At 41.9% G+C, this 288,358-nt stretch overlaps 3 protein-coding genes and 1 long non-coding RNA gene across 5 annotated transcripts; 1 reads left to right on the forward strand and 3 right to left on the reverse strand.

Moving 5' to 3' along the window:
- Window positions 1-6,838: 6,838 nt before the first annotated feature.
- CENPF (centromere protein F) lies at window positions 6,839-47,540 on the reverse strand. Of its 2 annotated transcripts, XM_030499578.1 has the most exons (20): window positions 47,257-47,540; window positions 46,603-46,807; window positions 45,082-45,278; window positions 42,731-42,846; window positions 40,985-41,076; window positions 38,071-38,338; window positions 36,315-36,517; window positions 33,029-33,154; window positions 32,388-32,516; window positions 30,693-30,815; window positions 26,700-26,835; window positions 22,183-25,616; window positions 18,184-20,448; window positions 17,486-17,638; window positions 16,527-16,703; window positions 15,647-15,808; window positions 13,732-13,918; window positions 12,590-13,066; window positions 10,714-10,907; window positions 6,839-7,323 (listed from the first exon to the last, which is right to left on the reverse strand). In XM_030499578.1, the coding sequence occupies exons 2-20, from the start codon at window positions 46,762-46,764 to the stop codon at window positions 7,114-7,116; spliced, it is 8,811 nt and encodes a 2,936-aa protein (XP_030355438.1). In that variant the 5' UTR covers window positions 46,765-46,807; window positions 47,257-47,540; the 3' UTR covers window positions 6,839-7,113. The 2 variants fall into 2 exon arrangements, with proteins under 2 accessions (XP_030355438.1, XP_030355439.1); XM_030499579.1 differs by lacking the exons at window positions 26,700-26,835; window positions 30,693-30,815; window positions 32,388-32,516; ... (6 more) ...; window positions 46,603-46,807; window positions 47,257-47,540 and adding an exon at window positions 25,893-26,044.
- A 9,964-nt stretch (window positions 47,541-57,504) lies between these two features.
- LOC115613723 lies at window positions 57,505-58,545 on the reverse strand. The gene is made up of 2 exons (XR_003993484.1): window positions 58,423-58,545; window positions 57,505-58,098 (listed from the first exon to the last, which is right to left on the reverse strand). It is a non-coding gene; the product is annotated as an uncharacterized LOC115613723 (long non-coding RNA).
- A 460-nt stretch (window positions 58,546-59,005) lies between these two features.
- On the forward strand, window positions 59,006-181,948 carry PTPN14 (protein tyrosine phosphatase non-receptor type 14). The gene is made up of 19 exons (XM_030499580.1): window positions 59,006-59,060; window positions 103,796-104,121; window positions 111,578-111,747; window positions 137,218-137,315; window positions 139,531-139,598; window positions 142,435-142,505; window positions 144,212-144,299; window positions 147,090-147,178; window positions 148,783-148,870; window positions 149,567-149,649; window positions 151,859-151,916; window positions 155,622-155,700; window positions 157,319-158,808; window positions 161,487-161,630; window positions 162,627-162,845; window positions 167,122-167,250; window positions 168,165-168,399; window positions 170,454-170,617; window positions 175,192-181,948. Exons 2-19 carry the CDS (start codon window positions 103,948-103,950, stop codon window positions 175,318-175,320), a joined length of 3,576 nt encoding a protein of 1,191 aa, XP_030355440.1. The 5' UTR covers window positions 59,006-59,060; window positions 103,796-103,947; the 3' UTR covers window positions 175,321-181,948.
- A 1,224-nt stretch (window positions 181,949-183,172) lies between these two features.
- Window positions 183,173-212,994, reverse strand: SMYD2 (SET and MYND domain containing 2). The gene is made up of 12 exons (XM_030499878.1): window positions 212,626-212,994; window positions 209,565-209,628; window positions 202,033-202,143; window positions 200,380-200,440; window positions 197,799-197,923; window positions 194,176-194,243; window positions 192,349-192,451; window positions 189,928-190,038; window positions 188,061-188,181; window positions 187,112-187,286; window positions 185,665-185,773; window positions 183,173-183,598 (listed from the first exon to the last, which is right to left on the reverse strand). The coding sequence occupies exons 1-12, from the start codon at window positions 212,805-212,807 to the stop codon at window positions 183,518-183,520; spliced, it is 1,311 nt and encodes a 436-aa protein (XP_030355738.1). The 5' UTR covers window positions 212,808-212,994; the 3' UTR covers window positions 183,173-183,517.
- Between the last annotated feature and the right edge of the window lie 75,364 nt (window positions 212,995-288,358).

Raw genomic sequence — 288,358 nt, forward strand, 5'->3', positions numbered from 1 at the left:
TAAAGCAGAATTCCTTGGGGATGCTCTAGTAATCCTAATTGATTAACCCATAATCCATTTTCCACTTGATTCATTCTTACTGTAATATTAATAATTTTCTCAGTCATGAGCAAGTCAGCCCACTTGCAGCCCATTTTGCTCCAATGAATTCTGGAACATCAAACTGGTGTCTTCTGAGGAAAAGGTGCACATGGTAGGCATAACTTTAGAGTCCAGGCTATGATTTAGTAGCAGTCTTCCACATTATTCTTACAAAGAAAAGGTAGATTTGCTGCTACCTTGTGCAACATGTTTTGTGGAGCTCTGCTCCATGGTAGCTTACTGCATGCAGGCTCTTATCTTCCCACAGGCACTTACAGCAGAAGAGGTCACACCGAGGGAAGGGGAATGAAGGGGAGAGCCAAGTGCTTTCAAGCAGTTACCTGCACTGTAGATGCCTAAAGAAGCACCACAGATGTTGCTCAAGCATTGCTAGTGCTGTAATAGCTGCAATCTTGTAAAGCAGTGCTTGTTTCTAACTTTGTCTGGTATTTAGCATAGATGGAAACTGCTTTTGCAATGTTAAAACTAAACTGTTCACTGCAAAGTTCAAGACTGGTCTTTGTAACGTGTTGCAACTCCTGACTAACCCCTCTCATGCTGTTATTGCAGCACTGTTGGAGGTGCATAGAATCATAGGATCAACTCGGTTGGAAAAGACCTTTACTATCATTAAGTAAGACCTTTACCTCAGCACTGCCAAGGCCACCACGAAACCACTAAAGGCATCATCTACATGGGTTTTGAACACAGCCTTTTGCGATGGCTGGCTGAATAAATGACCAGCTATGTTTTGCTTACCTACACTCACTGCAGTTCTGGTTTGATATTGGATTGTCTTTCCCTACCTCTTCTTCAGTCTTGCCTCTGTGCCTCCTCCCAGCATGAGATGCCTTTTCCAGAGGGATTTAGCTATAAAAGGAGATAATCTGGACTGCAGAATTTCTTGCAAATGAAAAATAAAGTCCTTGCGACTCGAGTGAGCTGAAAGAAATAAATGAATGAGATAGTGGGGACAAAAGTGAAACACCTACTGAACTGAAACTTCATTTCAGGCTTTTTCTCCAGTTAATTAAGTATTGAGGAAAATGGATGCAGAAAGCACATTTTAAAGCAATCAAGTACTGCCAGAAATCAAACCAGCAATTTGAAAAGAGAACAACACTGCTCTCTGGCATCTGACAGAATAAGCTATTTGACAGGGAACAATATGTGCAGTACTGGTTAATTGAGAGGCGAGGAGAAGAATAATCATAGCTATATTACTGAATTTATAGAAGTATCTCCAGCGTACCACAGGGATGATATGAATGTGTGGAATCCTCCTGCCTGCTACAGCAAGACAGCAATCACTTAGGTTTTTACAATGTACCCTAGGCAGCAATGCAGAAATAGCAACTGTGGTGGCTGAAACTGGGAGCCCTGCCTTTAAAACGCCTGTAAAATCCCACACTTTCCTCTGCTGTGAAGAAATATGGGATAAGAAACAAGTGGAGAAGAGACGTCCATTAACGCTTGCTGTCCTTTGTTAGAGCTCAGAGCATGGTACAACCCTTTACCAGTTGACAGAGTATGGAATATGGCTATTCCAGCACCATTCTCTTTCCTGCAGTTGATTCAGTAACCTTCCATTTCATGTCATTTCAGCACATTCAAGTGATGCTTACAACGCAGGCAGCATCCTGCTATGTCAAAGAAACCAGCAATAGGGATCGAGACACCTGAACAAACCAACCATTTGATACCCTCCCATGCATACTAAAAACACTGTGTAAGGGGATGTGGAGTTAATGGGAGATTGTTATTCAGATTCTTTGATATAAACCAATAGTTCTACATGTAACAGGCTGGTTTAGCAGAAAAGTTGTTGATTTGAAGATAGTATCAGAAGCCAGACACCAAACAAATAAAAAGAGCAGTAAAAGAGCAGCTAACCAAGTTAAACAAGCGCTTAAGCAAGTAGGAGATCTTGGAATCACAACATAGATTCTTTCCTTCTGTAATTTCTCACAAGGAATTGACAAGAAAAAAAATCCAAAAGGATGACGTATCGGTCATTTCCATTAGTGTTTTCAGCCTCTATGATCTGAATCTAAGTTAATTAAAAAGGATCCAAGCTGTGCTCCTCAGGAGAACTAAAATCTTCAATCACTCAGTGCCAGCCAATGACCGAAGCCACATGTATCTTTAAGGATCAACAATAGTACGGAAAAAAGGTTATTTTTCAGCATGGGGTCAAAAGAATACAGAACATTTCCCTTTGTCTACAGTGAAGAAAATCAAAGCAGTCCCCAACTACAATTAGTAATTTCCCACTCCCCTGTTTTGCGTCTAAAAACAAAACACATCTGTAATCTGATGTGGATACACAGACTTCATGAGCAAGGCAATCTTCTTTCACAATACCAAACGCATTTACACTGCATTTCATGAGGAGCTCAGCAGGCCTCCTAAATAAAGGAACCCTGAAACAGCAGTACTGAAAGCAGATTCTCACTAAGCTTTCACCTGTTTAGTTTATGAAGCAGCAGAAAAGCAAACTACAGAAAAGTGCTGATGTTTCTGTGCACGCACCAGTGCACTCACCTAACTATTTCAACAGCTGGATTGTTCAAGCCAGCTGCATTGAAATCTGCTAAGCAGATTTGGTTTATAGCTACACCCTGTTTTTCTAAGCTCCATACAGTTTCTGAACTCTACACTGACAGAAGTGCTTGGGTGTGCTTAAAAGTGTGCCAGAGAACATGCACACACACAAATATACACATAGCAGAGGAGATATCCCTATCTCCTGTTGCTAGAACTATAGATGTTACTTAGTCCATATTTTAAGCAAACCCACAACATTGCTTTTGAATACTGCCTTTTCTATCTGCTTTCACGCTAGTTCACCATGTATTCAGTTGTCAACAACTTTACAAAGTTCAAACAGCTTTTTTCAGTTACTGCTTTCTGCAGAAAACTTCTGCCTGTTGTAATTTGTGGCTATGTAGGATGAGGCAGCAAAAGCAGAGGGAGTTGGAGTCATTTTAAGGGTTAGACAGCTGAAACCTCAAAAGCAGGAACAAGGATCAGGCAGCTGAAACCAATTCTGAGGGTTCTCAGCACAGAGGTGGCACTTCGGCCATGCAGTGACACTACTTTCCCTACTCTACAGAGTGTTTGTGTCATTCAGCTGTGTTTCCCTGTCTAAAAGGAACTCATTTGCAATGTATAGTACTGTCCTGGGTTCCAACTGCTAACTGAGCTTAAACCACGACAAGTACAAAGAAAATCCCCATTAGGTGCGTGTTGCACTTCTCTGTCAAGGTTTTAGGGCACTACAGCGTTATTGTTCAATACACATTCCTAGGACTAAACAGATTTGGATTCATGACCGCTCCACCTGGTATTTTGATTCCTCTCTTTAAAGTGCATTCATTTGCATCAATCGTTGGGCACATCCAACAAGATTAGTAAACTGCATAGCAAGAATGTGTTTCTTCTTTCACCTCCATCCTTCTCTGCCACCGGTTGTTACTGGGCTGGCAGACTCTTCCTGAGTGAGCTTGTTGTGAGCCAGTGAGCATTAGTGATGGCAGCAGTGTGCCCAGGAGTGGAACTGCAGTGCAATGCAGAGCATCTTCTGGAAGCTGATGCTTGAGAAAGTGGCACAGGCCCATGTCTGATAAATGGCATTTCTCCTACTAAGGATTAGTTTTTAAAGATTCTGTACAAACTCTACCCAAATGGTGGTTGATGAGACAGTGGCTATGTCCTGGGAAGCACAGGGCTGCCTCAGGCCAGCCACTGCTCTGCTATTCCTGTGCTCAAGGCTTGGGGAACTCCTGCTCAACTCTGCAGCTGAGTGTGCTCCAGAAGTCAGGGCAGGATCTGACCTGGCAGCATTTTAAATTCTGACACAGGAGAGATCAGTTCAAATATTGTTCCTTAATAATAATCGTGGAAGAGCAGCAGCCAAAGAAATCTCCTTTTATTTTTTCTTTTCATTACTAGGTAAAAAGGAGAAGAATAGTTCAAAGCCTGAAGAAAGAGCTGAACATCATGAACCAACCAGACCCTTCCATCAGCTACAAGGGCACATGGCAAAAGGACACCAGCATTCCCATGACATGCTTTTAAGCTTGTAACTTTGGGCATTGCAGAAAGCACTCAAAATTAGTCCAGGACAACAAACTACATTTTACACCAATTACCATGCAAACCTGGGGCAAACAGCAAAATGAAGAAGAGGAGATCCAGCTAATGCACGTTCCTGTGACAGAACACATCTTCCCTATGGGAAGAATCAGGTTAGCTTGCTAAGAACAATACCAGCGCACCAAAGACTTCTTTACAGGGACTTTCTTTCACCTGATTGTGAAAACCTGATACAAGTGTCCTTTTATTTGTTAGGGAGGTCTGACACTGAGAAAACACATCCTATGCAATCCTCTTCCTAGGAATTCTGATGAGGCATTTTGATTTTTTGATTTACAGAGGGATTGGGTATTAAGTTTTCGATACACCTTTCAGAACCCTACATGAATTGTGACCTGTGGTCTCATCACTTTGCAATAGGATGTAGAATATCAAATCCCATTTTCAAGTGATTTAGGTATTAATCAAAGTAACTTAAGATCTCTTGAATATCTTAGCCTATATTAGCTCCTATACCAAAAGCTAAGTACTACAATACATACTAGTTACTGGAAAATAACAGGCATTGTAATCTTTCAAAACACAAATGCTTACTAAAATCGAAAGGCTTCTAAAGTACAAACATGGCCAAGTAGGAAAATATGTAACTACTAAAGCCTCAATCCTTTCTTCTAGTAATATTTACTTACTTATTATAACACAGTTTAAATTTGTCTGGTTAAGATTAGGCAGCTTTCTAAATATAGATGTTTTTTTCCACGCTCTTCTCCAAGTGGGACACTTTTCAACACATCGGATTAAAATAGAAAAACAATCATTGGGACAAATAAACCACACCAGTTTGGGGTTTTTTTGCTATTGTTTGCTACTAATGTGTTTTCACACCCATGCTTCTACCTCAGGAGAGTGAGCTTTTTAAAGAATTACAACCATTCCACACATGATCCCTAAATAATTTGAAGATACAAAACCTTACCTGAAATAATTTAACTTTGATGAGTAGCTTTGTTGGTATATTGACAGAAGATGAAGCCATCAAAATGCATCCTTTGAGTTGGGCCTCTTTCAGTTGCCCTGGAAGGTGCCTGTAGGCTTAGTGCCACAAGGATTGTTCTAATTACCTAATGCTTCAGTTAACAAACAACTTGAGATGTTTAAGAAAAAGCCACAAGATCTACTGATCACAACCATAGCTATATCTAGTTACTGCAGGATAGCTTGTATGTGAGGTTTTTGTTTGTTGGAATATTCTGTTAGACATGAGACAAATGCTGAATTTCTTCAAAAGGTTTTTCAGTTTGAGGAGATTATTTCTTCTCATAAACTTCATTCTAACAGACAATGCTGTAAGCAAGGCAGAATAATAATGTGTATGTGCATGTAAATAGAGAAAACCACTCTCCTTTGCATGTAAATAACTCAAGCAAAACCTCATCTTTGTATCATTAGAGAAGCACTTGTTACACTTTGAAAGGTCAACTTGAAATAAAAGTATTTTCTTTTAAGCTGAGGAATCTTCTTCAAGAAGCAGAAACATTATTACCCACTTTTGTTGAAAGGAGAAACTTCTTTCTGATAGAAAAATAATGTGAAAATGCCTCTGCTGTGCAATTTAGAGTCAGGGCACTACTGCTCATGTACAGGGGCTTGATTTTCCTAACACCTGGCTTGGGCAGACAAGCATAAGCAATATGAATGACTGGAAAGTAATTTCTGTTCAGCTGGATAATGACTGATTTAGTTGATGCCACACTTTTCTCTTGCAGAGAATTGCTCTGTGCTACTGAGCAAGCCCAATTAGACCTTTGAAATTCACAAGTACAAGCTGGTTGTGGTGAGCTTATCTGTAATGAACCATCCTAAATTCAAAGGCACTATCATGAACTAGATAGACAGAGTTAGTTTCTTAAATTGTTGCTATTTCCAGGTGCATTACCTTCTTTTGGGATCTGAAATAGGATTTTTCTTAAATGAAAAGGGCCTAACTCAGGGTGGTTTATGCAGCTATTTCTTGACACCTGACCATTTCTCCAACACATCTACTATCATTACTTCAGGAACAAGTCTGCAATGCTTTTCATATGAAGTGACACATTTGAGGCCAAGCACTGTCAAGGTAAAGGGTCACCTGCAAAGAATCAGCAGGCAGCCATTACTGGTAGAGCAAGGCACAGTGTGTTGTGGTGTCCTTTCTGGTTCATAGTATTCCCCTCGGCTTGCTGAGGATTGCTGGCTGGTCAAGGGCCATTTTGCAGAGGTGAAAATGAATGTTGTAAGACCTTCAGCTACAGTCAAAGCCAGTACATACTGGAAAGTACAAAGAGATGGACTGGCAGATGCTTAGTCTCAGGGTAAACAGGCCGTCCCCTCTGAGTTTGTTCACACTAGGTCTCATCCCCCTTTGCACGATGTTATTCCACCTGGAAGAAGGGATACCAGTGCACTGGAATTGTGCATTGAATGTGTCTTATATTGGATTTTGTATTTGGTTTTGCACTCACAAATGAAGTCACTGCTTCATTTTGAATTATCCAATACTGGTTGCCTCATTTTTCCTGAAACCTAATATCTTTAAAGATACTTTGGTGAGTTTAGTTTCCATTTGTAAATCAACCTTAGGTACACAGAAAACATGGCAACAATGACCTATGTGGCAACATGTAGTCCACTTTTTCCATAGTTTAATTTTTGAACAGATTTATGAAGAATTATTTACCAAAAATACTACAGAAGTTCAATTATACCTGTTTCTTCACCATTCCACAAGTTTGAGTGACTACTGGTGTTAGTAAATATTCAAGAACAAGCCCTGAAGAACCCATCTATTGTTCATCATTGGATAAGAGAAAATGGTGCCCTCTGTATAGTTCTGCTATTTCACAAACTGGGTTTTGATCATCAGTTATTCTGAATTGTGAGTAAGTCCACACTGATTTACTGCACCTTACAGTTTTCTTTTTGCTCATCTTGCTCGGGTAGTTCTTGTTGGTTTAGAGAATTTTTGGCTTTGTGCATCATATGACTCTCCGTGGTATTATCAGAGACACTTTTTGCGGATTGCTTATATGGGCAAAGTGGTGACCTTGAAGGAGATTGCACTGGTGAAAAAGCTGTTACTGCTCGGTACTTTTCTTCATCATCTACCTGTAACACAAACAAAAATGCCCTGTTTTACTGGTGACAGAAAACCATGGGTCAAAAGACTCACTGCAAAAGACTAAACATTGGGGATTTGCAAAAAAACATATATATACACATTGAAAATATCTTGAAGACATTCATCACTTTGAATATACAATACATTAAGACTTGATATTGTTTTGGTGGTGGTGTAAGATGGAATATCTGAGAAAAGCTAAACCAGGAACAGACAGTACTCAATCTGCTTACTAAGGTACCAGGTATAGAATAATAGAATGGTTTGGGTTGGAAAGGCCCTTAAGATCATCTAGTTGCAACCCCCCTGCCATGGGCAGGGACACCTCGCACTAAACCATGTCACTAAGACTCCATCCAGCCTGGCCTTGAACACTGTCAGGGATGGGGCATTCACAACTTCTTGGGCAACTTGTTCCAGTGCCTCACCACCCTCACAGTAAAGAACTTCTTCCTGATATCTAACCTAAACTTCCCCTATTTAAGTCTGAACCCATTACCCCTTATCCTATCACTACAATCCCTGATGAAGAGTCCCTCTCTGGCATCCTTGTAGCCCCCTTCAGACACTGGAAGCTGCTCTGAGGTCTACATGCAGCTTCTCCAGGCTGAACAGCCCCAATGGTCTCAGCCTGTCTTCACATGGGAGGTGCTTCAGCCCCTGATCATCCTCGTGGCCTCCTCTGGACTTGCTCCAACAGCTCCATGTCCTTCTTATGTGGGGGACACCAGAACTGTACACAATACTCCAAGGGAGGTCTCATGAAAGCAGAGCAGAGGGGCAGGATCACCTCCTTCGACCTGCTGGTCACGCTTCTTTTGATGCAGCCCAGGATACGGTTGGCTTTCTGGGCTGCAAGCGCACACTGCCGGCTCATGTTAAGCTTCTCGTCAACCAACACCCCCAAGTCCTTCTCCTCAGGCTGCTCTGAATCTCTTCTGTGCCCAACCTGTAGCTGTGCCTGGGATTGCCCCGACGCAGATGTAGGACCTTGCACTTGGCTTGGTTGAACTTCATAAGGTTGGCATTGGCCCACCTCACAAGCGTGTCCAGGTCCCTCTGGATGGCATCCCTTCCCTCCAGCGTATCAACCGAACCACACAGCTTGGTGCCGTCGGCAAACTTGCTGAGGGCGCACTCAATCCCACTGTCCATGTCGCCGACAAAGATGTTGAACAGGACCGGTCCCAACACCGATCCCTGAGGGACACCACTCGTTACAGGTTTCCAACTGGATAGAGCCATTTACCACAACTCTTTGCGTGCAGCCATCCAGCCAATTCTTTATCCACTGACTGATCCATCCATCAAATTGATGTCTCTCCAATTTAGAGACAAGGATGTCGTGGGGGACAGTGTTGAATGCTTTGCACAAGCCCAGATAGATGACATCAACTGCTCTGCCCCTGTCCATCAGTTCCGCTGCCCCATCATAGAAGGCCACCAAATTGGCCAGCCAGGATTTCCCCTTAGTGAAGCCATGTTGGCTGTCACCAACCACCTCATTGTTTTTCATCTGCTTTCCAGGAGAATCTGCTCCAAGATTTTGCCAGGGACAGAAGTGGGACTGACTGGTCTGTAATTCCCTGGGTCTTCCATTTTCCCCTTGTTGAAAATGAGGGTTATATTTCCCTTTTTCCAGTCATCTGGAACTTCACCTGACTGCCATGAGTTTTCAAATGAGGGACAATTTTTTGAATATGATGGACTGTATCATATTGTATCTGAATAGTGTATTGTGCCCTGAGATCTGTAATTCATTTTCCCTGTATATATTCTGCAAACATAAAACATAGCTGTCACTTTTTTTGCTGACACCTGGACAGAAACCACCACTTTCACATTTTAACTGATGTGCAGTCAAAGCACTCCATTTAAATTCTACATTAAATTCACATAGGAAAGGGAAGAAATTTGCATATGAAAATGACAGGGCACATTTTAAACACCTTGAAAAATTTGCAACAGTTTGAAACTGAGTGTCTGGAATGAAGTACTTACAAGTACCTGTCAAAAACAAGCAAACAATGCTTCTTTCACTTTTCAAATAAGACCCATAGTTTATTGTATTAATATAAAATATGAAAGAACATGTTTTAATGGTTTCAACAAATGATGAAAGGATATTCTGAGCAATTCCACTAGAAATTCCCAGATGTACATGTGTATCTAGCAGTGTCCAAGAGAAAAGGGCACAAATTCCTGCAACTGTTGACTTTGGCATATTTACAGGTGGTGGAACAAAACAACCCTGAAATCTGAATGTCTCCTACATAGCTGAGGGGAAGGAGTAGCCTGTCCTTAGACCCAGACAATACAAGCTTAGGCAAAGAGGAGGACTGCTTGGGAAATCCCTCCCCCAGGTAAAGTAAAACCACTTTATTACTGATAGCTTGTTATTTGCTGTAACCTTGACTATGGTCGGTGAGAGCCTACAACAAGCTTACACCAGCTGGCAGGTGATTACTACCCAACTTTCTGTGTCCAAGGCTTCCTTTCTTTTTTGCACTACTGAGGTTCTTTACAAGCAACATCCTCAGTTGGTTTCTAAAATTACAGGCAAACATACATAAATGAGTGGAAATAGAATTTATTGGCATCACTTAATGAAACAGTAATAAAACAGAGCTCCTGGCAGTGTCTGTAATAAGCAGCAAATTTTGGCAAGTAGGGTAGTTAACCCTTGAAACAACATACCTGAATTCAGTGGATACACTCACTTCAAAATACAGATTTCCCATTGCTATAGCTGAAAACAAGGGAATATTTCTGTGTAACCTGGCAAACTGGAGGAATTTTTATTGAGTGGCATATTTCTGTGTAACCCTCATGTAATCAAGTAGCAAAATATAACAGCTATTCTCTTATTGCTCAACTTGAGATAGCATTGTTAAAAGCTTTGAAGATTTCAGACAACAAAAGATTTATTTCTGCCCTAAAATTTCTCTATAATCAGCGAAGCGTTTGCACCAGCTTCGAAAGAACACCTTATCTTGAATCTGGGATTCCAAGAAAAGTTGTTAGGAGAAAACATTAAGCCTCAACTCAGACTCCCAGAGGTTCATTCTTTTGCTGAAGAAACCACAGTATAAGGAATATCTGCTCTTTAATATCCATCATAAGAAACTGAAAATATACCTGTATTTAACCCACATTACTCGGTGGGTTTCCCTATGAAGTCACAGATTACATCAAGGGAACAACTTGCAGATTGCTAATGTGGTCAAGACCTCTGTCATGTTTTAGTGGTTCAGTACCTATGATCTTATCTTTACCACCTTATATATCCTCAAACTTACTGGGCAAGATGAATACATTTTATGAAAGTGTTAGTTTTCCCCACAGCTTTCATACCCAGATGTATAGTTTTAAGGTACCTTTTGTGGTTTGCTGCCACCACATGTCGAAGAGGAGCGCTCACCACGATTGTCTGGTCTACGTTTCTGTACATCTTGCATAGGCAAAGGCAGTTTCTCACTTGGGGAAGCCAGATGGGGACTGGTTCTTAGATTTAGGGTGGTTCGACGTAGAATGTAGGGGCTAACCTTTCCACTGTGGATATCAGCAAACCCTGAAAAAGAAACAGCCTTATTAAACCCAGCCAAATAAGTTACCCTTCCTCAAACAGATCACCTCTTTTTTTCACAACGGGGCTAAAAATAGCGGAAACTAAATTTGTTCTATTGAAGAAAATGGATCAAAAAGATTGCTGAACAGATTGTGGGTATCCCAAAATGCATATGCAAGCCCTGGAAACTGCAGGCAAGGTGCAACAGTGATTCTACAGCAAAGTTTTTGAAACAGTGTTTGGTCTTTTTATTTACAGGTACATTATTATCTAGCGAATAATTACATAAACATGTAGTGATGTTATTGGAATTCAATCAGAACACAATATTGTGACATGACATGCTTGATTTTTCATACTTTTCTCTGCATAGGACTACAGTGTTATAGATTATCTATTATCTTCTCTATTTAGCCTAGAAGTCACACATTACCTGGCACATATATCCTCAGAACAGGTAGATTTCCAGAAAAATAATGCTAGTAAGAAAATGAAATGCAAACAACATGTAGACTTTGAAATCCTGACTTTTGGGAGGGATTACTGAACTTGAGGTGATTCAGTATCTCTGTGGCTTGACTTCAATGACTACAACTGCATTTATTACAAAGGGGTACTTAGCAGGTTGCTGAACATACGTTATATTTTTCAAGCCCTGGTTTATGCAGTCTTCTCAGTTACTTTCTGCTACAGTGAACCCTTGCATGGAGTACCTAATTTCATTACATTCATAGTAGGAAGAAACTGAGTTCTCGTGAAGATGGCAATATATTACTGCTGAGGGCAAGACAGTTTTGACTCAGAAAATTTTAATTGATTTATTGTATTGGAAATTAACACATTTTAAATTACTGATACTGGTATTGAAAGAAATAAAAGCACACAAAGAAGAAAACACTCAGCTTCCCTCCAGACACCTCTCCTCTCCAGTTTCTGGTCTCCAATCACCTTGCCACACACTACACCTTCAGTGAGGTGATGGAGAACAGGAGATGAGGGTCAGATCCTGCTCCTTGTGGTATCCTCAAGTGCTCAGGGATAGAGGAACCTGCTGGCTGTAGTCTCTCTGAGGTTGTACCTCTTTCCTCAGAGTTCCCCTGCAGCCCTCACCACCAGCCACTAACCAGTCAGACCCTACATAGCTGCTAACTGCCTCTGACTTCATCAAGAGTCCCACTGAAGGAACTATGGGGCTACAGAGGGAGCAAACATGACTGCATCACAACACAGTACTCTAGCACTCCAGTCTTGTGGCCTTTAAGATTAGACTCACTCCACATCTATTCTCCTGTAAGTTCCAGTGAGTGGTTCAAATAATGCTTTTAAATGACTAGAGCAAGTCTTCCATCACAAGACTTTGTTGCTGTTCCACAGTATATGCTTAGCCCCTCATACATACATCAGGAGGAACTACAAAGCTGTGACTGCAGAACTATTTAACTCTTAGCAGAATGGTTGTTATTAAACCAACATAAACATATTATGCTAGTCTAATACCACAAACACTAACTTGGCACTAACTGGCACATCTCACATTAACTACTTTCACCTTCCATCATTGCCACCAAAAATGTTTGCACAGTTGCCTACTCCACCAGAGTAACACTAATCCAGCAAACCAAAAGAGAAGAAAACCCACCCACCGTGCTCAGACAATGTTTGCCTTTATGAAACACTATGAATACCTTTTCTCACTGCTTCTGGAAGCCCATCTGGCTCACTGTCAGTGCTCTCCTGACCTAGCAGATCTTGACGGACATCATCCTTCCTTTTTTTCTTGGATAAAGTCTCTGGCAAAGGGGATCTTGGTTCTCCATTATCTTTCCTGTTGTCTTCATGTCTCTGCCTTTTAGTTGAAAGCTTAGTAGCATCTTCAGCTGCCCTCATCTGTTTGACAGACTGATTGCTCTCTGTTAGTGAGTTATCTGAATTCAGCAAAGGAGTGCTGACAAGATCGCTTGTTGGCTGTTTCAGCTGAGCACTCAACAAACTGACTTGGGTTTTTAGCATCTCATTTTCTTCCTCTAGTTTATAATATTTAATGATTAGAGAACAGTATTTCTCCAAGTTCTCATTTGCTTCTCTGGTTTTCACTTCTGTAAATTCCTGTAATTCTTCCAGTTTTAACTTCATTTCCTCCGTAACAGCATTCTCATCAGCACCTTTCAAAGCAAAATATCATTATAACTGACATAAAAATGCATCTATAAGAACTTACAATAGAATGGTCACACATCTTTTAATGAATTATACATGTTCAGTAACTGTGCCACTAGAAAAAAATAAGTGACAGTGTATTACAAAATCAGTGATAAGACATAATAGTGTATTTGCTAAATATGGAACAAACATGCACAATTTGCAAAGAATCTTTGACCAGTGAATGGGCAAACATTTCCCTATCATTTTGTAACTGCTGAACACTCAAGTTTGTGCCCCTAAATTTAAATATCATTTACAATACAGTGCATCTCATGAGATGAGCCAAAATACAAAGAACAAAGCATGAGAATCAGAGGAGAAAGCTGGAAAACTATAAAAGAACTTGTACATGAACTTTGGTTATTAAGAAAAACACTGCCCTTGTTCCTTAGCTCACTTTTAAACACAAAGATGTAATATTTAAAATATCTATTCATAATCCAGAGTTGCCTCTGATACTTTCAGAGAAAGAAGATGAACTTTTTGACACATTTGCAGTTGTACTTTTTTATGCTAGTTAAGAAGCATGCTCGGTATTAGAGCTGCACGTGCAAATGGATATTTGAGGAGTTTTACAAACTTAAACTGCTAAGAAAGCACTAAGACTGAATCTAGATTTAGTTACCTTCTCTCTTACACTCTGTCACAGCTAGATTTTTCTTGTTTAATAGTTCATCACGTTCAACAAGTTGTTTCTGCAACATTTCCTTTTCCTGTTCCATCTGTTTAAAGGATTTCATCCACACCTGCACTTCACTGTGGGCAAATTCATTTTCCTTCTTCTGTTGAACTATAACGTTAATATTATCAGCCTACAAAATAAGAAACGTAGTTATTACATCAGGAACATAATTCTTCCATTTAAACATTAGAATGTCACATGGAAGCTCAACTGTTATGCAAGGTAAGCCATAGAGCTTGGTTGTCACATATACTTGTTTGCTTGCTTCCTTACAACCTCATTATATCAGCTCCTTTATTGCAGGAAAAGAAAGTCCTCTTACTAGATGGCTACATTCCTGGCAGTGTTCAAGGCCAGGTTGGACAGAGCCTTGGTTGACATGGTCTAGGGTGAGTGTCCCTGCTCATGGCAAGGGGTTGGAACTGGATGATCTTAAGGTCCTTTCCAACCCAAACCAGTCTGTGATTCTATGATTAACTCACCAGAAAAACAAGAATTCAAATACCAATAAGGGAGACTTACTCTCTTCAGGTATACTAACAAATTATGAATGCTCAGATTACTGATGTCAAGACTAGCATTTTACCTGTGAACTCTGAGGCAGTAGTCCTTTTTCTACCTATTATCGCTTCATCGATGTGACTTAACAAAGCATTAACAAATTTCAAACTAATACTCTAAATTCTAAAGTGCCCCCTCCTAGTTTGAGTCTCCTTTACTTATTACCATCTTATTACCACAGAGGCAAGATCACCCAGGCCTGCTTTGCACTCTAAACTCCAGTTCAACAATACTATTCTGAGAAGCACCAGATTATTCCTTTCCACCCACTTCCATGCTCCTAGGCTGCTCCGTGCTCATGTGGCCTGGTACCAACCTGTTTGCAAAAACCACCCAGTGAGCACAGAGGAAGCTTTCTACACTCTACGTTTACACTACCATGGGTAATGTTTTCTGTCACTAACACATATCCTATAGTCCTCTGTATTATTGGACTGCTGGTATTAAACAAATTAACACCACAGTGGAGGGCTCTATGGAATAAAGAACTGGTGAGCAAGATGAATGCATCACAACTCAGTGTTTACTTGCAAGTAAATTGAATTGACTGTTTTTCTTTAAGAGTACATTTAGAGAGATACTCATTCGTGAAGTGGGAGTACAGAGTTGGAGCCAGCAATCAAACACAGACAGAAGCAGAACAAAACAAAAAACCCCAGAAAAGGTAGATAAGGAAAATTAAGGGAAATTTTACATAAATTCAGTAATAGGGGCAGTTAAACTTCTCCTGTTCTATTAGAAAGCAAACTAAGCACATCTAGAACTGTTCCCAGCTATCAGTTGTTCACAGTATGTGGAGCTCATATTCTGTGATCATGGAGAACAGTTGTCATTTAGAAAATGACCCTACTTAATAAACATCATGAGAATTCTATTAAAGTGGAATTGATAAATTCTCAAGAATCAAGAACAGTGTATCAAGACTAATGCTTAAGACCGATAATAAAAAGATGCCATGTTCTAAGTAATACACAAACAGAAAATAGAGGCACTGCAAAGCCTCTTTGAATGTATTTTAGCCACAGTCCAGTTGCAATGTTCAGTGTAGACAGACTGCTGTATTGAGTATCACATACACCAACTCTAGGTGATCTGAGTTGTGGTGTACATAGAGTTTTTCTACTGTAGATCAATATTAACAATGTTTCCTCCATGCTCTATAGTCTCATTAATGAAACAAAGGCGGTATCAAAGTCGAGCCAAAGCTCTGGAGCACTGGTTCCCAATCCTATTTTATTTTACTACATGGTGCCTTGGGTCTCATATAGTTGACCATGCTTACATATCTTTTTCTTACCTTAGTTTTTAGGAGTTCTCCTAATGTTTGTTTAGCTTCTTTAAGGGAATTATTCAGCTCTTCTTTATTTGACTTCAAATGCTCTATTTCCAATTTTTGTGAGCTGATAAAGTGCTCCAGCGAATTCATCTTATCTTGACAGGCCTCAATTTCAGCTTCATTCTAGAGAAAGAAAATGTGCCTAATTACTATGATACCAAAAAGGACATTGAATTGAAATTTAAAGATGTACTTAGGAACATATCACAGCCCACAGGAATTCCACAGCAAATCTGCTCGGTGTGTTTTGAGGAGTTTAAAACTGAAAGAGCAATTTGTCTCCAGTATACATTTTGAATACTGGAATCTTGCCTCTAAGAAGTCTACCACAAGAAAGCCCTTGTATTTTACTAAAACTTGCTTTTAAATTGACTTTATAATCAAAGAATGAAAATTAAGAAATAATTATAGTGAATTGTTTGCCTGTGTCCTACTGGCCTCGAGTACATAGTTATAGACAGATACTTCAGCAGAAAAGATGATTGGTCTTTGTATACAGCATGGCTGACAAACGCATTTCCAACAAATGTGCCCTTATATCCTGAAGAGGTTAATCTTTCTTCCCCATGCCTATCAAAACAACCATTTCCTGGACTAAACCATACTGTTGCTTTATAGATAAATTCTATATACACTTAACACGGTGTTCTGAGGTAAATTCACCTTTCACTGCTTGCTATATGGAAAAAAGTTAATATTTACTGAGTTCCAAGGTAAGTATATAGACAGTTTGGCAATACTGTTAGCAAAGACAATTTCTTTTGCAATAGGATCAGCAAAATTTTGTAAAATACATAGAATTAAAAACTCACAGCACCATTCTTCCCATTTTCTGATTTACCTTTCGGTTTGCTTCCGTCAGAGCATCACGATGCTCCTTCTCTGCTTGAAGTAGTCTGGTTTTGTATTCTGATATTTCTCTCTTCATTTCACTTTCTTTTTCTTGTAGTTCTTTCTGGACCATCTCCAATCTCTTAGTCAGTTCATTTTTCTCTGACATAGTCTGATGCAGCTGAATCTGTAAACAGTAATAGCACATCCTTTACTATTTAGAATTTCCTCAATGGAGAAAGAGTTGACCCATTAAACTGTTTGACTTAACATCTGAAACATTTTTGAATTTCCAAAACCAACCTGGTAAGAAAAAAGTATTTAATAGTGGCTAAACATGCTGTGATTAAAGAATGAAACACCTGAATGCAAAAGGCAGAACAGACGGTGAAGGAGGGTCTTCTAAAAAGAAATGTTACGATCTGCAGGGTATGGCCAGTGCAAGTTTGCCAACACTTAAATCAAGCAGCACTGCCAAAATCAAAGCTTAACCTCTTTAAACACTGGTCCCTCTGAGAGTGCCTTGGGAGGTTAAGGGTCACTTTCCTCACCCTCTTTTAAGATGACAAAACTTTCTAAGAATTTTCATTTTGACCCACTTTTATAACTACTCTTTGGACAGTTGGCCTGTATTTCCATACAGGTTTTCTGAAAGCTGCTGACATTTCCTGTCTTTGCCCACCCAAATTCCTCAACACAACAGCCTGATTATATCAATCAGGCTGATTATATAAAAAAGCCTGATTATAAAACTTTATAAATACTGTTAGTAGGTCAGAAGACCACTTAAGCTGGTTTAAACACAAAATATTGTTCCTAGATTCGGTCTCAGAAGAGAACATTTAAAATTCAGAAGCAAGAACTTCTGATACTGTACATTAGCACAGCTCCCTTGACCAACCTCCACACATTTACTGTACTTGAGCATCTGGCCTTGAACTCAGAAATACTACACATGGAGTAACTAACTTTGTTCTTTTCTGAATGTTCTTGAATAAGTTGTATTTCTCCAGCAAGCTTCTCTCTTTCTGTGGTAAATTCTTCCAGTAGTTTGGAAATCTTCTGTTCAGCATCACTTAGCTTGACTCGCAGCTCACTATGACTTTCCATCAGTTCGTTTACCTGAAATTAAATTTTTCAGAGTTATTTTTAATTACACGTGTCATGACCTCCGAAGAAGTTTCTTATATACAACAAAGCAGATTTTAAGATGGGTTATTTTGTTCCCATAGCTGCTGTAACTCCAAGCAACAGTCACAACAGCCTGATGCTGCTTTCACACGTTAAGTGTCCAACTGTTGTTTCGCTTTCCTTTGAGCTCCCAAAGTACTTTTTCTTGATATAAAAGCTCACTTATCCAATGCTAATTTGTTTTTTCTCTTTATCTTCTAAAGGGAAGAGGAAACTACCCTGCATTATTTGATTAAACTTCTATGCCTCTTTTCAAGCATCCTTCACATTCACCCTACGCAAACCAATATCATGCTTTCGGCTCTGTAACTTCAATGCAAACTCATGATTCCATTGAAAACATTTTAAAAATAGGATGCTTACTGTAAAAGTTTAAGTTATTATAAGATATAATTTATTAAGGAAGTGCTAATCCCAGAAGACACTTTATCCTCATTCCTCAAAAGGGAATTCTACGCTAAAGGAAATGGTGTTACCTTGTCACATAAAGTGCTCTTTTCACAACGTGTAGATTCCAGTTCCTTCTCAAGGTTCTTATAGGACGCTTTTAGAACATTCAGGATATCTGGAAAGGTTTCATTCTCAGGAAAATGTTGCTCCTTCAATTTCAACTCAGCAACCAAATTCTGCAGCCTTTCTTTTTCCTGTTGCCAACAGTCATGCTCATGGTGCATGCGTGTCAGCTGTAAAGACAGTTCCTCTGTTTCTTTCACCTCCTTTTCAAGATCACTGTTTTCCTGCACTTTTTCACTGAGTTTTTGTTTAAAAAGCATCAATTCTTGAGTAAGTTCTTCCCTCATTTGATCCAATCTGATATTTTCATTTTTTAATTCCTGACATTCCTGCAACAGTATTGTTTTATCTTGCTCAAGATGAGCCACCTGGTTAATCAAGACTTGCTCTTTTGCTCTAGCATCTCCTTCCTCCTCTAATTTCTCACTCATATCTTTGAGCTCAGATTTCAGCAATGCCACAGCATTTTCAAACTCTTCCTTGATTTGCAGCTTTTCTTCCTCCTTTTCTTCTAACAGTTTTGCTGTAGTTAGATTCCCAGCCTCTAGTTCAAGGATTCTTTCTTGCTTTTCTTTTAAATCTTTAGCCAAACATTCTTTTTGTGAGGTGAGGACATCAATTTGTAAGTTCGAACATTTCAGCTTTTCAGTCATCTCTTCTATCTCCACTGCTACTGTTTCTGCCTCTGCTTTAGCAGTCTCCAACTGAATAATTGCATCTTCTAGATTTTTCTCTGACATCTCCAATTCTCTTTCAAGCCTCTCAATTTTATCAAGAAGACAGTCAGCTTTCCGTTCACTCTCTCGCAGCTTTTCAGCAATGTGGAGTTTTTTGTTCTCATCCGATTCGATTTTGACTTTCAGCTTCTCAATTCCATGTCTCATTTGGTCTACTTCTTTCTGTGCTGAGCTGAGTCTAGCAGCAAGTTCACCTTTCTCCCTTAACAAGCCTTCCAAACATCTGGAAAACTTTGAATTTTCCATTTCTGACGAACTTAATTTAATCTGCATTATTTCCAACTCTCTTACAATCAGCTCTTTCTCCTTCTTCAAATCTGCTGCTTCATTTTGGAGTTTTCCCTTTTCTAAGGTGAAAGACACGACATCATTTTCCAAGCTTTGCAGCTTCTGCAGAAGATGCTCTTTTTCATTTGATAACTGATTTACATCAGATTTTGCAGTCTCAAGCAGATTTGTTTGTGTCCTCACTTCGCCCTCTAACCTTCTAATGAATTCAGCAGAATCCACCTTAGTTGACTCCAGCTCTTTTAATTTCTCTTGTAGCTTCTGGTACTTCTGATCCAGTTCCTTTTTATTTTCAGCCAAAATACTCAGTTCTTGGTTAATATGGTTTCTCTCGGCTGTGACTGAAACAAGATGCTCTTGGAAGCTAGGAATAGTTTTCAGGTTAACTTCCCTCTCCCTCTCTGATTGCTGAAGCATTTCAGTATGATGCTCTATGAACAAGACATGGTTCTCAATATTACCTTCCTCAGATTTAGGACTCCTCTGTTCATTTTCAGCTGCAAGAAATTGGTCAGGACAATCTCTCTTGGTCATTTCTACATCATCCAATGTGTCTACTGTATTAGGGAATCTAACTTTACAGACCTCCAGCTCAGAATTTATGTTCTCAGGTTCTTTTTCTACTGTAAGAGATAATTGCTGGTTATTGACAGAAACGGATTCCAGTATTTCCTTTATGCCACAGTTTTCTTCCTTGACAAGTACAGCAGCTTCTTCCAGTTCTGCAAAAGCCGAGGTCTTTGGAGCTAATGGTAGATTCTGAAAGTTCAGCTCTGAGTTTAATTGCTCAACTTTCATTAGTAAATCGACATGCTTATGGCTTTCTTCCACCTCATAGAGCGGCTTCAAATTTTCAGCAGTCTGTTGTTTTGCCTCCTCCTGAAGCATTTCAGTGCTTATTTGATTTTCAGAGAAATCCCCTGCACTCAAACACATCTTATTATTGAAAACTGATAATGCACTGGCATGGTCTGAAGGGCTAGTTCTTTTTCCTGACATATTTCTACACTCATGTTCTTCAGCAATCTCAGTGTAATTTTGCATTAATCTTGCTTCAGTGGTCTCAGTTGCATTTTCACCCGCAGAGGTACCTCCTACAGCCATTTTCTCAATGGGGATTAGTTTACACCTTTTGGTTTTCAGTGCTGAGTTTTCAATAGGCACTCCCAACGGATAAGGAATACTCGTTTCTTGGTCAGTCTTCTGCAAGGGTAAGAATCAACACATTAAAAAAGGCAAACGGAAAAGAATACATATAAGAATAAAAGAAGGCGAGCTTTAAAAGTTTTCTTAAACTAGTAAAGCTCCTGCTCTTATGTCAAATAAATAGACAGCATCCTCTGCTTCAGAATCTGCTTTCTTATGGAAAGAATTTACACTTGTTTCTGCACACATACGTCTTTGGTCAAAAGGTTTTAATTTTCAAGGAAGAAATTTCAGCCAAATTTACTGAAAGACTAAGTGCAAAGACATCACATACCTCCATAATTTGGGAAAACAAAGTGAAAAATTATGAGTATTGCTAAGGGGGAAAGTTTTACTGCTCACCTTCTATTAGACACCAGAGAATCTTCAAGGAATACAAGCCCAAATCCTGAAAAAAAACCAAAACCCAAACCCAAATCCCTTTTCCAAATTACCACTGTCTGTCAGAGCTGGGCTTACATTTGGTGCCACCTGATGCTCTCATTTGAAGCAATAAGAATGAGTAACTTCAAAACTTGAGAACTCCAAAAAAAGGCTAGGTCTGAAGGCAGCACCTGAATGATCTGTATTGAGGGCTTCATCATTAAAAAGCTCCAGCTAAGTGTGGGAAGGAACAGTATTTCTTTCTTCAAGTGTCTAAGTATCCATCCCTGGAGACAATCAAGGGCAGGCTGGATGTGGTTCTGGGCAACCTGATCTAGATGATGTCCCTGCTCACTGCAGGGGGGTTGGACTAATGACCTTTGAAGGTCCCTTCCAACCCAAACTATTCTATGATTCTGTGATCAGCGTGGATGCTCTGTGTGAATTGCAAGCAACACATAGAAGATTTTCTCCTCTGCAAGGAGCAGCTGCTCAGTGGTGCACAGTTGAGCAAAATGTAGAGCTTCAGGATGCTCTGACTGGGAGAATGGTGTTAAACTTCTATTTTGATTTGGCACTGGAGGCCACTTGCACAGGACTTAATGGTCAAAAATGGAATTCTCGAAAGCAGAAAATACACCTGTTAAATTTATTTTTAATACACTGTATGCAAGAATTAAAATGGTTTTCTACCATTCCGAGTGAAGTTTTGATTCTGCCACTCCTTACAAGCAGCAGCAAAATCTAGTTCACTGGTTGCACACCATCTACAGTGCCACAAAAAAAGACAGAGCCAACTCCTACATTCCTTGTGCCCTTCGGTTATTTTGAAGGAAATCAGGCTGAAATGAAAAGTAACTGTTCCACTACCAGCTCGTTCTGTTCTGCTATTGCTGGTACTGAAAGGAATTAGAGGTGTGGAAGCAGCCCACATCTGTTTGCTAGCACAAGTTTGCTTGTCCCTTGAAGGGACATGGTGAGTGCATGCATCTTTGCCCACTGTGTTAAATCAGAAATCAAAGTTTGTAAGCACAGTACAGACACATACAGTGCATGCACACCCACTAACACACAGGATCCACACTGGAAACAACCCACGCCTAGAAAAAAGGAAGAAAGTAGTTCAAAGTATTACACAATTCTAACACACACTCAACTTGTTGGTTTTGTCACCATTTGCTATTTCTCATAATCCCTGTGATGTGTAAGACCTCAAGGGAAGGATTATTTTTCTGCTTTCTTCTAAGAACAGCACCACTTCTGTGGGACACAAATTTAAACACATTTAATTTTAAGAGTTAAATTTGGCTTAGCATCAAAAGCTTTACATAAAACTGATTTACACGACAATGACTTATAGTTACTTACATTTTCAATATCTGCACATAGCAGCGAGTGAGAACTTAAATCAAGGACTTGGAGTTGCAGTCTTGCTGCTTCCAGCTCCAAAGATAGATTCTCAGTTTGTTTTCTTTCTGCTGCCAGTTTGCCCTCCATCTCCATAGTCACATTATTCAGTTTCTGTTGCCATTCTTCTTTGTCAGATAGATGTTGCTGTTTGAGATGATCTATTTCTTTTCTTTCAGAAAGAATAACATTTTTCAGCTCTTGTATTTCCTCGTTTTTCATATTCTCTTGGATGTGAAATTGGTCTTCGAGCACCTTGATGGCTTTCTCATATGTCTGACACAGCACCTGAAGCTCTTCAATTTTACTCTCAAGGTTAGATTTTCTAGGAGTAATGCTCCTGGGCTGTCTAACAGAGTCCAACTTGTGATCATTATGACAATTTTCAACCAAAGCTTTTGTTGCATCTTCTGGAATTATTTCTGCAGAACTGTCTGGCTGATTCATTTCCTCCACCCATTTGCATGTACCACTGTTACAAGAATCAACCACCTTACTCATTTCTATAAAACAGGGACTTTCCAAGAGATCTGAGGGAGAAACTGTGGACGTAGTTTCATCTGATTTAGGCAGCATGCCATTTTGGCTGGAAAATAGTGGCCTGCTCACAGAAGCTGTATGTGCATTGTTCATACTTGTTGACAAAGCAGAATTTTCTGCCTTCAGCATTTCAATACAAGACTGGAGCTCAGATATCTTCGAGCTCATTCTGCAATGTTGTTCATATAATTTTATATGTTCATTCTGGAAGGACAAAAGCTTCTCTCTCACTTCAGCAAAGTGTATTTTAACTTCTTTGCTGGACGACTTTAAATCTTTGTAGTCAGCGCTGGACCCAGTACTGCATTCTTTAAATGTGAAGAACATTTCCTCGTTACCAGAATACATTGTCAACTCACTGCTATCACTTTGATCCATAAGTTCATCAGGAAAAATAGCTTCCTCTGCTTTTAAATTTCTATCTGCATTCATTATGCTCTCTTTCTCCTCTGCCACTTTATCAATACCTGTGGTGCCATTGTTTTTTGAGTCTTCAAATCCAGAGGCTAATGCAATGTTCTCAGCCTGCAGCCCCTCACACGTTTTCTCAAGCTCGGTCAGGTTGTTCAGCATTACCTGCAAAGAGGATGCCAGCAAGAGTGATGAAAAACTTTCCTCCGTTCCTCTTTCGCCACAATTCTGAGAAACACCGTCACAATTACACTCCAATGAGTGACCATCATCATCTGAAGCTTTCAGTTCTTTAACAGACAGCAGTTCTTGCCGCAGTCTCTCTTTCTCTCTCACGCTTTTCTCAAGTTCTACTTGTATGCCTTTTAAAGCAGTCTCCAGCTGCATCACTTCTAACCTGTAGTTCTCTAGAGAGAGTTCTCTGTCCTCAAAATCCATTTGAAGAAGCTCAAGTTTAACTTGGTATTTATTCAGCTCAATATCTTTTTCTTCCATGGATTTCCTCAACTGTTCTGAATGGAGTCTCTGTTCACACCTAACATCACACATTAGAGGTTCGCTTTTTATTCCTACTTCCTTCCCCAATTGCTCCTTGTCTTGAAATAAGGTATCACATTCCTCTTGCATTGTGTTTGGTGCTGCTCTTACGTTTAACATTTCCTGTCTTAAACATTCAAGCTCTGTTGAAGGCACATTTTTGGTATTGGAAAATTCTGACTGTAGTTGCTGAAGTTGTTGAACCAAATCCTTTTTTATTTCTTCTGAGGCTATTAGTTTATGTAAGATATCTTTATTCTCACTAAATAACTGTTTCTCTTGGTTTAATTTTGCTTTCTTTTCCTCAAATTCAATTGTCTGCTCTCTCAGAATGCTCATCAGATTTGCATTTTCTTCTTCCACCGATTTATGCTTTGCTTGCAAAACTTCAAGCTCTGATTTGATTTCTTCAGTTCTTGATTCAATACGTTGTCTTTCCTCTTTGTGTTTTCTGGACATTTCAGAAATTATTTCTTCTCTTTCCTTTAAACTATCAGAAATATTTTGGTTTGCTTCCAGTAAAGTTATTTGTCCTTGCTCTAAAGTTCTGCTTAAATCCCTAAGTCTTGCATTTTCTTCAGTAAGTTCCTCAATTTTTTTGCTATATGAGCAAATCATTGAAGACATGTCCTCCTTCTCCGAATCCCACGTTCCAGACAGGAGCTTCAGCTGTCTTACTGAATCCTCAAGCAATTTATTACTGACCTTTAAATCCTGAAGCTCAGCTTGTCTTTTCTCTAATCTTTCATTCAGAGTTTGCAGTTGCATGTCCTTTTCCTCAAGAACACCTAAAGTGTTTTCAACGAATTTCTGATGTGCTGAAATATCCGCTTGCAAGTTACTGACGTGCTGTTTAGTTTCTGTCACGAAGCTTTCATGCACCTGCTCTACACTAAGTAATCTTGCTTCTGTTTCACCCTTTATTTGCAGTAAGTCTTCGTACTGCTGATGCTGACCTGAATTCAGCTGCTTTTGAGCCACTAAGGAGATCTCAAGAGATGAGATCTGATCTTGTAAAACGGCCAGATCCTTGGTTTGTCCTACTTCTAGAAGAGCTCTTGCACATCCATGACTGTCAGCAATGGAGTTATTTGCTGCAAGTTGTGTATTATCTAAACCAGTTTTATCCTGACCACTTTTCAAATCAACTTCTCCATCTTCTGTCATTTTTGAAGCATCTTTTGCTTTTACAAGATGACAGATATTTTCATATTCACTGAGCAGGTCATGATAACATTGCTCCTTTTGCAGTCCTTCACTTGCTGCTAACTGCAACTTTTCTTCTACTTCACCAGCTTGGTTGGTTAGCTGCAATATTTTACAGGTCATGTTTTCTATTTCTTTACGGTACTTTTTGTCAGAACATTCTGCTTTCCGCTGAACTTCAGCAAAAGCATTTTTTTGTTCTTCTAATTCTGCACTTTTACATTCCAGCATGTCTCTAAGTTCTCTAATCTCTGTGCTTTTCCTGTCATTTTCAGTTTGCATCATGCCAAGTTTCTCGCTATGCTCACGAGTTTTGATCTGCTGACTCTGAAGGGATCTCTCCAAGTCGTTAATATAGGTCAGCAAACTTTCCTTTTCAGACTTCAGTTTATTTATGTGGCAATCACTTTCACTTTTCCATTGGGAAAAAGCAGTAGCCTCTTTTTGCAGTTCTTCACATTCTCTCTGCTTGTATCCAAGGAGCCTCTGCAAAGCTTCTGCTTCTTCCTCCATTTTACTTATTTTACAGTTTTGTTCTTTAATATGATTATCTTTTTCCTTGAGCAGGTCTTGGGTAGAATCTTGTTGCTTTTCCATGTCTGCTAAAGCTACTTTCAGCTTCTCCAGCAAAAGGGAGCTCTCTTGCTTTTTAAATTTCTCTTCTAGTAACTTCAGCTCTGCTTCTTGAAAAGAATTCTTATCTGCAAAAGAAAACACAATCAAATCTTTGCCAGTCAATACTGGCAACTCCACTGATCATTTTCTAGATGAAATATTCCTATTTACTTTCACTATTTTCAATTCTCATTCCAGTGCAAGGCATTGCTTTCAAGTTACATCACTGGATAAAGGATTGTTTCTAACACCTTAGATGATCAAACACTACACACTCATAGACACCGCCAACGTTCCACTCTGCAGTCTGATATAAGTCTGCACTTGAAGCCAGTCAGTCTTTACTTCTCAGGTGTAAGTACCTGTTGTTTCTGTGTCTCACTTCCACCAGATTTTATATAAAGTAGCACTGCTTTTGGGTTTTTTCTTTCTCTTTTTAACAGGACAGGTCTCATTCCAGTATGTGACCATCTTGTGGGTCAGTCTCACAGTCCATTTCTCCGAAAGAATGACCAATTCCACAGACATTTCCCAAATTGTCGTAATTGTTTCCCTGCCTTGGCTGGAGCAGACTTGTTCACTTGAAAGGCAATTAAAAGTTTGGTCATTAATTTTAAGGAGAACAGGATCAAATTCAGAAACTTCATTTTATAATCTTACATGAAGCTTGATGGATGCACAGAAACAAGGGGGATGCACACAAACAAGGTGGAATCTATCCCCTTTTTTTAGTCAGATCCAACAGAATAACGAGGTATATTTCAACTCAATTCCTAAAACACTGTGTTCTCAGTTAGAAGCAAACACTGCAAGCAAGGCTCAACTATTGATAGATACGTAACATTTTCCTTCTGTTTCTTCATAAACTGTGAAACACAAAATTACAAAACAGAAGTTTTCTGGTTTAAATAGATTCAATGAAAATCATTTTGCTCCTAAGTTTAGTACACATTGATTAATTTCAAAATTATGTATCTTCAGGAAGTCTGTATGTTCATAGAAAAAAATTCATTTCCATTTAGGAGAAACTCAGTGTTGGTTACAAACACTAATCATAAGCCACAGTGGAAACTTTTGTACTTAATTCCTAATGAAGCTTACAGGATTGCTGGAATCATACATCAGTAAACAGGCAACAGGAGTTCTGCAAATTTAAATATGTAACTCACTTTTCATCTCTTCTGCAAAACTCTGGCTCTGCTTTAGAGACTGATTGATCATTTTGAGTTCTTCTTCAAGCTGGTGGATCTCTTGCAATTTTTGTCCAAGTTGACAATCAAGAAGGTTTTTTTGCTGCTTCACTTCCTAAACCAAACCCAAAGAAGACTACATTTCATGGGAATTGCCAAGAAGATCAAAGAATTCAGTTAATTTAAACCAAAAGAAAGATATTCCATTAGGTCTTATTAAGTCTTTGGGCTGCCATGCCTGGGTTCCTAAACTCTGCTTGGGAACATAAACTGAACTAATCTTAACTAGCTGGTGGCATCAGAGGGAGCACCTCCCATGTGAAGACAGGCTGAGAAAGTTGGGGTTATTCAGCCTGGAGAAGAGAAGCTGCGTGGAGAGCTCAGAGCAGCTTCCAGTGTCTGAAGGGGGCTACAAGGATGCTGGAGAGGGACTCTTCATCAGGGACTGGAGCGACAGGACAAGGGGTGATGAGTTCAAACTGAAACAGGGAAGTTCAGGTTAGATCTAAGGCAGAAGTTCTTTACAGTGAGGGTGCTGAGGCCCTGGCACAGGTTGCCCAGAGATATGGTAAATGCTCCATCCCTGGCAGTGTTCAAGGCCAGGTTGGACAGAGCCTTGGGCGACATGGTTTAGTGTGAGGTGTCCCTTCCTATGGCAGGGGGTTGGAACAGGATAATCTTAAGGTCTTTTCCAACTCAAACCAGTCTGTGATTCTGTGATGCTGCCACTTGAAGTAGTTAGCATGCCCCTTGCTTGCATAGGGCAAACAGATCAAGACAGAACAGGACATACCCTCCAGAATCTGAGTTGATGAAGTTAGGCTACTTTCCCAAAGCAACAAAGGAAACAAATCCCTGCAATGGCCTCAAAATTAACAAGAAATGTATAGATCAGATGTCACCTGATGCCTCACATAGAGACAAGTTCTCCTTCCATTGATCATCAGCATGCAACACTGGAGTGCTCAGTCTTCAAGAGGGTTGTTTTGCCATTAAGAGTATTTTCTTCCAAATAAACCGAGTTTAAAATAACCCCAAACCACTACACAAACAAAACTATGTAACTCCATTGCATGTAGGAAGCCAAATAAAAGTTATTTTTAAGGAAACTAATCCTTTTTCTCCAAACTCCTATGCTGTTGGACACCAGATGGCATGGAACTGGCAGACCCCGTTGGAAAAGAGGCCACCAATTATTCATCTGTTTACTACCAGCAGATGGGCAGCAATTCACAAAAGCCAAGCTCAAGAAATGGAAAGGTCTGGATGATTCAAAGCTTGCTGGCATGGCAGGCTTGTTTTTGCAGCCACATACATAAATCACCCTCAGAACATGATTAAAATGGTCACTGTCACCAACAATTACCTTCCTTTCTACTCATGGCCTTCCCTACTCTCAGCTTTTAAAAACCATGATAATCCAGTCAGAGAAGTTTCAGTGAAGAAAGTTTTCTGGTGATCTTAATTTTTTGAAGTGCAAATGTCCAAACTTCTCACAATCAAAGTGCCACATGCAGATGCAATGTGTGAACTAAACAAGCCTAATCATTAGAAACTCTGGGGTGATCTACAGAAAGAAGACCAAATAATTTTAAGGAATTAAAATGGCTAAAAGGTCCCCTTATTTAATACATTTAATTATTTAAAACCCAGGAACCCATGATTTGATGGGCTAATATCCAACAGTAACTAGCCATTTACACTTCCAAAGCTGTAAGCAAAAGAATTTATTTGGTTTTAATCCAGCTATCGATTCTACTTGTACACTGTATTACTCAAGTTAGCCATTCCGCTAACCAAAAGCAAAAACCAAACCAAAGCAAACTCCAGAACCCAGGTACAGGTAGTACTATTACTCTGGAGAAAGTCGGGGCTGTTCAGCCTGGAGAAGAGAAGCTGCGTGGAGAGCTCAGAGCAGCTTCCAGTGTCTGAAGGGGGCTTCAAGGATGCTGGGGAGGGAATCTTCATTAGGAACCGTAGCGATAGGACAAGGGGCGATGGGTTCAAACTTAAACAGGGGAAGTTCAGGTTAGATCTAAGGCAGAAGCTCTTCCCTGTGAGGGTGCTGAGGCGCTGGCACAGGGTGCCCAGAGAAGCTGTGGCTGCCCCATCCCTGGCAGTGTTCAAGGCCAGGTTGGACAGAGCCTTGGGCAACGTGCTCTAATGGAAGGTGTCCCTGCCCATGGCAGGGGGTTGGAACAGGATAATCTTAAGGTCCTTTCCAACCCAAACCAGTCTGTGACCCTTTGATTCATGAGGCAGACTTACGAGCAGCTTAGAGACTGACTGAACAATTGTTTCAAGAATAGTTATGGGCTGCTTGCACCATCAAATGGAAACCATATGCTAAGATGCCAGAACTGCAAAGCTATAGAGATATCACCATTGCAAAGCTTAATAGTCCTTAAACTAAGCATTTCCTTGTATGTCTCTCAAGTATATCTATCTGTTTTGGAACATCAGTCTTATCATACAGTAAGGACTAAACATAGAAGTGGATTAACCAGTGGAAAACAACTGTATTCTCCTGTGGGTAGTTAGATCCTTAGTGAAAGACAACTTCCCTTTAATAAAGGAAAAGAAATGCCAATCTCTCTCGTTTTCTTTTTCTATGAAGAAAAGTTACTGCCAACAAAGCCTCCAATACTTCAGAACAATTCAATGTCATTTTCTGCATATTCATGAGAGTGAGGAAGACAAGCCCTGCCCTAAGTTCTGCTGACACATACCATGCCCTCTCATGTAGAAGTCTTAAGACAGAGAACTGTAGTGTTACTGATGTCTTCAGACATTACAATCTCCCCCAGATTAAGCTTCTTTACATCTTTATCAGTCATATTCTAATGCAACATAGCTGTCTGGCCAAGAGAAATAATGATGAAGAAAAATCCTGACTAGAGTTACAGCTTTGTAAGATGGATATAGTACTGGTAAGTAAAATGAAGCGCTCCCAAGAATTTGCAGCAAAAAAAGGTATTTCCACAAATTTGATACTCTCTGACAATGGGGATCTCAAAAAACTATATAAAATCTAACCTAATTCCATAATTTCAAAGCCAGAAAGGGTATGAGCCCACAATATCTGATATAAACTAAGTAAGGAGAGGTGGTGTCTAGAAATGTGAAAGATTACATTAAGAATTTGCAGAAGCTTGATGAAGGCTTTCTTTCTCTGGGATACATTGGAAGAACAAAAGTTATCTTCATTAGCCTTACCACTGGAAGGCACTGGTTACATTTATTTACTAAATAGGTTTCCAGGACAACTCTCTGTCATGGAGGCCAAGAAGCCTGCAATAGCCCAGATCTGTACCACTGAAGTCTTCTATCTTCCAAAACAGGTGGCTCAAACCAAACCGCTTGCTGGGAATGGTCCCAGGCTCATGTGAGCTCCCAAACTGTGCCGGGGAATTATAATTGAAAGAGTGCTAATCAGCTGGGCCAAAGCCATGCTAAGTGTTGTTCTAACAATTAGCAGTATAAATAGTCACGTTCCAATAGCTGGGAATGTTCCCAGACATTGTAATCTACCAGTATGAATGTACCTAAAGTTTCACCATGTACTAAAGCTGTACCAGCATTTGTGCTGATCTGAACAAAGCCCATTATTTCACTTTAAATTTATTCATAGAATTTGGACAGGTACATTTTGGGCAGAAATTATGCCAGATTATTTTATATCTGCTCATGACAACAGACAACAACCAAAGTGTTTAAAGGCAGAATTTCTTTACTGTGAGGGTGCTGAGGCGCTGGCACAGGTTGCCCAGAGGAGTGGTAAATGCCCCATCCCTGGCAGTGTTCAAGGCCAGGCTGGACAGAGCCTTGGGTGACATGGTCTAGGGTGAGGTGCCCCTGCCCATGGCAGGGGGTTGGAACTGGATGATCTTAAGGTCCTTCCCAACCCAAACCATTCTATGACTCTATGATTTATGGCATTAATACTGCCAACTACTGCTCTGCATTGCTTACCTCAAAGCTTCTTGTCAAATCAGTTTCCTTAGCCTGGGCTGCTAACAAAGCCTGCTCTGCTCTGCACAGCTTCTGGGTGAGATCACTAGTGTTACGTTCCAAGCGTTGTTTTACTGCCATTACCTGCAAGAGTGTTGAAAATCAACATTGTGTTCACAGGCAGAAATAAAACCTTTTTTAAACTCACCTTCTTGAACTCCAACATTCTATTACAAAATAAAACTACATTATTTTATCCCACCATGAACCTTAGGGTGTTTGACTGCAGTTCAGAAAATAGCTGCTTATTGCCGTTCCACTCCTTCGCCTCTGACCAGAAAGATGGGATGTCTCTGGAATACAGAGATTTCTAGACTCTGAAATTGGATTAATACATCCAACTTGCAGCTACATCACCATAACATTTGTAGGAAACAGATGAGATTGGGAATTTAATAGCCTTTTTACTAAGCTATGAGAATCAGAAAGTTAGGATCATAACAGCACTTACCATTCCATTGACACAGATTTTATACAAACTGGCTTTAGCTCTTTCAAAATAGTCCTATAGTGTTCCAGATTAAAAAGGAAATAAATGCCATTATCAGATCAAAATAGTGAGATCTATTCTGAGGTCATGAGGTAATAAATTTGCTTACTTGGAGAAAGAACTGAAAGTCACCTATTTTTCTCTCTATGAAATCAATTTCTCCAGTAAGCATACATAATGCTTACAATACAAAATACAAAAGAATGTGCAAATAAAGAAACTTCCACCGAAAACATTTGACAGTGGATTCCCATGGTTATATTTCTAAAATAAAAGAAGCCTGCAGGAAAGCTGCTGTCAGTTTTGGAACTGCTGGTTCAGTTCAGCCTGCCTGCTAATGGGGCATCTCAATATAGCTTTCAAAAACATGTGGCCCTTCTTAGAAACTCAGGTAGCTCTGCTGCATTACAGCTGCTCAAGAGTTTTCTGAGGCTTTTAAACATTTCTCTTTTCTGGTCACCCACCCTTCAGGCTTGTGTGTAGCTTTCTAACTTCCTTGAAATGGTAGGTTTGTGACAACTAACGTGTTCTAATAGCTAGGTGCTGCCAAAGCTGTGAAATCCTCCTTTGTATTGATTGTTCGTCCTTACACAAGCCATGATGCTCGTCTGATTTTGAGGAGAACCAGTCCAGGGAGTGAAACTCACAGCAACCACTTGTGCATGAGTACACATATGCTAATTTATGTTTTCCCTTTGCTCTTTTAGCTCCTGTGTCAGCTTTCTGCAGGGTCACATGAGGGGTTGCACTGCCAACCACCCACCAGCAGGAGGGCATGGCCAGAGTCTATGTTCCAAAGGGCAGCTACCTGTTTGGCTCTATCATCAAACTGCACTTCAGCACATTTGCACATAAGGTGTCTCTTGTGATCACACTTAGCTGCTCCTTTCTCTAACTGATTTATTTCAGGTGCGCTGTTTTGCATTCACATCTCCTTCCCTGCGGGAAGCAGACTACCCTCAAACTTTTAAAAGCCTGTCATTCACATTTAAATACATAGTATTTTAGTGAGAAATGGTAAACACAAACCAGATGATACTGTACAAAACATTACTACAAGTCCCCACATCAATTATTTTTGGTTTATGTATAATTAAATTAAGGCAGTATTGCTGAGACAAGTAAATACCAGCTCTAGTAGAGGATTTTAATATAAATGCACCTACTTTGTCAAATTCTGCCTGCAGAGCGTTGAAGTCATTTTTGGCTTGCTGCAGCTCCTGATGCAGTTTGTTTATTATCTGGTTGCACTGCTGATCCAGTGTTTGTAAGGAGCGTTGCTGACAAGAGAGTTCCTAGAAACAGTGGTATAGTAGGAAAGAAATAAACACATAACTGCAATAAGTCTCTGTTTTGGTTACTGGAGCAATAACAACTGATTTGGAATAGGTTCAGTACCTCTTTGAGATCCTGGGTTAGCATCTAGACTAACGGCCTTTGTGAAACCACTTTTTCATTCAAGAGTGGGATGCATGAAAAATTAACTCAGACTCCACAGAAATAATGGAGTCAGTTATTAAGTTGGAATTCAAAAATACATAATTCTGTGGACAATGAAGTCCAGTTTCTCATGGATTTGTATCTCAGTTGGGTCTCTTGCCCGTGTTGTCTGTGTAGTACTAGCTTAATTCTGCACCTCTCCAACAGCTTCTCCCCTCTACTGGGATGTTTGTTTTCAGTTTGCCAGTTACCTTTGCAATCTCTCCCTGAATTGTGAATGCAATTAACTGAATAGCAGATACACAAAATGAGCCACGTGATTTCATGTCCTCAAGAAGTCAGAATTGAAGCATTCTTCTTGCCTGACCTGTTGGTATTCCTTTTCCTTTGCCTTTATTTTCTGTTCCAAAGACTGACGAGCACTCTCAGCATTCTGTCTTTGGCAACTCAGTTCTTCTGACAATCTTTTCACCTTTTGCTCCATCATTTGGACCTAGAATAATTTAATTACCAATCACAAGTGTTAAAAATACAAGTGACATTTTATTTCAGTTTATATGCATTCATATAAAAAAAGTGATTTCTCCTACTACAATTGGTCCAGCATTCATATAACCGACAGTGTAACTTTAGCTGGTTCCATGTAAATTCTTAGCAATCCAAAGTACTACATTCGTACTTGCTTATGTTAGTGAGAATGTGTATATATAGAGAGAATATACATACATATATACATTATATATACAAGTATATACATATGTATATGTATACATACAACATAATAAAAACATCTAGAAACATGCAACATAGAAAATCATTGTCTTTGACAATCTACAGAAATGTACTGTACCTAACACTAAAAACAGGTTATATTTTCAATGCCTCAAGATGTTATGAACTAAAGAATGACAATTAACTGCTAAACATGTTTAGACTGAAACTAATTGCATATTCCACTGAATTTCAGAGTGATTCAGCACATTGATTTGGATAGGAAAGAAAAAAGGGAACTCTCAGTCGTCTTCAACAACAACAGAGTGTTTTTCACAATTTAAATTTTAATTAAAAAGAAATAGTAGTCAATATTCTAGGTTAACCTCCATGTTAGATGTTCTCATCTATGTCAGCTTGGTATTTAATTCAGTTTATTATGTTCATCTTACATTATGAGAGTGAAGCAATGTCCACCTAACTCCCTGAACAGAAAAAATGCATTTTCATTCCAGAAATAATCTCTTACTAGAAAATAGGTACAATTATTTTTTTCCTGGGGGTAAGGAAAATGACAAAGGGTGAACAGTGCTGTTTTCCAGCAACAAGGGCTGTTCAATGAGTTACTTAGTGAAACAACAGTCCATCTGTGCCATAAGTAAAGAAGCAGCAGGTAGTAGTACTGAGGTGTCTGGTTATTAGACACAGACTGCAGGGATTGTGTGCTCATGTGAAATCACATATGTGTGCAGAAGGGCTGCAGACCTTACAATATGTGGAAATACTTGATAACACAGAGGTGCTGTGCTCAAGGTTTCTGAATAGTGCCAGTGACAGAGAAGTGCACAAAGGTGTGCCAGAAGTAAATTCAGGCTATGAGGCAGAAACTAAAGTGTAGAATCTCAATGCAGTTCTACAGCCAAGGCCCTTGGGCGAGTAGAGATCCAGTTTCAGTGGGAGAAAAAAAGCACAGAAAAGAGTAACCTTCAGGTGGCAAAGGAACTTCTGAGACAAGATGCTGCACTGCACCTTAAGGATGAGCTGCATCTCAGTTCACATGGGGCCAGTCAGTCCTACTCCTCCTTGTCCTTTCCCACGCATGTTCCTAGCTATATTGCCTTGCCCCTTGTGTTGGATTTAATGCCCCTTTGATTCTTCAGTAAAACAACTGAGCTCTCTTAAACCTGTAGAAAATTAACAAGGGAAAATAAATACATAATATCCTAATTCGAGGATGATCAGGGGCTGGAGCACCTCCCATATGAAGACAGGCTGAGAAAGTTGGGGTTATTCAGCCTGGAGAAGAGAAGCTGCGTGGAGACCTCAGAGCAGCTTCCAGTATCTGAAGAGGGCTACATGGATGCTGGAGAGGGACTCTCCATCAGGGACTGTAGCAATAGGACAAGGGGTGATGGGTTCAAACTGAAACAGGGGAAGTTCAGGTTAGATATAAGGAAGAAGTTCTTGACTGTGAAGGTGCTGAGGCGCTGGCACAGGGTGCCCAGAGAAGTGGTAAATGCTCCATCCCTGGCAGTGTGCAAGGCCAGGCTGGACAGAGCCTTGGTCTAGTGGAAAGTGTCCCTGCCCATGGCAGGGGCTTGGAACTGGATGATCTTAAGGTCCTTCCCAACCCAAACCATTCTATGATTCTATGAGAATCATTTAGGAAGTTGAATTGGGTTATTTGGGGAATCAAATAACTTAAAAGAAAGACTTTTTCAGAGGAATTGAGCTGTTAGGTTGGGTCAGCTGCCTTCCCACAAACTCACTGCAATGACAGCGCCTTTATGTAGTCAATGGACTGTGTTAAGAATATGATTTTACCTTACTCACTGGCAAGACTTTCCCTAATCCAGCTCCTGGATTCAGCAACAGCTGAATGCCCCTGTTTCTCAAAAGGCAAACTGATTAACCCTCAACATGCAAAGGTTTACTTTAAGGACCAACACAGGAATTGTGGGAAACAGTAGTTTTACAATAAACTTAGGTAGCATGTAGAAACTTGCTGACAAAGATGGATGACAACTATTACACCCTGAGAAGATACACGTAGAAACATCTTTTTTCCTATCCTGTAGATGAATCAAAGTAATATAAATAAATAAAAATATAGATGGAAATATGAAGATTCAGGAATTATGAATCTCTGCAGTACTTACAAGCTTGTCAAATGCTGTGAAAAAGGACTTTAGGAAGGTAATGCAATCAAGAAAAAAGGTAACTTCTTACTTTTTACCTTCTCCAGTCTGAGCTAAATTATTTTAAACACTGGCATTCACTTCATATGATTATGAGCAAAAACCTGAACCATTTCATATTTTTATATGTATGTATTTAAATACACTCTGTAAATACTTGACTAAGCCAGTTGTACTATCCTATTGGTTTTATACTATGAATCCAAACTCCTTAGAATTAAATCATGAAATCTCACTTAGAAACTACATACATTCTGAATCTTGCATGGCATTTTTACCTAGTTTTTATTTTATGCAAGCAATTTACAATCCAAAGGCTATGCCCCCATACCCCACGACATCCAGTAGTATAAGCAGCAGACACTGATTTTCAGCCAAAGTTGCGTGAAGGAGCCTATTTAAGGTCAGAAGTTGCCACCAGATGTCATTGTTGCTCTATGCAACAGAATTCCCTGCTTTATTTTTCAGAAATCCTTCAGAATTCAGAATCTTGCCTGAGGATGAAAAATAATTCTTCAGGTGGTATAAGAACCTTCCAGAAAATGGGCAACTGCTTTATGAGTATTTCCGTTTTTACAGGTAATACATATCAAACCAACCCATACTCAAAACTTGATCCTCAGCTAATGCTCATGAAACTCACCTGAGAATCTTGATTCTCACTAAAATGGCTGCAAATTGACACACAATAATAGTGGGAATGAATTTTATTCATTCCAAAAGATGTGTGATGCAACATTTTACCTGTGTGGTAGCTTGATCAAGTTGTATTCTCGTTTGAGTCAGTTTATCTCTGGTTTTGTTCAGGGCTTTATCCTTCTCTGTTAATTCCAACTTCATTCTGACCAGCTGCAGTTCAGTCTCTTCATGTTTATTCATCTGGGATTTCTTCATTTTTTCTTGAGCTTGCAGTTGTTGTTCTAGGTCCTTAACAGTGGAATTTAGCTCTGAATTTTAGAAACAGTAAAGATTCAGGGTACTTTCTGCTTTGAAAGGTACACCTTCCATCCCAGTACTCAAATTTCCAAGTGTCTACACATTCTAAAATATTCAGTATGTTTGATAACAACTCAAGTTCCTGACACAGGCAGACACCCTGTAAAATGTTCAGCAAGCTAAAACAAAACTCTCTTCAACTACTATATCAGTGACTAAAACTATCAAGACTGAAAGACAGATGACTCTAAATAATTTCCACCTTGTAATATATTAGAACACAGCAAAATGTGACATCAGACACAAACGCTGCAAAGGCAAAGACGGTTTGTTCCTCTGCTGGTTTGTCTTTGTTTGCTTGTCTGGTTTTGTTGTTTCTAAACACACAGAAATATGTCACTTATCAAAGCTACTCTAATGTTTTTACTTTTTAAAAGGAAAGATACCCATTAGAATAATTTGAGCCCTCTTCTTCCAAGAGGCTTTTCAGCTATTGAGCATCTGTAAGTACAGTACCGATGCTCAGTAGAGTACAGTACATTTTAATCATTTTCCTGTCCCAAAGCAGAATCCATATAAAGTGAAACCAAGTGATCTTTTCACAATATACATCAGTAAGAGTTTATTATATATATAATATATATTATATATATTACTTTCCAAAATACAACATAATTTTACAGGAGAAAACATTAGTCAACTACAGGGAACATTATCCAGAATTACTATTATCTGGTAATTCTTTTTGTCAAAAGAAGTCTTGCTTCCAAGTTGTAAATGCCACCTAGGTTGAAGTTTTACATGCAGGTATTTGAATGAACAGTTTGGACACTATGGGAACTTGTAAAACAGTCCTACAAGAAACAGTGGAAAAGGTGGCCCAAATAGTAAGCTTAGGTAAATGTTCACCAAATCCACAATGAACCAACTGTTTGCTCTCTTCCAACAATCAGATGTCAGGAATGATTCTTTCTTCATGTCAATATGCACAATACAGGATCATATCTTGCTTTTTTATTGTACTTTCTGCATCCTACTTCCTTCTATGCTTCCAGAAATACCCATTATGGACCAACTGAGCTATGCATTTAGCATGTTCAGTCACTGAATTTTTAACACAGGTAATGCTTAGCTACAAACCTCAAGCCATACAAAATTAAGGAAGCAGCAGAATTGAATTTAACAGTGAGATGTAATGAAATCCTGAAGAGTTTTTTTAATCCTGTTTCAACAGAATTGTTCCATGAGCAATGGAATTACTGGAGAAGGCCCTTTTCCTTTTATATATGATGTCCACTACCCACCCCCAAAAATACAAACTCCTCCCTTCTAACTCTCACACCCCTTATGTAAAAGATACCACAGTGTTGATAATTTCTGTGTACTGGCTGATCACTGAAGATACACACACCAGTAGCCAACTGGGCTAGCTGCCAAAGGCAAACCCAGGTATCTTTTCCTTGGTAAAGCACTAATTCTATTACCTCTCTTCTTATCTGCACACCAGCTTTCATGAAACCATGTAGGAGACTGCCTGTGGGTTTTAAACAAATACATCAGGTACCTTGGTTCTGTGCTCTTAGCTGGATCACGAGTGAAGAATTACAACTGTCAGCAAAGCTGTTGTTCAGCTCATTCTTCTCTGATATTGCACTAGAATTTGTTTCTTTCTCCCATGGAAAAGAAGATGTTGCAGAACTTCCCCTTGCAGGTGTTGCTTGAGTTCTAGATGGTGTCTTTTCTTGTTGCCATGAAAACACAGATGAGGAAGCCTGATGCCGAGCAATCTCCCTGTGACTCAACGAGCTTTGAGGATGAGGCTGATTTATTTTCTGTGTCCAAAAAAAAAAAAAGGATCTACCTTTACACAGCTCCATATCCAACATATAACAAAATAATTATTAATAAGTAAATAATAGGTTCATGGTCATTTCACATTATTTTTATACTATTTAATTAAATAACTTTAGCCCAAGTATCCAGTATACTTATAAACCCAAACCAGGATCTCCAAAAAAAATAGTTTGATCTGTTTGTAAGTAACATAATCAAATTTTTGTCTTTTTCAAGAGTAATCCCATCATTTACCCTCTATGTTTTTCAAAATCTAAGCTTCCATTTTTGCAGGCAAGTGCTGACACAAGTAAGCCTGTATATAGAAGTCTAGACTAACATATCTGATATCTGACCCACACGTAGTTCTTCCAGACAAACACAGGTAAATTTAGAGCAGAATTAAACTTATACATGCATAATACCCCAAAATTGCAGTAATAAAATAGCCCAGGTAGCAGCTTTCAGCCTCTTCCTACAGAAAAATTAAACACAGCTAAAATAATAGATGGTTTTTTTCTCCTTCTTAAGTGAAAAAAAAAATAAACCAAACTCAAAAAACCCAAACCAAACCAAAAAACCCCACCTCAAACAGTAAAGTCCCCATTGTATTTCTTAACTGCATTTTCAAATGCTTCCAATTGGAATATTTCTATTATTCTTTTATCAAACTAAACCCCTAAACCAGGTAATACCCAGTGTGACTTCTTAATCCAACCAGAGATTATGTCGTTATGTAGGAATAGCTGTGCTAACACCAGGAATCTACATAGTCCAGAATGCAGTGTCCAATCCTGTAATTTGTCTATAAAGAGCATAAAACCCTAACCATGCATAGAGCAATCATTCCCCTTATATATTACTTAAATTTACTGAGTTTCTGAGGCAAAAGTTTGAATCCAGGTAACGAATCAATTTTTACTGAAATATTTTACATGTACTTTCTCTTTTGGATGCGTTTGCGTTTTAAAATACCCTGACAAAGAGTTCTGCCATTCAACACAGCGCAGTAGAATAAACCAGTTTTTGTTCTGAGCCTGCAGAGCTGGTTCTGTAATTATGCCTTATGGAAAGTGAGAAAATGACCATTCCCTGTTTCATCTCTTGATCCTCACTTGATCTTTGTACCACCCACTTCTACCATATCTGTTTGGAAATGAGCGAACAGAATTTGCAAGGAATACTCAATATGTGAGAGCCATTTGGCTGTATATGGGCAAAGAGTATTTTCTCATTACTTCTTAAGTCTTTTCCTAAAAAATTATTTTTCATCATTGCTGAAGAAAATACTGAAGTTTTCAGAGAACTAGAATTGCTGAATTGCTTCCTGGAATCATGGAGCCTGAGTGCACTGGGTATGCATCTTTCATGTTATGTTTTCCATATGCATTACTTCACACTTTTTCATACGGATTTGTACTTACCATCTTAATTATTGTAATTGTTTAGTATTACTAAATACTGTGTAGTCTTCAACCATATTCTTCAACTCTAAAATCACTCATGAATATGCTGAATAGCACAGTTTTCTTTATAAATCCTTTTGAGGCTCCACTTCTGTTCTCCAGTAAAAACTGACCATTTATTGCCACTGCCCTCTATCTTTACATTTAAATTCCCAAGAGCTACTCCCCTTTATCAAAATAGTTTATTCAGTGTTTTGTGAATATCCTATGATGACATTACACTGAGTCACACTTAACTCATGTATTCTCCAATTTATTCTTAAAAAAACCCCTAAACTCTGAAAATACGGGGTATGATTTCTCTTCACACTGTTTCTCCACACGCCATACCTATGCATGCATCAATAAAAGTGTTGCTTCAAGTTTCTAACAATTCACCCAGGACAAAAAGCTGACCTGACTAAACTCCATTCCCAGGAATCAGCATTATAAGCCTTTTTTAGATGGCATCATCCTCGTCCCCTTCCAGTATCAAAAGAATGAAATAAGTTGCACATGCAGTCCCACACTGCAGTGCCCTATCAATTTATGGGTATTATCTGTATTTGGTGATTTTTAATTACTATTCATTTTATCAATTCATTTTAAGAGTACTTCTGACTTTTCAATTTGAGGCTGGGCCACAGATTCAGCCCCAATAAACAAAGACTCTGATATAGGAAACTTTTTAAGCCTTTAAATAGTGAATACCAAATAAAAAGTTATTTCAGCTTTTCTGCAGCGGCCCCTTTTCCTTTGAGGGATTTCACATCTTAGTCATCTATTGGCCTCAGAGATTCCCTCATACAGTTCCCACTACTTATGTGTTTGGAAAAATTTACTAGTTCTTATTTGCTAAGTGCCTTATTTGTCATTATCTTTCCAAAGCTATTTTGTTATCATATTTAACTTGGCAAAACTGACATTATTTTGTCTTGCCTGTGCTTGCACAAGATTTCCACTTCTTGAAGGATGTGTTCTCATTTTTAATGTCTTTCTTTCCTTTGCCATTCAATTATGTTAGCTTTTCTGGATTGTCCGAAAGTACATCTGAATGGCAGTACACACAGGGTAATTCTCTCTAAAATCATACTTTAAGTGATGTAGAATACATTTCACTAGTTTTCCACTCCATTTTCCAAGTTCTCTCAGTAGTTACTTTCTTAGATATCACACATACCATTCTCGAGAGATACATACATTTTCCTGGATGGTTCTCAGTTCCAATTCTAACTTTTTTCTTTCTTGTACTTCTTTCTTGTATTTTTCTTCTAGTTCTTCAACCTTTGTATCTACAAAGACACAATGAATACTTCTTCATAATCTAACTTATTACATATAGGTAATTGTTTCTAATTGCTACTTAGGATTCTTCCACTGGAATTTTAAGAGGAGCATATTAGTCCAAAACAAAAGTCTTGCTTCCTTTTCTTTGTGTATCATTCTACAACTCTCAGGAATATTGTAGAACTAGAATGCTTTGTAGCATTCTATGAAGCAGTTGAGGGAGTGTGACAGTCTCACCCTACCCCACACTAGTGAGGCCTGACCTCAAGTACTATGTGCAGTTTTGAGTGTCTCAATATAAGAACATCACCAAACTATCAGGCTGTTTCCAGAGAAGGACAACCAAATTGGTGAAAGGCCTTTGAGGGCAAGACTTTTGAGGAGCAGCTGAGGTCACTTGGTTCATTCACCTTGGGAAAAAAAAGGCCAGGACTGATCTCACCACAGGCTACAACTTCCTAACAGGGATGGCGGGGAAGGTGGGGGAGCGGTAGCAGTGGAAGAGAGGTGCTGGTCTCCTCTCTCTGGTAACCAGTGATAGGACACAAGGAAATGGAATGAAGCTGCGTCAGGGAAAGCTCAGACTTGACATCAGGAAAGTGTTCTTCACTGAGAAGGTGGTCTTGTCACTGGAACAGGCTCCCCAGGGAAGCAGTCATGGCACCAACCCTGTCATTGTTCAAGGAGCTTCTGGACAATGCTCAAGCCACATGACTTAGTTTTAGGTAGTCCTTCAAGGAGCGACCTTATGGGTCACTTCAAATTTGAGATAGTCTGGGATCTTCAGGAATGTAAAACTCCAATTTGCAAAGGAAAAAAACCTCTCCATCAATACCATTTTAAATAGAGTTATTTAAATAATTTTTTAGATAATCCCCATTTTGGGAGTGCCACGCTTAGTGGCAATGCTTGACATTACCACTACTGTACCCCTAGTAGAAATTAAAAGGAACAAGAGTGCAAGAAAGTATCTCAGATTTCCCACCTGAGTAAGAGTGAGATGCCAAACTCACAGAACATTTGTTCACAGCAAAGATAAGAGGTTAACAGCATGCATAATATTGAACCCATCAAGTTTCTCAGCAGATACAGCATAAGGTTGTCTGGCTACAGAAACAGTTCTCCAGTTAAGGAACCTTCTCTTTACTTTTCCAGTTCATGCAAATATTTTAAATCTATCTGATGTCACTAATTTGAAGACAGAAGTGATGGTTTGAAATGGATACAGTGCATAAATTGTGCAGATTATCATGCACAAAAATAGTCTAAATAACATTTTGTAAAGAAACAAGATGACTGTTGACTGAACTTGCAAGTGCCTGTGGTACACAAGAAAGATTTGCTCTTCACTACATCAAGGGAAGAGCTGACACTAGGAACAGCCATTCAAAAGTTTGCTGCAGTCTGTTGATGGATTTCCTACTATTTCATGTCTACCAACATAGTGCTGGAAAGATGTAATATTTGCAATAAGTGTTCAGTCTGCACTAATCATTTTTAAACTTAAAACTTATAGTGCTATGAATTAGACATCGTTATAATAAGCTTTACAATAGGGACTAGGCAACTCAGTACAAATGTAGTGTGTGAAATACTCCTTCACCCTCCAAGAAAACTGACTGTTAACTATCTGTGTCAGATGAAGAAAAAGTCATTTACCATTATGACTTTGAACTGGTGTTAAAGGAGCAGTAAAGCTTTTCTGTGGAGCACCACTGAATGATAAGTCTGCTGCAATCGATGTTTGCTGACTTCTCTCAAGCTCATATTTGTATCTGTTCAGGAAAAAAACAGCAACAAAAATTAGTCATGGAAACTAAAAGGCTAATTATCTATTTTGAAGAGCCTGAAGCACACAAATAATTTATATGATTCCAAGAATTTAAAGATCAAGTCAAGATACATCCACTGAAAATGTTCAGTACTGTAACACAGAAATATGAATGTTTTGTTCAGTTTCAATGTATTTAATCAATTACATAAGAGTCAGAGCTAAAAACCAAAACCAATCCCAGAGTACATGACAATCAGTTAGAACCTGCTTAAGGTTTCACTGTATGAAGCTCTAAGTCCAGCTAAACATACCCAAATCACTGTAAACACTGATAATATGTAACTCCTACTCTCCAGTAAGCATCTTTATGATAGGAAATATGCTACCTTTATTCTATGTTCTGATATTGCACACTTTGAGAAACCTATGCCTACCTCATTGGAAGGGAATACTCTCCACCTGACACTGTATTTTTCATGTGTACTATTTACTTTGCTCCCCAGAACACCACAGCAGACTACCCATTCTAGTGACTCTTGCAAGCATGAAGAGTTACAAGCTCATCAAGTGAAACCAGATAACTAGTTTAGAGGTTATACAGCAACTTTCATCCTGCCCAGCAAGCACAGGTTAATAAGATAATGGTTTCTATTTCCCTCTCCTTGTTACAGCACAACATCAAGAACTCCCCTCCCAGTGGATTGTCAGTTGCTATGAAGTGGTAAATGATCAGTTACCAGCATAAAACAAACCTGAACATGATTGCCAAGATTAAGCTACATGTAGTACCTGATGATCTTTTGTAGTGGATAGATGCACAAAGTAATGTAATGGGAAGGAGAGAATTCAAGTAAACTGGACTTAATTTTGGGAATGGATAAATGGAATACATACCCTTAGCCTGCAGCTTCCCTGGCCCAACATCTGACATGGGATACAGATACATATGTGGTTCTATCAAGCCCTGCTGAATTTCACTAGATTCTTTGATGGATCTTATCAACTCCTTACACAAAAGCTGGTGTTTCTACTTGTCAAATTGTTTTGTTGAAATTTAGAATCTTATCACAGCAGTCAAATACCTAAATACCTCAAATACCTAAATACCTCAACTATCTCTAGTTTTCCCAAAAGGAGGGGGGGGGGGTGGGGTGGGAAGGGGGAAGCAAAGGGAAAACAAGCAAACAAACAAAACCCCCGAAAGACCAACACACTTCTTTGTTTGCTTCTATTTGGATGGAATGAGGCATTCCATCCAAAACTTAAAGGAAGTAGACATATTTCAGGCCAGGAAAGAAAAAAAAAACCCCACCACCAGAGAAAAAAACCAAAAAAACCCCCCACGAACAACAAAACACCCCAAAACAACTAAACCAAACCCTTAAGAAGTCTGGTCTCACACTTAACCCCTCCCTGTGACAGTACTTCCGCACTACTAGTGCCAGTACAACAGTTTATTGCACAGGCAGAATACTCAGCTTGACTGATGCACACAAAGTTTCAGAAATACTTTTATTCAAGAACAGAGGGTGCCTCTAGCACGAGAGCAAGTTTAACAGATGACATTCACTTCACTATGGGCAACTGTTCCATTTGTGTAGCACCCTCAGAGGAAGGATTTTGGATGCGTCTGCATTACAGAAGATTCTTTTATTACTTGCATTCCACCTCTACAGACAGTACACACATACTGTCTCAGTAATAACAGTGTTTAGAAGTTGAGGCGTTTGAATTAAGCTCTTCTTCACCAAAGCAACTGGATTCAGTGATTCAGTCACTGCTTTTGGCAGCTTCCTCTTTCACTCCAATAGAAGTTCATGCCTCATTCCAGTAGTATTTTATTGGTAGACTTGATCTTACAGACCGAATTGTCATTGTACTTTCTGAGCAACTCCAAGCTCTTTGCAGTTTACCTTTGCCAAGTGACTCAGCTGTGCTAGCTGTTTTGTTGTTGTTTAAGATCATAGACAGTTCTCACATGACACTGCAGAATTCCCCCAAATTAAGGGGGAACTGTAGGTATTAACTGCTTCAAGTGGCACACTGATTTGTGTAGCAGTCCATATGTGCATATTGTGTGTGTAAAAACAGGTCCATGTTTTGAGACTTCACTCACAAAATCCGAATTAAGTATGAGATGAAAAGAAACTAAAATACCATGAAGGATACACTAAATGAATAAAACATAAGAAAATAACTGTTATACATGGGTTAGAGACACAGAGCAGGTCCTTACCTTTTCAGTTCTTGTTCTAGCCTTTCTATGTCTTTCTTGCTGGAATTCAGCTGCCCTGACTGAATGTTAACTTGAGATTCTTTTACCTGAAGATCATGTGATATTTTCTGCTTTGCTTTCTCAAGACTATCACACAATTCCATCAAGCTCTGGTTCTCTCTTTTTAGTGATGCAGCTTCATTTTTTTCATTTTCAACCTAGTTGGAATATAGACCATTGAAAAAAAAAAAAAAACCTCAAGTAATCTCTACACTTCTATTATTTCAATAACACAAAGTTTACATCCTGCTATTTTTTTCCTAGCATTTCAAGATCCTGACAGCACCAAAACCTCAGCTATACACATTATTTAAATATTCTTGGGTGTGAACAAGACCACATCTCCTGCAATTCAACTCAGTGACATTAACAGTTTCTATTTATTGACTAGACAAGCTCTTAGAAATATTAATCAATCCTTAAATACTAATAATCCACACTAGTTTGCTAATCCACATTGACCATCTCACTTCTCTTTCCAGCTTATCAACTTCAGCAATCAGAATACCTTGACTAAACAAAGAATGCACAATGATTATCAAGAGTCACAGCTCTGAAACTGGAAATAGAGCCAGCAGTAGACATCCTCTTCACCACCAGCTTCTGAGGCAGAGGCACAGTCAGGCTACAGCTTTGCACAACATTATTCTTCTGGTTTAAAGAAGTATTAGCTACTGCTTCTGAGTCTTAAAGGACTCCTATTTGAGCACAGCCCTTTGTGTTATGTACTGTGTACAGTTCTGGTGTCCTCAGCATAAGTAAGACATGGACCTGCTGGAGCAAGTCCAGAGGAGGCCACAAGGATTATCAGGGGCTGCAGCACCTCCTGTGTGAAGACAGGCTGAGAAAGTTGGTGCTGTTCAGCCTGGAGAAGAGAAGCTGCGTGGAGACCTCAGAGCAGCTTCCAGTATTTGAAGGGGCCTACAAGGATGCTGGAGAGGGACTTTTCATCAGGGACTGTAGCAACAGAACAAGGTGGAAGGGGTTCAAACTTAAAAAGGGCAAGTTCAGGTTAGATATATGGAAGAAGTTCTTTATTGTGAGGGTGCTGAGGCACTGGAACAGGTTGCCTAGAGAAGCTGTGGCTGCTCTATCCCTGGCAGTGCTCAAGGCCAGGTAGGACAGAGCCTTGGGTGACATGGTGTAGTGTGAGGTGTCCCTGCCCATGGCAGGGAGGTTGGAACTGGATGATCTTAAGGTCCTTTCCAACCCAAACCATTCTGTGATTCTAGGATGGGCGATCATGCTAAACATAGATAGGAGGCAGGAATTCTATTAACAATCAATGAGAACTAAACAGAAGGGAGAATATGATGAGGATGAATATAAGTACTTTATACTATATTCTTATGCTACCTTTCCCATCAGTGGGAAGAAAAAAGACACTAACCCACCCCCTAAGGACAACCAGATAAGAAATTTGTAATTGTGTTTGGCACAGAGAGTGGCATTTTAGGGAAATGACCACAGTGCCTCTGTTACCTTCTGCTTCTGTTTTTGCAAAGCTGCCTCCAAAGACTCTAACTGGAACTGTCTTTGCTGACGCTCCTTTCTAAGCTTGTCCACTTGACTTTCCAGCTCATGAATCTTCTGAAGGACTCTGGGGGAGATGCCTTCTTTCCATTCCTCCACAGCCCAGCTCATATTGACAGGATTCTTGTTTAATACGAAATGGACAGTGCTATGCCTGAAACACAAAGACAGCTGATTAGATCTTGAACGAGGTGAAGCAAGCTTCCCTTTTAAACAAGCTGCATTTTTAACCTCAGCAGTGATGAGAACACAGTATTCCACAACTATGTAGGCTTCCTGATCTACACACCAAGCAGCAGCTTTTAATATTAGGTCCTATTTTGCCACACTTTTATCCAGCTGAGATTTCAAAGCATCACATTGATCAATTTTAACAGTAACAGGGTTTATATTTGCATAATTGCATTTGAGTGCTGTATTTCAGAAAGTTTCTCCCCACACCTTATGCTGATGTTAGCATTGCAGAAAGCCATTAGTATTGCACTTTAGCGGTGTTTAACCCAAAAGCTTTGCAAAAACCCATGGCTTCATTTTGAGCTAGCACGGGCTTACTTCCCCGAGATCCCAGCACAGCTCGGAAATCATTTATAAGGAAGAAATTACCTAGAGAAGAACGGCGGCCGGGCAGAGCCCACCCAAGCCTGAGGCGCTCGGGCTGTCGGGAATACACCCGGGCTCCAGCTCTCACCGCAGGGAGCACTTCACGGGGACACACCGCAGCGCGCCAGCCCGCTCGGGGTGCCTGACACCCACGAAGGATCACCGACCGACCGACCGACCGGTCACGCACTCTTAAGCGCTGCCCAGGGTCCAGCAGCAGCCACTCAGATCCCTTCAGCGCCGGGTCCCCTCAGCGCCTCACGCCGGACGCGCCTCAATTCAAAGCTGGCACCTCCCCTCAAGCCCAAGCGCTGAACGTGCTCGAGCGCGCTGATTGGTCCCGCCACGACGCCGCTCGCCACACAGACCTCGCCTCGTTACCAACGAGGTCGCAGCTCCGGGTCGCCGTTCCTCGTGATTGGCTGGTTCGGAAGCGTTTAAACTGCATTAGACGAGGCAGCACAGGGGAGGGGGGTAAAGGCGGATTGTGATTGGCCCCGCAGGCTCCTGCCCGCAGCCGGGCGGGCTCCGTCGGGGCTTGGAGCCGCGCCGCCGCCGGTGCCCGTCCGCAAAGCGAGCCCAGCGGAGAGCCCCGTGGTGCGGCGGGGAGAGTGCGGCCGGGGGAGCAGCAAAGGTCCGGGAGGGGCGGATCCTTCATCCGAGATCGTTTTTGCCATTCCACAGAGAACCTGAGGTTTGGAAAAGGAAAGTAAACGTGTACCCGTTTAAACGGATGATGTCCCGATGATAACGCGTTCGCTTGAAAAGATCTACAAAAGGATCACTAAGTGCCCAAACTACCCCTGGGGAATGGAGTTTATGGGGGAGAGGGAAGGCAATTCAGCCCAATATTGCCTATTTTCTACCCTAACATAGAAACACAAAGTGAAAAAACACTTCTAAGTGTGTTCTAACAGGGATAGAATGCAAAAGGCAACAGCAAAAGCTGAAGGATTCTAAAGCTGCTGTGAACTCCCTTGGGTTCCAAATGCTTCCTCTGGTGTTCCCCTCTCTCTTCCCCTGACCGCCACTCTGAGGGGGTTTTGGCTTTGAAACACAATGATGTTTCCATCAGAATCAGGGAGTTACGATTTTATGATCATTTCACCTAATATCTTGCCTTTTATAATCATGCTGAGAATATTTACTCAAGCACTGTTCTTTTAATCACATTTAGGAAATCGAGTTAAACAAATCTTCCTTAAGAAGTCAAACAGCTGAGAGGTCAGATTATAAATAAATGTGCAACCAACTCACTAGCACATTGTTACAAAGCCTCTAAACTAGCTCCATAACAAAACAAGCCACCAAATTGATGGAACAGATCCATCATAAATACCTCTGAACAAATGGAAATCAATAAAAACAAGATAGAAAATTCTATGGTGAACTTCATGTACCCTTTGACATGACTGTGCAGGTGCTGCTGAGGGAGCAGCACAGAACAGCAGAGGAGCAGGAAGCAGTGGAAAGGTGGGAAACCACTAACGTAGTACTGCCAAAGCATTAATGAAAGCTGAGGATCAGTCTGAACTGATGGGGATCCCCCACTAGATCCAAGTAGACAAGGGGCAAATGTTCTATCAGAAGTAAATAATCATGTTATATTCAGTAAGGGTTTCTCATATGACAGTAACAAATGTCACCTGATCAATTGTACAAGTGGAGGAGTTTTCGGTTACTGCAGATGCTAACTGTAGTGGGACTAGTGATGGGCAGGGAGCACTGGAATTTAAACTACTGTATCATAATGCATCCCTCAGGGAAGGCTTCAGCGGAACAGCTTTAACTTCTGAGATTGGCAGTATATTTTTCAGAGGGGGGAAAATTGGTAGAGACAGTCTTAAGTTTTCTTACGAGGCATGAGAAACAAAGATCAGCTGGTGTGTGCAGAGCTTTTAAGATGCAGTCTGATGAACACAGAGAAAGGCCACAAAGAGGCTCAGAGGCTGGAGCACCTTCCAATGGAGACAGGCTTGAGAGAGCTGGGCTTGTTCAGCCTTGAGAAGAGAAGGCTTCAGGGAGACCTTAGAGCAGCTTCCAGTGCCTAAAGGGGCCAACATAAAAGCTAGAGAGGGACTTTTGACAAGGGCCTATAGGGAAAGGCCTAGGAAAAAGGGAAAGGACAAGGAGGTGATCCTGCCCCTCTACTCTGCTTTCATGAGTCCTCACTTGGAGTATTGTGTACAGTTCTGGTGTCCTCAGCATAAAGAGGACATGGAGCTGTTGGAGCAAGTCCAAAGGAGGCCACGAGGATGATCAGGGGCTGGGGCACCTCCTGTGTGAAGACAGGCTGAGAAAGTTGGGATTGTTCAGCCTGGAGAAGAGAAGCTGCGTGGAGACCTCAGAGCAGCTTCCAGTGTCTGAAGGGGCCCTATAAGGGTGCTGGGGACGGACTCTTCATTAGGGACTGTAGTGGCAGGACAAGGGGTAATGGCTTCAAACTTACACAGGGGAAGTTTAGATTAGATATAAGGAAGAAGTTCTGTACAGTGAGGGTGGTGAGGCACTGGCACAGGTTGCCCAGAGATATGGTAAATGCTCCATCCCTGGCAGTGTTCAAGTCCAGGACGAACAGAGCCTTGGGCAACATGGTTTGGTGTGACGTGTCCCTGCCCGTGGCAGGGGGTTGGAACTGGATGATCTTAAGGTGCTTTCCAACCCTAACTATATTTTTTTTTTTAAAGCCTATTTTTATATATATGTATATACACATATATACACATATCCACACACATGCACACACATCAAATTGCACCTGAGGAGCTGGAGCAATCCCATTCACCCAGAGAAAGAGCGAAACGGGCCTGCATGTCTGCCTGGTTCTAGTTTCCCACCTTCCCTATTGAGGCACTAGAGGTATGCGCTGCCAAGTTGAGGGTGAAAGAGAAGAAAGCCAGATCATTTCCTGTAGCCTCACCCAAACCCCACCCTGTACTAAGTGATGCCTCTTACCTCTGGAAAACACATTTCTCCATCTCTGCCAATGTGGGTATGTAACTGTGAAAATGGCAGTTTAGGTGTTGTACTGGAGTTGCAAGATTAAGTCTGCACTAATAAAGCCCAGTGAGCTACTGTTGTAAAATACAATGTTTGATTGCTTGTATACCCTTATGTTTCCTATCCTTCATGCAATTGTGTTTCTTGATGGAAGCCATACCTTGTTAGGTGAACAGAATGAATGTAAACAAGGGTGCCATTAGGATACATAGAGAACTTTACACCTTAGATTTCTTAACTGCCTTATGCTCCTAAAAAAGGTTGAAGTGACCTGCACAATCTTTCTTATAGTTCATTAGCAAAATCAGAGACCACAGATAACACAAATTATAAACTGTAACTTTGTTCCCAAAGGAAATGGGATGTTTCTCTAGTGAGTGTTAAAGTATTTCTTACCTACTAATGGAAACTGCTACTGAAGCGCTCATGTTGACACCAGGGTCAACTGGATCAATGTATTAGTGGACAAAATACCTACAGCTGCTGTATTGTTTGGCGATCATATTGTCTAGTATAGTCTACTAAACACCAGTGGGTAGCTTTCCTGGTACTGAGAAGGTGACTGAGGTTCCAGGTGTCTAAGGTGACAGTGAATCACATGCAGGTGCTGGATAGGAACCCATAGGTGCAGCTCCTGGCAGTTTAAAACACGTCAAGGCAATGTTGCTATGTTGCCACATTCCCACCCTCCCTCCCGTTCCTCACCTGCATGCTGCCACTGCTCCCTTATGACAGCTTCTGCTGATCTGAACTGCCAGGGGAGATCGTTAAACTGGTAAGGGGTATTATCTTATGCAAAGGCCTTTCTGGTAACATCACCCTTGTATACAGGTTGGGTCTGCAAACTGCTGCACTCTGGGGTCAGATAAATGCTTGACCCAGCTCAACAGATGGAACGGGGATATGCAGGAGAGAATGGATAGGAATGTGGTGACACCAGCTTGGATCAGTTAAAACTTTATGTAAGTTTTAAGGTAAACAGTTTTAAGTTATGTAAGTTTTAAGGTAAAATACCCTAAGTCCCCGTGCTGTAATCCCTAACACCTATCTATCATAAATGATAGTAAGAAACCTTCCCACAGTAAATGCATCCTTTTGTTTTGTGGCTTGTGTCTTTTACAAGCATAAAATCATCTTACAGCTCCTGCTTTCATTCAAGTGTCTTTTACTTATTAAGCGCAATTACTCTGAGTAATTTTAAGAACAAGAAAATATTCTTTGACCTTTGCATGCAGTGTGGCATTATTGTGATTTTTAATAATCAGAACTCAATCTGGCTAAGGACATTAAGGGCAACAAGAAAAACTTCTAGAGGTACATTGGGAATAAAAGTAAGATGGGGGAAAATGTGGGACCCCTCTGGAAGGAAACAGGAGACCTGGTCACCTGGGACGTGGAGGAGGCTGAGGTACTCAATGACTTTTTTTGCCTTGGCCTTCTCTAGCAAGAGCGCCAGCCACATGGGAGGCAAGGGCTGGGACTGGGAGAATGAAGAACCACCTGCTGTAGCAGAAGATCAGGTTCAAGACTATCTAAGGAACATGAAGACCATGGGACCTGACGAGATGCGTCTGTGGGTCCTGGGGGAACTGGTGGATATAGTTGCAAAGCCATTATGTATTGTATTTGAGAAGTCGTAGCAGTCTGGTGAAGTTCCTACTGGCTGGAAAAGGGGAAATATAACCCCCATTTTTAAAAAGGGAAGAAAGGAAGACTCAGGGAACTACAGACCGATCTCACCTTGGTGCCCGGCAAGATCATGAAGCAGATCCTCCTGGAAACTGTGCTAAGGCATATGGACAATAAGGGGGTGATTGATGACAGCCAACATGGGAAAATCATGCTTGACAAATTTGGTGGGCTTCTATGATGGGGCCATGGCATTGGTGGAAAAGGGAAGAGCAACTGATGTCATCTGGCTGGACTTGTGCAAGGCACTTAACTCTGTCCTGCGTGACATCCTTGTCTCTAAACTGGAGAGGCGTGGATTTGACAGATGGAGCACTTGGTGGATAAGGAATTGTTTGGATGGTCGAGCATGAAAAGCTGTGGTGAACAGCTCAATGTCCAACTGGAGATCGGTGACAAGTGGTGTCCCTCAGGGGTCGGTGTTGGGACCGGCACTGTTCAACATCTTTGTCGGTGACACGGACAGTGGGATTGAGTATATAAACATTACTTCTAAACGCTGTGAATGGAAGCATTAGTATGATGCTTAAATAACTAATATGCAGTGAAGAAAATGATACATGATTACATTAGGATATGACACGTCAAGGCCATATTGTCTTGGGGTTCAAATTACCAGTTACTGAATTGTAAATAAGATTGCAACTCTTCTTTTTTCTTAATGGTAAATTCCTTCTCTTTATAGTTCTGCTGCTAGAAATGGCAATGCCACACAAATCTTTCACACTACAGGTATTAACACCAAAAAGTACATTCATGAGACCATCAAATACTTCTATATCTTATGGGCAAGGAGTTATCAGGTTTCAGAGGGCATTTGGTAAGATGGGAACCTATTTTCCTTATGGCCCACTTCTCCCTGACTTTCATGGGTCCACAGCTTGCACTTCCTTTGTCCACCATTTTTGTTAGAATTGTACTCTTAACTGTACACAGCTACAGCTACTCTGAATCATTCCATTCAAATGAGAGACAAAAGTGTCTAACACATAAGTGCACTGCATATAAAGTAAAAGGCATACACCTTCCGTAGCCATATTTGCCTCTTTCCATCTCTACCACCAACTCTTTTTTACAAATGGGGCATGTAGAAAATACCCAGTGGTAAATTACATCACCTCTTGTTCTTATCTGCACAATTGTCCTCAGTAGTCTGAGTTTTGCTTCTTTGTTGACCTCTCTGTTCTAAGGCCATCATTTATCATGGCTGCCCTCGCTGTGCCTGATCTCCATTTGAACATCCCATTCCTATGAACTTCCTAAATTCAAGCCTGGAGCTCATACTTTGTTTCTCCTTTGTCATGGCCTATATATATATTTATTATACACATCTATTTGTTATATATTTTCTTACATATAACTATATATTAATTTTATGTAGATATTAGCTGAGAATCTATACTTGCTTCTTACTGTGTTCACCTACTGGTCAAATCTTTTATCAGCCAGTGAAATAATGAAGAACATCACCTACACCATCCATGAGAAACAAATCAAATTCCTTGTTAGCCTCTACCTAGCTTAATGCTGTCTCTGAAATCTTTTGGTGTTTCTGTTAGAAGGTTGAATAGATAAGACAAAAGTACAGCTCCTTATCTTACACACATCATAACCACCTCAACATTACTTTGGCCATTTTTAAGGCAAGTTCTAAAGCGAGTTTTCAGTCACCCAACTAATTGCAGTGGGAAACCCACCTCAGACAAGCAGAGTTTATGAACAACCAACTGAAGTGATCTAATAGAATAAATAAATATGCAAGGAGAAAACAACTGCATTCTACATCTTAATGACTTTGATTAATCACTTGATCTCCTTACCTCTTCCAGGTCTGAATTCCAACAGTTTTATTGGTATTTCTCATACCATTTTTGTATTAATACTTTTGAGGAAAATGTTTGTAAGTGTTTTAAATGTCTCCAGGGTATCTACTGTATCAGGCAAATGACAGTCAGCATAGAAAACAATATTTATATATACATCTCAGCATTCCCAAAGTGCTCTAAGAGCAATTTTCCTGTTAATTTGGAACAAAAATGAGAATGAGAATCAGGGCTCTTTTAGAAATAATATACAGACTTCAAAACGCTGAGGTACATCTACCTGAGGTCTTATTCTTCTACAGTGCACTTCACTGTTAATTTCAGAAAGTCTTAAAATTCAGAGTTTCATAGAACTGTCATACCCAAGCATGGTCTTACACCCGTTTCACAGAGCGAAACAAGTTTGCAGTAGTCCCCAAACCATATTTTAGATTATAACATTAGCTCTTTGCTTTCTCAAGAAACCATTTATTTCTAAGTGGCAAGAAAGTAGTTTCAGCTGCGTGCCCGTAGTCAGACAATTAAATCCATGCTGAGAGGCATAAAAATTATGACTATCAATCAGAAGTGAGTGAGCAGTCACTAAAACACCTACAAATCCTGGTGTGTGCTGGCTTCTGGGCATGCTGCTGAATTAACTGCTTTCAAAAGCTAGTCATTTTTGTTTGTGTGTTCAGGAGACCACTGCTTTCAGAAATCCGAAGACTTAATGACCATGCTAAAGTATACGTTTAAAAATACACAAATTGATAATCCCTGAAAACTGGGAAAATGTTAATCATTCTGTCATTAGACTATTCCAGGTTGCAGAGCAGTTTAACAGTTGCCTGAAAGGTATATTCCTTGCCTGAACCCCATTCAGAGTACTTACAACTGTGGAATCAAAAGTTCATTACTTTACTCGCACATACTAAAAAGCTTTTCATTGTACAACTCTTACTGCAGAGCTGAAAAGAGGCACAGGGATGAAGTCCTCAGGCAGAATACAACTCTAAGCAAATTAGAATATCCAACACAGCATAGTTTATTTGCACAGATAATCAACCAAGACTTCTACTCTCCAAAACTGGGTGCTGGCTCACTTGTGATAAGCCGTAGAGTACTAGAACATGTTGGCTCATGCTTGGTGGCAACAGGTTTGTTTTCCAAGATTGGGTAATCCAAATTCCTTTTCCAAGAGATGATTTTGAGAAGCACTATTAAATGGAATAATTAATGATAGCACAGAATACTAGAGAAGTAAATTTCTCTGTCCCTCCCCCTCCCCCTTTTGTTTTGCTTTTCGTAAGCTTCAAATATTTATAAGTTTATTAAGAGCAAATATGATTTTAGGAATGGGAATTTCTGCTGGTGCATGAAGTTTCTGCTTATGTTACAATCAGGTCAAAGTACCCAGCCGTAGCACATGACAGAGATTTTAGGAACACAGTTAGGGTCACATTTACAATACAAATTGGGAACGTTTTGCAACTGCATTCTTTGATTTGATTGTAATGTAGATGACTGTAAGACTAATTAAACATCATCTACTGTTCACAGGAGAAACCACCAGCTCTTGCTTAAGCACAGTTTAAAGACAGTTTTATACGAAACAGGTTATGACATGGTTTCACCAGCCAACAAGGACTGAGATTTTTCCATGTTATAACAAGACTCAAGACTCTAGCTTTAGCCTCAGTTTAAACACATTCAAAAGATGTTTAATAGAGGTCTTGCTAGCAAGGTGCTAAGGCACTTCAAAATTCATTGCACATAGCTGCAGACAACATTGACATAACAAATGTCCTGTATTTTGACCCAGATAAAATCAGTTTTCCTCTGCTGATAGCTAACCATTTGGTCAAGCTGAATGGTGTTGGGCTTTATTTTCACAAGGGTTTTGAGACAACATTCAGGCCTGTCAAAACCACAGTTTGGGAAAAAAAAAAGAAAGTCTCTCTCCTATACGGTGTTTTCATCTGCAAATCAAAAAGCACCTTCTTAAGATCACTATCATTATCTCGGTTTTCAGAGAAGAAAACTAAGACACAGGGATGTGCTGCTACATGCCTGAGATCAGACCGAAGGCTGGTAGCTTCGGTAACTGAGGCACAGTCCTGTCGATAAATTATTCCCCATTTAATGCTGATGAAATTGCAGAAGGAACCAGTATAAAAATTAAATTATACCAGAGAAGAGGAAATGTTTTGGAGGTAAAGTCCATAAATCATTATGGCAAGTCAATAAAGTCTCTAAATATAATTTAGAGTTGTCACCTTTGCAGACAAAAAAGTAGTAACAAACTGCTGTAACATGGTTCCCCAGCAGCATAGAAGGATAATACATAATCCAGCCTATATATGACTGATAGAAGATTTACCATCAAGGTTTACTGGACAAATTTGACCCAGAACGGGGGTTTGGAACCAAATCAATGATTTGTATCATTTTCACGTAGTGTGAGGATCATCTAATCTAGTTTTACTATTTTATGAAACCACTCCCCAGAGAGCAGGTAGGAACTGTTGGGTTTAATCCCAGGGTTGTATGTTCCTGACAGCTCTCGGGGAACAAAAATGTATGTAAAGATTCCAGGTTTCAATGGCCCCAGAAAGCTGTAGTAGCACCAGCACATTTCCTTATGGAAGACTCTTTGCAGTAACTGGCTATAATTTCTGGGAAGCTTGGTTTTTCTAAAGCACCTACTGCTACAGTCTCTGTGAGTCTAATACAGACTGCATTACATAATCCCATGGAAAAGCAATAATCTTCACCATTCCCAGTTTTGGGAGAGTCTTTTCGTTGGGTAAGTCTGAAATACATTTGATTTTACAGAGTGTGTTGAGCTGATCTTGTAGTAAAAGCTCTTGCTGACAAGTACTCTGTATTTCTTCTGGAGGCCCTCTCCTGTGGGTAACCAATGCATAAAATCTCCCCCCCAAACCTTCCCATCTGTCAGCATGTTTGTGCTTCTTGCCACATTATTTCATTTGCAGCTCAAGTATTAAGTTTACTTCAAATGCAGGCACCTAGGAAAGCGAAAGTGTCCAGGGGTAAACCAGGAATTCCACCAAAAGACTTCAGGTAGCCACTGCCTTGAGGCACAGATGCAAAAGTCAGTATTTAGTATCTTGAAAACAAGATCCTTACACCTGCCCCAGCATGGGGAGAACCTGTTGGGAACCAGACAAGTTAAACCCTAGTTTTAATGCACGCTGCCCTCTTGGGCAACTTTCCACTCAGTCAGGGAAAGCTGTTTTCTGGCATAAAGCTGAGCTGCATAAATTCAGAGCTCATGCCCTCTATGACCCATCTTATCACCTCATTCTGACACCTGATGTTTCTTCCAGATCGTTACTCAAAAGCTCTGTATCTACATGTGGTCAAGTATAATTCAAGTTCAAATCTTACGTGGTGTCACTTAGTGCCTCAGTGTAGCCATATGTAAAACAGGGATAATTACTTACTTCATTAAGGTGTGGTGTTTGTAAAATGTTTGAGTCTCAGATGAAAAGGACTTTCCTTGCAAAATGTAATTAGAGTATTATGCCAGAGGTAAGGCATAAGCCTGTGATTCCACATACAGTATTTAAATACAATTACTTACCTATCCAAATCAAGAATCCGTGTTATTTCTCCTTCTCTCAGCTCCTGATTCTCTTTGCCATTAATAATCTGAGTAAGCCTGACTCCAACAAATCTGCTCATGTACTTCTTCAGTAAGGTGTACAAGAGGCAAAAAAGCACAGCAACTCAAAACTGGTATCAGTTCTCATTTATCGCTATTTTTCATCATTTGCCCTGTTTGTAAGAGTCCCTAAGTTCTAGTGTCACAGTTTTAGAGGGATACTTCCTGCAGGTGCCCACTGGTACCAGAAGCATTTGGGGGCATGTGGATCACTTTATATGAATGTAGTCTAAGGACAAAACCATTCTGCAAACTGTCCATCCCTGATGACACGCAGGAGCATCTACATGTCATTCCTAATTCTCACACCGTTCTTAGGCCTCCTTAGGCTGCTGTGATCCATTCAACATCTCTTGGTAGCCGCAGCCATGCTGATGGCACTCTTCGCACTCTGTCCCTACTCTCTCTTAGAGCAGACATCAGGAGGGCTTTCCCACACCTGCCAAGCAGCAAGTGTCATGGGCATTTCATTTGATTACCAACCACCCTGTTTCAAGCCAACTTCAGTTTTCCCTCTGCTTGCTTTCCAGCAAGGCACATGCGTGAGGTCACCGTGGGTGTTTTTTTCATCCTGTCTCTTGCAGCAGCTCTGTGGGCAGCTGAAGCAGCAGGGATAACCACGCTTCTAGAAGCGAGGGTCACACAGGACGCAGGAGACCGAAGGGTCTGAAATGGGAAAAGCAGGAGTGAAGATCTGAAGGGCAGAAGAAATGATGCTGTAGCGCCAAGCCAGCGGAAGATGAGCAGGGGCTTGCGTTATGGCAGAAGCGGGGCAGCGGGCGGCCCTGCGCACAGGAGGGCATGCCGGAGCTCCGAGGCCCGTGCTGTGCCGAGCCTGCCTTTCCATCCCGCCCGGGTTCCCGCAGCGGCTCCCGGCCGCGACACCCCTCGGGACACGGAGATCGCCGGGCCGGGCCAGGGCCGGTTGCCCCAGGCGGGGCGATGGGAGGGACGGGACGAGAGAGTCGAGTCGAGGCGAGCACCCCGCACCTGGCAGCTCTACCCTCCTCAAGAGAGCTGCCGCCAGCACCGTCCAGATTGGCAGGAGCCTACGCCCTCCTCTTCCTCCCTTCCTCCTTTTCCCTCCTCCGCGGGGTGGGTTTCGGCCCTCCTCCTTCCTTGGGGAAAGAGGGAGTAGTTTAAAGAGAAAAAAAAGAAAGGAAAAAAAAAAAAAAGAAAAGGGAAAAAGAGAAAGGAAATCCCAAGTCGCGTCCCCGACGTCTCCGGGCCCCGCGGCCGCAGCGGCCGCCCCACATTCCTGGCATTCCTGAGCCGTGACTCCCCGCGCCGCCCCGGCCCCAGCCCTGCCCCGGCCCCGCCGCCTCCGGCTCGCCCGCCCGCCCGCCGCTGGCCCCACTCGCCCCCGCGGGACACCAGTCCCCTCCCCTCTTCCCTCACGCCCAGCCTCCCTCCTGCCCGCACCCCGCGGGCGGCAGCCGGAGCTCAGGGCGCCCCGGCCCTCCCCCAGCTCCCGGCCGCCCCGCCGAAGCTCCCCGCGGTGGCCGGGCCGGGGCGGCGGGAGCGGGTCTGCATTCCCACCAGCCTCCCCTCCGGCTTCGCGTCCCGCCCGCAACCGCTGCCTTCCGCCTCCCGCGGAAGCGCATAACGCCGGAGCCGCCGCCGAGCAGGTAAGGAGCCGCTGAGTTCGCTGGAGTTTGGGCTGGAGCGCGTCCCCGCCGCTTATCAGCCAGCTGCGCTGACTTTGAATCAGCCCGAGTTGTGCCTTTTACTCTGCGAGAACATCCGCGTAAGATTCGCTTATGCTCTGCGATGTGCATCTACAAACGCTGCTGTCTGTAAATTACCAAAATAGCTAAGCTTGGGTTACAAATGCCAGTCGGTGACCTGCGGTAAACAAGCCTCTGATAGTCCTTCCAGCCCGTGAATTTAATCTGGTAGGCACCCAGATAACGCGGCGTTTGTATAATCAAGAGGTATTTCTAAGTAGCTGGGAACGGGCAGAGCTGTGCTGGGCTAGTCGTATTTACAGCGCGGTGTGCCTGTGTTTGTCTTCCCCCTGCTCAGGGGTTTACCTTGTTCTTTGTTAGTTACAGTCAAGGCTAAACCAGCCGTCTTCAGCAGCTCTGTAACGCCTAGTTGTGCAGGCAGGAATGACATCTGCTCTCATTCCTGATGTGGCGGAGCCAATGAATTGTTAAGGTCTCAGCCGAGCTCTCTTTATCGGGCTGTATTTGGGACGAGCAGTTGGATAGTGTATGTGCGGTATGTGGATACAATGTGTGCTGGAGCTTTCCTATCGAGAACGTTTTAGCTCTGATTTGCATAAAATATTCACATGTTGCCATTTATAAGCAACTCTTCGGCTGTTCGGAACTTTAACAAGGTGGCAACAAACAGTGACTGGTAAAGGTTTGGATTCAGTGTGTCGTTACCCAAAAAGTGATCTGAGGTTTTTGGCATGTAGCTTGAAACCGTAGCTGAAAGAAATACTTTCACCAGAAGCCAGTTCTTTCTGTTTTCTTTAAACTCTGTGTGGATGATCACTCATGGGTTTGCTTATTCCAAAAGCGCTTTTATATGCTGAAGTTATTGAGAGTTTGGAAAACTGTACATATAAAATGGCTCCCCCCAAATCGCAAGCCACCACCTGCCAACCTCCATCTTACAAGAGAAGGTAGTCGGGTCTTTTTTGGGGGAGAGCCGTTAGGGGAGGCAGTCCCAGCAGGAGCTGCGCTCTGGTTATCCAGCTTGGAATGTCCTATCAACTATGAGTGACAAAATACAGATCATTCAGCTTTTGCTCTTGCCCTCTGGGGGTCTGCCACTGACATCTAGTGCTTGTTACTTGCTTGTTACACACTAGTGCTTGGTGTAAAATAAAGTGTGTGTTGATATTATAGTAATGCAAATAAGCTTTAGGCCCTGCTCTGTTATTGGCAGTATTTTCCTCAACTTATTTTGGTTTCTTCAGGAGGCTATGCCAGAGTTCCTTACAGGCAGGGGGCACTTGTGTGTATCTAATAAGTCGTGATACAAAAGTTGGGAGCTTTGCAAATTTAGGCTTTGAAGCACAGCCCATCAGCCAAAAGGTAGCCCCAAAAATCTGTGGCGGAGCTTGTGGCCATCCGTTCTGCTCCTGCATTTGTGTGGGAGAAGCTGGGAAGCATGACTGTCTCCATGCAGCCTCGGAGGACCTAGTGGTGCAGATGAAGGCCAGAGTAAGGGCTGCAGGACTGATCTATGTGCTGAGCAAACCGAGTTTTATGCGCATATATATACTTCCAGTTTCAAATGTGACTTTTCAATGTTTCTGTAATAGTAGAAGCAGCTTTGGTGCAGTGTTGTTCCTGAGGGTGAATTAGCAACCAGTGTAAGTACCAGTGACTGACTTTTCTCCTGGTCCTTCTTGTCCAGCAGAAGCCCATGAGTCAGTTGTTGTAACTTAGGTATGGAATGGCTTTCTGTGAAATACATTTGCTTTTGTGTACTTAGCAAGTTTTCTTGACCACCAATGATTCCTTCAATTTTGGAGAAAGTATTTACTATATTAAAAGACTTGTCTACATATTTCTGGTAACTCTATGGCTTTTTTTTTCTATATTCGTTTGGTACCACCAAAACATTTTCAAGCTAAAAGATGTATCATTCTGTGTCTTTTAATATCCAGCGAGGCTGTGTTTGATTAAATGTTACTTAAGGAGCTCATTTTAATTTGGATTCAAGTTTAGCATAGATACATGCAGTGTGAAAAGTGTAATTGAACTCCAGCTCCTCAGCTGAAAGCGAGTCCTTCTCTGTTGCAAGGGTTAGTCAGCTGAGGGGGGGTATAAACTACTGGTGGGATACAAAAGGTAGAAAGTTCTCAGCAGGCAGCGCTGCTCGGGTGCATTTGGGTCCTGGTCATGCAAAAGACCCACACGTGTGCTTAAATTCACGTTCATGTATAGTGCTTTTGAAACCACAGAATTTCTTTTATATCCATAATAATAAACATGTATACAAGTCTTTGCAGGAGCCAGGCTGTAATACTTGGTATGCAATAAATTTGTGCATGTGCATCCAGCTCAATTACAAGGAGATTTCAGTAAAGGCTTAATTTTTATGCTGAGCAGATGCCATAAAAGTCTTTTTTATGTCTAAGTCCATCATGGAGTGCAGTGTGCCTTGGCCTATTACACTTTGTGGGGTTCCACTGAGACAGATCCTGATCTTTGAAAGCAAACTTTTACCCTGTGGATGTTCCTCCTGTGAGGAGCATGCCTGTGCACAAGATTCACTGAAACTTTATGTGAAAAGGTCTGGTTCCATTTGTAAAATCTACTGGTTCTCTATTCAGAGACTTCGTGAAAGCTGCTGCCTCCACCTCTTAGACTGGTTTAAGAAATATATTAAAAAATAAAAATGAAAGAGTAGATCCTAAAGGAACTGAGGTAGACCTGAGCTGAAGTGCAAGATTGTGGTAAAAGTATGATTTGGGTTCCACTGTCTAACCCCCATCGTCCTCAAAACTCAGCAGGTACTCGCAGCTTCCTCTGGTTGTGCCAGATCCCATCTGTGTCCAGAGCAAGCGTAGCCTGTCCTGTGGGGTGGCCATCTTCTGCTTAAGGCCTTCTGCATTTGGAGTTGAAGAAGTGATGCATGAGGAGACGTCTCACACACTGTGAAGGAAAAGGGCTCCTCACAAATGTGGAAATAGCCTCAGGAACAGGAATTACAGTTCATGACTCTTTCATTTTCCTCTTTCCTTTGGGCTATTGCAAGGAGCGAGGAGAGCTCTGGAGTGTGAAAGGATCAATGAGGTGAATGTCCAAGAGTCCAAAAGCTGTCATTTAGCTTCTGTATCAGGTTGTGTGGGTTTTGTTGACTTGGTCTTCATCTCTCTTGTGAAATAGTGTGATTTGGAGGCAGTAACACTACCTCTTTATTTTTGGGTTGTGTGCGTTATTGGGATGGTCATTTTCCTTTTTCCTGTCTCCTGATAGTGTTTGGCTCAACTATCTAGTCTTTGGGGATAGTTGTTTTCTTTTGCTGTAAAACTACTTGGTAAAACGGAGCTTATGATTGACACGTCTGAATAGTTTTGTAATACTAAGCACTCAGAACACAAAACTGGAGGTTGATGAACATTTTTAAGCTATAAGATGTATTAGGGTAACAACTTAATTATGAAGAATCAAAATTGGTTTTGACTATTAGTCCTCAGATGAAAATCGGATTCGGCTTTCCTTGTTGAACAGGTACACACACTATCCTTTTCTTCTGCTTGCACCTCTTCTGGTTAAATAAACCTTTAAGGGATTTTAATCTGTTTATTCACAGTTGATGCTTTGGTAGGCAAGAAATCTCAGTATTGGTTTTACGGATTCCTTTAAAATAGCACAGTTTGAGCTATTTTTCTTTGGAATTAATGAGAATGATTTTCACTAGCTAAACCTGGTTTTGTTTTTTTTTTTACTTGTTAATATATAAATATAATGAAATATGTTTTTAAAGCAAATTTACTCAATTCAAGGATGACTTCATGTGAAGGCTTGAAGGATTAGGAGCATTTTAATTTCATTGTCTTTAACATTCAATGTCCATGTATAATCTAATGGAATTTAGCCCAGTCCTAGTGATTCGGCAAGATTAGATCATGGTCAAATCGAGGTAATGTAACTATGCAAATGCGATGCCTTCTGAACAATGGTGACTGGTATTTTTTGCTGTAGATGCAGAGGAAAGTAGAGAAGTGTTAAAGATTGCCCTTTAAAGTACTTCTCAAGGTCAGCAAATCCATGCTCAAAGTGCTATCTGGAGTTAATGACACAAGACATTGTGGTGCAGCACAAAGCATGTAAGAAGAATGTGCGTATTTGGGTTAAAATATATCCCCCCTCCATCATTGCTGCCCTAATAAGCAGTTGTACATCCTATAAAGTGTATGTGAGCAACTTCTGAAAGTACCTAAGGGACTATAAACTTAGCACTAATTAAGCATAAATTTAGCTGTCGTTAAGAAGGTTTTCTAAACGAAAGGGTATGTGGCATGTTGGATGAGTGATGTCCTGGGAAGAAGAGAACACTGACCTACTACAGCCCCGCTCTCATGAACTGTAGCTGTTGTGGCACTCTCGTGTTCTGCTCACATGAAGAGTTTAGCATTTGAGCTTGGCTCAACACCAAGCAAGTCTTTTGGGAACTGCCACTCTCCAATTCTCCAGGGGTGTACTTTTTCTTATGACTTAAGAATACTTCTTTTTTTCTTACTTTAAGGTAATGTAAACCTTAAATTACTACGTGATGTAAAAACAACTCTAAAAAGAGGGTGTTGAATGTGTGTGTTGGTGATTTAATAAACTGGATGAATGATGGTGTGCCAAAACTGGCTAATGATGCAGAAGTATTTTGATTAAGCAAGATTGAAGATGACTGAGAAATTGGAAAGGGAATCCAAGAAAGCTGGGTAAAAGAGAAGCACAGTAGATGATGTTGATAAATTCAAGAATATGCATGTTGGAATAATCAAATGACTTGTTGATGTTACTGGATTGTAAATTAAGTATATTAAGGGAGGGAGATTTAAACAAGGTTTTATTGGAACATGTGCACCTCCTTAATGCTTAGCACTGGGCAGAAAAAAGTGCCACATTTGTTGTGCAATGCTGTGTTAATAACACAAAGGACGTTATTAAACTGGTGCTCACATTCACCTGGAATAATCAATTTGTGGTCTCCTAACAAAGAAGAGAGATTGGAAAAGATTATATGAAGTTTAAGTGAAAATACTTGTGTAGTTTTGTTTCAATCAGGTCAGAGGAGGTGGGATATATATGTACAAAATAATGATTCACCATTAATAAGTGATAATTCTATTACCTTTTGATACAATGACTAGTTATAGGGAGTAGTTTGAAAGACAATGTGTATAATAATATACCTAAATAACTTATTTTGTATAAGTAATTGTAATATTTACTGCCAGAGGAGATGATGGATGCTGGAGGGGGACTCTTCATCAGGGACTGTAGCAATAGGACAAGGGGTGATGGGTTTAAACTGAAACAGGGGAAGTTCAGGTTAGATATAAGGAGGGAGTTCTTTACTGTGAGGGTGCTGAGGCACTGGAACAGGCTGCCCAGAGATGTGGTAAATGCCCCATCCCTGGCAGTGTTCAAGGCCAGGTTGGACAGAACCTTGGGTGACATGGTCTAGTGTGAGGTGCCTCTGCCTGTGGCCAGGGGTTTGGAACTGGGTGATCTAAAGGTCCTTTCCAACCGAAACCATTCTGTGATTCAACGACATAAATGAAATGAAGAGCCTGGTAGGATGAGAAAGATAAGTAACTGTTCCTAAGGACAGGAGGAACAGTCACAGCTACAGCTGAAGGGATGCTGACTGTAGTGCTCTAGGGCACAGTCACACTATCTGACAAGGACTAAGACACTTCTCTTAGGGACAGATCATCCTGTAAGTGCCTGCTATGGTATTTCACGTGTTTTCTTACAGGGTAGGATGCTGTTAGAAACAGGCTATCGGGCTCACGTGTTGACCCACTACAGCAGTTTAATCTCTGTACTATACTGTGAATGATGGTGGCTTTAATTAAATACTGATGCAGGTAGAATTGAAAGATTTGGGGTTTATATGTGTTCAGGCTTGATGGAAAGTATATCTTGGGCTTTAAGTCTTTAACACAATAAAGTTTGATGTTTTAATTTATTGAACCTTGCTCCGAAGCAGCCTGGGCTGGCGTAGAGAGCAAAAATAACAGCCTTCATTTAAAAGGCAGATAGCATTGGTATCTGTTATTAATCAGTTTGGTTATGATGATCAATGATTTCTAGTATATGCTTTAATGGACATACTAGAAATACTTATATACAAATATACAAATGTATATATTTTGTATATTTGTATACACAAATTTGTACATTTTATATAAACATTTCTATATACAAATATGCAAAAGGAATATTTTGTAATGTGTGTATTTAATAGAAACATTTGTGAGTTCTGTACCAATGATAGGTGTGTGTTTGTGAGAAATACAAGAATCAGTTTCTGGAGGTAACTAGATCTTGTGCAACTTAGTGGGTCTTCAAAGCAAATGATGTCAAAGCAATAGTGTACCAACACCATGGAATTCTAGCACATCTACAAGCTATAAATGCTTATCTGTGGCAGTAAAGCAAGTGGAGATCATGACTGATCTGAAAATCAACACCTCATGTTAACAGGTTAGTGTATGGAGGGTATAACACAGTTAAGCTTTGCCTCTGGAAGTTTCAGGAAACTGTAGTGTAACTTGAAGTATAAAAAGCAAAGACTTTTGCAACTTTTAGGTGGTCTGACCAACCAGAATGTTCTGTCTCACAGGCTGCCTGCCAGCTATCTGCAAAAGCAAATGTGCACTGATTTTCTGACTTCCCCACTGAAAGGCTGAAGCTGTTTAAAGGGTAGCCTTGCACTGCTTTTCTGAACTTAGAAAATAAGGTTAATGAGAAGGCCTTAATTTGTGAAGATGCATCAAAGTGGTGGCTTCTTTTCGGGCTCCATCCTTCAACCGTTGGGCTGGGTTTGAAGCATAGCTACCCAAAGGACGCTGGGCAGGGCCTTAGCTGTGGAGAAGTTGGCTGTGTAGGAAAAGCACAAGGTTACCAGTAGTTGTTTGAACCTGTTTTTGTGCAATTCTTTCTTGTTTTTACAACTGAGAAAATAATTTGCATTCCTAAGGTTTTTTAGATTAGCTCTTATCATGGAACTCCCTCTTTTGAGAGGAGACATTCACTACCTTGTAGATAAAATACCTTTAGCTTTTATTGATGATGATAATAAAGGTAGGGTTTTGCACAAGTCTGAGCAAAATCAGGGGACTTTGCCAATCACAGATTTAACCAATAGAAGTCAGATCCCATTTTTAATGTTTACTGCTACATGCCATTTTCATTGCTACCCCTTCTCTCATTGCTACCTCTTCCATTTGTTCTTTCAACGCAAAACTATATCCTGTTGATAGTGGAAACTGCATTTTCTGAGGATGTGATATGCAGCACTTAACTCAGGTGCTTAAAGATGAGACAATGTAAAGGAATTTCTACATAAAACCTTGTGCCTGTTGTTTACCAGGGTAGAGGGAGAGGAGAGAGAAAACCAATATATCCAGTGGCCTAATTCAGAGCACAGGCCTCAGTGGCTTCTGTGCTGAGGGTGAGTAAAACTTCTGATGCCTTTGGTGGGAGCAGGCTTTGAAAGTCCTACCCCACATATAAAAAAGGAGAGATTCCTGAGAAAATCTGACTTCTCCCTGAAGAGCTTTCTGAGATGCTCAATGCAAACAGATCTGCCTCAGGAGAAAGCGCTCTGATGAGCTTTGGGGGCAATAGGAATTTATTTCAAAGGTCCTGGAAAACAAGCATGCGAAATGATGGTAATTCTTTTTCGCTTGGTTGGCATACTTTAAGAGCTACTCAGTAAGATTGGTGTCTGTTTACATTCTTCATAGCGTTGTGAAGATTCAGTCCGTTTAGGACAATGCTTTGGCCAGTTTACCACATAAAGATGTTGGCTACTAGCGTAAGGGGATGGCTGATGCATTCTTTTGCTGGTAGACAGAAATATTCACAGAGGTTCAGAGCTCTGGTAGGTTCAGAATGAGCAGTGGACAGGGCAAGTTTCTGCTTGTGAATAAAACAACTTACGTAGACATATTTGAGTGAAGGTCCTGTGATTCCTTGCACGTTTGCCAAGACTGTGTTGTGGGAATCTGTGACAACAGAGGAAGCTAAATCACAGTATTGACACTTACATGCTGCTGCTTCCCACTTTGTTGTTTCTTTCTGAGAACAGAGCAAGGCAATGACAGTGTTTTCTTATGAGTTTTCTTCCATGTGTCCCTGTTTGGGCCTGGTGCCCCAAAATGTATTTGTGCATAGTTGGAAATCTTGTTCATAAACCAGAACTGAAATATTGCAGGAGAGTATTATTGAGGCAGCTTAGCATTCAGCATCCAAACACTAAGTATGTTTGTAGCTAATAATTTCACTTCCAGTTTTATTTTTATTAACTTTCTTTCTGATAAGCAGGACATAAAAGCTGCTATTTCAAGATGGAAGTTATTTTTGCTTCTCAGATGTTTTAGGGCTTTTAGTATGCAGTTTAATGTTTCATACTACTTAATGTTCTGTAGAGAAAAGCTTAAATAAAACCAGTGCTGTATATGGAGAGTTAGATTTCATTTAATAATTAATGGCTTTTATTTCCTTTCCGCATTACAGAATGTACTGGGATCTTTGCAGATAGCAAAAGGCATAATACATGTCTTGAATTACAACCTAAGGAAGAAGGGAAGAAATGGTTTGGTGCAGTAGGCAAATGGTGTGTTGGGGAGAGCTGGTATCTATGTGAGGATTTGGGTTTATTTGGTCATAAGCTGCCCTTCTCCGTAGCTGGTTAATTTCTCAGTTTTTCTGGTTTATGTGTTTAATTGGGAAATTGTTTTAAACACGTGCATTTAAATATGCAAACTCAGAAAGGCACATTTCCTGCAAGTTTCCACTTCAGTAATTAAAAGCCAGTTATGTCAGAAGAGAATTACTGATACCACCTCAGGACCTGACTTCATGAAACGATGAGCATGCCCCGGAGCTGAAATGGAGGGAAGCACCTTTAAGGAGAATGCAGTAGCTTGGAGTATGAGATCTTCTCTACTTGCTCTATGTTAGTTTTGCTCTAGCTCTTCTTGTTCTTTGTTGCTGGTGTAGTAAGCTAAAACTTGCTCACAGAGCAGCTCCGAGTGTTTGTATTATACATTTGCATGTAACTCTTCACTGCTGAAAGGGTGAATGATTAATGTGGGTAGGATGTGCTTTCAGAAACCATTAAACCTTACTTAACAGTGGCCCAGTTGTTTCTTCTGACGTACAAATAGGTTTATCCAGAGACTGATCTATTCTTGCAGTTTTCCTAGAACCTGGCTTAGGAATGACAATTGTCACCCCTGCACTAAGTAATCTTTCGAAACATCTGACAAGGCATGGGTACACATTAGAGACACAGAAGTAACATCGATTTTTGTTGATGTGATATATAAGGTTTCTCTCCTACTTTTGTATTTTCAGCTTGTGTTACAATAGAAGTTTTTAACGTGTAGCTTAACTTTGGTGTTAGTTGGACATGTTCAGTGTCCTTGACGAGCGCCACTAACTCTCTGCATGTGGCTCTGAAATTGTGCACTTCCTTCCCCTCCCGGAGCAGTATGAAGTGGTTGTGACTGGCAGGACCCTGAGCTTGCAATAATAGTACAGTAAGTTACATGCAAGCAAATACTTTTAAGTGAATGGGGTATTAAGCTAACTGCAGAGAACACTGCCCACTGTTAAATACCACTGAATTTTGCCTTCTCTGTCCTTCTTAGTAGTGTGGATTTATCATGTAATTCATTTTTTACTTGGGATGGAATCAGAGCAAATACATATCTGTCTGTTCATGTTGTATGTTGCAATCAAACAGAGCCACAGAGGATATGACAATGACTGGGAAGGATATCCTCAATATTTTCTTAGGATGAAAAAAACAGACTTGTGCATGATTATCTTAAGAAGGCTTTTTGCCATGACCCGAGTGAGCTGTGGCCACAGTTTAGAAAGCAGAATGTGTTAGTTCTGTTGAGTGCCTTTTACAAAAGCTAAAATATGGGAATGAAATCAAATAACATTTAGAACTTACATGTTGAAAAGGACCCTTTAGTAATACAGTGAATAAAATGATTTTATCAGTCTAAGGCAGAATCTAGATTGTTTATGAGGAGAAACTTCCCAATAAGTAGTTCTATGATTTATTGTATTAATCTCTCAAGAACAGCAACTCTGTAACATGGTTGGGACTATGTTACAGTAACATGAGGCAGTCCACTAGAGCATGCAGTGAAAGGTCTGAGCCTCTGAGAAAAACAGGCAGGTTTCTGGCGTTGTAATCACATAGGTCTCTTTCTTCACAGGGGTTTGAAATAATGAAGTAGTTTTACAATTAAGCCCATGTCATATTAGCTCCCGTGATTGTTTTTTTTCCACAGCTCTGTTAAGGGTGAAGATGAGTTGGGTTACTGAACATGAGAAAAAGTTGAGGGTTTGGGGTGTTTTTTCGTTTGTGTGTTTTGGTTTTGCCCCCCACCTCCCTCCCCCCGACATTTAATATGCTTTTTTAGCACAGAATAGTGCTAAAATAGTATTATTTTTTATAGTGCTGTGGTAAAACAGTACTATGAAACCAATCCAGAGATCTTTAAGTAATTAGTTTTGGGAGAATAGTGTTTTGGGACCTTCATGAACGAAGTGGTCTCCTTTGCAATATTTCATCCTTTTGTACCTGTACTGATAATGCTCTTCATTTGCTTTATCCTGACTCTTTTGAAAGGCCATATATTCATTGACCCATGTGTATTCCTGCCTTGACGTGTGATGCCCAAGCTGCTTTCATGATAGCTACACTGGGTGACCAAGTTTCATCAGGCATCATTAGACCTGCTCTCTACAACATGTTTTAAGCAAGGTGGTAAATGCATATCAGAGAGGACCAGTATGGGCAGGAACTGTCTGTGTGGTGAATTAAATGTAGATTTCCTCCACTGCTATCTCAGTGAAGTTATTTTACTGGCATGTGTGGTGATGTTTGTGTAAAGGGGTCAAACCTGAAAGCATCTGATCAGTGTAAGGAACTGATAGTGCTGGGTATTGAGTGCTAGCTGCAGCAGAAGGGACTGTGCACCAAACTGCAGAATCTGTGCTGGATGATGTTGTCAGAGTTGGGGGTTTATTAAGTCTTTATGCAGTGAGTCCTCTGCCTGTTAAGAAAAGAGATTGAGGAGAACTTGAAATTTGTGGTGTTCTTTTTCTTTGTAGTTTTGTTTTAAAAGAGAGTATATCTCTCATCCCTATAATGGTAGAGAAATATAGGAAAGGCAAATGAAGTTTATAAAATACCAAAGGTAGATAGTTTAAGAGTAGTTCTGTCAACTACTGGAAACCATTAATCTTTAGTCTCCCAAATGGGATGTGTATTATTATAGGGTATGTACAATTGCATCGTGTACTGACTATGAACACAACTGCTGTGGTATTTTGCATTGGATAAGGGGTGTCTAGACATGGCCGTAAGCTTTACTTAAACTGAGAGTTTATATCTCTCAGGAGTTAGAATTTTATTGGGCAAAGAAAAAATCCCTGTGGATTTAGGAGACTTTGAAATACTGGAATCAGTTCCACTATTTTATTGTAGTATTTGTATGTGCCTTTAAAAACTGTGTGTCAAATCTTTTGTATTTTCAGTGATTTGTATACCTTCATTCCTTCTTGAATTAAGGAATATGGCAATAAATGGTGGTTCTGATGATCTGGTAGAAGTGCAAGCAGAAGACGTTATCAAGCGTGTGGAAGCAGTTCCTGTACTGAGTTTGTTCAAACATAGATGCGTTAGCTCATGAACAGCGAGAACTTTACAAGGACAAACTGCAAGGCTGGGGGAAGTTAGACACAAAAGAATGCCTGATTGCCATGTCTAGCGAGACTGACCACTGATTATCCTTGTCCTGCCAGGATCATGATGACAGCTGTGTTTTGTGTCCTTTGGCCAGATACGCTATAAGGCATAGATAATTGAGACTTTGTTAGGTTAAATTCAGACCTCTTCCTGCAAATAGTTATGGTGCCAGCATAATTAGACCAAAAGGGCTCAAAATCTTATGCAAGAAGCCAGTACAATACACATGGACTCAAAGAATTGAAAGTTTAAGTGTTGCAGTTGGTTACATATTGGCATTGTAACACAGCTCACATCATTATGTTACCTGTTAGGAGAGCGGAAAATTACAACTCAAGTTATGCAGGACTGTAGTAAATCTAGTTAATACCTCATCCTCCTGACACATCTGTCAGTGTGGCATTGTGATTATTTACCTTGGCACTGCAAGCTCCAAGCAGGAAGTCTACTTGGTGAGCACTGCATCCCAAAGCCTCCGGTGTATGCTTACCAGCATAACCTGGAGCCCTGCTTACCAAACCAGAGTGTTTGTGTGAGCAGAGGCTTGCAGGATCAGGACATCACTTTGTAACAGGAAATTGCATTTCCAAAGGTGAGTGCGTGGAAGGGGTCAGTAACTCTTGACAGCTTGTTGCAAAGGAATTTCTGTTGGAGGATTATTACTTGAAAAGTTAATTGCTGTAGTTTTTTGGTATTTCTTTTTAAACAAAAAAACTGTAGTGGTAAGACTGATGTGCTTAACCTGAGATCCTTTAGCACTGTTTTTAGCGATGTCTGGGAATCAGTAAACACCTAAAATCATCTCTGGTTTTGTCATCTCTCTGGTAGCGTGCTTGCTTCCTGTGTTACGACAGTAATTGTTAGATTAGCTGTGTTTAAACTTCCTGTCTCACCAGGGGTTTTTCCATTATTTTTACAATCTCCTTCAGGAGGTACCAATGTCATGTTTCTGTAACAAAGGTTTCGCTTAAATTGCGGGATTTTTCTCTTTTTTTACCCTCTTAACTACATTCTTTGCTTTGTCTAAAATAGCTTTCCAGCTCTGATACTTTCTCAGATTTCTTTTTCTTTATTTTTTTTTTTAGGTTTATTTTGTTGGTAATGGCAAATGTTATTGCAATGATATGCAGGCTAACAAAGCATAATACTACTTCTGTCTGCAGTTGGTGCTCTTTAATAACTTGTACAAAAAGATGAACAAATTATTTACTTTTGTCACTTCTTATTCTTGCTCTATGAAGTACCCCAGGTTTTTCAATGAACTTCTAAGTGTGGTGCATGTGCTGTAGGAGCAGTGTCCTTCACTGTGCCAGAGATTGGTGACTTGAGTTTGCATGAGTCAAGAGAGGTCTTTAGCATGTGGCATCGTGGTGTAGGGATTTTAGTTGCTTGCTTCCAGTGTGTGAGATGTCTGTGTATCAGGAGAGGGGTAAACTCGCCTATGTGATATCTCAGGTTGGGCAATAAAAATGGCATGAACTGTGTTGTTCACCTGCCCTAACCAGCCATTTTGGTACTTCCCCCCATTTTGTGGGGAAAATGCTGCTGCTTAATAGATGACCCTTCAACTGTGAACTCTAGCTGAGAAAACAAGTAACTGAGATGCACAGCGTCATGTTTGGCCCATCCAGGGTAGAGATACTGAGTACATAAGTCTTGAAATATGTAAGTTTTAGCATATTCTCTTACCATTAAGCATGGAAATTGTGGGCACTGAAAATAATCAGGATGCTGGATTTTACATGTGCTGGTTTTTCAAGCAAAAAGTGGAGCTGAATTTCCAGAACAGTGAGGTAGAACTCCTCCAGGACAGTCTGGCCCTAGTTACACCATGGGCAAACATCTTGCCAATGCCACGTACCCGGCTCAGCCTTCTGCGTGTTGCTTATGCTTAAGTCTCATTTTCCATTAACCGATGCCATTTGCTTGCCAGGGTGGGTGTTTGCCTGTAATGTTGGTGAGACTGCAACTTTTAGCGTAAGTGAAGATTGAAGTGACACTTGAATGCGAAGGTCTTTAGGCCTGTCTTTAAGTTTTACCTCTCTGATTAAACTTTTTTGGCTTTGCAAAAGTAGCTGCTGGCTTGCCAGTTGATGTTTCTGTATGGATTTCCTACCAACTGTTATGTTGCTGTTGAGTTTGCATTAGCTCCATTTGTGTTCTTTTGCATTCAGATGTAATGCTGAGTTTGGGAGTTATCGAGATATTTAGATTTTTTTTCATATTTCATTTTTTGGGATGCTGAATATTTTCTTGATTTGTTGCATGTTAATTGTTACTTACAATTTTCCATGACAGTTTCTTTCTGTGTTCGTTGATTCATTTATTGCATCATCTGGGCTCTTTCTTTATATGCATCTGTGGTAGAGCTGAATGGGAGAGTTTGCCCCTATTTGACACCTGCACTCACATTAATCCACTAACTCAATTCCACGTTTACCTAAGCTGTGGCAGCGGCACTGTGGTATAAAATCTTGATTTTGCTCCGTAATGATGCTTCTCCTTTGTAGTTACAGTCATTTGATTTCTTCTATTATTTTAGAAAGTGATAGGTTTATGGTTTGTGGTTTTAGCCTGTGATGGCAGTAACAAGCAGCCCCTTCCTTCCCCTTGGAGGATAGTTTCAGGGTCATACAAATTGATTGCTTTCACTCACTTGCCTGTGTTGTGCTCTTCATTTGAGTGTCCTTGTCTTGATGGGAATTAAACAAAAGCCCAGTTAGGTCTCTCACTGTATCGGGAAGGAGCTTGCCAGGATTTGAGAGTAGAACAAAGGATGTTTCATTGGCAGATTTCTTTAGAGGAAGATGTCTCCGTGGAAGTCTGCAAAGCAGCACATGTGATTTCGGGCACTTACCAGCTATCACTTTAAATCTGTGTCTGATCCTTCTGCTCTGCTCCAAAGATGTAGCTTGGAGCACTGCTTATGCTGGAAAGCTCATTTCCATCCACCAACAATATGCAAGGCCCCTTGAAACATCATCTTCCTAAAACAGGCGAGATGAGAGTAAGCGACCTCTTAGCTTCTTGGAATATTTCAACACAGGGCTGTATGATAAAAAGACAGGATTAAAAGTTTTTTGTTACACAAAATACATAAGCCTGTAAATCCCACTTAACTGAAGCTATAGTAGTTATTACTAGATGACCTTTGAGGGTCCCTTCCAAACCAAACTATTCTATGATATTCACAGAAACTAAACACTTTGTATTTTTGTTTTAAAAGTTGTCACTTGAAGTCATTTGAGGAGTGGAAAGAGAAGAATGAATTAGAGCAATGTTTCTTCCAAACTGTGCCTTGCAGTTGGCATTCCTTCTGTAGAGTAAAATGGTTTGGGAAAGGGAAGAAAAGACGCAAGATGAAGAGGAAACATCCCAGAAGAACCTTCTTCTTCAACAGGAGTCTTTAGAATGGTTACAGGACCACTGCCTTATTGCCTGAAAACTTGTGAGGTGTCTGGAGAGAGAGAGTTCCAGTTGGGTACCCAGCTTTCTCTCTCTTTTACCGTTAACTTTTATTTGAAGCCAAGGCTCTGTATCACTGTATATCAAACCCAAGACAATAATTGTCAACAGTTCCAAGGACATGTATACATTATGATGTTTGATTTCCACTGAGCCATAAACACGCTTTGTCCTTTGCCTTTTACTAGCTATTGGCTTGGCTATTCCTTGTGGACAGGAAAGCTGTGTTTAATGCTTTGTAAAGTGGCCATCAGCTCCTTGCTTTTATCTCTATTCAGCATAAATTATTTTCAGCAAGGCCACAGAACTGTTCTGGCCAAGTTTTGCAGGTGCCCCTCGTGAAGAGCTATTTCAGGATAAAGGCTTAATCTTACTGTTTCTTTCCTCCCCTTCTATTTCATCTCTCCTTGGAGAACACTAATCCTGAATGATAGGACCCCATGGCTGGTCTCCTCCCTCCTCCATGGCTCACTTCTGTTGTTGTGTTTTTGTCATTTTCAGAATTAACCCTCGCCTGGATAAGCCGAAGCATATTCTTTTACCCTTAAGCTTAGAAAGTTGGTGTGCGCTGCCACTGCAATATTTCTAAGGGGAAATTCAGCCCCTAATTATCAAATTAGATGCACATTCTGCTTTTTTGGCATGGCTTTCCTTCAGCCCATCTGTCAGGTTGGCACTGTGCCCTCAGGAAGTAGCCGACCAGTTTCAGCTGAGCAGAGGAGCCAACCGAAGATGGGTTAAGAGAGGCAGCCCACAGAACACTTTATGTTCGATTCCTCTTGCCAAAAGCTCTTCCTGTTTGCAAACAGTGTCAGCTTAAGCCCATATGCTTCATTACATGGGACGACATCTGTGGAGACAGATGCAGGGATGACAATACAAATGACATTTGATAAGGAAGGGCATATGTTACGAAACCAGACACCGCTCTGAGTTTCAGACCCTGTCTGTGCTGCACGTGTGTACACAGGAATATAGATTGCTTGTACGTTTTGTTGTGTGAGTACATTCATCAGCCAGGATTGGACCTTTGAAGTGCATCAGAAGTTTGTGGTAGGTGCAACTGCAGTTGTGTGATTTGGTTGTTGCAAATTATTAGCCCAGATCAGTATTTTGCTTCAGTACTCTTTGAATAGTAACGTGTATTAATGGTCTAGTGGTTTGCACCATGTAAAGGAACACATTTCGGTAATGCCAATGAAAGGGATGTCTGGTGTAGACAGAGGATTCCGCTGTGAACTGTCCTTCTCAAGGATTTCAGTGTTACCTTCCAAAATGTCTTATAGGAAATCCACTGATTTCAGCATTTAGGAATAGATCATTTAGATGTGAATTTTACACATTTGGGTAGGAGAGGTGTGAAAAACCCTTGGCTTTGAACAATCTCTTTGCCCCTTTGTTAGATAGTGCCGTTTTTTCACCAGAAGTCAGGTTTTAATCTAAAGCTACTTTTCTTAAGTACCTTTGCTTTTTGCATTTCCAAGGTGAAAATTACGTTTAAAAACCAGAACTTAGTTATGGAGAGTGTAAAGAGATAACATCAAATCAAGATCTGGTGAACTCTTTTTAAAGTGACCTTCAGATTCTGAACGGGTCTGAGACAGAGCAGTTTGGTTTTTTCTCTTCAAAAATGTTTATTGTTGTAATGTGTACAGTACAGCAACATAGGTACAAACAACAAAGGATACAGGGCTCTTCTTGGAGCCTTCCAGACCAGCCATGTCAAAGTTACAGGAGAGGAGAAGGAAGAGCAAGCAGCGGCCCCAGCACAGTGACCTCAGGGAGGTCAATCCTCTGTCCTGAAGCTGGGAGGCCATCAAAAGTGATTTCAGAAAGTCCCCAGTGAACAGGAGAGGAAAGAAAGGGGTTCTCCAGTAGTGGTTTTGGTTGCCTGTGCTGCTGCCTCCAGAAATTCCAAGATTACATTTGGAATTTCTGAAGAGTGGTTTTGCACCACTTGGAAAAGGTGCAAAACAGTTATTATTAGCTGTAGAGAGTTGGTCTCAATCACAACAGCACCAAATGGGAAGGGGAAACAGCAAGTGAGTGTTCCCATCAGTTTGCGGTGAGATAAGGGGACTTCAGTGTATGTGGAAAAAGTGCCCTTCTCTGACCTTAGTGTATCCTCATGTCAAGGGTATCAGAAAGTCGATCATTAGATTCAGACCTTGGAGGAGAATTAGCACCCTTCTTGCTAAGTCTGATGGAAAAGGTAGCAAGTTTTTGTTAAATTCACTTTGCATATAACCCACCTTAACAAAGCTGAAGGTGCTGGAGCGGGTCCAGAGAAAGGCAACAGGGCTGGTGAAGGGCCTGGAGCACAAGTGTGATGAGGAACGGCTGAGGGACCTGGGGGGGGTTAGTCTGGAGAAGAGAAGGCTCAGGGGGGACCTTATCGCTCTCTGCAACTGCCTGACAGGAGGATGGAGCCAGGAGGGGGCTGGTCTCTGCTCCCAAGGAACAAGGGATGGGACAAGAGGAAACGGCCTCAAGCTGCACCAGGGCAGGTTTAGATGGAGATGAGGAACAATTCCTTCCCCAGAGGGTGCTCAGGCATTGGAACAGGCTGCCCAGGGCAGTGCTGGAGTCACCGGCCCTGCAAGCATTCACAAACTGTGTAGACAAGGCCCTCGGTGACATGGGTCAGTGGTGGCCTTGTTAATGCTGGAGTAATGGTTGAACTTGATCTTAAAGGTCTTTTCTAATGCACTTGATTCTATGATTCTACTTCTATAAGAAAAGAGATGTTTAAACATTTTCACTTTGATTTCCATGGTCAGCAAAGCGTTAATCACAACTCCATGCAAAGTGTTTTGATGCAGAGATGTAACATAAAGCCATGTTAGTGACATTCACAGGGGAGCTGCTTCTTTCTGTGAAGTTTTAGTGTGAAATACTATTAGCTTGGTATTTAAACAAATGTATATTTAATAAATATATTATGTTGGTTTAGAGCACAAGCAAAAAACCCACAATACGTGCAGTATGTGGAATGTATCAGCTATACTTGAAAACTACATTTTTAGTGTTTGGGTGGAAAGTGTGGCAAACACCTTTTGACAGAGATGAATGGGTACTGGCAAACCGAATCCTTCCGTTAAATAAATCAAAAGATCTTGCACATGGGTATGTTTTCCGTATCTTTAATGGATTTCCATCTTTAATGGAGTTAATATTTGGTGTTCAAAAAACTGAGAATGCTTTTTTGGCATTTTGTCTGTTTTTTATTGAAAAATATCCAAGTGAAATGATGTATTTATATCTTTAGATACGTAGGACTGTAACAAATAGCTACAGAAATTGGCCTAGTTTCTCTAACAAGCTGTTTTGATAGTTCTTACACATGAAAATCTTTTTGTCTTATTTGAGGAACTTGCTGTATTTTCCAAATCAGGCTGGTAACTTTGGAGAATAGGCAACTTCTGATTTTTCATTCAATGGGATTTATTTTTGGAGCATTTATTGAGATGATGACACTCTTCACTTGGTAGCTTAAGGACAGCGTTGTATTTGCTGACTAAAAGAGCTTCTAAAGTTGCATATAGCTGTTAAATGCTTGGATCAAATGTGGTTCATTGAATTTGCAGTGCTGTGCTGGGGAAACTAATCTGGAGGAAGAGGATTTCCTTAATCATACTGATACAATCACTTTCTCTACACAGCTTTCTTTTTTTTCCCTTGCACTTCCAGAAGGGTAATTTCACTTCCAGTTTGGATTAGACAAAGGAATTCTCCAAAGTGTGTAGATGAGGCCCTTAGTGACATGGTTTAGTGGTGGCCTTGGCAGTGCTGAGGGAACGGTTGGACTTGATCTTAAAGGTCTTTTCCAACCTGGTTGGTTCTATAAGCATCAGTTGCTGTGATTGGTTGGGGTTATTAATAAACCTTGAGTACCTCATTTTTACCTCTTATACAGCTCAGCTGTTTTATTTGTAATAAAGTGTTAATAATAATGATGATGATGATAATGCCTAACTTTTATTCTCCAGCTTCCCCAAGTGCTTCATCACCTTGGTAGAAAAGATACTGCCAAATATCTTTTTCTATATACTGTCAGGTAATACTCAAGTTACGCTCATTAAAGAGCCTCCATCCAGAAGATACAAATAACTACTTTTCTGTTGAATTTTGAACCTGGTTTAGCAGCTGCAAAACATGATTTTTGATAGCTGTCCAGACTAGATGAAAATTCAGTGCAAGTAATAGGGATCAAATTGTAGACACAGAGATGTGTGCTGGCATTTCTTTTGTCACAGTATTGAACTGCTAAAAATGGCTCCTATTTGTAAATTGGGCATATTTATATTAAATTGCCTGGGTTTTGCAGTACTGTAGCGCTTCTGGTGCATTTCAAGTGAGTGGTTTTTATAGAGTTTGCAGAAAAGTTGGCCTTATTTTGCAAGAGGTCAAGGATACCCTTATAATTCACTTCTTTGGCTCATAAAGCCTGGTGTAAGTCTGGGGTGCTTTGTTATCAGTGGAACTCTCTGCATGTACATCTCCATGTACTTTTTGCCTATTGAAGGATCAAAAAAGTGTTTTATTTATTTGGTTACATGATGAATTGCATAAGTTATTGCTTAGGCAGAGTAGCCAGAAGGAAAGCTTTGGCTTTGCTTGGCCTGCACCATGTTTTAATGGCAGCATTACTGGAGGCAGTGGGCAGTGCTAAAATGGAAGAAACTTGCTTGACTTCCCCCTTGTTTCTTCCATTATAGAATCATAGAATGCTTTGGGTTGGAAAGGACCTTAAGATCATCTAGTTCTGACCCCCCTGCCACGGGCAGGGACATGTCACACTAAACCATGTTGCCCAAAGCTCTGTCCAACCTGGCCTTGAACACTGCCAGGGATGGAGCATTTACCACTTCTCTGGGCAACCTATGCCAGCGCCTCACCACCCTCACAGTAAAGAACTTCTTCCTTATATCTAACCTGAACTTTCCCTATTTCAGTTTAGACCTGTTACCTTTTGTCCTATCGCTCCAGTCCCTGATGCAGAGTCCGTCTCCAGCATCCTTGTAGCCCCCTTCAGACATTGGAAGCTGCTCTGAGGTCTCCACACAGCTTCTCTTCTCCGGGCTGAACAGCCCCAATGTTCTCAGCCTGTCTTCATACTTTGTGTCCTGAGTGTCAATGTTGCTGTGCCTTACTGTATCACATTGTTGACACAGAGAGAGATTCTAGGCTGTTTTTATTTTGGGGGGGGTATTTCTGGTGGGCTTTGAAGTTGGCTTGTGTTGATGGGTCAGGAAGAGGAGGCATTGCAGGAGCTTTAGTAACGGGAATTGTCTTCAGTATTTACTTTTAGAATGTTGCTTTTCTTGCCTCCTTGTGTTGCTGTGAGGTGTTTTCAGAGTGTTCCTTTTCCTGTGGAAGCTCTGACACTCTGCCAGCCATGGGATTAGGGTCTTCAGCCCAGGCCAACCATACAGGCTGCAATTTTTCCATGTGATGGCAATTTTAGGATCAGCACTCAGAGAGTTCTGAGGAAATCCATTGCCTGGTGCTACCAGCCCAGCAGCTGCATGAGACTTGAAAACTGTAGTCTGACACACTGGAAAAAATAAGTTATCATTTACAAAACCTCTCCTGTCAGTGCTTATTAGAGAATTTATATGTTAGGAACTTCCTTGCATAAATCATCTCTAGTAGTGATGGCTTGCTTTGAAAAGGCTGTTTGCTTGCCCCTCTGGTACAGCAGTGGCAGCTATCTTAAAAGGAGGAGTTGGACGACTCTGAGATACCATCTGGAGCAATGTGGGGATCAAAACAATTCTCTTTTAGACAAGCACTGAAAGAAATACCAAAACTTGAGGACTGCCGCATCCCACTAACCAGATGCTCTGTGAGTGCTGAGTACACTGACATCTGCCAGCAATGGGGAGAACAGTGGGGTGTGTGACTTGCTACTTTGCAATGTGCTAAATTAAAATAACACGTCTGCTTCAAATAGTTAGCATCATTGAACTTATATATATATATTTAAATAAAATAATGATGATAAAACATGGCTTCACTAAGGGGAAATCCTGCCTGACCAATTTGGTGGCCTTCTATGATGGGGCTACGGAATTGATGGACAGGGGCAGAGCAGTTGACGTCATCTACCTGGACTTGTGCAAAGCATTCGACACTATCTCACACGGCATCCTTGTCTCTAAATTGGAGAGACATCAATTTGATGGATGGATCAGTCAGTGGATAAAGAACTGGCTGGATGGCCGCACGCAAAGAGTTGTGGTAAATGGCTCGATGTCCAGTTGGAAACCTGTAACGAGTGGTGTCCCTCAGGGATCGGTGTTGGGACCGGTCCTGTTCAACATCTTTGTCGGCGACATGGACAGTGGGATTGAGTGCGCCCTCAGCAAGTTTGCCGACGACACCAAGCTGTGTGGTTCGGTTGATACGCTGGAGGGCAGGGATGCCATCCAGAGGGACCTGGACGCGCTTGTGAGGGGGGCCGATGCCAACCTTATGAAGTTCAACCAAGCCAAGTGCAAGGTTCTACACCTGGGTCAGGGCAATCCCAGGCACTGCTACAGGTTGGGCAGGGAAGAGATTCAGAGCAGCCCTGCAGAGAAGGACTTGGGGGTGTTGATTGACGAGAAGCTTAACATGAGCCGTCAGTGTGCGCTTGCAGCCCAGAAAGCCAACCGTATCCTGGGCTGCATAAAAAGAAGTGTGACCAGCAGGTCAAAGGAGGTGATCCTGCCCCTCTACTCTGCTCTTGTGAGACCTCGCTTGGAGTATTGTGTACAGTTCTGGTGTCCTCAGCATAAGAAGGACATGGAGCTGTTGGAGCAAGTCCAGAGGAGGCCACGAGGATGATAAAGGGGCTGGAGCACCTCCCGTATGAAGACAGGCTGAGACCATTGGGGCTGTTCAGCCTGGAGAAGAGAAGGCTGCGTGGAGACCTCATAGCAGCCTTCTAGTATCTGAAGGGGGCCTGTAAGGATGCTGGGGAGTGACTCTTCAGTAGGGACTGTAGTGATAGGACAAGGGGTAATGGGTTCAAACTTAAACAGGGGAACTTTAGATTAGATAAGAAGTTCTTTACAGTGAGGGTGGTGAGGCACTGGCACAGGTTGCCCAGAGAAATGGTAAATGCTCCATCCCTGGCAGTGTTCAAGGCCAGGTTGGACAGAGCCTTGGGCAACATGGTTTAGTGCAACGAATCCCTGCCCATGGCAGGGGGTTGGAACTAGATGATCTTAAGGTCCTTTCCAACCCTAACTATTCTATGATTCTATGATGATGCCTACATTGTAGTCACTGAAAAATAGAGCAGTAGAACATTACCAGAAAAAAAGGGATTTCCAAATCATCTTGGAAGTTGTATTCCCTTAATTATTGCCTTTGCAGAGACAACTTGCAACTTAGCTCATGGTTGTTACAAGATTCACAGTGGTTTTGCAGATCTCTCCTAATGATATCAGTCCTAATAATGATAACTAATGATAGGAGTCCTCTGCTGCAGATTGTCTGCTACTGTGATCATGTTGTACACAGTGCTTTGGAGACAGGGGAGAAGAAATGGCAGCAGCTAGGTGGTTACTTGAGGAACATGCAAGTTAAACTCCCGACATCTGATGAGCCACCCTCAAAGTATGTGTGATTGAATGATGGTTAACTGATTGCTGCCCTTGATGAAGACCAAATGTGTCTGAAATGCAAAACACCTTATTTTTGTAGGTAGGTAGTGCACTGAAAATGCCCATAGTTTACACATAATATAACTGTCTGCAAACACCCCCCACACCTTCCCCCATGTTGTCCTCAGGAATAGGTGCAGTAACTGTTTGTTGTTGCCAAACAAGTATTCTACCATTTTTAACATTGTTTTCTAATGATACTGAGCCTTGATGAGCTTTGCTACACCTGGTTGGTTTTGGGTTGTTTTCTTTTTAATGAAGCAACCTGCCTATTGAGAAGTTTCCACACTATCTTGGCTTAAAACTATCCAGGCTTTGGTTGTAAGAGCAAAATGAAAATGTTTTAACAGCAATTTTTTATGGTCCACGTGTTTAGCAAGACAAAAAAAAGTTCAGGTTTCTGGCCCAGATGCTAAGCAGGTGAGGTATTAACATAAATCATGGTGAGATGTGTTGGGAGCACATAGGGTAAGGATTAGAGAAGTTTTGATCTAGCTGATGCAATAGCTAAAGACAGAGGTTGCTGTTCATCATGAAGTTTCATTTAGCTCTATCAGCTTTTAAGAGAGAACAGAATATCATCTAGTAAACCTTAAACAGCTATTGTAAATAATGAATCATTTCAAAATGTGATTATGGTTGTAATCCTGTAGGATGCAGGTTGGGCCTGGGCATTGACAAACAGGCCTGTTGGAGAGGCAGAATGCCACCTCACCTCCTGCAGCTGTGTTGTCACTGACCTACGAGCAGCTGGTTATTCAAGTGCTTAAATATAGATGGAGGAGCTTACTAGTAAATAGCTATTTAAACCGTTGGTGTTTCCAGTACAATACTTAAGCCAAGATTTACTGTTGCAAAACGTGTCTGGGAAACAGTAATGATACTGTGAATTAAAAGAAAATCAGTGAAAATACAAATAGTGAAATTTTGTGCTGGATTCACTAGCAGTAACTCGTTGCTGGAATGTGAAACAGTAGTCCAAAATTAGTTGAAGTGTTTATACATGGATTATTGAAGTGATGAAGCTGTTTGGAATGTGGGGTTTTGAAACAACTAATCCAGGGCAGTGCTTATGCTTTGGTAGTTTTGTAGCTGCTTTTGTATCTTTGGAAGGAGTTATGACCATTGTTTCTGGTATTGTGAATACTTAGTGCACAAGCTTTTAGTAAATTACCATTGTTAGACTTGCATCTTGTTAAACAAACATAGATTGAAACAGATTCTGTGCTGTAAAAACAACCGCACGCAAGCCAACTGCTTTGTGCATGTGGGTTATGTGTCATTTCCCCTCAGGAATTAACAACATACCTTGAACTCCACTTTTTAATTTGATTGAAAGAGAGAGCCTTGCACACAGAAGAAGAAACCTTCTTGGACTCTAATCTCTTAATCTCCATAAAATGCTTGAATGTTTATCTTTGATAATATATGAAACAAATCTGGTGGTCCTAACATTTCTGATGTGCATTCCCCCTTTTTTTGCAGCAAAAAGAAATCAAAGCAGACATAAAACAACGTATGACAGATGGATTGGTGTTGGTGAGCTCTCAAGTGTGAAGAAATTCCATAGCTCTAACTCTCCCTTCTAATACACTAGTGGAAAGTAATTTTGATGGCCTGATGATGATTTCTCTGCTGATGTTACATAGGTTTTCTGCTAGTGGGACCACCATGCACCTTGTGGACTTCTATATTAGGCCTTTTCGATGCTAGAGAAGCAACTTTCCAGGAGTAATGTCAAGAAATGCAACTTTCTGACTAACAAGCTTTTGTGCTTGGAGGCTCATCTTCTGAAAAATATGTGGAGTTTTCCTCATGCTTGAGATCAGGAACTGACTGAGATTCAGAATCAGGTGACTGAAGTGGGAGATGCCCATAGCAGTCCCACCTCTAGCATAGCTTTTACAGTCAAAGAAACAGCTTTACAAAAATTGTTTATGCAAGGAAAATCTTTCAACTCTATTTCCTATGTATGTTTCCGAAGGCAGATAGGTCTTGGGGTCCTGCAGGATCCAAAATGGGACTTACTTCCCTCCCACCTTCCTCCAGAGTAGCAGGAGTGAACTGAGCCCTGGTTTTGGCACGTATTCATAGGTGAGGTGATCTCCAAACGTGTTGTAACTACTCTGCTATAATTATTCCTAGTGCAAGGAGGTTCGGCTTCTTGTTTTTAAGTCTCTAGGGCTGGAAGAGTGTTTTCTTGTTGGTTGCGTGTTTCTTTTAGTAGGTGCGGTGGTTTGATCTTTCCATTATAAGTACCTTATACAATTAGCATGTCCTGGTTGCCTAAATGTAGGCAAAATACACATGGTTTAGAAGCAGTTTTAGCTCTTAAAGTAGATATCTGCCACTTGCCCCTGATATTTTTCCAACCTTTGGAATCTTACAGTAAAAATGGCTTTGGAGGAGAATTGCATGCCTGAAAAGCCTGCTCCAGAAATACTTGTAGGACCTAAAGCAGAATAACAAACAAAAAATACACTGGCATTACATGATGTGTATATTAGATTGGCAGGAAACTGGACCATGGTTAACTTCACTGGTGTGTACTGAAAAAAACCGAATCCCATACCCACACTGCTGGTCTTAGTTTTGTTGGCAAAGCTTTGCCTTTTAGGAGTGGGAAAAGAAGTCAGACCCACAGTAGACATGGTTAGGCTGGCAAAAAGCTCAATGTGGTCTCTGCCAGTTGAATGAAATCCCGTGGCTTATGTATTTTATTCCATTCAAGGAAGAGCCTTGGCTACCCCTTCACTGCCCCTCATCCCTTTTTCTCCAGCCCAGCAGAAACTGCATCTCCAATAGTGAGATTTGTGGAGCTAACGCTGCCAGTGGAGTTCCCTTTACATGTTGGTAAGCCATTAGAAGAAGCTGCCATCATCTCAGATATTAATTTTTTCCAGTAGATAAAGAGAGAAATGCTATCAGAGGGGACAGACAGATCAGTTGGGTGCAGAAAATGCATGAAAAGAGCAATGCAAGTCCTGTCAGAAGTGCCAAAGCCTCTGACGAGATTCCTTAGGACTTGTCAGTCTTTGTGCGCTGACTTCACTTTCTCAGTGACATGGGTTTGCCTGGAGGCAGCAGTAAACCATCAAAATATAACAGGATATCCTGGCATGACAGGAAGAAGATCTCAGGGATCTAGGTCTCCCACGGCTGATGTAAGCTATTACCATGTAGAAGCTCTAGTTTTGGAGTGATTTTTAATGGGTTGTTTGTTTTTGCTTTGAAAAGAAAAGGTTGCATGGGTTTTGCACACGAACAACTGCTCATGGAAGATAAGAAATTGCAGCAGCCAGAGCTCTGGATTTATTGCTGTGGTCAATTTCCTGTTATTTTTAATAGGATACGACCCCTCCACTTCTGAACTAGCGAGCTGTAGCAAAGAGACTGTATCGTGTTGCAAACCACTCTGGCTGTTGGTTCATGAACACACGCTCATGACCAGGGTTCAGTCTTCCAAAGCAACGTTAGAGCTGGTTTAACTTTTGTTTGGTGTGTTCATGGGCACGTTTCAGCTCCTTGTAACAGGGATTTTTTTGTTTAGGAGCCTTTGTTCGGTTTGTTCTAAAGATGTAATTTTTGAAAAGAAGAATTTATGGTGAGGTTTGCTCAGTGCAGACAGTGGAAAACAAGGATCACCTGACTGTTAGGGCACCTCTGGCCCAGCGCTCCTGCCTGGGTCACTGCGTGGGTCGGAAGTCAGGGAATTCTTGGCTGGCTGCTGGGGAAGAGATTGGCTGGGAGGAGAGGAAGGAAATCTGGCTGGTAAACTTTTAGCAGATAAATTTGGGTTAAAAAGCAAGGTTTTAACAGTGGGGAATGAGTGTCGTGTATCATTATTTTCCTTTGATTAATTTGTTTGGATTCTTTTGGCTGTTTTCATTCAGAAGCATTCTGAATACTGTAAGTAGTCAAATTATCACAACGTTCTCATGTGTGATAAAAATAAGGAAACAAAAAATTGAGCCGGGCACTAACAAAGAACCACATAGAGAGTCAGAGGAGGGAGATCATCTGCTCTGTAATTTAGAAGGTCTTGGTAGGTCTTTGAGAAGGGGGTGTTAGTGCCCTCCGTGGGATCCAGCATAACTTGCCGGAATTATGCAATGCAGTTGTAATTTGGCAAGCTAAATTCATCATTGTAATTCTTCAGTGGCTATTTCTAGACTCTATAGTAAATTTCAAAACTGCCCTTGAAAGAATGCTTTGTTATATTGTTTTTCAGCTGGCCTTTCTGCAGACCTTTTGAGGTTTCTTTTTGCTGTCCTCAGACCATCTATTTAGATTTTAGTAGTATTAATGAACAGTGAACTTCATTTTAGTTGTGTATTCTTTAATATTTTTAGTAACCAGGATAACTAAGCTGCAAATCAGATTGAACAGGACGTGCATTTCTGACCAATATTTCACCAACCTTAAGGGCAGGGAGATGTATCTCTTGGCATTTAGAAAGTCATGATTCCTGTCATACTTTTGGCATCATGATAATCCAATGATTTTACCTTTTGCTGCCCTTATGGATAAGATTCTTTTGCCTCCTGTTAATGATACTGTCCACAAAGAAATCCAGGCATTTAGGATCATCCCAAGATTGCTAATTTGATTTCTTGCAATAGTTCTGTAGTATGTAATAGCACAATCCTGTGGGGAGGTTCCTGTGTGCAAGAGCTGGGGAAGCAAACTAGACAGAATTTTCAAGTCCAGATGAGCTGGGAAGTTTAAATAGGATTCCACATGCCTTGAGGACTGGTAAACCTTTGTCTGCTGATTCTGGACAAGAGATCAGAAGTGCAAGGCAGGTTTCAATTCTCAAAGTGGGATGGCGATTCTGGTTTTCATGGATCTAGTATTAGTGTATTTAAAGAATGAGGTGTTTTCTAAATTCCAGAACACGACTCGAAGGTATATCGAATTAAAAAGCTTGTTCATAATTAAAAGTAGCTAACTCTGTTGCTAAGTCCAGTTTGTAATGCTGAGGAACTGTGTTCTGTTAACAGAAATACATTTTGCTGGTAGTGGAGACTAGTGACTTTTACTAAGGAGAGTGCTACTGCCTTTAACAGCTGCTTAAGGTAAATATAAAGGCCTTTGGCAGCAGTTTTTGAGCACTAATACTCTTTTTGTAAGGAGAGTTTGGCCTGTTGCTCCAGAACCTATAACATACAGGGGTTTTATCCATTTTCTCTCTTTAGATGCCTACCTTTGTTGTTTACTGGGACTTCTTCATGCAGAAGCAATATGCGCAGTAGTGAACATCAGTATTTTCCTTTAAAGGTTTCAGTATGTTCATGATGTTGACTAACACTAAAGAAAATAAACTGTAAAATTCAAGCATGCCTGATTGGTTTTCACAGTTAGAATGGGAAAGAATTTGTACTTAGTATACAGAATGAAACAGTGCATGTCCCAAGTGTTTTCTGTAGCTTTGTTTCAACAGAAGATGCATTCTCCACAGAAGCTTTTGTGTTGCCAGTTTGTATTCAGAAAAAAGCTATGTTTTATTTCAGACAACTTTGTACTAGTAGTGTCTTGTGTTTCCTGGCTAGGTGGCTCATTCAAGCAGGTCTGTTGGCTGCTTATAGTGTTCCAGACCATCTGCATTTTGTATCCAGGTGTTTGTTTTGAGAGCTGTGACTTTCTTTTTACTTAGGAAACGAAATGGAACAAATTTCAACTGTGTCTCAGATTATTTTGTTTTTCAGCCTGTGTTTCCTTTGGGATGTTCACAGTACATTTCACATGCTGGATTTTACTCCTTTTTGGTTGCAAGAGCTATACTATGTGATGAAGGTGTGCTTGCATGCAGTAGAACTATCTAGCTCTCAGATTCTAGATATGAAAATCCCCTGGTTAAGTTTCTGAGGACATCTGGCCAAACTCTGTAACCCAAACCCACAGTGACTTTGGGGAAAAAGAACTTATAAATTACATGCAGATGTTACAGTTCCTTTTGTGGAGTCATAGTAACGTCAATCTCGATGCTTACTAACATGACATAGAGCTTGAAAATGGCTGCAAAGGCTCAGAAGGCATTATTCTTCTCAAAGTGTTTGCATTTTAGACAAATTAGCCTGTCGAGCTGGCAATCAGATGTGGTGGCTTTGACTGTAGTCAGTCATCTCAGATGCAGAGCCCACAGAAGCCTTGTTTCCCTCATGGGCACTTGCCCAACTCAGTCCTTACCACCTTCTACCCACGTCACGTACTGTCATAGTTCCTTTCCGTATGACTTGTAATAACTGTTTCTGACCTTCTTTTTCCCTACTGCTGGAGCAGGAGGACTGTTTGTCTTTCTAAAATTAGATATCCATGGATACATATAATATTTTTCTCTATTTAAACTTGGCAGTTTAAGTTGCATATGGAAAAGAAAAGTGTGTTCCACTACAGGAAGTCTGCCTGCTGTATTCTTCAGTTACAGGAGGATAAAATGTTACATGGAGTATTTCAGTCTTTGTTCTGTAGAAGGAAAACAATACTTACTTATAAAAGCAGGTTTATACTAATGTCTGCAGCCAGACTCTTCCTCTGTTTTCATTGTGCAGCATTCAGGGTACCACCCTATGAAGGGAAGCTAACTATATATGGGATACAGCAAGGGCACATAATTTTAATACCACTTGAGAGTTTTTATTTCATTCCTGTTGTGTTTCTCCAGCTGAAAGTGGGTGTTTGAGCCTCCTCAACTGCGTGGTCCGTTCTTTAATGTAGGTCATCTTGCCTGAACATCTGTCTTCGATTCTCAAGATCCCAGACAATCTTCTCTGGCTTGTAATTTGTCTTAAGACACCACAGGTAGCTAGCTGTAGTAGCGGTAGGAAATTATGTAGTACTTTATTACTTTTCTTGGCTATGAAAGTAGTTAATTTCGTTTTCTAGAACCCCTTAAGTTGCATAAAGACTGTTCCAAGGACAAATGAAGTGAGAAATTGGGAGGCTATATGGTGTCTGGAGCGGTGGGCAGTCTCCATTCCAGAACGGGCTACTTCACCTTGTTAACTTCTTGAAACTACTGTAATATTTGTTCTCTTTTGTGCACAAACACATCGTTCTTACTTCTGTGAGGTACTAGGTCATAGCAATACTGTGAGGGTGGTGAGGCACTGGAACAGACTGCTCAAAGAAGTGGTAAATGCTCCATCCCTGGCAGTGTTCAAGGCCAGGTTGGACAGAACCTTGGGTGACATGATCTAGTGGGAAAGGAGTTGGAACTAGATGATCTTAAGGTCCTTTCCAACCCTAACTATTCTATGATTCTTTGATTCTAATGTGAACCTACTTTCATGGAGTAGTATAATTGCTCTCTTTTGCTCTCTGAATAATAACCCACATAAATGGATTAGCCTGACTTTCAAAAATGCGTTATGAGTAGTTATGTTGCACCTCTGCACTGAAGGAGCTAAAACATAAATTGGAATTGAGGTGGTTTCTGGCTTTGTTTTGATCAGTGGTATTTACTAGCTATCTACAAAAAAGAAGTAAATGAGCTTTGGCTGCAGTGGGAGAAAAGTGCAGCCTGAATAGGCAAAGGAGTTTAGGAGAAGAGTCTGGTCTTCTAAATTCTGTATGTTATATGGGATTCATGCTACCCACTGTTTTACTTCTTCAGAATGTTTGAAACTTGGACACATCAGCCAACAGCTGGAAAGGTTTTTTTTGTCCTTTCCCATCTGCATTGAGGAAATGTTTTCTTTATGTTTTTTGCTTATCTTTTCCAGCCTTTTTTCTCCTTCTCCCCACTCTCTGTCCACTTTATGCCAGACAAAGTGATGGAGTTTTTCCCTTCTAACTTAAAAACTTAACTTTTTTCTTTGCTTTAACTTAAAAAAAGCCCAACTTTCTCCCGTAAGGCTGAATACTTTCATACATCATGGTAAGGAGAGGGTGCCATTTGAGTCTTATTGGAAGGTAAAGCATAACAAGCCCAGTGACCCAAAGACGGATCCTGCGTATGAGCTTGGCTTTGTGGCTCTGCTAATATATTTAATTTCATTGTGAAAGCACAAGATTTTGTGCTGCCCTTGTCGCTGTCAGAAGATGTGTATCTCCCAGTGCATGCATCCTACTGCCTGTGAGCAGTTAAAGTGATTGCATGACCGTTTAGAGATAGTAAGGAAGGATGTGGGAGTTGTCTGTCTTGAGTAGCTTGTGTCAGAATGCTACATCTCCCATGCTGGCACACAGTTGCTCCAGTGAGATCTGAACATACCTGTCACTTCTAAGAGTTTATTTTACTCCAGGTTGTTTATGGTTCAGCTGGGCTACCATTTTCAATAGCTGTGAACAGCTAACACCATGTCCTGCAGGAGCTAGTAGCTCAGGTGGGATAATGTGGCTAGAAAAATGAACAAATCCTTTCATAGCATGGCCTTTAATGGTCCCCAGTGACACTTTATTTGGAAGTTAATGATGATTGATTTCCTCTTCCAGAACACCTGATGGAGTAGGAGGAACACAAAGAGAAGCAGGTTCTTGGACTGTCTTTTACACTTTCTTTCTCTCAGTCTCCTATCTGTGAGGGTTTGTTGTTTGGCTTGTTTTGGTGTGGGTTTCATGTTTGTGTTTCACTTATTAGCTTTTCTTTAAAACCTTTTTTACCTTGATACAGTTGTAATGTTTATGCTTGGATGTTTTGAAGTATTTATTTTTCAAATGGATTCTAGGGTTTGTGATTTGAACAGCTTCATATTATTTTTGTCATAAACTGCAGTATTAAGAGCCAGCTATATTTTACTCTGACAAGTTTATGTATCAAAAGTTTAGAAGACTGAAAAAATGTGGCAGCTTGATTTTTGGGGTATGTAATCCATGGTTGCCAGTGAAAACTGATCTTATGAAATCCCATAAAGACATAACCATATTCCATTAAATTTTCTTGCCTTGTCACTGAGAGAAACACAAAGGTAGACAAGTAGATATTTAATCACATGATGTGTTTCTTGCTTCCAGAAACTTTATAAAAATAGCCAGTTAGAATAACAATAAATTCATTACTCTTACAAGGATATCCTGATTTTGACATGCCAGTATATGACTTTGAACTTTAGTCTTACTGAGAATGGAGCTTGTTTTGAAGATAGCCCTTCAGAAGGATTCTCCTATTTATGCTGTGTGAATGCCTGTGTTATATTTAGGTACTGAAAATACTTTGGGACTGAGTGTCCTGTATTCTGCACTGGGGGAGATGGGGGAGGGAGTGGCTGGGAAGATAGGAGCTGTGCTTTCTTTCATGAGCATACTTAAAACTCCTTCCCAGCAATCCTATTCCCTCTTGGAGAGTCAAGGCTAGACTGCTGCCTCCAGGCTCCCTCCCACAAGAGCAGGTTCGAAGCTCTCCTTATGCTGAGGTGCAGGACAGTGGTTTGTACTGCAAACGTAGCTCGCAGTCATAATTGAGTTGGATACCTTTCCAAACCAAAGCAAGGCAATGTCACGTCAGTCTCTTTTCCCAAGTAACAAGTGACAGGACAAGAGATAATGGCCTTAAGCAGCGCCAGTGGAGGTTTAGATTGGATATTAGGAACAATTTCTTCCCCAAAGGGTGGTCAGGCATTGGAACAGTCTGCCCAGGGCAGTGCTGGAGTCACCATCCCTGGAAGTGTTCACACACCGTGTAGACAAGGCCCTTAGTGACATGGGTTAGTGGTGGCCTTGGCAGTGCTGGGGAATGGTTGATGATCTTAAAGGTCTTTTCCAACCTGGTTGATTCTATGATTGATAATGTCTGCTGTTTGGTGGGCTTCATTTCTGCTTTTTTGTTCTTCTCGAGTAGAGAAGTGTGAAGTTGGAAATGGAGAACTGAAGGTCTTGAGTCAGATTTTGTATTTCCATTACAGTCTATCAGTACCAAGAAGGAAGAGCAGAGCTGGTGCTCTTCGTGGAGACTGTTAACAAACTGGAGGAGTTTCTCCTTACTCTGTGTGGGATTTGTAATGGCTTGATCTGTCGCTTCATGCCTGGCATCAGTGCTGTAAATAATTACCCTATGACCCTTTGGTCCTTAGTAACTCTTTCAAAAGCACAGCTAATCATTTTATAGAAAAGGCAGTTAGTTCTTGGCAAGTTTGTCTTGGAGGTTTGTCTCTGCAAATGGAAATGATGAACTTCAGCAGTACTGAACAGCTCGAATGAAATTGTAGTGCATTGCCTGCTTGGCGGCAGCACTTCCCTTTTCCCTTCCACTGATCCTGTTGCCTTGTATGCAGTAGATGTTGCTGTAGGACAGCATTGTGTGTGGTCTTGTCTTCTCCCTTTTTTTCATCACATACAGCAACTTTTGCATGAGGCCTCTAGTGACGTGGTTTAGTGGTGGCCTCGGCAGTGCTGGGGTAAAGGTTGGACTTGATCTTAAAGGCCTTCTCCAACCCAGTTGATTCTATGATTCTGTTCTTGCTATCCACCTCCTAGCTTGTGGGCTTGCTGTCCTGTTCATTGAGCTCCTTTAAGAGTGATCTGTTGTCCATGTCCACATAAAGCTGCAGAGGAATGTGTGTATCAGGCTTCAAGTTAAAGAAACAAAAAGCTTCCAACTTGCTAACCAGAGACAAAATTACAGGAAGGGCTGCACCACATGGGCTTTCTCCACTTGTTTTGGTTTTGTTCCTTGTTTCTTCTCTTGCTTCTCCCTGCATTGCAGTTAATGCCGAGTGTAAATGTTGGGGATACCTCATCACCTTAGACTTCTGCATGTTCAAATCTGTGATACCAAATGAGAACATATAAACAGAGGGATTATTTAACCATTTTTTATTTTACTCCACCTTCTTCTGTTCTGACGTTTAGGTTTTGTACTTGTAAGAAAATAAACGTACATAATCTATCTATAATATTTATATTTGCCTGCATTCAGTAGAACTTCAGTGGCCACTACAGTGGATCAAAGGCCTATTTGTGCTACTTTGATATGCACGTACAATAAATACACCTACCTGTGGTCATACAGAAGATGTTTTGACTTTGTGTAAGTTGTGTTTAGATGTAGGTTTCTTTTTTACGTATGAGAACTGAAAGTCACACTTAATTCTGTGGTTTAAATCTGAATTGCTTGCAAAGAACAGCAAACCCATAAAATGTTCATCTTAGATGTTAATGCTTGCGTCTCTTCGTTTTAATCTACAAAGTCTATTTTGTGAGCTAGGGAGGGTCACAAGGTTACAAGTCAGTTTTGGTCTTTGTGTTCTAGTCATGCTAAAATGTTAACATAAAAATGGATTAATCTGAGCAAAGAATAAAGCTCTTTTAAATAAAATTTTCTTTTCAACTTATGTCTAAGTTAAAGCTTCCTGCAAAGCATTTTTTCCCTCTGAAGTGTTACAAAACAACTACCTTCTCTCATAGGGTCAGCTAACAAGAATTGGACTGTAATCTCATTAAAAGCTGATAACCTCAAGTATGACTCCAAATAAAGCTGTCATCATATGAAAAGGGTGGGTAATTTGTCCAGGCTTATAGGGAATGGTGGTAAAGAATTTATTGAAGCACTATTCTGAAAGCTGGGCAGAGAATGGCATGCCACCCGTTTTACAATTTATTACAGTGATCTTGTGTATAAAGCTACAATTTGTATTTTGTACTCCAAAACTAACAGAATTTTACTAGCCTTCAGTGCAAAGCTGTTGTCTTGAGGAGAATTAATGACAAATAATATGTTAGAGGAAACCAGAAAGGAGCCAATCTAAACTTATCAATTATAGTACTGTTACACATAAAGAAGAAAAATTACACCTTTTTACAATGAAACAATATGGAATCAGAGTTTGTACAGTTCCTTGCTCTGTCAGTGCAACGAGCAGCACTTACTGGAGTGCTGTGGAATTATATTTGTAATTTTTCTCCCAAGCTGCTTTGAAAGCTTTTGAAAAACATACTAGTGCTGAAGGATTCACATTGATAGCTTGAGTAGTACTTGAGGCGTAAGAGTTTCCTTGTTGAAAGTTCTTAGGAAAAAACATGTCATCTCTTGTTAATAAGAACTCCTGTCTGTTGTCCAACTCCGTGATACCAGGTAATTGTGTTCAAATCTTGTTTATCAGTACGATCTGCAGCAAAGATGAAGGAAGAATGCTGAGGGTTGCTTACAGAGAGGGGTCCCTTTGTAGCCTCGTGATTCTGAGGCACCAGTCAAAGGAGTCAGTTGCTTCAAAGCAGGCCCCCCCCTACCCCTGCCTTTAGCCATAAATCTTTCTTGTCAGTATTTTGACTGTTTCAAGCTAGTGTTTAAGCCCCCACAGTGGGCACTGAAAAATAATCCCTTACTACAGAAAGAAAAGTCCTATTGGACTCTTCATTAGGGACTGTAGTGGTAGCACAAGGGGTAATGGCTTCAAACTGAAGCAGGGGAAGTTTAGATTTGGATATAAGGAAGAAGTTCTTTACAGTGAGGGTGCTGAGGCACTGGAATGGGTTGCCCAAGGAAGCTGTGGATGCTCCATCCCTGGAGGTGTTCAAGGCCAGGTTGGACAGAGCCTTGGGCGACATGGTTTAGTGCGAGGTGTCCCTGTGCATGGCAGGGATGTTGGAACTAGATGATCTTAAGGTCCTTTCCAACCCTTACTATTCTATGATTCTATTTCCGGCAGCTATTCTGTATTTTAGATGAAGCATTTGATGTCAAAACAAATGCAGTTATTCATAGACCGTGGCTGTGTGGTTTACATCAAGGCCTATATTCAGGAAAGATAACAGATTTACTTTCTTATGTATGTGCCCACAATATAATCCTCCTTGAAGGAATTATTTCCAGCGTTTTGTAGCATTGATGTTTTAATGCATTGAGTCATGGAGAGGCTTTTTTCCATGCGAGTTCAGAAGTTCATGTTATGATCTTGGATGAAATATCTAGTTATGTGTAACTAAATGTGCTCAGTTGTGAGTTGGGATGTACAGTGTGCATGCTTTAACAGTGTTATTCCCCCCGCTTCTTTTCTTCTCTATCCCATCACACTTGGCTCTCATTGCTCATCTGGAGCAATACTTCCTCCATTGCATTATCCTGACTCAGTCATGAATACCTGAATGGGATTAAGTGAGCCTCTCTTGGGAAGTACACCATCGCTCTGAACTTCGAGAAATTGGACAAAATTTTATTCTTACTGTAAACCTGTGGGTACAGGTCTTGCTTTACTTGGTGCCAGTCTGGTTACTGACATCAGTGAGGGTAGCACTGCATCCATAAGGAAAAGGGGAGATTTGGAGCCGCCACACTGTTGATATTTGATGTGTTGGAAGTTGAATGCTTCCTGCTGATCTTTCCCTTCTCCCTCAGTTGTACATGTGATTCTTTGGGCTTTTCGAGACAGATTTGTTAAGAAAACATTTTCTTTCCTTGTGGCTCAGGGAATCCCAATATGTTGGAACTTCCCTGCATTAAGTAGGTACCTTTTTGACTTCTGCAATCTTTAGAGTTAGGGGCAGTATGATGCATTTTAGAAATCTGTAGTTATAACTCAAGTTTTCCCAATTTCTGCTCATCTTAAACACTATAATTTTCCAAAATATATATGAAAGGAAGCAGAGGACAGTGGCAGGTACACAGGCATGACCACTGTTGGAGCAGAAGTTGTAGAAACTCAGATGTATAAGCCACATTAAAATCAGAAGAAAGGCAGGAGCAGAAATAGCACATCTTTATTAAATGCATAGGACTATATTTTGCTGGGACCATATTACCCAGCAGGGTCTCATCTGAGAGCAGCACTGCATGAACTGCATACTTGAGAACAGCTATTTTTTTCATTAAAGCAGGATAGGTGATGTTTGAACTTCTGTTGTCTTCATTTTTAACAAACTTTTTATTCCATCAGTTGAAATTACAGAATAACCGGCACCGGTTTGTGCTGGTGGATGTTTAACTAGTGTGAATGCACTAGGGTGTATGATTTTACTCTGATACTTGCCTCTGTTAGAGCTATTGCTTCTTCGTGTTATCCTGTGTTTAGAACTTTAATTTTACTCATGTCTTTGTAACAGGAGAGAATAATGAAAACACAGTGTAAGGAGTTTTTCTGTGGTTTTTACTAAGCATATCTGTCACTGTTTTATAATGCTTTTGTCTGGCTATCAATCACATTTAGCAGGAAATGTAATCTCTGCCAATCACTATAGCTCAAACAAGTCTGAAGGAGTTGAAAACCTGTCACAGAGGTGACTAGCTGAAAGAAAAAGTAAATGGCACTGATACTGTATTGGTACTGATCATAGCCAGTGGGGTAATATAGGGACAGAAAGTGAAGAATCCAGTCAAGTCTCCTGAGAGGTTTTAAGTCATTTGAATATAACTGATTTTAAATAGTTGACCCTTACAGTAACAGTTAAGTTTCTCTGATATTTGATTGCTAGGAAGTATTTAGTGAAAATTAAGGGTGCAGGACCTTGTGCTTTTGGTGCCTTTCTTAGACGGCTGGTCTAGTACCAGGCCTGAAAGAAGGATGTGCCCCAAAATGAAAGTATTGGTCTCACTTCTCTTCTTCTGAATGGTTTGTCCATGTAGAACACATAGGCCATCTAGACTTTGTAATGATAACTTTTCTTAGGGGCATTCAATTACAGAATAAATGGCTTTATTTTTGGTAAAAAAGAAAAGTGCTATTTAAATCAGCTGTCTATTTCACATTTTATTCTTAGACTTTTATTCTAACATAGCTTTGCCATACAGGAAGAATGGGAATATGTTCTGGGAAGCTCCTTTGCCTGCTGAGACCAGGAGCCTGCCTTGGGCTGTGAGTTCAGAACTTACTCAGCTGACCTGACCAACTGCTGTCAATGAATGGAGAATAGCTCTTATTCTTCCTCCTCTGAGGTGTGTGGTTCTGCTCTCTCCCCTGTGCCAGGTGAACTGCTCATGCTGGGCTCCACCGTGAGCTATTTAAACACACTAACCAAGCTGAAAGAATCCCATTTTACTGAGTTAGGGAGGTAAAGCGGCTCAACCAGGAGGAGGGCCCAGCAGAATTCCAGAGCTGGCATAAGACAAGCTGTGGCGATGTGCTCTGGAGTTAATGGGGGCAGGTGCGGGAAGAGAGCGGGACTTTCCTCCCATTCCTGGCAGTAGGGAGCTCCTAGATGAGACTGCCTCAGGGGCAAAACTGCATCCTTGGTCTGGTGCCACCCAGGCACCAATCACTCTTGGCTGTTTCTAATTTGAGGTCTTGCAATAACATAGCCAAGGTGTGAGGTTGTAAATAGTTAACTGCTGTACACTGGTGACCTAAAACCTGCCATGGCAGAGAGGTGGAGCTGCTGCAGACACTTGGCATGGGCAGACAGGCAGCTCTTCCTACTCGAAGGAAAACTGCTGGGGTCTGGCATTTCGTTTTGTTGGGTTTTTTTGACTTTAGAACACAAGGTGTACAGGTGAATGGTAAAAACTCCAGCTTCATTACTCACATTCTTGTGAACTAAAACTGATTGCAGTGGCACCCCCAGTGTCGTCTAGGTATGTTACTTTATGCAGATGTTACTCCGAACTTGAATGCTTACACTAACTCCAAGAATCCTTCATAAGTAGTTAGAAAGACCTGTTGAGGGTATTCTGGAGTGAGGAGTAAGGAAATTGTGGATAAGGCTCTCATCTGTGGTTTGGGAAGTTCCCATGTTTTCTGTGATAGAGACTGTTGGAGACTTAGATCCACAAAAATATTTGTTACTTGTGGACCTTGATGCTAAAGAGTAGTAGGTGTTTGCCTGATAGATGTATCCACACAACTCCATAGTTCTGTGGGTGCACAAGAAAGGTGTTTTCACAGAAAGAACGGTGCTTCAGCATGGGAGGAGGGAGTAACAGGGTGCATCTACTAACATTTTTGCACTTCAGAGTCAGTGAGTACATACTCTTGCAGGTATTGTGACAAAAGAGAAGAAAGGGTAGAATTTTAGCTGTCCCAGATTGGAGTCGTTCTTTTGACTTTATTTAAACCTCTCTGGACATTTTATTTAGGCTACTAAAAGCAGAATCTGACCCAAGTCAGGTACAATGACTGTGTGAAAACACACAATGGCTTTGATAAAAAAACACTGTTACAGCAAAGACGGATCTGATGGAAAATGGAAATTTTCCTGGGAAGGGAAAGCTGTGATGGAATTGGGAAAGTAGGATTGTAACTGGATGATTTTGGATCTTTGGCCACTGTGTACTGGTGTCTGATGGTGCACAGTAATAGTAACAGTAGCAGTCATCTTCTGCTTTGAATGTCTTAGAGAGTCCTTGGCATCTATTCATGCACACAGGTATGGGATCTCTACATGCTTAGAGGCTTTAAAAGTTCTTGCATAGGATATCGTAATAGTTATAAAAGTGAAAAGAAAGTATAATTTGAGTCTTTTTTTTTTTCCTTTTTTTTCTTTCTTCCCCTCCCCTTAGGGTAATACCTAAATCCCCCCCAGATTTAAATGCCCGAGGATGAGGTCCATGTCTTGTCAGGGACTGTATAAACAAGTAGTTGAAGACAGTGGCCTTGCAGCAGAAGGCTTGTATAATGTAAGGTTTAAAAACTCCTTTCATCTCTCCAGAGATGGATTAGACTCCTGAGAGTTTATCATGCTTTATGGGAATTCCACCCATAACTGGGTGGGATACGGTCACCTTGCTAGGCACAGAAATATGCCACACCATGCTCTACCTGCATGAAACTCTCACATGAAAGCAATCAAGGCAGAGAAAGCTATTCCACAGAGAGAGATCTCCTCCTCTAGACAGAACTCAGCTAGATGGAGATGGGTTGTGCCAGACGCCCTGTCTCCTGCATGCTGTTATTCTTCCCTAAAACTGTAGGCTAGCACATCCCTTGCCGCTTGCATCACATGCTGTGGTCTCAGGCCCAGCCCAGGGTTACATACTTCTGTTAGGTGTGCTGCTGCTCCTGCAGTCTCGGAATGCTGGAGGGCTGCCATGTGCTGTTGGTAAATACAGGCTGCAGTTTGACAGTAATCGCTGCCTTCCTGGAGTTTCAGAAATTACCTACAGAGCAAACGAAGTGATAGCAAGCATTCTGCTTTCAGTGCCTTTCCTATCAGATGCTCCTTTCAACGTGGTTCAATGTATTAACTCTGTAATAGAGAGCAAGTCATGTACTTGGAAATGTCCTGAGAGAAGAAGCCTTTCTCTCTCCTGGCCTTTAAAGAAATTTAAGGAAGCAGGAGAGTGCCTCATGACTGGAGCAGTGCCCTTCACCACACAAAGCAGCTTCTGCCCCATGGCCTCTTCCTCCTGAAACACATAGTGGCTTCCCTTGCTCCCCTCAGTCTGTCTATTAAAACTACTAATAATCTGGCCAGGCCCAGCTGACTTTGGGGGAGTGAAGGAAGAATTTTTCTTATTTCTGGCTTCTTTGGTTTTAGGTTTGGAAAAGTTGTAAAATATTCATCAATTTGCTTTGTGCGTGCTAGTGGTTTGACCTGGTTTCACTGTAATGTCTCATAAAGAAAAGAAAAATACTGGTTTGGAAAGGCACACATTTTTATCTGTGTAAGGAAATTTAAACCCATAAGGAGGTTTTATATTTTCTACAGAAACTAAATATTCTTAAAAATTGGAAGTAATTCTGTGTTACATATCACAGTGTGAATCTGACCTAGTTCTTGCAGGACTGGCCCTGCTGATAGGTAGTGCTATTGCACTGGTCATGATTAGGCGGGTTGCTGATATGTAGTGCTATTGCTCTGGGTCATGATTAGCCTTTTCCTTCCCAAACCATTACAGCTGTGCCATCTGCAGCTTGAAGGTGTTTCAGTTTGGTGCCCAGGTTGTGCTTGGGAGATATTCTTTGTTATACAAGATGAGTGTTTTTTCCTACCTCTGTGTGTGTGAATAACTGTATTCTGTTGCTGAGTGATGGGGGAGTGGAACCTACTGAAAACTCTTCTGCACAGGGAAGGACTTCTTGCGGGAGTACTCAGTGGCTTTAAGCTGAAAGAGGGGAGACTTAGATTAGACTTTAGGAAGAAGTTCTTCACTGTGAGGGTGCTGAGGTGGGGGCACAAGTTGCCCAGAGATGCTGTGGCTGCCCCATCCCTGGCAGTGTCCAAGGCCAGATTGGACACAGGGGCTTGGAGCAACTTGCTGTAGTGGAAGGGGTCCCTGCCTGTGGCAGGGGTTGGAACTGGATGAGGTTTAAGGTCCCTTCCAACCTAACCCAAACTATGATTCTGTGATTTCTGCTCTCTCCTCTTCCAAGACGCAGCAGTGTTATGAGGGTATCAAATGCATTGAAGAGATCATACATCCATATCTGCTGCCTTTGCACAGGCAGTATGCTGATAAGACTTCCATGTGAAGTAGAGTGAGATAGGAAAGCTTGTCTTGAGCTGAAATGTAGATGTTTTATATCAGGCTCCATCTTTAAGCTGCTTTCTAGCAGTGGAAGAAAGAATCCAAAATAATCGAAACATGGAACAAAAAGAATAAAGGAAAAAACCCAAAGTTTGTAAAGAGCTCAGTCTAGTTTCTTTTCAGAAAAATAAATCCTTAAATAGAAGATGTCAGTTTAGAAGCTGTCATGTTGGTGTCTTTCACACTTGAAATAAATCCTTGGTTAGAATTAGAATAAGTTCATGGTTATTTGATGAGCTAAGTAGAGGCTTGCTTTAGTTTCACTGGTTTTATTTGCTTTTAAGTGAAAGTGTGAGTTTGAGAAGTGTTTTGGACACCTGCATAGTTGTGTTAACTTGGTTAGGAACATTGCCACTCCTTGGCAATCCTTTAGCCAGGAAAGGAGGTCCTGTAATGGAATAATCCTTCACTTGGAAGACCAAACCCTTCCGTTTCTTGTCATCATCTTCTTTTCTCAGTTGTCTACAAAATAGCTGTGAGTAATAATGAGTGCTCCTGATACTTTTAAGATTATACAAACAAAAAACACTGTTTGCTTTAGGAACCTGTATGTAACCAGGGCCTTTGAGATCTTCTTTAGGAAGCTTACCAGAGAATCCAAGCAGGAAGTTGGTCATCCAGAAGAAGTGTAGACAGGAAAGTTAGACATGTGCATTGGATTGAAAATTAATAGTTGCTACAGGCTGAGCTGATCGGAACCATTTCAAGCTGTCTTGATTCATTCTCTAACTGGAAACTAAGTGTGACAAGTCATGTGAAAGAGCTGTCATCAGGCATTCATGTATATTTAAGTGAAAAGAAAAAGTAACTCAAACCCTATTGCACAAAGCGCATTGTTATCCCATCTGTATGTCTTACTCATCACTTTCAGCAGAATTAAAGGAAAACTCCTGACACTTCACTGCTCTTGGAAAAGGGGGGGAAATATTGGCCTTGTTTATGATAGAGTAATTCATTTGCAATCCATGTCAACATTGCCATTGTACAAGAATTAGTGGGTTTATTCCCGAACAGCATGTTTGCACACATGTCTTCTGGGACGGCTTGTCCTGCGAGAGCTGTGGTGTTACATGTGCCTGGTCAGCAAGGCTAATCACATTGACTTTTTGTAAACTGACATTGATTTCATAGAATCATAGAATGGTTTGAGTAGGAAAGGATCTTAAGATCATATAGTTCCAACCCCCTGCCATGGGTAGGACACCTCACACTAGACAATGTCACCCAAGACTCCATCCAACCTGGCTTTGAACACTGCCAGGGATGGAGAATTTGTCACTTCTTTTGGCAACCTGTTCCAGTGTCTCACTACCCCCACAGGAAAGAACATCTTTAGGCTGCTACTAACCATACAATTACTGTGCAGAGGATGGCTCATGCTCTGCAAAGAAATGTGTGCAGCTAAGAGTAATGAAAGATAGGGGGTTTTTTTAGGCTAGCTAAAACTCCCCATATGTCTGGCTTAGAATAATCTGCAAAGCCAGAGACTGAACAGAAATGCTGTTCTTGATAAGATGTAGTCCTCCACACCCTTCCTTCTCTGTAATTTCCTTCCATTCTTCCCACTTTTCAACCTCATGGTGCAGTTCTGGATAGGTTTGTCAGCAAGATAATTGCCAAATAGTTGTCTAGGAGTTAAAGCAGTAGCCTGGCCTGTGTGTTTTAGTACCCAGATCTGCTGCCATTCTCCTGAGTGATGTTGGACAAGCTGGCTAATGTTTGTTTCAATTTCTCTTCTTTAAGTCATGGGTAACACATCCCTGCCTCACCAGGTTGTTGTGAGGATGTATTCATGTGTCTTGGATGGCTTCTGATGTTTGAGATGCAAGGTATAACAGCTCTCTCATGCAGTCATATGAAAATAATACATTATTTCTGTACCCATGAAAGTTAGAGTGAGAGATTAAGCCACAGGAGCTAATGTGATAGGTTTGTTTGCACTTCAGTCAAATAGCACATGCTCCTTCTCAAAGTCTCTAGGCTTTGCTCTGGTGAAGCTAGTAGACTACCAGGGTAGTCACTCACCTAAGTGAGAGGTTGCTTGTGGTTTTCTGTTTCTGTGTTTTGGGGTTTGTTTTGTGGTGCTTTAACCCCCTAATAAATGCAAGGATATACTGGCTTTGGAAAATACGCTTAATCAAACATGTAATAGTTCTGTTTCTAGTGTAACAATAATCCCTGTAGTCAATTGGGCTGCTTTTAGTAATCTCCGTAGCAACTACATGCAGTAAAAAGTGAAAATAACTGAGTCATGCAGTTCTATGCCAGATGATACATGTGAGCAATGTACTAATATCTGTTTGAAACGTCACACTGGGCTAAATGATGCGTACTCTGCTGGCAATGCTTTCCAGGCCTTCTCCTAAGCAGCAAGGAAATGGGAGCTAGCTTTTGTTTGCAGTACTATTTGTTACAAGGAATGGACTTTTAAATGCCAGCTTTCATGTCCCTCCACTTCTTGCTCAAGAATATTCAAATGGAACCAGGAAGGCTTGGTAGCAAGTAGTTTGCTTTTTACTTCATTCCTCTGTGCACGTGAAAAGTGACATTTTAAAGCTGTAAATGCTTTGGTTTGGTTTAGCTTGAACCTGCTCCTAACTAAACTCTGAGAGAGAAGTGGATCTCACAGATGAGCATCATAGCTTCCTAAATGTCCTTATTTCTGTATCGCTGCTTCTTCTGTCTACTTTGTATTTTGGCTTCACAGTTGCATGTGTCCCTGACAAATATTCGGAGTAGTAATTAGAACCAGTGTCTAGAATATGTGTTCTCTTTCTCTCACGGAGCATTATCATGATGTCTGACAGCTGCCTTCCTGCAGTTAGTCATTCCACCTGAAAGGGTGAAATACAGAATTGCTTTGGAGCTGGAAGTGAGCAACATGTCAGGGATTGCATCGGAGGAACCTTCTCTGAAATGGCTTGGATGCTTCTTGCCTTTCACATGCATACTCGGGGTTTTATTTTTTCACTGGTGCATTTCCTGCTGACTTCAGCCAGCCTTTCTTCTTTCAGAATCACCCCTCTTTTAAATGCCTCTATTTCTTCTCTTTTTTTAAGCTAGCTTTCAAAGCTGGCCCGAGGGCACCAAAACTTAACGTGAAGATTATGTTATAGACCCCTGTGGTGGGGGTAATGGTGGGAGAGTTAGCACCTCTGGATGCGTGCCCTGGAGAGTTGCTGTTTGTTCTGAGCTTCTCAAAGAGCGGCTTTGCAATTAAATCTGTGCTTTACATTCAGTGCCAAAAGAGAATTTTGGAATATGTGTTGTATGAGGTGTTCTTCTGGGAGATGTAGTAAGTGCCTGGCAGTCCTGTGCATGGAGGTGTTTAGTTTATGATTTAAAATGTGACTCTTTTCCTTTAAGCTTTTTTGCACTGAACTTTAGGAACATCTTATTTCACACTTCACTCTGCTTATTTGTATGTCTGTTGCAGGAATCCCTTGAAGGTCTCCCTGGGAATGGACAGCTACCTCTATTTCTGGAGGAGAGTCGTGGCACTGGAAGAAGCCTTCAAGGCGAGTCAACAAGGGTGCTGATAACTCTGGGAAGAGCACAGGGAAGGGGCGACCTTCCAGGCCAGCAGCCATGCCTTTCGGGCTGAAGCTGCGACGGACCAGACGCTACAACGTCCTGAGCAAGAACTGCTTTGTGACAAGGATCCGTCTGCTGGACAGCAATGTCATCGAGTGCACCCTCTCCGTGGAGAGCACGGGGCAGGAGTGCTTGGAAGCTGTCGCTCAGAGGCTGGAGTTACGTGAGGTAAGAGTATCTCGGGAAAGACCATCTCTCACTGTATAATCTGACATGGTTTGAGCTGGGGCAGGCTGTTCATTTGAATTGTGGTATTCTCAGAGCTGGAGCTTGGGCAAGCATACTCTGGCTGCATGAAAACTGAAGGCAGAACAGCACTCACGGTTTTGTGCTGCTGCTCATTCATTAGAACTTTGAGAGCTCTTTGTAATGTGAAGACGAGCTTTCTTCTTCTCTTAGAAAGTGATGGGTGTTACTTGTTGAACTGGGATTCCAAGGGCCAAGTTACAGTAAGTTATTACCGAACATAAACCGAACGTTTCACCAACGCTGCTGGTTGAATTATGCCAGTGGGAGGGAGATCACTGGCTTTTAAGTGTCCACCTTCATATTCTTGTTTCTAACATACTGAGAGAAGCAACAGTTGTGTTAACAGCAGGAGCAACTAGTAACAGTTTGAGGATGGTGGTTTTTTCCTTCATTTTGTTTAACTGGAATATTTCACATCCGAAACTCTGAAAGGCTTCTTTTACATTTCCAGTGCTGCTGAAAAGGCTGAATAAACTCAGCCTCACTTTATTAAAGGCTGAAATCCTTTATCTTCTACTTCTTGCTATAGAGTTCAGTGTTATTCTGAGTGTTGAGATGTTTTTAGAAATCTCTCTCCAACATGCATGGCACAAATGAACTATGTTTTCTTACTTACCTTCTGTGGACTCCTTACATGTATCCTGCATACTTCTAGGCTTTTGCAAATCACAAGTTAAAAACCACGCCTGGAAGTTGCTGCATTATCATCGGACTGTCCTGGCTGATGCTTTTTGTATGCACAACTGGGAAATCTAATCATCATAGAATCAAGTAGGTAATCTTGCAGTGTCTTATGTTTGTTGTTCCACAGCAATGGAACAACAAATGTAAGACGTTAATGGTAATGCTGGCAACTGGAACGTGGCATACAAATAACTAGTGCAGATGAAAGCCAAACAAAAATCCCTTTTTGTACGTCAATAATGATAAAGAATGAGAAAAGAATCTCACTCTGTGTGTATGTGTGCAGAGTAGTCAGGAATAGGGCAGAGTCTGAATACTGCATAATGATTTTTCTTTCTTGGATTTTATGTGGATTTTGGTAGAATAATCTTCCCCCTTCCCTTCTAGAGATGAAGATTCCCCAGTAATTCCCTTTTTCCTTCCCCCCCCCCCCCCCCTTTGTTTTTATTCTTTTTCTTGCTGTTAGTGCTGCATTAGGGTGTCCTCACAGAGAGGTCAGGTCCTTCCTTTCAGTGCAAAAAGGAGTGAAATGAATGAAGTGATTCTCCTTGTATTCCTTGTGGGCTTATAGAATCATAGAATGGTTTGGGTTTGAAAGGATCTTAAGATCATCCAACCCCCTGCCATGGGCAAGGACGACTCACACTAGATCATGTTGCTCAAGGCTCTGTCCAACCTGGCCTTGAACACTGCCAGGGATGGAGCATTTACCACTTCTTTGGGCAGCCTGTTCCAGCACCTCACCACCCTCATAGTAAAGAACTTCTTCCTTATATCTAACCTGAACTTCCCCTGTTTAAGTGTGAGCCCATATCTAGTTGGTGCAGTAGAAGTCTGGGGCCTAATGGCTCTCTCTGGAGCTTCACCTGTGTTTGTGAACAACAGCTCCATGTGGGTCAGCATTCTTTTCCACAGAGCATTTTTTGATTTCTGGATGTGTTTTTTTCCACTTTGGAACAAAGCCTGAAGTTTAAAAATTCCAGTTTCAAAATTTTCCAGAGAAAAAAGGTTGGACTGTAGAGTAGCAAAGGAAGTTGTTCTGCTCAGTGTTCAATTCCATGGGCTTTTTCTATTGCTTTGGTTTCTTTCATTTTCAAACTGATTTGTGTCATGCAAAAAGAAATATGTCAGCACAAAAAGTTTGTGTTTCAAGATGAAAAATGCTTTAACAACACAGAAGAGACTACTTTGATGTTGTTGGAACACTTTTCCCTTCTTTCATTACCCTCCCCACTTTTTTTTTGGGTTTTTTTTTTCCCAAACAAAGTTTTGGCAATGTTGAACCAATTTTGTAAAGTTCAGATTTCAACAGTAGAGCAGTTTTTGGTGGAAATCGTTGACTGTCTTTTTTTTTTAATCTCCTTTTCTGGTTGATTCTGATAGCATCCATTGCTGCTTTCAATGTTTAGGGGAGAAGAGAATTACTGACCTCTTTCATAGAATCATCAAATAGTTGGGGTTGGAAAGGACCTTAAGATCATCCAGTTCCAACCCCTGGCCATGGGCTGGGATGCCTCACACTAGACCATGTCGTCCAAGGCTCAGTCCAGCCTGGCCTTGAACACTGCCAGGGATGGGGCAGCCACAGCTTCTCTGGGCGCCCTGTGCCAGCGCCTCAGCACCCTCACAGGGAAGAACTTCTTCCCTGTATCTAGCCAGAACTTCCCCTGTTTCAGTTTGAACCCATCACCCCTTGTCCTAATGCTGCAGTCTCTGATGAAGAGTCCCTCTCCAGCACCCTTGTAGGGCCCCTTCAGATACTGGAAGCTGCTCTGAGGTCTCCACGCAGCTTCTCTTCTCCAGGCTGAACAGCCCCAACTTTCTCAGCCTGTCTTCACACGGGAGGTGCTTGAGCCCCCTGGTCATCCTTATGGCCTCCTCTGTACTTGCTCCAACAGCTTCATGTCCTTCTTATGTGTTCTCTTAAAAGAAAAGATCAATTTTTGTTTGATGCTTTACCTTCATGTTAGGAATACATCCATCAAGATGATTTCTTCTGTCCACACACCTCTATTAAAAAGCCAAACTGTTTGAGATTACTGTAGGCATTGTTGTGAAGGACTGTCAATCGTGCTACACATGACTGAAAACCAGTATCTAATGGATTATGCGCATTTCTATTTGATCTCTGGGGAATGCAGCTCCCTCCCTGACTGAGTCAGGGTTCAGGGGTAGGTCAGTAGAAAGTGTAACCGTGTAACTACTGTAAAATCTGGCTTTATCCTTTTCAGCAAAGCTCTTTACAAAGCATCAGGTCTCCCAGTTGAACAGTTACTGGTTCCAATGAAATGAGCTTTTAGGCCAGCATTATGTAAAAAGTAAAGATGAGAAGAGGAGAGGAAGGGAAAGAGAGAAAAGACAACGTCAGAAATGTCATTTATACTGTTTTATGTATACGCACAGATTATAAAAAGGATTTTTTTCCCCAATTTAATGGCATTTTTCACCTCAAGTGAGACAGAGCGAACCTGCTTGGAATAGCACAGTAATCTGTACAACTCTGTTGCGAGACTTCATGTCTCTTTCTCCTTTTTGTTCCCCTTAATTCAATTTATAAAACGATAAGAAGTTCAAAGATGGAATGTGCTGACATGTTGTAAGGGGGGTGGGATGGGAAGAAGGTCCTTTCCAACCAAAATTATTCTTTCAAGCTCTATTTCCCAGTGGTACCTCCAGCACTGAGGTGCTGCAGGATGGTGGTGGGCTGAGCACCACAGGCAGATGCTGACTGCTTTGGTGGCTGTTTGCTGCCATTCTGACCTTTCTTCTTGTATCCTCCTGAAAACCTGTTTTTGGCAGCTAGGTTGCCTTGCAGTTTGACTTGCTTTGACTTGTCTTGCAGCAAAGCTGGGTTAGGGTTCAGGCAGTACTTGGACAAGAGACCTTCTAGGAACACTTGGCTGCTGAAAGTGGTGCGAGCTCCTTGGGATAGCAGGGTTTAATGCTTTTTGCCCAGAGGAGCTGGAAGTCTGCCTCTTTATCAAGGATAAATATTTAGTTGGCTGCTTAACCAGATGCTTTAATAAACATTGATCCTGTCTTGTTGGATCTTTTTGAATGAGATTTGCTGGTTTAGTAAGTGGCTGTCATCTGCTGTTGACAATTCTACTTGTTTTGTCTGACATAAAGGCAGGGGTAGTTCTGGTCTTGGGACTGTAGCTAAGTCCAAAACAAGTATGTTGCCTTCTGAAGTGGCAGCTATAATGTCATCTTTTTGAAGACTTCTCGGCACAGGTTTTGAGTATCCAGATTTCTTTCCTGACTCGCCATATCTTGAGGATCAGCTTTTCACATAGTGTTGTTGCGGTGTGCGGGTGCTCTGGTTCTTGTCTGCTGCTTTAGCAGAGGACTGCAGGTCCTGGAGGAGTGTAAGCCAATTTCCTTGTGCCACTTATGGAATCGTGTGGTAGGTAAGAAAGATTTTAAAACCTTGAGAGAAAAACTAATGTAAACTCTTTTCTGACAGAGCTCTTTGTGTATTTGCAGATTAAGCAGACCAAAAGCAGTAGCAACTGAAGATCTTTGTCTGCCAAACGGATGCATGTGCATACATTTAGCACTAAGAAAAGCTTTCCTTCAGTGTGTATCACCAGTCAGTCAGCTGTGACTGGAAGCGTCATTCACTTTCTTTGCTACTTTGCTAAAGCAGCCCATGATACTTCAGAGCCTGCCAGGGATAGGTGTAGATACTTACTCCATGAAAACTGGAGTGAAGTCAGTGGTTCACTTTGTACAGATGGACAAATGAACCAGCTTTTGGAATCAACCTAGTTTTCAATCAGCTACTTGCAGAGGAAAAGATCCTATTTTTATATCCCCTCATCTAATTCATGGGGTATCTGTACTCTAAAAATATTTTGTGGGCTGAAGTGTATGGCAACACATGAAATGGATTGTGTAAGGCCTTTGGGACAGTCATGCCTGGTGATAGCATACTAAACTTGATGGTCCAGCCATTTCCAGTCCCATGTTCCTCCGTTCCTGTTTGGGCATTACTAATGTTCTTAGGGAGTAGAGTCTCTTCAGGTATTTGCTGTAGTGGCTACGCGAGTCCTTCCCCACTGTGGGTTGTTAAAAATGCTGATGTTTTCAGGAAGTAAAGTTCCTGGTGGCAGGGAGCTGATAATCACAGAACTGTGTTGGTTGTCTCTCCAAAATGCATTTGTGACTTGAGCTCTGTTCTGCAGTCCCTGTGCTTCATCTGCAATTGCTTGATCCTCTCCAGGCTGCTTTCCAGGAAAACAGTCATCTTTCAGTTGTGTGAAATGCATGCTGCTGTGGTCAGTCCTCTGTGTCTGCTGGAGTCTGGAAGCTTACACACTGCATTCCCTTCAGTTCTTAACCCTTGGAAGTGATTTAGGATTCTGGATTTGGTACCTGAAGAGCTTTTCTGTAGCAAATCTAAACTTTTGTTGTCCGCCTGCCTTCCTGTGCTCATTTGAGCTGTTGAATTGCAATACCCTTATAATCCCTTGAATAACTCTTTTAGACTTCAGACTCCAAATCATTTTAGTTGCTAGATCTTTTACAAGTATTTGACGTGGCAACTTTGGGTCCTAGGTGGTATGGATGTTTACTTTTTACAGTCATATGGAAGATCTGTTTCCACAGCTTTGCACTGTTTCTTGCTGAGATGAGCTGCCCTGCAGTGATTTTTAAAGATTTTCTGTGTTAAAGGATTTCCCTTATGAGGTGGTAAAATCACTATGCTTTTTTTTGCCTTCATGTGAATTCCTTTCCTTTGCCATCTCCACTGTACCTCCCCACCTTCATTTTAATCTAATTACTATCATGGGGAGCTTGTCAGAAAGAACTTTTTATCCAGTGATGACTACAGAAGGAAATCAGACATTTATCAGTGAATTGGTTAGGTTTGGTTTAAGTTTATCCTATGGGAGATGCTGACTTCTTGATTTGTGCCCTGGATTGATGGATTTATTGAAGATACCTTTAAATTCTACAAGGAAATACTATATTGATCCTCTTCAAAAAAGGAATGATTTTGCTTCACTGTACCAAAGTGAGCTCAAAGAGAAGGGCTGAGCACCGTTCACTGTGGGCTTGTCAGGCCTAACTGAGCAATCAAGTTGAATTAGGTGTCACCTTAGTTAAATGCTATTCTGGCCAAGCTGTTGATGGTGGCTTTTGCAAAGAGTGGTGATTACAATTTGTCTGCTGCTCTTGAAGACTTTTTATTTCAAAGCATGAACTTCTGGAAAATCTGGTTGGTGAAATGTTGATGGTTGATTTGAAGGCCAAACTTTTCGAATGTATTGAAAGTAATTTCAAATGAAAGCTTTATAAAACAGCAAATAGAGGTTTTTCTAGTTTTTGTTTCAAGTATCTTTAATTAAAATGTGATGCTATATATATAAAGGATTTTGACTGCCTGTGGAAGGACTGTTGTCCGGGTAAGTTAAGCTATAATAATACAATAAGTATTGTATTTGTTTTAGGCTTAATCTAATCTAATGGAAAGTTCTGGAAAGTTTTTATGGAATAGGGAGTAGTTGGATTATACTCCAAGAAACTTTATTGAACTAAAATGAGAGAAATATGCAGAAATAGGAATGATCCCGCTTTCAAATCTTGATGTCCACAAAAGTTCTCCTGCAGTTACAGTGTCTTCATTTCAGTGTTTAGTACAGGGTGGTACTGTATGTTGAAGGCACTGCCGGAAATCTCCAGATGCTCTCAGCTGAAATACTGAAGAAAAAGATGTTGAAACAAACTTCACAGTTTGGCTACAGTCAGATTTCCAAGCAACTGAGGAATTAGTTCCTTTGCTAAACATGAATGCTTTTTTCTCCTTTTCTCCAGATCTGTAGTTGTAGTACTTGCTGTTAATTACAGTATGTATTTGCGGGCAGTAGTAGATCGGTGTATTAAATACACTGGTTTAAGAGCTTTTCATTAGAACTCTTCATGATGGATTGGCTATTCCTTCAGCTGCTTATTACCCATTTGTCATATTTGAAGTTCCAGTTCTGAACACTGTTCCTTGTTAATTACTCTCCACCATCAACAGTCCTGTGTGGCTTATACAGGAGGTGCTACAGATTTACACGGGATAGGAAATGGCTGAGGTTTTCAACCAGGTATTTCTGTAAAAGCCTAGAGCAAACAACTTGTGTGCTGTACATTTTAAGTGTATCCATCAGAAAACCTTGTGAATGCATTAAAAAAGTAAACGTTTTCTGTATTGGGTTTTGTTATTGGTAAATACACTTTGACACATACGTGTGGGTTTGCATTCTGTTTTTTATACTTGGAAGAGTCCTAGTCCTTTGCCTGCAGTGATCCAGAGTCTCCTGAAGCCTTTGTGCTTTGAGTCAGACTTAGTGTTTGCTGTCTGTTCACAAGGCTCAGTGTAAAAGAAGACAAAGACTCAGACACTTTCTGTAAATCATTTATGTAACCTGTGCCATAATGTCAGCTAGAACTCTTTCATGTGCACTTGAAAGAGATGGGAAGGGGCAGATAGTATTCCATGAAGTTTATTGCAATATTAGTTTGTCATTGCCTTCAAGATTGTCCTAAAAATAAAGGGCAGTGAAAAAGAAATTACTCTGATTTTGCATATGGAAAAATTTACACAATGCCATCTGTTCTTATTTGCATTTGTGTCATTGATAGTGTGTGTGATCCAGCTGAAAAAGGTAAACTGACACTCTTTGCTTTCTTTATCCAGACACACTACTTCGGCCTTTGGTTTCTCAGCAAGAGCCAGCAAGTCCGCTGGGTTGAACTAGAAAAACCTCTAAAGAAGCAGCTGGACAAATTTGCCAATGAGCCTTTGCTTTTCTTTGGGGTGATGTTCTATGTGCCCAGTGTGTCCCGACTGCAGCAGGAGGTAACAAGGTATGTGCTTTTCCTCTGTTCACACTATTGTGATATAGCTGGGAGGGAGCGGGCAGTTGCTCTGTTTCTGGCGTTCAATATTTGCTCAAGGTATCATCTGGTTCTTTCCTTTCCTGGTGATTGCACAAATGGGAAAAAGTTAAAGAAGTCATCTCTTGAATTATATCTGTTTGGGGGTGGTGGGGGGAAAGCAATACTGATACGTGACCAACTGCAGGAACAAAAAGGGAGTAATGAATACACGTTCAATTTTAAAAGGCACCATGGTGAACATAGTCTTTTCCGTAACCTACTACTGATTAAAAGGAAGCCGTAGGCAAAGGACCTCTATATACAGCTTTTGTTTATTATTCTTATGTCTACCTATGCTTTGCTGAAAGTAAACTTTGGCATCTTTTCTGGGGTTTGCCCATCCTACTCCTGATTTTTCCCCTTACACTTCACAAAAGGATGAAAATTGTTAGAGGGCATTATTCCTTTAGTTATGTTCAGAGCCTTGTGCTGCAGTTGTAGCAATGCAGCTATTTTCAGGGGCTATTTCTTGTAAACCACATCACTCTGTGGTTTTTACACATCTGTGCTGTGTTTAAATGCAAAAAAGGGGAGAAAACAAGCCCACCTCGCCCCAAAATGGGTGGGCTTGTTTGCTTTTTAGCCAAAATTATTTCATTTATCTGGTCTACAGCAAAGTTGCATCAGCACAACTAAAGGTAAAGCCTGGGATAAGTGGGTGAGGGCTACAGGTTGCCAGAAGCCTCCCCACTGAAAACAATGTTCTGTTGCTGCAAACCTGCACGTGGTCATCATGGCTTAAAAAGATGCATAAGTAGTGGAGGAGAAAATGGCTTTTTATTTAGATTGTGTTTTTCATATTGCAGATTGTGTATTTTAAAGGAGAATTGACTTTAGTAGGATGTGAAAGATTCGCTTCTTCAAGTGACAGCTGTTGAGCAGTCCCTTGACTACTGTATGTGCAGAATTCTTGCCAAACAGTGGGCTGAAAGCATCACAAAGCTTCAGTTTCCCTGCGAATAGACTGAACATCAATGCATGTCTGTATCTGTGTGTTCCTGCTTTGTACATGTTGGGAGAGGGAAGCCTCATAGCTTTTCCTTCAGAATCCTTTAACATGCAGTCAGAATGCCTGTTGCTCACTTTTGTCAGCCTAAGCCTGGCCTAGCTGTGTGCAAGGCAGCATTGTAGCTGCTTGGATGCTATTATCTCTTCAAGCTGCAGCCTGCAGTGCTGATTGCTCATTCATAGCTCACCTGCAGAGGTGTATTTGCTCATTCTGCCCAGGTTGGTAATAACAAAACATTTCAGTGACAATTGCACTTCACAACACTCTCAGTTGGAGTGGCTGCTGAATTGGGTTTCTTTCTGAAAGTGATTGATAACATAAGCTGCAGTCTTATAAGTGCCCCTTATGTTTCTTTAAATGCCTATAGCAAACCCAGCAGCTTCCTAATGGATCTCAGATACAGAATAGCCTGTTAAGATTTTTCTTTGTTTGTTTCCTGAAGTGCAGAATTGCTTTACTGTGATGATGTGATGGAGGTGATGTGATGGCAGGAAGCCTTCAACTGTGCAATTCTAGGTGGATGCGGTAAATCTTACGTTTGAAGCAGTGTGGTGGGGGACATGGAGGACTCTTCTGAAACAAATGGTGGACAAAGAGTCTAAAGTCTTTGACTTAGTCTGAAGTGTGATTAGATGGACAGGAGGGGAGGTTGAATTTGTCTTTGTTCTTGGTAAGCAAACTGATTTGAAATTGAGACTGGCTGCTTTTAGGATTAGGTTTGATCATGATACAATTACCTGTGATGGTGAGGCAGGCACTAGGCTCACCCACTCGGGACCTATGTATTTCACTCATATTTACGTACATGACAAATCTGTCTTAAATGCAGAACTTGTGATCAGACACTCCATCTCCTTCTGGGCAGCTGCAGAACCACCACCACCAAACCAATCCATCACCAAAGGCCGAAGCTGCAAAGCTAGTGACAGGACTGCTAGCAGTGAACCTGTTGCCTTTGTAACCTTCTCTTGGTGAAAATGTTTCCAGCCCTCAGCTTGCCTGGCTATTGTTGGAGCTTGAGGTGAAACCCATCTCTCGATCCAGGCTTTTAGTTAATAGTGGACTCTAGAATTTCCAGGATTGATTAATATTCCTTGAAGATGATGGAAAGTCTTCTGAGAAAACTTCAGCAAACACATAATCCATAACTATTCAAAACCCAAAGAATTGGATTACTGAGATGGCTTATATATTATATATTTATATTATATTTATATATTATATATTAAATATATAATACAGGATTATAGATTTTGGCTTGATAGCTGTTTTTGAGAGATTTGTCCTGAATTGACTATTCCTCCCTGCTTCCAGCAACTGCACCTCATGTTCTGTCATCGCAAAGAGGGAAAATGATCCAAGGCTTTTAGGTTTTGTTGGTTGAGAGGAGCATTACTTGTGGGGTTGGTCAGTGGCTCTAAGACAGTGTTCTTAAATCATTTTTATTTGAAAGACCATCTGACTCATCTGAACAATCTCTGGACCATTTGTGTTCTGCTATTGCTTGGGACCAACAGGAGGAATCCATGTGCAAAAAGACAGTTCATATTCAGGTGAAACAATAATGATTTGTTTAGAAAATTTGAACTTCTTTCCATTTTATCATTACTGTTGGAAGCCTAAAATGCTAATTATGCCTGCAGGCTCCTGGATTCAATCCAGGCTGGGGGATGGAGCGATAGCACCCCAGAGGAGAAGGGCTTGGGGATACTGGTGGATGAAAGATTGGACATGACCCGGCAATGTGTGCTTGCAGCCCAGAGGAGGCCAGTCATATCCTGGGCTACATCCGAAGCAGCGTGGCCAGCAGGTTAAGGGAGGTGGTTCTGCCCCTCTACTCTGCTCTCATGAGATCCCACCTGCAGTCCTGCATCCTGCTCTGGAGTGCTCAGTACAGGAAGGACATGGACCTATTGGAGAGGTTCCAGAGGAGGGACACAGAAATGGTCAGAGGGATGGAGCACCTCTCCTGCGAGGAAAGGCTGAGAGAGTTCGGGTTGTTCAGCCGGGAGAAGAGAAGACTCCAGGGAGACCTTATTGCAGGCTTTCAGTTCTTAAAAGGGGCCTACATGAAAGATGGGAGATACTCTTTATCAGGGCGTGTTGTGATAGGACAAGGGGTGGTGGTTTTAAACTAAAAGAAGGAGATTCAGGCTGGATGTGAGGAAAAAATTCTTTATGATGAGGATGGTGAAACACTGGCACAGGTTGCCCAGAGAGGTGAGGTGGTGGATGCCTCATCCCTGAAGGCATTCAAGGTCATTTAGACTGGATGTGGTTCTGGGCGACCTGATCTAGTTGAAGATGTTCGTGCTCATTGCAGGTTGGTTGGAACTAGGGGAGCCTTACGGTCCCTTCCAACCCAAGCTATTCTATGATTCTCTGATTTTAGCTGCCTGCAGGTGTTGGTCAGGAGCTCTTCATGGTTTTGCTGGTAACTTCCTGTATTGCCAAATGTGGATGCAGAAGTGAGGGTGAGTGACATGCCGAGAGAAGAGTGGAATAGTAATGTAGTAAGAAGTTAGTGCTGCCCTTCTGATGTACAATGTGGGAGTGTCAGTTGACTTGCTGATGCTAAATGCAAGTAGCAGTGCTAGCCACAGAGCTGCAGAATGAACGAGGTTGGAAGATACCTTCTGGAGATCATCTGCTCGGAGCAGTGTCAGCTAGAGGGGATTGCTCTGGGAATGTGTCCCATTGGATCAAGAGAGACTCCACACCTTCTCTGGGAAACCTGCTGCAGTGTTCAGTCACCTCTGCAATAAAGAAGGGGGTTTTATGTTTAGAAAGAATCACTTATATTTCAGTTTGTGCTCAAATGACCTCATTGTTTCAAAGTTGTGGGTGGGTATTGAGTGGGTGAATGGGTTGCCTGAATTGGCCATGTGACTGGTTATCGAGGACCTGTAGAGCTGCAGGAGCTGCAGGCGCCTGTCATATAAACACAAGCACAGCCATGACTTTATGTGGGATGCCTGCAGTTAATCTGTGAGAGGTGTTGCTGATAACATGAGAAAGAAGGGCCTGTGGGATCCTTGAGAAAGAAGAAAAGACAAGACTGCCAGAGCAGTTTATTCAGCTAACAGCTCTTTGAAGTCAACCTCTGAGGCCTGCAACAAAAGATGAGGCAAAGAGTACTCTGGGGGACACCTTAATCATTTCAGTAGGTCAGATCTGACCCTGTGGCTTGCAGTTGTCATAGGAAACTGACCTTGCTTAAAGATGCAAACATTAGTGCTGTAGGTTTTTCTTCTTCCTCAGACAAAGTTAAGCATTGGGACGGTGTAAGAAGTGCCAACAGGACATTGCAGTCTTGTTTGGTTAGTGATTCTGAGTGCGAATGGTGCGGCTTCTCAGGACAGTGATGGTTCTTGACGTGTGACACAAGTTTCCTTTGGATGTACTAGGGGAACATACAGAAAGAGCCACCAGTGGTGGAGTATCTGTCTCTGTCTGGTAACGGCAATGAAATAAATCATACGATCACAGAATCAACTAGGTTGGAAAAGACCTTAAGATCATCCAGTTCTAACCCCCTGCCATGGGGCAGGGATGCCTCACACTAGACCATGTTGCCCAAAGCTCTGTCCAACCTGGCCTTGAACACTGCCAGGGATGGAGCTATTTCTTCCTTTCAGTATAATCCCATAGTACACTTGGCATTGGGCCTTTTCCTAGGTGAGCTATTTCCTACTTCTTAGTCCTCTTATTTCCCTACTCTTTCTACTTTGTTTCTTTTGTCTTGGCTTGAGGCTCCCATCTGTATATATCCCCTGATCTTAATCCTGTCTCTTCCAAGATCTCAGTGACTCCCCCACCTCTAGTCCTGGCATTCCACCTGCACCCAGTCCCACAGATATCTTCCAGGCAGAATTATGAGCTAAAGCCCCATGATAATTTCTTAAGGTGTCAGTAGGAGTTTCACCATGTTGTCATTGCTGTAATTTGAAAGTTTCTAGAAGAATTTGTGATAAACAACATGAAAAAACAAACCAAAACACCCCTCTCCAGGCTTGATGACAGCTACAGCAGGAGCCATTTGGGTGGGAGTATGGGAGGCTTGGCATATTAGCAAAAGGCATTTTTCATGGAAGGCTACTGAGAGACAACCTCTTTCTACTCACCATTGCAGGTGGAGATGCTGCCTATGCTTTTGACGTAGTTAAAGCACCTGGGATCTGCATACTGTCTGATATAAAGCAGTCTTTGTGATGCCCCGTAGAGTAGGTATTAGCATAGATTAGAAATATCAATCTACCTTTTATTTTCTGCTAACCCCTCAGAGGGGAGGCATCCTTTCAACCATTTACTACTTAAAAAAATCACTCTTTGTACAGTGTCTAAAGTAAACAAGCTTGCTTTCACTGTGCTCTTTTTCCAAACCCAGAGAACCCACACGCTCTTGTGGCTTTCTGACAATGTGGGTGCGATGCTGCTTTCTGCACAAGTATCAGACAATCCATGGTCTTCCCCCTCACCCTTCCAGTTCTAAGGTACTCTCAACAGTATCTTTCATCTTCATACATGATAGTGCTGTGCCTTCTATGAAGGAATGGAGGTGTGCTTGGGTCTGGCTTTCCTTTTTCCTTTCTTGGAAGAAGCTTTCAGTATCTTACTACGTGTTCTGAACCCAGTCATATCCAGTGGTGTTTATGCTGTCCAGGTTGGGGCATAATCCTGTGAAACAAGAGCAGTTCCTGGTGTGGGTGCCACCACTGGTTCCCCATTGTGCTGTGCGCAGGAGGTCTGGTGTGCACAGCTGCGTAGGGAGAGACATACCCAGCATCTGCATTGGGCTTTTGCCCCAAGTTCAGCTGTCAGCTCTGCATTTTCCCTGAAGAACGTGCTGTACAGCTTTCCTGGGAAAGAAAACATAAGGAGTGCTTGGAATGGAATAGCTGCACCTGCAAAGTGTGGGAATGAATGTGTTTGCAGGTAGAAAATCAGAGCCTGGGGCTGTCAGGCCTCTTTTCTGGAGGCCCTGTGAAAAATGAGCCTCAAATTTACCCTCCTTTAAGAGAACATTTATTTCCTCTCATGTTTTGCTGCCTTACCCTTTTCTTCACCATTTCTTGTAGCTGTTTTTTCTGTTTGTCTTTTAAGGAAATGCTACTTCACAATTCCCTGCCTTTCCCTCTATTTTTCTTCAAGTGTTAGATGAAGAATTTTTGAAGAGGCGTTCATCTGAAACATACTCTTAGGACTCTGTGATTTTTTAAATCACATGAGGATAAAGTAGAGGGGGAAAAAAAATCAGTGTTTGCCTGCTTTATGTTTACAGGGAAGAATGTTCTGGCAAATCTACTTTTTTTGGTTTTGTTTTTTATAAACTGGACTCTTTTTTTCCTTCCTCTCAAAAAAGTCCTTCTTGAATGTCTCATCTACTTGAGCTTATCTTTGCTTTTAGTCTGCTTTGCTTGACTGTTTTTGAACAGGCTAAAGTTTCACATCCTCCTGTGTTGCTAGCTTTTAATACAAGTACAGTCAGCTGGAGTTTTGTACCAGTCACCACTGTCTTTACATGGTGCTTTTAATTGCTGTGTTAAGGCTGGATATTCCAAATCCTCCAGTGCCAGCCTGGTTCTATAGCAAGCTCAATGGTGTGGAACTCCTTTGGGTGTTAAGGTTTGAGGTACACGAGGCTGCTTTGCCCTTCAAGCTTGGTCAGAGCTGCAGCCTGTGACTGCCTGGGAAGTCTCTGTGTGTACCTTTGATTTGAGCATTGTGGTGACTTCATTGTCTGAAATAGTTATTCTGCATATCACAGTGTGTCAGGAAAAACCAGCACTACATGTACCATCTGATTTGTTAGGACAGCCTGGACTATGCTTGCCTGAAGTGATGGTCTGCGATAGGTCAATGTGGCCATGCTTGCTAACATACCTCTGGTAGACCCAGAGATTGGGTTTAAACTTAAACAGAGGAAGTTCAGGTTAGATCTAAGGAAGAAGTTCTTTACTGTGAAGGTGGTGAGGCCCTGGTCCAGGTTGCCCAAAGAAGTGGTGAGTGCTCCATCCCTGGCAGTGTTCAAGGCCAGGTTGGACAGGGCTTGGGTGACATGGTTTAGTGTGAGGTGTCCCTGCCCGTGGCAGGGGGGTTGAAACTGGATGATCTTAAGGTCCTTTCCAACCCAAATGAGTCTGTGATTCTGTGACTCCCTGGGGTTCACAACTACCTCCACTTAGCAATGAATCCCAGAGCTTGCCTTTCTCCCAGCTTTGGGAGATACGGTGCAATTCCAGTCATGAGACAGTTGGCACTGGGACCAGGACCTGGCAACTGCAGTCTAAACCAAGATAGAAAACATATAAGAAAAACATAGAAAACATAGAAGTATGTGTATATGTGCAGAAAACATGGAAGAGAACAATAAAAACCAGCGTCAAGGCGTAGAACAAGCTTGTACAGGACAGTGGAGCATGGTAAATGGAGCATTTACACTTTTTTGGGCAGCCTGTGCCAGCGCCTCACCCCCCTTACAGTAAAGAACTTCTTCCTTGTATCTAACCTGAACTTCCCCTGTTTAAAGTTTAAATCCATCACCCCTTGTTCTGTCGCTACAGCCCCTGAAGTCCTGAGTCCCTAGGGACCTGTGCTCTCTTTTATTGGACAAGACTGTGGATAGATCCTGAAGTAGCTTAGTAACATTGACCTCTTTTTTTATTTTTTCCCTTGCAGCTGCAGGAATCTGGGACTAAACAGCAATGCTCTCAGCCATCCCAGCTACCATCTAGCAGCTCATTGTAACCCAGGCAGGGGAGCAGCTCTGGAGCCGCTTGCAAGCTGGATGAGTCTTAAGAGCGCTGGGTGGCCACCCAGGCTTAGACAGTCTGGGATATTTGCATTTTGGTGCTTCTTTGATGGTTTTATTGTTTTGTTTTAATTAATAGACTTTTTTAATATGAGTGGCTACTGCAGCATGGAAAAAAAACATGAGGCTCGTAGCCTGCCTTGTAAATAGCTGATCCTTAATTAGCTTTAATGGTGTTTTTAGAGGGCAGCAACAACAAATAATGTGCAGCAGTTGCTTGGGTCTCCTTGTGTTCGTATTGTTGTAGCGTATGTTTTGTTTTGCTTTTCAGTAGTATTCTGGAGTTGGTTCTTTTTGGCTGTGTGTTTCAGTGGATGTTTAAACTTTGACTTCAAAATAAGAACTCCTTCAAGGCAGACCTGAGATTCAATGTTAATTCCCTGTTTATAAAATATTTGCTGAGGAGGGCAAACTCTTCTCCCAGCTGACTTTCTTCAGTGAATGGGGAGCTTGTTCTCTGTGTGTTGGGTATTGAAAGCTGAGCTCTTTGTGCCAGATATTTTAAGGAACTGTTGACGCTTAGATCTAATCTATTACATTTTACTGTGCTTTTAGGCAAGAAAGTGAATGTGTTTTCATGTGTGTGGTTGGGCAGTATACATGTAGCAGTTCTAAAAAGTAGTGTTGCATAACTATAAATATAGTGCTGGATACTTCAGCCTGCATTCTTGCTTTAGAGTGTTTTGAAGGCCGTGGCTGTGATGGTTAGAAATGTTGGAACGGGAATGTCTTGGCATCAGGCAGGATCACATTTACATCTGATTATGAGGAAATAATACTCATTTTATGTTCTGGGGCTAACTCACTTGTTCTTATATATCACTGTCCTGATGGGCACTTTCTGTATGTTCAATTTTAGTGGAACAGATAGTTTTGGAGGGCTCTACACTTTTTGTTGGGCCTCTTTGAATGGCAACAAAGGTTACATTTTGAGTTTCTACTTTTCTTATATGATTAAGATACACCATTTACACACAGTGCCGGAGCTTCCTCAGTGGTCTTGGGGTAGATCAGCTTGAGTCCTTCCATCCCAGTCATGCTGGTGGATGCATTGCCCTTTGGGAAAGTCACTTTCTTCCTGGCCTGTCTATCTGGGTACATGTACTGTTGGAGATGCTTGCTGAGCCTGTATTGGGTGGCCTAAGCTTGCATTGAATGCTGAGCAGCTCTTGCTGATTCCCGTGAGGGGTGAGGAATTTGGATGGCTTTTACCATAGTTTGAGACCAGAAATGAGTCGCCTGAGTAGAATGATATAACAATTTTATGGTTCATGCTTGTGATTTTTGTTGAGTATGTTAGGATTTTCCCTAAACTTTGCAGGTCTTGAAATGAGGTAATGATACGAATTTCGGTCTGGGATTTTTTTAGATGTTCAAAATAAAGCTCAAAGTAGATTGGTAAAACAGCAAGGAAATAAAGAGGTGTGACTCCAAGTGCTCTGTAGCATTCAAAAACGAGAAGGAAAAGGAGCACCTTTACCAAATAAAGAAATATCACTCTTCAGTAATAGCCTGGTTTTGAGGGGGATTGATTCATGGCCTGTGAAACTTCAGAGATGACAGTGCATTAATTGTGCATCCATGACAAAAGTGCAGAGGGAGTCAGATGGATAGAAAACGTAGATATGCGCAGCAGACAGAGGAGGAATCATAGAATGTCTCAAGTTGGAAGGGACCCATAAGGATCATGGAGTCCAACTCCCTGCTCCATGAAGGACTACGGGGCACTAAACAATATGACTAAGAGCATTGTCCAGATGCTCCTTGAACTCTGGCAGGGTTGGTTCCATGACCACTTCCTTGGGAAGCCTGTTCCAGTGACCAAGCACCCTTTCAGTGAAGAACCTTTTCCTAACATCTAATCTGAACTTAGAATCACAGAACAGTTCGGGTTGGAAGGGACCTTTTAAAGCTCATCTAGTCCAACCCCACTGCAATAAGCAGGGACATCTTCAACCAAATCAGGTTGCCTCAGGGGCCTTTCCTACCTGACCTTGAATGTTTGCAGGGATGGCGCATCCACCGCCTCTCTGGACAACCTGTGCCAGTGTTTCACCACCCTTATAGTGAAGAATTTCTTCCTTATATCTAGTCTGAATCTACCCTCTTTTAGTTTAAAACCATTACTCCTTGTCCTATCGCAACAGGCCCTGCTAAAAAGTCTGTCCCCATCTTTCTTTATAAGCCCTCCTTGAGTACTTCCCCTAATGCAGCTTCATTTCATTTGTGTGTCCTATTCCTGGTCACCTGAAGAAGCAACTGCTTATGATTATGATATGTCTGCAAACCACCATGTTAAAAATGTGCCTTGAATTGCATACAACAGGATTGAACCTTAATTCCAAAAGGAAGAGCTGAATGTCCATGAGACTGTTTGAAAGTGGTGCTTAGGACATTTTATAATCTTTAAAGAAAAGGAATAAATGAAGCAGTTTGAAGCTTGCTCTGGAGGTCTAACCAACTTCTGATACATGAGACAGAGTCTTCTGCTTTCCTGCAAGGAAGCAAAAACCTTTTGAGTGGGCCTGAAAGTTTATTCTGCAATATCTGACAGTTGAAATGGTGCTGAGGCTAGAAATCTGGCTTCTGTTTTTACCTGTGAGGAGCTTGCTTTGTGTATGAAACTGCGTGTTTGGATGAATCACACCCACTACTCTTTGTTTCTCAGCCTGTGAGGAAGCTGTTCTCACCGCTGTTGGCAGGAAGCACTTGTGTTATGTGGATCACTGGGATAACCTGGAGCATCAGTTATACTTAAATCCTGTCCTTCTTGGCTCTTGGCTTTCCCCTGTTAGATTTCCCAGTGCCACACACACATATGGTTGCATACTCTTAGAATCAGAGAGTCATAGAATGGTTGGGGTTGGAAAGGACCCTAAGATCATCCAGTTCCAACCTCCTGCCATGGGCAGGTGCACCTCACACTAAACCGTGTCAGCCAAGGCTCTGTCCAACCTGGCCTCGAACACTGCCAGGGATGGAGCATTCAAAACTTCCTTGGGCAACCTGTTCCAGTGCCTCACCGCCCTCACAGGGAAGAACTGCTTCCTCATATTTCTTATATTCCTTGTATTTCTTCCTTAGCTGTATTCTTAACAGTACCATTTTGTGTGTGTGTGTGTGTGTGTGTGTGTAAAACTGGTTGCAAGTCTGCTCTCTGCTTGTCTGATCTAAACATGCACCCCTGTTCTTGTTTTGTCTGTGTAGCTGCCTATCTGAAATAGTGCTGAAAAGTGATTTTTAAATCTTGCTGTAATTAGCAGTAGAACAACCTCATGAAAACTGCAACTTTTTGGAATGAAGTGGAAAGTTATATCCTGCTTTCTTTGAACTGCAGACTCTGTTAAGGCGAGTATATGAGTATGTGGATCACAAGCTGCTGTTTACACAGCTTGAGGATTTGTCAGGAGAAGTTGGATTTAACAACATGGCCCAGCTAGCTCTGCTTGGAAGACTTTACAAGAAACCTTCAGCTAGGTGTTTACTCTCATGGGCTGTCAGGCTTAGGGTAGGATGTAGAGATACAAAATGCCAAACAAATAATTGACTTCATTTTATCATAGTTTCATTTCTAAAAAGAAATAACACTCTGTCGACATGAAATTCAAGTCTAATGTTTCCTGACAGATGGGAGTATGCTGCTGTCACCATCGTGGACAGGGGGTTCCCTGCCACCTTCATTGCCTGCTTTCTGAAGCAAAGACTGAGATTTCATCAGCGGTTTCTCTAAACTTAGTGAAGAAGCTTCTGCTGTGGTTGCCATTGGAATGACTCTCAGTAGGATCAGTTTTGATAGATTTTCAGGTTAGATATAAGGAAGACGTTCTTCCCTGTGAGGGTGCTGAGGTGCTGGCACAGGGTGCCCAGAGAAGTGGTGAATGGTTCATCCCTGACACTGTTCAAAGCCAGGTTGGACAGAGCCTTGGCTGACATGACAGTGAAAGGTGTCCTTGCCCATGGCAGGGAGTTGGAACTGGATGATCTTAAGGTCCTCTCCAACCCAAACCATTCTATGATTCTGATTCTATGATTCTATGATTTTGTGCCCTGAAGATTGTTAGTGTATTGTCATCTTCTTAAACCAGACAGGCACAACTAAAAGCAATAGAGGGATATTTTTGCCTTCCTGTAAGGCAGAATTGCTCCTTTCATTTAGACTTCGTGATGTCCTGCATTGCATGAAGAGAAAAGATAAGTCGAACTAAACTAACTGTCACTAAGTTTGGCGGTGAAGCAGCTCTTTATTTCTTGGTGCACATCTGCCAAGGGTAAACTTTAAAGCTAAGATACCTTTTCTCTTTGTTTCATTACTACTAGCATCAAAAAGAGCACTGAGAAGAGATTACAGTAGCTGATGAGGTTTCCTTGTACCTGAAAATGAAATGGCAGCGAAGGCAGGAGGAATGTAGTTCTTTGGCTTTGCTATGCAGCAATTACAACATTTAAAAATCTTGTAAGGACAATATTGTTTTCAAATGCAAAGGCTACTATGTACTGGAAAACTGGCAGCGCTTCAGGGCATCTGTTACACTGTCTTTCCAGTGTTTCCAGTGATCTCAAACTGCATCAGAGGGCTTGATTCTGAGCTGCTAAGTAGTGTCAGTTGTGTCTCCCCTTTGGATTGGCCACAGGTAAGAATATTTAGGGTCTGGAAGCACTTGGTAAGTGTTATAGTGGATGCAGTTCAGTTTTGTGGATGTGTTGTTAACATTACATCAGTATAAATGTTGTATATACAGGCATCCCTCTGTACTGGTAGATTCATGGAGCAGAGGACTTGGCTTGTAGCAGCACGGAGGAGGTGCAAGAAGTAATCGGGTAGCCTAAAAATAGCCTATATTTTAATACACTCTTATGAAAATAAACAAGCCTATGGAGTTCTAGTATCAAACAAGTAACATGCTGGTACTAGAACTGTTTCCTTTTACTTCCTTAACTGAGGAGAAGAAAGAGAAAATAAAATAAGCTCCTGTTGCCCATAAACTAGAAAGAACATTTGCATGAAATAATACAGTTTCGAAGTACAGGGTAGATGATGCTTGGTTACTTCTGAAAGAGGAACAGCTTATCACCCACTTCACTTGTGATAGCGCTACCAAGGCCCTGTTTAACTTTTCAGAGCTTGGTTCCGAGTTGTTACATTAGGGTCTTAGTAAGCAAGGTTTTTTGGGAAGAAGGCATTGTGCATGTTTGTTGAATCTATTTGTCACATATTTACACAGAAGGAAGGAGCAGTTCTTTCAGCAAATACCTATTTGTAATTCCTCACTTGTGGCTAACAGTGAGGAATTTGAGAGTTATTCTGAAAACTACTGAATACACAATGTCTGGTCTCTTCCTATTCGGTGAGATTTTAGCGTAATGCCTATAGAGGCAGTTACTGTCATGGAGTGATCTTGCTTTCCCTAGAAAAAAAGATGTTCTGTTCGAGTTTTTTGGTTTACAAGAGAAAGCGTAAGGAGAGTGGAAAATGGGAAACACTTGTTATCCCTAGCTGTGAGTCACAGAAGTGCCCATCAGCCTTTATGCATCTCCTCAAATGAAGATGAAAGGATGATTCCTCTTCTAATCTACTGCCTTTGTCATTTAGACTATTGCAAAGTGCTTGACTGCCTTTAAGGTGTAGTAACAATGCATATCATTGCAGAATGAGGTTGCCCATTCATTAAGGAGCACCGTGTACACAGTGAATATTATGGTGTACCTGACAGATTGCTGTGCTGCTTCTGACTTTTCTCCCGGTGTAGTTTAAGGCACTGCTTTTTGCAGATGAGTATGTTACCTAGATTGGGGCTGGTATTCTCCTGTCTATCTTCCCATGTGATGCAGTAGCAGTGACTAGCAGTTTCTCCTTAGGGAAATGCAGGCTGCTATGAGATATACTACTTAAAAGTCTTCATGACACAGATCAATCCTACCTCAGTCATGCAGTTTCTCCTGATGAAGCCTCAAGAATGACAGTTGCTCCAGACTTCCTGTGTAATCAGTGAGAAGAAATGGGCATTTCCACAGTATGATTCAGGATTCTTCTGTTGTGCATCACTTTCTGCAGGTGATTCATTCTCATTTTTTCTCTACTGCATGTTTTGAAAAGGAAGCTGCATCGTGCTGGTCTTCTATCTATAAGTCCCAGATAGATGCCTGAAAGCATTAGGAAGAGGGTCAAGCCAGTAGCAGCAACCTGTGAGCTAACAGGCTTATGACTCGGGTTTCTAACTGCTTTTTAAATGTTGAGAATTCGATAGCAGGAGAAATCTTGGCTACAGTAGCAGTGCCAGTCTTTAGCTAAATTTACTGAATTTTAATTGTTGTACTGCAGGCTGGAGCAAACTTTTCCTCTTCTCTTTATAGCAGAGACAAACCATGAAAACTAGTTCTGAACATCCCCTTTTTGAGGGAGCTGAATAACTGGTATTTCTTTGCCTTGCTGGCAGGTTATAAAGCAATTTAAAGGAGCTGCAATTGGATGTCAGTACAATCTGAAGTCTCTGAATGTGTTTAAAAGAAGCATTTGCATGGAGGCCCTTATGCAGCTGAAAATCTCAAGAATTTGGCAGAAACCTCAGTGTCAGAAGATGGCAGATTCCTGTGCAGTGAGATGTTTACTGGTTCACTGCTTTATCTTTGGCAGCTGCTTTTCCACTTGATATCTTTAGGTGTTTTTGAAGCTTTTACAAAGAATAATTATTCATTTCATGAAATGGATCTACTTTACCCACTCAACAGGGCACCGATTCACATATTTCTCTGGCAACATCCCGTTGTTATCAGAGCTGCGTTCGCTTCTGCAGGGTTGCGTTCACTGGGACGTTGGAACTTCCTGGGCCATGGTTTTGTTCCATGATTTACTGATGCCTGGGATGACTGTTTTCAACAATTCCTGTTAAAGCACTGGGCTCACCAAGCTGTTTGGGAGGTGAAAACAACCTGAGTTTTCCTGTTTTCTGCTGGCAGTGAGCTAATATAGCTGCTTCAACAATCTTTCCACAAGAATATGAGCTGTTCTACTGACAGCCTATAGATAGGTGGCAACTTCATTGTGTCCCATTTCAAGCAGTGTTTTCTTATTACCAGGGCAGATTGCTGTAGAAGGCAGTAGTGAATGGTCTGGATTTTAGCTCTCTACAAGGTAAAATTCCACAAAATAAAGCTTTCTCAGGCATTGATTATATGAGGTCATGATACTACCGAAAGGTTTTACTGATAGGGGATTTTTAAAGTATTCCATGAATTCATGAAGGAGGTTTCACTGCAGGCTACTGGAGCACTTTTTAAAGTTCAGATTAAGCACACATTCTGAGAGTTTGAACATGTTCATTTGCTCTTTGCATGAGGTAACACCTGAATACACTTGCATACTACTCTGCACCCACAGGCCAGTCATGTTGTGATGTGCTTCTGGATGCTTACATATGCATACCGGTTGTTCACTGGTAGATGTGTTCCATTCTGTTCAACTTCTGCATCAATGCACAGTGGTACATTTAAGCAGAAAAGGCTGAGGGACTTACGACATTCCAGAGTTTACTGAAGGAGAATGTTGAAAATACATGTAGAAAAATGAGACAGGGTTTATGGGGTGCATACAGCATGTTTTATTACTCCAAGTGGCATAATGGGGAGCATGGGACAATCAGGACTCTTCATGTTTGTTCTGTGTCCAAATAATAGTTTAGAGTTATGCCTGTACTTAACCCAGTTTTAAAGAGTTATCTGTTTATTTTCAGTGTTGCAGAGTATGAGCTAGAGTATACATATGTTCTAATTAACTCACCACATTTTTTGAGCATGATATTCTAACCTGGTTGGCCATTAACCTGGCTAGCTACCAGGAGAACTTTCAATCTGTTGACTCATATTGCTTCCATATGTAACTTAAACCACCTTTTCCCACACTGGAGACAGCTTGAAGGTTAGCTGCGTTTTCTTTTCAGGGCAGGGAACAGCATATTTTGAACTGAGTCAACACACACGAGTAAAAGAAGTAAATCTAAGCTGTTATTAACTTTTGGGGGTCTAATCTAATTTTTGCTGAAATCTTTCCTGGTTCCAAGTCAGGAAAGACCAACAGGGGGTTTTGTGTTTCTCTTCCCCATGAGGTTTAGTACCCTTCAGCATACATAGCCATGGCTTGTTTTTGCCATTTCTGCATCTTTGTGAGGATGGATCTTCACAGCTGCCATTACTTTTATGCCATCCAAGGACTTGAGGGCATTAATTGCTCTCTGAGTGTGAGACCTGATGTTAAGAGGATGTGACTAATTGTGGGAAATGACACGTAGGCTGCAAGCCATGTCATATTATTGAACACATATATATAGGTGAAGCCTATATGTGGTTGGAGCTCCTGTTCATAGTTGGAGCCCGTGTTTTGTGTCATTCACCACAGGAGGAGTGATGGCTAGTAGAACCACTCCACAAAGGCACACAGAGTGGTGCTCTGTAGTGTTGTCCCTCTGATTTTGCTGTCGAGACAGATGGTGGCTTTGCGTTTAAAAGCCCTGGCAACTCAGAGTCCTGCACCAGAGGAGTGTGTGCCCAGGGTGAGGAGAAAAAGCCCGGGGAGCCTATATGAGAATGGGGGAGCCCATGTTAGCAGGAAGGTGATGGTGGAGGCAGCAGTTGTGTGAGACTTTGTTGGTATTTTTCTCTCACAGACTGCACAAAAAGCTGAAGGAAGTTTTAGCAAGAGGAATTTTCCTCATAGGCTTTGATACCCATTTGACCCATGGACCCAACTGATGAAGAGGCAATCTGGGTTGAGTTCCAGTGTTACCACCGTTAAAGGAAGTTATATCCTTCCTTGGGGCTCTCTTTTCTCACTGCAGTTTATTTATTTTTAATCTCTTTTTTGGCAGTAGGATGGGAGATGAGAATACTGATCATCCTTTATGGCATTTAAGACCTATGTATGAAAAGCAGTATGTGGCATTGCTGCAGTTCACCTGCCTGTCTCAGTTCTACCTTTTTATTTTAATGATCAAAAAAGAAAGCTAAGATAATAAGAAAAAATAGTCTCCTATATTGTAACCTTCGGCTCTCTGGAGCCAAATGGAAGTGTTTTGCTCACTTCAGGACATGTGAACACGTAGTTGAGCATGTATCTAACTGTGCGAGTAGTCTGAAGACAATAGGCTTGCCATGTTGAACAATAACACTTTTAGCATGTGCTTAAAACCCAAACCAGATGGATACATGGCTTTTTTCAAGGATGCGTGGCTAACAAACTCTCCACTCCCAAATGTTTTATTCTAGTGTTTCTGTGTAGTATTTATGCTTGCAGTGAATGTTGATTTTCAGCTGAAAACACTAAAATACAGATTTTTTTTCCATATGATATGATTTTGATTGTTTTGCTTTACTTTTGCAATCCCACTCCAGCCTTTTATAAGGATGAATGCTCCGGTGGTGTCAGCAGGGCTTGGCTTTGCTGGATTTCAGCTTGCAGAGACCAAATATGGCCTTTGAGAGAAAGAGCTTGGAAGACAAGAGAATATTGCGTCCCCCATGTCTTTTTTTACTCCAAAAGGCATGTTGAAGTTCTGTGCTGTATAATTGTTCAGGTATTTGGATTAACTCTGATAAAATTATAGGTGGTTGTAAGGGAGTTTATTGTGCTTATAAATTGTAGTGGGGCTCCCTGTAATTTGTTATAATTAATTCAAGAGTTCAAGGGCAGAAAATGGGGATCAGGTTGTGGCATGCCTTCCTTTCTTGCTAAAGCATGCCATTACTGGCCTTTTGATTTCAAGTTTAACTTTGTGTTTGTGGGTTTATTTGAACTTGGAGTATCCAGAAAGTATAACAGACTCTTAACAAAAAGTACAAGTACAGAGGATGGACCTGTTGTGGTTGGGGGCTTCCTTTTTAAACATAGAGAAATTGGTGGCTACTGTAAAGATGCATCTGCTGGCGAACGCTCTCATGGGAGGAGCAGTGCGTGTTTTGGAAGGCTTGTGTCATGTCTGCGGGCTGCAACAAGGCCTGGGTGCATGTCCGTGCTTGTGGCCCATCAGGAATGGCAGGAGCAGAGAAACACTCTCAGAGCACTTCTTTACAATCCAAGCTCTGGCTTTTGCTGCCAAGGAGAATGCTGAGTGAGGCTATTATCTAAGGGTTTCACTAGCCATCCAGTTCACACTGGTCACCAAACAGCCACAACACTTGATAGCAGGCTACGCTGGAAACAGCTGCTTATATATGAGAGGTTATAAAGTGTGTGTTACCTTCCTAAACAGTCCCATGTCAGATTGCAATACATATATATTGGTGGAGATATGAAATTTTAGTAGACTACCTTTCAGGAAATGCATGCAAACAGCCAACCTTTCAGTAGTAAACTGATGAAATAGACGTGGTAAAGAACAACTAAGCAGTGCAAAATTCTGATCAGACTGGTTTTAGGTGCACAAAGGTTCTCCTGTTTTCTAGTATCCGTAGCCAGGAGTTGCCTGCGTAGCTGGACCTTAACCTTTGGAAGACATTGGTCTTTGTAAGAAGTTCACTGGTCAGATGTGGTTTCATTGTGTGCCTCGTTACAGCTCATAGAGAAAGGCAGCCATCAGTGCTGTGTATGCTTTATCCTTATGCTCGCTAATTGCATATCAAAATAAATGGAAAGTGACCACCATTGTGAAACAAGCCTGTTTAGACAATCCTCTTTGCTTCCCTTTAGCTATAAACTGTTGCTTTTAGAGAGATAAAGTGATGTGGATATAGGTGATATGAACTGTATTTTGATCTGTCCTGCGTGTGGAAATGATGCTAACCCAGCATTGTTCTGTCTCATTAGGAAGGGGAAAAGGGATGACACATCTTTCCATGTATTTCATTTATTTTATTTTTAGTTTCAGATATGTTTTCCATCCAGCTGCTGAAGGACACCAGGATGTAGGCACTTGGATTCTGCTTTTGAACAACCTCACTTCTCATTTACCTGAAGCTAACCTTGACCTAGCTTATAACGTTATTATGATCAAGGAGTTCCTACCCTTGAAAACTATGAAACTGCTATGACTGTGTTTTTACTATTGGCTTGACAGTTTGAGCCTCTGAAGGAATTTCCTCCTGCATGTGTGACAAAGGCTCTTTCGTCTCCTTCCCTTTTTTCCCTGGCAAGTCTGCTGATCCTTCTGAAGGTCTGTGAAAGGGTGTGGTAGACTTGTTCTCAATAATACCCTTCCAAAAATATTACCCTATAGTAGTGGAAGCCCAGCCATTGCTTTTTATGTTCTACCATAAATCCCAGATAAATGGCTATTGTCTAGTACTGAGAAACGTCAGACTTTTGCTGGGAGAAAGGTTAATGAAATTCCAGAGGAACAAGCTGGAGATGTTCCCTTTATCAACATCATCTACATCTTTTACAATGGCAAAGACAAGGCCTTAGCACTGCGTTACCGACAGTGACATCACCAATGGATATGCCTTTTCTTTTAAAGTGCCTTTAGATTAAGATGTGGTGATTGAATCCTTGCATCTAAAATGTGTTTCAGCATGCTCAAGCCCAGAAATTGTACACCATCTTTGCCAATATACTGAATGTTGTATCTGAAAAGACCAGTCTTGTCTGCCTGCCTGCCTTTCTTGCCATATAAAATCCAGTCCAAGTTTGCAGTTGGTTTTATTGCAGTGTATTGAGTGACGCGCATGAAATAAGCAGCATCCAGTAAGTAGTACTTTGGACTGGGACTTGGGAACAAAATCTAGATCTCCCAACTCTGCCTTAGTTTCCTGCCTAACTTTACAGAAGTAACTTCACCAGCCATTCACTCGGATACTCTATTTATAAAATGAAGCTAATGATCATTAATAGTATTTAAAGTACAGTTTTCTCAGAAAAGCAACCAGAATTAAGTATTATTATGATTATCTCAAATATGTAATAAATAACCTTTTGGTCATTATCAATTAGTTGCTTTGCCCATTGAATAGCTGAGCTATTGGCTTATCCAACTTAGAGACTGAGAAAATATGAAAGACCCTGTGCTTAAAAATGGGTTTCTCTTTAAAATGTAGCGTATCAGTATCTGTAGATTCCTGTTGCTAAATAGTATCAAAGTCAAATCATGGCAGGTTTTAAGGCGTGAGATGAACAATGGACACATCAGAATCAAAGCTAATGCTTAAAGTAATTGTCGTAAGTGATAAAAGGCCTCTGTTCTGGAGAAACTGCTTCCCCTGTGGGTAGATCATTGCATGAGTGTACATTGCAGCATCTCTGCTCAGAAGTATGTTGCTATACTAAGATAAACCCAAGTGAGCTGATTTGGACTGTTGTTGTGAATTAGTGAGACTTTGATTGTGTTCCTAATTTCCGAAGATCATATTGTACTCTAATGGCAATTTGTTTTTAACGTTGGAAAAGAGCTGAAGATCTGGAGCTAAACCACTTGTGGGCCAATCTGCTTCTCCTTTGAGTCTTAAAAACTTCTTATTTTGGAGATCTGAACCAGTAAATCAGTTCTCTTTTTCTCCAGAGAAGAAGTTAAACTACATAGCTATGCAGTTATCCAATAGATAGGCTTGATGCCAAAAAGGTGCCTAATGAGTTATAAAAAAGTTAGTCATGCCAGTAATTGCATCATTAGACACGATTTTAAAAGAATTGTACCTCTTGGGTAACTCATACATGTTTTGTAGTGCTTTGTTTCTTTTCACGTACACTCAAGGTAAAGATTTGTTGGTATTGAAACTGGAATGTAGTTGTTCAAACTGGCTTGAAGTTGCCAGAAAAACACACGGTTGATTTAAAAAAAATGAGGTTTTAGTGTTTCCTGCTGCACTAGAGATAATGAGAATGTTCCAAACCCTTCCTGTCCCTGATGTACAGAGATGGAAAGTAAAACCAGGGGAAAATAGTACAGACTGATCACAGTACGGCATTCGAACAGTATTTATCCTTATTGACTGATCCTATCACCTTTTTGTATAAATATATAAATCTGTGTATGTGTATGAAATACCATAGAGTGCTTTGTGTTGAAGGGACCTTAAAGCTCATCCAGTTCCAACCCCTTGCCACAGGCAGGGACACGTTCCACCAGAGCAGGTTGCTCCAAGCCCCTGTGTCCAACCTGGCCTTGAACACTGCCAGGGATGGGGCAGCCACAGCTTCTCTGGGCACCCTGTGCCAGCGCCTCAGCACCCTCACAGGGAAGAGCTTCTGCCAAAGATTTCATCTCGATCTCCCCTCTGTCAGGTTAAAGCCATTATCCTCTGTCCTATCACTACATGTCTTTGTAAAATGTGAAATGTGAAATGCATATTTAGATTGTAAATCCCTGGGACAGGAAGCATTTTTCTTCTGTTGTTCTCATTTCCTAGCAGAGTTGGATGCTGCTTGGTTACTAATGCTAGCGGGTCTGATAATATGGAGTCATTATTCATGAAGTATTTGCCTTTTTGGTTCTCTGTGGAAGTCACTAGTAGGAACAATGTGAAGATGCGGTGCGCCGGTTCAATTACTCTGCAGAACTCATAGTTTACTTTTGTAAACCAGCCTTTAATTTCTCTGCAAAGACCTCACCTCCAATATTGATCAGGCCAGGTTCTACATGACTTGTGGTACCTGAAACAGTGGTTGTTGAAAAGAACAGAAATCAGTAAAATTGAGTTATTTTCTGTATATATAAAACAGCAGCACATATATATACATCATATAAACAGTGGTGATGGAAGGGTACGATGAATTCAGTGACACGATACGAACACCCATGTTCTTTATTTGAAGTGACAGGAGAACAAACAGGAATCCTGATCTTGGGAGGTCTGTGCGGAATTGTATGGGCAAATGGGAGTTTCTCTACATTTACACAGTTGCGGCTGAGTCTGAATCTGGCTGTTGCAGTTAAATGTTAAACCAGTACCTAATCTCCTGCTTACTAATAGTATGTTAGAGGGAAAAGAACCCAAATAGTATGGATTGCTAAAATGCTGGTGTTTATTCTGAATTTCAGATGTTGTCCCATGGTTGTGCATTTGCAGCTTATTTACTTTACAAAAAGTGTGCTTTTTGATGCAATAGATGCAAATATACTTTTAGTGTTTTCGATATTGGCTAAAAAGAGTTGTGGGAAATTATATCCTTGTAATTATGGCTTTGTTCAGACTTGCTGTCCACTCCCGTTCCCCTTGGAATTAGCTACAGGCTGGCAAAGTGTAGTAGCCTTTATTATGTTGAATACACAATGGCTCTGCAAAAGATGTTTAGCCAAAATAAGCAACGAAGGTGAGAGATTTCAGCTCTCAACTGACTTGGCTGTGGTGGTGTCTCTTCTACCCCTAGTATGCCAGAGTGGTTCTGTGATTAAAGCTTTCGAAGTCTTAATTTTGAATTTCTTGTCTTTTATTATTTGGGGGTGCAGATTGCAAACTTCTGTTCAGTTTCCATATGCTTTCCCAACTAAACCACCTAATAGGAGGCTTATGAAATGCATGTTTTTATCTGCTGTTCTGGAACTGCTTTCCTTAGTGAATCTATAGCTGAATCATTTGTAAAATGTTTGATTTCCCTCAAATTATAGATCTACTTTTGCAACCCAAGCGAACAAAGAGCAGTCTCAGCTCACATAGTGACATAATAACAGCCTTTAACATAATTTCAGATGGAGGAGCCTCAAATCCTTGACACAGTGTGGGCCAGTTTCTCCTCTCTGGCCTGGGCAAGGAGCCTGACCACAGATGGGCAGCAGGGCTGAGCCATGAATCTGTGGCTGGTAAAGCTATTACAGCCTTCTAGCAGAGCTTCCTCCAGGATATGCTCCTCCTCTTCCTTGACAGTGGAATTAGCCACTCCAGTTCATGTCTTGTGAACAGAGATGTCCCAGTTCGTGCCTTAGATGGCCACAATGAAAGGAGATGTCACGGGACACCTTAGGTGTGTAATGAGTTCAAACTTAAACAAGAGAGATTTGGATTAGATATAAGGAAGAACTTCTTTACTGTGAGGGTGCTGAGGCACTGGAACAGGTTGCCCAAAGGAGTGGTGAATGCTCCGTCCCCGGCAGTGTTCAAGGCCAGGTTGGACAGAGCCTTGGGTGACATGGTCTAGTGTGAGGTGTCCCTGCCCATGGCAGGGGGTTGGAAATGGATGGTCTTAAGGTCCTTTCCAACCCAAACCATTCTCTCATTCTGTGACCCTTGTCACTGTCAGTCCAGGGGGAGGGATGAAGCTGGTACAGACCATAGGTTTCTGCCACGTTCTCCTTCAGTTTACCTTGGCACCTCCATTGACAAACGTGTCAGAGCCATGGCAGGTGATTGCTTTTCAGTGCATTTGCCTGTTAAAGGTGAAAACTTCCTCCAGGAATTTTTTCCTGATGGATACATTAGTTAATGTCAGAGCACTAATTATATACATCTTTTAAACTCTTACTGCATGTCAATTTACAATATATAATGAATCCTAAACTTTTATTCTGCTACAGTGTTCATAAATGCAATGTTGTACTGTAATAATGTAGAATATTCCTATAAAGATTTTTAAATGTGACCTGTTTCTGACAGTCAGTGTGAAACACCAGTAAGTGGGCATCTTCCTTGTAAAGTGGGTGCTGTTGGTCTTTCCAACCTAGTTGATTCTGTGGTTCTATGTCTGCTGTCTGAAAACAATTTCTCTAAAGCATTGGCAGCTAAAATTGCAACTCAAGCCCACATCAATGTTTCTTTTGAAAGTCTTGGCCATAATATTTTATGCTGTAGTAACTCATTGACGTATTTTTGCTGATGCTTCCTTTTTATGGCTTATCTATACCTTTGTGGGCAATTTGGTTGAAATCATGGCTCCACTAAAGCTGGTGACATTCTTGACTCTTATAGAGCTAGGATGTCACTGTAAGATTTTACATAGTTGTGATTTCCATGTAATCTCTTAACTTCGTGGGGTTTTTAACAATAGCTCTAACTTTATGGCAGATGTAGATTTTACTTTAGTTCTGTTGGACTAGAATATGTAACTTGTGCATGTGTATGTAGCATTAAGATAAATAACCTGCTTTTGGGATTACAAGTCTTGAAGACCGTATTCAGCAAACACTTGTTCACCTGTAACATGATAAAGCAGCTTATGTCAAGTTTACATGAAAGCCTGGGCGTTTCAGAATTGGGATTTAGGCATTGTGAAGAAGTGAAAACAAGCTGATTTGTCTCTTGGACTGAGCAAGTATGAAACTTGGGGCTGAAGCACAGGGCTCAAGCCAAGAAGACATATGCTTTCTACACTGCCTCAATCAGATTTTAAAATCCCCTGAAGTTTTAATCTTGTTAGGCCATGTGAAAGCCAAATCAAAGCATTTTAAATAACATTATATTTTTCTAACAGCTCCGCACAGAATTGAACAGTAACATTTGTGAGCATAGTTAAGGCGGTGCAGTCCCTGTAACGTGGGTGATGTTACAGTGATGGTTCTTTCCCATTGGGACTGGGAAGGTGATTTTCACTCTAAAACCAGGCCAGAATGGTTTCTTTGCTATTCCAAAAGGTTCAAACTATAGCCAGCTGGTTCAGCTATTGCCAGACTGGCATGCCTGGTCACAGCCTGAGAAAGCCCTTTATTGGTTTTGGAGGTTTTATCTTAGGTCTCCAGGCACATCAGTTACCATCAGCAGGTCTGGGGTTGGGTGCATGAGACTGTGTGCATGCGTGGAGAGTGGCTACACTGGTACAGTACCTCTACCTTTGGGCTCAGACCTGATGAGGATGCATGTTGGCTGCCAAGGAACTGTGTTTCATCTCAGTTGGGCCAGGTTGCATACATCTGCACCAAAAGCTTAAGCTGATGGATGCAAGATCATTACATCACTGTTACTCAACTGTAACAAAGCTGTCTTCACTAGACTTTAACCTGGTATGCCAGAGGGACTGGTACATATCCCTGCTGCTTTGGCCAGCTCTGCTGTGGGTCTGGTCCAGTTCAGCGGTGGGAGGGACACATGGATGGGGACAGTAACTTGTTAAGCTTTTTTGTGGAAAGCTTATTGTTTGTCTTAATCCACTCTATTGCAAATGTAAGGTGAAATGTGCAAGTCCTGTTGCTGTGGCTAAAACTGACATAGTTTTCTTGTGATTAGTTATTGCAGATGTTAGAAGCTGGTTTTGCTTGATTTGTGTGTCTGAATTGTCCTCAGAGATGAGAGGTGCCAATTAAAAAAAGCTTTTATATGGGCCATAGTTCAAGTGATGTCAGTAGGCTAAAGTATATGGCTTAAAATTCTGTTTCTTCTATCAAATGGTGACACTGGAGCAAAAAAAATAAAAGAAATATGGAACAGCCTCTTTTTGTATTGGTGATTGCATGATTCTTGGTAACCTCTACAAAATTGATGGAGGAGGTAGTCGCAGCAAAATGTCTCTCTTCTATGTGTACTAGGGAACACAAATCAGAACTTCTTCCTTTCCTTTTCACCTGCCTGGAAGCATTGCACACGTAGGGATCATACTGATTTGTTTTGGTAATGTGGAACATCCAAAGCCAGGTACCTGTTTGTGGGGGAGGTTTTCTTACTTTCAGCTGTCTGTGTGTAGAAAATGTACGAAGATGTAGATGTTCTGATTTGTGCTCCTTGTGTGTGTTTGTAGATACCAGTATTACCTACAAGTGAAAAAGGATGTTCTTGATGGCCGATTGCTTTCTTCATTGGAGCAGGGAATTCGACTAGCTGGTTTGGCAGTGCAAGGTAAGATGACATGACCTGATAGCCTGCTTTCCAACACTGTCTTTTTTGGTTTGTTCCATATATTTTGTATGAGTGGGCACTAACTAAGGCCTTGTATGACTCCTACTCACAACAGCTGGGTTTTCTGCTGGTTTAAAAGTGCATAGGTGGACTGTCGTTGATGAAACACACCCTCAGGGAGGGAATGATGGACCACATCACAGTGTTCAGCTTTCCTATGTCTAAAATCCATGTAAGTGAATCTGAACAAAGCTCCAGTTCTTCCAACCCCAACCACGGAGCACTTTGCAGTAATGAATTTGCTTTACGTTCTCTGGTTTGAAATATAATTACATCAAAGAGCATAGCAGCAGCTTTAATTTTGCCTTTAATTAAAAACTTGTTTTGCTGTATAGTGCTATCTGAAATATGAAAGAACACATGACCATAATTGTTATGTGAGTTATAAATTAATAATAAACTACTTCTTACAATGTATTTTTTATTCTGAGCATCCTAAGGACATCAATAAAAGTGGGATCATAGAATGTATATGGGCAGAGGAAGAAGCCCTTTATTAGTACCGAGAAAGTACTTCTCAGTCTATCCACGACTGGCTGTGGCAACCTAAGGTAGAGTTTCAGCGATCATGCTCTGGGCATATCCTCTAATAGGAGGGAAGGGGGAAGTAAATAGCAAACGTGAAGATCAGATTCTTAAAAATTAAAGGCTTGATGGAGAGTAATGCTGATATGATCTCCCTTAGAGTAGTAGAAATTCCATTTTTGTGGCTTATTTCTTGGTTAAAAATTGAAGAAAAAATGTTTCTTGCCACATCCTGAAATGTTATTTTAATAAAGGAAAATATATATATAAGATTCCATAAGAATCTTGCAGTTTAAGTAAATTATGTTTTCCAGTGTGTAAGTTAGGGCTGAATATGTTTCACTGACCCTGTGGTTTTAGAGCTTTTTGCTAACTTTGAGAGCGAGTCAGTCTTTGTGGTCAGTTTGAAGTAATCACTGATTCTGAAACTTCTACATAATCTATTATATTTCAAAGACCGTTGCATCAGAATGCTGCACCTAATCTTGTTTGCTTTATTCCTGACCTTGTATTACTCCCTTTGTCCTTTGCATGTGATGCAACTGAAGATATGTGAAATATTATTTCTTTTAAACTTGCAGGCTCTGTTTCATGTCCATTTGTATTTCTTTCTGTTTATGTTAAAACATAACTCTGAGGTGAAAACAAAATGAAACTGCATTTTTGGCATCCTGCAATACGTGAAATTGTCTAGAAGCTTTGAAAGAATGTTTAGATAATATGATTTATGGTGGGGTTTTCCAACTTCTATAATATGAGAATCTCGTAGATGGTGTTTGATCCAGTTCAAATAATATAAAATAAGAAGCTCCTGGCAAGATATTCTTTTGATACAAGCTGTTGTGTATTTAACAGATACATAAATATAGGTTTTGTTTTGTATTTTTTAATGCAGTTTAGCTTTTAGGAAGCATTTTCAAAACTCCACAGTTTCAAGGATATTTAGACAAGAATCCTCAGCCCGACACAGGAGTGGATGTGAGCATGGAGAAAAGTACCTCTTTAAGAGATATAGAAGACGTAGGAAAGCAAGTAGAAAGATTAAACTGACGCTGTTTCTGTACTGTTATATTGGTTGCAGAAGGATAAGACCTTCCTTCCTCTGCCCCCCAAACAATGTTGGTTGTTGACAATTTTTAATACAGTTTTAATAAGTGGATTTTAACCCCCTAAACTGTAAAACTAAACAGCTTTTGTACAGTTGTGTAGAATTGTACCGGAGGTAGGTTAATTTTTGCCTGGTCAGGATCGGAAAAGTTGGTGAAGCAAAAGTGTGCACCATTTTTCAAGAGGCTGAGCAATCCCAGCCTTGTTAGATGGTGGTATTACTGCACAAAGGCTACAGAAAAAGAAAGTCTTGCACTCCTGATGGTTAAGCATTGCAAATGGTCATAATATTAAGGATCAAAAGGGAGAAATTACTTGTTGGCTGTTATTTGATCTCTGGTAATAACACTATTATTTTCAGACCTCCATGTTAAAAGCTGAAGTACAAGCAGAAATCTTTGTTCTGGGTTGTGGCTTCAGAGAGAACTCGCCCACTTGAAATGAAGCATCTGTGCAAAGGTTGAGTGTGGTCTTAACATATGTGGAAAGTACTAAAATGAGTAATTGTGTTGTTTTTTTCCAGCGGATTTTGGAGACTATAATCAGTTTGAATCTCATGACTTCCTCCGAGAATATGTCTTGTTTCCTATGGTGAGTTCCTTATCCCCCTCTTTTGGGGTCTTTGACAAAAGATTTCTCCATGCCTCACGGAGGGTTTTGTTGATAACAGAGTAAAAACACCAGCTCTGAACCATTAATAGTGGAAATAAACTTTGCTCCCCCAAACCTGCAATATACTTGATTATATCTGAATGAATATACGCTATGGAAATTTAGCCCCTTTTTAGTCCCTTTCGAGTTACACCTCCACTAGGAATAGGTGTCAACAAATGTACTTCTTGAATCAAAAAAGAATTTGTAGCTGTTAAGAAAGGTCTATACTAACAGTACTACAATACTAGTAACATGGCATAACAAGGGGATATGAGGGCTGCTGATGTAGTAAATGTGTCACAGGACAAATCATGTAGCCTTTCCTCAAGAGAATGTGGATTTACATCAACTGACTATTAGACTGAAGTGAAGCATGAATTGGGTCTTCTCAAAATGTTCTGTAAGGACTGTACTGTAAATTTGTTTAAAACTTCTATTGGAAACTAGCGAATAACTTGAATGCTGAGGGAATTTGTTTAGGTCACTAATGATGTTAGAAACTCTACTGACAAATGCCAAGCACTTGCCATCCGTAACACTGAACCTCTCTGAGGTGATGGATTAGAGGAGAACTTAAAAAGAGAAAAAAATAAAAGCCTGCTGAGGTTAAGGCTGACTTTATCCTAGATGAACAAATCCATCAGCATGACTCTTGAGTGTAAGCTTCATAAAATGGAAAAGATCAGGGAATTCTTTCTAACTGGAAAAAAAGTTTGGAGGTGGGGTGGAGTTCCCATGCCCTGAGTGTAGCTGCCTACAAGTGAAGGCATCTGGTTTCCCTCTGCAATTAGTGGAGCGGTAAAGGGAGAATGATTCATCTCACTGTAATTTGCAGGCTTGAGAAAGGCACTTCCTGAAGCATTTCTTCCCATTTACCAGCACTGTTTGTACAGGAGCTGCAGCAGATAGTCCATTCTTGAGCCTAAAAAAGTGACAGCAAGAATATCATGAAGAGAAAGCGCAATTTTGAGCTGGTAGAGAGAGTTCAATACCACCTGAAAGAGTCAGCAGGAAGAAGGGAAACTAAGGAATGTATAGAGGTTGGAATATGCCTTGTATAGCTAGAATGTGGCTTCGGTATTGACCTTTCACTAAGAAACTTGTGTTAGCCTGACTGGTGGAGCAGGATTCCTTTGGTAGTCATTCTTTATCTATTGATAAGTAATTGATGAACTTGTGTATAGTTGATGACTTAAGAAGTTGTGTACGATAGCTTAAGTGGGAAAGATGGCTGGAAATGCAGACAGAGAAATGTGTTTTTAAGCTGTCACTTTGTAAATTACTGAACTTCTGCAAAGCTCTTTCAATATACTGAATAATATTTTTCTATTCAGAAAAAAATAGGGGAGGGTTTAGGCCTCTGGATGAGCTTTCAGGTGGTTCATTTCTATATGGTTCAGAGTTTACCCTTTGGGCCCATCTCCTAGAACCTCCATTTTTGAGTCAGCTGCCTACATGGTGTTGCTCTCTTCTGTTTCGCATGTGCTCACTTTGTGGTATCTTGCATTTCATCCATGCTGCTGCTGCTAAATTGAACAAGATCAGCAAAGATCTACAGTCTTCAGAAGCCTACTCTTAAATCAACTGTTTCTCTAGATGTTTCTCTAGCTATCTTGTCTTTGCTCTACTGGGGAGGAGTGGATAACGTAATAGTAAATATTTCACTGAAAGTTCAGTGACAGTTGCTAAGTGCTGCAGATATAAACTAGTCCTGAAGCAAGTGGGAGGATTTGAGTGAATCTCAGGCATAGAAAGAGCCTCCAACGAGAGCGCTGCTATAAATTCATTAGTGAATTGAGCTGGTAGATGAGGGAGGGGCAGCTACATTTGTACTGTTTGATCTTGTGAGGCTCCAATGTGTGTCAAATGGCATTTCTTGAGCAGGGAAAAGAACAAAGTTATGTACACAGTACACCCCACAGGTGTGTAGCTGTGCATAGGCATGTACCATGCCATTTTTCATTAGCACGCTACCACTTTCACATTTTTGTGTGGCAGAAGCAAATAGCAGAGTGGAGGGCCCCATAGAGCAAGAAACAGGCAGTGGATTTAAGTACCTCTCGTGCAGCCTTAAGGCTTTTAAATATAAAAATAAGAACTTTGAGGTTTTGCAAGAGAGCTTCTCGGCTTCCTTTGGGTTCTTTTTTTTTGCCTTGAATTTATGAGCAGACTTCCTCTCTTAATCTGCTCCCAGTTATTTCTGAATTCTTTCTACTACATATTATTAAATTTGCAGGAGATAAAAAAATCTGCTCAGAAATGTGTTGCAAACATAAAGTAGATTTTATTACAGATTTAAGAGGTATCAAAACTTTCAGTGGGGATTTAATGGAGATTAAGGAGTACCTGTAGGACTACAATACCCATGACTTCATTTTCCATGGTCTATGTGTTAATTTTGGCCTGGTTTAAAAGGTAGATGTTAATTTGTAGACTTCCAAGTGGTTTTAAAGACTTGTTTGGTCCTTATCCAGGAAAAGATTCCTTATCTGTGCTATTCTGGAATAATAAATATCTTAACCTTATTTTTAACAGTATCTTTTTATCCTCACCCTAAAAGGTATAAAAGAAAACAGACTCTTGTGTTCTCCTTGCATGTTTTCAGCATCCCTGCTCTGAATTTTCAATATAGTTGGTGACAGGGTGTCTGTCAATGACCTGGAAGAGCATGAACAGGAGACAATCCTGAAACATCCGTCATAATTCCCGTCTTGCATTTTGTCATCCCTCTCTTTGAATGACTGGGTTTTGATGCTACTTCATATTCTTACAGGATTGGACCCAGGATGAAGCTGTTTTGGAGGAGCTGACTCAAAAGGTTGCTCAGGAGCACAGAACTCACAGGTAAGTTTGACATGTTAAGGTTTGGATTATTCATTGTCATCATTCTAGTACTTCCTCCCCATGCTTTTCTGGCAGGGGTAAACTAGCCTGTCTTTGTGTTACAATTATGCTGTGTCTCATTGGGTTTTTTAATTAGTCAATTACAAAAGATTATCAGCCTCTCATGAACACAAAATGGCCAAGGAACTTAATCCCAAATAAACAAGCACCTGCACCAAAAGGTTTAATGAGCCTGTGCAACACTACTTGCAGTATGGATTAGACTACTTTCTCTTCTTGGTTTTATGCAAATCCTGATAGTGAAAGACCCTGTGACTTAATCAGGGGGAATCTGAGGGTCTGGCAGAGGATTTTCTTTCATTCCGGAGGGAAGGGGATACACATGCTCTCGGTGGCATGGAAAAGAAAATAACAAGAGTTGGGTTTTAAGTCTCATTGTGGAAAAGATACGATATGATGTTAATAATTAGGCTAGGAGGGAACATATTAATGCTGCAGCACAAACACCTTTGTAAGCAGGCTGCTTTTGTGTCATCTAGGTGTTTTGGTGGTGGAAGGATTTGAGCCTCTAGAGAGCAGTTCTTAATAAAATGCAGTGCCTATACGTCACTGGAAATAATCTTTTGTGTTAGATTATGAATTTACATGTTAAGCTTTATTACATGAAATGCAATGGGAATATTATATGGAGGGTGCAGCACTCCTTATTGTATGACAGAAAATGGTTGTAATGAGGACAATACCAGTCTCTGAGTATAAGGCCATTCTCAGTCTTAGTTTCAATGCAGTCTTGGACCTTTGATAAAACCAAAGAGTTAGCTTCCAAGCTGGCCATGAACAGGCCTGGTTCTGTTCTGCTCTTTCTGTCATGGGCAGCGTGTGTGATCTTGGTTAACTCCCAGACTTGAAAGGAAAGATTTCTCTCCCCTGCTGTGCTCTTTAGTGCTATTCCCCTAACACAAAGGACACATACTTATCCTCACTTCAGCAGGTAGGTCACATTCCACCTCCTTTCTCTCCCTCTTTATCCCAAGTATTTCTCTGGTTCCTATATTTCTGTTCCTATGGTAAGGAGGAGCAAAGAGGAGGAACACTAATAGTGGCTTTCTTTTGGAGCAACCTGCAATCTATTCTGACCTGCTTTTGAGAAGTGAAATCTGTCTGAATTCCTGAGCTGTGACAAGAGCATGTGTAGACACGTGTGTAGAAGCTTGCACTGAGTTTGTTCTCCTATTGTGAAAGAGATTCTGCTCAATATTTGGATTTAGTGCCTGTGTTTTTTGACTTGAAAATGTAGGTCTTCCCTTTTAAGTCATTTTAAGAAACTTCAATGGATATGTATACTCTTTATGCAAATTAGGACCCATATGGCTCAAATTGGCCATCCAAACCTAGACGTAACTTGATGCAATTGCCTGATGTTTTAATAAAGCACGGAAAATATTTGATGTGTGCTGAAGAAGCTGAGTAATATGATCAGTTCAGTTTGTTTCTCCTGTAATTTAAACTGTGCTTTGAACCTTACCTTAGTAACATTGAGTACAATTCCTCTTCTTTCTGATCCTAATGTAAAAAGCTGGTTTTGTGTGATGCATTTCTAGGCAGCATCTCCAAAGTGGGCTTGTGAACCTCCCATTCTTTGACTCGTGTTTTTTGTGTGCCTGTAACATTGAACCATTTGCTGCCTTTTGTTACTCTAATTGCAGTGGCATTACAGCAGCAGAGGCTGAGCTTATGTACATCAATGAAGTGGAACGCCTTGATGGGTTTGGACAGGAAATTTTCCCTGTGAAGGTATGTCAGTGGATATTATAAAGGAATCTCTGAGTCAAACGATGCAGAAGTCTGCAGTGACCTTTGGAACACATGCAAGTTGTGTTTATCCAAAAGAGACAGGACTTACTTGACTCTTCTGGAAGGTGAAATGACTGCTGGTGGTTTGAATGGACATTGCATCATGAGGGTATCTTAGGCCTGTAGTGTTACTTCTCTTCACAGAAATCCTTTCAACAGAAGAGGTTGCTGTGTGCTGGGGCTGCTTACTTGCGAAGCAGAGATGCTCCTTGCTTTTGTATGAGTGCTGTCTGAGGAGATGAACCTCAGCTCTGGTTGTCTCTAACAGGATGGGAAGATGAGAACTTCTCATGTCTTTCTAAGTTGCTGTTTACCAAGCATTAACTTCACCTTCTCTTAGTTTCTTACATATGCACACAGGTCCTCCACACATTTAAAATTGGGAAAGGGGGGATTGTTTTGCATTTGTCACTTTTGCTTCACTGTAAGCCCCTGCCTGCCATGGATGGGCTGCCTGGCCTTATGGAGCACGTGCCACCAAGTTGTGCTGAGAAACTGAAAGCTCGTGGTACAAACATAACCCATTTCTCTTTGCACACCAACCCAGCCACCAGAAGTGATGGACTGTGAGCAGTTCTCCTGCTAGTTAAAGATGACTTGAAATTTAAAACCAAACCAAATGCCACACCAAACAATAATCCCTTTCTGCTGAAGTCAAAATTGATCCTTTGTCTATCTCAAAATTGGCCTGAAGGGGAGGAGCTCAATGGCAAAAAAGCCTTTTACCCAACAACGAAAATTATGGAATGTTTATTGCCAATGAGTGAAATAAATGTTTTCCTCAAATTAATTCAGATTAATGCTATATGATGCAAAAGTTTCTGTGTGGAATTGTCATTAGATATTATTGCATGTCAGTAAGATGAGTAAGAGAGAGTTTCTCTTACCTATCTTATTCTAGAGTTTTTTCAGACAGTTTCTGTGTTAGAATTGTCATTAGATATTACTGCGTGTCAGTAAGTAAGAGACTGGGTGCTCTGATACAAGGGTAGCACCTTCCTGCAATTTTGCAAAGAGCAGCATGCTGGCCTTGTATGCAAAGAGAATTGTGTATAAAGGGAAAAATGAATGATTCCTCTTTTATTCCTGTTAGAAAATGCTATTAGAAACATGTTTTTCTTTCTATATAAATATTTGTATACACATAGAATCATAGAAGCAACCAGGTTGGAAAAGACTTTTGAGATCACCAAGTCCAACCATTCCCCAGCACTGCCAAGGCCACAACTAAACTGTCATATAAGGCCCTCATCTACATGGTTTGTGAACACTTCCAGGGATAGTGACTCCAGCACTGCCCTGGGCAGCCTGTTCCAATGCCCCTTTGGCGAAGAAATTGTTCCTAATCTCCAGTCTAAACCTCCCCTGGCACAGCTTGAGGCCGTTTCCTCTTGTCCTATCACTTGTTATTTGGGAGAAGAGACATACATGGATGTGTATTTATATGTGTACAAATACATACATTTTCCCAGCCTCTTTGCCTTCTAAAGCTGCCTCTGGGACAAGGGAGAGGAATGTGCAGTCCTTTTCCTAAAGTCCTCTTCCTAAACTGAAGACTGTCAGCCGTAGGACCTCTAGGACTTGTAGTGCATGTGCAAGAATGCTGGTGTATGCAGCACTGGGAATCAGTGCATAGGCAGGGGCTAGAAAACTGGCATCCATCGTTTCTTTGCAAAGGCCTAACACTTAGATACAGGTGCAGACACTCCACTGTTGTCTTCTGGGCATTGAGTAGAGCAAGGCTAGGAGAACAGATCTAATCTACCAGTTAAAATGCAGGAGCACCCAATGCTTTCTAGAATTTGCTCATGCATAGTGCATGAACTTCTCTCATAACTTTTCTTCTACCAATTCTTTTTAATCACACTGTGTGAGCATGATTTTTATTTACCACTTTAAAGTGTGAATCAATTACTATATATGCAGCTGAGGGGGAGTTGTTTTTGTTGATAAATGCAGAAAAATCTCTTTGTCAACAGCATTAAGCTTTTGTTGAAAAAAAGAAAAAGCATGTTTTTAAGAAAACAACTGATTCCAAAGTGGAACAGGACCACATGGATTTCAAACAGGTGCCCGCAAGGGGACATGGGTAGGCACAAAGCCAATAGAACCTCTCAAAAACAGTGTAAGAACAGTTGACATTGTGGTACATGCAGGTGAATATTTAACCCAATAATTGGGGGGGGGGGGTGGAAAGGAGGAGGTATGTGTATAGAGATACAGGTACTTTTAGGGTGACAAGCTGTGAACTTCTACATGGAGTACTTAAAGGAGGAAGCATGAAGGGTATGACTTTTGAGAGAGATTCCATCTCCAGGTGTGGTTTTCTGAAATCTCTGCATGTTTTAACAGATGACTGGAGAAACACTGTGAATGTGAAAGAGGACTATTGCTTTTCGTGGTCATACAGCCTCTAGACAGCTGTAATCACAATGCTAGGGAATGTGGGGTATTACACAATCAATGCCAGTTTGTAGTGTGTTGGTTGATAGAGGAGAACCTTGGGCTTGTTTAGTCTTTGTCTGTCCTCACTAATCAACAGAGTGAATCCAGTGAAGTGCCAATTGCTTTGAAATAACAAAAATCACAGTCTGATCAGGCAGCAATGTACAGGTTAGTGAAGGGTTAGTCCTTAGAAAAAGGGTTTCTGTTTGGTAGTTCAGAAAGCATTCATATGCATGCATTTGCCAATTTCTTTCTGAAACTAAATATATTATCCTTTCTCTGCAGGATAATCATGGAAATGACATACACCTGGGTATTTTCTTCATGGGAATCTTCATAAAAAACAGAATTGGAAGAACAACTGTGATCTATAGGTAAAAACTAGGGTCTTCTATAAGTAAAGTGCGTTTCTTTTCAGAGCTCCAAGTGTGGGTTTTTTCCCTTACTTACATATGTGACTTCAATAGTGCCAATCCTCTAACTGAGGAGTAGTTACCTCACCGTTTTCAGGATTGGCCTCGTGGCTGTAAAGAGATGTGATAAAAAATAATTGCTGATGTCTGTGAATGGGTTTGATGGCAAGAAAGACGTAGTTGTCTGTCATGTATCTCGTTCTACTTAGAAGGCTTTGATCCCTTTTCCTTTCTTGCCTTTATGTCTGCTTCTGAATCAAATCTGTTAAACCTCACAGCAGCCTGCGCACTCAACCTGTCTGCAAATCTGGTTGTCACATGTGGGTGCCCCACTACAAACCCCTGAATTTTCTCATCCTGCACTTCTCAAAATCCCGGCTATGTCACTTGTTTATTTGTTCTGCTGTTTTGGTTATTAAGAATCACTTCAGCCTTTCCATTAACTTTCTTTTGTGGGTTTTGTTGCTTCTTATAAATGTTTGTTGTGTGTAAAAGTGTTGCTAGAAGTGTCTATGGTTCCAGGGAGGCTGGGGTTTCACTCATTCTTCTTTGCTACTGTTCTCGTGGGTATTTCCATTACTGGCGGTGTTAACTTGAAGTGGATTTCTACTACTGCCTGTTACTAGAATACAAACATTGTGCAGGCAAAAATATGTGGTTTATGAGGTGTGCTAATTTTTAGTCAGTAGCAAGGCTTGTATCAGACTTCAGCTGGAGTGTCTCTGCCTTCAAAGGGCTTTCATCAAAAATGTTAGAGCTCCCTTTTCCGCAGGCTTTTCTTCTTTTGAAGAAGAAAATAGATAATCCTTGAACTGTGCCAGGTGACAAAACCAAGAAGTTTCTTTACACGTAGAAATTATAGTTGGTGCAGGGAGCCTTACTCTTTGGAAATATGCACTTCAAGCATCCTGCCATGACATGAAGAGGAATGCATGCTGCAAACAGAACAAACAAGTCCTTTCCATCCCCATGGATTGCATGCAGTGTACGTGAATGTCTGTCAGCTATTTGTAAGAAGATTATAACTCTGATCTTGGGTAACCTGACAATTACTTGGAAAAAAAAAAGAAAACCAATAAAGATTGCACACATACAACCAGAGTATTAACATGGTATGCATAGCCTACATAACCGTGTTCTCAGCTTAACCTTCTTCAGGAAGAATTGGCACTGGAGGAAAGCTGGAAACAGCATTTGGAGGAATGGTACTATTAAATGGTAATTTCTATTACACGTGGCTAAAATCGATCAGCTCAAAAATGCCACAGTTCAGTAAAATGCTTAGCATTAATGTATTTTCAATGTATCTGTTACTGTGAGTCTTCAAATTGGTGTTTTTCAAGAGAGTATTGGACTCTCCTGCTTTGGGTTAAGAGGTGAATATCTATTTCTCCTTTTATCAAAGCACGACTTCCTTATTTTCCTGACCATGTTTCTTCACCAAACAGCTGCTGAAAAGCTTTCCCATCAAATGAGGCTGATGTTGACTAAGGGATTCTTAATGTGTTTGTGAAACATTTGAATGTATGTGTTGGCAAACTCTACCAAATTTTTTTACTCTACAGGTGGAATGACATTGGGAATATAGCACATAACAAGTCTTCAATTGTTCTAGAGTTGATCAACAAAGAAGAGAATGTGCTCTTTCACACAGTAAGGAAAAGATCTAATTGGTGTAATCAGAAAGCTACTTAAATAAAAAAGAAACCTTTAAAATTCCACTTTGCCAAAGGGACTCACTCACCTTAACTCCTTTCCCCCAAGTTCACGGTTTATGCAGAGACTGAAATTAACTTCATTGAGCTACCAGAATTTGTATTCTATTCCAAGAATCCTGAAGTATACTGTGCTGGGAAGTCTGCGAGAAACTGAAATGCTTGTTGGATGAAACATCCACAGTGCCACAATTTCACACTGGCATAAATATAGCAGCATGAGCAGTGGTTGAAGCTGGGCATAAGGTGCCATGCATGCACACACTGGAACTCAGAGGGCAGTGCTGTTCAGTGCTATTTAAAATCACATCTCCCTGAACCAAGGCCAGGATAGAAACTAGACCAGCAGGCTTGAGCCATTTCTTCTTCTTGTCCCTCCTCCCCTCCCACTGTGACTTAGCAGTGAAGTGGCAGCATGTAAAGGCATGCCACTGTATTTCAGTAATTCAATGCCTTGAATGCTCTTGAGGGCACTAGACGTGTTCTTGGCAGCCAGATTCTGTACATGATGGACCTTACCAAGCCTTACTGCAATTGGATTTGTAAAACTCTTCTTTGTTACTTCTTGGTAAGAATAACAAAATGAATTATTACTGGTTTTTTTTTCTCCCCTATTTTTTTCTTGTGTTTAAAGGATGATCTTGAAAATGCCAAATATATTTCACGGCTGTTTGCAGCAAGACACAAGTTTTATAAACAGAACAAAATCTGCACAGAGTGAGTACTCTCTTCTTCAGAGCTATTTGCTGATATCCTGCTTTGAAATTGAGCTGAGTTTTGTTTGGTTTTTTTTTCTAGTTACTTGTGTCAGTTATTTCTTTCCCCTTTCCCTTTTTTTCTTGTTTTGTTTTAACCAACAGCAAGAACAGACAATTGAGAATGAAATTTCATTCTGAGCCTTGCAAGACGTGATGCTCCCCAAGCAGCCAGATCTGACAGGGGGTCTTGAATTAAAGGCCTTGGTCTCTGCTGTTAATAACCCAGAGTATTAGGATAAACTGGAGTGAAAGGTGACATATGTTAGAATGTGAATTGCAGTAGCAGATGCACTACCCATCTAGCAGCTAAGGGTGGTGGAAAACACAGGTTGTCATCTTCTAATTTGGGCAGTATAATTTATCTGCTGCTTGTATGTGCCAAACAGACACGTGGGAACATTAATCTATGTAGCCATACGAGCACAAAGATGCAGAGACTGTAAATCTGAACCTGAAGTCTCCTTTAGGCTCTACTTTGAGCACTTAATGAGGAACTGGCCTTCAGCTAGTCCTCTCACACAGGTGGATTTACCCTAATTGAAGGAGGAATTCATGAGGCTTTAGTTACAAGTTAGCAGTCTGTAAGTTGAGGATGCTTCCTTTATACTAGCGTGCAGCAATTTTAATTTGAGATAAATGTATCTTTTAGAGGTTCAGAGTTTTGAGGAGTTTTCATGATGTACTGGGTTTGTATAGCAATGAGAACGTGAATTCCTTGCAGAACCTTCCCAGTTTAGTTAGCTGGAAAGATATGAAGAAGCCTCATCTCTACCAACAGCTCTAGTTAGAGCTGGACATCCCATCTGTTCAACTGGGTAATGCCATCTGTTGGAAAATAAAGCCAAAATGATGAAGGGAAGATCTGAAAGTCTAACTTTCTAATGTTACACATGCACACGTTATATTAACATACAGTGAGTCAGAGTACTGGAAAGACCAATGAGCTGATCTTTGCACTTACAGAATAAAGATGTTGATTTGATTTCAGGTGGTGCTTACGGTTCTTGGGAGGTGAGTGGGAGACCACAAAAGACATTTCTTAGCAACATATCATGCATTTTAGGTTTTAGAGCTCCTGATTGTCTCCCCTGTGACAGTCAAGAAAGAAAACAAAATCCCATAGTCTGTCATCCTGGAATATTTCCCCTTTGAAGCTGTATATTGGGGTCAGCAGGAGAGGACTGTTCTGGTACTGTTTATAATCCAGACTGAAGAAGCAATAGCTTTTGGTTGTGTTTATTTCTAAACACTGAGCCATAAGTATGTGGGTGCCATGAGCGGGGTGTATGTAGCAGCTTCATATCCAACTTACAAACAGTTGGACAAATAAAGATAGGGAACCTTATGAGGTCACTGAGTGAAATAACTGGAGTTTAAATGTATTTTTGCCATTAGAATCGCTCCCCTTACCACAGTCTTATATGGTATCAGCTTCTGTGTCAGAGCCACAGACATTGATGGCAGCATATGCCAATGTGTGTTTTCTAGCCAAGTAATTTTCCTGCTCTCTGTGTTTAAATGATAGTTGTTTGTTTTCCTGTGTGCATTTCCTCTAATAGCACATAACATCATTCACTAGATCAGAAACTGTAAGAGGACAAATCCCACCTTTCCTCTCTTCACGTAAGCACTATATTTCTGCCTCCTTCAACTTGTTTCTTTCCCTTCCTCATTTTGTATTTCCTCCTATACTCCTTGTTCCTTCCACTGCACCTGGCTACTCTAACACTGTATGTGCTTCTGCTTGTATTACCTAACCAATTGCTTTTTTCCCCTCCTGATCTGTGGGCATTGCTTTGAAGTGATGGCTATGAATTTCATCAAATTGTTGCTGCTTTAATGTTCACCTTAAGTCACCTGAGACTGTGCCTGTGTGCCATGTTTAGTTTTTGTTGTTTAAGAAACTTGTTTGATTAATTTTTAAGCCAGTTTTTCTTGTGTTTCCAAGTAAGCCAAATAGGATAATGAACAGAAGGCATGTATATTTTGGAACTGGAATACTTCCTGTATTTAGAGAAGAACTGGAATTATTTTCTTTTTTTCATATTTTCAATCTCATTAATGAGCAATGCTTAAAAATTCTTCATCTCTTGTTTCTCCCATTCATTCTTGAATCACAATTGAAATATTGTAGTTTCTAGTATTTCCCTTTCCTTTTTCTTCCACAGACAATCAAGTTCTCCTCCCCCTATCCGACGCCGACCCACTTGGAGTAGGTCATCCTTGGTATGTGCCACGGTGGGGTCTTTAAGGATATCTGTACCATTTCTAATGGGATGGGGCATTGTGTAAGACGGAATACCTTCTAAATTTCAAATAAGCACATTATATCATTTCTTGTAGGCAATGTGATTGGAATGAGTTGCAAGGGTGTGGCTGCCCAGGTTGATTAATTTAACTGGATAATATCACCACTGAGTATTAAAAATTACAGTCTTCACGGCATTATATTTTAATTGCCTGCAGAAACGGAACATCTTTTCTACTGGATTGAAGTTACTTCAATATGTAGAGAAAATAATCATCTAGAAAGAATTTGAAGTGTCTTGTGCTGTATACATCAAACCTAGTCATTAGATAATTTTACAGCTCCTTATTTCATGTTTCTTCCATTCCTCCTGTTTTTGTATGAAGTCTGCTTAGAATTTACCAACTTCTTGTGTTAAAAACCTATTTTCTGTGTGAAGTTACTGTGTTTTAAAGTAAAACTATTATAATCAGTACAGGACTGTGATTTAGAGTTTTTCTTAAACTATGTTTCTATTTAACTGGTCTCCATAGATGTAATCACAAAATGGTTTGGGTTGGAAAGGACCTTAAGATCATCCAGTTCCAACACCCTGCCATGGACAGGGATGTCTCACACTAGACCATGTCATCCAAGGCTCTGTCCAACCTGGCCTTGATGAACACTGCCAGGAGTGGAGTATTCACCACTTCTTTGGGCAACCTGTTCCTCACCACCCTCACAGTAAAGAACTTCTTCCTTATATCTATCCTGAACTTCCCCTGTTTCAGTTTGAACCCATCACCCCTTGTCCTATCGCTCCGGTCCCTGATGAAGAGTCCCTCTCCAGCATCCTTGTAGCCCCCTTCAGACACTGGAAGCTGCTCTGAGGTCTCCACGCAGCTTCTCTTCTCCAGCCTGAACAGCCCCAATGTTCTCAGCCTGTCTTTGTATGGGAGATACTATAAATCTGACAAAACTGGGTAACTCTTTCCTGAAGTCTTCATCAAGAAAGTCTGTGGGAGTATTTTTTTCCCCCCCTAATCAGCTCTAAGGACACTGTTTTGGATCCAGTCCTAACATCTAGTATGTCAGTAATTCAGAGTCCATTAAATAAGATTTTAATGAAACAGATTTTAATAAAAAAGATTTTAATGAACAGCACTGCCGATTCCTTAGAGGGCAATATTATCTATATGCAGGTTGCAAGTTTTCATGTGTGATATAGATTATACCTGGTTTGTAGACCTTCCCAGTGGTAATTCCATTAGCCTATTGCTGTATGGTGGAAAGCTAACGTGGGCAGGAGTGTTTTCTTGACGTGTCCCAACAGTGCAGCTACAGCTTGTTGAAAATGTTCCCAAATTAAGCTTAAGCAGGTACTGACACTAGGATAGCTTTGCAGATTGCAGCACAGGCTGTTTTCCTGTGTGCTTTTATATGGTCCATTATATCTAAAAGCTGCATTCTGTGTTTCCCAGCCATTGGGCAGGAAAGCTGTTGTAGCTGGCTCTAGATTTCTTTGTCCTTTCATTCTTAGCATGTCTCTAAGGTGTCACGATACAATATGCAGCCTGCGTATCATGTTCTCTGAGGCATATTTACAGTGGTTTTGTATCTGCTAGTTTGGTCCCTGGAGATGCCTATAAAAGACTGAAGATGAAGAAACTAAATGTTCTTTGCATGCTCATGCTGCGGTCTCAGATATATCACAAGGGGACAGAGAGAGCTGCCCTCTGTATTAGATATGGAAAGCAGAAATCTCGTTTTTCAAAGAAAAAGCAAATGCTGCAGCCTCTTTATGTTTTGAACATAAGCATGCAACAAGTTTTGGTTTTAAAACCCAGTTTCAGGAAGACCAAGAGGAGGAATGCTCATCAATGAAAAACGAACTGTGCTGCTAACCCTTCACATTGAACTTTCAACTGCTTCTTTTCATAATTGTTTTGTTAACTTGTTGGAACAGTTCTCTTTGGGGAGAAGGAAAGGGGGGGGGAAAAAAAGGCCTCCTGACTGTTGTCTGCACTGTACATACCTTTATACACCTACCTATTTATTTGTCTTGTATGGTAATAAATCAGTAGGCATAAATGGGAAGTGAAGTGGAATCTTTAGGGTGAGGCTCTGCCACTTCACTGAGGATCACATTCATTACTTTCAGATTAAGACCCTTTATATGGTTTTGGCATCATGGTGAACCTGTATTTTATCTATTACTTTAAAGCCATTTTATGCTGTTTCTTTTGCCTGTCAGGCCACACAATGGTGCTGGATTTCCAGCAAGATCTCCTCAGTGTAGGAGATCTGAATATAATAAAAACCACAAGTGATCTTTAATTTGGATATTGATGTTCTGCAGACCTCAAGCTTCTGTTCCATCAAAAGGGGCAGAGGGGCCTCCAAAAAAAAGGGGAGGAGGGAGGAATCGTCCTTAATTTCTTGCCATTATCTTCCATAACATCTATCCCAAAGAAAACTGTCTGCTCCAGATCTATACATTCCCAGCAGGAGTCACTTCTCCTTCCTTGCATTTTTCCTCTGCTCCCCATTTGTTAGGCTTCCCAACATCTTGGTTTATTCCAGACTAAGCTCTGCCACTTGGGTTATCAGCATCAGGCTCCTTGGCCCAGTTTGTTCAGTGAGAGTAGGGTTTATACCCTTGGAAGTCATTGCTGCAGCAGAAATAGTTTCTGTCATCTTCCAGCTCTAGCTTAACACAACCATTTTGTATGCAAGAATTCATGTGTGCTCAGATTCTTTGATTCTCATTCCCTCTCCCAATTTACATAGAAAATGTAAATTTAACCCTTCCCCACCCCCTCTTCAGTAGCTAACTTGCGTGGTACTCATTTTGTGCATGTGCATGCAAGGGTGGTAAATTATTTGGTGTTTCTTTTTTGCCTTGGGCATCCACAATATTCCTTAATAGTTTGAACTACTTGAATCAGCCTTAATGAAGAGCCTTTATTCTGCTGTTCAGAAATTATTCATATATTCACAAGATGAGAGTGTCTTCCTTCTCTTTCTGCTTACTTTGTATATCGAAGTATGCTTTCCTAAACTTTGCTCAGTGACACCAGGCAGGACATTACAGTGCAGGTAGTAAAATGTGATTGCAAAACACACTGGTTTACCAGTGGGCAAAGCTGGTTGCTGCAAATGATCCTACTGATTTAATGCTGAATTCCCCCCTGTGATACTTGTTAAAAAGCTTGTTGCAGCATAGGTTGTTGGAAAGCTCCAATTCATCATGTAGGGAACCCAATATTCATGTTACTTTAAGTCTATATGTACTCCTGTTGCTTGTATAACAGTGTTCTAGGTCCTTGAATTTGTTCCATCTCCTGCTTTTGTCCTGATTGAATGTTTGTTTTGGTTTAATTCTTGAAGGGCAAGGGCTTTTTAATAAACTTGTGAAAAGTTGTAAGTGAGCTGGGAGTCTGGATGTTGTTTTCTGAAGTGGTTGAGCTTAAAGGAGTTTTAACTGGTCAGGTTTGGGCTCTGTAACAAAATTTAGCAAACAATTTGGAAAATGTTATTCTCTGTTCTATAAAGAAATGCCAAGCCACGTGTCTTTGGCTGGGTAAGAAAGAGCTGTATTCAGTGGAAAGGGCATAGAACAGTTTCTCTTGTTTCAGCTGCAAAAAACCTGTAGCAAACCAAGTTGCTAATGCTTTTTATTTTCCCTTATGCTTTTATTTCAGCCAAGACAACATCCATTTATACTGCCTCCTATGCATGTCCAGTGTGGAGAACACTACACTGAAACACATAATTCACAAGGTACTTAGAGCATATATTTTTCCTTTAATGAACTTCAATTTTATGTGCATGCAAAGAAGCTCCTAACCTTTATGTCTAGGTTTCTAATGCTGTCATGGTCAAATGGGAGCTGCTGCTGGAAAAGAGAGAGCAGTTTTATGGTTAATGTTGCAGTAAATCTTCTGTTTAAAGTCCAATTTCAGTTTTCAAATTTCTCTAAAATGTCTGTACATGATTATATGGACCTTAAACTTGGTATTCCAGTTCAGTGAGCTGAAAGAATAATCTCTAAAGGAAGTATGATGGCTGCACTCAAAGGCATTGCCAACTCAGGCCAGGAAGAGAAACAGAGTGAGGGAAAAGGAGACAACAAATGTCTTTAGGAGAAATCAGAGCATCCTGGTCATGAAACTGTGTATTTAGATAGTCTGTTCTGCTGACTTTTCACCAACATCTGCCTACATTGTTAGTCTTACGGACATAAGGAGGGTTAATTATTTTTACTCCAACGTTTGAGAGATGAGTTCTCTAAAAGGTTGTATCAGGTTACTTTGATCAAGGCTGGGAAGGGTGCCCAGCCCCTAAACACCTTGAATCTCACACCCTTAACCACACCACCTTTTGGAATACACGTAGCCAGGTCTGTTAGGCTGCTTTCTTTGCAGTTCATGAGGGGCACAGTTGAAGTGCTCTCACCAGCAGAGGAGATCTTAGTCATACCTGTGAGTGTTTTAGAGTTGTGATGGTCTGACTAATTTTAAAGTAGAATTTGATAAGTTTAATTCCTTGCATACAGTAAAAGATTTGTCTTAGTGGGTACTACTTATTTACTGCAAAGCTGAGGGTCTGAAGAGGGACATTCTCAGTTTTAGAAGAATTGTTAAGTTCTCTTAGTTTTACACATATTCATCTCTGTACTGATGAATTAGCTGATTTCACAACTTTGGGAGCTGCTACTCTTTTCTTACAAGATTTTCAACAGGGACAGTCTTGCGTAAAGTTGTGATGCAGGACATCATCTTTACCATCTTGATTCCTTCTCAAATATCCTTTGTGAAATTTTTAATATTCTCTAGTGCATCTGTAGAGTGTTTTGTTTGTTTGTGTTTTTCCTCTGAGTCTTGGTCACCCTGCAGTGTTACACTTCAGATCCTCAAAACTGTTGATTGGTTTGAAGTAGGAGTTCCAATTTCAGAGTCTTCTACTACTTCAAATCACAGACAGCAGTGCATCAACAGAAAAGACAAGAGAACTTTTAGGTTTACCACAGGCTAGCATCACTGGGGTTTTTAAGGTGGCAGCAGCAGTGAATCATTCCAGGATGCTGAGGGAGGAGATGCCCCCTTATTCTTCCTTGCCACCTCAGGCAAAAACACTTCCTCTCTTTCCCCTTTCATGTCTCCCACAAGGATCTGAACTACCATATTTTGCTAACTGCTGGCAGCATTTGCGTGAGTAGCTTTGTTTTAGTTCTATTTCAGTGACTCAAGGATGCCCCCAAAACCAAATGTTCTCAGCAGTTGTTGTACACCAAACTGTCTCTGTACTCATTGGTGCAGATTTCATTTGAAGTTTTGTTAACATTGAATGAGTAGTTGTATGTTAAAATCATCAATGTCTTTATCTTTGCTCTACACAGATAGCATTTTCCATGGAAATGAAGAAACTTTCTACTGTAGGTCTCAGACCAGTTTGGATAGGTGTCCAATGGACTTCAGCTACTTGAATGGTAACAGACCCAATGGGAGCGTATGCAGTGCCCACAGCATGAACTCTCTCAATCGCTCACAGAACTTCATCCAGGCATCTCCAATGTCCTCTAATCTGAGCATCCCTGGAAGTGACATCATGAGAGCAGACTATATCCCCAGCCACAGACATAGTGCAATCATAGTACCATCCTACCGGCCAACTCCAGACTATGAAACCGTCATGAGGCAAATGAAGAGAGGGGTGATCCAGATGGATAGCCAAAGTCAGTCTTTGAGGAATCTCAATATTGGAAACACACATGCTTACAACCAGCCGGAAGACCTAGTTTATAGCCAGCCTGAGATTCGAGAGAGACATCCTTACACAATCACATACGGACCCCGGAGTAGTGGCTACAACAAGCCTGTCGCCCCATCTGACCAAATGAACCCTAACAATGCTGCTCAGAGTAAGACAGCAGCCAGTGCCATATCCCATACTGTCAGCACACCTGAGCTGGCTAACATGCAGCTGCAGAGCAGCCAGAGCTACAACACCGCTCACATGCTAAAGAACTATCTCTTCAGACCCCCACCTCCATACCCACGTCCACGTCCCGCCACGAGCACGCCAGACCTGGCAAGCCACCGGCACAAGTATGTCAGTGGGAGCAGTCCTGACCTGGTCACTCGCAAGGTCCAGCTCTCGGTTAAAACCTTCCAAGAGGACAGCTCGCCAGTCGTCCGTCAGTCACTGCAAGAGGTCAGTGAGCCCCTCATGGCAGTGAAGCACCACGCAGCTGTGAACAAGCGCCACAGCTTGGAGGTCATCAGTAACATGGTACGTGGTATAGAAGCCATGGCACTAAAAACTTTAAATGCTCCTCTGCCGCGCAGGAACACTTTGCGGGAGCAAGTGCAGCCAGAAGAGTCCGTTCAGATGGCGCATGAAGTTCAGCAGATTCCTCATTATCATCACAAAAAGACATTCTCTGATGCCACAATGCTGATACACAGCAGTGAAAGCGAAGAGGAAGAAGAAACCCCAGAATCTGTGTCGCAGATTACAGCCCTCCATAAGAACATGGAGTACAGTGCTCAGCTGCAAGCTGCCTTGGCTAGAATACCAAATAAACCTCCTCCAGAGTATCCTGGGCCTCGGAAAAGTGTCAGCAATGGAGCCCTGAGGCAGGACCCTGTTAGCATTTCTGTGGCTGTAGCCAGGGCCAAGGCCATGAGGCCAGGGCCTTCCAAAGCCATTAGTGTGTCTCGAACTGATCAAATGGCAATAAACGGGTCCTCGCTCGGGCCCTCTATCTCAGAGCCTGACCTCACAAGTGTGAAGGAGCGGGTCAAGAAAGAACCTGTCAAGGAAAGACCTGTGTCTGAAATGTTTTCTATTGAGGATAGCATTATAGAAAGAGAAATCATGATGAGGGTAAGTGCCTTCCTCTGTTGCAGTGGCTTCTTGGAAATTGGTAATCATACAGGTCAGTTTGCATACCAAAAACTGCTGGATCAGTAAACTCTGGAGAACACCTGGGTGGGAAGATGTTGATTTGCTTAAAGTTGGGAAATGTGATATTAAGTGCTACATCCAGTTTCGTTTCGTGGGTCTGCGTGGCCACCAAAGGGGCTGATCTCACGCCCCAGTTTTGGGCTGTATGCTTCCTCCAATGTGGTTTCTCGCCTGCTGGCCAGGTCCATGTCTGATCCAGCTGATGGTGCCACCACCACCCCGAGAGCAGTGCCAGCCCAAGGTGGGTGCAGAGCATGCACTGGGTGACGAGGAGGCTGACCACAAAGTCCCCCTTAGTACCTGCTCCCCTGTGCCTGTGTGGATTCTAAGGCAGGGTGGGTCTGAAACATGTTTGCTGAGATGGGAGGTTGTGTTTCGGCACTAGCATTTTATTGCTTCTTTGCAGGGATGTCGAGATAAGTATCACATAATCTATAGCACAACGGAAACTCATTTGAGTTTTTCAGGTGATCTCTCAGTTTGCCTTTCCTGCTACTTTATATAGCAGTTACCTGAATAAAACCCTGGTAGCTGTAGACTATGGATTGCTGTTTTTACCAGTAATGAGTGACCGTAGATTTAATTCCAGAAGCAGCAGATGGAGAGGCTACGTGGTTGAGGATCTGGATTGTTTATTCATTAAAAAATGTACTCAAGAATGAGAAATAGCACCTTTTAAACTTGCAATAAATTCAGAATAAGAAGTATTTAAAGGCTCCAGTGCCACTGCAAGCAATGGCAGAAGCATATGAGGTGCTTACCATTTAGTGACTGAGGGATGTGCTTGATGCAATGCTCTGAGAAGTGCAACTGCAGTCACTGAAGGCTAAATGTGTACTGTAGTTCTTCAGAATTGAGGGCTGAAACAAAAACAAGTCCTAAACCAAATTCATAAAGCATCTAAATGGTCCAGAGCAGAAAAGAGCTTGTAATGTACTAGATCAGTAACTAGTTAGGTTTAAATACTATTGCGTATTCAGAGAAATTCTGAACATCTCTATAGTGCCTCTCAGTTGTTGGTGATCCTTACACTGATGTAATGGCTAGGAATCAAACTTGGGCCACTAAGTTGTATCATGGAGACTGAATTTACTCCTTGCAGGATCTTATACTTTAAATTTAAAATAGATACTTGACTGTAAGTAGTCAAGTCAATGTCTACTTCACTGTAACAACAAGCATATACATGCTCTTTTGATCTTCTGAGGAAAGGAAACATTGAGAAACAGGAACCCAAAGGATTTTAGGATAGAAATGAAGGTGAGAAGAGAGTTTAGAGGTGGTGTTTGAGTACTCTTTGTCTGAATAATCATTCAGAGCAGCCTTTGGTCAAAAGGTTCTTGTTGTTGTTTTGGAAGGGGTAGTCTTAGCATTAAGCTTTTAAAGTGGTTTCAGCCTAGGTCAGCAGTCTTAACACATGCAGACCTTCCTTTTGTCATAGGAATTGCATGTTGTATGAATGGTAATTTGATGACCATGATCTTTTAAACACAGGCTTTTCTATTTTACTTTGCAAGGAGTAATCATAATAAAATCCCCAAACAAAGGAAAAATACTTGCATTTTCCTACTTTCTGAAAGCCTGGAAAGAAAGCAGATGGGTTTGGATTTTTGTTTTGCCTTTTTTGTTTGCTTTTTGCATAGTGCTGTGGAGGAACCCAGTGGTGAGGAAGCAGCTCACAGGGCTTTTGAAAAATCAAGCCATTTACAGATGTCTGAGGGCATTCATGTTCGGTAGTGTGTTTCTAGGAGCTGAGCTTGGCCTGTGTGGTGACCACACCATAGGCACGCAGAGAACCAGGCTTCTCTTGTGCTCATCTCTCCTTCCAAACCCCACAGAAAGCGTTAAGGAAATGGAATATAATATTCCTACTTTGAATACTTCTGGAGATGGTCTGTCTTCTTTTTTGATGTTTCAGCTCCCAGTGGCATAAGGAGAGGCATAAGGATGAAATTAGAATTCATACTCTGGTTCTCCATGTCACAGTATAACATGATGCATGGACATGATAAACAATATCCCTTCCTGGCTGCTGATACATTCGGTTTCTGGGATATGTGAGCTCAGGTTTCAGTGCAAAATACATCATGGATGCTGTTTGAATCACTGTAATAGCTGAGTGCATCAGAAGACTTCTCATTTTAAGTATTACCATCACAGAAGAGAAACAATGGCCTGTGTTTTACTGTTTGTTGTGATAGATTGAAATGATTGCTTTTTCAGAGGTGCCCCAGGTATCTTGGCTACGGCGGGGCTACTTTAACATAACAGGGTGATGCTTTGTGTGCCCTACATTCAGCATAACGTTTGCAGAAAAATGCTCAGGATTGTATTTTATGTCTTTTAATGGCATGTAAACCGAATTACACGCTGGGATTGCTGCTTTGAAATTAAAATTCTGTGCTCATGTAGGAGCAGGCCTTTGAGGAATAACAGGAAGAATAGAGGTTGTATTTGAATTTACGATGCTAATGGTGATCATCTGCATTCCTTGGCCAGAGAGTTGCAGATTTTGGAGATTAAAAAAACATTCCAGCATTTTACTGGCATTATAAATAATCACACAGAGATGAAAACGTGCCTTTTCTTGCCAAAAGAATCTAGAAAAGCAGAAGATGGCAGGCCTGGAGGCCCAGAAGAGGCCCTTGATGTTGGCAGCACTGAACGGACTCTCAGTTGCTAGGGTTCCAGTGCCGGAGGACAGCCAGGATGAAGTCACCAAGGTGCCAATGGATGAGAGGGTAAGATGGAGGCTCATGCAATGTCTCTCATTCCCTTTGTTCCCAGCAGCATGAAGTCCCTAAAATACTAACATTTGATTTAAAATGTCAAAAAAATGTTCTTAAAAGTTTTTCAGAAGCATTAATGGAAGAGGTCTGTGGTCGACACTGGTGTGTCTTTGAATTCTGTTAAACGTCTGGAACATTTACTGAAGTCAGTGAAAATTGAGACTGTTCACTATTTTATGTGACCATACAAGCTCAAGCTGTAAATCAAACATTTTGCATGTTTTTCACTTGGTCAGGCAGTTTTTCCTGCAGTGATCATCCCTAGATCCCATGTTCCATGTTCTGGTACAACTGAGGAGTTCAGTTAATGTCTCTGAACAGGATTAAATTGTCAAACAAGAGTTGTTTGCCTTCTGATGTGTGTGCATGTATATGGAATTTCAGAAATTGAAAACGCTGCCATTAAGATTTGAAAGACATATTTGCAAAGAGTCTTTCTGGCTTTCTGGATGAAGATTTTCAGCCTTATGCTTTCTGGTATGCAGACGACAGACCTTAACCTCTACCTATACATATGCAGGGTTGTGCCCAACCACAGAAGTTGCATTTTTTCAAGTTAGGGAGTATTTTGATAATATGGACTACATCACACTTCTTGCAGCACAATCTTCTTCCCTAAATATGAAATACTTTTACAAGTATCTATTTTGGTGAAATCACATACAAATTCATACTGAACCAGGATTGTGTTTAGCAGGGTTTTGCTTTTTGTGGTATCAGCCTTGAAAAACATGGAGCTTTGAATGTAAAAATGTAACATTTGCTTGTGGTTTTACACAGGAGAAATCAGTGTGTGTCATTTTCCCTCAGATAACTGCAACTGAAAGAAGTGAGTGAGAGACTGCTATGGCTATATCTTGAAATTCAAAGAACAGATGGACAGGTCTAGTGGTAAATGGTCCTTCAGGCAGAATTAATGGATTGATGTTCCTTCCTGTTAAATCTTAGTGCAAAATCCTGAAGAGGAAGTTGGAAGAGGGGATGGTGTTTACAGAATACGAGCAGATTCCAAAGAAAAAGGCAGATGGGATCTTCACCACTGCTGCCTTGCCTGAAAACACTGAGCGCAACCGCATCAGGGAGGTCGTTCCTTATGAGGAGAACAGAGTAGAGCTGGTGCCGACCAAAGAAAACAACACAGGCTACATCAATGCTTCACACATAAAGGTAAAACCTTTCTTGAACTTTGCTTTGCAAATGAAGGTATGTTAGAGCTGCTTTTTGCCTTTCTGGATGCATAGCAGCATTTTCTGTAGCTCTGGAGCTTCTGAAAAGGTAACTTAGTTAGAATGCATCATTGTACCTTTGTGTCAGCGTCTCTAAAGTCCCCTATCAACTAACATAGAGTCACAGAATGCTTTGGATTGGAAGGGACCTTAAAACTCATGCAGTTCCAACCCCGTGCCACGGGCAGGGACACCTTCCACTAGAGCAGGTTGCTCCAAGCCCCTGTGTCCAACCTGGCCTTGAACACTGCCAGGGATGGGGCAGCCACAGCTTCTCTGAGCACCCTGTGCCAGTGTCATGCATGAGCAGATTTAATTGCTGGAGGCTGGGAGGTCATTTCAGAGAGGTATCTTTACTTTTTTGATGCCCACCTCTGCCAGCTGGTTGTGGAGTATCTCCATTGGTTAGTGCAGAAAGAGATGCCGTGTTTCTTAAATCTCATGAAAATGGGTTAGACCGGCCCACTGCCTGCAGTGTAATGTGGTTGTCATGAGCCTGTACCTGAAAGGACGTGCAGTCAGTATATGTTCTGATTTATCAGTCCCACTAGCCTTGCAGGCCACTGCGGCACTGCAACAACCCCTATGGAATGAGTCCCTGTGACTGACTGGTGCAGCCTGACAGAAATACTTCAAGAGGTTTGGCTGAAATATTTTTTCCATTTAGTAGCATATAGGATATGATTTTTAGAACAGGGATGGAGCTCCATGTATGCAGTTCCATGTCCAAAGCAACAGTATGTAGTTACGAGTGACACATTCACATAGACACTGCGATTATATATAAAAATAATGTATTTCTTTCTTTTATGATGAGATTAGTGATTTTTAAAGATTTTTTAAGTATGCATTGGTAAAGAGAACATTGATAAAGAGACCACCTTACACCTTACCATGTCTCTGGTTGGAGATACTGCATCCAGTATCTGTTTCAAAATAACTTTTTATCAAGAAACTTCAGATTTCTTCTTAATTCAGTGTAGAAATAATTTAAGAAATGGTCTGTTACTTACAAACATGGCAGGTTTTACTAATGAACTGTCCTGCAGTGGCTGTAGCTGCTTGGTTTTCTTTAAGCTTCCAGTAGTATTTGCAAAGTCCTTTGTTGGCTTTTACTGTACCCTGAGAGAAGTAACAGCACTCCTGTCCCTCAGATGACAGATTCTGTTGTTGTCAGAGAAGGGCTATCTACTTTTTCTCATTGTCAAAATCCAAATTAAAAAGAAATAATTCAAACATAATAAATAAAACATCTGTTAAATTCATATTTTCCTTGAGTAAGAACTTTTTAAAAGTTTAAAGAGACTTGCTGGCCGCCTTGGTTGTGATTTACAGTGTTAATTCCTGTTCATAGACTCACAGACTGGTTTGGGTTGGAAAATACCTTAAGATCACCCAGTTCCAACCCCCTGCCATGGGCAGGGATGCCTCGCACCAGACCATGTCACCCAAGGCTCTGTCCAGTCTGGCCTTGAACACCAGGAGATAGATACTGAGGTTTCGCAGAATCAGGCATTGCTGTTATGGATTTCTAAGCCCAAAATTTTTCATCTGCTTTGTAGGACACCAGCAAAAAAACAGATTCCTAACATAAATTATGCTCACAAAGCAGCACTAGCCAGAAAAGAATTTTCTTTGGCTAGTTTTGAGTCCACATTTTCCTTGTGCGTTAGCATTGGACGCATCTCGCATTCATACAGCACCCAGGAACACGCACAAATGTTCTAGCACATGACAAGAGTCCTTGCCAGTATTTTCCTCACGCTCGTAGTGGTGCATAGGGAAGCCAAGCAGATGTTCTTTTGCTTAGAAGGTGAAATTGCATCTCCAAAGTTCACCTTAGTAGCACAGTATGTGTGTGTTTGCAGCCCAATATTCGGTTTTTAATGTCCTGTAGTTAGGGCATTAGAATGCAGTAAACATTCCAGACATCCCATTCCCTCCAGACTATTTATGGTCCTTTCATATCATGTGCCAGAAGGCTGGGTATTTGGACCAGAAGTCAGTAGACAAAGACTCCTATATCATCCTGGTAAGATCCATGCCTGGAGGATTCCAGCTCCCACTGCTCAGAAATAGCATGTAATCCTGCTTATTTACCACTGACCTTCGCTGTTAAGATACAAAGATTGTCTATACCAGAGAGAAAAATTGTGATTAAATTAACGAATCAAGCAAAAAAGTTCTAAATACCACTTGGTTTGACTGGTCAGGTCAATATTAACTTAAAGAGTTCAGTAATACTGTACCAGCAGTACTGCAGACGAGCATGCAAGCACAAAACCAGATGCAGGATGCTGGTTAGTGCTGCGCAGCTTGTATTCATTCCCACCTAAGAGAAGAACTTGAGGAGTCTGCCTGCATTGGTCTTGCAGATTTTAACCACCAGTCAAAGAGGAGAATGCTGCATAGGAAGAAATAAGAAAATGAGCTGATACACAGAGTAGAAAACAGTTTTCAATGCAGAGAAAAATGTGTTATCATACAAAATGCTAGTTACAGGTGTAAAACCCCAAGCATCTCAGCTTAATGAGCAGCTGTTTAAATAACAAGAGAAATCCATTCTATTTCTGCCAATGTGTTCAAAGACCTGTACCTCAAACGTAGTATGTGGTTAAACCTGTCAGAGTTACTGATTGCTCCTTGTAGCGTTGTCCGCCAGCACCTTGGTATGTGTGGACGTGTCAGTATTTCTGTTGTAAATCATCTTCTCTGGGATTTATAACTTTGTTGTGAGAAGTGACTCTGGGCTAATGTGGAGGATTAGGAGCTCTTAGCCTGAGAAGGGAAAATATTTTACCTTGCAATCTTCCATTTGGTTTTCCCTTTTGCTGGTAAGCATATTTCCAACTGAGAGCTGGTAGCTGTAAAAGTGGTTTGGCTTTTTACCTAAAATGTTGCAAAAAACCTCCCTTTTTAATAAACCTTTCCTGATGTATAGCAAATAAGCTCTCATAAAATCATATTTTTTTATAAACAAGTGATTTTGTTGTTGTTGGTTTTTTAAACTTCATAGTTATATGAAGATCTGCCTCAGTGAGGTAAATGAAGCAGTGTTCTACACTCCAAGGGAATGCTGGGTGTGTTCAGGGCACTACCTAATTGACAGTGTGTAAATCTGTATGTTTGTGCTTTACAGATAATGTCATTACATGTTGTCATGCAAATGTTTCTATAAGATGTGGTTGGTAATCCAGTTATGTGTTGGGAAATAGATTTGTATGACTACAGCTTTAGATCATTTTAAATTTGCCCAAAGAAGTGATAAATGCCCCATCCCTGGCAGTGTTCAAGGCCAGGTTGGACAGAGCCTGGGGTGACATGGTCTAGCGTGAGGTGTCCCTGCCCATGGCAGGGGGTTGGAACTGGATGAGCTTAAGGTCCTTTCCAACCCAAAGCATTCTATGATTCTACGATATGCAAGCCATTTAATATGCTGGATTTACTTCACAGTAGTTTGCAGCTTCTGAACTGAAAAACCCAAGATGAGTGAGGAAGAGTTAACTTGAAATGAAGCCTGTCTTGATCTCATTACCAGCTGGCAACAGGCCCGTCTGAGCTCTGTGTTATGTACAGTGTGTGGGCATAACTGCATCCCCTAGGGACAGCTTGGCCGCATCTTCAGCAGTGCTCAGTGTAATAAGAGTCTGTTTAAGAAGTTATTTTTCGCCTGAGTGGAAAATACTTGAGGGAGATCCTAAACAGCAGAGGCCTTTAGCTTTCATCGTGGAAAATGTCATTTGCACTCAGGCCCTCTCCACGACTGTTGTGTTCATTTGCAGCAATGCAGTTGCCTTTTTAATGCATAGAGACACTTCCTCTGGCGCTCACTTTTTCTCTCATCGTGGCTCTGTCACTAAGCCCAAGAAGTGAGTCAGCTGCTTATTTGTATTTAAGCCATATCAGAAACAGAGCCTCAGCAAAACCCCAACAACTTCTTTTCATCTGTATGATCCAGATGCAAATGGCAAGAGAAATAAATGACATTTTGGTCAAAGCTTATGTTTATGGGCTTCAAGAAAGGACTTGGAAACACCAAAAATTGTGTTTTGTCAGATTTGCTCTTATCAAAGGGTGATTCTTGTTCAGAATTTTGGGCAAAAGTGCAGAACAAAGTAAAGTTTTCGTTATGGTGTCTTTTGTTTAAGGGGCAGTTATGGGACAGGCACTGCTGAGAATTTGGGCACTGAGTGTATTTTCTGTTCTTTTTCTCCCAGGTTACTGTAGGTGGAGAGGAATGGCACTATATTGCTACCCAAGGGCCTCTGCCACACACATGCCATGACTTCTGGCAGATGGTGTGGGAACAGGGGGTGAATGTTATAGCCATGGTCACAGCTGAGGAGGTACGTAAAATCACAGAGCACAGTTCTTTCTGATGAGAGCAAATCTCCCATTATCATCACTTCCCACTCCAGGAACCTGTTCTTTCTATGAACAATCCTTTTTCCTCTTGCTCTGTTTGAACATATGCCTGCTATAATACTAGACATTGTAACTTTCTGATACTGAGTTTGGCAAGTTCTAAAGCAAAACAAGCAGCGCTCCCCCTTCTCCCTGCTTCACTCCAGTTTGGCCAAACCAAACAAAGATGTTTCCACAGAGAGCACTGAACTGCTCCTGGTTAAAATGACACAGACTTCCCTCCTGCCCAAGGCCAGTCCTGCATACCGTCACTCTTATCAGCTGCAGAGAGACCAGGAGCTGTTGTTTCTGTAGAAGTGTTCATGTTAAAAAAAAGAAGAAGAATCTTTTTATTCTTATGCCAAGCAAAACAGTTATTTCTGTTGTAAATCCAAGAACTATGTGCTATGTTATAACAACTGGCACATGGTGCTAACTAACACTGCATTTAGCTTTGTGCAGGGTCGCTGCTAGCAGACACAGGGAGCGCCATAGCACATCAAGTCACTGTCCAGTTCCCAAGGCTGATCAACAACAGATACTTAGAAGCTGCTGAAGAGAATCTCCTTCCATTTAAAGGAGAAGCTTCTCCAGGAGGAGAGTATCTACCGAGGTGGTGTAAGCTGGCTTTCACCACAAGACGAGTTAGCTCTTCAAGCATTTTTACACTTAGAAATATATGGCTGAGAGTTTGATGTTTCAGTGCATATTTTCTTTACTTTGTAGGATTTCCTTGCTCTTCCTGTAACTTGAAATAACTTGGCTTATCTGCAGAGTTTTATGCCCTCTGTAGAGAATTTTAGTTGTAGGAACTAATGGCTTTTTTCTGTTTGTTTGGGTTTTTTTTGTTATTAAGGAGGGAGGAAGAAGTAAGAGTCATCGTTATTGGCCCAAACTGGGCTCTAAGCACAGCTCAGCCACTTACGGGAAGTTCAAGGTGACAACCAAGTTCCGCACAGACTCTGGCTGCTATGCGACTACTGGTCTGAAGGTCAAGCATCTTCTCTCTGGACAAGAGAGGACAGTGTGGCATTTGCAGTACACTGACTGGCCAGACCATGGGTGTCCAGAAGAAGTCCAGGGCTTTTTATGTAAGATTTCTTTAACTTGCATGATAAAATACATCAAAGGTTGCTCACACTGGATTCAGTTCTCTGCACCTAGTTACAGCTGGGATTGGTATTAAATGGTTATTGCTGAGCATATAAAGGTTGTACTTTGCTGTGATTTGGAGAAAAAAGTGGGATTCAAGAGGTAGGAACTAAGGCGATTGAGGATTTTGGCCCTGAAAGGCCTGACATAACAAGAGAAAAAAATCAGGCAGCAGCAGTGCTAAAGATTCAGGAAATTTTAAATACAATACCTCTGTTGGCTGATCCGTTAGTGTAAGTTATCACTTCCCAGCTCCCTAATGAGTGTAGGAGATATCAGGCTGCACAGAAATGTGATTAGAGAGGTTCACATGTTAGTGAAATATGGCACAACTCCTCCAGTTCCATAGGAGGCCGTTATTGCTGTCAGCCAGCATTTAGTTGTCCAGAGGCATCAGTCTTGTTGCAAAAGAGCAGAGGGCTCCATCACATACGCAGTAAATCTGACCTCACTGCCATTCTTCTAACTACAGGTACCCAGGCAATACTAAGGGCCTTCCCGATTAGATACGGTCCTGGTATATGCATTTCTGAGAAGACAGCCATTATATTCATCTGTATTGAATTAATCTTCCTGCTTCTTACCAAGGAATAAACACTACCCTATTAAGTAATAGCGATTCAACCATTACTTAACTAAAGCCACACCTCTGGCTCTGCAGCAGGGTGGGATGTAGAGACCTGTAAGTTACCATCGAAGGAGTCTGCACATGGTGTACTGATGTGTTGTTGATGCCTGCCCCTCTTAGTTCCTGACAGCGCTGCAACTGCAGCTCAGTCCTCCCTCAGCAAGGTCCATTAGTTCCACTTCAGTCTTGACACAGCTACAGTCCTTTAGTGATGCACTTCCTTTTACATGGAATAAGCTTGATGTCAATAACATGTCCTCCTTTTCCCAGTTCTGTCATCAAGGCAGAAAATAAAAATGGCATTTCAGTTTTGGCAAAGGAGTGCCATGGGATCTGGCTTTGAGGCAAAGCTATTGCCCAATTCTTAGTTTTGTTTCATGCTTTATTTCTCCTACCAGCCCGCGCAGCTGTGGTTGGGTGTGGCGGTAATTGGAACCTGACTGTCCTCATTTTGTCTGTCCCATTGTTTGCCACCATGTACAGTCCCATTTCAGTGTGTGCATTAAAACACATATTTTCTGATGTTGCTAGGCCTCTAGCTACAGCTGCCTGTGTCAAAAGGACTGCCCAGGCTGCAGTGCCGTGACGCCAGGAGTCAGGGCAGGAGAGTTCAGCTCACACCTCACTTCCCACTCTGCCTGGTGGGAAGTGAAGTGTCTAAGAGTTATGCATCTGGATCTATGTTTCTGGGTGAGGTCCATCATCTTTGTCATGCATCTAGCCTGTGCTGGAATGATGCTTAGAGGTCAGGGTAGTTGTTTATGGTGTGTTTATCTAACCAGGTGACACAAGACAACTGTTCTTGAGTTATGCACTTTCTAGAAATGGCTGCAGGGGAAACAGACAATGAACTCCCAGAAGGGCTGGTAACTGCTGAGAAACAAACCCTGAGCAGAGAGGTGGGTGAGATTCTATCTCACTCTAGAAGGGAGGAGAGAGGGAGGGAGAATCAGCGCAGATGGATGCTGTTTCCATCTGATACTACCTTTGACAGGCAGTAGTTTCAATGGGACTTAGCTGTTGTTTTGATCCCAGCCTGTTAATGGCAGGGATTGCTGTAAGTAATGTCTAGAATCATCTGCTTTGGGGACTTGGAGATTTGCAGGGGGGGAAACAGAATTAAATTTTTTAAAAGAACTATTTAATTTAAAGGAGCAGACTCTCAAGTAATCACTGACACACAGCTGGTACTTGCTGCATCCAGTGCTGCTCACTGCATCCTGGCCAAAATAATCAGTATGTTGTAAAAACTGTGAATTATTGCCACTTGGACAAAGCATGACTTCTCCATATTGTGTTTTCCTCCCCATTTTTACATGTAGACATATAGCTGCCTGCAACCCTGCCTGCATTTTCTCTTCGCAGCTTACCTGGAGGAGATCCAGTCGGTGCGCCGCCACACCAACAGCGTGCTGGACAGCAGCAACCCCTGCAACCCGCCCATCGTGGTGCACTGCAGCGCTGGGGTGGGCAGGACCGGCGTGGTCATCCTGACCGAGCTGATGGTCGGCTGCTTGGAGCACAATGAGGTGAGTCAGCTGCCTTCTCCAGCCATGAGCTCCTTCCTTGGCTAACCAGCTACATTTCTGAGGTTAAAAGCCATGGAAGTGCTTGCTTTCTACTGCCTTGGAGAGATCAGGGCCTTAAATGCAACAGGCAAAGGTTTCCCGTGGCAGGTTACTTGTAGTTTTCGAGTTGATGTTATGTGTTTTGTTTTATTTTAACCCATTCAAAATTAGGGCTTTCTTCTCTCCTTTAAGAATTGAGTCTAATTCCTACCTGTATTTAATTAACAGCCTAGAGACAGCTTGTTACAAGGACTACCTGAGAGAGGCTAGAGAATAATATCAGCTTCCTCGCTCTTTTAACTCCAGTTTTTTGCTCTCTAAATCCACTCCTTGGACTCCTTCCTGGCTCTTGGTATTGTCTCTAATCTCACCTGGATGGAAACATTAAACTGGTGTTTAAAGGAAGTGTGTATGTTGGGGAATAGGGTTTTTAGGCCACTGCGTCAATATTACAAAACTAGTAATGCAGCCTGGAGTTAAGAGAAACCCATGTGTAGCAACTTTCATCTGTGTCGTATGTCATTGGGAAACTGTCCAGGAAGAACAGGGTCCCCCCTCCCACCCCAACCTTTGAAGTAACAATGCGCCCCCACAGTTTCACCTGGTGACAGCCATTGAAGACTGGGGATTTCTGTTGCCAAGAGAAACCTGCTCAAGACCAGGAACCTCTTGTAGGAGTAACACTGGCAGCAAAGAAGTAACAGACAGGACGTGTATCAGCCTGCCCCTCTCATTAATCATCGCACTGGCAGAGTTGCTTGAAATTCAGGGAAGACTGGATATATGCACCTGAAATGCTTGCCTGCTCTCAGTGTTACCACAGAGGAGTTACAGGTTGAAGCTTCCTGTGCATTGAAAAAAGTTGATGCAAGACATTATTTTTTGCTTTCTACTCTGTTATCCCCCCCAGCAGCTCATCGTTCTGTAGTTTACAAGGTCTCACAGAGATCCTGGGCTTGGTTCAGCTGTGAACCTCCTCCAGTCTCTGCTTTGGCCTCACTAGAGATGCAGCTGTCTATAGATCTATGACACAATTTACACTTATTTTCCTCAACTTTTTATCTGGGGGCGAGGGAGGAAAGGGAAAGGAGGAGCTGACCTGAACAGAAGGGACCCATAGGTATGTGCTTTGGGAATCCTGCAGCCTTCCTGTGCTGGCTGCTGCTCAAGGGAACTGCTCCTGTGTGGGGCAACAGTTTCTGACTCTTGAGCCTGCTTGACTTCTTTCCTTACACAGTGGCACCTGGAAGCGACTGCTTGTGTTGTTCACATAGCAGCCATGACATTTCTACATGCCCGAGGAAATCTGCATAGCTGCAAGAGCCATACCTGAATCCCCTGTGAGCACCAGGTAGCTGCATCTGCCCTTACAGTAACCCGGCTGCGTGCACAGGAGCAAAGCCAAGAGTTGGTTGCAACATGTTCTGGCCACCTCGGTTTGGCTGTGGTTTATGGCAGTCACCTCTTTGGCAAAGAGTAGTTGAGTAATAAGTGAAGATTAAGGCAGTGCTGCAACATCTGAGCATGGGGGTGAGCCTTGACATTCAGAAAGATTTCTCATTCAACTTCACTAGAGCTGACGGTAGTGCTCAATAAGGGATTTCTCTGATGTCCCTTAATTAAAGCATTCTTTTGTCTTGATTAATGGTGAAATCATCATTAATATTAAAGACTATTTTCCTTAAGGGCTTTTTTGCTCCAGATTGTGCTAAGTTAATATTTTTTGCTTATTAAAACCTAATTAAAAGAATAGATTAACAGTATGATTTCAGTTTGTGACAGGTACTGCATTGTGCACAGAGAGGGTTCCTTTCCATGCAGTAGTTTTACTGGTTTATTTTGAAGTAGAATGAGTTGCATTTTTTCCTCAAATAGAACAACTTACTACTTCAGATGCTTTAGTCTTATGAATTGGTTGATTTCCTCAGAATTGGTCCTAGAAAGTAGTTTAATGTTAACATATTAGTGGTGAAGGAAGAAAGGGGAGGGAGGTTGGAAATCGTGATACAGACCATCTTGGAAAGTCTGCAGCACTGCTGGAACTCTTTGAGTCAGAGGTTTCAGGTTTAGGTAAAAAGCCATGTTTAATCAAATTCTATACACCTTCAGTCACTGTGGCTTCTATTGCTCGTTGAGTCTAAGGCTGTGTATCTGTTGCAAGGATACAGTTTCAGTAATGTGCTGTATAGTAAGTAATATGTCACATCATTACATCCTTACTGCTGTAGACCTGTAGAACAAGAAGGTAATTGAGATCCTGCTCTACCAAGATCTGGTTTGGACATCAACTCATGATTGCAGCTGCAGTGGATTTTCATAGAGGAGATCCCTTAGTTTGGGAGTCAGAAACGAGTAACATTTTTGTTTGTTCTTTTTGCAAATGCCACCTCTTTTTGACCTTTGTGATGAAGGTGAGTTTGAAGATTCTGCTCACCTGGAGTAAAGCTGACTACAAATAGAGGTCAAATTTCCTTAATTTCCGAGATAAACCGATCTCCCCAAGCCACATCATTTGGGGAGGTGCAGGGATCGCTGTGTGCTCACTGACAACCAAGGAGCTGTCAAGCACTGGACTGCTGAGAGAGGAAAGTGAGGTGCAGATCGAAGCTGGCTGCAGTTCTGTTGCAGTGGCTCAGGTGAGATCAGGTTCCATATGACTCTGGTCAGCAAGGACTGTGTGGCTTCTGTAAGCATCTGAGACCACAGGGAGGGCTTTCTCTGAGTGAGCTGGAAAGAGCTTGTCCTTGCTTGCTTCTGTTTGAAAATAACATGACATTACTCATCACAAATCTTTATGCTTGTTGACTCTCTAGAGATGCTCTTTTATAACAGCTTGTTGGGGTATGTGGCAGAATATTTAGCCTTGTTTTCAGAAAGTGATAGCCTCTGAGTTAAGGCTCGTTTACATGGAAAGGAGATGGAGTTTTATATATATGGACAGAAATGGATATGCCTTACCTTGCCAGAAAACTTGCAGCGTGCATGGAAGCAGCCCCCATGCTCATTGCACCTCCAAGGATTAGCAGCAATCTTTGTTTCTGTCTTTGTCCAGGTATTGTGCTTGTAACATTTCTTACCTCAGCCAAATCGAAAGACTTGCCAAGTTCCTTTCTGTGTTTCTGGAATGGCAAACTGGCATTACAAAGTGCACTCTGTGTTGCCTGATAGAGTAACCGGTCTCCAGTTTTATATCTTGAATTGCTAAAGAGTTTCCTCAAAAATGGTGTGTATCTTAGTGCTTGCATTTACTGCTGCCATAGAAAACCTGCATCCCTCATCTTGGGTCATCCTCCACGCTCTTTGAATCTGAGCCTGGCAGGCTGAGCTTCATGGCTCCATGACTTCTGAATAGCTCCTTCATGTACCTGTTGTAACAGGTAAAGCACAATGACTTCATAGGGGTTTTTGCTCCCCAAATGCTGGAGATATGATGGTAACACCTAGTGAAATTTGCAGTGTTTTCTAATGCTTCACCTCATGGGTCTCTGTTTCAGACAACTTGTTTGTTCATTCATTCAGACTGTTACAGGGTGCTGGTGCCCCAGGGTTAGAGATGTCCCTTCACCGTGGATCTCCTGATCCGTCCCCACTTACTGTGATTTAGTTGCTGTTGCAGAGCATTTTCAGGGCATGTGAGTGAACTTCCTTTGGATGAAACTGAGCTGGAAGAGACCTTCATGGAGGACACCTTAATGTGTCCAACTGCTCGTGGATGTTCAGTAGATGGAACAGACTAACGTGGGCCTGAAGTCCGCAGGACATGTATTGTGGATACTGGGTTTCACTTGACAGATTGCTTTCTTCTATGCACTGGCATAGACTTGGCTGTGGGAGGTGTCAGTTTCTGGTGTCATGTTCTGGTGGCAGTGAGTCCCCTTTTCTTTTAGTGGAAGGCTCAGTGAATTTGCCTGCACAGGGAACCTTTGTTCTTATGATTCTAATGCCTGCTTCCCATTTGAAAAACTCTCAGATCCTCCCTCTATGAGTAAGTTTCACCATGGATCAGAGCACAGGATGCCCGTGCCATGGGGCCTGTTGATGCCCTCAGTGGTAGACTCTGAACTGAGCTATTTAATCTTGGCTGTTTAAGTTCTGTAGTAGACCTTTCTGATATATCTGGCCTTTAACCTTAGATAACACAATATATTGAGTTATTTTCCCAAGTTGAAAATCTACATGTTGAAGCAGAAAAAATTCCATAAAGCAGCAGTCCTTTATTAGGTGTTGAATTGATCTGCTGAGAGGTAATCAGTGGTACACAACTGGAAGACAAGTCTTTGGTCATCTGCCCATTTACATCAGTCCAGAAATTTCTGTAAGCTTTAGTGGGGAAAGCATTGGATGTGCAGATGTGTATATACTCCTTGACACAAAAGTTGGTAACAAAGTTGTAATATTTCACTGCAGTTGGTTATAATTCATTACATTCCATAAACACAGTGCAGTTCCCTGTCAGGTAGCTGATACTCAAGACAATGATTGTTTGATTTAATGAACCTACATCCTTATGCCTTTTTCTCTCCTTTGCTTTGCAGAAGGTGGACGTTCCTGTGATGCTGAGACACCTGCGGGAGCAGAGAATGTTCATGATCCAGACCATAGCCCAGTACAAGTTTGTCTATCAAGTGCTCATCCAGTTCCTGCAGAACTCCAGACTTATTTAACCTTTTCAAACATCCCAGATCCAGCTTTGTGGATCTGACTGAACCTTACCGAAGAACAAGAGGAACTGCCTTGACAACGCTGTGTGCATGTATTGCACTTCTTAAAGTTGTCTGGAAAGTAAGGAATGCTTGTTCTTTACTAGAGTCTCCCATGGATTATTTTATACAAGATATAATTTATTTTTCTTGGAATAACTTGTGAATTACTTTAATAACTTGTAAAACTTACAGTGACCTTCAAACTGAATCACATTCAGCATGACTGGTCTGGATTGTAACATGTCCATAAGGAAAGCAATCCTTTGTAAAGGTAGTTTGCTGGCTTTATTTTGCTACACAGCTTCTGAAATGAACAGTTATTTGGCAGTGGGCTTTTTCTCCTGTAAGAACATTCTGGACCCAGACACGTGGCGTCCATGGTAAGAACAAGACCTGCTACAGCTACAGTTGTGTTTGAGTGGAAGCTGTGGGGACACAGTCCTGGAGCACAGAGGCCTGAGCCTCTGCACACACAGCAGGGCACGTTACAGAGGGCTCAAACACAGGACATTGTGAGGGCAGAGCGTTTTGGGTGCTGAACTGTCCAAATTCCACAAGAATTAAGGTTTTAGATTAGGCCTTGAAAAAAAGCAATATTGGATCTTTTAAACGAGGCCTTTGCTACTGTCTGCAGTCCTTGAAGTGGTTCAGAAGAGCCGAAGCAGTGCAGGGTGAAGGGCAGTGACCTGGAGCAGGCTGAGGTCAGCAGATGAGTGTTTCTGGTAACTGTGGTGGTCTGTGAGTTAAACAGCAGAGGAATTTCAACTCAATGCAGCTGAAAAAACCCTCAAACCAAGCATGTTCTCATGGATTACACTGAAAGTTTTACTGCCTTGAGGCTCACCTCCTGTAGAAAAGGAATCTCATTCAAGTTAGGCACCTCCAGTTGCTTTAGTTTCACGTGTAAACTACTGCCTTCAGCAGTGTCATCATTTTACTTTCTAGTCATTTGAACTTTAAATGGTCATTATGGTCTTTCTTCCATATCTGAGATCTCCAAACAGTGACCCTTGAGAGCTTTAGCTCAGAGTCTGCCTGAAGTCTTCCCCCATCACTATCTTGTGGTTTCTGAGCACAGGGAGCAGTCTGTCTTTTGGTGTTGACCCACCTCACTTTGTTAGGGTATTTACTGTATTGAATTGCACAGATCATCTCTCTTCTCTGGGTCACTTTGGATTCTCCCTCCTATTTATTACTATTTTATCTGCGTAGTGTTCAGGGATTCCAGTGAGGATTAGAGGATGTTGTATAAATACATAAAGGAGAAATGGTCCTTGCCTGAAGTTTACAACCAGAAAAGAAAAGGGAAACAAACCTCATCCACTGCATAACTAGGGCACAGATCCTTTACTGGCTTGCCCTAGGCCAACAGTGAAATCTGTGACAGAGCTAGGAAAAACCCTCTGTTTCCTAGGAGTATCTCAGCAGTTAGACCTGTCCTCCTCTGTCTCTCAGCACTGGCTAGCTGCTTAGTATGACTTGGTGCATATTCTTTTCTCCAAACTGTTCATTTCACAGGAGTATAGCACGTTATGAATTACCTTGCAGTGTGTGCAGGGCATTTATGCACGGTTAGTTAGAAGTGACAGTAACTGCACTTTTAAAAAGATATTAAAAGGGATAAAAAAATAGAATTAAAACCAAACCAACCAACCAAAGCTTTAGCAAATCATGGTGGGTCTCCCACACTGTTATTTCTGGTGTAAGAAATGGAAAGTTCCTGCACTGAGGTTGCTCCCCACCCCTGCACTGACTCCTCTTTCCTGTGGGCAGTCCAGCCCTGCTCCAACTTGGCAGTCCTGATAGATGGCTGGAGGATGGATCAGGCTGGAGAGGAGCCCTCGGGGTCTCTGCTCCCTCTCTGCCCTGCTCACCCCACAGCTAAGTCGGAGGGGCTTGCCCACAGTCCCATCCAGCTTCAGAGGTCTGCAAGGGTGGTGATGTTGCAGCCTCTCAGGGCACATGATGTAGTTACTCTTTCATGGTGAAATTACCTTTCTTGGTATCCCTTTCCCAGATTAAATTAAATCTTTTAGTCTTATTACTGCTTTTCCATTGCATTCCCTCCTCCAAACCCCTGGTCAGTGTTTGAAGGCCTAAGCTGACAACTTCAGCACTAATGGGGCCCACACGCTGGCCCCTGCCTAAAATCAGTGGGAGTTTAAGCTAAGGCTGCGTACCAGAATGTGTCTTAAATGCATTTTAAACCTATGCTGTGTTGATGTGGTACTCTGCAGTAGAGGCCTAATGAGGTGATGAGGATTGGTGGAGGCTTCCAGCTACCAGCAAATGGTGAGGAGTTTTTCAGCTCTAATGTCTTGACCGTGTTCCTTTTAGGGCTTAGTTGAGTTTTCAGTCAACTTCAGTTTTCCTCTGATTCCTTCTGCCAATGCCAACATAGATCTTGTTAAATTAGCAGCAACCATTTAAAGTCTTTGCAGCAGCATCTGCATGATAATTGCACAGAGATGCTTTCTATCTGGGAAACAGGCCAAGGAATAAACCTTGAAGCAAAGTGTGTTAAATTAGTTATCTCGTTAGAACTTTCTGAATAATTTCCTAATGATGAATTAAGTTTGAACTCAGAGCTGTCAAGTCCCATTGCTCCACTTGGATGTGAGAAGGGAGGGCAAAGAATCTGTCGCTGTGTCTTACTATTCAACTGCTCTTGGCTGAAACGTCTACTTCTGTTTCTACAGTGAGCACAGGAGAGTTATTGCATAAGAGAATGTAGAGCTGTGATTGAAAGAAAGAAGATTAAGCAAATGGTTTTTATGCAAAGATGCATCATAGGTGTCTTAGAAAAGTATTAATTACAAAATGGCACCAAAAATCCTTTCCATATTAAATCAGTGCCCATTAATGAGCCAAACGAGTGGCCATGGAGTAAACAGTCATTTCCACTCACCTCCTACCGTGCCTGCTATGGTAGATAGAGGCCAATGTGACTCACTTTTTCCCTTTCATTGTCAAAGAATGGTAATTTTAAACTTTTCCTTTCATCTGACTTCAATGTATTTTTTCCAGCTAGATTTTATCTTGACTAGATCTGCTAATACCATAAATGAATTGGGCTGGTGCATGTCTTCAGAGGTTCCTTTCCACCCCAGCTTGCAACCGAACCTCAGCGTGCCGATGCTTTATGATTGAAATGTGATACACTTTTGTAGGGGAAAAACTGAACCTGCTGACTTTGAACCTGTTGTAGTTTTATCACACCGAAATTGGTTGGGCAGCATTTCCTAACCTTTAGGGAGTGACAGGAAAATGCATTTTGCATCCAATTTTATTAGTCATAGCAGGAATGAACACATGAGACTTAAAGCAACAGTACTGTTTAGTTTCTGTCCTGCAGACTTAAACAGCGGAGTCCCTAAGTAGAAAAGGACAGTCTGGAGTTGCTGTATGTTGTGTTGCATGGGTTTAACATCAAAGCATGACAGGTTCCAAGAGACCAGTGACCAGGTTCATCCATTTGGAGGAAAGTCTGGATTGAAAATCCCACAAAGATGCATCAATGGTCAATGAATGGAGCCGCTCCTTAAGAAGTCTTCTCCCAAGGCACCCACATTCATGTTCAGCCTATGCTCCCTGACTCTTGGAGTGGATGAGTAAGTCTGACTTGGGAATCCATTGTGTGTGTTTTCCTTTTTGTGCACTCTTCATCTGTACTTAATCCGTCTTTTCTTTAAGTTCTCACCAATGATAGTATTGAGGTTGCTGGCCTCCAATCTTTGGTTAATTTTGGTCTGAGCATTTCATGCCTGACATTGTCTGATCAGGGATGGGGAGAGATGACAGCCAAGTTGTGAGGATGGTGGACATGAGCTGCTCAGGTCTCACTTGTTCCAGCTCCTCCACAGACCTGCTTTGGCACCTCAGGTCCTGGATTAACTGAGGGAGGATGAAGCTTGTTCCCACAAGCCTTCTCCTATATAGATGATAGGGACCCTAAACGCTCAGCCTTGTTGGAAATACCTTTTCCCTGAACTAGTTTCAGCTGGCAGGAGACACATCTGTGAGGCCTTATTCAACCTATTGCTAATGCAGTCCTTTATAAAAAGTATACTGAAGGACATTTATGTTCCACGTATTTAAAACAGTTGCCTCACTCCAAATATTAATAAATAGTTGCATGATTTCAAGAGCTTTATTTTTAATTACTTTCTTGTAAGCAGACAGAAATGCAAATGGCAAAACATCGCTTGGTAAAGAATGAATAAGTCTTGGTGCTTCAAGAGAGATGGTCATTCCAAACTAATACAGTATTTTTTTGATCCAGTATCTGCTGCCTCTGTAGCCCAGAAGTCACTCTAAAATAAATGCTGATGGGCAATCTCATACTTGGATATAGCACACAAATCCACGGGGAGAATGCAGCAGCTACTGACTGTGCTGCATTCTCAACACCTGACTTCCCCCTGGTCTCCTGGGAAGAGATCATGATTGCATTAGCCATTGTCAGTCTCACTTACAGTTTGTGATCCACGTGCTCACGAAGTGGAAGCATCAGTGTGGGTGATACCTGCTGTGGCAGCTCCTGGGCATCACTGAGAGAGATCAGGGTTAAATTTTGCTGCTTGTCTTTGTGGGAAAGAACACTTTACATCCAGAGTGGTGGGGTGGCACCCACTGTGTGCGATAAAGGATGCATTGCATTGAAGGAGCAAATACCAGAACTGAGCCTGAAAGGGAAGCACTGCATGAAAGCAGCTCCTGACACCCTTCTACAAACAGAAGTGTCAATCTGCTGATGTATAGTCCAAGTCATACGGGGTTTGGTGCCAACAAGAGAGAGGTTTCAAGTCCAAAACGCCAAAGGCAATTGTCCTCAGCTCGTTCTAAGCCTCCTAGAGAAGTTTTCTTATAGCATCTGGTGCTGTGTGATGTACAGATGCCATGTGAGGCTGGAGAGAGGAGGACACTGCACACGTGGCTGCGTGGCTTGGCTTGCAGGGACTGTCATTTGGGGAAGGGAAGAGCTGGCTGCTGGGGCTGTTGGGCAGATGGGACATGACAACAGTCTTAACCATAGATAAACTACTGTTAGATTGTGAAACATGTAGTGCACAGGTCAAAAGTAGCAGTGCTTACATAAATATTTCAAGTAAATAAATCTTGTCAGTGTTTTTAGAGTATCTCGGACTACAGTTCCATTGCTCTCAACCATTTTTAGCCAGTGTGTTCCTTTGTGGTTCCATTGCCTGTGCACCCTCACTGAGCACTTCCCACATGCTACAACAGCAGGACTTTGCCTTTGGAGGGTGAACTGCAAGTCAGTGTTGAAGTAGTGCTGGGATTCTTCAGTGAAAGCTGCTCTTTAACAGTGAGGGCAAGACTAATACTTCTGCTGATCGCTGAGATGTGTAGTGCTTGATAGTTTTACTCTGCCAAATCACCTGGGTAAGACACTCTGCTCCAGGTATTTCAGGGGCAGTGTTCCCTGATGAGGCAGGCAGGAATAGGAGAGGAAGGCTTCCTCCCTTTCTTGGACAGTGGCTGGTAGGTGACACTTAAGGAGGAACTATGTCTAGAAGAGGGTGCTCAACCCCTCCAGTAGACCTGGCAACCAGTCCTGCAGGCCCTTCCTGAGGCCAAAGTTGAGTCCTGCTCACTGTGTTTAATAACTGCTGATGGAGCCATCTCCTATGAAACCTCCTCTCTAGAACCTATTTCCTCCTCTGGCCTTCATGATGTCCTGCGTCGGCAAGTTCCACAACTTAATCATGCATTAAGTAAGTGTCTAAAAACTTCCTTTTTGTGCATGCTAAACGAAAGTTATTTTCTTGCTGCTAGTTGGTCTTTGAAAGAAAACAAATCTTGAGTGCCAGAAACACTGTTAATAGGATGTGTATCTTGTTGCAATTGCGCCATATGGAAACCACGTTTTCCTTACTAGTAAAGTACCTTTCTTGGGCAATTTTACAAAGGAGAAAAGTTTACACATGCAGATGACTGTAATATTCCCATATATAATTGTGTGGGACATGTTAAATGAAATAACATGTTTAAGTAAGTTTTATGTCACTGGATTTTACTGCCCTGTTTTACTTCAGTATTTTGACGCTTCCTGGTTTATTTGTTCTGTAACTCTGTACGTGACAGTTCAGCACAGAACAGTGAGCTGAATCTCACCCCCTCGTTGTACGTACACCTTTTGTAGAGACATGAGGCAGCAGTTATGTGCCTTTCCAGCCCCCCCAGTCCCTCCTGTTAGGGCTGAATGGCAGAACTACTCTATGCTATTGAAAGCCTTTTAAAAAATAAAAATAGAAAAAAATCTATGCATGCTATTTTATATTCTAATGTACTATTCATATCAGTCCATAAGCTTATGCTTGTCAGTTTTATCTTGTGTATAGAACTGATAACTTTTGACAGTATTTTTGCACTGTTCCTTTTCCTTCTCTTTTTATAAAGTTCTATTCAGCATTAATTGACTGCAGTAATTTTTTACCCTTTTAACTGCCTTTGTGTAAATAGTTTATGATATGCTTTGGCAAATATGAGAATGTCTCCAGTCACTAAGGTTTTTTGGTAAGGCTGTCCTTCATATTCACAGTATACAATAAACCATTTTTTTTTTCAAGGAAAACTATGCTTGTGCTCTGTGTTCTCTCCTGTAACAGTTTAAGGTTTTGTATTTGCACCTACCGTGCTTGTGTTAGCTTCCCATGTTAAACTGACAGGCACAGCCAGGGCTGCAGCGAGCTTCAAGAACCTTCTGTAAGGGCAAGGCTCCTGCTGGTGGTCCTGCTTGGCTAAGATGATTCTTCAGCGTTGAGGTGTGGTCTGGGCTCTGGAGAGACTTTCTGAAGTGAAGGTGCTACTTCCCTGGATTAAGGTTTACTTGACAAGATAAGGTTAGGATAAAAATAGCTGGTGCCCTCTTCCTTGGCTTCCTGGAATCATGAGGTCTGGTGCAGTTTTATGTACTCCAGCAACAACTGCTGGCGAGGGAGCAATGAAAGCTTTCAGCAAAATGAAAGCTTGTTCTCTAGCAGTTTTGTTTTCAGAGCAGTGCTTACAATAAAGGAAATGTGATGGAGTTCTTGATGATGAGGTGTGCTCTTTCTCTCATCATACTTTATAAGCTGTGAAAGCTGTACGGAAAGGTCATGTAGTTTTACTCTGCAACATACTTCAACTTTGGTGCTGGGGAGTACACAGCCACACTCTGCTGCCTCTTCCCTCCCCCAGCCTTAAAAGCAATCTCCTACCACTCACCCCTGGCAGTGTTCAAGGCCAGGCTTGATGGAGCCTTGGGCGACATGGTCTAGTGTGAGGCATCCCTGCCCATGGCTGGGAGTTGGAACTGGGTGATCTTCAAGTCCTTTCCAACCCAAACCATTCTATGATTCTATGGAGGGAAAAAACACCCTCCAGGCTTAGATTTCTCTGCCCATACTTAAGTCCTGGATTTTTTTCCTCAGAACATGTTCTTGTTCCTCTATTAAAAGTAATTTCTAACGTATGAGTAGAATAGTTTTACTTCACTGGAGGCGAAGGTATGGCTATAAGGAAATATGAGCTCTCCTCTGCACTGAATTCACTTTAACTTGTAAAGAGGGTTAAAAAGCCAGAAATTGCATCATTCCTGCCTTGTGCGAGCCTTCCAGCTCTGCCATAGGCACCAGCATCCCCTGTACAGGCCATGCTGAGCTCCAGGGCCTTGCAGTGATGAATCCCCTAGGATTGGCACTGCAAACAAAAATGGTTAGTGAAAAGAGGAACTGGATACTAAACCATAACTGAAAACGTACAGCTTTTGCTAGTTAGTTAGATTAAATGAAACAGCTTAGGCAAAAGTGGATGTCACAAAACTATGGCACCCAAGAAGGGTCAAGATGACTTTATTTACTTTACACAAATAACATACACAGTAAAATCCACAGAGAAAAAAATGGCCACTTTTGCACTTGAGCTGTCAAAAGGCATCACCTTTAAGAAACTATGGATGCATCCTTAAAAAAAGGGGGAAAAAAGGCAATTGTAGATGTGTGGAAGCTGGGAACATTTTGCCAGGCCTAAGTGTGTTTGTCATTCCAATTATAGGCCAGAACTGTGTTCATACTCTACCGCATTTCAAAGCGCTCCTGAAGGCTTTCGTAACAAGGCTTTTAACTAAAGGTTTGAAGGATTGCATAGATTCAAAGGCTCAGTGGTCCTCTAATTCCTTTTTGATCTCCGAAATGTATGGATGATCCTTCCCGTGTGCTACTTCCATGATAGCAATTGCCTATGAAAAGAAAAAACTATTCACACAATTGATTCCTATATAACACCAGGCTATAAATACTCGCTTTAGAGGATTGAAACAGTCTGACACCTCTGGCTACTTTTTGTCCCCTTGTAGTCATAAACCCAGTAGGAAATAAAATGGAATTCAAAACTAAGTAATAAAGGTTTTACATTCAGAGAACACATCTTTCATCTTACAGGGTCCCAAAGCACCTTTCAAAATGATATTCCTGACAAAACTACTTTGAATGCAACCAGCTCCAGGACAGAAAACTGCAAGTGGAGTGGGTGATGTTCTGGCAGAGCACTTGACTCAACCACTATCAGCCCCAGCTCTGCTCCTACCAGTTTATCCTTCAGCTGTCAGAGCAGGCCCACTGCAGAAGTTGCATTAAGGCATTCCAGACCTGCTTTTGTGAACCCTCCATCACTTCCAGGGCTACCACTGCTTCCCCAAGGAAGCAATGGCTCAGGCAACTGCTGAGGCAAAAGCATAATCTTGCCAGGTTTGGCCAGAGGCTGCTCTGCTCATCCCTGCTCTGCTCCCTAGAGCCAACACTTCAGGCAACCAAACCCACTGACATGCACCTCCCTGCCACTCTTCACCCTGCACTGTGGAGTGGGTGCAGAGGCGAGATTCCCACTTGAGAAAGGATATCAGTGGCCTCAGAGAGGTGTAATAAAAGGCAGCAGTAGGTAGGACTGAAAGAAGCAAGTTCAGAGTAAGTTTGAGACCATTTAAAGCCCACCATGCTAAGATCAAGCAAGGAATGGTGGCATTCCAGCCCTCAGAGCACGTAGTCATTTTCTCCTCGGGACACTCTGATGGAATTATGCTGTTATATTTAAATCAGTGCAATAAGAGCCTTTGGTTCCACCTCAGGAGCAGTGAGAACTGACTCCACTGCTGCTCCTGCCCAAAAGAAGAAAGGAGGAGGGCCTTCTGGAGGAGCTGCTTGCAAACAGACAGAGAACAATGGTTTTGTTTTTCCACTAAATCCCAAACGGCAGGGGCTGGGATAACTTTGGGCAGTTCCTGTAGGTTGCTTTTGGAAGTGAGTCATTAGAAAACATTTGTGTTAGGAAGTAAGTGAACTATGCCAACAAACCTACCTACAGTTCCCAGCCCCCAGCCCGCCTTCCTACTGGCACAACTCCCAGTTTTAGCCAAAGCTTTAACACTACAGCAAAGGAAAACCTATGTTAAATTTGAAGTAGGTAACAGTTAAGTTTTAGAGTATATATTCGTGTAGTATCTTTCACCATGGCTGCATGGCTCTGTTATTGCTGGCTAGAAACTTGCCAGCATCTAAAAAGGAAGAAAAAACCAACTATGGTGCCATTCCACACCAAGTCATTATATGCTACGGTAGTCACTGAGGCCTAAGAAATGACAACAAACTTCTGTCCAACAACTACAAGGGGAAGAGAGTCAAGAAACAAGAGTCAAGAAACAGGGTACAGCCTAATAAGAAAAACGTAAAGAATAAGGGAATAGACTAATAAAAAGGGGTGAAGAAAAATGTAAACCCAAATGCTGAACTTCAGCATTACCAGATGCACTGAATTCCCTTCAGCTATTTAAAAATCCATTTGTTCCAGAACAAATAACCACCGAAGCATGCCTAGTTTAACTTGGATATAGAAATCACAGGCTTCATGGAAACGCTATGTACCTTTTCTAAGAGCCAAGCATTTTCTCTGTCCTTACCTAGCAAGTGAGAAGCTGGAGTTCTCCATTTACACAAGCACAGCTCTAGCTCAGGGAAGAACATATAGCAAATGTTTAAGCATATATATGAGTCCATATGACTTTAAGCATATGACTCCAGTTGCTGCTGCAGAAGTCCATCACGACAAGGCAAGACCCCTTGCATGCAACAAAAGACCGATACTGCACCTTTCCAAAAGGAAAACTGAGCCCAAAATCCAGTAACCAAATAGATTATTAACACATGGTGCATTTCCTACCAAGCCAGGCTTGCTGACAGAGGAGCACGTAGTGTTTTCAATGACCCCATGCCTGAACTGGTACTATTAATGAAGAAACCTGGAAATAAATACCTTCTTCAGGGCTTTAACTCCAGCCGGTCTGTTCTCCAGCGCCATGTAGAGTCTCCCCAGTTTCAGCCACATGGAAGCAACATTCAGCGAGTAGGGGGGATAGTGTTTACTGCAAGAGAGAAAGGGATTCAGCTTGATCAAACCTGGCAGTTTCATTGCATTTCCCCAGCCCCTGTATCCCTCTCAGGGGGCAAGAAGCTGTCTCTCGTTGCCCCTGCCCATTCACTGCTCATCCCACTGCTGTGACTGCCAGGAGCCAGCGCCAGTTGTGCCTGGGATGGAGACGCCTGTCCACTGGGAATCTAACTGAAACTGCCATATGCCTCTGAACAGCTGTCAGATGGCAATGACTTTCTGCCACTAGTTTTAATCTAGCCAGCTACAGAAAGAGGCTGCATTGTTAGGAGGTTTTGGAGCCACAGAAGTAACTCTGCCTATTCCACAAGAGTTGGTCTTCAAAGGAAAGTGAGGGGCCTTCAGCCGCGCTACAGCACACACACAACCCTGTGCTCACACTAAGCTAGCACAGTCCGGCTCAGCAGAGCGGACTCCAAGGAATGCCAGGCTCCAAGCCAGAGGACCTGGGCAAGTCCCAGGGAAGATAAATAGTACTGCACCCCGAGAAGGGGGAATGTTGGCTCCTTCTTTGTATCGCTGCTCTCTGCCAAGTGATCTGTGACTTTACATTGGCATCTGCTCCAAAGGGAGAGCTTTACTTGCACTCCCCCCAGCTGGCAAGAAAATGATGTCTCAAGATGAGAATCTGCTTGGGAGATTTATGGCAGGATCAGATACAGCACGTAACTGGCTGGCTCTGATGAAGGAGATCACTACTGTAACAACACAGGAGGATTGATTGGAGAGGGGATGGAGTTCTCGCTGCAGAGGCTGTGTGCTGCCTTGCCCCACACCGTCCTCTAGCCTGTGCATCTCCCACACCTCCAGCTCCAGGACAGTGGAGCTCAGGGACCTCAGAGCACCCACAGCCTCCCAGCGCCAGAGCCGAGCTCAGCTCCAGCTCCCTCTGCTGCTCAGCCCCAGCCCTGGGATATTGGAAAAAGGAAAGGACTGGGAGAAGGCAGGAGGCACAGCAACAGCTTTGCCTCCATCACCTGATGCAATCTGAAGCTCTGCTTGAGTCAAGTATTAGGATATTAAAAACCTGACAATCTAGCTAAGCAGAACTAGCATAGTCCCCAAGGTGGTACAGACTTATTTTAAGAACACAAAGCAAGGCTCTCAGTCACCTTCTGCTATATCCTGCAGACCACTTTTTGACAGAAACAAAATCTGTCCCAGCATTAAACATTCCTTTTCAAGCAGTGATGTTATGGGTGCCATGTTTATATGACATGTACTGAAAGAAGTGATCTCTGCCCAAACTTGTCTTCATTATTCAGATAACTGAATTAGCACACTATAAAAATATAAGGAGTCTCATATTTACCTGTATGGTCTGATAATTTTTTGCCCATAACGCAGTGCACCTTCCCAGTCCTGCACGTAGAGACACACACCCATGGCCTGGTACATCATATGTAACATATAAACATTACTGTTTTCAAACACTGCACCCATCTTGTCCAGGCTGAGTTCACAGATCTCCAGTAATTCACTAGGAGGTATGAAGTCAAGGAACCCAATAAATAGACGGCCTCTCATTAGACAACTACCTGGTAATGCCAAAGAAGCACAGACTTGACCTTGTTCACAATGGTTCTCAAGAAGTCCTCTTTTCTTTCAAATGGCATCAAAGCATCTATGCTACAACCCCACAGCTACTCTGAGGGGTATTCTACACTCAGAGTATTCTTCTCATGAGTCTGTTCCCCTCCTACTCAGATATTCTACAAAACTAGCTTTCAGATTTAAAAAGCAACAAAAAAGCAGCTTTCCTGGATCACCACCGCATCAACAATATGTCAGAAGAAGGGGGAGTGAAATTGCCCATGCAGCAGGTAGTGAATCAGGCATGAGACAGCCTGGTCTGCTTCTGGCCCAATGAACCTTGCATTTTTGTCTGTGTCACACCACTGTTACAACAGCTAGGCTTGTGACCCCCCAGCAATAGCTGCAGCCTCACATGCTCTCTCTCAAAACAGGGCACTATGACAGTAGAGTAACGCAAGCACACACCTACACTCGCTCCAGCCTCTGGCTTGTTGTGTGGAGACAGCCACATGCTGCACTCTTAGAAACTGAGAACCACACAGGAAGGAACAAACACAGGGTCTCACAATCCCACACCACCAGGACAACTTTTCAGACACAAAGAGGACAGAGGTAACTTCTAATGGTTATACCATTTCTGCTGCAGGTACCTCAGAAGCAATCCAGCAGGTAAGGTTTTTAGGTCCCGCACCAAGCCAGACGAGTCAGGGTGAGACAAAGGATATATTTGTAGTGTTTGGCTCTTCTGAATTCCTCAATCACATTCCTGGCATATTTGATCATGTCCCACACTGTCTCTGCTGATGGAGGATCATTCAGCTTGCAGATTTCTAGTTTCTCTTTATCCTGAAGGAAACACAATAGACATTATAAATCAGGTTCCAAGCCCTACAAATAAAGGTGCACCTGCTACACAAAATTACTCTAATAAAAAGACACAGATGGGGACTTAAGCTCTTCAAAGAACTTAAAAACAAAGGTAAAATGTGCACCTGCAATTTTTCTCTAAAGCCTTGGCTAGGAAACCTAGAATCCTCTGTGCCTTCCAGTTCATCTGCCATCCTCTACTTCCATGAAGTCCCTTTCTTTTGAAAGATCCAAGAGCTTTTCAATTTTGTGATTTGTGAAATCACTACTTTAAATTTGTGAAAGTAGTTTTACATCGGAAATTTCACCGCTTACAAGAGATTAAGGATTAAAACTAATTTAGTTTTAAGGCTAGAAAAGCCCAAATACCTTGGGCCTAGCACCGAGTGACAGCTCATTTGAAAATGAGATGATATTAAATACAGATCTTCATATCTACGGACACATTTCCACATATTTTGTAATTTCTGCTGGACAGCTCCACTTACTCTTATCTTTCTAACTTACTATACTCCATGAGGAGTAGGTTGCAATCTGGAGACAACCTTTTGCTGTTTAAGCCTCACGTTGTTGCTAGATGTCTTTTTCCTTTATTATTTCATCTTCCAGCTGAGAGGGCTATAGGGGACTCTTTCTGGAGTTGAAGGATGCTGAGTGACAGGTGATCCCAAGAGTAACACATCGTTGGAAATCACAGCAGAAATCCTGGCTTCATTAAACTCAGTGGCAAAATTAGCAAAGTAACTGTGGGGAGAAACACAACTAAACTATGGTATCAACAGAACAGCCTCAAAAGAGAATATTGGGTACTGTTTGCAAAGAGTTATAGAAGATGCTACCATTTAGAGGAAGGAGAGGGTTACGGGTCAGTTTGGGAAGCAGCCCTTAAAAAGACACCTTTGTGAAAATGTGGGGGGAAATACCTGGAATTATAAGGATCAGATGATGGCAACCAGACTGATCTTGGCTGGAACGACGGATAAGCCACACAAAGCTTGGTTCTCCTCAGACCTCCAGTGAAGGAGGTCCAAACGGCTGCACAGGTACACTTGTTTCCGTATCTGTTGGATTTGAGTACCTTACTTTGCCCCCCATAAGTGCTTTTCTTCAAAATAACTAATGCCTGGCTTTAAGGAACACTGTCTCTATGTCTGCCTTTGTCCTCTCAAGGCACCATATGTCTTATGAACATATATCTGGCCTGCACGTCACAAGGGGCCACCCTGTCCATGCGAAGATGGTTTTAACACCATTGCAGGATTCTGCTGGGTCTCCAAACCATCCAGCAATGTCATACTATGTCACCTAGAACTGACTGAAATGTCCCAACCAGGAACTGCAGCAGGACTGTACCCTGGAAATGCTCCAAGCAAAAGTCACTCACTGGGAGCTGGTAGAAAACATGCAGTTACAAAAAAAAAGTGAGTTCTGAGCTAAATTCTTTTGGTCAGGTAGTGTAGACACAGTGTAATTATCTACTTTTAACAGAGTTTTCATCTTTGCTTTGTAGCTCAACTTTAAATAGGCTTCTCCCAAGAAATTTCCTGACCTGTCACGATTACAGTGGAAAGAATGAGTATCAGAAAGTCTTGTAGACAGAAAAACAAAACCAGCCCAACCCTTTTATCCTGCTTTCCAAAACGTAATTCAAGATGGAATATTACATCTAAGGACTTGGGTAGGTGCCTTGCCAGTCAGAAGCATATTTCATACCAATTTTATTACCTTTTCTTTGGTAACACACTCCCTGCAATCACAATCAAAGAAATAGGAGTCTCTTAGCCGGTTATTTCTGTCTTCTGTGGGATACAAGAGGTCAATATAGCTGGTGAAAACCTATATGGTAAAAACACAGCAATCAGTGAAAAGCAGTATAACTATACATATTTATCACTACTGCTTCTGGTATAGGTAGTGTGACAGCTACATATTCATGCAAGCAGCAGATCCCTGCAGCCACATCACCTGCCTGTTCCCTCACATTCCAAGCCTCTCGGCAGCACCCGGAGTTGCAGTTTGCAATCTCACAGAGAAGTGTTTCCTTTCCTATTCATTATGGAATTTCCGTCAAATATTACCCTGGCTTAAACCCAGGACAGCAAGATTCAGGTGTGGATAAGGAAACTACCACAGCATAAATCTCAGGTTCCTGTCAGACTACAAAGAGATGCCTACTCTTCAGAAGTAAAATAACGATTTCAGGTATCCCGCTTAGGATAAATCACAGTGGCCTGGTTTTTTTTGGAGGCTGGAATCTCAATTTTTTCTTTCTGAAAACCTAAAAAACTGGGGCAACAGCAGTCGCTAGGAGCTTTAGGACAAGACCTTTAGATCTCAGAAGAGAGGCCCAGTGCTCCAGTTCTAGGAGAATGAATATCAGATTTACTTCAGCAGCAATATTTTAAAGCAAAGAAAACCTGCTTTTGAACATTTTAAAAGCCCTTCATACATGCTATTCTTAAGTTTTCCTCTACTTCAGTGGTCTTCAGAAAAGAACCCCTGCAACTAGCTTTAATGCTCTATTTTTAAAATGAGATCTCCCCCAAGAAACATGTCATGCACAGCGCAGTTGATCATTTTGCAGACAGAGGAACAGCTTTAGTTCCATTTCCTCATTTCTAGCTATTTGAAATGTTTTGCTCAGTCTTTATGCTTAAAGTTTCTTTCTTCTTTAAAGTCAAATGTAGATGTAATTTCATACGGTACATGTTCTTCTTCTTATTCTGTGGGATCTCACACTTTCCCTCACGCTCTTTCCTCCCCTGTTTTCAAAGCACGAATTAACGCTGGAACCGCATTTACACCAGAAACGCTAAAAACGTTGCGATGCAATGACTCCACTGAACCTGAAGATGGAGACACAGGCTGTAAGACCGCACAGGGCCTAGCAAAACCACCACCTCACGTTTAGAAAGTTAAGTGTCAGAAAAGCGAACTCACAAAAGCCAGGAAGTCCTGGAGAACTGATGCAACTTTTAAGACACAACTCAATCAAAAGAATATGCTAAGCACGGTGAATACTCCACATCACTACCTCGCAGAGTTAGCCCTCCCCAAAACCACTGAAAACATCTGGGATTCCACAGCAAAATTCCCTAACCAGGATCAGCCCTTGTCCATTACTACAATGCATTTGCAGCGACTGCCAACATCACAGACAAATATCATCGTGTTAGTAAGTGGCATAAAAAGAAGTTGCTCACATGAATCATTCGCCCTTCCAGCACATAAACTCGTTTTGTTCACAATGGTGAACAGCTATAATCCACAAAAATAACCTCCCTCGCCTCCTTCAAAACTGCTACCACACACTTCAGAAGCAACAGGAGTTATCAAAATCAGATCTGAACTTATTTTGAGCAGCATTAACCTTGCCTAAATTAACATGAACAAATGAGCCATTGAAACTCTATGCAAACTCCATCCCCAGAGAGAATGTTCCGCATCTTCACCCCCTGCAGATATTTGAACATCCTCCTCAAGTCTGTTTAACATCTTTTTAATTTTCTTTTTTAAACAAAAAGCAGCCCTGCCAAGTTCATTGTTTGATTGAGAAGGTTTCAAGGTAAACCCAGAGCCTTACTCAATTGCCCAGAATTTTAGCCACCACTGATCAGTTTCACTCCACTTAAAACCACACTCCTGTGCTCCTGGGACTTCCCAGCAAACGCTGCTGAGGTGACACGACCAAGTCCCATGTTTTGTGGATGCTGTGTCCAAACAGAAGTCAGAGGACTTATCTGTCCCCATTGACCTTGTTTATTCTGGCTTCAATTCCAATACGTTACTATTATACTGGGAACTATTACAGCAGTAATAATTTGCTTTGATCTTGGAATTTCAAAGCAGCAGCCAAACATCAGTAAACTCAGCCTCATTTTACAGCTGGGTAAAGTGAGACAGAGCTGGCAGATACACAGTGACTGCTGCAGGTGCCCTTCCCTTGTTTTAACACAAAAGAGGACGCTGCCTCCGAGAATCCCTCCAGAACCACCCCAACTTTCCATAGCAACATCTTACACTTGTCTTAGAAGCAAGATCCTTCCTCCCTATGATTAAATTAATTGAAATGAATCCCGAAAAGCAGAATGGACCGTACTTTTAGGATGCATGCATACAGAGTACATTCAAACACAGTGCATTTACCTCCTCTCCAGGCTCAATCTCTTTAACAGCTCTGACTTCAGCCAAGGTCCCCTTGTAAGTTACAATCACATTTGGGCAACAACTATGGTTCATCAATGCAACACTGAAAAAGCAGAAAAGTAAACCTTTTCACTCACCACCAACAGGCAAAAAGTTAAGCATCACTTTACAAATAAGTCTGAAAGATTGAGTCAGTCTCCCTCCGTAAGCTGTTTTTATTCTGAGGCTTAACATGAAGGTAACCTTGGTAAAACCTGTTGTAGTGTTATTTATTGTAATGATATGGAGAATGGCTGTGCTAATGAATCATTACAGTTTTTAAATCCTATTATTGCAGGCACAGGCAAGTTATTATTTTCCCATTCTTACAGTGCTGTGGGACAGCTAACAGGGGCGTTCACACAGCTTAACTATCTACATCCTATTTAGGTACCCTTGGTAGCCACACTATTTTCCTTAGAGGAGAAAGGAAGAGAAACAAATTTAACCTAAAGGAAACAAGCAAATACAGGAAAACAGAAGTCATTTTGCTGCATCACAACCTAAGACTTCTATGAAAACGTAAACAGCCTCCATTTGTGAAGTGGGGAAGGAAGAGATCTCTCTTATACAAGTACACAACTTACAGAAAAACTTGGGACTGCTAGAGAAAAGCACTCCCCCTTACTACCAAGCTTGGAGAAAGTGCAATTTGCTGCTTATTTGAGATAAAATGTATAATTTTAATCCTTTCTCTAGCAAAATCATAATTGTCTCTTCAGCCTTTTAAGCTCACAGGCATAGCTGTTAAGTAGAAAAGATCTGGCTCTTGCATGCTGATCCTTTACAAAAAAAAGGGTGGTATTAGACACGTTTGCAGAACACCCTGGTTTCATTCTCTCCTCTCCCCACCATGACTCTGATCCTGGGCATTTCAAGGTCTTAATTCCCAATCTGTAGATCACAGATATGGACTTCAGACAGGCCTGCCTGAAGAAGGAGAATCTGTGAAACAAGGACTATCTACTATTGTCTGTATGCAGCACTTAACAAAATCAGGTCCTGCTTCAATTTGGCATCTGGAAGTTTCAGATTACTTTGACACAGATAAGCTACTAGTAATCTATGCCTCGCAAGGAAGCCAACCTAAGCAGACAGTGATAACACTTTCAGTACAGGGTTTGCAAAGAACAGGGGTGGAAAATATCCTTCTTTGCTACATGAAGTGGGAAGGACAGACTTAAAGGGAAGAAATGTTCCTCAGCCTTAAAGAGAGCTGTGCTCCCCAGTCCACAAACTGCAGCTAACATCTGCAGTTTACTTGCAAAGCTAAGAAACGTGTACATATTTTTTCTATTGTCATAACAAGGAGGCTGAAAGAAGATATGAAAGGGATTTTCTGTTTGCCAAGGAACAAAGGTAGAAGGGATATTGTTAAGAGAACACCAGGTGAAGGATTATACCCAGCCAAAACAGAAAGTTGTGAATAGAGCAAGTCACCTGCAACCCTTTTCGTTTTGCTTTGATCATTACATGATGACCCTGTTCAGAACCTGCTAGCCAAAGAAGTGTTTCCTACCAACCTGCATGTAGTTCATAATCTAAGCTCCAAAACAAATTACAAGCACAATTTTACCAAAATCACCAGATATTTAAGCAAACCTGCAGCAAACCTTTGGCCACATTTTATTTGCTAATCAAAGACATTTAAAACAAGACAATCATGTGTTTAATGAAATTTCTTTCACTAAAGATCTACATCTTGCACATCTTCCATAGATGTGCAAGAATCTTTGGGCTTTTTTAAATAAGTTAATTTTAACTTGAAAAACATTAACATCAACCTACTCAGGAAATATGGCTGATCCCAAATGAGAGAGTTCTTCGTCTTCAATTGTGAAGCCATTACAGTTAACCTAAGGAAAAAAAGAAGATCAGCTTCTGGTCAGCTAAGCACTCCACACTCACATGTCACATTCTCATACTTCAAAGTCAATTGCAGTAATTTGCTTACAGTTTTCTTTCCACCTCACCAGTACTCACAGAGAGCTACGTGACATCTTAAGAAGTGAAGACAAAGCCCCTATTCAAAGGAATGTGCAGGACACTAAAGAACTGAGAGTCCCAACACTTGGGACACAGTATCGGGTGGTTGCTCCTTGGGAAGCCCACCAAGAGAAATGGGGCTTGAAAGTGTCAGGCCTTTGCACGAAACAAAGCCTGACGCTGACGGGGCAAAGAGACTTCATTTGGCAACGACAAATGAAGGGCCAGAGCAGAACTACACGTATTACGATGTAGGGATGAACAGCAGCAAACTCAGCTGGGGCAGTACACAGCCTTCATGGAGCATATGGTACAGAGACCTGCCACAATGACATCTGTCATCAAGCACTGCACATATCAGCTACAGCTAAAGCACATATAAAGAACAACAAAGGCAGTGAGAAAGACTTGAGCCTAATAAAGACACAGAAAGGAGGGGACAAAAGAAGGACAGAGTATGAGAGGAAATGTATTCCTAATTTAAACAGACACAGGACTAAAAGAGCTTGTTTATAAATCTTTTTTTATAGAATAGATTCAAGCAGGTTTTAAAACCTTCTCCCTCTTTTATTTCACTAAACTCCAGGGAATCTTACAGGAGTTTCAACTTTGTTTAATGCGGTTTGTGCAACTAAATGACCAAAATGCACCTCAATCGAGTACTTTATTCTAATTTCACTGCGAGTCACATACATGCCAACATGAAGAGAACCCTCTCCACATGCACCAACATCTCCCTACAACCCAAATGTTCACAGAAGCACCAGTAAAGCATCAGAACAACTACTACTACTATCACATGCCCAAGTCCAGCTGAAGCTAAAATGGGCACAGGAACAGTCAATCAAGCACAGAGTAAGTATTTGTTCTGGAAGGGTAAGAGTTGACAACAAATGCTACCAACAATGATACGTCCCACAAGCTGGAATGCAGCTCCGAATGGATTTTAGAAATACACAAATACTTCCCAAAGCCACTCCTGAGGTATGAAGTGTTCAGGATGAGTTCACAATTAAGAGTCCTGTTTCTCTGATTCACTCCAAGTACCTTTGCTATCTTTGCTTGATCTTTATCCTGCTATTTTTAGCAAGGTAGCATCCAAAGGCTCCCTGTCTCTCAAGATGGGCATGCTACTGCTCTAGCCAATGCATGAGCATACCTGAACCAAAACCAAAATGTAACTGCTGAATACAAAAACAATAGAAGGGAAAGATCCTATCAACAGCAAGTGAGAACATAAGGCTACAAAGGCTGAAATGAAGAACAGCTTGATGGTTCTGAATCACAGGGAAATATTTAAAAATATGTAGTGAGTTATCACCAACTCCCTCCACTAAGCCAGAGACAACCCACTTCTCGAATGCATCATATCAGAAATGACAGAAGGGATGAGATACCACTGGTTTCACCTGATGAATGCATGACTAAAAAGGGCAACGTGGAGAGAGTAAAGAGACAACAGTGAAAACACTAGAGCTTGAGGTCGTTCCCAGTGGTGGAAAAGAGAACGTGCAAACAGAGGCATGAAATTATGCAAGGTCTTCTGGGAAAGGATGAGTTCAGGAACCTGAGAAAAGAGAGGAACTGTTTGAAGAGTATGACAAGGTGAGACTGAGGAGGAAGAGCACCCGTCTCGAGAGCTGTGTTCGACAGGGGCAAAACAGAGACTGATACCAGCATCTGGGGAAGAGAGCAGTGAAAGGCAAGGATGGTTTGGACAAAATCTTTCCTCCACTCGAAAGGACTGATTACACCTTAGCTGTGTTGAGTAAGAAACATCATACGAAGCCCACAAAAAGCAGTGAGCAAGGAGTCAGAGGTATCTAAGTCCCAAATGACTGCCCTGAGCCACAGGGAGAAGGAATGCCAAATGGAGGAGCAAGGTACACAACATGAGGCCAGAGGAAGTGTTGAAGCAAAAGAAAGGAGCAGCTGCATATCCATACTACTGGTTTTAGCTCAAGTTCACTAAATCTTAGGAAACATGTTTGTACATATCAAGTACAGACACTCCTCCCCTTCTTCTAGGAAGATTTATGCTGGGGCTAAAACCTCAAAAGACTGTGTCCTGTAAAACACTTCCGAGGGGCATCTGAGTGACCTTTGGAGATTTTAGTTCAAGAAATGGTGAAGTCCACAGTGGCAGATGATCAGGGTGAGCTTAAGGGGACAAGTAAGGATGACATTAAACCAGACATTAAATCTCCAGAGAAGACTGGATGAAATCCAGTCCATGCCTCTGTTAGCATCTGGGAGTCAGCAGTTCACAGAAGTCAGTTAAAGGACCATGATCTGGTAGAGCTGGTGCAGGACAGGAGGTGAAGTGAAAGTCATAGCCCAAAATAATGTAACCTTTGGGGATTCTGGTCACATTCTAACAAAAGTATTCAGAAACAACCCAAGAAATTGGATGTACTGATGTCTTTGAAGTATCCCTCTCACGAATATAAATTGTGAAGTCTTCACAACAGAAAGAACTTTTCACTGAAGGGAAAAATATCATTAGAAACAACACAATGGATGATGAGCAGATGCTGAACATGTTAAAGAATCATTCCCCTACAGAATAACAGTACCTCTGTATTAAGGAAATAGTAACTGTGCCAGGGTCCTGCCACCTCGGCTTTCATCACAGCACTCAACACTTGCCCCCATCTCAAACAAAAATAAACTTTTTACTCAGATGTTGAAGTTTAAAACTAGCTTATTGTGAAGTACCGAAAAAAAAAGAAGAAAACGGATCTTTCAGTATTCCACTGGTGAGTTATTCCATCCACTACAATACATTCAATTTAGATGCATATGAAAAGTAGGTGAGAAGAAAAAAAAAGAGAAAAAACCCCCACAAAAAAGCGGTGACATTTCAGAAGTTATCTAACAAGACACCCTGCCCTTCCTTCATCTCTCCAGATGACCAAACTACCTGACTGCATTGAAAAGCCACACACCAGATCAAAGCTTCAGACTGCTCTTTCTACTTCTCTGAAGTTTACTCCCTGTGAAGGTCAAACACAAGGATGACCCAACCCACAAGGATTTCCACAAGTTTGAAGCCTGAATGAAGGATTTGGCTGCTGCAGGGTCTCAGACCAGCAGCCTTTTGTGTAAGTTGAACAAGAGCTGCACTATCCTTGGCACACAAGAAGCCTAACTTTGACAGGGTCTAATCCAGGCTGTTTCCCCCTTTTCTTCAGTGTTTGAGAAGCACCTCACAGAAAACCTGCAGACAAGAGTCTCTTCCCTACTGAAATGGGACATGTCCAGCTGCTTGTCCTCAAAGAAGTGGATCTCCTCCATCAAGCACACTCAGCTCTCTCTAAGTGAAGGTCTACCACTTCCATTGCCATCAACGTTTCTCCCCTTTCACAAAGGCTAAACTCCTACAGCACCATCCACCTAAGCAGGCTGTGTTCTAGCCAACTTACTTGCGCAAAGAGAACTACAAGGGCAGCATTGTCAGGGTATTCCAAGTGCTTTGAGTAAAAGTGATGCAGAGCAGCAATGTCGTTCTGAATCAGCTCTCTCTTTTCATTGTCTAGTTTGTCAAGGTCTGTGGACAAAGAATACATTCCATTTCAGTAACAGGAACACTCCCCCATGAACTGCAGCTAGACTTAGAACAAGCCTGGACTTAAACAGAAACCCTTTAAGGAACAGCTACTTGCAAGTACTGAAAGAAGTATCTGTTCTTCCATAAATGTAATGCTGCTTCTGCCCAAGCCACACGTGCACTACAAGAGCATGCAGGATTACAAAGCATTTTCTAACATCTGTACATTAGCAGGTAATTGGACACACATTTCCTTTTCTGGGAGAAGGGTTACAGTCTTTAAAGTGTATTTGTTAACCCTAGCAAACAGGCCAGCAACTGTGGGTACCTGTCCTCAGCTGTCTAACACAATCTTATCAACTACCTGGTCCCATCTACAGTGGTATGAAGTCACAGTCAACATCACGCTTCTTAAAATATGCTTTACATAGTGGAACTTCCTCATACAGACCTAATACTTATCGGTAGAAACCAGCCCAGAAGGCTGCTTACCCCTGCTTTTAAAAGACGTGGTCTTTCCCAGCAGGGAAACTAACTATTTGTGGCCATGTGTGACAAGGACCTAACAAAGGTTGACAGCAATGCTGAGGCTGGTCTCCAGGAGCTCCTTTTGCACCAAGAGAAGGATAATATGAGGGTGCCCAGGAGGGCAATCCTCCTGACCTGCTGCAGGCACCTGCTTCAGGAAGTAACAAACAGAGCCCGAGACTGCCCATGTCTCCATCAAGGTATGCTTAACCTGCAGAGATCTGAGGATAATAGGAGACAGCAGGAACATCAGTGGAAATGTGCTGGCACACCTGCCAAGTGTATTTCCTTATGGGTTTGTTCAGCTTTATGCTCAAGCCCATGAGAGGTTCTAGCCAAAGCTGTGGCCACTGAACCTTTTCCTGCCTGGTCCATGCAAGGTACATGATGGACCATATACTCCTGGTCACTTCTCTCTCCTTAAGAGTAGACTGTTGGAAAGCTTTTTCCTAATCCTCTCCCTCACAGTGGCAAGTGTCACGAGCTCACTCCTGCTCTAAGAGAGCCAGTAACTCATCAGCTTTCTCTCTCCAACTCAAAATAAGAGTGGGGAGAAAAATCATGCAGGAACCAAAAAGGCTGCACAACAGTGGAAGGGGGAAATGATTTATAACAGCAGATGTAAATGACAGGAGAGTCACAAAAAAGAAAGAGGAAAATGAAATGGGACAGTTTGAGAATTAGGACAAATCAGAAATAAGAATTTTTGAGCTTCCGACAGTGAGGTGCCTTTTCCTCTCCTTGCAGGGTGTTCAACACGTAAGGCAGCTGCTGAACGTGACAAAGGTGTGCTAAGAGATGAGGAGAGTCAGCAAGACAGAGGAACAAGGCTCTTACTAACAGAACCATGGGCTCCTAGAGGACAAGGGGAACAGTGCAACAGAAAAAACATTTCAGCCTTTTAGCTCCCGAATTAATAAATTATTGAAGACAAGCTGCAGTGCAGAAGAATATACAGAAATAACTTTAGCATTTACCCATCCTCCTCAACCTCAGTCCTACTAACCTACTTGTAAAAATCATCCTTGCCTTAGGTAAAGGCAAATGTTGGCATTTTCCCTCTTTATTTCCCCAGTTGTCCCAAGAGCTTTGTCAGGAGCTTTTGTTCAAGGAAGCAAGTAAGACTGTAGTGTGGCTGTGCTTGGTTACTCTGCTACCTCAAGTCCTAGCAAGGACTGAATTTATTCAGCATTTTATAAAGGGTTGTGGAAGCCATCGGAGTGAGAAATATGAATATACAAACCTATTATCTCCTTGTATATTACCCCCAGCACCACGAAAGAGAAATGACAGACCAGTGAATGTTATGCCAGGCTGGTTACTAGTCCCCCAGTTGCTCAGCTTCTAACTCTGCCTCACCGGACGTAAGCAGGAGCCTTCCAGTTAAAAGCAAACCATTGCCTCATCTCCTTCCTTGGATTATTTTGGAGCATTTAGGACATGGAATTTCAACACAATTATATACAACATGTCAGATTTGACTGGCAGTGACAGATAGTGAAGCACAGTCCAGAGGGTACTGCAATTAGCCCCTTAGTCACTGTCACCATCAAGCAACTGTGCTGTCTCTGATTTTATGCCTCCTGGTAACAAATACCAGCTATTTTAATTTTACAGCATCACAATTCTCAAAAGACACTAAAGTACCAGTATCCACGAGATGGATGTATGCTACATAATTAATTCTGTCTAGGTTTTCACCCTGTTTCATAGCCCCCACAAGCAACCAAGGGGGGGGGGAGGAAAGGAAAAAGAAAGAAAGAAGAGCACTGCACTTTAAAAAAATGAGGAACCACAGTTCTCTTTGTTTACTCCCTTCCTCCAACAGGAGTGGGATCCTCTGAAAGGTTTTGACAGAGAGGGGCCAGAGGGAAGCAAATCATGAATATAGATAACTGCCTGTTTACCTGCAAGCCTCTTTTACTTACGTGATTCAAACTCTTTTACAGCAAGCAGTTTCTCCGACTGTGTTCTTTCAGGGTGAGTTTTCTAGCAATAAGGGATAAAAAAAGCAACAATAAAACATCGTATTGTTTTAAGTTAGCAGTTTTGTCTACTCATGCATAAGCTAGGAACTCCCACCTGCAAGACAAACCCTAATCCACACTGTACAGACTTTACAGAAGTTGATGAACAGCAACGAGTTAAATTAACTGACCTTAGTAAAGCCATAGAAATATTCTCTCTGCACCAAATTAGGCAGCCAAGGATTAACTCCTATCAAATTTATATACATAAACTGAAGAGTGTTTTAAATATGTCATTTACTTTGTTCTAGACACCCCGAAAGCCGCTAACAATAGCAAGCAGGCAGGAGACAGGCTTTGCTTTGAGGGAAGTGAATAAACTGACTGTTGACAGAGTTCAAAAGCAATGCTCCATTGTTGGCCTAAGGCCACTTCTTTGTAATCTTGGCCATTAAATATGGCTTTGCAGGTGGCCCAGCAGCTGAGGTTCAGGGACTAGGCTTTGCATATTTAGCTTTCATATGACATGTAGCATTCTCCCCCCTCCCTGTAAACGATAAAAGCACAAATTTACTCCAATGCCTTTTTGTCATTAAACATTCGATTTTGTTTATGGATCACCACTAAGCCATGCTTTAATGAAGTCACACACATATACACATCTATACACGCAGCAAGTATGCAGCTACCTTCGCAGCAGGTCACCAAAATCCTTGCTCTATATAGTATCCAGATTGCCCTTGTCACATAAGCAGACCTCAATCACACAAATGTGCTTCAAAGAGGATTTGTTTTTGCAGAGAGAGTTTAGGGCTTTATAAAGATACACAGCACAATAACCTTGAAACTCATGAATCCTGTCCTCTCCCTGTAAGCACTTGTGTTATCCTCCGCATCCATTCAGTTAGGAAACGCTGAAATGGAGGTTGACAATGCAATCTTATTTCCTTACCAGCAATATTCTTTCTCTCCCAAAGACCAAGGCCCGAGATTTCTCTCTCTATCTCTGTTTTTCACCAGTTATCTCCAGTAACCATACACATTTATGCCTGAATGCCTCAGAGGTGTTCTTGGCTCACAAACGTACTGGGAGTTACACACTACACAATGCTACGCAGATACAGGCGAAATATAGAACAGGCAACTACTTCATAAAGACCTGCATACAGGTAACACTAGCAGCATTCCTTGGAATTGTATACCAAGTCTCATTCTTCCTTCTCTTCACCAACGTGGCCTTGGTACTAGCTCACACGTGTAACCAAGAGCACCAACCTACCAGAATGGAGGCTGAAACACCGTGCACAATGTGAAACTACCGGTAAACCTTTCCAGACTCTGTTCAACAGCACCTTGGCCAAAGGTTATAGCTATGCAGCTTAAAAAACCTCACCAGCCTTTTGCCATCTCCCTCCAAAAGTCTCTGGCTGGACTATGGTGGCCCTGACGCTGCTGCAGTAGTCTGACGGTCAGTTCATTCAGCTGCTCGTGTGTTACAGGAAGCTAGTATGTGTGTGCTTTGCAGGGACAGTCACTGTCGGTCAATTGTCATTTTCCTGCCTTCCCTGGCACCCAGAGTAGGAACATATCTCTCAAGTTTAGCCTCCTGCTCACCTGCTTGGCAAGGATCCTCGCTGTTAGCCTCACAGTCTCCGAGGGATTCCAGTTCTGCCCAAAAGCACACATAGCAGAACACTCCAGCTTGTGCATTGGCCAGTCTTCCTTCTGAAAATGTAGAAAAATAGTAAAAAAAAAAAAGCAAGCCATGAAGATAAAGTGATGAAAAAGAGGATGCAGCAAGTCCTGCCACATCCTAGAGGTCAAGTGAAATGTGTTTCCTTTAACAAAATAAGATGACGCTCACTAAATCTGAACAAAAGCTGGAGTCACATTTAAGGGGTGCAGCTATCCTGCTTTGTTCCAACAAATCCACAAGGGATGAGTTAAGGTCAGAACATCTTCATTTATTCAATGGAAAAAAAAAAAAAAAGAAAAAAAAGAATGAAATGACAAAGAAGCAAACAGACAACATGATTTATAAATCACCAGTTCTTATTGTTCAGATCAAGCACGTGAGGACAGAGGAGGTCTGAGCTTGATGGCTTTATTGGGTTCATTTCCATTTAATACCTTGGCCCCTCGTTACAAGGCGACCCTGGTGTAATCAGGAGTAATGCATCTAAAGTCAATGGATTCACAATCACTGCAAGAATCGGTACATGGAAGGTCAGAACCAGACCTACTGAATTGAATTATCAGATTGTTTCCTTAGATGTTGTAGAATAAGAGTATAACCAGGCAAGAAAAACACACTAATAAAGACAAACTGGTTTTAGTTAAGAATGTTTAGCATATTCCTAGCTCAACATATAGTAACACTTGGAGCAATGGCACAAGCCACCGGCTTTTGGCACTCTACAGATTTCCCCCAAAGCAACAGAACCTTTCAAAGATGAGCACAGAATCACAGATTAACACTGCACTGGCACAGGCTGTCCTCAGACTGCATCAAAATTCATCTCATTTATTTCTTCGAATGTGGAAATATTCTTATTTCTCTATTTGAGCAATGCGCAGTTATTCATTTCTGTGTCTCACCCCAGACACACTTTTTTATAGCACTGTGTTAGAACAGGCCTGTAGTGTTCTGCCTCTATAGCATCAACTTGGGGATGCTGGGCAGCATCAACTTTTGTTTTCAGACCAGATTTAAACTGGTGGAAAATGGTAGCAGAGGAACAAAAACACAATAAATCCCACAAACGTATAACTGCTTGAAACTGAAAACCTTTTTTGTAGCTTCCAGAAAGTTCTTAATTCCCCTTACTGTGATTCATCCAGTATCACAGACCCTGTGTTAGCCCACTGAAACCAAAAATTAAAACCAAATAAATCAATATACATCAGAGTGAAGTGACTGAGGAGCAGGAACAAAAGAAACACAGTTTCCCCCAGCTACCTAACCACTGATGGCAAGGGCCATTTGAGACACTCTAGATTACCTAAAACACCTATGTGTTGTAGAGAGGGACTCCTCATCAGGGGCTGGAGCAATAGGACAAGGGGTGATGGGTTCAAACTGAAACAGGGGAAGTTCAGGTTAGATCTAAGGCAGAAGCTCTTCCCTGTGAGGGTGCTGAGGCGCTGGCACAGGGTGCCCAGAGAAGCTGTGGCTGCCCCATCCCTGGCAGTGTTCAAGGCCAGGTTGGACACAGGGGCTTGGGTGACATGGTCTAGCATGTGGTGTCCCTGCCCATTGGAGGGGGTTGGAACTGGATGATCTTAAGGTCCTTTCCAACCTAAACCATTCTGTGATTCTACGTAGGACCAGTAGATATGATCCAGGTCTACTGGGAGATGCATTCCTTGTGGGAGCTACAGCTGAAGGTCACACAAGGACAATGCAAGGCACCTCAAACAACCAGGTGAATCAGGCTCTTCAGTGTCTCCTGCCTTGGCTGGTCCATTTATTTATAGGTTTTGCAGGTTAAAACAGAAGCTGAGATCACTAATTTCAGAGTTCGCACACCAAAAACTCTTCCACTGAAACCAGCTTTTTTAACTGCTCTGGGCATGAACAGCTTTAAGAGTTTATTTTATTAGGGTAAAAAAGGGGAACCCCCACCCCAGCCTGGTGTAAGATTTGAAGCAGTGGAACACTGCAAGGATATTCAACCCTTCCCAATGTCAACTTCATTGTCCTTGATATCTCAGTACAGTACTTCAGAAAAAACTCTACATACGGTCTGCTTGAACTAAGCTCAGTGTAAATGTTCTAAGAGGATGCAGCAATACAGACCAGGAGAACCAAAATAGTATATTACCCTGTAATCATGTCATGTGAAATTACACTCTCAGCTCTCCTACAGCTGTCACACTACAAAATGAATCCCCAGATAGGCAGATGTATGTCCCAAGACCTTTTTCCTGATAGCTTTTGTTTAGGAATCCACAGTCTAAAGACTAAGAAGGGAAAGAGACCTCATCTCTCACCCCTTCTTGCACACCCATGACACCCACCAACTCCACTGATTGTTGGGTGTGCAAAAAGTGAAGGCACAGGAGCTGAAGTCTTGCAGGATCCACACTCGTACACGCCAGTGAAATAAACAGGAGAGATTAGCCAATAAAACAAAACATCAAAATGCAAAATCACGTGCCTGTCTCAAACCAGTGGTTTTAAAAAATCCATGCGTTCCCGTTGTTCTTTACACATTGTTAATTAAAATCTTTCCCCGGGCAGAATCATACTGAGTTATATGAACTAGTAGGGAGGTTAAAGGGACAAGACAGGGCTGAATTGTGCAAAACGAGATAAAAGCCTGAAACACCACAAGAAAAGAGAGTACTAATGACTGAGTAATACCTGGGCTGGAAACACTGTGGCAGCAGTTTTCCCTGTGAGCACAGCAGGACTGTATTTTGTATTCTTTTCCACGTTTTTCTCTAAGTAGTTTGAATTATAACAAGTAGCATTGTTCTAGTTGAACCCTTGATGCTACATTAATGATATTTTCTTCCTATTTTCATAACATCCACAGTATTTTTCCCTGTCATTTAGAAGTGAATGACAACATTTTTGGAAGGGAAGTTCTTTCAAGCTTATGCTTTTCACATCAAAGCATGGAAACCATCTTCTCCACCAAGTTCTTCAAAATGACTCCATCATCCAGGACTACTGAATTAATTCCCAGAACACTGCCATATAGCTCAGGAAAAAAAACCAAACCAAACCCAACCAACCAAAACTGTAATACTTAAAAAAATAAGGCTCAAGTCCCAACAAATGTTCTCACACCTCCTTCCTCACATGGACTTTTTCAATCAGATGTAAAATTTCTGTTCTATTTCATTTGATGGAAAAGAAACACACACAAATACCACACAGAAGTGCTGGGCAAGTGAGTGTTGGGGTTAAGCCCACTTCTTCAACAGCTTACGGCCCAATTATGCTCAAATGGCATCCAACTCTTTAATCCAGTTTCAGTGAGGCAACTTCTGATGCCCAATATCAACAGGTAAAGTTCTCTGACAGAGTCCTCACCAAGCAGTGAAGGCAAGAGTTTCACATGACTTCCTCACAGCCATCTTTCCCTACCATCATTTACCAAATGCTGGGCCACAGAGGATGTTTGACTTCCGTGGGTTAGCGTTCATACAGTTCACAGGAGGCATTTAGCAAAGAAAATTACATGGAGAAAGATTTTGGACAGGGGGACAGACACATCCCCAAGGCAATCTTAAGCAGGGTCTTGCAGTGTCAGATCCCTCTTGTGCAGAATCACTGCAGCGAGAAGTTTCTATTTTCTCTACAGCTCACCAAAGAGGAGTGGGCAATTTCCACAAGGTCCCACTTGTAACACATCTGCTTGATGCTGGTTCTACAGGTCTACAACCACATTTTGAGGCTTTCTAGTTAAAAATACATGCTTCTCTTACTCCAGAAATACCAACCACAGCACTCTTTAACATGACATGTTAAGAAAAAACAGTAAATATTCGTTTGAAATATATTTCAAATATAGAAAGCCATGACAAAAACATCTCTTTCTGTACTTTGTCCAGCTGATCTCCACTCTGTCTGGGACAAATAATAGCTATGTGTAATAACAGCTAGAGGAGCTCCAGTAACTGGTTCAAGTTCACCGATTCCACAATTGCAACCACGTAACCCTCTTAAAACATTTCTCTTCAGAGTGTTTCAGCAGCTAATTTCTGAGGAGAAAAAATGAGCACAGGTCTCCTACTGTTCCACTAAAATTATTATAATTTAAGAAGTCAAGACCCAAACAGCTGCAGATGGGGTCTGAAAGCCACTACATAATAACAGGCCTGTGCTTCGAGGAGGCGACAGTGGAGAGCAGAACGGTATGGATCAGCTGGAAATCACAAACCCTTTTAAAAGGAGAACTGGATTAGGGGCTGGGGAAAGACAGAGGCAGCAAACCCAGGCTGGATCGTACCAATCCACAGAACATTCCAAGGCAGCAAGGACAGGCAGTGAAGACAACTTCCATTCTCATGTGCCCTGCATCAGAGACTGAATCTACACCTGTGCAAAGATCCAGCTTAATACAGGTCAAACTTAAGGTTAGTTATCTAAAAAGCACAATAACAGACCAGAACAGGCAAAAGACGTTATCACTAAGAATTGTGCCAGGGCCAGTAAGTGTGCAAATACATGTGTACAGAGATTGCCCTAAATAAATCAGCCACTGTTTCACTTCAAGACTTTGTCTTCCCCTGGGTTCAGTCCCTCACACTCCAGTGTGACACCACTTGTCCCAGCAACCAGGACAAAGGAATTACCCTGCAAAGCAGGACACGATCCATGCATCAAACGCCTGGCCATATGGCAGGAGATGCACTCTTGTCATCAAGCCAATGTATCTTCGTGTACCTATCCCCCATTTGGAGAAACAGGAAGGCCACAAAGGCTGCTGTGAGGCTTCATTCATTAAATGCTTGGAAAGTGCCCTCAAAACAAGGATACGGTACGGCTCGACAGAGTGGGAAACATATGCAGTGCCACTAACTTCATTTTCAATAACCAGGGAATTCTGAAGGAGGAAAAGAAACCTCATTCAACACAAATCTCTAGAAACAGACTAGAGAGAGGAAGGTGTCTGCAATTATAAAATCTGGAATGCTGAAAAAGTCATCAAAAAACCATGTTTCCTGCTGCTCACTTCAGCACCTTTCTCTTGTTTCCTTCTGATCCCTCTCTCCCCACCACTAGAAATAATTCCTATGAATTGTGGTATAGCAGATCTTTAATGAAGACAAGAGTAAGCTTAAAACATTTGGTTTTCTATCCCATACAATATACTTCATATGATAAACAGCTGGCAAACTAAATTACAGTAGGCAACAAGGTATTAACCAACATAGGAAAACATAACCATGTTCTTGTTGGGTACACGTAAATTTTAGCTGAACTGAGCAAGGAAAACATGGATTTACAGAGAAAATTTAACTTAAAAAATAAAACCAGAATGAATAATGCCATCATAATCCTCAAGTACAGCCCTGCCCTTTTATTAGTGTTGCATGAACAAGTCTCACATCCATGGAGGCGAAAGGGACACATTTACTGTACATCCCAGTGTTACAAGCTCAGTATCAAGGCACAAATGTCCTTTTTGGCTTTGACAAAGAATTGCTGAACTGCTGAAAAGTGCCTTTGAACAAGACAGGGATGAAGATGCAGTGCAGGTTGTTTGTGCAGCACGTACAGTCAGCGAAGATTGGTTTCTAGAGAATATTAGGGTTGAAGGTAACTTTGAAAGAATGTCAAAGAATTCAATCTCAGCAACGTTCATAAATTTCATCAGACTGACTCAGAAACATGGAAAATATTGTTATATCAGCTAGGGAGTCAAAAGCCATATGCACAGCACCAGTAAGAGTGAAGTGCTAGTACCTGTGCTTGGCATACAATTGTTCAGGCATCACAACACCTCACTAAAGCCTTTATATCTAAAGCATCATACTACACACCAAGGGACTCGGAGGTAAAAGCAAAGGACTATGGATCAGCAAAAATAAGTTCTACTATTTCCACCACGACATCTACTTGCTATTTTTTCTGGCACAAATCACTGAGCTTTCCTACTTGAGTAAATCTTCCTTACCTGCCTCATAAAGCATTGTGAATTTCATATGGCAACAGAAACTCACAATCAGTGGTAAAAAGCACTACACAGCCAATAAATTGCTTTGTTCAAGTATATTCTTCCCTCATCTAGTTAAAAGCTTCCTAAGAAATAGTGTCACATGGAAACATTTCTTACAAATAAGCATTTCTTACGAATGAACCATGGGGTTTCTCTTCACAGTCTCTAAGACTCATCCAGATTCCTCTCCAGAGCCTTAAGGAGCTCATACAGTAAGTGATTGCTTTCTTCCCAGCCATGCCAGGCTGACAGTCTTTCAATATTCTGTAAACTATAGCAAATTTTATTAAAAACTTATTTCTCCTGAGCATTTTGAGTCCTCCTGGTGCTTCAAAACCAAAAGGCCATTTGATTCACCCACAATTCACTAAGGCACTGTGGGAAAGCAGGAGGAGGCAAGAGAAGGAAAACTAAGGGGAAGCCAGGTTAGCTTTGGAACTTGTGCAATGAGAGAGCAAGATACATCCTTGAAATAAAACTGGGAGTCATCTCCAGAGCGCTCAGGAACTGAACACACACAACCACAACGCGTCTGTCCAGATAATGACAATGGAGAACACTTTTCTTGCAACCCACACACTCAACAGCACGCTGTCATGTAGGAGGTTTGGCTTATTTATAGCTAACACATAGCTGCATGCCAAATCTTCGGTGACTCAAATCCTTCACACTGCTCCATACCCTGTGCCCAGCACCACAGATCTTACATAGCTTACACGACTTAGCTAGCAATCCACTTGAGTTTTTCACATGTAAACTGGACAATTCTTCCATATCGAGTTGACAGCCCACAAAGGTTAGATACTAGGTTCTGGCAAAAAATATTGTTTTGAAAGGTGCTTATTGTAGTTTGAAGTAAAAACGGAATTAAAACTGCATGCAAATCTTTTGGATGTCTTCAGATTGCTCTGCCTCAGTGTATGCTTATATTCTGTTTTCATGAGCTTTTAGAAAACAACGTATACAAAAAGAACAAAAGTTGACAGAGTGAGTGAAATAGGGAGAAAGCATGGTGGGTTTCAACTGGTTCTGACCACTGTCAGCTGTGGCCACCCAAAACACTTGCAGAGCCTAAAAAAAACCCCCAACAAAACCCCCTGAAGACAGCTATTTAGTAATTTGATTTTTCTATTAAGGCACAGACTCTCTTACCAGTATAGGGAGCTAATTTTTAATCATCTGGTCTGTGCTTAAAGAAAGAAGTAATAGAGACATAATTAGTGGGCTGACAGGCAGCTCTAATCGAAGTCTCAGTGGTACCAAGCCCTGGAGCTACTGATCTTGAAAGACTCATGCAGACCATGTCCAAATCCTGTAATTGTCCAATGCGCAACTCCATGGTCAGCATCTGGGGGATGCTGAGATTGGCTGGACTATTATAAACCAGAGCTACAATTAGAGACTTGCACTGCCACACAAACAAAAATTGGAGCTTTCCCCCCAACATCCTCACAAATTGTGTTACCATACCTGACAATCCACATTGCAGTAAAAGGCCTGTTTGCATCTTCCACACTTGGACAATCCTTCTTTCCTTAAAGAGAAAACAGAAGTTATTCTATTCTATAAATCTGAATGAAAAAGCAGTGTACCCTCTATCGCTTTGTGCAAAGTGTTTTGCATTTCACAGTGAAAACTGTATTTTCTTCAGAACACTACAACTACAGCTTGATCCCCATCTTCTGAGAGCAGACACTATGTTTATTTAGTTTCAAAAGCAAGCTTTTCCTAACTGTTATTATGCAAAAGCACAATGCTGTCCTGATCAACTGCCGGGTTTGGAAACGTGTTATTCTCTGCTGTTGGACAGACAGCATCATATTTTCCCACTATATGATGTATACTGATAGCTCACTTTTCCTTGTTTTCCAAACTTCCCAATTCCTTTGCATACTTCTCCACCAGTATCAATCCTTTGCTTCTGCTCTGCCAGTTCCATTGTTTCTCTGTCTGCTTACAGAAAGCATGACTGTTGTTTCATCAATAACCACGTCCCAACACCAAGAAAACATGCTGCATTATTAAATACACTGTTTGATCTCCTGTCACCACACTCTCCTTTTTTTTAACATTTGTATGTATCTCAACACAGGGAACTGCCAAAAAGGAGGTCCTTTTCTGCTTCAAGGTGCACGTGTTATAGCAGACAGCATCAGAAATAGAGCATGTGTTACCCAACATGATATTTTGGTGTGACAGCAATAGGGATCTCTCAGCAGCATTCAATAAATAGTCTACACACCCTCTCTGGTATAAGTGGCAAAAAATTGTCTTAAACTGAGGTAAAGTCATTGGAGTAAACCAGGGTGAGCGTCCTTGTGCAATACGATAGTATTCAACACTTCAGAGGTCACTGGCACTTGAAGTCCATGAAGTGTAGCAAGTCTTGACATTCTCTGATTGCTCTTGCAAAGCAGAAGGTGCAACATAAGCGAGCCAGGCTAAATCATGACTCTGCTTGCTGACAGTGTGAACCTGAAGCACAGCTGGGTAATTAAAGTAACAAATACTATCAGATGCAAACACAATGTTCTAGTTCCATTCGGTCCATTTTACTACAACAGTTCTATGACCACTTAGCAAAGACTAGTGCTGAGCCCACAACCCTCCTCCTAAAACTCTTTGCAAGTTCAACTGAATCTAGAATGTGCTTGTTCAGCGCTAACACAACAGGGCACAGCCACAAAACGCACGTCTGAGCACTGGCCGGTCAAGTAACACCATGAGATACCTTTCCTCTTAGTGGAACCTCATCACGCTGGTGTGAAATAAGTTTCAGACTGCCCCACTGCAATTGCACTGTACGAATTAAGAACATTCCTTGCTCGCTGTGCTCCTCCAGAGCTCTATGGGAGAAGCTTGCATGCAGAACAAGCAGCATTTAAATAGGCTTCTCCTGGAGATTATCTTTAAAAGCTATTCTATGAGATAACTATTATCTCTACAATATTGCTTCATATCAATGAAGCATGGGAAATATTCCTTGGTCCTCTACAGAGATAAATCTTCTGGATGTGATAAACAAAACCAGCCAGTTCCCCACAAGGGAATTTGTGGTTAGGCACAAGAGGAAAAACAAACAAACAAACAAACAAAACCAAGCTAGAGAAACCAACGGTGTGAAGGAGAGGAAAATCACCTCAGCCTCAGTTCTTCTATTCTTTAAATTGATGGGACTTGCTTCACTAACTTCACTAGGATCTATACAGGTGCAAAAAGAGGGGTGAATAAACTAAGTCATATAAGTAGGTAATGTAGTGAGGAAAGAAAACAGACAAGGTCAAAGATAAGAAAATTGAAAGCATAAGTGAGTTAATATGACAGGACAAGAGATGAAAAGACCTACTAAAGTGTAATAATTATATTCTTCACTCTGACTCTCAGCCTACATATGCAAGCAATTGTATTGATAGAAATAGCAAAAGTACCACAGTTGTTTTCTTTTATTGACAAAAACGCTAACATTTGCTCTGAGTTATAACCAGGTAAGCACTGCGATTCCTCAGCAAGCTGCCAGGAGTCCTGTACCTCTCAAAAACGTGGTGTGGTGTGACATGCCACAGTGTCACATCTACGCCCAGTGTTCTAACGATAACCCTCAGCCACTGGCTTTTCATTTCACTGCAGCAGCTGACAGAGAGGTTTACAGCAACCCTGAAACACCCAGCGCAGGTCAAACCACCCCTCCACACAAGTGCTGATCCCCCAGAACCCCCGAGCACCCCGCAGCCTGCCAGAACACGGAGCTGGCACTGAAATCCAGGAATGGAATGAAATACACAATGAAACGTCTGTTTAATCTGGTACCAGGGCAGCACGCCTGCGTCAGCAGCACTGGGGTTTAAATGTTCACAGCCATACGAGGACGAACCTCTCACACTGCCTGCGCTTTGCCCTAGTAATTTACCAGAAGATGAAGGTTTCAGAGCAGCAGAAACACACAGAGTATTTCTGTATACTTCATTACAGATATACATACTCTGTTTATGTATATTTCATTCTCACCACGGAAATACAAAGCGGGAATTGGGCAATGCAGACCCTTTCTCGATTATCAAAACTTCATTAAAATCAATGCATATTATGTTACTACAAAACCAGAAGGATCAGTGAAAGTTCCCGTAGCTGCAAGGTGACACACGTACTCTTCAGAGCACGTGAAAAGCAAAGCTCTTTTGTTTTATCTTCTCTTTCCTGAACTGTTCAGCAAGGAAAACCAGTTTTAAGCTAAGTCTCGTCACGGCGCTGCCGCCAGAGAACCCCGAGCAAAGGAGGAGGAGGAGGATGAGGAGGAGGGCAGTCGCGCAAAGGCAGGCCTCGGTCCCCCGGCCAACCCTCAGCGGGCCCTGTTGCTACTAACGGGGCCGCGGCGAGGGCCCGGTGCCCGCTGCCCGACCCGGCCTGGGCCGGGGGACGCGGGTGGGCCGCCCGCTGCCAACCGAACCGCGAGCAGCCGCCCCGAGGTCCGCCCCGCCGAGGAGCCGCCGCCGCCGCCGCCGCCGTGCCCTGGGCCCGCCCCAGGCCTCCCTACCTGGCGAAGCAGCCGTCGCAGTGGCTGCCGCGCTCGCTGGCGGTCAGCACGGCGGTGTAGGCCGGGCAGCTGAAGAGCAGCTCCCCCACGGCGAAGCGCCGCCGCGCCCGAAGCCCCCGGCCCTTGCCGGCGCTGGCGAACCTCTCCAGGCCGCACAGCTCCGCCACCGCCTCCGACCGCATCCCGCCGCGGGGAAGGGCTCCCTCCGCCGGCTCCCCTGTTGGTCGGTAGCGGGCGCCGAGGAGGCCGCGGCCGTGGCCCGCCGCTGCCGCCTGCCCCTGCCGGCGCGGGGAGCGCCTCCTCCGGGCAGCCAGGGATGAGCCGGCGGCTGCGCACGGGGGAAGCCGCCTGCCCGCTTCGGGAGAGCCGGCCGGGATGCGGCCCGCTGAGCCCGGCCGCCACGGGCCGGTGTCAGGTAGAACGCTGCCCACACACACCCCGCTCACAGGCGGGTTCTGCTGTTCAGGTGGCGGTGGACTTCATGTGTCGTGGACCGCTGGATAACAAGGGCTTGGCTCATGTGAGTCCTGTGCCATTCAGGTTTCCCCACCGCCCTTCCTAGTTAACACCACCTGCCGTAGGGCTGTAAGGGCAGAGGGAGAAGTTGCACCTGAATATGAGGAAGAACGAACTTACTTTGTGGGTGGCAGAGCACTGGAACAGGCTGCAGGGGGGTTTTGGACCTGGGTTCCTGTGTAACCTGCTGTAGGTGGCCCTGCCTTGGCAGAGGTGTTGGACTAGATGATCTCCTTCCAGCCTAATGATTCTGTGACCCATTTTTGCAGCGGTGTGAGGAAACAAGGCCACTGGAGATGGTGGGGTGGGCAGGAGGTGACAGAACACGAGTGGAAATGGCCCCTGGAGGTGGTCAGCCCACCCTGCTGCAGTTGGGCCACCCTGAGCATTAGGCCAGGGGCTTGTCGTGCACAGCTTGTGGATGCTGGAGCTCGGTTACCACTCGAGGACAGCTGGAAAGCTGACCATTCTCTCTTAGTGTTGTAGGATAATATCCTGTAGTCTGAGCCAAAAATATCCTGTGGAATTAATGAAAAATTGTCATACAATGGGCTTCTCATTCTAATAAATCAGTCAACCAGCAAAGAAACAAAAGAAGAAGTCGTCTGAATATGACAGGAACAGCCATGCTGTAAATACACCACACCCTCCAACAACAAGAAAATACTGAATTTCTGCGAAGTAAGAATTCCTATTCTAGAATTACTAAGAATGAATCTATTACTCATATCCAAATGCAACCCAGGGGAAACCAATAAAGCTGTCTGTATTAAGTCCTACAGCTTTGTGCCTAACTATTTTGCATATAATTATCAGTTTTACAACACCCTGATACAGCACTAAGAGAATATTCCTTTCAGAAATACAAGTACAAGTGAATGAAATTAAATGAAAGTGAAGGAAAATATTTGTGGTGCCACTTGTAGTTCACGAGCAGTGTAGACTGATGTAAGCATCCACAGCTTGTAATCTCTGCTATTAGTATCTGTGTATGTAGTTTTGTGTTATGTTATTTGGGCAGTAAATCATTGGCAAGCTCCTTTTTGACTAAATACACTGAAACTTGAGGCTCAGAATTTCCATGAGGAAGTAAATCAGTAAAGTAGAAAGACGCATGTTGAAGAAGCAAACTTAAAAAAGAAATTACCTTGCAAAAGTACTTTGAGAATGTCACTAAATAGAAGTAAAATAAAAATGGATCCAGTAGGATCAAGATGAAAGGACTCGATTCTGATCTTACTAACAGTGCAGCATGTGACAGAGCTATTCGTTTTGCTAAAGCTACTCCTGTGTTGCTGAGCAGAGAACCTAGTCCTAAATTAAAACAGCAGCAGTAGTCTGTAGCTATTCTATAATAATATTCCAACCCAGTCTGTCTCTCTGCATAATTCCAACTAAGTAGAAGAAGAAACACTAAAATAGGAGCAGAGAAAGTATGCAAAATTCCGTTTGCAAAAACATAACACGTCCCATGCTGCCTCATTGCAGATGGTCTTGTGGGTGGGGATCCCCAGGGAGGCTGGCCAGGGAAATTAAGGCCTGTTCGTGCCCTCAGGGCCCTAACAGTATATTATCCCATATAACTGATATATTTTATATCCAGTTGCATATATCTTTAAAAATCTTTGATGTTCTCATACATCGTAACATGATGAAACTTGCAGCCACTGCAAAAATAACGTGTCTTTCTGGACCAGAATTATTTGAATTAGTTAAAACATCACTTTTTTTACAAGGAAAGTGTGAGCGTTCACTGAAAAACACGCTATCACCCTCTACCACTGAGCTAAATGTTAATCACGACCCACTGTAGATCTATGGACAGCAGGGATAGAATTGGTGTATCCAGTTAGAATAATGAAAGCAGCACCTAACTGACTTACCAAGTACTGCATCTTGAGCGCGAGGACTCTCTATCGCACAGTTCAGTGTAGATCCTGGATGTCTGGCTTAAAGATTTGGACTCTTAATTATAGGCATTTCTACGACTAAGAACAGCCAGTCTCGATTTTAAAATGTCCTTAGTAAGTGGTTTTACAAAAAGAAACCTCAACCCACTAAACACACACGTTTTATGTCTACCCTTAATATGCCCTGTTGTCTTTTCGACTACTGGATCTTGCTATAACACTATAGAATCATAGAATCAACCATAGAATAACATTATAAAATCATTATAGAATCTATAGAATAGAAAAAGACCTTTAAGATCATCAAGTTCAACCTTTATCCCAGCTCTGCCATAGTTTAATTATAAACTATTTTGGAAAGTTCTCAGCTTTTTTTTTTCTTTTCTCTCTACATTAGTACTTATAGATAGTGGTAAAATGAAACGATTCAGCATTTGCTTCTGAAATCAGAAAACATAGTATTATATACTGCAGTAATGAAATCCTGGTCACACTGAAGGCAGTGACAAATTCTTACTTGCTGTAATGAAGTCAGGATTTCATTTCTGTTTCAAATAATGTTGTGTCCAAATAAAAGAGGTCTAACAATTCATATATATTATCAGATCATTTCTGAACCATACCTTGTGCTGGGTCACAGGCTTCTATAAGATCATGTAGGTTCACTGATAAGAAGCTTGTGAGGAGGTGTCTTTTGGGGGGAACCAGCTGGGATGATGGCAAATGTTATCACGCTCCTGTTCCGCATTATCACCCCTGTTGAACAGCTGACAATTTGATTATGCCTCAGGTAATGAGGAAAAAATCTGAATTTCAGTAGCTCTCTTTTTTAATAAACAGTCATTTAGTTTTAAAACAAAAATAATAATTTACTAAATAGGCTTTATTCCACCCTGAAAAAGGTTGCTTTCTAAGAGAGAATGCAGGAATTTATTCACCAGAGTAAAATTCAGCACCGGCCTGCAGCCCCATTCAAACCCTCCAGGAGAAATTCAACCAGCTGCCTTCATAGCTTTTAGCTTACTTTGGATGGTTGCAAGAAATAAAACTGCTTTGATAAGTTATTAATGAAAACAGTTTTGTAACTACTTTGTTAGTATATTTATCCTGCCCCCCCTTTTTCTGTATTTATACAAAACCTGTAAATAAAACATACACTTTCTGGATCTCCCTATTTCATCTCTGGTTTTATACATCAGCAGCGAATCTGAACATGGGTTTTTACGGATCCGTTTGAATGCCTAAATAACTACTGTTTATTGCAAAACACAGACTTGTTAATAAATTTCTGAAGATTCTCAAGGCTTTAGTCCTATCAATATGCATGCAACTGCTGAATAAATAGCCAACACCAGGGAGTTTCAAGCAACCAGAAAAAGACGAGTGCTCTCACTCCCCACTGCTCACAAGATGAGCGGGGGAGTCTGTACCCCGCAGGATGTGTTGAGGACCTGGCAGGATTGGGTGATAAAATGATACTTTGCTAAATTATACCCTCACATCTGCAGAGACTCGTACTTCTCATCTCCTCTGCCTTTTTTTAACTTCCGTTACGTCTGTTTTAAATATGAAAGATGATGGCTCATGAAAGGATGTGAAGTAGGGTATAGGTTTAAGAAAGTCACAGAACAAAGTGTCATGCCTGCTCTTTGAATTCCTTAAAATTAAGGAGTCTTTAGAAGCAGAGTTGTTCACCTTCACTCACAACCTTGGAGCTGCTCTCTGGAAAATTGTGTGTGTTTGACAGGAAAAGATCCACCCCTGTTAGTCACTGTTAGTTAGGCTTTAATCACTTAATCTTCCAGAAACGGGACCGCCGCACCGCAGACTGTACTCTGCGGAACGGCTGCATGCCCTGTGCCCAAAGCTGTCTTTTTGTGTTACGTGTCACCACAGACTTTAGCCAGAAAGGTTCTGAACTTGGAAAGGGAGCGGGGAGTCACTCGCTAAGACACAGAGCCCTGAGCAAACTGGAGGCTGAGCTAGGAATAAACAATAAAACCAGCTCCAGGGTAGGTACAAGGAACGATCATAGGCCAGCAGCCTACGGGAATAGAAAGGACAAAGGAAAATGTATATAGCCTTTTCTATATTTAATGCAATGATTTCCAGAGAGAGAAGGTTTACTAACCTTGTCTTTTTTTTCCCCCCAGAACTATTGGTACCATCAGCTTTCAGCTGGCCAGTGCAGGTACTGAGAACAGCATAACTGGGACAGCTGGAAGCACATCCCATGTCACAGTCCAGGTAACAAAAAAGTGTAAGCTGCTTTAAGAGGCTTTGTGGGCAGATTCCACAGCTCTCCCTACACTCCTGCTGTAGCTAGGTAGCTGCTTCTTGCATCTTGGCAATTTATGGGTTCAGAGATTTGCAGCTTTTCAGCAGGTGAGTGTAAATCTATATTATTCTTTGCGAAACAGAGATTAAGTGTGAAGGTAAAAAATCCCAGCAGGAGCTGGGAAATGCTTCCTTTCAAAGAGGAAGAGTGCAGTTCATCACTTTTAGGAAATAACCTGTGAGATGGGAGTTCAGGGATGACAATGAGTTCAGAATTCAAGCACGGGGTGCCACCGGGGTGTCTCTCAGGTGGGTACACTCCCAGCCTTAGAGGGACCTGGGCTTGACATTTGAAGCCTGTCCTCGTGTAATCTTGCACATCTCTGCCATGGACTGTTGACATGTTGACAGTATTGACATTGCCCAGTCTTGATACACAGACAAAAATGCTCTAGAGGTGCCCTGGCTCTGTTGATAGTCAGGATGTTCCCGACCTGAGAGGACTGGTGGAAACAGAGAAGCTGGGCTTCGAAGCCGGGCTTCTGTGTGTCTTTTCTCTTTGGAGACATTTGTGACAGTGAAAGACCCAGAGATCTAGAAGGAGGCTCCTCATTTTTTTCATGAAAGGCACAAACTCTTCACTGCCCTCACCCATATAAATATTAACATCTCTACTGCAAGTCTTTACAGGTGGACAGTGCAGACTTAGAAGTAGTAAAGACTCAAATTTCTGCCTAATATACAGAAGTGATTTGCCTGTTTTAAATATATTTCAATCTACTCATTTGACGTTTACAAGTATTTTTAGTATGTCATTACAGAAAGGCTGTACGCAAATTTCCAAAGACAAAAAGTGACAGCGGCACAAATGTGGTTTCAGGAACACATCATGATGACAGAAGTGGATGACTGTGGGGAACAGGCAAGGGCAGCTGTTAGGTGTGAATGTGACACTCAACACTCAGATGCTTGCAGTTCACAATTTGCTTTTATCAGAATCAGCAACCTCACAACTGCCATTCTGTGTTAACTCCAGCCTGCCCCTGGCAGACCTGCATTAACCTTTGCTTATGGAGCCACGGCAGGGCTCCAGCAAACTAAAAAATACGTCAGATTCTCCACTCGTGTAACTCAGCATCTCTCCAACTGACTTTGAAGGAACAGCACCTGCTTGCTCAAGCTGAGGATCTTACCTGGAGCTACTATAGCATCATTAAGTTGTCACATCCTTGCCCTGCCTCTGCTTTTGTCATCTAGCTACAACTTTTCTGCGTTGAAGACTAGAGAAGGGTCTTTGATCCTCTGATAACTCCTTGAGACTCCCTAAGATAATTGGCCAGGACATTTCCTGAGTTATCCAGGGTCATTTTATCTGCCCTTTTACTTGGAGAAGGATTACAGGCAAAAGAAAAGTCTTGGAGTCTTCACTGATGCAGACAACTTACATGAGTGCTGCCGTGTGTGGTAGGTCAGGCACCCCTCCCGACATGAGGGACACCTCATTGCCACCAGGCCATGCTTAATCTTACCTGCTACTGATGTGGAGACAGAAACCCTTCAGGGTGACCTGGGCCCTAGAACTGTGTACCTCTTTTGTCCCAGCTCATAGGAGGTGCTGGAAAAGGAAAGTGGTGAGCTGCTTTTCTGCTGGTAGAGGTATTTACACACTGTAATCAAGCAAACTCTCCATATTCTCTAAAGTTCTCATGATAAGGCATTTTCTTCAGTTCTAACAATGATTTTTGTAGCTATTTTCCAAACAACTGCTTTTTTTCAGCTTCATTAAACAGATGGTCACTGAAACTGTGTGGCATTTCAGTAACCACACAATGCTGTATAAAGATGTAACATCACATCTATATACATACTGCTTTTTTATTCAGTGATGACTTCCCAGTGATAACTCATTTTTGAGTTTTGCCAATTAATAAGGCCACTGTTCTGCTAGTGGGTATTTCAACAAGACTGCACAGTATTCGTTTTACCCGGAATGTTTTGCAAAATTACATCAAATGCCTTCCAAATGTCTCAGTTACCTTTTCAGCCAAATTTGTAATCTAATCAGGTTTGTCTGACAAGACCTGTTTTCCATAAACCCATGCTGACTGGCATTAATTGCTTCCTGTCCTTTCATTCTTTATCAGTTGAATCCCATATTCTATTATTTAGCCCCCCCCTCACCTCCCCTCCAGTTTGATGTTAGGTTAGCTGGTTTTTATTTACCAAGGTCATCATGTTCGTCCTTGCTGAATACTGGGAAAACATCAGTCTTCTTCCAGTCTTCTGGAATTTCTATATTATTTCAAGACCCATTAAAAATTAACATGTGGAAGGAAGGATCTCCTCCAGCAACTATTTGAGACTCCTCAGGTGCAAGTTATCTGGGCCTGATGAATTACAGGTTTTTATCACAAGTAGATGTTTAACATCCTATTTGGTTACTAATGGACTGAAAAAGGCTTCAGCTGCCTGATATGATACTGCTGTCATCCTACTTTTTCCAAGTCGAGGAGAGACATGTTTATTGAAAATGGCTTTCTTCATTATTAATGATTTTACTGCCTTCATCTGGTAACTGGCTAATTCCATTGCTGGGATTTCTTCTGCGTATGATGTACTTCAAATACTCTTTTATTTATTGTCCTTTTTTGGTTTTGCCTTGCTGGCTATGCAGATGTCTTAGGCCTCAATATTCTATGTGTCATAATTCCCCTTTTTCTTCCTTTTGCTGCAAGCCACTATTCCTCCTTCTAATCTCTGCCTCCTACAAAATAAAGAAGGGGAAAGAAAGAGTTCATTTTTCTCTATTTTCAGCATCTCCTTAATTATTACTAATATTGCTCTTACTTTCTCACCTTAACATCCCAGCCCACTTTAACTTCATGAATGATTTGGCTTCACTCAGTGCTCGAAAAAGTGTTGAGTAGATGGATACTGGAAATCAAGAAGCCTTCCTTAAATATGCTCCAGGTAGAAGGAATAGGACTGCCAGCTTCTTCTTATTCTCTTTTCTAGTGTTCCATATTGACTGAGGGGCCCATCTTTCAGCAGGCTAATTCACGTGCACATAGTTGGTGGTTTCTATGTCAACTACCTCTTCTTCTTTTCCTTCTATGCCTGCTTTTCTACATGGATGGAAGCTGAGAATACACAGGCTTTTACTGAGAGAAGAGCCACCATCCATCATCAGGTGACAGGCACTTTCACTTCTTCAAAGATGAAATCTGGTCCAGCAAAGTACTAAATCTTTGTAAGCAACCTCATGATGAGAGGCATCACGCCAGCAGCAGCTGAAAGCCCTCCAGATGTGTTTATACAGAAATACAGTGCTTTCCCACCTTTGCGTTTGGTACCAGCAAGAGCTGTGGGTACAACGTGCATCTGAAAATGAAGCCAAATGCAGAGTGTTTTTATTACAATCAATAACTTGAGGATTTCTTACTCCTTGCAAGATTTTTTTTGGGGGGCTGATTTTGCTTGTTTGGGATCCTTTTTGCTTAGTGGGGGAGGAAAAAAAAGCCTGGGAGTTTGCGTTAAATGAAAGTAGACTTGTGCCTCTTTTAGGTTAATAGGAAGATAGCTGTCAGGCCAGATACTACTATGTTACACTCACACTTGGCAAAATAGTTATCTAAAAAGAAGTTGCACCTTAACCATGTGCTCGGGATCTGAAATGGGTTTGGGAGCTATTACATTGTGCAAGTCTCTTAGATTCAGGCACTGGAACAGGTTGCCCAAGGAAGTGGTAAATGCCCCATCCCTGGCAGTGTTCAAGGCCACGTTGGACACAGGGGCTTGGAGCAACCTGCTCTAGTGTGAGGTGTCCCTGCACATGGCAGGGGGTTGGAACTGGATGATCTTAAGGTCCTTTCCAATCCAAACCATTCTGTGATTCTATGAAATACTTGCTTCTTCCTTGCCTGTTCTTAGTGCTTATTAACTTTCAGAATTAAGGGACTGGCAATAATAATAATAGTAGTGATAAAAAAACAAGGGAACTTTTACCTTCAAGTGTGACTGTCCTGCAGGTTTATGTCACTAAGAAGTCAGTGAATGTGGTGAGAAAGGAAGGCTGCGTGGGACTGGGAGCTGTCAGACTCCATACATTGGTTGGGGCACCTGGACTGCACAGGGTAAATGGACTGTATGGCCCAGGCATGTAGAGGGGCTGGTATAGCACACATGATTGACTAGATGGAAAAGCAAATGTTCTTTAAGACAACAATTTGGAAAATTCCCATATATAAGAGAGAAAATGAGGCTATTCAGCAACAGATTTGGGTAGTATAGCTGGGTTTAGATCCACCCAAAGATTTGGTGCAAATATGAAATGGAAGTAAAAATGCCTTGGAGTGCATGGACAAATATATCAACCATAAACTCTCTCCCAGAAAATGACTGTGTTAACAGAAGGTCAGGATCTCTCCAAACAACAGGAAATCAGAAACAGAAATCAGTATCCCCAAACATTTTCCTGCACTGCTTGAAGAGGAGTAGGACTTGTCTATAGTTCAAGAAGGAGTAGGGCTTGTCTATAGTTCAAGAAAGATTTTAAATGATCAAAAGAAAGACAGAGAGCAGAACGTGCATTAGGTTTACAGTATTAACAGTTGAAGACTATTCAGCTGGACCCATAGTACCAACTTCAGCAAACACTCATGATGTGAATGAGACTCTACTGCTCAAGTCAGTCTGGGAAACAGTATTGAAATCATAGCTCATCAATTCCAAACATCTTCAGAGAAAATCCACAGAGACAGAACTTTCTTAAAGAAAGGAAAGAAAGAAAGCAAATTAGTCAGTGCAAAGCTGCTTCTCAAGGGACTTATGTAAAAAATGAAAAGTAAATACTCAAAGATATGCAGAAACTAGATGAATTGAAACAATCATGAAAGCAGTAAGACAAGATAGTGTAGTCTCAGGAATGAAATAAAGATTTGATAGTAAAACTAAGTGGATACATTCTCCACATAAACACTTTGGGTGTTTGAACTTATCCTTTTATGTGACATCTGATGATGCTTTGGATGGTATTGAATTGTGATTCATGTATTCAGAGATCTTTATACGGCATCAAAGGCATCCTCGTGAGCTAAAGAAGCTCTTGATGAGTCAAAACTGGCACAAAATAGTTGCTGAACAAATCAAGTTAGTCATCTCAAGGAGGATTGCTGTAATTCGTTTTTTTCCTGTGAGTCATTTTTAAAGCCATTTTGACTTCAACAAACCTTTCTGGGACCTCTTCAAGCCACAAAAGCTGGCACGGGTAATCCTTGTGTCAAGAATCAGTGACTAAAAATACTGTTATCAAATTGATATGCTAAAGCCTGCCGCTTTGCTTTGTGCTTCCACCTCCTGCCTCTTTAAGATTAAAACATGGTTACTCCATGAAATTCATAGAAGAGAAAAAAAATAATAGACCATGGGACCTTCAGTGGTTCAATTACTTCAACTTTTAGTCTTCTATACATTTCTTATTATACCCAGCATTTGTGTTCATAGATGTCAAATTACTTACTTTGATCACTACCTCTGTACATGCAAAAACTGAGTAATGAAAGCTATTTCTTAGACAGCATCTCTTTGGCCACTGTAATTTGTATCACTCATCATACGATCATATGGAACTTCTTGCAGCCCCCTTCTCTCTGCGTGGCATATGTGAAGGCAGTTTTGTATTTGAAGCCATGATTGTGACAAACAGGGACTAGTGAATCCAGTGTTGTTACAACATAGTTATAACATAGTTAACCAGGTGACCTTTACAATGAAAAATTCAACTTAAATTACTGCCATTTCTCCAGTCCATTTTAAATTCATTTGGCCTCTCATTATTAGCTCAAACAATAGTCTGAACTATCTTTCCGTGGTGGATTACCACCCTCTGGTTATAAAGGTATCGCAGAATCACAGAATCAACCAGATTGGAAAAGACCTTTAAGGTCATCAAGTCCAACCATCAAGTCCACCCCAGCACTGCCAAGGCCACCACTAAATCATGTTACTCTCTTTCAGCTTTCTGTATCAAGCCTGAGGATGAGGAAGAGGCAGATGAAGGGTTGTGCAGAGTTCTGCTCCCTGAGCCTCTGCTGAGTTCAATTAGATGTTCCTTTTTAAACCTAACTTGCTCTGAGTTTGGGTCACTTGTGGTCAGGCTGTCACAGCCACCCTCCTGACAGCATCACCATCCCACTGGCACTGACACTGGGTCTTGCCAGAGTGTAAGCAGCTTGTCCCTTTCTCCAGTGTCCAAATCCCCACCATGATCTGCTCTTTTCCAGGTGGATCCAGAGTCTGTTCAGGAGATAGTGCGGTGGGAACACAGGAACAGCGACTAATGGAGGTCGCTGGGTGCAGTCATAAAAGGGTAAGAGGTGGGTAAGGCCAAACTGTGAAATTTTTCGCTGATAGGAGATGAAAAAGACAACAAAAACATGTTAAAAGTTGATTATTCAGCCTTGAAGTACCTGCTGTCTTTGTGTCCACTGACAAATGCTAAGCAGCCCATTTCGATGGAACTGCTTGAATCAGCAACTAAGACAACTGCTGCCGTATTCCAGAAGGGCAGATGTGTAAAAATTACATCAGAATTGTGGGGCTATGATGTGCCAAACACTTCCTGAAGATGTTTTTATTTATCTGAGGAGCTAAATTAACCCTTGCACAACTTACTTCATCTTGCAACATAATGTCCTGAGAGGACATTCACAAATAAAAGTTTCTATGTGCTTATAATATGGGATTTGCTTCAAAATCACATTAATAAAAGATTGAAAGCTCATTTTTCCCCCCTCTGCCACACTAGTGTTGTCTCATGAGCCTAATCAAGATGAGAAGGCACTTGCTATTTGTATTTGCCTGGTTTTGACAGTGTACTTACTAGTTAACTTAGCTCACTAGGCAAAAGACAAATAATGCCTTTGCCACATGTGGTAGGAGTACACCTAAAATCATGGAGTTGTAAGCAGCACACATTGTAATATATATCTCTGTACACATTTTCTTACAGGAAAACAAAGAGAGAGGGAAAAGGCCTCTTATAAGATAGGTCTTTTATGAAAAGTTCTAGGTAACATAATTGGAATAGAAACAAGGGGGTCCTATAGAAATGTAACAGAAATTACTATAAAACCTATGGAGCATTACATCTTTCACATGAACTTTTTTGAGCCATTGTATAGAATTTAATAGCAGGGGTATCTGAGCTATAGGATGGTTTAAAAAAAAAAAACCAACCCCCTGCAAAAAGCTTATCATTTTGTGTTAAATTCCACAGGAATTTTCCATAAGGGCTGGGCTGTTTCTGAGGTGTATCCTGTGTGTGTTTCTTCTCTATTCCTGTGGCGAGCTGAACTTTGGTTTTAGTCTGCAGCACATTCTGAATGCATGAGTAGTCTTTTGTGGGTAAAAAAAAAGAAGATAGTTCTCTGTCTCATTAATCTGCAGATTCATGTGGAAGTCTATGCTGTCTTAAACTTCATTGGCAGGTCACCATCCAGCTGCATGAGCCATTGTGTTTGAGTTTTAAATGGGGATGTACAATAGGCACCGTACCTTCTGGTGTAAAATATACACAGAAAATCACATACCACTTCCATCAGCAACTGAGGTTTTGTATTATTTCAATGGACTGAGGGCCCTTTTTTAGTGCATGGGGGAGCTAAGAAAGTGTACATAAAGGACTGCATAACAGCATCCTTTCCTGACTCGGTAGAAATGAGAGAAACTACACATTTTTGTTGGTGATATCTGAGGCAGGTAGATTATGTCTGAACCATGAACACAAGATTAGCCGTGCATTAAAAATACTACTTTTAGAAAGCCAACCAGTTCAGATATTGAAACTTTTCAATTGTTCCTACCTCAAAATGAAAAACAGAGTTTGGGGAGATTGCTGCTGAAGCTAACACAACAGAGATTAGAAATGACATAATGGTGTAAGTTCCTCCAAATTTAGGAAGGAGAAAAAACGTCCAAACAGTAATAAACCACCACCAGGTCAACAGGTCCACCCACATGAGAAAACCAACATTTAACAGAAGGGCTTCTGAAACTTCTGAAGAACAGAAGATTGGTAAGAAAGCATTTTTATGAGAAATAAAATGTGCCTTCCTGTCAGGGAGGAAGGGAGTTGCAGGGTGCTTGAGAAATGGAAAAAAGAATGCCGTTGAAGCCTGATATGAATAAAGATCAGGTGAGAGAGGATGTCACCCTGTGGCCTTTGGAACTGCATTTCTGCTGCCTCCTGAAATTATGTTTTCCTGAAACAAAGGAACAGTGTTATGGAAAAGTGGGTGCCAGGTACTTTAGGAAAATGAGACACGGCGAAGCGGATAAAAGAGACAAAGACAATAGCAATCGTATGCAATAAAGTGAAGGCAGCTGAGGTCTGAGACAAAGGTGAACATTCTGAGCCAGCAAGATGACTGAAGCAGGGGAAGGAAGGAGGGAAAAGTGATTCACAATAACGTTTGAAAGACATTGGCTTGAATATTTATCAATGTCACAGCAAACTTAGCTTGGCAGCCTTGGTGGCTGACTTCATTCTTTCAGCAATTTCCCACCCTTAAGATGACAAACGGGAGTGTGGTTCGAAGTACAGCTCTTAATGTGAGTTCAACACAACAGTGCTCAGGCTCACATACCAATTGCACCCTCATTGTCATGCAATTTTATAGCTTTTCCACAGATACAGCTGAGGTATTTACTTGTATCAATATCCCATGGAGTGGAATCAGCCCAGGCAGCGTGGACTGTTGTGCACTTACAGAGATCAGGAAGCAATATGCCCCCACCGCACAGTGGAACATGCAGAAGATTCTGCAGCTGCATCAAGTATCTCACTTGCTTTAAGTCCATTCAAATTCGGATGTAGGTCCCGTGCCCTGGTCAGTGTTCTGCTCCATCTTTAGTTTAGAAATAGCTGAAATAACTCTTAAGTGATTAATCCACCTGATTGATGAGGGATACAAAGGCACTCAAATGATTATATTTTTTAGCTGATAGTGAAAACCTAATTTATGCTGCTTTCCTAAGAGTTATTTCTGCACATAATAACGGTATTCTGAAGTGACTGGTTCCTGAAGGTTCAGATGCACGTACTATCAAGTGTCTTAGAGAAGTGCCCAATCAATACATTTCAGAGCTATACTCAATGCTGTATCCCAACTTTTCCAAACTTAAAACTGCAGCCCAGCTCCTACCTATAGGTAAGGACAGAGCAAATGTCACACTACAGAAAGACAGAAGAAGGACTCTGTCTCTTGGTAACATTTGTAGAAGTGGAGTTAACTCCAGATGTCACACTGCTGTAACCAAGAGCTGAATTTGGCTATTCTTCTTGAATCAATGCTATCAATAAAAGTCTGCCAAAAACAACCAACTGGTAAATATTAATTTAAACAGAAAAATTGGAAATCAGTTTCACACTGAGTTGCAACATGGGGCCACTGCATGCTGGCAGCGAGATGATAATGACACCAAGTGCCAGCAAAATACCTGGAAAGCATTACTTCTGTGTGACATCCAATAAAGATGCCGCACACACCCCTACATTTTTCAGCAATTAAATATTTGCAAATGAAAGTACTCTCTTTTCCCAATTCCCTGTCTGCAATGGCCAAAATCCGGCCCAGCAGTGCTGTAATAGAAGTTTTTCGGGGTGGCCCCTCTGCACAACAGCTGTTTCGCAGTCTGATGGTAGCATCTCCAACCAGCTGCTTCAGTTTGCTCCTGGCTGTCACTACTATAGGTTAATAGGAACAGAGGCAGGAGAAGGGCCTAGGCCAGTAAAAAGCAGAAATAACAACATTTTCTGCCAAAAGGGAGTGTGGGATAAGAACTTTAATGGGCAAGCAAACAAAGAATCAGACTGAAGCCTGAGGCGCTTCAGTGTGTTGGCAACAGACAAGCAGTCCTGGAACAAGTGCAGCCCAGAGTCTCAATTTGAAATGACTGTGTGGCCCACGTGCCAAAAAAGTTTGGCTCTGTGTATACATGTGTGCATGTATATCTATATCCCCACACCAAATATGTAGTTGTGATAATCATGTAGTAAATTACAGAGCCATATGATAAACTGCATGTGCCTTTGACCACCTCACCTGCCCTCTGCCAGCTAATCCATCTCCATTCGGATTTACACTGTCATTCCAAACGGAGGCTTTAATCCTGCAAACACTTATGTGTATGCTTAACTTTAAGCACTTGAACAGTTTAATTGAAAACAAGTTTGGCTTGTGTAATTCCAGCACCGGCTCTCCGTGCAACCGTAGTCCTGCCTTTTACATTCTGTGGTAGCAGTCTGGGCTTGTGATTTATATTAGCTGATAGAACACCATCTCTAGCACTGGTGCTGACTGCTGGTTTGGTGTATGCTGTGGATAAATCCGTGTTATTCCACTTACACCAATTTACACCAACTGAGAATCTGCGCTGTCGAGAAAGAAAAGTAATACTGATTACTAGACCTGATCTACAAACACTAGGGGAGTATCAGTCCAAGCATAAAATGAGGGCAGGGTGCAAGTACTGGATTTCTTATTCCCACAGGATGGGGTGCAGGCTGATGGTGCTGTTCTACTGTGAGATCTCTGCAGCCCCCCCATTTCATGAACATAAGGAAGGTGTTGCAGAGCTTCCATCACCTGCTCTCCTGTGGCTTCAGCTCCTGATTTTCTCTCTGCCCACTTCCATAAACTGTGCAGAAAACAAAGAGAAAGGCAGCAGAAGAGAAGTGTAATTGTATACTGCAAAATAACATTCATAAGTCACACAAACACTAAACCCTACGTATAATAAATCTGTCCTTTAGGGACAGTCCTTTCCATGTCATTGTCTGGTACTTATGTTGTTGTTCATCTAGCTAATTACTGCTTTGAAAGGTATAGTCCTGCTGTCATGCCTAGATTAGCAGCAAGTGTTTGGCCAGCTACTTTCTTGTCACAGTTGATAATTATTTAATGAGTTCTGTTCTTCCTAGGAAAGCAAGATTGGGATAGAATTGGACTTATTTTATCACAGTAGCATTGCTGCGCCTGTTGGCAGCTCTGACAGCAACAGTGCTGGATTTCAGCAAGACAGAAGAAGAAGAATTTCCATAAGTAGTTCCTGAATTGGTTGGAAGCAACGGGGAAATTAATAGTAATGAGTGAATCTCAATAGATACTGACTCATTACTATGTTAGCTGCCAGTCTTTTCCTGCAGCTGTAACCAGGCTGGAAACTGAGTGATGCTCTTAGCTAAAAGAAAAGCCATTATAAGTTAGTTCAATATGTTGCTAAAATGGGAAACCTAACTTTAGATCTCCAGATTTCTCTGGAAGTCACATTATCTTTTGTTTTAATTTTATTTGTGCAGTATAGGTCTGTTGATAAATAAAAGAGCATCATCAACAGGACCATCTTTCACATTACCTGTCTGGAAAAGCATTTGGAGCAACAAAGGCAGGTAAAGAGACTTTGTGCTGAGACCAGGTTAGAACAGCACTGGCAAAGGCTTAGCATATTTGTAGCTATCTGCTGCAGTGGGGTGTGTTTTAAAAGCTGTGCAGTAACTGTTCCCAGTTATTTTCCCTGCCTGTCTGGGAATTTTAGAAATAAACAGAAAATTATATGGCAAATGTTAACTCCTTGAAAGTTGCTTACAAAAAATATGAAAATGATTTCGTATTTTCATATTTCATCGGGTGAAAAATACCTGAGGGGAATAAAGATGTTACATTTTCATTTCAAAATGTGTTTTAATTCAAATGTTTTGAAATTTTCAAAGTCAACACAAAAGCATTTGGGTAAATTTTAAATACCTTTTTAATGTCATCATTTTACTTCAAGGCAAACTTGAGAAGAAATTTTTTCCTATTTCAGAATAGGGAAAACACTTTCAAAGAGATAGAATTTCCTACAAAATGGGAACTGTAGTTCCTGCTTACATTTACTGTTTCCCCTCATACTGAGTTGTGGTTTTCTTCCCAAAGCGTACAACCCTTCTAATTCCTCAAGGCCACAAAGCGTGGGCATGCTTTTCTTTAAGGTTACAGATTCATTTTGAGCTCATGTGTAGTCCTTTCCCTTACCCTTAACTCTCTCCAAAACATGATTCACATCTGAGATACACAGGAGGGTTTGCCCATAGCTTGCTTTTCCTAGAAATGGCACTGAATCATCGACTGGCCACCACCAGACAATGCCATGATGTCCTACATTGAAGTGCCTTCTATATGGCCACATCACTCAGGACAGCAGCAGTAGCCAGACAGGGAAAAGTTGGTTTGTCTGAAATAAATGGCCTGAAAAGCTGGAGGACTGCTGGTCTCAGCAAACTGCTTGTATAAACAGCAGGAGCAAGTGAACTCTGCAAACAGAAGAATTTTCTTGTTAAGCAAGCATGCCCAGTAATGCTAATAAATAATAATTACTCATTCAAAGTACACAAAATGGACAACACCTGGTTTTTAAAAAAAATTATTAAATCTAATATTTTTCTAAGCAAAACGATATATTCTGTATTAAACTCACTGTCATCCCAAATGAGGACCACGTAATCAGGGGAAGATTTAGCTGGTTATCTTGATGCATCTTAAGATTACATCAAGGCTTTTGATAACCCGTACTTGCTGAAGTAAGGGAGGAAGGGCATCCCTATCTCTGATATATCCTTTAACCTTCCTTCCTCACTGCCTGAGCTATGCCATGATGTTTGCAGAAGGGATACAACCCCAGAGAGGAGCCATTCATGCAAGATAAGGCACTGAACAAAGCCTAAATTCAAATATCCCCTAGTTGGAGGAGAGTTTAGGGCTGGATTTGCATCTGATCTTTGCTGCCATTTTCAAATGTATGCATATTTTCACAATAAGCTACTTTTGCCTATTTCTCCTACCAGAAATGTGTGTGTGTATATATATATATGGCTGCATGCTAAAAGGAGTATCAGAACTAGTGTTAGAAATGCCTGCTAATCATCTGTATGTTGAACATATTATCCTCTTAGTATTTCCATCCAGTCTTTACCCATTTCTCTACCCATACATGTAACCAGAGTGATGATATTCAAGGTGGCATAAGAGCTTTATTGTTTTCTTAATCTAGAGTTTGGTCTGGACCTGGACTCTACAAAAGGCCCCATCTATGCTCTGTTGGTTCTCCACATACTTTGTACAGGTTGAAACAGGATTTACTTCTCATTAATAAGATGTACAACTCCAACCTGAATGGGGAAGGACACCCCACAGCTATATGGTCACAAGTATATCCCACTACGTGAGAGTATCCCCATGTCCAGCCACTGTTAATGTGAGTCCCTCTTGCCTCCTCCTGTAAATCTATCCCCTTGTTACCTTGTCTCACTTTCGGTACTATGGCAGAAAGAGTTTAAGCTTGTTAGGCAGGTCTTGTCAGGCAGACAAGGTCTGAAGGAACTTCATCCACTGTACATATCACAAAGTTAATATCATAAAATTAAGAGGCAACTCTATTATGTGTTTTGCAGTTGTCCAGAGAGATGGAAAACAAGAATCACAACTGGTTAGAATGAAATCCCTGTCTGCCCTATGTCAGTGCAGTATGACTTCTGACAATATATTTTCTATGTGTAAAAATCAGAAGGAGCTCTGCCTGCAGAAGAAATACAGGAGAAAAGTAAGAAATAAATAATTGCTTTGTAGCTAAACTAATTAGCAGTGCAAAGTGAAAGCAGCAATAATGCTCTTCCATTCAAGACATTCTCATTTTATTTTGAACCCAGCATGCACGTGGTGATCTTTTAAAGCGCTGAACATTTACTCATTTGACAGGGGTGACTGACACAGAAGTCAGCATCTTGTGATCAACAGGAAAAGAAAGGAGAAGAAGAACACTCGCTATTCTGATGTCATCTCCCATTATTATTGTTGTTGTTCCTCCAAATAATGGAATTCTGGAAGCAAGACCATAAATCTCAAAGCTCAGCATTGTCTCATTCAGACATCAAGGTCCTTGTTGCTGATTGATTCATGCATTTTTCATTTGGCTAGCTAATATCCTTTAAATGGAACAGACACTTAGGCAGTGAAACTGGAGCTATTCTCCCTTCCCCCAGACGATTTAGCATATAAGTTAAGCAAGTTCTTGTATGATTTTTGGTAGAAAATATCATTTGTGGAAAACAATGAATATTATTCGTCTCAAAAGTCTAACATTAATTTTCTCAGCAATGAGCCTGGTGCTGTGCATTAAGAGCACTGTGCATTAAGAGCACTCAGGTTTTAAGGTTAGATTATGATACCTTTCTCAAGTTGAATTCTTTGAGTCAGCCCATTGGAAAGAAGTGTTAAGACATCACTTGACACGGGTAAGAGTATCACAATCTAGCCCTTAATGAAATTTGTAGGAACTGAGAGTGTCCTCTACAAGAATGAGTCTGTAATCCATATTTTTCTAATTTTATGGCTCTGATGTTCTACCTTCATTTGTAATCTTTAGACAGCTGCATGGTAATGGCCTAATGTAGCTACTTATATTTCACTACAACTTTGATAATTTTAAAGCTGTCTGAGCTTATATGAACAATACAATCATAGAAAAGTTGTCTTTTCTTCAAAATTCCAAATGTTGATTTGTTATATGAACATTATAATTTTTTTTTTTCCCAAGTGCAGATAAAATAGCTGTTCAGGAATCACAGAACTCACTAGGCTTGACATGGGATAAAAGAGTCAGCTTTGCTCTAAGGAGTTATTTGTTTTTTCTTCAGACCTTTAGGTAAATTCCAGTTTATCTCAGGCTTGTGATGTAAACCTCAGTGTCTCAAAGAGTGTTGATGTCTTCCCTCTTTGATCCTGCTTCAGTCTAGCCACATTGCTAGTTCTTCAGAACTCTCACCCTCCTCTTGAATATCAGGATTCCTCAAGCATTCCCTTGCAGCGGAATCCCAGGTATTCCAAAGAATAATTTTTCTCCCTGTTTTAGACACGAAAGCATATGCTGAACCTGCACTACCACCTAAAGTATAGCCCAAAAAATATATGGATTGCTGCTTAGCGTGACCAAAATCTAAGAGGGGTGCACAGTATCAAGATTGAAATAGCAACTCCGCTACCATTTGGTAGCAACATATAGTGCCTGATGGAAGACAGGAATGCAGCCAAGGTAGCCCCTTACCATTCCTGTTTCTGGAGGATTCGCAGTAAAATTTACTTCATGCCTTATGGCACATGGAATTATTTGCCATCAGCACTGTTTGAGTGCTGGATTTGGATTCCTGAAGAACCTGTACCCACCCTTCCTGAACTGGGCTTTGGGGTCCAGATGACTTCAGTGTGCTCGGAGGGAGGTGAAAAGAATAGAAGTGAGCATGGACTTCTGGGAATCCTTGGAGAAAATTGAAGAAACCCATGGGTGTCTCCCTTTCCACACATGAAGGGCCCATATGCCTGTTTTCCTGGACATAATAGGCTGTTGGGAACTGTGCATCAGCAGCTGAGATGTACCCTTCTCTTGTCTGGAAAAAAACAATAGACCAGGAGTCATGAAAACAGCCGAAAGAACTTTCTATTAGAGATAATTCAGTCATCAAAAGAGAAGTCTGACAACACAAAGAAAGGAACAGTGAAAGACCTAAATAGTGTGAATAGAGAATAGTAAGTTAGAAATGACTGTCAAATGCTGAATGGTGCATTTGGAGTCTGTGCTGCTCTTCCTCCTGGTGTCAAAAATAACAGAATCACAGAATGGTTTGGGTTGGAAAGGACCTTAAGATCATCCAGTTCCAACACCCTGCCATGGGCAGGGACACCTTCCACTAGAGCAGGTTGCTCCAAGCCCCTGTGTCCAACCTGGCTAAGAAAAATCCCACTAAAAAAAAATTAAAATATTTGATACATTCTGGACTAGAGAAATAACTCATAGCCTGGGGTTATATATGTAGTTAAAGGAGGAAGAACATGACATTTAAGCCAAACGTCAGGGAGAATGCTAAGCATAAAATGTATAGAAAGAATAAAATGGACATTCTGCAGTATTATGCCAGGCATTTGTTGGGCTCGGAGCTTTCCTGGTTGAGGTAGGTCCACGTCCACATGCTGAGAGAAGAGCAGCCATGGGACAAGGAAAGTTTTCACACCCAAGCAGAGTTCTTACAGTGGCATTGGGGCAAGATGATCTGACCTTTTTCCTGCTGGACTGCGAAGGTTGTTTCCTGCTTGGTCAGAACATCGCCTCTGACATTGCATCTGTGCTGGTGTTTTGAGAAAGATTATTGTTCTGGTGGATACTGGAAAAAAGATTAAACTCCTCTGGAAACCGGGGCCATTTCTGTAAAAATGAAGTGCTAGAGGAGAGGTTTGGATTTGGTTTTCTTTTCTTTTTTTCCTCTTTTCCAAATTTCCTTTCAGGGAGGGGAAGGCAATTCTCTGAACTCCATGACCAACTTCTTGTGTCATTTGTTGATTCCTCCTTCAGGCTGAGGAGAAATTGGGGGGTTTCCAGGCCTTAGTTCCACAAATCATTTAAGCATGTGTTTAAATGCCCTCTGTTCAGTCGTGCAACCGCAACACCTTCTTAATCCTGCAAGAACACATTGAAGTTTACAGCAAATAAGGTGGACAGGCACCTATGAACTGTGTCTGAACCCTATGGAAACCCTAGGCACCATACTGGCACCAGCAAGCCCCTCAGATTACAGCCACCCTTGCTAAGTTTTGTGATAAATAGTCCAACGTCACAGAGGTGTTTTCAGAGGAAGATAAGGGGTAGGAGATGAGGAGGGCTGATGACAGGCACTGTGCTGTGGCTGTCGGTCTCTGCCGACCCCCAGCACCTGTATCCACTCCTCTGGGCTGCAGCCTTTGGGAAAAACCCTGGAATAACAAACACAGCTGCACCTGCGCAAACACCCTTGGTTGTGTGTTTTCTTGGGGTGTTTGCAGCAATAGCAATTGAGCATAAAAGAGAGTATAAAGTTAAAAACCAGCCTCCGTGGAAACCTGCTCTGCCTTGGTTTAGTCAGGTAAATATTAATGTTAGTGATATCTTCTGACTTTGCGTTACTTTTTTAGTAGTGCACCATCGACATGTGGGAGCCTGAAGAATTAGCTACCTTGATTAATAGTAAGATGTAAAATACCATGAATTGGTCTTTAAACCTAATTTTATTGATTTCCAACTCTTATAAATCTTATTCAGCAATGTTTTTATGTCCTTTACTGCCGAAATTATAGATCTTTCTGGTGCTTCTTTAAGCCAGCCTGTGTTTTGGACTTTCTTGTCCACCTGGATGGACTTAAATCTAGTGCAACAGGTATTGCTAAATTATGTCCGACCCCTTCAGTCACATTGTCCATTTTCCCTGTGTTCCTTCCATACATTAGGGAATTTCCTATAACTTCCTGACATCATCTAGAATTTGCACTGATGAATTTCAACCTTTTTATTCTAATCCACATTCACCTTCTTCACTGGTTTAAGCATAGATGAAGTGCTCCCTGCTTGAACAACTCCCTGGGAGGGCGGGCAAAACAGTTTGGTCTTACTTCACTTTAGCAGCCCATAAATGTCAAGGAACAATTACTTTGGGGCTGGTATTTTCTGTGCTTGGTGACAATTTGGACAGCTGGGGCAGAACTGGCAAAGCCTTTGGCATACTTATATGAAAAATACCATTTTTTCTGCATAAGTTCCACTCCATTTTCAGGCTTAGATAATTCCAAACCACCTGAAATGAGGAGTTTCAAACTGGGGCCAAAAAATATAAGTTATCCAGCTCACACGCACAGGCTCAGTGAAATCAGAAGGTTGAGCAATGTGAGAAAGATTATTGATAGTTGAGACTTGAAAAGAAAAGCCAATATGAAGAAAACAAGTTAGACAATTTAAAAGGTGCAAGATCAGATCCTCATATGATGCCACTTGAATGCCTTTTATTTGTATTTAGAAAAAATCCTTCATTCCGCTTTAAATCAAATACTTCTGTAATCTGATTACTTTAATCAGATGCTTTCCAGCCCTTCTATAAAGGATGGAAATCTAAGTAACAAAATTACATGTGGCCCCAAGTGAGGGAAGCAGGTATTCTTCCAAAGAGCCATAAAGAAGATTTAAACCCACCACTATCTCTTGGTGTGTGCTGTCTGCCTCCAGGGTTTGGTGTTTCACTCGAAACTTCAGCCACAATCTCCAGGACATTGGACTTTATTCTGCTTTCCTGAAGGCCTGTGGAGCTCAGTGCAAACAGAGATCACTCCAAGCTTAGTTGCAAGGCTTTACTTTAAAATCCTAGCAAATGTACAGCAATTTTCCACATGCCTTGTCAACGCTTACATGGCTTCAGTTTCTGTGATGAAGGGATGAGTTGTTCACCCAGAAGTGCAAAAAGAATTAACATTTGCTACCTCACCCTTATTTCTGCTGGTGAGGCCAGAACAGAGTTAGCAGTCAGCAAATAACTTGCAGGATGTTGGTCTGGGATCCTGCTTACGTTTACTACCTGGGGCACTAAAACCACACTAAGAACTAAACTACTCTTACACTCAGCAGCTGATAAAAAGTCCTGATATGAAACTTGCTGCTTATGTTAATTAGTGGTTTTGAAAAGTGTTGGCAGATATATCGGATGTTTCGCAGAGGATCAGTATAACATTCAGTTGAATGCATTCCCATTTCCACTTCTGGCTGTGGCTATATTAAAATCTAATACTATATACGAGCATGCTACACTGATACAAACACCACTAAATGGGGATTACTGCTATGCTATTTTGGCACTTGGTAATTCTTAAATCTATGCGGTAAGAGTTCTGGGATAGAGCCATACAGTTTGGGGTTTTCTTGTTTGCCCTTAACAGTGGTTTGTCAGGAGGTCCAGAGGCATAGTGGCTATTCACATACTGCAAAACAAGAGCTGCCAGTGAACGCTCCCAAGCACTGGCACTTCAGGCACATTTCAGTTGTTAGTGGCGATCATAGAATGGCTTGGATTGGAAAGGACCAGTTCCAACCCCCTGCCACAGGAAGGGACACGTTCCACCAGAGCAGGTTGCTCCAAGCCCCTGTGTCCAACCTGGCCTTGAACACTGCCAGGGATGGGGCAGCCACAGCTTCTCTGGGCACCCTGTGCCAGCGCCTCAGCACCCTCACAGGGAAGAACTTCTGCCTCAGAGCTCATCTCAATCTCCCCTCTGGCAGGTTAAAGCCATTCCCCTTGTCCTGTCCCTACACCCCTTGTCCAAAGCCCCTCTCCAGGTTTCCTGGAGCCCCTTTAGGCACTGGAGCTGCTCTAAGGTCTCCCCTTCAGGAGCCTTCTCTTCTCCAGGCTGACCCAGCCCAGCTCTCCCAGCCTGGCTCCAGAGCAGAGCTGCTCCAGCCCTCCTTCGTGGCCTCACTCCAGCAGCGACATTGTTTTCACCAGACCCCTCTCACCTGAAGGCAGTATCCCCTTCCCCAGGTGGCCCCATGTTGGGCTCAAGGCAGCTCCCCTCATTCCAAGGCGGTTTTTAGGAGGGGATAAAGCAAACAGAAAGCAGCTGGGAGGTGGCTGCAGCTGGGCACAGGTCCTTCTCCGGACTGCAACACCATGGTTGGGAGCACACCCCACTGCTTGCTCTCTGAGGCTGCGTGTCCCATCAGCACCCCGTGGCCATGACACCTCCCGAACCCTCCGAGCAGCGCAGGGGCCGCCTGCCTGCTAAGGGGAGGATTAAGGGGGGAGCGTGCTCAGGTGCCTTCTCCGGGCGTGCTTATGTGCGGGCCACCCCAAATTCGCACTCCTGCGAGGCTCAGCCTGTGTTTTATTATCACTTGCTGACATCTGCTGGCTACGGCACGAATTATTTCGGAGGGCCGCCAGGCAGGGCCGAGCCGCCGGCCAGGGGAAGCCTTGCCGGGGCAGAGCCAGTCGAGCGGCCCCGGGGAGAGCTCTCCTCAGGGCCGGCATGGCTGCGTGTGCCAGCGGAGCAGGGCCGCCCAACGCTTTTCTTTTGTGATATTCCCCCCTTTTTTTATTGTTTTTAATGGAAAATCCCTGCTTTCAGTGATACACACAGGCGCCAGTGTGTTTAGTTAGAGCGGATATTGGTGCTTGTGGGTCAGCAGTGTATCTTTCAGAGCAAGCTCCTTGTGCTGAAGCATGTAAGCAGCTTTTTGCAGTGCCTTGGAAGAGATGGGAAGTGGAGGGGTTGCAGGCAAATCGTGGGGCTCTCTTGGCTGTGCTGTGTCCACTTATACTCTCCTCCTGTTTACAGAAGGGAAACTGATGGACTGCCCTGCTTTGGAAGGAGTTGGTGCTCTCGCATAGGGCCTGTGGCTGGTACATCCCTCAGAAGCCTCTTCCTTCCAACCGTTTTACTGAAGATAACAAAGAATGTCAATACTATGCTCGAGGCCAAAGGGTGAGTTAATGACGGAATAAAATTCCCCTTCTTCAGCCGTGTGCTTTTAAGGTACTTCATCGGCACCTGCAAACAAGGGCTTGAATAATCCTTGGCTGTAGTAGGAGTGGGTATAGCTGTCCCTATCTTCTGGATGGGTTGACTGAGACAAAGAATTGCAAATGACTGACTCTGAGCCACATAAGAAGAAAGAGTCAGGTATAGGATTTCTACACAGGTGTTCAGGTTCTTTTTGAGCAAATCTCTGGTGTTTCAAATTAGTGCTGCCTCAAAGTATTTCACTGGAAATGTTTCAAGCAGTTATTTGTGCTTATCGCACCGCTTGGGAATAAAACTGTTTGTGGTCAAAGGGAATAGAAGTAAGTAGGCATTACTCTCAGTATGAACTGTGTGTCCGAGTCTTCAGAGCACTACATATCCCTGTGTGCTTCTACTGTGCACTAGAAATCCCATGGATGCTGCTGACAGATTGAGTTTTGTGGTCCTTTGCTGTCTTGGCAGAAACGCCATTTTGGGTGGCTCATGTTGTAGGGGTGCCTGGAATTAAAAACTGAATTTAAGAATAACCATAATCAAAAGCAAAACCGCTCCAGGTGAAAGAAAAATACTGATGCAGGAGAAAATATTCATTGGGAATCCAGTGCCCCTTTTACCTTATGGTGCTCTTTTTCACTGAGCTGGAAGAAAACAAAATGAACCTCCTTGATGTAAGTGTGCCATTTGCTGTATCTTAAATGCTGGAACTGATTACCTTTTATCAATCCTTTGAGCACTTTAAGAGGACAAGACACCTAGTAAACAAAGACTAAGTATTCTTCTCTGGTAGAAGTGATGAAAGGTGACATTATTTAAAACAGGAAGGTATTTTTTTACTTTACTCATGCAAAACAAGTAGTTAACTTGCCAGCCGTGAGAGCCTGTAAAGGTAACTTGAGTTTAATAGCTATTTAAAATCTTGTCTTCTCCTATATGTTAGCTTGTATATGGGTGCTGGAAGTTATTTCTTTGTTTTTAGTGTGTTGATATCCAGCTAAAAATAGCTCTCTCAGAGTTTATCCCGTGCCAAGAAAATAGAAGTCAGCATTGCAAATCACAAAAGGACAAACCCAAAGGCCTGCACCGGAGAGAGGTGTGGCCAAAATGTTCTCTGAATAGTAGACGGCACGGATTGATGCATAAACACTTCTGGCCATTCCTGTCAGACATGATGCACTGTGTGGGGCTCACTGATCCAAGTCAAATGACAAACACAAAAAAATCCCAAGTTGTGCAAAGGAAGATTTCCATGTTCTCAGAGCTCAGGGAGTCATCTTTTCAGCAAGCATAGCTGAATCACATTCCCACAAAGACTACACTAAGGCAGCAGCTCTCCACCTTTTCCTGATTTGTAACCCTTGAAAGTTTGTCTGGCGGATGTTTAGATGCTTGCAAAGGAAATATATCTACTTGCAATATATTTGCTTTTCTTAGGCTTTCCTTAGAAGTAGCTTACAGATCCACCAGGGTTTGCAGTTCATACGTTAGAAACCTTTGCACTAAAGGCCCAGTATCAGTAAAAAGAATTTGAACAAAATCTTTTTTATGTACAGGACATAGAGATGATACTGACTTGAAACTCCCGATTTCCTGAAGGAATGTTGTACAAATGGGTTCAAAACACTATCCTGAATGCTTAAATAAGAATAAAATCAAGGAGAAGAGGAGATTCATAATTAAGGGAAGGAATATGTTTCCTTTTGACCCTTACTGGGAGAAGATGACCCACCTGTTTTGGGCCGGGTAGGAAAGTGGACAGCAGATATACATGGCAGGATAACATCATAACACTGTATGCCACAGCTTGGGTCTCTCTGAAAGATAGTAATCCTAGAAATCCTTTGGGCCTGGGGCAGTTGTGCCAAGTGGGCTGACTTAGAGCTGCCTTTGCATGCCAAATTTTAAGGATTGTTTCCCAACTGACACAGAATTGCGAGAAGCAAGACATTGTGGCTAGCACCGTGCAGACCTTTTGGCAGTGATGGAGAAGAGTTGCAGGTTTCTTGGTTTCCACTGAAATGCTGCCTATTCAGCTAGCAGAAGCCATGAAATGATGAAATGCCAAGTAGTAATCCAAAATTTTAAGACATAATTCAGGGATTTCTGTATTAAACGGTCACTGCGTAATGAGAATTGCAGTTTTATTGTGTTCCAAACCAATTGTACACTTGTAGGTTTTATTTTCCACATCAGATAACCACATTGTTTGTAAAACCGCTGCTGTAATGCGAAATGGGGACTTCACTTTCACTGAAATAATCCAGAAATACACAGTTGAAACTCCCACAGCAACTTTACCCTGCCATGTTTCAGCTATCTACCTGCTGCTACACTTGAAAATGACCCATTTCCACTAGGGTAGGACACAGAGTGGAAATTATGCAGCTTCTAACATCTGCAATGTTTTCTGTCACAGCCAGCAGTGCTGATGTTGGGTTATGTTTCCCCATTTACTTCTGTTTCTCAATAGAATAGTAACTATATTCTTCCCATTTGCTTTAAAAATCAAAGTTCAGTGAAAAGTAGAAATAAATGGGGGAGAGACTGCTGAGGGAAGTCGACTCGTTGTCTCTGTTAGCAAAATGATTTGTCATGGCTTTTTTGCCTTGATTGCTCTCTCTTTTCAGGCAACTAGCTATCTGGATAACACAGGAAAAAGCTTCTATGGCATGAACTGGCACTGCTGCACATTAAATGTGCAGAGAACTCATGCAGAAAGCCCACTTCTAGACCTGCTGTCCATTTAAAATTCATGATTTGTTCTTCTTGTACCGTTCCATCCTCTCAGGATCTGTCTTTGTCACTGCCCATATTTTGGACTCGAGTGCTTTCCAGGGGTGTTTCTCACTGCTCAGTGTCACAGTAACCCTCTCTCAGGCAGTGTTTCAGCTGTGATGAGGACCCCCACAGGCAAGCCAAGAGTTAATGCCCCCCCTCAGACCAGCCAGGGGCCCTACAGCTGCTCTGAGCTGCCAAGCAATTAGGCTTGTCAACATCCCTCAAATAAACTCGGGCAGTATTATCAAACCCCATTGTTACCCGATCCCCCAGAGGCTGGGGAGGCTGTTATATCAGGACTGCAAGCTGCAAAGAGCCATGTCTGCTTTCTTTTTTAATTCTGGATGACCCATCCTTTACCAGTTGGAACAGAGGCTCAAGAAAGATGGATCTTTTGGGAAAGGATTAAATCTCTACCGTAATACCAGTCTGGTGGGAAATCATGGTGTGTTTTACCGAGGAACCACATATAGAGCTGGTTTCCTTGTGGTTTTGCCTCAAAGCAATAGCCTGCTTCAGTGGACTACCTTAAAAATAATGGGATGCAAGCTGCCATCTTAAGGAGAAAAACATTGCCAAAAAAGAGTATTTATTGTTCCATCTAGGGTTGCTACCTTGGAAATACAAAACCCAAGTCACTTCAGACAAAGGGCTGCTGTGCAGGCACAGATCAGTCTATGTGTGGGCCAAACTGGGCAGTGTGATTGGAAAGCAGGCAGATAACAACCCTACCTGAAGCCAAGGGTGCGTTTGGAAGACTGAGTTCCAGGCTCAGCAGTGGCACAATAAGCCTATGTATTTACAGAGACATGCAAAGGGAAAACCACAGTTTTCCCTTGAATGCATTATTTTTAGCTTTCATTTTTAGAGATGCTGAAAATTTGGACTAAGCAAAGCAGGTTTGTCTGTCTGAGTCTATAACCCATGTAAACCAAATACCCTAAACTAACTTGATGATTATTCCAGTTATCTTGCATTTTGATACCTGTTGCTCTGGGGACAACAGCAGCTAGCACCAGTGGGACAGGGAGGTGGGACTTCCATGCCACCACAGTTTTGTTGGAATGGGTGAAGGGCAGTGATGTAGCAAAGACTTGGGGAAAGACACAGCAATCCCAGACATCCCTTAGAGACAGGCAGTACCCAGGCACAAAGATTGACAAGCCCTGTGGCTGGATGAATGCCAGGCATCTCTTCCAGGAAAGGGTTTCAATTCTGAGCATTTGGGGTGAAATCTTTTTGGTTTTTAATAAACCATAGTATGCTTTGCTTAAAACGGTTTGGGGTCAGTGACATTTTTAGGAGAAAATAGCTGTAAGTTCTTTCTAGAAGGCTGAATAATTGCATGCAAATGCTCACAAGCTGGCAACACCACAAAATAGGCTTTCAGCTTCTGGAGTTTCTTTTCAGGCAAAATCCAGAATTTCTATGTAAAACTCCATTTGGGTTTAAAAGCAGAAGATATTACTGGCTGCAGGCAAAGTAGAAAGAATGAAAAACACCTGATACAAAGGAAAGAGGATCTTGCAAGATGGAACGTACTCAGGACACAAAACTGTTCTCTTTCAGTGCACATGTAACACACTATGCATTCAGGTGGATAAGCTTTATGTTAGCATGAACACTGCTAACCCTTTTGCATGGGTGTGGAGGGCTGACCCTTTAATGCACCAGCCAGGATTTATTCACTTGCATTGTACCAGGATGACTCTCAGTGTTCAAATATGGTTTTTCCCACATATGAGATATGATATTGTATCAAGGCCAATGCTGAACTGCAAACTGATTTCCCTTCCCTACCCAAACCAGTTTGTGTTATTTGTAAATCTAACAATAACAAAGATTCAAAGATCTATTACTCAGCATCTCTTGATTTCCCTGTTCTATTTTGTGCCCCTTATCGATACTCTTCAGAGCTCAGGGCTGAAGCAACATAATGGGAGCCTGGAGACATTGTCTGCATCTCAACTAAGGTCTTGGCATTTGGTAACAACACCAGGTTGTCTTTTTTTTTTCCTTTTCAGAGCAAAACAGCTGGTGAGTATTTGAGTGCAAGCTGGTGGCACAGAACTTGTAGTAGAACTGGCCGTGACTCCTGCTGCAGAAGCAGTTATAAGATACTAGCACTGAGCAGAGAGGCACGACAGCTAAAGAAGACAAAATGCAAAGCATGCTGCTTTGCTGTTGGTCAAAAGTTACAGCTTTTTCAAAAGGCTCGGGGTCCGTTTGGATGCTTTCTTCCACATTATGTGCATGTCTTGCATGACTGAACAAAGTCTTCCCCTTAACCTGCAGGCTTCTTTCATTTAAGTTTTCCGAAACACCTTGCTATTACAGTGATGGAAGTTAGAGATTATTTAATAAGGAATTCGCTGACATGTCAATAATGTTTATCTGATTACTTTGGGGGGTGAAGAGGGACTCCAAGAGCTTGAGGGAAAAGCCCTGTTTGTTTCTAATGCCTCAAGAGGTATCATTTCTGTAAAAAGGAGAGTCTCTGTAGAAGAGATTTTTTCACTGGGCTTGGCAGATACATATTCGTAAATGCGCACATCAAATGCACATTAATACATTATTCACTCAGTCATTCAGATGAACTGACACGTTTATTTAATCCTCAAAGACATTATAGTCTGGATTGACAGTACCAATATTAGTGGGAGGCGGATAAAAATTGCATATTTGCTTTTCTTACTGTACTTTATATTCCCTTCTAAAGTATTAACTCTTGGCTTTATTATTCACAAATGCATCCATCTCTTATTCATACATTACACAACAAACTGTCCACACTGCAGCTGGGAGATCTATCAGACAAATGTGGGTTCTGACTTTAAACATAAAATACAAACAGAACTCTTAAACCTGTAACTTTGACTCTGAAGTGCATGCACATGCACACCCGCATGCATACCCTAAATATTATATTTAAGTTTCTAAAGGTGCTGCCATTAAATTTCATAACTAGCCTGAGAAGCCCAGCTTTTAAAGATCAGATTCCAGCCTTTATGAACCAAAGAACTATAATTTAAAAGAACTTTATATAGAGTTAAAAAAGAGGATTGAATTATACCAAATGATGGTTTCCCCTGCTCGCTATTAATATGTTTTTTCTGAATTCATGCACATTGTCTATAGATACGGTGGCATATGATTTAAAATGGTGTCAATCTGGATAAGCTCAGCAAAAGAGAGCTCAGTGGCTCCAGATGAATGTTAACATTACCGAGTGCCCAGTCAAGTCTCAACAGCCCCCCGACACTGATCATTCCAAGTCAATCCTGGGATGCATAAATTTCTCTGTAACAGACAACATATTCGAAAGCATGTGCAAAACTACCTTCCCACACATTCAGCAATGTGTATGGTGAACTTTCATAAAGCTCCTGTTACTTTTCCTCAGCTCTTTTTCTCTTGGCTGGAAAAAGTTACAGAGATTTTGGTTTCTCCTTTTAACATTTCAGTGTTTGATATTAAACCAAGGCAGGGTTGTGCCTCCATGTTGGATTAGTTTATGCAATACATTAGAAAGTACAAAAAAGACATGACAGAAACGAAAAGGAAAAAAAAAAAGGAGTTTTCTAGGGTGTGGACCTGAAAAATAAAATGTGAGCAGCTAATACCAAATTTTGATTAGGCAATTGGCTGATTGCTTTTGTGAACTAGTGACAAACTTGAGATACCTGCCGTCAGTTGGTGAGTGTAGGGGTTTGGATCTCACCCATCTTGAGTGCAATGGATTCATACACCTCAGCTTTGAAATTCCCCATGGTTCAGGTTAAAAACCCCCATACACTAGAAACAACTGTTCTGTCTCCAGCATTTATTCATCAAACACTATTATCAAGAGGTAGCAAAGCTCTGACGAGGAAAAGTCTGTGTAAGAATATTGTGAGATGGGCTTGGGCAGAAAGGGATATTTAAAATACAATCTGCAGATCAAGTAGCAGGAAAACTAACAATAGATGTTCATTAGTTTTGCATTTCAGATTGTTCATTCCTAATAACAAACTAGTATATTTTCATCTCAAATCATAGTCCACTGTTTGTCTTCTTTTCATCTCTATTAAGTGCTGTATGTCCATCAACATAAATTCACGTCCATTGACATAGGTACTTTCTGAATAACACTGAAAAAAATGGGACTTAGTTCCTGCACAAAAACCTATAGGAATCTCTGCTCTTCAAAAAGGGATGTCTGCAGCAGAAAGATACTGCTAATAGAGAAGAAAATGAGACTTAAACTATCCTCAGCAAACATCACTGGTAAAGCTTCATTAGTATGTATTTTCACATAATTCAATTAGTGCAAATACATACAAATGCTGGCAGTGCTGTTCCCTACTCGGGGAGCATCGGTGAAGCTTTAAACAGATCTGAAACAAAATTGCATAAATGGCATGTAAAGCCCTGTGCATACAAAGATACCTTCAGGGTTCTAATAAATTCATGAAACTTTTTAAAGTATGATTTCCTAGCAGGCAATCACTTTTAATTAACAGGATCACCTACAGCAACACATGTCCTTCAAAAACTTACATTATTTTTTCTTTTTGAATTTCAAAGTTTCTGTAGTAAAAGTTGAATAGCTGAGTAGCTTAACCTCAAAAGGATTGCAGGCTTTTATGACAGTTATAAACCACTGTGGTGCCTTCTTTATAAGAAGAAAAGATTCTTAACACAACAGAGAAAGAAGGAAATCTCTTTTTAGTCATAGCTAGAAGCAAGCATTTCCTCCAAAGGTCAGAAAACTTTTCCTCAGTTAAAGAATATTTTTAAGGACATTGGAGGCTACTTGCACAAGTAATCTCTGGTAATTTGCCCTATGAATTAAACATATAATTTCCAATATTTATTATTTTATCTACTTTTGCCTTTTGTTTTGTTGCTCTGAGCTGTCGCTACACAGTTGTGGTAAACATGGGGGTGAACTGGTGCAACTGGCTCCCATAATGAGCCTTACACCAGAGAGAGCCATGGGAAGTTCATCTCTTTATTTAAAATAAAATCATTTACTAGTTTCCTGAGCACATCTTTCAGGGTGCTGTGTTTGAGGTGGTGCTTGCCACTTGCTTGGAAGCACATTTCCATGTTCCAAAGCCGGCTAATCTTCTTACCTGCAGATTTAAAGTGACAAAAGTATGCCATATTTTGAGTTGGAAAGAAAATAGCAGGAAAAACATGGGAAAAATGATAGCGCCAAAGATAAATTTTAAAGGGCCAAAGCCCTCCCCAGCCCTCATTTAAATGAATCAAAACATTGATATTGTGTGCCTGGGAACCTTGAGCAGGATTTGCACAAGTGAATTCAGGAAGAAGGGCAACAAGCAAACATTACGCCTGGTTTGGTCCAGGAGGTTTTACAGGCTGTAATGGCTTGGATGCTATGTGTTCTCTAACAGTGAGCAATGGTAAATATACTTTCTTTGCTTGATTTTGTGGCTCCCTTCTAGGTGACCATCCATTTATAACACAGGGAAGGTGGGAGAGGCTGAATTTGTGTGTCTTAGCAGAACAGGCAGCCTCACGTCGGTGATGTGTATGATGTGTTTTGTGAAAATATTAGCCTATTTTCCCTAGGTGCCTTTTCTGACTTGGAGAAGGATAGATATGGTAAAATTCTGGGACTGGAGAGGAGCCCAAACATCCTTGGAGCATTTGAAAGTCCCACTCAAGAATTACTTCTGAGGCACAGGTGGGCTTCTAAGAGGACCAAAGAGTAAAAAGAGTGTTTATGGATCAAACAGCCTTTCTGGCTAAAAGGAGCATGGCGCTTACAGTGAACCTGTATTTGAAATGAGCATGTGAGGACAAAATCAGATGTCATCTAGTATTGGCCATGTTATAAATGATTGTGCCGTGTACATACCAAGGTGCTCATAGTGCTGAGCATCATTTCGGTGGATGTGTGCCCTGTGCGAACAAACAGGGGTGTCTGCCATGGCGTGAGACACCCCAGCCAGGGACAGCTTCAGCACATCTTCCTCTCTTGGCACAGGTCCTTCTGCAACCTGCAACAGGGCATTTCAGCTCTTTATTGCTCCTCTTCAAATTCTCTCTCTTCAGCCAGCCTCTGTCACTGGTAATTATTCCTATAGCTTGCCAGTGGCTGCCCCATCTCTTGTCCAGGGTTAGTCTCTTCCTGCTTTCAAGCAGAAGCCTCCAGGAGCTGCATACCCACCGCACACACAGGACTTTGGGCAAATCCCCTCTCTGTGTGTCTGCATTCTAGCTGGTGTCATCTCTTTTGTACATTAGACTGCTTTTGGAGCAGTGGCTCATTCTTCCGTTGTTGTATAGCACCCAATAAAGGTTGCTCTCATTTTGGTGGAGGCCTGTAGTTTTTACAGAAGGCCAAATGTAGAGATTTACTCCGAAGAATAAGATAACATTTCTCTGTACAGGGAATGCTAATGCTTTGGGTTTTGGAAATGCACGTAAAACTTTACAGTCATACACAAACAGTTATTGGACTGATGGTGTTTCTAATCAGTTCAATAGACTGAATCTTGTTTTAATTTTGTTGAAATTAATGAGGCTTGTGTACATGTATGCCTATCTCTCTACCTGTACCACACGAAGTGTAACCCATGTCCAGTATACAGTGTGTGTGTGCAGTAGTGTATCTAGTGTTGACATAGTTTACTGTATATTTTACTGTAGCCAGCAGGTGGATTATAAAGGACAACCACTGGACAATTAAAAAGCATTGAGAAGGACACAGCCACAGTACAATCATCAAGATATGCCAAAATAAATTAGCATCATGCAAAGTTAGGCAATGTTTAATTCATAGGCTGGGCCTATATTTAGCCGTCTTATTATTTGCAATATAATCCATTCATTTATTGAAGGTTAATGCCAAGTTTTTCTCCTGGGTGTTTGGTAGATGTGTCACAGGGCAGTGTAGCCCTTTTGATTTCCATCTACTGTGAAAATATGCTCATGGGTGAGTGTGTGCATGCAAGCCTGCCTGCTGGAAGCACACTCAACAAGAATAGGGAGAATTCCCTAAGCATTGTTGAGACACCTTCTGACATCCCATTTTTCCTGGGAAAGACCACAGACACAGGAGAAATACTAATAGTGGTTTATGAAAGAACAGTAGCAGTGCCTTCATTAAGAGAATGCTGTTGATTTTGCAAATGTACACATAAAGGGTAATGACTGAAGAGAAGGCAAATCACCATTCACTTTTGAGGCACTCCATGAGATGGTGGAGGAAAGTCTCACAGGGCACCATAGAAAGAAACCCTTTGAAAATGATATGAAATGGAGGAAGAGGACTGGGGAACAGAAGAAAAAGCATCAAAACGAGAGAGTTTGAGTGGAGACATTAAAAGGTGAATGTCCTGAGACTGTAAGTGGGAAATGATGTTTGTTCTGGTGCTGATGTGATCAAAAATAGAACTGGCCTAATTGAATGGAGAATGTGAATAGCCTAACCGGATTGAACAGGGTAAAATAAACTGTTCTGCTGCAGAGAAACTGGACTGGATCATATAGAAATTTAATATATTTTTGACAGGGTTTTGAAGGAATGGGATTTGGAATTAGTGACAAGATTTTGAAGGAGGAATACTTTTATATAGATCACACTGTCTAGGGGTATACCTGGTGCCAATCATTTTGATAGCTAAGCACAAGAGAGCCTGGTTTTCAAAGGTGCTGAGCACGCACACAGATCTTGTTCGCTTCACAGGGAATTAGCTTTTTCATGGTCCTTCAAACTTGAAAATCAGGCCCTAGGTTTCTGACTGTTAAGGAACTACAATGTTACTGTACATGAGGAAGGACAAATCATCAAATCATAAATAGGAAGAGAAACACAAAGTCTTTTTGGACACAAGATGAGATGTTTTATTCAGAAGATAAAATTCAACATTGTAGAATTATCTTAGTAGCTGCACAGCTTAAAAATGCGGAAGAGGAAAGGTGCACCTGTAAAGCTGACAAGGCAGTGTTGGTCTGGCCAAAAATCTGATCTTCTACACAGTCCACCAGCATTGGATGCCAGAGGGGGACTCTTCATCAGGGACTGGAGCGACAGGACAAGGGGTGATGGGTTCAAACTGAAACAGGGGAAGTTCAGGTTAGATCTAAGGCAGAAGTTCTTCCCTGTGAGGGTGCTGAGGCGCTGGCACAGGGTGCCCAGAGAAGCTGTGGCTGCCCCATCCCTGGCAGTGTTCAAGGCCAGGTTGGACACAGGGGCTTGGAGCAACCTGCTCTAGTGGAAGGCATCCCTGCCCGTGGCAGGGGGTTGGAACTTAAGGTCCTTTCCAACCCAAACCAGTCTGTAATTGTATGATTCCATGATTAGAGAAGGACTTGGAAGCAAAGGCTCCACTGGCACTCTGGAGGAAGTCTGCAGCCACCTCCATGTCTGGTCTCCACTTCTCATCTCTGTTGGCTATGTCTTCTATCCTGTCTAACCTTACTGGTGCTGGTTAGGTTCCCAGCTCCTAGGTTGTTCCTTGTGACCTTTCCTCAACGTATCAGAGAGCACCATGTGGCATTATTGAGTGTCATTATCTAATGTCTCAGATAATGATCATAGCAGCAAAGGGGTTCTCCTGCACACGGTGATTCTTCTCCATGGCCACTCTATTCCCCTGTTATTTCTGCAAGGCAAAGTTTCTGTGGCAGGCAGAAATGTGCAGGGCCCAGTAGGAGAGAAGCAAGGTTTGAAAGAAGAGTATCTGCTTCTAGGTCAGGCTAGAAAATCAGATGTGGGTTTTGGTACACAAAACTTCCTTCTGGTCTGGAATAGAAATGTCAGCAAGCTAAGTAAAGGCTGGGAACAATCTCTCTGAGTTGGACTTAACTACACTGGTCAACTGGGCAGTTTGAGAGAGAAGAGTGACAGGTACCTCCGGAGCAGGCAAGGGAGTCCTATGGTTTCCTTGGACACCAAGGAAGGAGGTGGGGCTGGGAGACAGGCAGTTGCTGCAGCTGGGCCAGTGAGGACCAGTCAAACCAGTCAACACCTACCCAGTGAATCTGTGATTGCCTGTATCCACTGGAGCTACAAGTGCTTCCCCTCTGCTTCTCACATGTACATGTTAATACGTACATATCAATAGTATTTATTTAGAATCATCATAGAATCATAGAATGGTTTGGGTTGGAAAGGACCTTAAGCTCATCTAGTTCCATCCCCCTGCCACAGGCAGGGACACCTCACACTAGAGCAGGTTGCTCCAAGCCCCTGTGTCCAACCTGGGATGGGGCAGCCACAGCTTCTCTGGGCACCCTGTGCCAGCTCCTCAGCACCCTCACAGGGAAGAGCTTCTGCCTTAGATCTAACCTGAACTTCCCCTGTTTCAGTTTAAACCCATCACCCTTTGTCCTGTCACTACAATCCCTGACGAAGAGTCCTTCACTCCTAGGCTTGCAATCAGCAGGACTTTAGCTCTTCCATGAGGTCTTGACAACCAGAGGCACGCATGCCTTTCCTTTCACTGTACGCTCTTGTGTGAAGTGAGTGAGGTTCTTTACTGTCAGCCTGAGAAGGCTCAAGGTGTTGCACCTCTGATTGGTTTCTCCACTGTAAAGAGAGAAAAGGATGTGCAGACTTCCATGGAAGTGTCACTCTCGGATCATATGTGGTTCTTATTTTCTTCTTGACTCAAGCAAACAAAACTGACAAAGTGCTTTGTCAATGAAGTGTGGCTGTCTCATAACAGACATTATCAACCACGGGTGCCATACTGTCAGACTGCAATCTGTACAGATTGCAGGAGAAAGAATTCAAACCCTACTTATGCTTATCTTCCTGTACATCCATCTACATAAATATGCAAAACGGGTAAAATAAAAACAATAAATGAGCTCAGACTCGCTTATAGCTGTTCATAAGTGTAAACTACTGTGGCGACGCTGTGAAGTACAGTCCAAGGACTCTTGTTTTTGTAGAAAGACCAATCAAGCGTAGAATCCAATCAAGTGTAGAAAATACTGGGGGTCTGAGTGGAAACACTGAGGCATATCTGTTGCCTCTTATAGTGGGTACTTAAGAAGACGCCAGTAGAGTTGTTCTCTCCTCTTAGCTCTGCTATGTGACCTTATTAAATCACTTCAATGCATCTCTTCCCATTGCCACTTTCTGTATGTCTTTTTAATTTTTATTGCTAGTCCTTTGCTTGAGAGACCATCTCTTACCTTGAGTTTGTACAGTCTGTAGGAGAACTGGGACTTAACCCCACTTGCAGCTTTCTGTGTTGCTGAATGTAATAGCCAAGCCTAGAAACTTTCATGTCAATGAAAAGGTTGGAGATAACACAGCTTTCCTGAGCCAGAGTGGAATTAAATTAAAACTCAGAAAGGCAACACAAGTTTTGGGTACTCTTCTGCCTGTATTTTCAAGTAAACTTAAATTCAGAACAATATAGGCGTCCTTTACTTCTGCTGATTTCCAGGAAGCTGGAATGCTGTGAGTCACGCATCTGACAGTTACCACATTCATTTCACCTCCTCTAATTTTACTTGTTATGACTTTGTTTTGTAGCTTGCAAGGCATTTGTCCTTGAGCTTGGTACTTAGACATAGGCAAAGCTGCATTTCCCTCTCCCTTGGGATTTACTGGCTAAGAAGTCTGTGTCCATCCACCGTGAGACAGATTTTAAAGCAAATAGATGAGGCAAGTTCTTCTGGACCTCATGCTGGAAAGTACTCATTGCTTTCTGTGGGCTAATCACAGAATCACAGAATGGTTTGGGTTGGAAAGGACCTTAAGATCATCCAGTTCCAACCCCGTGCCACGGGCAGGGACACCTCACACTAGAGCAGGTTGCTCCAAGCCCCTGTGTCCAACCTGGCCTTGAACACTGCCAGGGATGGGGCAGCCACAGCTTCTCTGGGCACCCTGTGCCAGCGCCTCAGCACCCTCACAGGGAAGAGCTTCTGCCTTACATCCAACCTGAACTTTCCTGTTTCAGTTTGAACCCATGACTTGCCCTGCTGTCACTTCGGTTTTGAAGTAGCTGCTGGCTTTTGGTTGGCCCCAGGCAGAAAACCTGAAAAGAAGAATGGCTCTTTAAGAAAACAAATCCTTTTCTTAGGCTCCACCTTATCCCCCATTAAGATGGGCCATATGTTCCCTACCTCAGAGCAGGGATACGGATGAAGAGAATAGCAGAGGGAAGGTGGGGACTGTGTTCCCTTTTGCAGATTCCAGCACAGAGAAATAAAGGTATCAATAGCTTTAGGGCAGGATACATTTCTAATCAGGAGTGAAATCCTAAATGAATGAATGCTAATGAATTATTACTTCTTTTTTATTAATTAACAGAGTTTCACAGCATCCTTTAGAAAGCGCAGCCAGAACACTGTTGTGGTATACATGGCTTGTGTAGTTCTCCCCCGTCTTGATTATCTCTCTATTTTGTAGGGACAAGGAGAGTTTTAATACGTAGACATCAAAGTGCTTGGAAACAGCTGAAATTAGTTGTTACCTTGCTAAACCAGCTGGTCTGAGGAGAGTGGTGCCCAGTCTTAACTTACAGCCACCTTCCCTTTTCTGGTTCAGCTGAAAGTTGCTTTAATGTTTAACTTACTTGATTTAATGCTCACAAGAACCAGAGAGTTGGAAAAAATCTGGTAGAAGAGGGCTGAGGCATTGAGGAAAGGAATGATTCAGGAATGTTAGCAAGTAACAGGAGGCTGCCTCTCCTCTAAAAATGCCTCATTGCAGCAAGGAGAAATGCTGAGAAAAGTGTTTGAATTTCTGCTTGGTTTTGCATGGCTGAGAGCCTGGATATTTAACTTCATGTAGGGAAAAAAGGCTGTGGCATGTGTGCAAGTATCAGCCACGATGTAGCTGAGCAGCAGTAAAGTTAGTGCACAAATTAAAGAACATATAAAAGGAAATAAAAGGATCTGCCTAGAGATCAAATGTGGCATTTGTACAGAACCTTATTCAAAATGGATATAAATGCATCAGTTCCTCAGAATTATAGGTGAATCAAAGGAAAATTACAGCCAGGAAGATAAAGCAATCAACCAGCAGCCTTACCATGTGAGAGGCAGAGATGCAACTTTGAAGCTTCCCGTATGGCTTGCCAAAGAGCCAGATGTTGCAGGTGGAACAATGTCCTTTCTGGCTTAGCATCTGGTTCCTGTCGTTCTGATCCATAGAAAAAGGAGATGCGGAAGGATGTGGTAAAAATCGTAACTTCGTTTAAGAAAAGAGTCTTTTCTGATGCTTTTGTAATAAAATCATATTTGAAGTGAGCATTTTTCTTCAGAGGTGGAGGCTGTCGCAGAGGATGAAAATGGGATCTCTAGTTTTCACTGTAGTGTGCCATCCTGGAACCTGTTAATTCACTTGGAGCTTAAACAACTTAATTTCTTGGCCAATAAGATGTTATACAGCCCCAAAGGGTAACAACGCCCCTACTTGTGAGAGCGAGGATTTGGGATTTATAGCCCCTTGGTTCCATCCATGGCTCTGTCACCCTCACAGGTGTGTTGCAACCTGACTGTACTCTAGGTTATCTTCACCTCTTAAGTGATGAGCTTTCTTATAAATGTGGATAAAATTATACTAATCTATAAAATGTCTTAAGATACATATTTTTGTTGTTGTTAGGAGTGAAAGCAGTTCAAATTCTGGCCTTCCACAATCTTAGTAATTCCTGTCTAGTCTTTACTGGTATTTCAGTTTACCTTGAACATGGTGTATCACCCAAATACATCAAAATAGATAGCCAACATCATTAGTTGTTCTCCCTTCCTTCCTCTCTCATCCTCTCTCTTCCTCTTTATACATAGTCTGTCTCTAACAGGAAGAAAGATGCAGTTGCTATTGTACTAGGGTACTGTAAATCCTATTTTGAAGAATTGATTACAGTGGTTCTCCTTCAATTTACTGCCTTTATGTTACACGAAATCTCATTGCTATTAAGTTACTTCAGTTGTGTGCTCATTTATATCGATTGATTAATCTGTGGTTTTCTCTTGCTCGAGTACTTTTTCACCACCAGTGTTGAGTTTGCAGCATGTGAGAGTGGTTATACTGCTGCAAAAAAATGAAGACCTGTAGATTTAGGACGTAATGTCAGGTTCAGGAAGAGGACATTGCTAAGCAGCTCACAAGGCAAATGACAGGAAATATGAGTACAAATGAGTTGATCGCTCTGCCAAAACCCAATTTTATGTGGCTGCTGGATCCTGGTGATAGTTCACTGTGAAGGACAGCGAGCACATTTCTTGTCCTTCTAATGCATCGTCATCCATCAGGCCAAGAGCAAAGTCTCTATTTAGAGGTCAGTTTTATTATTTTAAATCTAAACCTGTTCTGTATTACTCCAGAAGTTGTAAAAAATACTATTGCTCTAAACACTCCCCATGACCACTGGAAAGGGGCTCATGAAACTCCATATATGCAGCCCTGTAGGCAGTGTCACATAAGATAGGATATGACATGGTAACATAACAGACACTGACAGGTTATCCAAGTGCTTCCAGCAAGAAGGCAAGTATCTTAGTACCACTGGCACATCATTATAGAAATTACCAGTGAGCTATTGTCTCCTGTAGGTTTCAGAAGGAGCCTCTGGGGAGAGGAGTGTAGTTTCTGAGAGGAGTCAGTTTGTGGGAGCAGATCCCACTGCAACTGGGCCACCGGACAGAGATTAGCAATCAGTGAATGCATAACAGTGAGAAAGCTGGTGGCTGGGAGAATCCATGGCAATGCTTGCACAAAACCTTGAAAGGATTTTGTCTTGTTATTTCCACCTCGTGATCACCAGAATCAGACTCATGTTCTATGAGAAGCACTGCTGAATGCATGTTATAATTTCTGAAGGCAATTATTGCAGTTTCTGCCTGACCTTCTGGCCCTCACAGTTAAAACCAGGTTATGTCCAAGGCTTCTGGCAGGGTCTGGGTGCTTTGATTATGTTAGCTCCATCAGCTTCCTTGCTTCCTTCTGAAAGGCCAGAGCTTCCTGCTTTACTTTTCCCACTAAATAAAAATGTTTATGACTAGATCCCTCTGTGTTTGTACCCTATAGTTATAAAGAAGTTTCCCTAGACTTGACCTCAGGTCGTGAGACGAGCCTGCCCAAAATTTCATATCCAAATTTTCCATTAGATTGGAGTATTTGTCTCTAATGTGTAATCTTTTTCTCAGGGAGTGAAAACGTAAGTCGGAGGCAATGGAGATAGAGTCAGGCCCTGTATTTGGACATATTCCTCCATTTTAAAATCATACAGAGCTGTATTTGACACCAATATTTTAACAGTCTGAGAAATTATACACACATGCCTTTTATAACAGCATTTGCTCCCATTAAGCCTAAATCAACATTCTCATTATAGATGAGGTCTTGTGTGTTTGTGGGGTTGGTTTCTTCCTGAAAGCAGTTGGTTGAAATCATCTTGCCTGATTTTTCAATGTGGCACGTCAAGATTACATTAAAACTTGGTACAGAATTCTTTCAGAGTCATCTGCAGTCTGTCTTAGTAAGGCTTAAATTTATCAGGAAACTTTTGCAAGTGCTGAGATAGAGAGGCAGCGAGGAGCTGAAGCTATGTAGTAATGTTTTATTGCCAAAGAAAAGGGCAGTTGTGCTTTTCCATTCAGGAAGTTGTTCCAGTATAGTGCCATAGTTCCCCAGTATTAGCCAGTGACTAGTCCCAGTAGGCAATTTGAGCACAGCCACCCTGTTTTGGGGGAAGGAAATTGATGGGCACCAGCCATTTCATTCCACTTGGCCTCTGGACACAGCAATATCCAGGGCCTGTTTTCTGTAGTCCAGCGTGTGTGTCCATTGTTCCTCCTTCCCAGCCCTGCTATGCTCTTTTGAAGGGCTCGTGCCTCTCCCCTGTGCTGTTTAGTGCTGTCTTTCCACAAATATCTGTTTTAGGCTGCATTATTAATACTTCTGAGTGCTCAAAAATCATAAGATGCTGCAGCACAGAGAATTATGTCATTGGCTTAAATGTTGGAAGATTAAAAATAATACCTTTCAGGCTCCTTTTATTACCTCTGAGGGATTTTTTTTGGCAGGAGAGGAAAGGTTTTAGGATATATTCTGGTCGTACTTCCAAGCTTTCCTCTGCATCATTGATGGAAATTACCCTTTTATTATTAAATGAGAGTAGAGTTTCTCAGCACATCATACAATCCCAGGAGCAGGGGCTTTAAGACTGATACAGTTGGCAACAATAATTCAGAATAGGGGAATATCATTAGTGTTATCTCCAATTTTCCACTTGTCAGAGGTAGATGAAGGGGGTCTTGGCCCTAAAGCTACCTTTACCCAGGACTCTTGGGAACATACCACCATAAACATGGGTTTGGGCTGTGTTTACGCGGCACAGTGCAATGCCATGTAGATAAACTGCATTTTGTCAATTGAAGCTAGTTTGGGTATCTTAATATGGCACTATATTTGTTCACTGTAGATATACTCATTACCTTCTTTCAGCCTCTACCAGAGTTTTCCTTGTGGGGGATAATGAAGGGGTCCCTTTGTCCATGTTTGCTGCTGCTGCAGAGGGTAATAGACCTCCTTCAGGCAAGCCTGCTGCACTGACCTCCAGTGCAACTCCCTACACCCTTGAAAAAGGAATGGCCAAATCCATTTAAACATCAAAGCATTGATTTGGGAGCTTAAACTTTATGCTCCTGTTTTGAAGATTTAAAACTTTTGAACAGCACTTAGGAAAAAATATGGTTGCATTTGTGCTCTTATTAGTGGACACTGAAATAGTTTTCCCATTTGGTTACAGTCAGAGGGAATCCACAGAACTGATTTCAAAGCTTAGAGGCAGTTTCTTACCCACGTGAATGGTTCCACCAATAAAGCTTTATATTGAAAGCAGAAAAGAATTACTGGATGTTGATCTTCTTAAATATACTCTAGAAAACATACAGAACTGTTCAGACAGACCTATGAAGCTGAACACTTGGTACCTGGAAGACACCACACATACATATATAGACACAACTAAAAGGAAATCAGCAGTAAGCAGGGAATAACACCTTTCTCTCTTCAGACAAATGGTTCCATCTGAGCTCTAGCAGCTTACTGAACCATGAAGGTAGTGAAGCAGGGAACATAATTCATGTTTCAGGCCATTAGAATGAATTGAGTCTCCACAACTTTATAGAAACGTTATCTCTTTAGCTCCATTTAAGCTATGTGCTCAGCTTGAGTGAACGCAAACAAGACCTCCAGCAAACAGCATTTTCTTAAAAGCAGTAAGTACTCTCACAGTCTTAATCTTCGTGATGGTTTCTTAAATGATACTCTCAGGTCTTGGAGGAATTTAAGTGGCATGCAGTGCAGTAAGGACAACAGCAAAAAGTCCATGCAGCAAGTAATGAGAAACAGCAGCTTCCTCTGCTGCATTAAATCATCAGACCTGCAGGAAAAGTGGACTCTCTGCTCCCACCAGTAATTTCCACCTCGCTTCTGCAGATAGAGAAGTAGATGCATCACAAGTAGCCTAATGTGGTCATAGTTGCTCAGGCTCTGACCTGGACACCCAAATAAATGCATAAGCACTTCCTTCTTCTAGCTCATTTTGTTGGCTAAGTGGTCACCCCCATGTGTGAGCTTGTTTAGATGCTGTGCTGCTTCATCCCGAGACCAGTATCATTCCTTACTTAGACTACAATGTGCTTTTTTATCTTTACAGACCATAGGCACACTCCTTCGTGATGCACTATAAATTAGGCTTTCGTTTTGCCACATTTTTTCACAATACTGATTCTTGTGACAAGATTTTCCTTAAGGCTATCCCTGGTGGGACACTTTGGTGACGAACAGGAATACTGCCGTTGTTTTTTCTCATTCAAAACATCGCCATGGCTGCGGAGTATCCATGTGGCACTTTTGAGTGTACAGAGACCTCCTGGTGTTTGCGGGGCTGTGTTAGAGGGGATGGCCAACACTGGCATAGTGCAGGCTAGTGGCAAGAGCAGCAAAGTAAGACTTTTGAAGGGTCTAATTGTGCGTTCTCAAGGATTTGCTGCTGTAAGCAAAACCACTTCACCCCTGAGCGGCAGTTTGCCTGTGTGCAAGAGGCTTGTCTTGGGGGGGTGTTCTGAAAATTTAACCTATTTACACACAGCGTGGGATCCTGGGAAGGAAGATACTGGAGAAGTGTAAGGTATTAACTACACCGTGCTAGCTGGCTGTGCTCTATAGAAGTGGCATCACCCCCTAAGAGTAGATCATGCCTTGGAATTACTGAACAGCAGGAGGTATTTGCCACACAATTTCCTTTAGAACTGCTGGTGTGTCTATGGCATGTGGGATGATGTAGTGGAAGCTTGCACGGTCCCTCCTGGCATGAGAAATAAATGCCTTAGCCTGAAATTGTGACTTCAGATTAAAGTGCCACATGCAGTTATTTGGTTTCAAAAGTTACTCAGAATGAGAACACATTTATTAGAGTAAGTGCAATCTATATCTGATAAATGGGAACACATCTGGTCCATATCCCTGATACAAACCTTGCAGTATTAATTATATTGATGGTTAAAGCTGAGGAGTGAGTTGAACATTATTTATAGTGATCTTTGCTAAGTAAATAATTTTTAAAATGGCTTTCTAAATGTAACGTTTCCCTTTTAAGAAGCCCTACAGAATTAAAGAGGCTTTCCCATGGAACATGAAACATATTGCGGAGGGAGAGCCAGAAGCTTGCTTGATTAATGTGCACGATTATCAGCGATGCAAATCACTTTCACTTATTAAGTCTTGTTTAATATCCTAATGAAGGCTTCCTGAGCAGATTTGATAATTCCAGAGAAAGTGACTGTGAACTAATGCCCTTTCAACATGTTGAGAACGAGCAGCGCTATAAAGAAAACCTCATTTACTATAATTCCCACCAAATGTGGTATCCTTTTCTAGACTCCTACCTCACAGCAGGAGACAATTAACCTTTTCAATGCCAGAAGTGATTCCCAACGTGTTCCAGCTGTGAAGGCCAGCAGGTCAGGCATGAATGAAGTTTACCTTCCGCTTTTGGTCTGAAAAAACACAATTATGCAAACATGGCAAGAAAGCCCTGAGCAACTCTGGGCTTTCACACGGGTTCTGTCAGCGGGTGTAAATGGGCTTCTTACCTTAGAGGGAAGGGGTCTGCATCACTCAACAAAGCAGCGTGCCTCTCGCAGGGAATGCTGTGTATCTCTCACATTAATTTAAAGTGGGTCTTTCTGAATGCACCACGACAACCCAGAGATTCCCTGGGTTGAGCATCTGTGTAATTAAACACTTGTCACTTCTAAGCCTTTAACAGTTGTATTATCATATGAAGACAGGCTGAGAAAGTTGGGGCTGTGCAGCCTGGAGAAGAGAAGCTGCGTGGAGACCTCAGAGCAGCTTCCAGTGTCTGAAGGGGGCTACAAGGATGCTGGAGAGGGACTCTTCATCAGGAACTGGAGCGACAGGACAAGGGGTGATGGGTTCAAACTGAAACAGGGGAAGTTCAGGTTAGATCTAAGGCAGAAGCTCTTCCCTGTGAGGGTGCTGAGGCGCTGGCACAGGGTGCCCAGAGAAGCTGTGGCTGCCCCATCCCTGGCAGTGTTCAAGGCCAGGTTGGACACAGGGGCTTGGAGTAACCTGCTCTAGTGGAAGGTGTCCCTGCCCATGGCAGGGGATTGGAACTGGGTGATCTTAAGGTCCTTTCCAACCCAAACCACTCTATGATTCTGTTATTCTATGATACTGTAGCTGTGAAAGTCTACTGAGAGATGAGAGTTAAGGTGTGTTGTGGGAGGCAGTGCCTTTTTTCCATAGACCTTGGCTCACTTCTAAATTTGGAAGTGGTAGGAAGTGATGGAAAAGGGCACATTTTCCCTATTCCTCCCTTGACCCTCTCCATGCAGTGCGTGACTTCACATCACCAGCCTGTCCCAGAGTTAGGGTGGTCACACCTAAGCCCTTTACTGGTGGTGTGAGCTGAGAGCCTGCATGTTCAACTCCAGAGCTATAAGCTTTTCCTTAAACCATGGCCTTTCCCAGCCAGAGCTCCAACCCAGCCCTTTGCAGTTGCAGAGATTTACAGATTTCCCCTTTAATTTAAGAGAACAAAACCAATGTAAAAGATACAAAGAAAGAGCTTTGATTAAAAAAAAAAAAAAAGCTATTTCAATTTGTGCTTATCTGGAGATTTTCTAGGAAAAACAAGACTTACAGTTAGATTTGGTTTTAAAGCAAGCGGTCCCCTGGGAATGAAGCACCTGAGGGAGAGAAATTGGAAGGCAGCAAACCCTTAAGAATTTTGTGGATATTTTTACTAGCTCTATATTAGGGCAAGGAATATGGATTGGACTGTGCTTTCAGGAAACATGTTTTCTAATCCACATACTCACATGAGACAGGCCTTTAATGTGGACTTATAATAAATACAATTTGGTGGTACACATCTCCCACATGACCGAGAGCTGTCATAAAATATGACTGTAGGACTGGATTTGTATCTTTATTTCAGTGTCTAATGAATTGAGAACAGCATTTCAGATAACCATAGGTGACATGATGGATCTCAAAGAGATAAACACATTTTAGCTGCTAACATAGTAACAGCAGTAAAAATAAAGATACTTTAAGAGCTTTCTTTGGTAAAAAGAAAAGGCACCCAAGTTATATGAATCAGTGTCAAGTTGAGAGGGGCTTTTACGCACCTTCTGAAACATTGCAGTCCATCAAAGAGCCTTTCACAAGGAAAGCATTTCAGTGTATAGACGTATCATATGTTTCATTTAAACATGGAATGTAGTTGTGGCTGGAAAGCCCATGTGTGCTGCAGGAGTGAAGAACATGTAAGTATGTTGTTGACTTTGGGCTATCAGCTGAGGTAGACCGAGTCAAAGAACATATGTCTGTTGCTGTTCATGCCGGTGACATAGAAGTGCTGTGTTCACATGAGAGAACTTGGTGGTTTGGAATTCCTGAAGACTTCAGCCAGAACAGATGTCACTTGAAAAAAAAAATCTAATGTCAGGTCAAAGGGTTGCTCCAAGTCTTTTTGTCATGTAAATGAAAATAGAACATTTAAGTAGAACAAAAAATAGGAGATATTTTAGTCAATTTTGCTTCAAAGAGTGTGAAACGGCTGCTTTTTCCTTTTTCCTTTGATAAGACAGTGTTTCAAAGTAAGAGTTGTCAACATCTTTTTCATGAAAAATGAAAAAAAGATGATGTCCAAGCCACTTCTTAGCCCTTGAAAAATGTGACTATAGGAAAAATAAAGTGTTATTTTCACAGCCTGCCTCTTGAAAGTTTTCCAGCAGAGCTGTTGCACATGCACTGGCAGAAAGAGAATGAGAGTAGCCATAGAGATATGCACAGCATAGAGACTAAATAGGTGTAACTGGAATAACAGAGGGGAAATGAAGCTGAGGAGTGGAAGACTAAGTACATTTGGGGTCATATCATACTTACCAGTGTAATTCAGTTCCCAGATAACAGGCATAGGGCCATGCATTGCTAATTCTCATTAGCAGTTGGCCCTGAGGCTGTGACTGTCCCTCTCTGTTAATCGACATCATCTTCTCTTTGTAACCTCCATGTTACTGTAGTATAATTGGCTTGAGTAAACCCTTAGAGATCCCTGAAGTAAGTAGCACCACTGCATATTTGTGTGCTTCTGGAGGGGGTGTCCGAGGTAGGCTGCAGGCCTTATGATAGATGCAGGTGTATCCAAAAAACATCATTGCCCCTGCTTTGGGCCAGCCTGTCTGCTGGATCCAGCCTCTTTGTAGCTCCTGGGAGCTGAACTCCCTAAAGCTAGTGTTATTTTGGTTGAAGTTCTCCATCATGCCTGCCCTCACAACTGGTGTGGCCACACCTGAGTGGGTTGTGGTGTGTGCCGACAACTGGTTTGGTGAAGCTGTTGATTGACTGTGCAGCAATACCTGGAAGATCTGGGGAGATGCAGTGTAGCTGCTGTGCTTCAGCTAAGTTAGTGTTCAACACAGTTTTGTTCCAAGTGTCACATATAAAATGTGCTAATTTTTAGTGTGTGTTTTATAAATTAACAATACATCTTGAAAGAAATAGAGGCATGAAGAAACTCTTTCTACCTGATGAATCGTTCATGTGCCAACACCTCATTTTTTGGAGGTAGTCCGGTGTAGATGGGCTTTCTCCCGCTTTTCCTTCTTCTTTACCTTCTTACTAGAGGCACAAAAGGGCATTTACCTCTAGGCTGATCTCATTCACATGGCCTGTATAATAAAAACGGCTGCCTGGAAGAGTGCTCCTAAAAGACAGGTATCTGTTTCCTAGCCCCAGGCATTTAGCATGTGTGAACATCACAGAAAGCTATACCTTAAAGTGTGTAAAAGAATTTAGTACCCACTGCCGGCAGTCGTAAGTAAGCAAGTGAAACACTACACTGAAAACCAGCCTGATTTTATGCTTCACAAAGCTACAAAATAATAAACTCCCCTCCCCCTGATTCCAATGAAGGACTTAATCATTAAAGAATAATTTCCTTTGGAGGTAGTAAATTGTTTGCAAGGGGTAGCGATAAATATGAACCTCCTGTAGACCACTGTTTCTAGGTTACTGAGTGACTTAAAAGTGTTGATGGCCCCCAGTCTACTTCAAAGTGGTCCTGCTGCAGAAATTACTGTCATACCTGACATCCATCCCAATTACACAAGAAGAGGGGCCTTGAGCTAAGGGACATGGTATCCAAATCATCCTTTTAGCTACAGAGGTGTTTGCTGTCTGTACAGACTGAGGCAGTGTTGGGATGTTGTGGAAAAATCACCAATCATCCTGTACATATTGGGTGTATAAAGATAGGGGTCTTCATCGATACTAATCCACCATCTTTTATAATACCAAGCACACTGTTCCTTTCTTTTTTACCTTTATGAATATACTGTATTTCTTCATATTTTCTGTTCAACACCACTTAGTGTTTTAAAGCTTATTGTGCCCAAACAGATAAACACGCTGTGCTGTCCAGCAGAGATTAGCTTTTCTTGTTGATCTTCTCCTCTTTTAGTATGAAATCGTAGAATCACAGAAAAGTTTGGGTTGGAAAGGACCTTAAAACTCATCCAGCTCCAACTCCCTGCCATGGGCAGGGACACCTCACACTAGAGCAGGTTGCTCCAAGCCCCTGTGTCCAACCTGGCCTTGAACACTGCCAGGGATGGGGCAGCCACAGCTTCTCTGGGCACCCTGTGCCAGCGCCTCAGCACCCTCACAGGGAAGAGCTTCTGCCTTAGATCTAACCTGAACTTCCCCTGTTTCAGTTTGAACCCATCACCCCTTGTCCTGTCGCTACAGTCCCTGATGCAGAGTCCCTCTCCAGCATCCTTGTAGCCCCCTTCAGACACTGGAAGCTGCTCTGAGGTGTCCACGCAGCTTCTCTTCTCCAGGCTGAACATATCATATAAGCATCTCCCTCCTGCACAGCACCATCTTTTAGTAACTGAAAATTTCAGAAAACTTTGCACCAGTCACTATTTGCAGATTAAAATCTCATCTAATTCACTAAAACCCAGAGTGAAACATTGGTTCCTTCGAAGTAAATGTACCCTTGACCTTAGTATGCCCAAGATTGTATATAGGCTGTTTATAAATACCTATGTTTGTTGCTAGTAATATCAGCCTATTTGCTACAGAGGCTGAAATAAATCAGCGGCGAGGCACTAGATGACAATGATGCATATACATACAGATAAACTAATTTCCAGAGATTAAAGGAGAGTAAATTTCCCAGATGAGCAGTAAATTTCACCACCCACCTGTGGGGTGTGTAAATATAGATATTGGGTGGGAAGCAGGTTTTATTTTACTACTGATGCGATACAGTGATGAACTCTGACATGTTGCTGACTGTGGTTACTTGATAAGTGTAAGATGTGAAAAGCCAGCAATAACACTAGATGGTATCAGATCTCTAAAATAATATGTGTTTGAACGTGTTAGGTATAAATATGGCAGTACAAAAATAAAAACAGACAAAAGTATAGTTCATTCATCGAGGGAAAGGAACATCAGAGGAAACATCTTTCTTTTTCTGTAGACTTTTAACAAGGAAATTGAGCACTAAAAAACAACTTTAAAGTTGTGTTTAATATTCTGGTAAAGCCAAACGATGTGCTGCCAGAATTTTAACAGGAAAAGCTTCTGAGAAGTGCTCCTCCTTAGCTGCTGAGCCTTGTGATGCCACCTGAGTAACACCAGTCTCTCCCCATCTTCACTTCACACACCATCAGTTACATGTCCTTGTTCCGTCCCTCCCATTGCCTTCGCTGCTACTGCCTGTGCTACAGCTGTCCTCTGCAACCAGGTTTGGGCTGTACCTAAACAGAGAGTGGTGTTGCCACATCTCGGTTCTGAAGGCACGTGAAAAAGAACTGTAAAAAATGATTAACCAAAAAAATTAAATAACATCTTTATATGTTACCTTGAATCACTGGAACAGGCTGCTCAAGGAACTTATGAATGCCCCATCCCTGGCAGTGTTCAAGGCCAGGTTGGACACAGGGGCTTGGAGCAACCCTGTTTAGTGGAAGGTGTCCCTGCCCATGGCAGGGGGTTGGAACTGGATGAGTTTTAAGGTCCCTGACATCATTCAGAACAAGATTCCTCCAGGTGCTTATGTGTTCACCTGCCTTCCCCTCATCTAGATGTCTCATGAGAGGATTTTCTAGTTCTTTCTGGCTTTGGGTGGACCAGCATGATATCCTGTTACTTTTCTGCATTATCTTCTGGAGATTCCAACTTCTTTCATTGTAGTAAGTCATCATGTTCAGGATTTACTTGCTCCGATAAACCCAGATTTCTTAGATGTGTGCAGTGACTTAAAGCTTCAGACCCAGAGCAGAAAGAATACATCTGTTCCTCCATCAAGAGCCCACATTATGCGGAGAAGTGAAACTGGGTCAAATTTCTGGGCACTATGAGTTAGAGCAGCTTCTTTGAAGTAAATGGACTTAGACCAGTTAACATCAGCTAAGGATCTGCTCTGCAGGATTCCCGGTGAGTGTGAGAGGGCTGCCTAATGAGACACAGTGGGGAAGGGACTGTAAAAGAAGGGCTCTAAATAAGTGACAGCCAACCCTTCTACTCTGCTTAAAATTGTTCTAGCTGATAATACACTTAAGATCAAAGATAGGACAAGCAGGATATATCGCAAATGCTCCTGGCTGGGGGAATCCCAGGGAAGAACTGCAGGTTTCCCATCTCGATTGTCCCCTACAGCTGCCTTTGCCCCGGCGACAGTGCTGGAAGTCCCTCTTGTATCTTACAAGCAATGCCCGTGCTTTCTCCTGCCCTGTTTTACATTGCTTCATCTAGAAAGGGGTATGAACATTTCCATCTCTCCTTATCTCCACTGATTTTGCTCTCCCTACTGGCAAAGCCACAAGGGAGCACGGATGCTGTAGAAATTCTGGGGGGTCAGGCCTAGATATTTAGTGGTAAACATGGGTTACAGGGATCCCAGATTACTGTCAGACGTCTTAAAAATATCCCGATTACCAGCAAGTGCTTAGTATTTTCTGGAAAAAGAGTTCCTTTACAATGTTTCTGGTTGAGCACCCAAGAGCAGGAGGAATTTCGTAAAGGATTGACCTCCTTGTCTTGAGCTGGTGCGAACAACTGCTGCTGGAGCTCAGCTGGGGCAGGCAGCACCGGGACGCAGAGCTGGGAAGCCTTCCACACAGGAAGCTCAATGTAAAAGCAAAGGCTGAACAGGTGAGTAATAAAACCCTTGCAAATAGCAGTACCAAAAGGTTACAGCCATTACCAGAGCTTTCCCATTAAAGTTACCTTCCCTGAATCAGAGACCTGGTAAAGGATGTCTCTGAACCACTACTTGGAGTATGGACACAGAAGGGACTAGAAGAGGGAAGGTTCCCATATCGAATGCCATCTTGTTGCTTTGACCAGTCACCTTTTAAATATTTATGTTTTATTTTTATCTGCGTATTAGTGAGACATTATTTGTGCACAGGCTGTTAAAAACAGTTCTAAGGGAAACACACTTCCAGCTGGTTTCCTCCTGTTTTCCATCTGCTGTGTGTATGTGTCTTTGGAGGCATTTAACTGTTTCTTGTCATGGTAATTGGTATTTTCTCAATAGTGAAGGTGGGAGGGGTGGAGGAGAGAAACCCTAAGGCATCTGCGTTTGTGCTCCGTTGATCTAAAAGAGATTATCCTGGTTATTTCCTGATAAACATTATGTGTTTTAAAGAAGATGGGTTGGGACAGGGGAAGGGTATCAAGCATCAAGTAACATTAAGTTTTTAAGAGTTAACTTCCCTAAATTGTATCTTTGTATTCTTCTATTTATGCATCGCTACTCTTTCCCCATTTAATCTTAAATATGTAAATCCTCAATTTATCTGGAATTACTTAGTGAAAGGCTGATGTGTGAGTGTGGCAGATTATAATATTCCATCGCCACCCCTGATCCTCTTTACCTCTTATTCTTTTCATAGCAGATCAAAAAAAAAGCTGTATGCGTGCCACAAGAATATATTATTTTAAGAGACTTGGACTTAGAAATTGATTTCCTTGATGAGAAAAGGAAAAGTCTCCTTCTGACCTGAAGGGTCACTTCATAATCCTGTCACTCTACATCAAAAAAGCTTTTTTATTTTTTCTTTTAGTAGAAGATGAGAATATTTCTAAAAAGGAATTAATTTTTCAGATACAGTGAAAACGATGACTTAAAGAGACTTAGCAGATGATCGAGGGCTGTCCTATTCAGAATACATCTCCTGTGATTAGAACAAGCTCTGAATATATTTTAGGGTCAGGCAGTTTTAGATAGAGATTGGGATTTGTACTTTGGGATGAAACTGATCTTATATTTTTATTGACGTACTTAAGGTTTAAGCTGTAGTCTTCCCTTTTTTTTGCAAAGGGATTTCACTGGTTTTTATAATGGGGATTGGTGCAAGCAGCCAATAATTTCTATGTATGGATTTTAGTTAATAGGATGCTTGAAATGAAATGACTTTCATCACCAATAATTAGGTTCCGCTTCTAATACTTTTTTCAGAGGACTTTTCTTAACAGAAAGCACCTGATACCAGTGTAGACTTTCATAATCTATTTTATTTATGTCATTACTGAATATGTCTTCAGGAAATTCCTTTAAACCATGTGCTTAAAAACCAACAGTCCCAAATACGCAGTGTTACGCATTGATAGCATGCTGCTGATATATGTGTGCACAATACACAAAGGTGCATGTATGTACACGTCTGGTCATGTGTGGAGACGTGAAATGCTGGCTTTATAGATATACATATTAAAAACCATTATGAGATGTACAATGTATGAAATGTCATTTAAGATACATAATATAATATATAAAGCATAATCATAGAATCATAGAATAGGGTTGAAAAGGACTTTAAGATCATCTAGTTCCAAACCCCCATAACATACACTAATATTTAATATTTAATAAATCCATTTTAATGTATATCTATTACTATCATAATTATTAATTCTACATTGTATTTTATATATATGTAACCATTTGATAATTATATCATAGGAGTCAAAATCTATGAACAAGAGGCTCAAAGCATTTTAAACAGCCTAAAAGCTTTTGTGCAGGTGCACTATGAAATTGGAAGGTCCCTACCCTGGAGACCTTAGAATTCTAATGTGTTTATATAGTGATAATTATTGTGTGATGCTGTATATCTTTAACATAAGGTATATAAAGAGAAATGCAGATTCCCTTTCTGCAGCTAAATTGGCTGTTGTCTGGACTATCTGTTAGTTGCTCTAATTGCTGGGCTGAAGGCAGCAGCAAAATATTGCCCACTGGTAAAACTGTTCTTGTGCTGATGGCATGAGGTCCAAAAGCAAAAGCCATTATTGAAGAAGTAAAGAGATCTTTTAATTTGAGAGCTATTCTTCTTTTCCTAGGCTTTGAAAACCTGATAACCTAGGACTATTTAGTGAAGGTTGCTAGCTTGTGGTACTGGCTGCATTTGGAGATCGGCAGAGAGCTGTATCTCGTTTAGGAGCTGCAAAGCCAAAGTAGATCTGTGGCGTGGGCTCTCGCTGGCGATTCCTGGGTGAGTGTGGCCCCGAAATGCTGATCATAGCTTCATATTGTAACCAGAGGATCCCGCCTGCTAACTTGGGTTGAATTGAAAAGCAGGGGTTTAGCCTGATAATCTAGTTTAGATCTGATACTCCCACAGGAATCTGGCAAGAGGAGCTGATACTTTTAATCATGTTCAAGGTAGCGGAGGTCTAGGAGGATTTTGGAAAGGTGGTAAAAGCCCTAATTTGAATGTAAGGGCTGTGTCTGTATCTAAACCAGATAATGCAGCCTTTACTAACAGAGAGTATTTGCATGAGTTGAATTTTCTGAACCTTAGAAATAGAATGGTAAATCTTTGAGTAATAAGGAGTACCAAAATGCAGGGAAGTTGCGAGTTCCTCCAGGGCTAAGCAAGAAACAGGAAAAAGGATCCTTTCCCCCAGGGAAACACGAAAGCAGGATGTGCCTGGGCACCTGCCTGGGTGAAAAGAAGCATTCAAAACAGGGAGTTCAGGGGCAGTTTCCCACCCTCAGCAGGGCTGTTCAAAGGGCAGAGCTGTGTCTGCTTAGTGGATGAGAGAAAAGAAAAATCACAGGCTGAAAACTGTTCGCTCTTCTACGCTGGGATAAATTCCAGGAGTTCTGTGTTGCTTTCTTCTATGGAATCGCTCTCGGCTAGTTTTCATCTCACTAGGTGCAGCCTGAAGCACTAGTGCAGGCGGGGATACAGCCCCTATCCCCCTTGTTGGAGCTCCCCCCCATCTGAGGGCTCCTTTATCGGGGATGTCGGAGCGCACCCATCACCATGGCACTCACGTGCTCACCAAACAACGCGAGTAGCATCTGTCGGGGCCGTGTGTCCTTTCTTCCAGAGCCAGCCCTGAACTCGATCCACCCTGCCCTCTGCCTGACCTCTTCCCAAAGTCTCCCGCTGCCCGGGTGCCCTGCTGCAGCTCTGCTTTTCAAACCATCGCCCTTGGAAGTGCCTCCCCACCGTCCGCAGCGGCTGCCGGGCACAGCCCGCACGGAGCAATCCCACCACATGAACTTCCCTTTGTTTTTCGTTGCGCTGAAGACGGGACCGTCTCCCTTAGTAACTTTTGTGGCACTATACATGAAGGAGCTCATTATGTCAAACATACATTTTTCCTCCCTGCTGGAAAACTCCACGGAGTGTTTCAGCAGCCTCGTGTTATACGGGAATATTAACTCCACCACAAGCCTCTATTTGTCAGCTCGTGCATCACTACACCGGAGAGCGTCTCTAAAGGTTGCTGAAATACAAACTTACTGCATTTGATCCCAGCGGAAGTGGGATGCGGCTGCTCTCCGAGCCAGCCTTCGGAGCACTTGTACCTCTATTTGATCAAAGACACTAAAACCCCCAAGTACAACACATAAATATTGAAAGACACTGAAAATAAACCCAGCCCACCTCTCAGGACTGAGAAACCTCCTGGCTGGAAGTGGTACGGCAGTGCAGGATTTTCCTATTGTCTCAGCAGAAGGGAAAAAGTTGACTCCAGGAATGATTTGTACATACCAGTTCCCTGAAAAGAAGAATGTGGGGCCAGTTCCATAGTTTCCGAATGAAATCTAACTTTCAGCCAAAAATTTGAGCTGTCCAGGTTGACAACATTCAGGAAACTGTGCTTTTCTGGAGAGATGAGTGCAGTGGCAAAGATAAACCGGCAGGAAGGTTTCTTTGGAATGATACAAATTTAATGAATCATATCCACATTAAAAAAAAAATCCCAGCTGGTCTTAAATTTCAGGGAGATTTAAGTGATAAAAGATATTTTCTCTGTCCCTTTAGATGTGTATTAGAGATGAGAGGCCTCAGACAAGCCCTCCTGGGAATCAAGCTTTCCTTTTTCTTTAATTTGGTTGAAAGAAAGAAAAGAGCCAGGCACGCTCCGAGTCTCAGGCGGGTATAATTAGTTATTTGCTATTACCGGACTTTTAAAGTTGTCTACTCCCACTCTCTTTATATTAAATAATCTTATTTTTTGTAAACCCAGGACAAAATACGTAGCACCCTCCAAAAAAGAGAAAGAGCTATGCTGTTTGCCTTCCCCCTTTCGCCATCCTTGTGCATCCTTTCGCCTATTAACATATTGATTTATTTAAATTAAAAATGATGATCTCCTTTCCCCCCCTCCTCCTCCTCCCAGCAGCAGAGCCTGTCTCTGATCCTTATTAACAAATTGACGGCAGTATTGGTGTCAGGATGGCTCATTTAGTAGCTCTTTTGCCTAAGGTCCAGAAGGTTGGAGGAGGGAACAGCTTCCACACATAGATGCTGGCCCAGCTCCAAGGCTGACACTGCTCGGGTAGAAGGGACAGCTGCTGGAGACAGCACCGACACACTTAGCAGGGCCCCCGTTTGGGTGGTGGGGGTCTGCCTGGAAGGTGGAAACCCCACAGCAGCTCTTTATAGTGGGTGTGAGCAGAGCTTCACCACCCCTTTGCCCCATGTGTGTCCTCCTGCCCTCCTGTGCAGACAAGGAGCCTCGCTGGTCCTTGCTGAACCCAGCTGTGTGATGGGGCCTTGCCAGTACCGAGCACAAAGAGCTTGTGCATGTCGCGAGCCCTAAAAATACCATGTAAAGCCACAGCTGCCTTGTGTCTGTTGACAACAAAGCATCGGAATGTCTTCTGTTCTTATTTGGCCCCATCATTCCTCAGTTTTAGGGGCTGCTCCGTTCCCAGTTCAGGGAAATGCGTGAAGGGCTCCTGATCTGTTCCTCCTTGTCAGCACAGTGTGGGCATTCCCATTAGTGAACCGGACCACGGGGCTGGAAAGGTCAGCAGCCATGGATGAAAAGCTCCAGCAGTGATCTGCTTGCCTACCAGCCCTTTTCTCTTTGGCATTTAGGTGCTCACCCCATGAGCAGATCCTGCTGAAGAGTGAGATGTACCTGCTCTGGAGCCCCACAGCCCTGCCACGTGGTGTCAGGGAGCACGCTCACTAATGGGAATTGTGTCTTAGTGACTTGGAGAATTCTGTTGATCTCCTCCAACCTGTGGCAAATGCTGGCCTGGTGATGACTTTCCTAATTCTACTTCCCACATGCTGCAGGGTCATAGACTCAGTGCCCGGCCTGCGAGCCTTGCTGTTTGTAAGGGAAAGGAGGCACAGAAATGAGGTTGTGCTGCTCTTGTTCTGCAGCCGAGAAGTGAAGGTGCAGAAGGACGGAGGGACTTCCTCCAGGTAACAAACCAACACATTGGTTTCTCCTCTTAAGCGCTCCTCCTTTGGGCCAGGAGAACCCATTTCCAGCACTGTGCCACCAGCTTTTGAGCAACTGCCTGATTCCACCCTGTTTTCAGTTAAGCCCTCAGGCTCCTGAAGTGGTAGTGAAAACCGTGTTGTGGCCAGAACTCTTTTTTTTATGGTTTTCCTCCCTCTGCACCTCTGAAGGGCAGCTGCTCCACAGGAAAAGCCCAAGGGAGCGTGGAGGCTTGCGCCCAGAAGGAGGGTGATAGCTATTCTTGACGTGTGCTTAGTCACCTAAAGCAGATGGTGTTTCTGGTTCCTGATGGGGTGACTTTCAGCTCCCAAAAACCTTTCAAGTTTGACCACGCAGACATGCTTGGAAGAACGTCAGATGAGTACACATCTGTCCAAGACCTTTTACCAAACAGCAACATGAGTACAATTAAATTAACGAAGGGAGAGCTCACAATTAAAGCTGGAGCAAGTGCATGGCTTGCTTTCAAAGAATGGCTTGAAAAATGTTCTCGTACAAGGCACCCCGTGCAGTCTTCTCCAGTTTCATTCTTTGAAGTTTTCTATTCTTCTTCTTGCATTTTGAAACATTCTGAAATAAGCAGAGCTGTAAACTTTACAAAAACTAGAGTTATTGATCTTCTACATCCTTCGCCATCTGCTTAGTTCTAGCGTCTAAAAATACTCAGTCCTTGCTCCTGCTCACATGATTGTTGAGAAAATGCTAGAGCTGGTAAATCAGAAAAGCACATTGTGTATTGGGGGGGGAGGGGAGTTCCATCAGGAAAATATGCTGTCTGAAGGGCAAAAATACAGAAAAAAACAACTCCAATCCTGTACTTAGACAAAAACGAAAGGGGAATAAAAATCTATCAGTTGTTCAAACTATAGGGAGAAAAATGTAATATATCTGCAGTGTTACTTTGCTTTGAAGACAAGCCACACAAACTTCACACCTATCGCATGCTATAAAAATGTATATTTGTTACATGCTTCAAAGAGCTGCGGAATGTGAATTCCCCCTCATAGCTTTTTGAAAATGGAATTCCAACTGAACAATTTATAGGTTGAAAATACTACAACTGGAGAAGACATGTCCACCTCCAGGATATAACAGCAAAAGTACTGTCAGACAAAGTGTGCCTTGGAAAATTGTCGTAGACTCAAAAGGCTGAAAGAGATTATCCTTATTTTGGTTGAGAAATAAACATGCAAGATGTAGGACTCTGACTTTTAGGATAACTGAGATTTTGAGGGCAAACAGCATTCATCTATTTCAGGAGGAGCCGTATTAGTAAATTCCCAGTTCAGCTTTAAAGGTCTCTTTGCTCTGAGGGTTTGTGTATGGTGCCCACAACTACAAAATCGAAACATGGCTCAGAATAAATTTCATCACCAGATGGAGGTCCCTAGTGAAATCAGCTAGATCACTCTGTGTTGGTTTGTGAATTCCTGATTGAAGTTTGAATGTGAACCCTCTGTGTGTCTCGGGGATGAGGAATTTGGTGTTGTTAGAACAGATAAAGCGGGATATGCTAGCACATACTATTCCATCAATATTATTTACCCATTTATCCACGTGGCTCTTTTGAGGCCGAGTGGCATCTGTCACCGAAGGTGACTTTAAGAAGAGAAAAATTAGAAAGAGGGAAACTATGAAATGAAGATTTAAACCAAAACTTTCTGAACATGATCCCTGTGGAGCAAGAACTGTGGCTGCATCTGTCCTTCGCTGCTTCATGAAGTACAGAGGCGCCCGAAGAAGTTCTATGTGTTTCCAGGGTGCTTGGCTTTGGTTTTGAATCTAATGAATAGCAAATACGAATCACCAATGCCAAAGCAGATAAAGAGTTGGTTTATTTATCCTATGTTCTGTGTTTGATGCTGACCAGCATCAGAGGGGAGGGCACCCCATAATTCACCAGCGCAGAACTTCCTCTCCCCATCTGCAGACCTGGCTATCCTGCGTTCTGCCATGAGGTGGCAGAACACAGGATAGCCAAAATTATACACCCAAAAGCCCAAATCTCCCCTCAGTTTGTCAGAGCTCACCTCTGAAGCTCTGAGGGTACACTGGAGACGGGTGGGAATTTTCAGATGGAAGAGATCTTTGTTAGAAAATGCCAAATTGTTGGAACCAGAGTGGTAGGTTTGGGGACCCACCAGCAAAATGTAGGCAAAGGTTCCCCTAAACACCTGCCCACCTGCCCATTTCACCTGGTGCGCTTCCAGGGCCTGCAGATCCAGGGCTTCCCCATCACTTGGACCACTTTGGGGCCCACAGCTCCAAGGCAGCCTGCTTCAGCATCCACAACTCCAGGGCTCTGACAAGGGGGTGAGGAGGCTGAGCATTCGGGGAGAGGGGAAAGCTGGAATCAATCCTGTCAGGGTCATTAAACCAAGTGCCATGATTTCCCTCTCCAAACTTCCCTTCCAAGGGAAAGTTTTAAATGGTTATTGTGAAACAGAAAAAGGACACCCCCACTTCCCCCAAGCTCCCTAAAGTAGTGCTATTCCAATTGTTTTGAACCAGTCTGTGATTTGGGGTGCGATTGTGCACAGAAGCTTACAACATATCCCAGATTTGGTCCTAAATGGGATGCGACGTTTGGCTCTTGGCACAAATAAGGAGTTTCATACAAAAATAAATGAAATACTAAATACCGAAGCCAGGGTTAGGCTTAATCAGAGATTGCACAGTGTATCCAGGAGCTCAGGTACTTGTACTGGAGTGCCCCTTCCCCAGAGCCTGCTCAGCAGCCATGGGATAAGTAACCACCCAAGTTTTCTGGCTGGGCAGGTGAAAAAGAAAAAGACTCTTAGAAGTTCAGTAGCTGAACTAATTACCCACAAATGATTGCCTGGGGTTGGATCATTTGTTATCTCATCAGCATTCAGTGCCACTTCCATAGGATGAAGGAGAAGGAAGAAGAAAAAAAAAGCCCAGAAACATGAGAAGGAGAGCAGATAAAAGGAGAGCAGTTAGAAGGGAAAAAAAAATGCTTCTTAACTCTACTTTTTCACTCTAATAGATCCCCCTCCCAATCCACTCTAAGTGCAGCAAGTGGCATGTAATGAGTTCTGCAGGGATGGAGCATCGGCAGCACGCTCAGAGATACCTCACTTTGTGTTTGAGTAGCTCTCCAGATTCCCCAAACCTCTGGGAGCAGAGGGGACAAGTGGAGGCCGTATCTTTTTATTTATGTATATGTATACATATTACACACACAGATTTATGCACACACGGAGTGACAACATTGAGATCATCAGTACTTCTCAGGACCTCATTGCATCCATTGGCTGGAAGAACAGTTTGAGTTGACATGAAGTTTCCATCCAGGCTCTAAGGAAGAAGCGCTTTGGATACTGGTTTTGCCAACAGAGAGATCTGCTCTTTGGCACTGAAGATGCCTTCTGGAACCACACCTGGAACATTTGGAAACGGAATTGCCTGGGGGGAGTCACAGCTGAAATCTCAGCTCTGCTAACTAATGAGGTATAAAGTATCTTCCCTCCTTGCACTGGATCTTTTTATCTTGGAGATGGTCTTCCACAGATACAGACAGGCTGCCAACCAACTGAAGACTGATGGGAAAGGGCACCCAGTCATCCATGTGCTTGATTTTGCTGCGAGACAGCGTGTCAGCCCTCCTTAGAGCTGCTGTGGGTGTGCTTGCCTGCCCAGTAGCACTTTCTTCAGCTCTCTCTGCAGGCTGTGGTGTTCCAGGAACTTCTGCCCTTTCCTTTTGGTGAGGTTTTCTTTCTCTACATGCAGCAAGCCAAGGAAGAGATGGCTTGCAGAGAGGGTGCTAGCAAACCTGGCTCTTGCTCCCAGTGCATTTTTAACAAATGAGAACATCCTTCCAGTAAGCCATGTTTGCATTAGATGGAAGTGTTTTGGCTTCCCTCCTGTCCTTGAAAGCCCAGTGGTGTAATAGGAATTTGGGAAATGCAGGCTCTCAAAAGTAATGTAAAGAACAGATCCACCTATTCAAATGCAAATTGCTAAAGAAGAGAACAAGGGTATTATTTTCTCCACCAAAAAAACTGAACCAAAAAACCCCCCAAAAAGACAAAATAATTTATTCTTTTTAACTTAGGGCCATGTTCCACGGTTTATAGATCATTTATCTGTCAAAAGTTCTGCATTGTGCTGTCTCCAGTTTCTCTTGCGCTGCAGGACACTCACTTGAACGGAGACTGAAGCAATTTTCTGTCTAAAGGTTAGTGTCACACATAGGGCTGTCACTCCACATCTTGTGGGGGTAACAAACCTCCTGCCTTTATGATTGCAAACCTTGACAGGAACATCTGAAGACAAGCCAAAAAGCCGTGCAAGGAACTCAAATGCACGCTGTGAGCAGCGCATGTTTCTGCTGTCCTTTGGGCTGCGTTGGACCAGCCCAGCCCTATCTCAGACACTTTGCACGTCCAGCTACTAACAGGGAATCTCCATTTACTCTAAGGATACTCCACTGTGCTCTGTGAAGTGCCCAGCAATGGCAGGGTGCCGGCATGTGGACGACTGAAGAGATGTAAATGGCCACGGACCAGGTGGGTCTGTGTTATAGAGGGTCAGGGTCATAGGGCTGTTTGTCAGACCAGCACCACACGCTGCTCGTGTTTGTCTCGTACATACAAAATGCAGGCAAAATGGGAACTGTATCTTTTCTATCCACTCCCAAGTCTAAAATAAGAGAGGAAATTCCTCCTTGTATTGCTCCAGTAACAAAAAAACAAGAAAAGGATTGCAAAATTCGGAAGACAAAACTAAGAGTTTGTGTGGAGAGACTGATTTTTCACTGTTCTTTCAATGTCTGTAAAGCATTCAGAAACCGTGGTGCTGAGCACAGCAAGAATGCCCGTATCAGAAGCAGCAAAGCTCTCAGGTACGATGAGCTATATTCTCTGTGTAAATACAGGCTCTTGATCTTGGGCACAAGCACAGTTACCCCCATCGTCACACTGGAGCCACCCTTCATCTTTGCTGGAGATGTGCTTGGTTGGGCACCCAGTCCTGCAGCTCCAGGAGCCTGGTGCTTTGGTATGATCCTGGTGTTGAGACAGACACAATCCTTGAAGCAGGACACCCTCAGAAGTGAAGAAATTCAGCGGGGCAGCTTGAATGTTTGACACTAAAGGCTAAGACCGGTTTATATGAGCTTCTTTTAAGGCAATGGATACTCAGTTTCTATGGGCCACTTCATCTATCTTCTCCACATGACTATTCTGCCTCATTTTTGTAGTAATCAAAGAGATGGACATTGGATATAGGGTTTATTTTGAAGTATTTTTTCTTCTCTTGGCCTCTGCTTCCTGGGTTTTTCTTACCCTTACTTCCAATTCATAGTCTTATCTCATTTTCCAGACAAGCAGGAGCTGTCTCCCTGAAATACCTTAGCCCTCAGGCCCACACGCCCAGGAGATTAGAAGCACAACATCTCTACAGCTACAGTGTATATTCCCCTGTTGTGTGGTGTATGTCATTTGCGTGCGCTAAAGCTACTTTTCTGTGGGGCAGTGAACCCTTTTAAAAGGGCTTGGAAGGAAAATATTGGAACGTGGGTTGGGGAGGGGGGAGATGTATTTTTAGTTGGGGGTGTGAAAGGCTGATAAGTTTTTACTATTGGACTTGGTGTAAAAAGCTGTTTTGGAAAAGTACCTGGTGCGTCGCCTAGAGAGGAAGAGATGGGTGCCGGGTGCCTTTCAAGATCCCATTGCAGCAGCATTAGACAGCAATAAGCAAACAGCAGAGATCCCCGAGATGACGAAAAAGCCCCTTTTCCTTAAATCACAGGGCATCCCCCTGCTCTCCCCGCACCGTTCCCGCAGCGAGCCGCCCTTCAGGCTGTCTGGAAGCCGCTGGGTCGGGTGGGACAGAACTTCAGCAACGTGCCGAGGGGCTGAGCCCCTTCCGCGGCCGGCCGGGACCGAGCGGGGCCGGAGCGGGCGCGCTGCGCTGTGCTGCGCTCTCGGTGGCCGCCGCTGGGTGTCAGTGAGCCTCTGGTTTCCGCGCCCGGCCCCCGGCCGCGAAATGCAAAGCACGGCGGCAGAGCCTGCCCGTGGGATCGCTTTCAAAGCTTCCAGCCTCATTTAGAAAGCTTTTTTCTTCCTCCTCCTCTCCTTCCCTCTATTGGATATTATTAAGATTAGATTTACACATAAGACGGCAACTTTGCAGTGGCGGCGAGGTTTTGAGCTTAAAAGACAACCGAGCAGACCAGATTCCGTGAAAATAGACTCAGAAATGGTGATTGTAGTATTTAAAATGTTATTTTGAAATGTAATTTAACTCCAGTCTGGTCGGATCCACAGGCTGATACTCTAATCCCCAGTGAAGCTTCTCGTTGATTTAAGAAGCTTCTGTTGGACTGTTTTCTGGACATAGAAGGAAAAGCAGAAAGTGGATAGCTTTTTCCTTCAAGAGTTGAAAGCAGGCACTCGTTTGAGGGTTTAAGAAGATCTGGAGAATGGGGATTGATCTCCTAACATCAGAGAAGAAATCTGGTGACAAATATCAAACCCTCATAGAATATTTCACCACTCAGATACGTTAGTGACTATCTCTTTTCGGGGCTCACAAACGCACTCATTGCTTATTCAGTTGCAAAAAAGTAACCCTGGAATTTGATCATGAGAAGCATAGGATTTGGAATAAAATTCCACCTGCCTCTTTAAAAACCCTACTGAGAAAAAGCTTAGACAAGGAAGAGCTTCATCATAACCCTTTGCAACGTGCTGAGCCTCAGCTACCTGTAATATTACCTGATAATTACATGCAAAGACCTGGGTATCAAACACCTGACCCGACCTTGTTGTCACCTGGTAAATGTCAGCACAGAGCAGTCACAGGGAGTTTTCACCGTAAACCCAGGTAAGGGAAGAGAACAGGGGAAGGAATGTAATCACTGTCAATGAGGGAAAGGGTTTGAGTGTTGCTTCTCCCACTAAAAAGCCTTTGAGGGAGCAGACCTCAAGCTCAAAAGCTTTTGAAGAGGCTATTTGGAGGGAAAACCGCTTTCAGTTGTCAGATTATATGAAGGTGAAGCCCAGTATCTAACTCTGCAGATGTGTTCAATTTGTGGTTTTGTGAGGAAGGGGTGAGTGGGACAGAAAAAAAGCTAATAAAAAAGCAGAGATTTTTCTTTTTCCCATCTCTATTTCATATACTTATTATCTGAGTTTTAGTGTTAATAGTGTATATTAACGGTAGTGTTTTATGCATATGTCAACTTAAAGGATCCTAAGCAATTTACAATAGACTTTGCAGCTATAGGAAGTGATTTACCTCCTGTGAAAACAGTTACCTTTGGGGTGAAAAGCAGCAAGTGTTTGAGCTCATGCAGCCACAGTACCTGATAGTTGAGCATTTCTGCCATGTGGAAATCATAGAGGGGAATTCAGAAAAGCAGGAAGTCATCTCATAACTGAGGAGGAATGTGGCAGGTAACATCTTTGCCCCAAGAAGTAAAAGATCCTACAAAAGCCACCAGTTACAACACCCTGCAACCACTAGCAACTCCTGATGTCACTTTTTCCTACTGAATTGCAAAAACCTCTTCTGTAGCATTTATATTTTCCTTAGAGGCTTTTTGTCTAAGTCCTGGCTGGAGTCTGTAACTTGTGAGAGCTGTCAGGATCAGAGCCCCCAGGTGGTACAGCTGCAAGCCATGTTTAATAGTTAATGCTGAACAACATTGTGATATTTGTATCCTGTTATTTACATGCTATTGGAAATTTGTGATTTTTTTCTTTTAAATACACTCTTGAAGATGGGATGAAGTCTCGAGAAAGAGCTTCTGATTCTTACCCCACATTTTGTAGCTCTGGGAAATACTTGTGTCTAAACTTGAATTCTTGAATGCACCAAGCAAATGTGCTTCAGTTATTGAACTCTACTTGATGGGATTGTAATTTGAAAGTCTGCTGTAAACTTTATCTTGCTCGGAAATATGTATCTTGGGTGGCACGCAACACTATGGGTGCAAGACCTACATTCCATTTAGGTTTACATGCATGATTCCTCTTGGTGCAGATGAAGCTGCTTGTGCATCTGAGATGGCTGCAGCTGAGAACCTCAGCTGTGCTGCCACTGACCACAAAACACTTCCTTCTCGGTGGGTCTTCAGTTCTGCATTCCAAGGTGTAAAGGGAGCAGTTTAAACATTTGCTTTCAGAGCAACTTGTTGTTCTGGGCTGATAATGCCATGAAGGGTGTTTGAAAAGCTTGCTTTTCTGTTCTTGTGGTAAGAAAGATTAGGAATAAGTAGCAGATCAATGGCTATGCTATGTAAGCCTTGCTAAGGTGAGCAGAAGAAATGGGTAATCCTATCACTGAAGCAAAAGACTACTGGAAAACAAAACTGTTTATTAGAGTACTGAGTGGTGTCTAGTTCTGATCTAGGAAAGTGTCAGTACTGAGGCAATGCAGGGTGGAACTTTAACAGTGATGAAAGTCTGCAGAGAGCAGGGCGCAGAAAGAGGCAATCTGCTTAGAAGGAGATGTGCAACAGGGCAGATCAAAACCTCCTTTGGCCTAAGAATGAATACTTTTCCTGTTGATGGAATCACAGCTTCTGAGAAGAAATGTGATGGGAACACACTCTTCCTTTCACATGCATCAGTTCAATTGGCCACTTGGTAATTTATATCCTCTATTGCAGTATCCATTTTTCCTCCTTTCCTTTCTAGAAGCCGGGGCCTGCTTTCCAAGAAGTGGTTCAGCACTGGATGGTCCAGGTGCTATGCTAATCAGATAGCTGTTATTTTGGGGTGGGTGGGTAGGTACAAGCTGCCATTCAAAGGAACATGTGTATATGGATGGCAGGAACTGGCTGGCCATGAGTAGCTGCACCTGCATGTCTGGGAGATCAGAGTGATTGTAAATGCTCCTCTAGTCCCATATAACAAGAGTCCCTGTCTCTCTCCCTTAATAACCACAGGAGTGCACATCCACAGTGAGAGATCTCCCATATTAGAGAAACAGAACCAATAACTTGGAGGAAAAAAGAAGGTGCCATTACCTTTATTTTACAAAAAGGGAGCAGAAGATCAGAATAATGGCCACTCTCCGAGAGCCAAGACTGAATCACAGCTCCTTTAGTCATGAGATTCCCTTCTCCTCTGAGCTGTATTTATGTTTTGTTAGAGACTCCGGTATCTCTGATTTGTCATCATCCCTCATATTAGCTCTTGCCTTTTTTCAACCATTTTTACTTTTCCTTTCTTTTTCTCCCCAAGGCTATTTCTTTGAAGCAGCCCCATGTCGGTAGCAGACTTGGAAATCTATTTTAAACATGATTCCCCATTCATACCTCACATCAATTTATTTATTTCTTCCTTTTTGTAGATCTAATTTTTTCCAGTTAAGAACTGTGTAAATAACCCTAATGAGCCTTGAGGGCTCTCATTTGCTTAGAGAGATTAAAACAAGCTGGGAAGTCTCCAAGCACATGGGGCAGAAGGTACAAAACATACCTCACCTAGAGCTGGTCAAATAATTCATCCCAAATCCTTGAGCTGATCTAACAGGACCCTTTGTGCTTTTTTTTGGTGTTATTTGGCTGTTACCATTGGATTGAAGTGTTTTTTTAGGGAAACTTGGGTCTACAACTCCTTCGAGAGCTGGTCAATTCTGAGTATTTGCAATTTGTAAGCTCTTCTATGTGATTGATCACCTCAATTCTTAATAATATGACAAATAAGTTTTGTTTCAGTGTGAAGGAGTAAAAAAATGCCTTTATTTTATTTCCACAAAAACTCATCTACACTGGTGTTCGTGAGCTTACTTTACTGCTTGCACAAAAAGGCTGACGAGTCTTGCCCACCTGAATATTTACTGCTAAGGATAAAGAGGGGCTGGATCTGTCAGGAAAGCAAATTCAGGAACGTGGCAGCACACTCAGCATGTTTTGTTTTGCATGTAACTGATTTCTTTTTCCCTTGCTGGCCTGTTTGCTGCGCAGTGGACGTTGCACGTGCGTTGTTTCTAATGACATCGGGATCTGCTAGTCCCTGCAGTTGCCCCATGGATCAAGTGCTTTCTGAGTGGACAAGGTGGGATATAAAAGCATATAGGGAAAACATCCTGGAGCTGCATTTTCTGAACAAGATCTCTGTCTCTCTCGGCAAGAGAATGAGTCTCTGTTCCACTTCCCCTGTATTATCTTACCTACGCAGCTCCTTGGGAACTGCATGGCTGAGCAAGGATGCTTTGCTGCTCGAACAAAGCCTGGCATTGTCCAAGGGGCAGGCACACAAATCTGGACCTTGCCCCTGGAAGAGAGTGGAGTGACCCTGAACCCGAGCTCCCCCAAAAGCAAAATGCAGCCACTGCTTCTTTGACCTAGGGTTTGTTCAACAGCGCCTTTTGAAAGATGTTAACCTCCAGCCACTGCTTAGCTCTATCATATGTGAAAACAGAGCAGAGCTCCTGTTGGCTGCATGGAAAAAATGGGAATGAAATTGGATTTGTACACTTTAACTTTTGGAAGACCTCAGCCCATGGGTGCTGGAGCAATTCTTTCTGTGTAGCCCTGGCCGACTATGCTCAGCATAACCCTGAAATCTAACAAATGCTGACCTTGCCCATAAAAGCAATACATTGTTTTTAAACATTGGTTTCCTATTCCTGACAGATAAGATGAAAAGTTAACAATGCGTTAAGGCTGTAAAATGTTGGACAGAGTTTAGATTTCACCTCTGTTTAACTTTTTGTCAACAGATTGGCATTTTCCTCCCCATTCAGAACAGTTGGGTTTTGCTTTCAGCGCTGAGTAATAGCTCTTAGATGCTCTCTCACGCAGAGATTCGAGTTCAATATTAAAGCATTGATAACACTCTTATTATCAGAAAGACATGGCCTATGGGCTCAGAGGGAATCTAAAACAGCTCTTTCAGCGCAATAAAAGAATAGTTCTACATTATGTGACATGAAGTTCCCAGATATATTACTTAACCAGATCACGGCACGCTAGTAGATTCAGACCCATGCAGGCCTGCTAAGCCTTTCTGAAATGACTTCCTTTCAAGAAAACAGTGCCCTAGTGCAAGATATCTTTGCGAACACACTGGGTGTAAATTGCTGCTCCTGCACGTTAAACAGCACAGCCAATACTCCCTGGGAGAAGCCACGTTGGTTCAGCAGGGTGAGGGAATCGTGCCGCTGGGACTTAAAGAGTTAATGATTTTAGCTGGGGGCTACACTTCAGTCGCTGTACTTTGTGCCGCGCTGGAGTTAAATGCTGTTGAAACTAAGTTAAGGGCAGTGCTGAATATCAGTATATCCACTGAGCCAAGGAGATCCATTTATTTTTAATTGAATTAAATTGCTCACAAAATGAAAGTAGCATACTTTCATTAATATTTAATTACTTACAGTGTTAAACAATGATCACAAAGAAAACTTTGCTGGTGCCTTTTCCATCTCTGCATTTTCCTATTACTTTGTTGCATGAGGTTGTCCTGCTGGCCTGCCTGTGATTTGGATGTTAAAGGCTACTAAGGCTGAGTGCTACTGATGTAGCTACTCAGCACTACTACTTAGTGCTACTAAGGCTGAAGCTGCTGTGGAGCTACAACCAAGGAAAGGAGACTGGGAGATCTGCAGCCAGACCAGAGAGAATGGCTCTTCCCTCACAAAAAATGAGGCTCACCTTAACACTAGCCTGAAAGTCATCATAGAAACATCAGCTGCCATGGCTGCTGCCACTACTGCTTGTTATTACAGTGAGCTCTCTGGTTGGTGGGGGTAAAAGAAAAGGATGTGAGGTTTTCCTTTCAATTCAAACCCTGAATTTAAGCACAATTTTAAAATCTGTGAAATTAAAACCAGCTCTGCTTGCACATTGCCAAGGAACAGAATTGCTCAGGGGGTCACTTATGCCTAAAATTGGCTTTTCAACGCTAATCTCATACCATCAATGGGGCCCATCATTTTCCACAGTGAGGTGCTCTAGATATGTGTATGTATTCTTACACTCACTTGAATAAACCCAGCTGAGTACTTACACAAAAAGCTGAGGTGGTGTAATCACAGCAGGTATCACCATGGATGAAATGGTGAATGCTCCATCCCTGGCAGTGCTCAAGGCCAGGATGGACACAGGGGCATAGGGCAACATGGGCTAGTGTGAGGTGTCCCTGCCCTTAGGAAGGGGGTTGGAACTAGATGAGCTTAAGGTCCTTTCCAACCTAAACTGTTCTATGTTTCTATGATGCGTAGACCTGGCCAAGTTAGAAAACTCCTCCGTATGTTTCCTCTTTTACACTTCAAGGTTCACAACATTTATTTTTGTGTATAATGTTCTTTTTAACATAATCCAGTTCAGACAGAGATGAACCTAGTCCCACAAGGAGACTGGAGCTCCAGAGGTATGACTGGTCTAGTTGCTTGTAGTGGAGTTAGGCTGGTTTACCTCAGTTTGGCTTTTGGCAGTACTGGATGGATTGAACTAAGGCCATAACTTCAGAAATTAAGTATGTATTTTATATCCTACTTATAGTCAAAACCAACCTCTCTCTTTATTTCACAGCATGTCCTCATATTATGTATAGAACAGGTAATGCTATTAAACCAGAGCAATTAACTATAAGAAGCAACTTCTAAGTGAAGATGGTATGTTTTTTCCCCTCAAGCGCTGCCTGTAGCTTGAATGTTGCTGAAGAAATTGGCTCCTCATTGCCATGCTGACTATGTCTGCTTGATTCAGAAAGCACTTATTACAGTAGGAAATGCCAGACCTGCTGTTTCAATACCACATTTGGACTGTGAATGTTGGCAGCACGTGTCTTTTGTTAAGGCTTAGGTCCATCTTCATTCAGATCCCCTTTCCAGGTAGCTCCAGGTGCTCGGATCTTTCTAAGGTGTGAGCTTTCCTTGTCTCGGAGGAAGGAAATGGTAATTCCTTGGGGCTCCCATTGGAAAATGGAGAAATCATCAAGAGAAGGAAAAATGTCAGTAAGACACTTCAAGCAGCACAATTCCAGGCACTCATGCTACTTTCAGTGTGTTAAAGTCAGTTGGCCTTTGGACAAATGCCTCATCATAACACCACCCGAGGTGTGTGATAATCGCCAAGAAATGCTCTACCTGTCATGTCTTATTGCTTAAATATTTATGCTTATGACATTTGATTCCTACACTCTATATGTCATCAGAATGTTTCACTCACAGTAGATATGTCATCACCCACCAGGAACAGCTGACACTAAGGATTAGAACACTTTCAAATTAAAAATCCCTAAACAAAGAAATGACATGCTAGTAATTGTCTAGGGTAGTATAAATCAAATATATGATGATATGAACTAATAGATTTATTACATTAAGCTGACCCAGCCATTTAATTTGATGATTCCTGTGCCTCGCTTAACTCTGTGAGGAAAGCAGAGAAAGAATAGGACTCATATTAATGGTACTTCTTATTTTGATGAAGGTCATGGTGTATTTCCTCTCAGTACCACCCTGTGGAGTCAATAAGGAAGAGTATGTTCTGTGGCAGAAATTGCTAGAGAGAACCAAGTGTGCAAAATTAAATCCTCCTGCCAAGTAGTTCTTGTCTTGAAGGATCATTTAAAAGTATTCCCAGTGCTTCCAGTATGTTGGGTGACCTTCACTAGGAGTTCGTCTTCTAATAAACAGATTTCCAGCTACTTCATAGAGGGCAAACCCAAACTAGCCCGCCTTTCCCTGCTGTGGGTTAGACAGAGGAGATGCCCTCATCCTGGCCTCCAGCTGTGTCCTGGGCAGCAATCCTGCCTCAGGTGATGCCTTGAAACCCTCGGCTGGGTGGAGATGGATGTAGCAGAGGTGCTCAGCTTTTGGTACCACTCTAGTAGCTGCTTTTGGTGTCTGCTGAGGCAGCCGTGGTGGGATGGGTGCAGCCATTCTGCGCTGAGGTATGAATCATGGGGCTGCCAGCTGGATCGCCCTAGTGCCAGATGTTTTTAATTGGATTAAAAAGCTGTAATGCTGATATTTTCTAATAAGCCACTGTACATGAATGCTGTTGCCCTTCACTGGATAAAGTCAAAGCTGGTCAGTTAAGTGTTTGAAGGCAGGGCTACTGCCAGCAAAAGGAGATTCTCTTTAGACCAAGCATCCGTGAAAAGCAAGATCTCACCTCTGTCACCAGTGTCACCTGGGTGTGCACTGGAATCACAACTAATTCTCTGCTTGTACCCAGACATGTTTGTTTAGGGTCTTTTTTTCGCTAGCACCCGTCAGTAATGGATCTAAATAATGACATGGACACGGTGGGATGAAAGTGTAAGCTCACACTCCATGTGAAAACACACAGATTGAAACACATACATGAATGAGATGAAGATGTATAATTTCCATCTTAACTGTACTCTCTTCCATTTCTAGTCCAGTTAAAAAATATTAATCAAAACACTGATTACTAATAAAAGATAAAAACAAATAGGCCTAATATTTTGCTGCTTAAAGAATGTTATCAGTTAATGGCTATAAACCCGTTTCTATCATTCTTCAAGCAGAATTCCCCTCTCAGAGCTGTGTGGTGGAACTTGGCCTGAGACAACGTGCTCTGACTACGTATGTATAATGCCCTTTGATATTAGCAGGGGAATCCAGAACATTGAATTTGTTTTATGGCCCTAAGTGAAGGATTCTTCCTTTTGTGTCAGAGTAGCATGTATCAGCACTTTCACTCATGGATTCTGTACATCTCCCTCAAACCAGCCCAAATAAAGCAAGCAGCATGTGATCTGCCCTGGCACTGGCTCAGCAGGGTGGCATTGAGCAGCTATATATATCTGGCACAACGTGGCTTGCACACTGCATGTGGCTTTGAACGTACTCACCCAGAGTGGCCCTTTCACACCCACAGGAGATGGTCAGTTGTCCACAGCCACTGGCGACAGCGGGAGCAGTCACCTTCCATATCTGCCGCTGTGCACGTCACTCCCACTTATGAAGTTATCAAATGTTATGCCCTTCTCTTTAATAAAGGGGTTATCTGAGGGGAGGGAGGGGACGTTGTTTTGGCTGGAATTTCACAAGGCACAGGTGGTACAACCAGCTGCAAGATCTTTAGTTCTTGTTGGCTGTACACCAGCTCTTGGTCTTTTCATAGTTCTTTCACTGGTAGTGAAGGAGGAGGAGTGGCAGGAAGGGACAGTGGGCCCTTGATGATGTTGTTCAGCATCAGCAGCTGTCTCAGGTTGGCATTAGGCTCTGGAACAGTTCCTCAGGAGGTGTTTATGCCGAACCGTTCCCCGGTGACACTGGACGCATTAGCAGAAATGGGAATGCAGCAAAATGTTTATTGAAAAGAATCCGTGCAAATGTCTACCCCATCTCTGAATTTCCCCCATCTTTTACTTTGCAAGCTGCCTGGGATTGTGCAACAAGCACCCAAAAGATCTCTCTCTGTAGAAAAGGGTGGATTCTTCCACCATTGCTTCCCCTGAGTGATACTACATAAACTATTCAGATGGACAGAGCACCAAAGCATATGCCTCTGATTAACCAATTATTTCTGAGGCTGCTGTGAGTGGAAATTACTGGAGATAAGGAGCCAGATCTCGGGTTTCTACAAGATGGAGTGAGTGTTCCTGAGAGAAAAGAGGCAAAACCCAAATAACGTCGGGATGTGGAATTAGAAAGAAAGAAAACTTTCACGAGGGGGGAAAACAGTTTGGGGAGAAACAGAGTTTGGGGGAGAACTAGGAGGAAGCTGGCAGATGCTTCTGCAGAAAGCTGGGGTTTTCCTGAATCGTACAAGAATTTTATGGGGAGATAAGACTGAAAACTTGAAAGTAAATAACACGGGGACTGTCTTCTTCAGACTGCTATATTCTGCCCTACTTCACCTCTCAAATGCCTGTGGAGATCACAGGAGCTTAGCTTTGATGGCAGAATACCCTGAGAAGTTGTTTGTATTGGAAGGCCTGCTTGATTTGTTACTCTGTTTGTGTGTATATGTGTATGTTCTCAGAGAACTCTTGGAAAAGTTCCTTTGAACTTCCATAGCACTTTTTGACCATAGAAGTACGAATTGTAATGGGCCTCTGGAGGTCATCTAGTTCAGCCTCCTGCTCATGTCAGCTCTGTTTTTTTCCTCAATGAGTCTTGAAAGCCTCCACGGACAGAGATATCAGCTCTTGGGTAACCCGTTCCTGCACTACTGCTCTAGTGAAGAAGTTTACCCTCATGTCTGTTCTGAACCTCCTGAGCCACAGCTCATGGTTATTGCTCCTTGTTTTACCATCTGCTGCTACCAAGAAGAGAGGCTCAGTTGTGTTTGTGACTTCCCTTCAAATATTGACTACAGACCTCCCTTCCAGCCTCCACTTCCTTGAATAAGCCCAGTTGCTTCAGTCTTTCCTCAACATTCACGTGCTTTAGCCCTAATGATCTCGGTAGCCTTCTTCTGTGACCTCTCCAGTTTCTCAGCACTCTCTTTGACTTGTAGGGTTTCAAAGCCAGAGGTGGTATTCCAGATGGAGCTGAATAAAGGGGGATGAAAATCTCCCATGGGCTGCTGGTCATGCTCTTACCATAGCATGGCACAGCCTTTGCTTTATTCTCCCTGAAAAGGGGTAGCTCCTAACTGGACAATGCTTTGACTGGTGATATGTGGCCTTCTTCTCGTGGCCATGCTGGGAAAGACCACCAGCTGTGAGACGCAGAACTAACAAAGAAGGCAGTTTAGAGTATCTCCATCTGATCTTCTGAAGTGAGGGTAAGTCGTATGATGAGCAAGCAAAATGTGTCTGCAAACAGTGAAACGTGCCCAAGTCACCCAGACACTTCAGAAGACGTTGCCCTAGGTTCTCCTCACTCAGCTTTCTTTTTTCTCCTCTCATGTGCATAGTGTATTGTAGAAAGCAGTATAAGAGCATTTATTCAAATCCAGCGAAAATCAAGCTCTCCTTTCTCCACTAAAACAGGCTTAGTTTTGTACCCTGCAAAAGTATACAAAAAGCCTTGCTTCCCCACACAAGAAAAGCCCATCTCTGGGAACATCTAGTATACAGAACGTGTGAATAAAAAGAGAGGATGTAACATTTGTGAGATCCAGAAGCTTGTGACAGCCACTCGGAGAATGAAACACATGTATTATGACAAAATCACAAACTGCTGGCTTGGCAGATTCCCTGGGAACAGGGGGGGAAGGTGATAGCTGCTCGAAAGTCAGAGAAAGGATCAATATTGAATAAATCAAAACAAATATGTGATAGGTTCTGATATAAAAATTAAGTACCAGGGAATCTGAGGCATGAGAATATCCAATTACTGGGCTAGTGCTACAGTCACTCTCAGGCTGAGAAAAGGGGGAGGGCAGAGAGAAATTACTAATGGGATAATAGCTGGTAGTAGTCTTAACATTTACACACACAGCCTGTCTTAATAGACTTAGCACAGGAAGATACTGCTGCTTGTATTTTATGGATGGAGAAATTGAGGCACAGGCCACAGGTCTCTTATTCCTCCTAGTCCTCCATGGATGCTCACTGCCTGTCCCCCTTTCCCTCTTTTATCCATGCCTCTCCCAGCATTTCACTCGTGCTTGATTCAAGCCTGGATTTGAGTTGGTCGGAGGTGTTGAAGTGGCCACTTATTCGTAGAGGGGTGTGCTGCTT

This window comes from Strigops habroptila, chromosome 10 (genome assembly GCF_004027225.2).
Source record: "Strigops habroptila isolate Jane chromosome 10, bStrHab1.2.pri, whole genome shotgun sequence".
Taxonomy (NCBI): domain Eukaryota; kingdom Metazoa; phylum Chordata; class Aves; order Psittaciformes; family Psittacidae; genus Strigops; species Strigops habroptila.

Excerpts from the sequence above, each read along its gene's own strand:
- CENPF (XM_030499578.1), bottom strand. The coding sequence starts at position 46,764 with ATGAGCTGGGCTGTGGAGGAATGGAAAGAAGGCATCTCCCCCAGAGTC. Across the intron at positions 38,339-40,984 it reads TGAGAACCATCCAGGAAAAT|AAAATAAATCAGCCTCATCC; the intron begins GTATGTATCTCT and ends TTTTGGACACAG. Across the intron at positions 20,449-22,182 it reads TATGTGCAGATATTGAAAAT|AAGACTGACCAAGAAACGAG; the intron begins GTAAGTAACTAT and ends TTACCCTTGCAG.
- PTPN14 (XM_030499580.1), top strand. The coding sequence starts at position 103,948 with ATGCCTTTCGGGCTGAAGCTGCGACGGACCAGACGCTACAACGTCCTG. Across the intron at positions 148,871-149,566 it reads AGAATGTGCTCTTTCACACA|GATGATCTTGAAAATGCCAA; the intron begins GTAAGGAAAAGA and ends TTGTGTTTAAAG. Across the intron at positions 151,917-155,621 it reads CTTGGAGTAGGTCATCCTTG|CCAAGACAACATCCATTTAT; the intron begins GTATGTGCCACG and ends CTTTTATTTCAG.
- SMYD2 (XM_030499878.1), bottom strand. The coding sequence starts at position 212,807 with ATGCGGTCGGAGGCGGTGGCGGAGCTGTGCGGCCTGGAGAGGTTCGCC. Across the intron at positions 209,629-212,625 it reads TGCGACGGCTGCTTCGCCAG|GAAAGAAGGATTGTCCAAGT; the intron begins GTAGGGAGGCCT and ends TTTCTCTTTAAG. Across the intron at positions 190,039-192,348 it reads AGATTGAGCCTGGAGAGGAG|GTTTTCACCAGCTATATTGA; the intron begins GTAAATGCACTG and ends TTTACCATATAG.